Source organism: Muntiacus reevesi, chromosome 22, assembly GCF_963930625.1.
Source record: "Muntiacus reevesi chromosome 22, mMunRee1.1, whole genome shotgun sequence".
Taxonomy (NCBI): Eukaryota; Metazoa; Chordata; class Mammalia; order Artiodactyla; family Cervidae; genus Muntiacus; species Muntiacus reevesi.
The window spans coordinates 218,657-493,705 of NC_089270.1; the positions used below are offsets into that span (position 1 = coordinate 218,657).

Genomic DNA, 275,049 nt, shown 5'->3' on the forward strand with positions numbered 1-275,049 from the left:
GAGGCAGTGTGATCCTAAAGCAAGCCCAGGGGTAAGGCCACGGTCAGCCGGACTCCCCATGGCCACTCTGAAATGCTCAGCCAGCTCCTGCCTCAGGGCCCTGGCACTGCTGTCCCTGCCTGGGCCCCACAGGGCTCCTCCTTTCTTCTTTGGGGCCTGTCTGCACACCTCACCTCCTCAGAGGTGAAATAGCCACTCTCACCATCCTCTCTGCCCCTTATCCTACTCAATTTCCTTAGAAAGAAATCACCACCTATGTCGTTATTCATCGTTTGTCTCCTGCCATTGGAACAACCAGTCCCAGGAGGAAGGACCTCCACTATCCCCAGGCCCTAGAAGAGCTCTGCACATCACAGGGGCTCAGCAACCTGGAGTGAGCAAGTGCCTCTCCCAGGAGTCCTCAGGGAGAGGATTAAGGGGTCTGCCTCACCAGGCACTGGGGAAGGGCTGCCACGGAAGGCAATTCAGGTGACCAGCACATCTGAATCATTGCTTAGGACTGAGATGAGTCCAGGCCAGGTTGGGGGAAGTAGGGGAGGAGGGTAGAGATGGGGGAAGGGAGGCTAATGGTGGGGGCACTTTGGGGTGCCCCACTGAGACCAGCCATGCTGGGGATGGAGGTTTGCATATCCCAAAGCCCGAACTTGCTACAAAGGCTTCTGACCCTGTTCTGAGTTAGAGAGAAAGGAGCAGTGGGTCCAGGACGGTATTCTGGGCACAGCTGGGTGGGGAATGGGTGGGGAGGAAGACAGGGCAGGTGGGTGGAGTGGGGAGAGTGTGGCGTTTCTTTTGCTGAGACTGGGCAGGTTTTGCTGGAAGGCGCCCATGCATCCTTATCACCCAGCAGTGTGAGGAGGGTCACAGGCACCCTCCTCCTGGATAGAAGGCCCAGGTATGGATGTCACACAAGGCCACTCTGGGGACACAGGCGGCCACGGCATCTCGGGGTCAGGCTCACAGAGCCAGCAGTTCCCACAGGCACCTCGTCAGGCCTCAGCCTCTACGGACAGGACGCAGAGGCCTCTCACTGGGCCCGAGGTGTGGCCAGCGTGGAGGACGTGGGCCCGCGTCCCATGGGGTGCAGTGCAGGAGCGGCCTGGGGTGGGGCCTGTGCTGCGGGCCGGAGACTAGGGGCGGGGGGCACTGAGGGACGGGCTGCATTTCAGGTGGAGACGACCCTGGCTGGGAGGACCTCAAGGAGAAAGGGTCGGCTGTGTGCGTCCAGAGCGGCAGGAGCCCCTGCCTTGGCCTCAGCGTAAGGAAAAGGGTGCTCCCATCTGGCAGGGCGTGGGCTCAAGCAACAGAGCCCAGAGGGAGCACCGCAGCTGGCCGGGCTCTGCCCTCCCGCCAGGGAGCACCTCCAGCACCCCACCGCCTTCGCCTCCCAGGGAATGGACTCCAGAGGCAAGGGCCAAAGACGTGAAATCACTGTGGAGTTTATTGGCTGTGATTCCATCCGGAGAGAACACAGGCAGCGGCCCCGACATGCAGGAGGAGGCGCAGGCGTCGGGACAGACGGACAGAGGACGTCCACGTCTACACTAGGCTCGGCACTGGGGCGCCCCACGCGCTGAGGATGGGATGCGGGTTTCTACCAGACGACGCCCGGTCTGCTCAGAGCTGGCTTTTTAAAGTGTGGAAACAGGCATTAAAAAAAGACAAGGAACCCGGAGGGGTCCAGGCGCAGGGGGACGGCGGGGGACAAAGGGCGCCAGGGGTCAGTATTGCCGTCTAGTCATATGGCTTTTCTAAGGAGCGGGGGAGGGCCGCGCCCCTGGCCCGCGACGCTGGACAGGATGAAAATTTATGTGAACAGAAAGGGCCCTGGGGACCCAGGTGACAAGCTTTCTGTCAAGATAAAACTCCTCACAGACAGAAGACCTCATTTACCTGAGATTCAACATATTGTGATGCAAATTAAACAAGGGGCGGGGGAGCGCTGGGAGGCCCACAGCCGCTTCCGGGGAGCCCGCTGGGCTGGCGGCTGGGATGCCCCTTCGAGGGCCTGCAGGGCTGAGGCGGCTGAGGGTCGGGGCTGGTCTTCCGGGCCACACACTCCGGCCGGCGCTCAGCGCTCGGCCCCCAGGCTCCGTACCGCCTCCCGGTTCTGAGTGGAGGTGCGGGTGTTCAGAGGCTGCGGGCACCCCCACCCCCAGCAGCCTCGGAGGGACAGGAGGCGCCGGCCAGGGAAGGGGATGGGTTCGCTGGGCCCGCGGACTCTGGGGGTGGAGAGGTCAGAGAGGGTCCTCCCAAGCGTATTGCTTTGCCTCCCTTCGCGAGAACCAGCCCGGAAGCTCAGCCTTCCAGAGGCCGCGGCCGGGGGACAGACAGGTGGATGAAGAGAGTAAGGATGCACATGGAGAGCGGTGGCGGCCAGGCCACCAAGGCAGGCAGATTCGCAACGGGGGCGGGGCTTAGGAGGGGCGCACAGGCCGAACCCTGCTGCGGGAGCCCCAGGCGCCTGCGGCTCGTCCCCCCGCCCCGGCGCACGACCTCACTCCCTATGGCTGTGCTCCTGAGTTGGGCCCGACAGGCGTCCACCAACGTGGACCCTTTCGATGGCCCTGGCCGTGGGCCCTGCTGGGTGGGCGGTGAGGGGCGGAGCGAGAAGGGCTTCCCGGGGTCTGGGGGCGAGTCCAGTCCACCCGCTGCCTGCCGGAAGAGCAAGGAGCTGCCCCCGCCCCCCCCCCCCCACGTCTCCGGCACAGAAGGCAGCGGCCGTGGGGGGCCGGACGCGCCCCCCTCGGTGGTGGGGGCGGTTCTGGGAGCGGGTGGGCTGCGAGGTGGGCGGAGGCTCCCAAGGCGCGAGGGGGCAACGGGGCGGATGGACCTAGGGCTATGGCTTATATCGGCGTAGGGGGGCTGCGCTCTGCTCCCGGCGGCTCTTCGGGGGCCTCGCGGAGGGCGGGACCGGGGTGGGCGCGGGGCGGGCTGCTGTTCAGCCCAGGCGCTACTTCTTGAAAATGTCCTGCAGCGGCCCGGGCAGGTACTTGATGACCGTGTCCAGGATGCTCTCGTCCTCTTCCTCCGCCGCGTCCCCGCAGCCCGGCGGGATGGCCTTCTTGGGCCTCGTCAGGCTGCCCTCCGAGTTGGCCTCCAGGGCGGCCTGGGCCTCGGCCTCGCGCTCCTCCTTCTTCTTGATGCCGTACTGCGGGGAGGGCAGAGGGTCAGCGCGGCGGGCCCCGACCCCGCCCCGCCCGGGAGGGTGCCTGGCGGGGTAAGGCCACCCTCCGGCCCGGGCCCCGCCCTCCTGCGCCGCGCCTCCCAGGGACGAGGGCGCGGGTGTCAGCCCTGCCCCACGCGACCCAGACATGAGGCCACACTTTTATGCCAAGGATCCTAGGATGCCGCCAAGCACCCCCAGCCCTAGGAGGGGCGCTCTGCATGCCCCGTGTCCCGCAGTCACCTTCAGGCGGGTGTCCTAGAACCCTACCTAGATGTGCCCTCAGCAACACCCCTGGGCACCGCCGCACACCCCCAGTTCTGGTTTCCTGTGTACCTCTCTGTCCCCAACCCTTTCCAAAATCTCCCCTCAGATTGAAAGGAGTCCCCCCAAATTCATGTCACCTGGAACCTCAGCATGTGACCTTGTTTGGAAACAGGATCTCTGCAGGTGTAATTAAGGTAAGAATAGAGAGGAGACCTCCCTGCGCTCTAAATCCAGAGCTTCTTTGTAAAAGAAAAGGACACGCAGAGCAGAAAAAGAAAACAGAAAAGCTTGGGAACCACCTTGCCGCCAGTCAAGGACACAGACAATGCCAGAAGCCCAGAGGACTCTCGGATTCTCGCCTACAGGTTTCAGAGGGAGAACAGTCCTGCCAACATCTTGATTTGGGACTTCTAGCCTCCAGAACCAAGAAAATTAATTTCTAGGACACGAACACCTCACCCCAAGGCCCCCAGCACCCTCAGCAGCCCTCCTGGACCAACAAAGCCCTGAAGCCTGTGGTCAGGAGGCCACGAGACCAGGGGAAGACTTCCTGCCTTAGGACTGGTGGGGCCAGGTGGGGCCACGCTGGCCTGATGGGTTGGGGACAGAGTTCGGGACCGACCCGAGCTGGGGAGGGGGTGCCCCGGGGTTAGGTCTGAAGTCCTGGGTTACACAACATGGAATGTCCAGAAGCAGAGGCTGTGATGTTGGCGAAGAGAGAGTGCCAGGAAGCATACCGCTCAGGCCTGCTGGTCCCAGGGAGGGTTCCCCAGGCCGGCTCATTCTCCTCACTAGCTCCTCCCGAAGGAAGCAGTGGGCTGACACTGGTGCTGCTGGCAGTGGAGGGGTACCCTGGTCCTCCAAGAAGACCCTTCGCTCTGCTTCCAGGTTAGGGGGGTGGCTGTGTCCCACTCCCCAGCTTGCTCTGCACCCATCTCCTCCCTCGAGGTTGTGGGGGGCTTCAGGCAGGGGGGCAAGGGCTCTTTAGCAGAGTCTGAGAGGAGAAATCCGGGCTCCTGGCTGCAGTGACCAGACCACAGCGTAGTGCCCCTGGGCACTAAGGAAGGAGGGGTAAGGGGTCTGGCCACCTTCTTCAGCAGGGGCCCTAGTGGTCTGAAGGCCCCTCTGCACCCTGGACAAGTCAGGAGTTTGGGAAGGGTCTCCGGGGTAGGGGGGAGGGCTCAGGGCAACTGACCAAGAGGGCCTCCACACTGAGCATGGACACCAGGTCAGCCCAGGGCAGAGTGCGACGAGCAGACCAGGTGGCAGCCACTCCAAGGGGCACAGCCCTCCTCCTGGGTCACCACAGAGGGCGGTGCTCTGACGCAGGGAGGACGTGCAGGGTGGAGAGACACACCGCCAGGAACTAGGTCAGGCCAGAGAAAGCCTCCCTCCAGCCAGAGGCGCAGAGCCCAGCAGCTCCCGCAGCCACAGGACGTCTGTCCCCAACTGGGGCACAGGTCTGTGTGCTGGACCCAGGAGGCCGTGGTGGCCAAAGCCCCCCACACACTCAGCAGAGGCGCACGCACATGCTCAGGGGGACACGTGGTGCTGGCGGAACAGGTGGGTGGCAAAGGGACACACACGCACGGGCAGGAACACATGGTAGGGCCAGGCAGGGGGTCAGGGAGGGACCTGTGTCTCGGTTGTCCCCGCTAGGGTCCAGGAAGGAGACCCCAGGCCCCGAGCCAGTCGCTCCACTGAGGCTAAAACCCATTCTGAGCCTAAGCCACTCTGGGCAAACCTGAGGGCCACCTTACTCTTTGGGGTCTCTCCCAGAGCCTGGCTCTGATGTGGTCTGGCTGAGCACCTGTCTGAAAGCCCAACTCTTCCCCCAGTCCCCCCCATCCCAACCCCCTCCCTCCACTCTCCTCAACCACTGAGACGGTACCACTGAGGTCCGGAGGGAGCCCAGGCTGCCAGCGCCCTGGGCAAAGCAGTGCTCCCTAACGGTGAGAGTCAGCGATTTGCCCACAACCTGTTATTCTCAGCACAAACCTGGGGCGTGGGAGCCGGGTCGACTAGGACCCGCCAGCCCAGCGCTGGCTGGAGGGTGGTTCTGTCTCAGAGTCGCTGAACGTGGGTGGCTGGAAACACCAAACCCGGCGGTGCAGTGTAAACCTGAAGGCGGGGGTGCAGACCAGGAAGCGGGGACCAGATGACACAGGTGGGCCACTCTCCCCCAACCTGGGCACGCGCAGTGCATCATGACGTCATTACACGCGGGGCTGGGGGGGGAGGCACCGCCCACCAGCCCGCAGAGGCGAGGAGCCCCAAATACAGATGAGGTCCCCCAGGGAGCTGGGGCACGTGGCCTGGCCTGACTCCTCGGCCCCCGTGTGAGGGACACCCACCCTCTTCCTTGACCACTCGTGAGGTCGGGGGTGGGGGCATGGGGCATACCACGGGGCACCCCACCCCAGACACCAGGAAGGGACTGCAGGAAGTGGGTCTGGAGCCTGGGAGCCAGCGAGGGCCGTTGGGGGAGCCACTCCTAAAGGTCAGGGGTCCCAACCTGTGGGGAGCAGGAGGGCGGGAGGGAGTCACCTTGGAAGGCCGGGTAGAGAACGGCTCTGCAGCCATGGGGGCCAGGCAGGGCCAGGGGACTTTGTCGGTTAGTAGGGGGATCCAGGCGCTGAGCTCATTGTCAGGACGTCTGGGGAGAGAGGGCAGCAGGGGCCACCACCCTGGGTGGCCGGGGCAGCCTGACCTCCCACGGCCGCTCTGTCCACCTCTGGGGTCTTGGGGGCAGGGCAGGCTCCCCTCTGTTGAACTGGACACTCCTTGGAGGAGGTGGCCAAATTCTTGGAGACCAGCGCTGAGGCTGTGAGGACCTGGGGCTTTGGGGCTCTAACATCCAGAGTGCATCAGACCCTGAGCTGCCTCCGACCTGTGAATGGGGGTGCTCACCATCAGCCTGTCTCCCCTGCACACCCCCGAGGCTCAGCCCCCACCTGTCAGACTCAGTTGTGTGTGTCGCTATGCTCCCCAACACACCACACCTTCCCTGCAGGCTGCCCCCCAGGACCAAGCCCTGGCCCCCTAGTCCGCCTAATCCTCTGACTGCAGAAGCTGTGCTTGGGCCAGTAAGGAAACTGCAGCCCCAGCCCCTGCGTGGGGTGGGGCCCGGCTCGGACCCCTGCCCCGGCAACTGAAATCAGCAGACACCATCGTGCCCCCTGGGGGGGTGAGACCAGACCCTGGACGTGCCCAGGAAGGAGGCCTGGGCCTGGCGGGGAGACCGGCCGCTGTGGCTGATGGAGCCACGGTAGGTCTGGGGACTGCCAGGGTCCAGGAGCAACCTGGGGTCTGTGGAGGCAGTTCAGAAGCAAAGGCACTCAGCCCACCCAAGGGGGTCCCAGATGGGGGCGATGCTCATCAGAGGAAGCAGGACCAGTGGCCAAGCGACCCCCGGGGCACCAGGCTAGGGGGCCTTGGGGCTGGCTGCAGCCTTCCATGTGGTGGCCCTGAAAGCTGGGGTCCTGAGGGTGGGGGTGATGAGGGTCACCCTGCCCCCTGGCCTCCCGTGGAACTGCCTTTAGGGTGGGGACACATTCCCCATTTTCACTGGGACTCACTTTGTGACTTGTAAGTCCCACTCGGTTCCCTGAGCAAGAAAAGGACCCTGGAGCTAATGCCTGTTCACTCACTTGTTCACTCACTCACTCGTTTGCTCGGCATACAACGGCCAAGTGCAGTCAGAGTTCCTGCCCTCCCTGCGGGGATGGACAGTGAACAGTAAACCAGTAAAAAGTATGTGCCAGATAAAGGTTGGCTTCTCAGGTGGCTCAGTGGTAAAGAATCTGCCTGCCAAAGCAGGAGGACACAGGAGGCTGAGGTTGATCCCTGGTCGGGAAGATCCCTGGAGGAGGAAAAGGCAACCCACTCCAGTATTCTCGCCTGGAGAATCCCACGGATGCAGGAGCCTAGTGGGGTCACAGAGTTGGATACAACTGAGTGAGCAAGCGTGCACCCAGATGAAGGCAGGTGCAGAGCAAGACAGGAGAGGAGTGTGGAGGGGACAGGGAGGCAGCGCCTCAGGGAGCCCCGGAGGGGAGCAGCCAAGCAAAGGCCCCGGGGCAGTGGGAGCCCTGAGGGGCAGTGTCCCCGTGCCCCTGGGGCTGGGGCCCCGGGGGAGATGGGGCCGCTGGGCGGCTTGAGGAGGGAAGGGGCAGAAGGGACTTTCTATTAAAGGCAGAATGAGTGGGGTGTCTCTACCTTCTGACCCCTCCCCGCCCATGGCTGCCTGCCTCTCTGCTGTCTGTGTGCTCTTCCTGGCTCTTCCCCAAACGGCTCTGAAAGTCCTGAGGTTGGTCCTGGGGGTGAGGGTCTCATGAGCTGCCGCCCCAGCATAATCAGCTTGAACTTTCTGCCCAGAAGGGTGTTCAGCGACCAGTGATGGGACACCAGGGGGCACCCCACGCCCCCATCAACATGGGGGACCCCTCATAGGCCCAGAGACCTGCAGGCGCCCACTTGTATCCTCACTGCAGCTTCTGTGTCAGGCAGAGGCCCTGCGAACCAGGCAGGCAGGAGGGTCCTGGGGGCTGAGCCGCCCCCCCTGCAGCCCGAGCATCTTGCCAGTCTAGGGTTGGGGACTGTTGGAGACGCCCTCTGGAGGACCCCTCCACCTGCGCCCAGCCCCCTTCCACAGGCTTCATCCACAGTGTCTGGAAACACTTTCCCCAGGGCCCAGAGATGGGAGTGTCAGGGTGGGGGGCAGGACAGAACTAAGAGGCAGCACCCCCAAACTGAGTCCCCCCCCAGTCTCTGGGTGGAGGTGCCTGGCCCGTGTGGGGCCAAGAGTGGTGGGCAAGGCCCGAGACGCTGTGGACCGTGGAGAACGTGGCTCAGGACACCATGGGGCCCTGGGGACGGCCCTTCCTTCTCCACCTGGCCCGCAGGCCGGCCCACCCTGAAGGAGGCCGGAGCAGCCGTCCCATGCCTGCCCTTCTGACCCACGAGCTGGATGGGCACCTGAGGATGGGCAGTGGACAGGCCCCTGGGGCCCCAGCTGACAGCCTCACCTGTCCACCCCTGCTCTGGCCTCGGGTCCCCGCGGGTGTATGATGCCCTGCGCACAGAGGAAGGTGCCAGAGGGTTCTGGAAAGATGGCCTCCAGCTCCCAGCCCACCCCCATCCAGCCCACACAGCCACAGACCTGCCCCCCAACACCCTGTCGTTCACCTCGGGGGTCTGAGGCCCACCCGGGTGTGGTCAGGGGCATCCTCCAGCCCGCGACGATTCACCCACCTGCGGCCCACTGGGTGGGCCAGCCCCTGGCCACCCTGCTCCTCCTCTCCAGAAGGGCCTGCCCTCCAAGTCGGTGGTGGCCATCCTGCGGGCAGCCACAGGAGCCTGTCCTGCAGAAGCCAGCACCCTAGCCCAGGGTACTAGGAGGATGGGGTCCACCCCTGCCATCGGGGCCAGAAGGACTCCGGCCGCAGGGCAAGCCCCAGGCCCAGTGAGCCTGTGCAAACGTGCACGCGGGGGCGCGGGATCTCACCCGCCCGCCCCCTCCCCGGGGGTCCCTCTCCGAGGTCAGTTCTGCGAGCTTCGGAGGAGGGGGCCCCGGCCCAGCCAGGCTTCACTCGGCCCTCCCGCAGGCAGCCCCCGCCCCAGCCCTTCCCCGTCCCCCGTCTGTGCAAGCGGGGCGGGGCCAGACCGCGCCGCAGCGCCCACCTTGTCGCGGATGCCCTGCCGCATGGCCTCGCGCTCCGCCTCCATCTTGGCGTACTTGGCCTTGCGCTCCTCCTCCTCCTGCCGCAAAGCCTCCTGCCGCTCCTCCTCCTTCTTGGCGGCGTCAGGGTCCTTCTCCTCGTCGCCCCCAAGCATCTTGCCCATGTCCTTGGTGGCCCCTGGGCACAGGGAGGCGGGAGTCAGGCCAGGCCCGCCCTCCCCTCCCCTGCCCGCCAGGCCCCCGGTCCAGCAGGGCGGTGGCCCCCAGCGTGGGCCGGAGGGGCTGTGTCTGTTGGGCGCGACTGCAGACGTACCCGCAGGCCTCTGGGCTGCAGTCGTGTGTGTGGCTGTGGTTTTGTGTGTAGTTGCGTTTGTGTTCCTGTATGTGGTTGCTGTGTATGTCTGCATGTAGTTGTATGTGTGTACGTCTGTGGGTGGTTGTGTGTGTGTGTCTGTGTGTGGTTATGTGTGTGGTTGTGTGTGTGTGGGTGGCTGTGTGTATGCACGATTGTGTGTGTGTGCCTGTGTGTGGTTTGTCTGTGTGTGTGGTGTGTTTGAGTGTGGGTGTCTGTGTGGTGTGTCTGTGTGTGGTTGTGTGTGTGTCTGTTGGTGGCTGTGTGTGTGTCTGTGTGGTTGTATGCCGTGTGTGTTGTCTGGGTCCCGGGTGCAGCAGGGGCTCAGCCTCTGTTGGCTGGTAGGGTGGCTGAGTGTGTGGCTGTGTGGCGGGGCGGGGGCGGCTCTGGTCCAGAACTGCTGGCGGCGGCGCGTGGCAGCCCCAAGGCCCTAATTTGTCTGCCTCGCCAGCCGCCACTTTGCTCACGGGCGCCTGATTCACAGGCGACAGCAAACACCTCCTCGGATGCCCCTGTGGCTCAGCCCCAGGACAGACGTGTAATCACAGCTGCAGCCCCCGACGCAGGGGCACCGCGGGGAGAGGGCACAGTGGTCAGCGCTGCGGGTCAGCCACTCTCAGGCCGGGCTGCCAGCCCTGCAGGAGCGCCCTGCACACTGCACGCCGCCAGCAGGAGCGAGCCCCATGTGCTCCCTGGGAACCAGTCCGCATTCTGAGGGGCCCGTGGCCCAGGTTGTCTGGTCTCTGCCGGGCCCACTCTGTCCTCTCATCCTGGGACGGCTCCTCCCAGGCGCAGCCGGAGGCTGGCTTAGCCCACACCCTGGGAGTGGTCTGAGTCCGCCCCCCGCCATAGGCAGAGGTGCCCCCGCCCCCGGCCCTGTCCCACCCTCGCCAATTCAGTCCCGGTGTCCTGAAGCTCCCGGGCGCTGTCCTGGGTGCGGAGGCTCCTGTTCTGCTCCCAGGCTGCACAGGTCCCTGCAGCTTGGAACCGGGAGAGACTCTGGCCTCTCCACCCGCAGGTCTCCACCTCCGCCCCCCGTGGGCAGAGGAGCCTGGTGGTGGGAAGGGGGCCGCAGCCCGTTGAGTGCTCTGAGCTGAGATCTAGACATCTGTGGGGCTGGCCTTCCCAGCTGCTGAGACTACTGCCAGGTCATGCGGTCACTGTAGGGGCAGGCAGCCCACCCGGCTGGCTCGGCTCCAGATGAGGACAGAAACCAGGAGCCTCACGTCAGTTTCCTCCCACGTCTGCAAAATTCTGCAAAGGAGACTGTCAGCTGGTGGCTGGAGGGAAACTGGGTCAGGAGCAGAGCTGCAGACTCGCTGTTCTCGGCTCCTAGGACAGGCGGCCGGGCTCTCTCTGCCTCGTGGTCTGTTGTTCCGGCAGGCAGCGCCGGTGGGGGTGGTGGGGAGGGGCTGAGCAGGACAGCCCCGATCCCTGAGCAGCTGCAACCTTCCCAGCCTCCCTGGCAGAGGGGCCACCTACAGCATTGTTGGGCGGCCTTAACACAAATCTCCCCTCTTGACCAAGCTCACTCACACTAAAGTGAGAGTGACTGATAGTTCGCTCTCCTGCATGGAGAGGACTGGCATCGAGGGCAGAGGTATGTGAACAGTCTCTTCTGCATCTCTCTTCCGATGGAAAGTGCGTGGAGGCTGGCGTGGGGCCTGGAGGGGTCACGCCGACTGGGTGCTTTGGGTCCCCAAACCGGCTCCTCCAACGCGCCATGTGCACTCTAGGCCTAGTGATCACACAGGCATCTACTGAGCACCAGCTATGTGCTGAGCTCTGCGCACCAGGTGGACTGGCCTTGCCCCCACTGGAGCTCTGGGCTGGTCCGCCCCACCTGCCTGGGAGTCAGAGAAGGCTCAGGGGAGCGATTCCAGCAAACCAACGGTGCTCCGGGAGGCTGGCGACCTCTCCCAGGCCGGGGGCAGGAGACCAGAGGTCACCTTGGCGCTAGCACCAAGGCCAGGCCTTCCCTGTGCTCTCTGCCTGTGGCCCCGATCCTGCCTCCACGCGGCGCCCCCACGCCACCTTCACAGCGTTTGCAGGCGAGCTGTCCCACGCGGTCGCACTCAAGGCCCAGATGGACAGCCGCAGCCCAAGCCTCCCGAATCCAGGACTCGTTGGCCACATTAGGGGTGCAGGAGCTGACAGCATCCATCCCTCACTCTTGTCTGAGCCTCTGTTGCCTGGGTGACTCAGCAGGGGAGTGCCAGGGCGGGAGTAGCCGATGCCACCCTCCCCTCGACAGTCAGGTAAAGCCCGCGGGGACGACTTCAGTGCAGGATGAGGCACGGGCACTTCTCTCCCCTGGCGCAGGCCCCATGCTTGGGCGGGCAGGTTGTGCACAGACCCAACAACCGGAGCGAGCTCTCTAGGACAGGGCTCACAAAGGCCCTGTGCAGGAGACACCTCGAGGAGGGGCAGAGGAGGTGGGACGCTCTGCCCAGTGGCCCATGTCAGGGAACACAGCGCGGTGCTACAGGGGAGGGGCCAAGTGATCCGAGTGGACAGGCCACCTGCAGACAGACTCACAGACGTGGGACCTGCGCACGTCGTCAGTGACGGAGGGCCTCAGAGCCCTGAGAAGAGAGCCCTGGTTCCCGGGGTAAACGAGCTCCTCTGGGGAAGCATGAACCTGGATTCACATAACACCACAAATTTTTATTAGTTATCAGTCTGAATATCAACCCGAAATAAAAGTGGGCAAAGATAAGCAACCCTCCCCACCTCAATCAGTTTTGTGATCCCACACAGCATGCATCGCTACCTGAAGTGGCCTGATACGCTTTTTGGCTTCTTTATTGTCAGCCTCTGCCAACAGAAGGTCGATGCCAGGAGAGAAGGGATCCTGACCAGCGCTGGGCTGTCCTCCCTACGACTGGAACAGTGCCAGACACAAGGCAGGCACTCACTGAATAGTTGGCAAATAACGAGTTTTAAACATTTAACAGCTAAGCATCATGTACTCAGTCACAAACAGAACCTTAGCAAACCCTTCAGCTAACATCACGGTCCATGTGAAATACTGAATCCTTGCCTCAGCTCACCAATAAGCAAAGGACATTACAGTCCCCTTGTACTGGAGGACTTGGCCGTTGGACTAAGACAAGAAAGGACACAGAGGCATAAAGATCGAAAAGGAAGAAGTGAAACTGTCTTTGTTAACAAATAACGTATGATCTGTGTAGAAAAAGTTGAAGGAGTCTGCAAAACCATGCTATAACGAAAAGGTGGTTTTAGCAAACTCGCAAAATTAATAAACAACAAAGGGTTGCTATGTATTAGCAGCTAACAAGTGGGAAATGAAGTTTGAAAAACAATTCCATTAGCAATACTGAGAAAAATATAAAATATCTATGACTATATTTTTAATAGATGTGGAAGCCTGTTTTACCTAAGACTATAGAACTGTTGAGAGAAATTTAAAAAGACCTAAATGAATAGGGAGAGACACCATGTTCATGGGCTCAGCATCACTATGATGTCAGTTTTCCCTGGATTGATCTATGGATTCAGTGCAATCCCAAACAAAATGCAAATAGGCTTTTTGAGCAAATCTACCAGCTGATTCTAAACTTTATATGGAAATGGCAAAAGACCTAGAATAGGCAAAACAGTTTTGCAAAAGAACAACTTTAGAGGACCCACCCTTCCTGTTTCCAAGGTCTACTGTAATGAAGAAAGTGTGATATTGACAGGAGACTGGACGTGTGGACCCATGGAACAGGATAAATGGTCAAGAAATAAACCCACTTGTGTATGTTCGAGTGAGTTTCTGACAAAGCCACGAAGATAACTCAGTGAAGAAAGGCCAGTCTTTGCACAAGCAGCGCTGAAACAACGAGGTATTCCTTTGCAAACAAGCAAACATACAAATGTCTGCTGTAAGCTCACACCTCACATAAAGCTCAGTAATAGGCCTAGTGGAAAAGGTAAAAATATAAAATTTCAAGAAGAAAGCATAAGAGGAAAATCTTTGTGACTTTGCTTAGGCAGAAATTTCTTACGTAAGTGACAAAAAAGCATGAGGCTTAAAAGAAAAAAATTGATAGACTGGACTTCATCAACAAAAAACTTTTGTTCATAAGACACTGTTAAAAAAAAGAAAAAAGGCAAGGCCGAGAGAATATGTTTGCAGACCATTGGTCTGATAAAACCTTACACCAAGTAAAGAACTTTTACAATCCAAGGATAAGAACACAGACCACCTGATTTTACAAACAGACAACAGATCTGAGTAGACACTTTACCAGAGAAGAGATGCGGATGGCAAGTAAGCACCTGAACAGATGTGCTCTATAAAGAGCTGACCGACAGGGTGCAAACTCAACTCAGGGGCGAGACCTCCAGGCACCCACTCGAGTGTCCTGGACTGAAGGCGTCAGGTGCCGGGAGGCCGGGGAGGAACCGGGACCCTAGCCCGGCACCGCTGGGGTGCTGCTGGCACGGCAGCTGGAAGACAGCCTGGCTGTTTCCTACGATTAAACGCGCGTCGCCCGCGTGACCCAGCAATCCCACTCCTTGGAGTTTGCCCAGAGAAGCAGAGACGCAGGCTCACATGCGTGTGCGGCCCGATCTGCATGAGCCCAGACAAGAGGCCCCTCAACACCTGTCAGCAGGTGAATGGACGTGGAGGCCAGGCCGTCCGTCCAGGGACACTGAGGTTCTTGGCCACATGGAGGAATCTCACAACCTTTATGGAGTACGAACAGCCAGGCACACGTTCTATGATTTCATTTATATAAACAGAAGTGTGAATTGGTATATGGTGACCACAAGAGCGTCAGGGGTTCCTGGGCCCAGGGCTGGGGTGCGGACTGCAAAGGACCACGCCATAGTCAGAACCCAGGGGACCATGCAGTCCTGGGCAGTACTCAGCGTCAACCACGTCACAACGAAACTGAGGTAAAACCCTGACAAATGACCAACGGGAGCCGGTACACAGGCCATCTCCCCCAACCATCACCCGGTCAGATTACAAGTACTAAAAAGATGACCAGACTCATAACTTTGTAAATTTGAGTTTTAGAAATATGTACTTAGTTAACATTTAAGTTGAAGAGGAAATAAAAACTGAAATTGTAAAAACTCTTAAAGAGCAAAGAAAAATAAGCATTTTCTGTCTAAAGTTAGGATCCATGGCTAAAACCGTTTTGGAGGAAAAACTATAGCCTTTAATTTTAAAGACGAAAAGAGAAAGTTTAGGGACTTCATTATTACCTTTAAATAATTAAAACAATAAACAACCCAAAATAAGACAAAGAGGATTAATAAAAACAATAGCTGTAACTACAGAAGAAAATGAACAAGGTGAGTGGATAAACCTGCTCCCATGAAATCAGCGGCATGGACACAGGCCTCCTGTAAATGGTCAGCATTGTGCTGAAGGGTTGACCAAGTCTCAGAGGAGATAAGCCAAGATGTACTGCACTATAAAAAGGGATGGAATTCTCCCTCTTTTCACACCCATCTCTTTTGCCAGTGATGTGATCACGTAAGTAAGTAATGCTCAGTCGTGCCTGACTCTGTGTGACCCCATGGACTGCAGCCCACCAGGCTCCTCTGTCCATGAGATTTTCCAAGCAAGGATACTGGAGTGCGCTGCCATTTCCTTCTCCAGGGGATCTTCCTAACTCAGGGATCGAACCCAGGTCTCCTGCACTGCAGGCAGATTCTTTACCAACTGGGCTACAAGGGACGCCCAAGAAACTCATGACATGCCAGTGAAAACCCACCAAAACTAATCACGGAAAGTGGTAGAATGGTAAGTGCAATATTTATGGATAAAAATTAATTTAAAACTTCACCTCATACTATCAGAAACAAGCTAGAAACATCAGTGGAGACAGTGGTCTACTTACAGTAATTATATAAACATAAAAAACACTCAGGAATATGTTTAACAGAGAACTCTATGGTGGGCTTCCCTGGTGGAGCAGTGGATAAGAACCCACCTGCCAACGCAGGAGACACAGGTTTGATCCCCGATCCTGGAAGATCCCACAGGCCACAAAGCAAGTAAGCCCGAGGGCCGCCACGGGAGCCGCCACCACAAGAGCCTGCCCACCCATCCACCCGCTGGCCTCCTCCTACCTCCTCCCAACAAGCCGCACCCCTCCTTGGGGAGCCACTACCCGTGGCTGCTGACTGGCTGGTTTGTTTTGCCCGTGGCCCTGGCAGACAGCGGGACACAAGGCTCCATCTCGGGCAAACAGCCATGCAGGCCTGGTGCCCCATGTCAGGGGTCCCAGGGCATGGAGGAGCCCCACACAGAACGAGGGCCCGGTGCAGACAAGGAGAAAAAGGCCTATGTGTGGGTTTAGACACTTCTTCATTGATTGTCTAAAGATAGAAAAAGAAGGGCAGGTTACAAACGAGGTTCACACCAAACCGAAATCCTCAACAAACAAACAAACAAAAACCAGCCCGTGTTTCTTCCAGACTCTCATGGAATATTCACCAAGGGCAGCTGAATGTTCATCCACACCACAGTGAGCAACCATCTCACACGACTGGAGGGGCCATTACTTAAAACACACACCAAACCCAAACTGTCCCAGGAAGCAGCAAGCGTTGACCAGGACCTGGAGCACCTGGGACCCTGAGCACTGTCGGCGGGGGCTTAAAGTGGAGCAGCTGCTGGAGAGCAGTGCGGAGCTTCCTCAAAGAGTAAACTCAGAACTGCCACAGGGTGAAGCAAAGCCACTTCTGGGTATAAACCCAGAAGAGCTGAAGGCAGATGCACACGCCCCGTGCTCACAGCAGCAGCGGCACAGCAACCGAAGGCAGACATGGCGCAGCGCCCATCTGCAGCTGAGGGGCAAACACAACGAGGTCCATCCGCACAGTGGACACTGTTCACCCCTAAACAGGGATGAGATTCCGCCACGCGGTACAGAGCGACACAGCTTAAAGAGATCCTGCTGAAGGAAATATACCAGAAACAAAAGAACAAGCACTGCCTGATTGCACTAAGGGCCCTAAAGCAGACAAAATCACAGAGACAGAAGGGAAAAGGAGGTGCAGGGGGCTGGGGGGCTGGGCATCAGTGTTTAATGAGGACAGAGTCCAGTTTGGGAAGACGGAGAAGTTCTGCAGTGGGTGGCGGTGATGGCTGCATGGCAATGGGAATGTAGTTGATGCCACTGAAGTGTGCACTTAAGAATAGCTAAAATGGCAGATTTTCTGTGGTGTGTGTTTTACCACGATAAAAAAAGAGAAGTATAAATTTAAATTGATTCATAATCCCACATCTCAAAAGGAATATCAGGCAGCAGAAGCAACCTGAACACAATTTCAGTGTATTAACAGGAATGACGCCGAGCGTCTGAAGGCCTCAGGCAAACAGCAGGAGCAGCAGGGAACCTGGGAGCAGGCCCCTCCCAACCCTGCAGAGCCCCCCACCCTGCAAACCCGAGATCTCAGAGCCGCCCCCGGCGCACACGCGTGTCTCGCTAACACGCAAGCTCAGGTGATGTCACAGCCACTGTGTTCTGGGAGCTGGAATGTGAGGTGGGGTCTAGTGAGACCCATGGGGCAGCCCCGGGCAGCCCCCTGCACCCACCCCTGGACTGCGGCTGAGGGGCGGGCATGCGACAGCAAGGGCATCCTGAGGACGCGGAGCTTCAGACACAGGCGTGGCCGTGGCCGGGTGGGCTGCCGGGAGCGAGGGGGCGGGGAAAGGGCAGAGACCTGCGAACTCGGGACCAACGAGGGAGAAAGGCTGCAGGTGGGAGGACATTAGAACAGGCAGATGATACCTTTGCCCTCCATGCCCACACACGTGAAAACCTGAATGAAGTAGTTTTCTCAAGAAATGTCAAAATCTGAGAACCATGTCTAAGAATTCACAGATGGATTCTTTCAGTCAAGAAGCAGATCATTCCGATGATATTTGGACTGTTCTTGGAAGGGGAAAAAAAAAAAGAGGGAAATCCTCCTGGTTATTTTTGTGAAATCAGCACAAGAATGACGCCAAGAAAAGTCGCCGAGTGGGGCCGGGCTCCCACACGAACAGCTAAGAGACAGGAGGCATGCTTGGCATTTCTCCCAGAATTCTGCAGGAAGGGTTCATCCTGGGGAACAAAAGGTGGGCCAACACTTCTCCCAGAATGCTGCAGGAAGGGTTCATCCTGGGGAACAAAAGGTGGGCCAACACTTCTCCCAGAATGCTGCAGGAAGGGTTCATCCTGGGGAACAAAAGGTGGTCCAATCAGTGTCGGTATGTGTGGATGCTGTCCAGACTCCCTGTGCTAACACAGCAGCAGGGATCTCGGGCTGTTCCCAGGGCCCCCCACCCCAGACCTGGGGTCCTGGCACCACCCCGCCTGGGCTGAAGGGCCTCCTCTCCGCAGCCGCGAGGACACAGGACGGAAGCTCCTGCTATGCCCGGCACTGCCAGCTCCCCGGGCCTGCCTGGAGCCCAGCCTCAGGTGCCCCGGTCCACATGAGTGCCATCCCAGTGGCACAGCGGTTTTAGAACAGCTTAATGGAAATGCAGTGGGCATACTCTAAGCCATGAAATCTGACAAACACATCCACGAGCCCATCACACAGTCAGGATACAATACACGTCCAGCCCCCCAGTTTCCTGGTGGCCCTGTGTCAGTCTTCCCACCAAACCACCCACTGATGAGCAGACCACTGACTCCTCCCTGCGCCCGCCCTTCCCCGCATGCCCCCCAGACCCGCAGAGAGGCGGCCACAGGGCAGGCAGCATCGCAGGGGGGTGGGCCATCATGGGGACGCTGTGCTGCCCACCCACCCTTTCTCGTCCTTCAGGGCTGAGAGGATGAGCACCAAGGGTGTGTCCCGTCATCAGGTGACGGACACGGGGTTGCCTCCATTTGGTCTTTGTGGCTAAAGCCACACAGACAGGATCTGTGAGCGCCTGCACGCTCATGTCTCGTGAGTGGACACCCAGGAGTGGACACTGAGTTGTATGGCAAATGGAATTCTGCTTTTCAGGAACTGCAACTGTTTTCCAAAGCAGTTGTATCATGTCACAAGCCCACCAGTGTGTCCGAGGGCTCCCACTTCTCTGCATGCCCACCAACACGGCTCCCACCTGTCCCTGCGATTCCAACCATCCCGGGGGCCATGACGCGGCTGCTGCGTTTCCCTCCTGACCACAGACGTGAGCACCTTCTCATGCGCTTGTACCTTATTTGGTGGAATCCCTATTGAAACCACTTGCATACTTTCAAAAATAAACTTTCCATTTTGGAACAAACTTAGACTTATAGAAAAATTATGACGGCAGCACACAGAGTTCCCATATGCCCCCCACAACAGGAGACAATGGCTTCCTTTACTGTTAACACGTGACATTAGACTGGCCCACCTGCCACAATCGACAAACTGATTAACTGAGAATCGATTAACTGATGTCTGAGGTGACCACCTGAGGTCCACTTTCTGGGCCAGGACCCCGTCCAGGGACCGTATACAATAGTCACCATGTCCCCTCAGGCACCTCTAGGCTGTGCTGCTGCTCAGTTGCTCAGTCGTGTCCGACTCTGCGACCCTGTCCTCCAGCATCTCCCGGAGTGTGGGCAAACTCATGTCCACTGCATCAGTGATGCCATCCAACCATCCCATCCTCTGTCATCCCCTTCTCCTCCCGCCTTCAATCTTTCCCAGCATCAGGGTCTTTTCTAATGAGTCAGTTCTTCCCATCAGGTGGCCGAAGTATTGGAGTTTCAGCTTCAGCGTCAGTCCTTCCAATGCATATTCAGGACTGATTTCGTTTAGGATGGACCGGTTGGATCTCCTTACTGTCCAAGGGTCTCTTGAGTCTTCTCCAACACCACAGTTCAAAAGGATCAGTTCTTTGGCGCTCAACCTTCATTATGGTCCAGCTCTCACATTCATACATGACTACTGGAAAAAGCATAGCTTTGACCAGATGGACCTTTGTAGGCAAAGTAGTGTCTCTGCTTTTTAATACACTGTGTGTCATAGCTTTTCTTCCAAGGAGCAAAAGTCTTTTAATTTCATGGCTGCAGTCATCGTCTGCAGTGATTTTGGAGCCCAAGAAAATAAAGTCTCTCACTTTTTCCACTGTTTCCCCATCTATTTGCCACGGGACTGGATGGAACTGCATGCCATGATCTTAGTTTTTTGAATGTTTAAGACAGCTTTTTCACTCTCCTCTTTAACCCTCATCAAGAGGCTCTTTGGTTCCTCTTTGCTTTCTACCATAAGGGTGGTGTATCTGTATATCTGAGGTTGTTGATATTTCTCCCAGAAATCTTGACTCCAGCTTGTGATTCCTCTAGCCTGGCAATTGTATGATGTACTCTGTATAGAAGTTAAATAAGCAGGGTAACAATATACAGCCATGACATAGTCCTTTCCCAATTTTGAACTGGTCCATTGTGCCAGCCAGTTCTAACTGTGTTTCTTGATGTTCACGCAGGTTTCTCAGGAGACAGGTAAGGTGGTCTGATGTTTCATCTCTAAGAATTTCCCACAGTTTGTTGGGATCCACACAGTCAAAGGCTCTAGCACTATCAATGAAGCAGAAGCAGGTGTTTTGGGGAATTCCTTTGCTTTCTCCATGATCGAATGAATGTTGGCAATTTGATGTCTGGTTCCTCTGCTTTTTCTCAATCCAGCTTGAACATCTGGAAGTTCTCAGTTCACATATTGCTGAAGCCTAACTTGAAGGATTTTGAGAATTACTTTGCTAGCATGTGAAATAAGTACAATTGTACAGTAGTTTGAACATTCTTTGGCATTGCATTTCTTTGGGATTGGAATGAAAACTGTCCTTTTCCAGTCCTGTGGCCACTGCTGAGTGTTCCAAATTTGCTGACATAATGAGTGCAGCATTTTCACAGCATCATCTTTTAGGATTTGAAATAGCTCAGCTGGAATTTCATCACCTCCACTAGCTTTGTTTGTAGTGATGATTCCTAAGGCCCACTTGACTTCACATTCCAAGATGTCTGGCTCTCAGCAAGTGACCACACCATCATGGTTATCCTGTGATTAAGACTTTTCTTGTATATTTCTTACCACCTCTTCTTAATCTCTTCTGCTTCCATTAGGTCCTTACTGTTTCTGTCCTTTATTGTGACCATCCTTGTATGGAATGTTTCCTTGATATCTTCAGTTTTCTCAAAGAGCTATCTAGGATTTCCCATTCTATTTTATTCCTCTATTTCTTTGCATTGTTTATTCAAGGAGGCCTTCTTATCTCATCTTGCTATTCCCCGGAATTCTGTATTCAGATGAATATATCTTTGCTTTCCTCCTTTGCCTTTCATTTCTCTTCTTCTCTCAGCTATTTATAAGTCCTCCTCAGACAGCCACTTTGCCTTCTTTCGTTCTTTCTCTTTGGGATGGTTTTGGCCCTGTAACGCTCTACAGTGCTACACACTTCTGTCCGTAGTTCTTCAGGGTATCAGATCTAATATCTTGAATCTATTTTTCACCTTTACTGTATAATCATATGGAGTTTGATTTAGGTCATACATGAATGGCCTAGTGGTTTCCCCTATTTTCTTCAATTTAAGCCTGAATTTTGCAAAGAGGAGCTCATGATCTGAGCCACAGTCAACTCCAGGTCTTGTTTTTGTTGACTGTATAATCTTCTTCATCTTCAGCTATGAAGAACATATCATTCTGATTTTGGTATTAACCATCTGGTAATGCCCATGTGTAGAGTCATCCCTTGGGTTGTTAGAAAATGGTATTTGCTATGACCAGCATGTTCTCTTGACAAAACTCTGTTAGCCTTTGCCCTGCTTCATTTTATTTTATTTATGTGTTTTTTTTGCCCTGCTTCATTTTATACTCCCAGGTCAAGTTTGCCTATTATTCCAGTCATTTCTTGACTTCCTACTTTTGCATTCCAACCCCATATGATGAAAAAGACATCTTTTTTTCAGTGTTAATTTAGAAGGTGTTGTAGGTCTTCATGCATGCATGCATGCATGCTAAGTCACTTCAGTCATGTCAGACTCTTTGAGACCCCATGGACTATAGCCTGCCAGGCTCCTCTGTCCATTAGGGGAAACCTGTAGGTCTTCATAGAACCATTCAACTTCAGCTTCTTCAGCATCAATGGTTGGGGCATAGCCTTGGATTACTGTGATGTTGAATGGTTTGCCTTGGAAACAAACTGAGGTCATTCTGTCATTTTTGAGGCTTCACCCAAGTACTGCATCTCAGACTCGTGTTGACTATGAGGGCTACTCCATTTCTTCTAAGAGATTCTTGCTCACAGGAGTAGGTATTAATATAATGGTCATCTGAATTAAATTTGCCTATTCCCATCCATTTTAGTTCACTGATTTCTAAAAAGTCAGTGTTCACTCTTGCCATCTCCTGCCTGACCATGTCCAATTTATCTTGATTCATGGACTTAACATGGCTTTCCTGGTGACTCATATGGTAAAGAATCCACCTGCAGTGCAGGAGACGCAGGTTCAACCCTTGGGTCAGGAAGATCCCCTGGAGAAGGGAATGGCTACCCACTCCAGTGTTCTTGCCTGGAGAATCCCATGGACAGAGGAGGGGAGCCCAGATGGCTACAGTCCATGGGGTCACAAAGAGCTGGACATGACAGAGCGACTGAACACGCACACACACACATGGACCTAAGACTGCAGTTCTTATGTGGAGACAGGATGTAGAAGGATGTGCGCTCACCTTCTCCTGTGAGAACTCCAAAATTACAACTCACTGCTGAACAACTGTTGACAGGAGAATGCTGGATCCCACCAAAAAGATACCCCACATCCAAGGGCAAAGGAGAAGCCCCAGCAAGATGGCAGGAGGGGTGTAAACACGTCAAGAATCGAACTCCATACCCACCAGAGATGCCTGGAGGGGTCCAACAAGCCCTGTGCACGCCCGGACCCAGAGACCCACAGAGCTGTGTCTGCGCGTCTCCTGCGGAGGCGGGTCCGCAGCGGCCCGCGCGGGGGCAGGGGCTCCGCGCGCAGCAGACCTGGGTGTGGCGTAGGCCCTCTTGGGGGGGCTCACCGTTAACCCCACCACAGAGCCGCCAGAACTCACACAGGACTGAGGAAACAGACTCTTGGAGGCACAGACAAAACTGCGTGTGCCAGGACCCAGGAGGAAGGAGCAGCGGCCCCACAGGAGACGGACCCAGACTTGCCCGGGAGCGTCCGGGAGTCTCCAGCAGAGGCGTGCGTTGGCGGTGGCCGGCTGCAGGGTCGGGGCATTGAGTGCAGCGGTGAGTACCTGGGACCATTTGAAGGAGGGCGCCATCAGCTCCATCACCTCCACCATAGTTTAGCCTGAGGTCAAACCACAGGGAGGGAACACAGCCCTCCCATCAACAGAAAATTGGACTGAAGATTTACTGAGCATGGCCCCACCCATCAGAACAAGGCCCAGTTTCCCCCTCAGTCAGTCTCTTCCATCAGGCACACGTAGTTTCCACAAGCCTCTTATCCTTCTCCATCAGAGGGCAGACAGAATGAAAACCACAATCACAGTGAACTAACCAAACTGATCACATGGACCGCAGCCTTGTCTAACTCAATGAAACTATGACCCATGCCATGTAGGGCCACCCAAGACAGATGGGTCATGATAGAGAGTTCTGACAAAACATGGTCCACTGAAGAAGGGAATGGCAAACCACTTCAGTATTCTTGCCTTGTGAACCCCATAAACAGTATGAAGAGGCAAAAATACTATTCAGGTATGACCTAAATCAATCCCCTTACAATTATACAGTGGAAGTGACAAATAGATTCAAGAGATTAGATCTGATAGACAGAGTGCCTGAAGAACTATGGATGGAGGTTCATGACATTGTACAGGAGGCAGGGGTCAAGACCAACCCCAGGAAAAAGAAATGCAAAAAAACAAAATGGCTGTCTTAGGAGGCCTTACAAATTTCTGAGAAAAGAAGAGAAGCTAAAGGCAAAGGAGAAAAGGAAAGATATTCCCACTTGAATGCAGAGTTCCATAGAATAGCAAGAAGAGATAAGAAAGTCTTCCTCAGTGATCAATGCAAAGAAAAAGAGGAAAACAATAGAATAGGAAAGACTAGAGATCTCTTCAGGAAATTAGAGATCCCAAGGGAACTTTTCATTCAAAAATGGGCACAGTAAAGGACAGAAGTGGTATGAACCTAACAGAAGCAGAAGATATTAAGAAGAGGTGGCAAGATTACACAGAAGGACTATACAAAAAAGATCTTCATGACCCAGATAACCATGATGGTATGATCACTCATCCAGAGCCAGACATCTTGGAATGCGAAGTCAAGTGGGCCTTAGGAAGCATCACTATGAACAAAGCTACTGGAGGTGATGGAATTCCAGTTGAGCTACTTCAAATCCTAAAAGATGATGCTGTGAAAGTGCTGCACTCAATATGCCGCAAATTTGGAAAATTCAGCAATGAAAAGGTCAGTTTTCATTCCAACCCCAAAGAAAGGCAATGCTAAAAAATGCTCAAACTACTGAACAATCGCACTCATCTCACACACTAGCAAAGTAATGCTCAAAATTCTCCAAGCCAGGCTTCGACAGTACATGAACCGTGAACTTCCAGATGTTCAAGCTGGATTTTAAAAAGGCAGAGAAACCAGAGATCAAATTGCCAACATCTGTTGGACCATAGAAAAAGCAAGAGAGTTCCAGAAAAACATTTCTGCTTTATTGATTATGCCAAAGCCTTTGACTGTGTAGATCAAAACAAAATGTGGGAAATTCTTCAAGAGATGCGAATAGCAGACCACCTTACCTGCCTCCTAAGAAATGTGCATGCAGGTCAAGAAGCAACAGTTAGAATTGGATATGGAACAACAGACTGGTTCCAAATTGGGAAAGGAGTACATCAAGGTTGTATATTGTAACCCTGCTTATTTAACTTATATGCAGAGTATATCATGTGAAATGCTGGACTGGATGAAGCACAAGCTGGAATCAAGATTGCCAGAAGAAACCTCAATAACCTCTGATACACAGATGACACCACCGTTGTGGCAGACAGCAAATAAGAACTAAAGAGACTCTTAATGAAAGTGAAAGATGAGAGTGGAAAAGTTGGCTTGAAATTCAACATTCAGAAAACTAAGATCATGGCATCCAGTCCCAACACTTCACAGCAAATAGTTAGGGAAACAATGGTAACAGTGAGAGAATTTATTTTTTTCAGCTCCAAAATCACTGCAGATGATGACTGCAGTCAAGACATGGCTTGACTGTAAGCCAAGACACTTCCTCCTGGGAAGAAAAGCTATGACCAACCTAGACAGCATATTAAAAAGCAGAGACATTACTTTGCCCACAAAGGTCCATCTAGTCAAAGCTATGGTTTTTCCAGTGGTCATGTATGGATGTGAGAGTTGGACCATAAAGAAAGCTGAGTGCCGAAGAACTTATGCTTTTGAACTGTGGTGTTGGAGAAGGCTTGAGAGTCCCTTGGACTGCAAGGAAATCCAACCAGTCCATCCTAAAGGAAATCGGTCCTGAATATTCATTGGAAGGACTAATGTTGAAGCTGAAGCTCCAATACTTTTGCCACCTGGTGCGAAGAGCTGACTCATTAGAAAAGACCCCCATGCTGGAAAAGATTGAAGGCAAGATAAGAAGAGGACAACAGAGGATGAGATGGCTTGATGGCATCGCCGAGTCGATGGACATGACTTTGAGCAAGCTCTGGGAGTTGGTGATGGACAGGGAGTCCTGGGGTGCTACAGTCCATGGGTCACAAAGAGTCGGACACGACTGAGCTGCTGAACTGAACTGAACTGATGCAATATTGCTCTTTACAGCACTGAACTTTACTTTCACCAGCAGACACATCCACAGCCACATGTCGTTTCTGCTTTGGCCTCTCCATTATTTTCGAGCTGTCAGTCATTGCCCTCCACTCTTCCCCAGTAGCTTATTGGACTCTTTCGGACCTGGGGGCTTTGTCTTCCAGCGTCTTATCTTTTTGCCTTTTCATACTGTTCATGGGGTTCTCCAGGCAAGAACACTGGAGTGGTTTACCATCCTCATCCAGTGGACCACGTTTTGTCAGAGCTCTTCACTATGACCGTCTGTCTTGGGTGGCCCTGCACGGCATGGCTGATGGCTTCATTGAGTTACGCAAGCCCCTTCACCAGGACAAGGCTGTGATCAACAAAGGGGCTGTGACAGTTTCTCAAGTTTTCCTTTTCTTGACAACCTGCTCACTTTGAGGAGCGCTTATCAGGAAGTCCATGTGTTTCTGTTAGGACTTGTCTGATGCCCTTCTCTTGATTATGCTGAGTGCCAGGTTCGGGGAGGAGGACTCAGAGGGTGGAGTGCCTTCTCGTTCCCTCCCCCCTGAGCCCAGCCACGCCCTCAATGAGGCAATCACCTTGCTGTCCTGGCTGGCCCCCTGGAGCTGAGGGTTATGGTCTACCGCCTCAGGCTTTGGCACATGTCTTTCTTTTTTAAATAACTGAACTTATTTACATGCAGTTATGGCTGTGCTGGGTCTTTGTCACTACGCAGGCTCTCCTGGAGTCACGACAAGCTCGGGGTGTGCTCCGGGTGCGGCGTGCACCCCTGTTGAGTGCAGGTCCAGGGCACAGGCTCGGCAGTTATGGGGCAGGGACTCTGCTGCTCTGCCACACGTGGATCTTTGTGACCCAGGGGTCAAACCTGTGTCCCCTACACTGGCAGCCGGATTCTTACCAACTGAGCCACCAGGGAAACCCTGCCTGTTTCTTAATTGGGCTGTTGATCACCTTATTCTTAACTGGTAACTGTTCTTAATATATTCTGAACACAAGTCTGATTTGATTGATCTTCTTAACTAACTTCTGTCATCCCCACCCCTCATTTCAGTAGTTTCCATTCTGATCTTTATTATTTCCTTTCTTTTGCTTATAGTGGAGGTGATTATGATTTCCCTGGTGGCTCAGATGGTAAAGCATCTGCCTACAATGCAGGAGGCCTGGGTTTGGAAAGTCCTCTGGAGAAGGAAATGGCAACCCACTCCAGTACTCTTGCTTGGAACATCTCATGGATGGAGGAGCCTGGCGGGCTACAGTCCATGGGGTCACAAAGAGTCAGACACGACTGAGCGACTTCACTTCACTTCTTCTGCTTACTTTGGGTTTCATTCCTTTCCCTCAGTTTCACCTGTCAGAAGTTGAAGTTAATCATTGGAAACCTTTCTTCATTTCTGCTGAAGTGTTTGGTGATGTGTTTCCCTCTAAACACAACTTCACTGAATTCCACAATTTTTATCATTTTGCCATTTGCATTCAGTTCACAGAGCTCTCTAACTTCCTCGCTGATCCTTCGTGGCCTCATGGGCTGTTTAGAGTGTGTTGTTCAGTCTCCAAATATTTGGGCAGGTATTCCAGACCTCCTTCTGTTATGTGTTTCTTGTTTCATCCCATTGTGGACAGAGAACTCGCTCCAGTCGCTGTGGACTGGACTCCTATGTCTATTGAGGCTGCTTCTGTGGCCAAGAATAAGGTCGGAAAACAGTCTGAGCGAGAACCATCCTGAATGCCTGCAATCAGTCGACTGTATCGGTTGGCAGCTTGCTCCAGTCTGTAGGTCCTTCTGATGTTACCACCAGAATTTGTGGGTCGTCTGTTTCTCCTTTAAGCTCCACCTGTTTTTGCTCATATGTCTTGAAACTTATTATAAACAGAAATGGTCAGGACTCATTATAAGTAGAAGTGGTCGGGCCTGTTATGCCCTCTTGATTAACTGGCTCCTTCTCACTGGGAAAGAACCATCTTCCCCTTGCTCATAATCTTTGCTCTGAAATCTACTGTCTGACATTAATGTGGCCCCTCCATGCTTCTTTTGATTAATATTAACATGACTTCTCTCATTCTTCTTTTTTAATTTTCCCTTATTTCTGTCTTTATATTTCAGGTGTGTTTCTTATAGGCGTGATAAAGTTGGGTCTTGATTTTCTACCAAATCCAAGATCTGCACCTTTTATGAGAATGTCCCCAAGAGCAAGAGCAGAAAAAGCTACCGATCACCGGGCCTCCATCAAAGTAAGAAGTGCACGACCTCTGCTCTGGTTGTGGGGAAACTATCCTCAGACTAAACCTTTCTCTGGTCCCACCAAACAAAGTTCAGACAAGACAGGAAAGGGTCAAGCTGTATCTAAATAACTTGACCACAGACTGAACGAAACAAGTGTATTTAGGAAAATAGAACCATGAAGCAGCAACAGGGTGAATGGACTCAGTGTGCGGCGTCTGTGAAAAGCCCCCAGGCCAGCGAAGACCTGGAAGGCAGCAACCGGCGGGAGGCAGCCACTCCACAGCCTGGCAGGACGGCCACAGACACCGGGGCGGGGAGGGCGCGCAGAGCGTCGGAGAGGTGGAGGGGGTGGTGAGTAACAGAAAGTACACCTAGAGTGAGTAAGTCACAAACAGTGGGAAGCACTGGCTATTCAAAAGTGTGGCTGAGTGAGCAAAAAATGTTAAATCCCACTATGACTCCAACATATAATTAAAAGTGAGATCAACTTTAGCCATGGAACCACCCATGCCGGGAAGTGCGCCCGGCCTGGGTGCAGACTTGCCGGATCTGCATAGAGGGCACTTCGGAGCCTTGACAGACCATCCCCGCACTCGCTTCGTGCCGCGTTCATGACAGTAGGGATTCCATGGTCTCCTGGAGGCCAGCCCTGCAGCCGCCGCACTGCCGTCTCAGCAACTCCTCGCGGTTTCCCTCTGCGTGGCACCTCTCATGGCCCCACGTTTAGTCTGCTTACTGGATTCCGTTTGTCTGTTTCTGACACTAGAACATCCACTTCATCAAATAGAGACTGTCTGTCTGTGTCCAGCTCATGGGAAGCACCCAGTGAATACATGACATTGGATGACGGGACGTAAGTGCGGGGCGCCCTGCAACACTGTTTATAAGAGCGGAGAGCCCGGGTGTGAGATGGTACCGGCTAAATCAGTGGTGGTGATTCATACACGCCCCCTGCACATGAATGAGTTCTGTTCCAAGGGCACGTTCATAGGTCTACAAAGATAGCCTTGGTACCCAACTAACACAACTGGTGGATAGTACCATATTGTTGTTGCTGTTTAGTCGCTAAGTCATGTCCCACACTTTGCGACCCACGGACCATAGCCCCCCAGGCTCCTCTGTCCATGGGATTCTCCAGGCAAGAACACTGGAGTGGGGTGCTATTGCCTTCTGCAATAGTACCATATAGTAATAGGTTTATAACACTATTCACACAAATACATAAAAACAAGCATATTGTCAATCTTACAGTGCAGTACCTCGGAAAGGATGGCAGTACAGGACAGCAGCTGACACGCGGGGGCTGGTGTCACAAGAACAGGCGGGAAGAGCTGCTGACGGAGGGGAGGGGTGGGGACGGTCCCGCTGAAGGGCCGTCAGCAACGGGACGCGGCGGGCAGGCTGCAGCCTCGCGCACACTGAGGCTGACGGCGCGCACGCTTGCGCCTCTGAAAGCTCACAACCTGAAGGTTCGGATGTCGGGGACTTACTGCCCCAGCCCTCCCAGCATCAGAGGCCCGCACACCGGGGCTCGTGCGGACCCCATGCACTGCTTGCCCTCCACAGCTGCGTCTCGCGGCCCTGTGCTTCTCAGACTGCAGGCCTGCGGGGACCCTACGCTGAGCAGCCTGTCAGCGCCGTGTTGTCGGAGCGTTTAGCCGCTTCCCGTCTCCGGCCACTTCTGGTGATTCTCACGACGTCTCAGACCCTCCACCAGCAAAACGACTGCAAGTCCCTGAAGGTGGCGATGATGGCTAGCATTTTCTACAGTACAGTTTTTTAACCCAGATATAAACACTGTCTTTTTTAGACAAAACACTGCAGCACACTTAATAGATATATCGTAGTGTGAACACACCTTCCGTGTGCACTGGGAGCCCAGAAAATGCACACGACTCACTTACTGCAACATTGCCTTTACTGCAGTGGTCTGGAACTGACCCCACACTGACTGAGGTCTGCCTGCACTGGTCTTCCCAGCACACAGCACTCACCCCAGCTGCCCTGTGTCCCATCCCATCCAGGGCGTCTAATCCCAGGTGTCTTAAAGCCAGTCATCCTGACAACTGATGGTACCAAGTCGTGGTTGAACAGGCTGGACCGAACACCCATACTTGTCTACACCACTTGCACAACCAACTAAAATGGGAGCAAAACGCAAATCTGTAATTCCACGAGGACACAGAATGGGAACACAGAGAGCAAGGCAACTGAGATATCAAATTGGGGGCAACAGAACAGAAGCGCAGGTGGAGGGCAGTGAGGGGTCAGCGAGGAGGCAGAGGAGCCCCGCCCAGGTCACCCACAGTGGGAGTGGGGTCAAAGATGACCCAAAGCAAGGTCCCGAGAGCGAGAAATTTCACAATGCCAGGTCAAAAGGAAACCGTCAGAGCCTCCAGAGAGAAAAGCACATGGGTCATGGAAAAGCAACTGGGAGTGAGGGCAGCATGAGATCAATAGCAGCTTAGAATCCGCAACAGACATAAAGCTTCAGAACCCAAGGAGGAAGTTCTGTAAAATCCACAACTTTATACCCAGCCCTCTGGCAGTGGTGCGCGAAGGCAGAATAGCGACCGGCTGTCGGGAGGGTCCCTAGGGCCCAGCAGGAGGGGGTGGGGGAGGCCCGGGCACAGCACACGGTGCCGGCGGGCGGCAGGTGCTGGTGTCCTGGGGCAGTGGCCCCGGAGGAAGGAACACGGCAGCCAGCTGTCTGGGACCTTTAACACATGAGCGGTGGCTCAGGGTGAAGAGCCGCCTGCCAGTGCAGAAGACGCAGAAGGCATGGGCTCAGTCTCTGAGTGGGGAAGATCCCCTGGAGCTGGAAATGGCAGCCCGCTCCAGCATTCCTGCCTGGACAATTCCATGAACAGGGGAGCCCGGTGGGCCAGTCCATGGGGTTGCAGAGAGTCGGACGCGAGTGAGCGTGAGCACAGACCCTGGGGACAGGGGCTGCTGCTGGGACGTGGGAAGAGCTCAGGACAGAACTCAGAGCACCAGACAAACAGGGAACGCGGCACGGTAGCTCAGCAGGCCATGGGTTCTGGAGGAAAGGGCGTCACTGGGCACCCCACGGGACGCAGTGCGCCAAGGGGACATGTCGGGAAGGGCAGGAGGTCTGTCCCAACTGAGGGTCCCCGTCCCGCCCTGGAAGCCAAGAGACATCTGAGAGCTAACACACCCGCGGGTGCTTTCAGCTCCAGGGGGCCCCTTGGGTCCGAATTCAAGTTACACCTGCAGCCCTGCTTCTGCCCACAGGATGGAGGGCAACAATTAACAAACTTCCTGAAACTGGAGTCAAGTCTGTACATCACCCACAGGACGAGTTTCACCTCAATCTGTCTGCACGGCAGATGGAGACGCCCCTAAAACCTGCACCGCTGAAAGGGCTGATGTAAGAAATGACCTTGCCCAGTGTTTTCTGTCCAAAGCTGTTTTAAACCACAGTTGCCAGGGAAGGCTCACTCTCCTCCCCCAGCTTTGGAACAGCCAGCCGATCCCCAAACCAGTTCTAATAAACTGACAGCAGAGTCTTTTAAAATTAGAGCTGGATCTGAAGGAATTTGTTTCTCCTTGAAAAAATGCTTTCAAATACTATAATTTCGAGGAAGTAATGAGTGACCTAATGGATGAGTTTGAAAGTGATGCGGCGTCTCAATTTTCCATACCACTTCTTCATGCTTTTCTGTATTATTTCAGTTCCCTTAACATTACAATGAGCATTTATAATTTTCAAGCTAGGAAAGAAGTCCATTTTCATGTTAAATAATAAATATGGACTAGTACCTATTATCAAATTGAAGGCAAAGATAAAATATTTTTATATATTAAGAAAACATCGACTGTAATACCAATCCTCCAGATCAAAACCACAGACCCGAAGAAGGTGGATAAGGGTGGAGGCCAGACAGAAGGGCTCACAGAACTTGCTTGGCAAGACCTGGAGACACACGGCTTCAATCCTGACAGCGGCAACTAGAGCCCGAATGATGTTTCCAAATGGCACATAGGTTCTAAAACACTGCAGAAGGTTTTTAAAAAGCAAATTTGGTCCATACATTAAGAATAAATAAATGACATAGCAAGAAAGCATGTAAATAGGTTAAAGTGAGGACACCACAGGTTAGATCAGAGGTTAGCCGTGATGAGACACATTAAACAGCAAACACTCTTGCAAAGCAAGACATGCGGTGAAGCCGCTCACAGACGCCCACCCTGCTGCCCAGCGGAGGTGCTTGGCCTGTGGCCCCGGGCGGGCACCTGCAGCCCTGCATGCAGGCCCGTGCTGGGCTCTCCTCAACACCCCAGGCCGAGGAAGCAGCCACACCCACCTCAGGCCGCCGTCTGCTGTCCGCTGCCCCGGGGCCAGCACCCCACATGCCCGCTGGCCCCGCCGGGACGACCCGGAGGTGGGAGGGGCGGCGCCCCACCCTGTCCGTGTCCGCGTCCTCGCTGTAGGCAGAGACCACCCCGCCCGAGGCCACGGCCCAGCCGGGGCGCCCACGCCCTCGGAGGGGACACTCAGAGCTTGGCCCTGTCAACCTGCTGAGAGGCGTGCTCTGCCCCGGGCCTGGGGCCTCTCCTGAAGCTGGCCGAGGGCCTGGCCAGGGGCTGGCTCCATGGAGGGTCACTTGGGAGGTCGCTGTGCCCAGTCTTAACCAGAGTCGGGCCTGGCCTGCCCTGCCTTCATCTTCTGCAGAGCTCAGCGCTCCCCTGCTTCCGTGGCCTTGCTTCCCTCGCCGGCTGGCCGGGGGCACCGGGCAGGCACTCCGTGCCTGTCGGGCAAGGGCCATGGGCTACCACTGTCTCTGCCTGTGGCACCAGGCGCCAGGCAGAGCGTCTGGCCATGGTTTCAGGAGAGGACACCCAGAGACAGGCAAAATGAGGCCGTCTGTGAGCGAGTCCAGCAGAGCCCGGCCTGGGACAGATGGCGCGGCCCCAGGCCTCTGCCCACCTGGCCCCCAACTCCCTGGGCTCCCCAGGTCTGCAGCGGAGGCAGTGGCCCAGGGCCCAGGGGACGGGCCTGCCTGCCCCAGCCCGAACTTCCTGTCGTGAGGCGGAGCAGAGGCTCCCTCCAACCCTCTGCACAGCAGGTGCCGTCCCCTAGACACAGCTGGAGGGTCATGAGCAGCTGCTGCTGGAGGTGGGGTCACCCACCGTGTTCATTCTGGGGCGGGGCAGGGGGCACCCCACTGCAGAGGCCACCTTCTGAAGGGTGTGACGTGCGGCGGGATCCTGCGGCCCAGGGACCCTCAAGGGCCCGAGGCCAGAGCCCTTTGCCCATGTCGGGGTCCCCGTTTTCTCTGCATCTCCCTCCTGCCACACCGCGTTGGGGGTCCCCGTTCTCCTTGCCCCTCCCGCTGCAGCCCCAGCACCCCCTCTCCCCAGAGGCCCCTCAACCGCGGCCTTCCTGCCCATCCTGGGCGGCGGGGGCCAGAGGACAGGCAGAGGCCTCAGGCCGCGGTGGCCAGGGTGCCTGCCCAGCTCCCAGCTCCGGAAGCAAAGCTCAGCACGCAGGCCCGGTGTCTCCCCTTGGACGCAGCCACAGCGTCCTCAGGGATGCAAGGGGCGGCCACCACACCAGCAGACACTCCCGGCCCCAGGAGTCCTCCCCTCCCGCGCACAGTGTGCACCGGCACCCAGATTCCAACACCCAGCCCAGCACGCTCAGCCTTCCACTGGTGCCAGGGAAGACGTCCGCCTCGCCCAGACGCCACAGCTCACGGGCTAGTCCACGGGACCAAAGGGACCTACAGGGCGAGGTGGGGGCTCCCCCAGTCCCCCAGGCTGGAGGTCCCGCCTGACTGCTGCAGGGCTGAGAGGAGCCACACCCCCCCTCCCCCCAACCCCTCCACCCCCGCCACCGTCAGAACAGGAGAAAAGTGAGCCGACCCTGGAAAACGGGCTTGTGCAGAGTGAGAGCACCGCTGGGCCGGGAGGAGGGGCTGGAGAGACCCCACCCGCCCCCAGACAGCAGCAGACGTCTCAGAGGACCGGCTCCTCCCACATGGGGATCTGCCAGGAGCCTCCTCCCCGACCTCTGCTGACCCCGGCTTGGGTTCAGGAGGCCAAGGACTCTGAGACTTGCCCGCAGTGGGCTTTACCAAGACTTGACGCTGATCTGGGGTTTTGCCAAGCCCTGCTCTGTGAAAGGTGAAAACGCGCAGAAAGGCAGACCCAGGCCCACAGGCTGGCTGGCAGCATGGTTCACCTGGAGCTGTTCACACAAGTGCCTTAATCCCAACTGGAACCGCTCACCAACCAACAGGACAGAAAATAAACGACCTGACAGCTGAAGTGCATTGTATGCAGCTTATTCCCCGGATGGGGCTAAAGCATCTCTGACTGAGTGTCGGCCTCACCAACAGGAGGGCCTCTCCTGAGGGAAGGGCTGTCCAGGGCTTCGGGAGGAAAGACAGCTTCTCTGAAGCATCCTTTTAGCCTCTAAGAGACGAGAGGTAAGAGGTGTTTCTGCTGAACCCCGCGAGGTGAGCTAGTGCTTCTTCCGTCCAATATGGCATCTGGGAGCCCACTCTGAATGAAAACTGGTATTTTATCATCTAGTGTTTGGAGGAGGAGCCCAGCTCTCAAGGGAAGGAGACACCGCCGCACTCTGGGAGCTTGTGGTCTGGGGGCCCTGTTCCTGGAAATCAAGGGTTTCCAGGCTGGTGGGGGGCTGGTGTGAGCTGCCTTGTTTGGAGGGTGATGGGCTTCCTCGGCCCTCACCTTCCCAGAGCATCTTGCCTGTGACGCAAAGTGGACACCTCCATGAGACGTCACAGACACCCTTGCCAAGCAAAGAGGAGCTGCCTCCTTCTTCTTCCCCTCACTGTGCATGGGACGCCGGAACAGCAGCAGCCACTTTGCGACCGTGAGAAGCAAGCTGACTGCTCCACTAGGAGGACAGAGCACAATGAAAGCCAGAGCCAGGTCCCTGATGGCTCAGCTGAGCAGCTGAACCACTTCCTGACACCTCATCATGTGAGGAAAACAAACTTCAATCCAAGCCACACTGACTGGTTCTCAGCAATTTGAGTCAAAAGTATTCTCTGTAATGCAGAATTCTAGAGTTCCCCCACCCCAGTCTGTTCCGACCCCGCAGTCCAGCTCAGCCTGTGATGCTCATCCTCCCAGAGACCAGAGGACCTGGCCTCCCTGGCCAGTGCCCCAGCAGAGCAGCCCCTGACCTGTGGGAAGCGCCTGATAGAGCAGACCCCCGTGGGAGCAGCCCTGCCCTCAGACCCTGGGCCTGGACAGGACGGGGATGCCTGGCCTCACCCTTGGTGTGGAACCGGGAGCAGGGCGGCGTGGGGTCCCCAGGTCCAGGCTCTGCCCAGGGGTTCCCTCCCCAGGGTGCCTCCCTCTGCGGAGATCTCGGTGACACGGTGCCCCTACCGCCCGCACACACGCAGACGTGCAGGCCTGAGGACAGCGGCTCCCCATTCCCTCATCCCTTCCACACACAGGGCACAGGCCCCCTGCTCTCCTGCCCCTCAAGAGGGTGAAATCTCAGCCCAGACTCCCTGCCTGTAGGACGGGCCCAGGGCCGACTCACCACAGGACACCGTCCACACCGGCCAAGCCCCAGGAAGTGCCAGAGCAGGCCTGATCTCGGGGAGGAAGACTCCTCAGGCTTGGGCTCCGGGCCGCCTTCCAAGCCTGTGCCAGCCCCCAAGACCCTGGGCCTTTGCCCGTGTGGCATCCCAGGCTGTCCGCTCCTCCTTGGAGCCCCCTTCGCAGCTCCCCGCCTCCGTGAAACCCTCCCCTGCCCCGCACTGCTCTGAGGACCTAACACGTTTCAGACACAGAACACGCCATGCTGAGGACAGGACAGGACAGCCCCGCGGACCAGGCCACTCAGGGCCAAATAGCCGTGTGCTCCCGATCTAGCCCAGAGAGCACCTGCAGTGGGCCCAGTAACCCGACGATGCCCGCCTCTCCTCCGACATGGAGCTCCGGGGCGTTCACCGCTGCCTGGCCCTGGGGGAAATCAGCTTCTTCAAGTCACATCCTTGAGGACCCTGAGCCCCCGACCCAGGCAGACGCAGCCGGGCTCCCAGCCGCCACACAACCCTGCATCAGCGTTCTCTTCTCTCGGGGAAGGAGCGTTCGTTCACTTAAATCTGGAGGCGTCTTGAGGGATCTCGGGAAGGCCCAATGCCCGTCAAGGCCTCCCGGACGTTCTCCTAGTGAGAAGAAGTTTGCCAACAGCTCGCACCTTCCTCGCTTACTGGCCCCAAGAGCATGGTCCCCAGCCGGTCCCACGTGCCTCCCACAACCCCGGGCCCTTGGCCTCTGGGTGACACCAGCAGAATCGAGTGCCGGGGCCCACGTTTCTGGGTCTTCAGGGCCCCCAGTGCTCCATCAGCCCAGGGAGCGTCCAGGCCCTGAGAGCAGAGGCTCCCGGCCCACTGGGTCCCACGCACGCTGCAGGGAGATGGGGTGGGGCCTGAGCCGGGGCCTCCAAGGTCCACTCCAGGGCCTGGTAGTGACTGGGCAGACCCTACCACCTCAGGGAGGGCCCGGAGCCCCCGTCCATTCCTCCATAGCCCGCGGCTGCCCTCCTGCCACGAGGAACACCTGGAACCTGGAAGCTGCGAGGAGCTGCGGTTCAGGGCCACGGGCCCTGCTGGGACCCGGCGGGGTGGCAGGGACTGCGGGTGGCCTCCGTGCTCCCCCTGCAGCCAGCGGGCATCCCCTCGCCGCCCGCCTGCCCAGGGCAGCCCCATCCGCACTCGACACGACAGCTCCTCATGGACACCCCCGAGCCCGCTCCACTGCAGCAGGGGCTCCCAGGCCCGCGCCCAGCTCCCAGATGACCTGTGGCTCCCAGACAGGTGGGCTCTGAGTCCACCATACAGGCCGGTGGAGGAGCACCCTCAGCAAGGCCGCGGGGCCACGGCTCAGAGCCGGAGGCCACGCCGGGCACAGGGCAGGCATCCACGGAGTCACGGGAGGGCCTGGGCTCGCCTGGGGTTTCAGGGCCCACCAAGCATGAACTGGCCCTTCCTGACCGGCCCTGCCCTACCTCACGGAGGTGCCCAGGATGTGCAGGCGGGCAGGATGGACAGGGCAGAGGCTGCCAGTGGGGTCGAGACCAGACAACTGAGGGGGTAAGTGGCACGCGCACCCCAGACACGACAGTTCTCCCCCAAACACAGCCCTCAAGGGGGCTGGAGGGTGGGGCATGCATTGGGGCCAGACGGGTGAGGCAGGACAGGTGGGGCCGGACAGGTGGGGCCGGACAGGTGGGGGCAGACAGGTGGGGCCGGACAGGTGGGGCCGGACAGGTGGGGGCAGAAGTGTGGAAGGCGTGCACCTGTCTGTGCCCCAGCAGGTCCCAGGCTGGTTCCTTCCAAGAGCCCCAGAGTGGACAAGCCTGGACAGATGCAGCCGTGTGTCCGGGCCGCTGTGGTGCCCCATCTGTCTGCCTGTCTGTCCCACGCTGGACTCCTGAGTCCTGCCGCTGCTGGCCCTGCCAGGCAGTTACCCGGAAACCTCTGCCCAACAAAAAAGACCTTGACTGAGACACAGCGAAGCAGACTGCCTGGCTTAACGAGGCCGCACGGAGTCTTGGCCCCAGCGCTGCGAGCAAGGCCTGCCTAGGGCTCCCTCCAGGCCGTGAGTCCTTCTCTGAGGGTGTGTGTGTGCACACGGCGCGCACACGTCTCTGCTTCAGGCCCCGACTCAACTTCTCAACCTGTTTCTAATCATCCCTGTGTCTGTGCGCCTCTCTACCTCTCTGTCTGCCTGTCCATCCACGCCTGTCTGTCTGTCTGTTTCTCCCTGTCTGTCTGTCTCTATCAGTGTCTGTGTCTGTCTCTGTGTGTCGGTCTCTCTGTCTACATCTGTCTGTCTCTCTCAGTCTCTCCCTGTCTGTCTCTCTGTCTGTTTCCCCCTGTCTGTCTCTGTCTGCCTGGCCTGCACTTGCACTTCCTGCCCTGGTTCCTCGGGTCTCCCAGGCTCCATCTCAGCCACCCCGTCTTCCGCTCTGAGCTGCTGACCCCCACGCTCCGTCCCTGCCCGCCCTCCAGCAGCTGCCCACGGGCCTCTCTCCCATGTCAGTCTGCCTCCAGCCCTGCTTCCCCCTGGCTCGGCCTCGGGCCGGGGCACCTCCATCATCCCTTTCCCATCTGTCTCTGACCATGCCTGCTCGGGGGCAGCCTGCCTCAGCATCTGAGGCTCTAGTCTGTGTCTCTGGAATCAGCTCCCAGTCTCCGTCTGTCTGCCTCTCACCCACACTCACCCTAAGAGAACAGAATGCTGTCCGCCAGGGGAGAGAGGAGACAAGGTCTCGCCCGGAGCAGCCCTGGGGTGCGAATGGGCTGGGGGCGGGCGTAGCGCCAGGCTGGGGCACCCCCACCGCCCCGGCCCCTCATCGGGGGTGAGCCCGCGCTGTCACCACAGCAGGAGGAACTTTGGGCAGCCACGGAACAAAGGCAATCCAGGCTGGCAATTACCCAGCTAATTTCAGCCATGTAGACAGCCAATCAAATATTTCGGTTTCTTTCCAAGCCCACCTCAGGGCCTGAATTAGCTGCCTAATTAATTATCTGTAGCAGCCAGGGGCTGGCTGGGGGGAGCCGGGAGCCGCCTGTGCACGGATCACGCCCGTGACGTAATCGTTATAATTAGACTCAACCTGCAGCCCATCCCTCACTGCAGAGCCTGGAAATGTGGCCCCGGGCCTCCCCCGACAGCTTTCCTCTTAACTTGAGTTGGGAGGAGATGCGGCCCACTGTGGGGCCCCGGTCCTAGGCACGGGTCCCTAGGACCTCCATCCTGCCCCTAGCGCCTAGCACCAAGCCACGTGGCACCCCACCTCTGGTGAAAAGCGGCCTGTCAGCCCTGCTGAGAGGTGGGCTTGCCCTGCAGCACGTGACCCACACCTGGCATCCGGTCAGGGTGGGGCTGAAGGAGGCCACGTGTGGAAGACAGCTCAGACAGCAGAGTCGGGCAGCGCCTGTCACCAGGGCTCCCACGGCTGGCACTCACTGGGGGAGCCCGGCGCACAGAGCCGGCCCCGGGGCCAGGCTGACCCTGAGCCCCGTGCCCAGGCGGCCCTGACCCCCGTGCCTAGGCCAGCCCTGAGCCCCATGCAGAGCCGACCCTGACCTCCGTGGCAGCCAGCCCTGACCTCTGTGCCCAGCTGATCCTGACCCCCGTGCCCAGCCGGCCCTGACCCCCGTGCCCAGCTGACCCTGACCCCCGTGCCCAGCTGACCCTGACCCCCGTGCCCAGCTGACCCTGACCCCCGTGCCCAGCCGGCCCTGACCCCCGTGCCCAGCCGGCCCTGACCCCCGTGCCCAGCCGACCCTGACCCCCGTGCCCAGCTGATCCTGACCCCCGTGCCCAGCCGGCCCTGACCCCCGTGCCCAGCCGACCCTGACCCCCGTGCCCAGCCGGCCCTGACCCCCGTGCCCAGCCGGCCCTGACCCCCGTGCCCAGCCGACCCTGAGCCCCGTGCCCAGCCGGCCCTGACCCCCGTGCCCAGCTGACCCTGACCCCCGTGCCCAGCCGGCCCTGACCCCCGTGCCCAGCCGACCCTGAGCCCCGTGCCCAGCCGGCCCTGACCCCCGTGCCCAGCTGACCCTGACCCCTGTGCCCAGCTGGCTCTGACCCCTGTGCGTGCTCCTGGCCCTTCCCTGGTAACACCTTGAAGCCCTTGCTGGACGCCCCAGGTCCAGCTCTGTCCCTTACCCCATCTCTGGCTGCCGTGGCCAGCCTGTGGCCTCCTGCACCCCTGCTCGCCAGAGGCAAAGTCCCCATGGGGCCCCCAGATTTGATCAGTGAGACTTCCCCGGTGCCCCTTGGATGGGCTCCACCTGACCACAGCACGTGGCGTGCACCCTTCCCCACCCTCAAGCCGACCACGGTAACTTGGGGGTGCTGCCTTTGGTCCAGAGGAGCCTGCAGCTGGGCTTGCGGGCTGTGTGGTGGTCTGAGAGCAACCCTTTGTGACGACAGCTGCGGGGTGCAGGGGACCCCTCGCCCTACCTCCCAGGGCCTGTTTCATCACGAACTCCATGGCGACGGCTCTGCGTCCTCAGCAGCTCCTCGGAGGGCCGGAACTCACATGCGAGTGTGGCCAGTCCTCTGCCTGTGGGGGGATGTGGTCTCGGGTCACCCGACAGGGCTGGGGAGGACGTGCTCCTCACTCCTGATCACCTTTCCCAAGATGCGGGTCTGGGGTCTGAGACAGCATCATTCACGGTCCCGGTGCACCTGGAGGCCAGACCTCAGCATGGGACAGGCACCTGGAAGGGTCTGGGGGGGTCCCTGCAAAGTGGTCTCATCGAGCTCCTGGGGTGCGTGAAGCTGGCTTTTGGCTGCTACTGCAGGGAAGGGGAGGGTGCAGCTGGAAGGAGGCGGCCTGTGTGAAGCGAGGGCAGCCCCAGGGGCGTTTGGAGGTGACTGGCTCAGTGACTACTTGCTGGAGCCCTGGGCCACAGGGGCAGGGATCTATCTAAAGACGGGAAAGGTTAGTGTGGGTGGCACCTGGGGGAGCGCCTTGGGTCCGATGGAACTTGAGGGACCAGGTTCCACCAGGGGAGAGGCCGGCAGTCATTGCCCCCTGCCCAGAGACTCGGGGGCAGGGGTGCGGGGAATCCAGCCTTCAGGGAACAAATGAAATGGGGGTGACCACTGCGCCCCTGCATGCATGGGTGGGCCTCTCCAGGTGCAGGTCAGCTGCAGGTCTAGTGGGGAGGGGCTTCTTGTAAAATCAGTAACTGCAGTGCCCACCCCCCTTCCTGTCAAGTCTCTCCTGGCAGGGAAACCCAGGTCCCTGGAGAGACACTGTTTTATGGCTTTAAATTGCTTTCTTCCCAGATGAAGGAGACCTGTGTTTGTGCGGGCTGGGGAAGGAATGCCCCCGCCTGCCCACGAGGCACTGGCGCACAGGGGCACCTTTGACGCAAAGCAGAGCCTCTTCCAAACTTCTCCCCTGGCTCCCGGGGGAGGGGATCTCAAGGCCACAGCGCGGCCAGGGCGCTGCTGGAGCTCCCCCAAGGCTCCCACCGCCACCCGCGAGGCTTGGGGCTCCCGAGGACGCCGCACCCCTCGGCTTTGCGGGCGGGCGAGTTGCCCGGCTCTGCCAAGCGGCCCTCAGGCGGGAGCGCGCCAGGAGAGAGACAGAGGACGAAGCTGGGGAAGGGGGGACGCTAGAGGCAGGAGACTCGGAGAAGCAGCAGGAAAGAGGGAAGGCGCGGGCCGGGGCCGCGGGGCCGCTTCAGCACCGCTACAGAGGACAGCGCCCGGCGGGGCCAGGGAGGGGGCCTGGGACTGGGCAACGGGAGCGAGAGCGCGCCCTGCCCGGGCCGGGGAGGGGGCATCGGGGGCCGGGGAGGGAGCCGGTTACCTTCCTGGGGCCGCGACCGGGGCGCGGGAGGGCGGGCGGGCGGTCAGCAGCAGAGCGCGCTCGGGCCAGCCGGGTCCATGTGGCGCCCCGGGAACTGCGGCGGCAGCTGAAGGGCACGGCGAGGAGGGCGCGTCACATGGAGGCGCTCCCCGCCCCCCGCCCGCGTCTAGCGTGACGAGGAGGGCGGGGCCGCGGCGGCCGGGCGGGCGCCCCGGGTGGGGGTGGAAGGAGCGGAGCCGCGCCCCCCCAAACCCTGCCGCTGGGCCGGCCCGGGGTAGGGGGCGTCCCAGGGAGCGAGCTCTCAGCCGGGCGCACCACCCGGCCCTCCCCTCAGGGCAGAGCCGCAGACACTGCCCCCAGCCGCCTCCGTCCGATCCCGTCTCCCTGGACCCGGGCGGGGGCCGCCCCATCCCAGCGCGAGCCAGGGACGCGCGCTCTCTTACACTTGCGCCCCTGCGGAGCGCCTGGCGCGCGGGCGGGTCGGTCCGCAGCCCAGTGGGAAAGGCCTTTTCTCTTTCGGGCTCGTGGCTCGCTGCGGGGGTTGGGGGAGGTTGGGGGTCGCGGCCCCGCCCGGCTTCCCACCCTCCACGGGGGCGCGGGAAGCGGTTCTCAGCGCGGCGGGTGACCGCGGTCCCCACCGGGCCGAGTGCCCCTGAGCGCTGCTCCGGTTTCGACCCTCGCCGCTGGGCGGGAGAAGGGGGCCCCCAGACCCCAGAGAACCCATCCATCCGTTGTCGGAGGAGAGCCCGCAGACTGACTCGGACCTATTTGTCTGCGTAACAAGGTCGCAAAGAAAGAGCCACATCGTTTCACTTTAGCGGGACAGAGGCGGAGCGACCCCCACGCCCTCGGCCGGCGGCCCCTCGCCGGGCAGGGACGAGCGAAGGTCACTGCGGAACTTCCGCTCAGCTCCCGCCCGCGCGGCCGCGCCCCCGCTCCGGGCCTCCGGGATCGCCTCTGCAGTGGAAGCCAGGCTACAAAGGGAAGAGCGGGGTTGCTGCAAGGTCGGCGCCTGGCCTCGGCTGCAGGGCCTGCGGCCGCTCCAGGGTCAGGTGGCAGCCCGCAGCTCTGCCCTGCTCACCCCTGATGACTGCTCCATTAACTTTCACACACTGCCCCCCCCCCCCAGCTGAGTCATAAGGCCTCGCTGGGCCTGGGGTGATACTGGAGACCCCCACCCCACAAAGCCCTCCTCACGCTGCCCCCCAGGACAGACAGCCTGAACTCGGGAGGCCCTGCCTGTTTTCCTCCATCTGCTTGGTACCTGGGCTTCCACCGTCCACCCATTGCTGACCACCTCCAGGCCTGAGTGTGGGCATCAGTGGCCGGACGGGGGCCCCCAGCAGGCAGGGGTAAGGATGGGGACAGGGTGGAGGCCAGCACCGCTTTCTGGGAGTGGGCAGGGGCACCCCCACTCTGCAGCTACTTTGCCCAGTGAGGACCCTGGTGGCCCTGGGTGAGGCCCACGCCCCAGGACGCACAAAGCTGCAGCCTCCTTGGATGCTGGGGCTGTAAGAACCGGCCCAGAACTGTTCACTCTTCCTGCTGGTATCTCCTGTCACCTGGATCTGGGCAAGGTGGGTGCAGTGAGGCTGCTCGGAAGGGCGAACCTGGGGACTCACTGGACCTGCAGGGCGCCCCTGTGCCTGCCCACCCTGGCCCACCCCCAGGAACGTGAGATGCCCACGTCTGTTTCACCTCTCGCCCCACCCTTCACGCCTTCAGCAGGTCTGGGACAGGTGTTCTTGGGAGGGGGTGGTCACCGGTTTCCAGGTGTCGAGGGTCTTCGGGCCCAGCCTTAGCCCTCAGGGTGTGTGCAGCCTAGCCCCTGGTGTCCTCAGGCCCTGGGTGTGGGCACAGGAGGGAGACGTGTGTGTCCAGCACGGAGACGCCCCTTCCCCAGCCCTGCCAGCCCCTCCATCCCCTGCTTGGACCCGGGGACGACCCACAGCTAAGTCACAGCAGCACTGCGACTGCCGACCCCAGAGCTTATAAGCCACAGAGACACCCAGTTGACCTGGGGCATCCAGGCTGGTGTGGGCCTGCTGAGCACCAGGAGAGAGGGCGTCGGGACCCATGCTGAGCCCACAGACCCATGACCCCACAGACCCCGTGACCCCGCAGACCCCGTGACCCCGCAGACCCCGTGACCCCGCAGACCCCGTGATCCAGGCCTGGCCCATGTCGCTGACCGAGGACGCAGGCCCTCTGCTGACCTTGCCACCTCACCCTCCGGCCCTCGCCTCTTTCTCCCCCTCCTCTTGGGGTCACCATTCAGAGGTCACACGTGAGGTCATCACCTACCTCTCTGTTGTTACCCCTCTTAGACCCACCACACACTCACAGCTGCCTACTCAGTTCTCATATCTGTCCAGGCCCTAGGCTGTGTGAGGAGGACTCAGACCCTTCCATGAGGAGTAGACAAGGTTAGTGACAGTCCCAGCTCAAGGCGCCCGGCGCCCGAGGCAGCCTGGAGGGCGGGGGTCAGCTCCCGGCAGGCAGGGGACAGTGCTCTGTGACCAGGAGGTGATGCAGCTCGTGACCTCTGCCTGGCCATGGGGCAACACCCCAGGTGGGCACCCGTGGCCCCATGAGTGCCCGGGAGAGGACCTGGGCGCCAGTGACCAGTCCCCAAGCCTGCAGCCGGCCTGAGAGTCAGGAGTGGAGTGGAAACGTCCATGATAGCAAGAAGGGCTGGGCCCAGGGCGCCGGTGCACGTCAGGGGCTGACGACCACAGTCAGAGCGGGGAGGTGGGTGATGGGTAGACCAGGCCGGGTGCAAGGAGTGGGGAGGGTTACCCCAAGGTTTCAGCTTCAGGGCCTGCCAGCAGGACGGGGCAAAGCCCTGAGCTCAGGCCTACGTGGGCTCCTGAAACCCTGAAGGCTTGGAACCCCTGACCCACAGTAGGGCTACGCTGAAGGCCAAGACCACACAGTGCTGGTTTGAGAGGCCCCCTGCAGCCCTCACGGGGTCATTCCAGATGGCAGGGACAAAGGTGGCTCCCTGGCTCCAGCTCCCCCAGCCCGCCTCCTGGAAGCCCTTTTCTGGCGCCTGACACGCCCCCGGGGAGGCCTGGCCCCTGCTGGTCCCCTCTGTTCCAAGAGGGGCCAGGATCACTTGAAGTCCTTCTTCAGTCCTGGCGAGGGGTCTGGCTGCAGGCCCCATGGGAAGGACACACTGGCTCACCAGAAACTTCAAATGCAAACTGAATAATTCAACACGATGAATAATTCAGTCTCTGGCACCGGCACCAGCTGCGTGGCCACTTTCCTGCTGGATTTCGTCATTACTTTGAAAGGTAAAAACACGTGAAAAGCAGAAGCCTCCTGATGGGATCGTTGCTGCTGCTGCTTGGCTCTGCCGGGCCAGAGCACCTCGCTCGGCATGGCAGGCCCTGCGCGCTCCCACCCCAGGGCCCCATCCGGCCACGTGGGCTCTGGGGAAGAGCTGGAGGTGCTGGCCTGGTCCAGGCGGCCAGCTCGCTCCTTGGGCCCCGGCCCCGCCTGGGGCGCTGGGACAGGCGGTGCCTGGTCCAGTCCATGCTGAGATGCACACTTTCCCACCTGCAGGGGCTGCTCCTCACGCTCCAGGGACGGGCGGGCCTTCGGTCACCCCGGGAACCCCGAGGGCCCGACTCCCTGAGGGGCCAGCCCAGGATCTGGGCTCAGAGCACATCTTCTGCGCCCACACTCTGCCTGCCCCGGACCCCGCGGGGCACTCCCCCACACTCAGTGCACCCGGTGGGACGTGCTGTCCTGCAGACGCCCCCAGCCTGCCCCTGCCCCGGCCCGCGGCCACCTCCTGCCGGCTATCCACTCCCTGGCCTCCTGCCCACCCATGCCCACTGGGGGGCCAGCCCTCTCCTCTTCCTGGTCTCTTCTCAGGGCTCTCAGCACAGGGGTCTGTCTGTGGGGCTGGGGGGAACCTGAGCCCACCTGGAGGGTGGGGAGTGTTAGAAAGAGGGGTCGTGACTCCCCGAGATGCCCAGAGCAGGGCCTGGGGAGGGGCTGGGTGGCCACGCGGGGCTGTGAGGGCCATGCCCCCCCTTCTCCTCCGGCTGCTGCCTAGAGCCCCCCTGTCCCCCGTGCTCCCAGGTGAAAATAGAGTTCACATAGCCTGAAAACGGAATCCCACTTCTCCCCAGCTCTGCTGCAGGTGTAACCACAGGGGTGCAGGCCGCACGGCAGCACCAGGCAGCCCTGGGTGAGCGCAGGGGCCTCGGTCATGAGCGGGACGTGGGGGCGACAGGGAGGCCGCAAGTCCTCAGGCCTCTGCCCGGCGGGAGCCCCCGTCGCCCCCACCCTGGGGTCAGCTCGCCCGAGCCTCCCATCAGGGTCTCTGCGGCCAAAAGGAAAGTGACATCCGGCTGAGGGGCCCACACCCGACTCTGTCCCGTGGTCACTCCCTTGCTGTGCGACCCTCACAGGGTGAGTTCCCCGAGATGCACCAGCAGTCCCTGCTCTGTGAGTGACCCCACCCATCACTTTGCCATCCCCAACCCCAGAGGCCTCCTTCGCCCTCCACGGGCCGCCGGGACCAGGCCGGGGACACGCCATCAGAGGCCAGACCCAGGGCCCGAGCTGCCCGCGCCCTGCGCGGGTCAGGCCTGGACTCCCTCAGCCGGTGATCTGCGTCCAGCAAGGACAATTTGGCCGACAACAGAGTGGACCCCCTGGGGTGGGCTTCAGGCTCAAGAAATCCTTCCCAGAAAGGCAGGCTAATGAGAGGCCACCACGCGGCATGTCCTCCCCACCCTGACGCCTCCAGTTCCCCTCACTCAGACCTGAGTAAGGCTCGGCCTGTGCGGGTCCCGCTGGCGGGCCTGCATGCCAGGAGGCCCAGGAGGCGCTGTCTGGGCCTCGGGGGACCCTGTCTGCTCACTCAGGGGTCTTCCTTTGGTCCTGGGTCGGGGCCCCTCCTCCTGTGCTTATGTCCAGGGGGTCTGGCAGCCCTGGTCAAGCAGCTCGGGCTTGCAGGGAGGGGCGGGCAGCTGAATTCAGGCCCCGTTCCTGTAGGCCCAGAGGAGGGGGTGGCCTGAGGCATGCCTCAGAGGACAAGGAGGCTGCAGCAGCCAGGCCCTTGCAGTGCAGTCCAGGGGACCATCCAGCTGAACAGGGCAGAGTCCAGGGACTGGAGCTCTGACACCACCAGCGTCAGTCAGAGGCACCCTGCTCACTCATCAGCACCCTGGAGGGAAGGGGGGCCTGGGGGCCAGGCCCGCCCCTGGATCATGTCCCCCTCCTGCAGGACCCTCAGTGGGGCCGACGAGGGGATGCAGGACAACGAGCCCTCATCCATCCAGAGCTCAAGCCACCTGTGGTCCCCGTCACCGCGTGGTCCACTGCCGCCCCAGGAGCTGTCCTCGTGGGGGTGGCGGAGGAAGACAGGCGAGGCCGTGAGACGGGGCAAGCACCATGAAGAGTCGGAGCAGTGGAGCCGGAGAGAGCTGGGGAGGGTGGCCTTCCAGGCAGCGCACTGCGGGCAGGCCTGGCCCAGCCCAGATGGGTATGACCTCTATCCACCTTCAAGGCGGGAGCCCTCAAGGCCCTGGGACACCCCCTTCCCCAGGCTACATCCCTGGCTGTTCAGGCTCAGTCGTGTCCGACTCTTTGCAACCCCGTGGCCTGCAGCACTCTAGGCTTCCCTGTCCTTCACTATTTCCCAGAGTTTGCTCAAATTCATATCCATTGAGTTGATGATACCATCCAACCACCTCATCCTCTGTTGTTCTCTTCCCCTCCTGCCCTCAATCTTTCCCAGCATGAGGGTCTTTTCCAATGAGTCAGCTCTTCACATCAGGTGGCCAAAATATTGTAACTTCAGCATCAGTCCTAATGATTATTGAGGGTTGATTTCCTTTAGGATTGATTGATCCGCTTACAGTTCAAGGGATTCTCAAGTTTTCTCAAATGCCACAGTTCAAAGAAAGGCATCAATTCTTCAGTGGAGGTACTTTCAGGATTCATATGGGAATTACAACATCACATGCATAAAAGGAAAAAGACAGAAACAGAAGGCATCCCAAACCAGAGAGAGGAGACTCCCCCTCCGCCCCCATGAGAAGCCTAGGAAGTGACTGAATCAAGTTAACCCCTCCGTCCTGGCCTGGGGGCTAGGCCCTGCCCAGTCCAGGGGGCCTGTGGACCAGTTCCAGCCCAGGGCCAGATGTGCAGAGTGAGGAGCAGCACCCCACCAGTGCCAGTAGCTGCCCAGTACCCCGCCCCGTGTCCAGGCTCTGCTCCCACACCTACGTACCCTCCCCCATCCGATTCCTGCAGAGCCCCGGCCCACGTCCCCCTAAATCTACCTACGTCCCCACACTCACCCAAAAGCAACATGCCTGCTGGGCTCAACACTGCCTGAGGGGCCCTCCTGCCCCCTTCCCGCCTCCCCTCCTCCTGACACCCCCAGGGTGGCCCACGACCCTGCAGATTGGAGGCCCATAAGCTGTGTCCTGGCCCTCAGGCCAGCTCCTCCCCAGCCTGGCTGGCCTGGGCCCGCCCCTACCTGTTAGCCGTGACAGTCCGTGGGACTCTGCGGGCCAGAATACCCGAGCAGGGAGCCTTCCCTTCTCCAGGGGATCTTCCCAACCCAGGGATCGAACCCAGGTCTCCTGCATTGCAGGCAGATTCTTTACCAGCTGAGCCACCAGGGAAGCCCAAATGCCCCCAGGAGCAGTCCCTAAAGGACGAGGTTCTGACCCCCAAGTGGGTCTGGGGGTCCTGGTCCTGAAACATCGCTCTCAGGGAGGAGTGTGTGTGCCAGGGACACGAAGGCAGGCAAGTGAAGGTGGGGGTGGAGAGGGGTGTGTGTGTGTCTGTCTGGTAGGTGAGTGTGTGTGGTGTTTGCGTCTGTGTGTGGTGTGTACTGTGTGATGTGTGTGTCTGTGGTGTGTATGTGGGGTGTATGTGGTGTGTGTGTGTCTGTGTGTCTGTGGTGTGTATGTGGGGTGTGTGTGTGTGTGTGTGTCTGTGTGGGGGGGTGTGTGTGTGTGTCTGTAGTGTGTCTGTGGTGTGTCTGTGTGTCTGTGGTGTGTGTGTGTCTGTGTCTGTGTGTAGGGGGTGTGTGTGTCTGTGGTGTGTATGTGGTCTGTGTGTGTCTGTGTGTCTGTGGTGTGTATGTGGTGTGTGTGTGTGGGGTGTGTATGTGGTGTGTCTGTGTGTGGGGTGTGTGTGTCTGTGGTGTGTGTGTGTGGGGGGGGGGGTGTGTGTGTGTGTGTCTGTAGTGTGTATGTGGTGTGTCTGTGTGTCTGTGGTGTGTGGTGTGTGTCTGTGGTGTGTCTGTGGTGTGTATGTGGTGTCTGTGTGTCTGCGGTGTGTCTGTGGTGTGTATGTGGGGTGTGTGTGTGTGTGTGTGTGTGTTGCGGTGCCCTCCGGGCAGCGAGCCCCCCTCCCACGGCTGGGCACTGGGGAGGGGCAGAGTCATCACCGGGGCCTGGGGCTGCGGCTCCTGGCAGGGCCCAGTGCGCCCGAGGGCACAGGGGGACGGGGGCTCAGTGGCTGCAGAGTGAGGGGGTCCGAGCCGGCTTCATGCTGGACAGAGGGTCTCCCTTGGCCAGGATTCCCACCTCCGGACTCCACCTGGGCGGGGGTGCTTCTCCCAGGCCCGTTCACAGAGCTGGGGGCAGTCACCCGCGCGTGCTGGGGCAGGGCGATTTCCGAGGTCAGTGAGGGGCCCACCAGGCAGTCTGGGGCCTGGTCCTGCGGGAAGGGAGCCGCCGCGAGCAGGGGCCCACTTCTCCCGGGGCCCCGTGGGGCCCGAGGGGGTCTATCCCTGGGTCCCCCAAGGCAGAGCCTGGACTCGGGCCCGGGGCAGCAGTTCCTCTCTGAGGCCGCAGAAGTAGTGACCGGGGCAGGCAAGGAAGCCAGTGGGGGTCAGCAGCTGAGCAGGCCCAACCCGTCTTCCTGATTCACAAGCAAACGAGTCCTTTCCTTTCCACAAACTGGCATTTGCCGGTAATCCAACAAGGGCGGATTCCAGCCTGCTTTCTGTGCTGGAGCCAAGCACGTGGGCCTCCCCCGGCACCCGAGGGTCCCCAGTCCACAAACCGCGGGGGCAGGCAGCCTCCCCGAGGTGAGGAGAGACACAGCAGGAACGTGACGAGGGTCCGCCGTCAGGGGGATTCCTGCAGAGGAGTCACAAGCCCAGCTCCTCAGACTCGGGGCTCAGTGCCTGCCGGGACTCAGGGAGCAGCAGAGGCCACAGGGGACGGGCTGGGAGGGACGGCCGGCATGGGGCGAGGGTAGTGTCCCTCGCGACGCCCGTCACCCAGATGCTCGGGCACATGCTGGGTGGGGTCTCTACAGGGCAGGGGTGGCCAGGCTAGGGGGTCCCGGGTCCAGACCCCACCTCTGCGGCTCTGCAGAGTGGGGGAATGGCTGGTGGCGCCGGCTTCGGGCCAGGGTCACTCCCTGAGGCCCTGGGGGCCCACTGCAAGGGCCACGCCTGCTCCCTGGAGGATGGAGACACGGCTGTCACCCACCCTGGCGCTAACTCAGAGCCGGGGGCGTGAGGAACTGCCCACCAGACCCAGGGGATGCAGGCCCTGCAGGGCCTGAGCTGGCGCCTGGAACGCGCGTGTGCACCCTTGGGCCTACTTGGGTCGTTTGCTGTTCTTCAGGAGGCCTCAGCCTGCGGAGGGCCAGGTTTACGCCTCCCAGGTGGTAAGGCGCCCACCTCAGAGGGGACGGAGCAGCGGCCAGGCCCTCAGCCTCCTCCCCTGCCCTCTGCTCAGGCCCGTGGCCCAGGATGGGGTCGGGGTGGGGACCCAGGGGCAGAGGTTGGAAGGTCCGGGGCCTCAGGAAGGGAAGCAAGAGCCCCCTCCTCCTCCGGGCCTCCGGGAGTCACAGGCTCGCCCTCTGCTGGGCTGAGGAGGTCCCAGAGTCTTCGGGTCAGAGTCCAGCTGCCCATACTCCCAGGTGAAGCCTGACCTGCACGTGCCCAGAGTGCAGCACAGGATGAGTCCTGAGAGGTGGCGCCCTCCTGAGTCTTCCTGGTATCACAGCTGCCTCAGTGACTCACATGTCGGTACAGAGCCCGCAGGGCCAGCCCGTAGCCCTCCAGGCGGCAGCTCTAGCAGGGCTGGGCCACGGGTACTGGGCGGCCAGGAGGGGACAAGCCCTGGGGTGCGGACACTCACAGGAGGCTGGACCATCACCTCCAACCAAAACCGCAAGGCACGCAGCTGCTGCTGGCCGTCCTGATCAGCTGGCCCCAGGCCCACACTGCCCGGCCTTCCTACTGCAACTGACCGCCCAGCCCAGGGCCCGTGGGGGCCTGGCTCGGCGTGGACGAGGAGCCGGGTGCTGCGGGGCAGGGTCCCTGCACTGCACCTCCACGGACAACAGCAGACAGGCCGGGAGGTGGAGAGGCAGCCGGAGACGAGGGTCATCAGAAAATAGTTTAATTCTGTACAGTGGTCACCAGGCTGATTACAGGGGAAGACAAACGCTCACGGAAAAACTCCGCAGGACAGCAGCGCAGCGCCATCCACCTCGTGGACACGCCACCAGACAGAACAAATCACAGCCGTGACACGCGTGGGAGGAGCACGGAGTGTCACGTTTCCTTTGGGGCCAAGAGAGAAAAGGAGAGAACTGGGAGGCTTTGGAATGCTTTCTCTTCTCCTGCCGGGAGCGGCACTGGCTCTGACCCGCTGAGCACATGGGCACGATGCGACGACTGGGTGCAGCCACGCCCGCCCACGCCACCGGGGCCCCGGCCACCCTCGAGGGCCGCTCACAGCTGCGGCTCCAGAGCCACACGCGCAGCCGCACCCGCGGTTTAGAAGAGCGGCCGGGAGCCCTGGCTCTCAAACTCAGCCCAGGCATCATTGAGCTCCATGAAGATCATCCGGGCGTACTGCTCGTGGGGCTGCCCCCGGGCCTGCAGGGTGGATGGCACAGTAAGGGCGGCCTTCCCCGCACCTGCCCACCCCATCCCCACGCCCAGCCCAACCCGGCGCCCATCTTGTCCGGCGGACCCCCAACCCGGCGCCCACCCCAATCCCACACCCACCTTGTCCGGGGGACCCCCACCCTGGCGCCCGCGCCCACCTTTTCCGGGGGACCCCCACCCCGGCGCCCGCGTCCGCACCCACCTTGTCGGGGTGGACCACCAACACGGCGCGGCGGTAGTGCTTCTTCACTTGTGCGGGCGTCACCAGGTCGGCCATGCCCACCGGCGTCCAGCGGCTCTCGCCATCCCACAGTGCCGTGTGCAACGTGGACAGCAGTGCGCGGATGTTCCTTTCCTTGCCCTCCGTCCACTCCAGGAGCTGCGGGACACAAGGTACCGCTGAGGGGGCACTGGGCCCGGCCTGCACCAGCCCCGCAGCTGGGGTGAGCCCCACGGAGCCGGGCTCTGACCGTGAGACGCATAGTCCCGTTTCTGCACTGACCCCCCCCCCCCGGCACAGCCAACACGTCCCTGGGTCTGGACGGACAGGATGTGCAGACTGGCGTGCGGAACCAGGGACCCGTCCTTGACGGTGTCATCCACAGACCTGCCATCACGGCCTCTGCCTGTCCCCGGCCTGGGGCCCCAGCGCCCGGCAGGAACAGTGCTGGCCCCCAGGGGGCCCTCAGAGGACCCCACGGCCCCATCGCCCAGCTGTCCCCCCGAGGTCAGGGCGCGAGCACACAGACGTCCGTCACCTGCGGTCTCTGCGGGTCAGAGCCTGACCAGGGTCACACCTGGCTGGTCTCAGAGGTGTGAGAAGCTTAACGAGCACGAAGCCTCTTGTCCCAGCCACGTGGGGACAGCTGATCTTTCACCCCAGAGCTTTCAGAAGAGCAGTGAATGTGGACGGAAGCCCCCTCCCCGCAATGTGCTGCACGAAGGTCCTCACGTCTGAGCCAGCAGCCAGCTGGTTGCCTCCCTCCCCTAGTACCTTCAGCTTCAGCGGATCTGAGTCCCGGGCCTGGTCCTGCCTCCTCATCTCAGCGATGGTCCGCGGCCCCTTCCTGTCGGCCCGCGAGGAGAAGCCCTGGTTGGACAACAGGTCTTCAAAATCGTTCTCTGACACCCTCGGCTTTGGACCTGCAGGTGAGCAGAGGGTCAGGGGCACTCAGACAGCTTGCCCGCCCCTCCGCACCGTGCAAGGGCTCAAGGACTCCTCGGACAGAGGCACGGCTGAGATGGGCAACAGCTGACGGAGCTGCCTAAGCTGCGGGTTCACCACTGCGGGTGGCGTTGTGGCAGGCGTCGGGACCCCCCCCCGAGGCGAGTGCTGCAGTCAGGTCTGGCCCGGCCACCGCTGCCTGGCCAGCGAGACAGAGAAGGTTCCTGAACAGGGTGGCCTGGCCGCCTGAAGTGCCTGCCAGGGGCAGAGGTCACCCAGACACTCATCTGAAACCATGAATTTCCGTCCCAAGGGGCTCTGGCCGGTGGAGTCTCTTTAAACACCCTTCCCCAGGACTGAAATGAGCCGGACAAGACAAGATGTGGCTTCGCTGTACCCCCTTCACGGGGCGGCAGGGGAACTCACCGAAGCTGGAGGCGCGGACTCCCCGCTCCTCCCGGCTGCCGATCACACTAAAGCTGGAGGTGTAGTTAGGCCTTGGCTGTACACTGGCTTTGGGGGGCGGCTTGGCGTGGGGGGGCCATGGGGTGCCCTGGGCTGGGGGCCGACTCGTCTGCCAGGAGCCGCTGGCCTTGGGAGGGGGCGCTGCTTTGGGACCAAAGCCCCCAGGTGCAGATGTGGCAGGCGAGCCTGGGGAGACAGTTCCCGCAGGAGCGTCAGCGACAGCCCAAACAGGTTGCCCTGCAGGCGCTCAGGCCTCAGGAACCGTGCCCCAGGTCAGTGGCCGCGACGGGCTCCCCTCCCAACACGCTCACACGCAGGACCAGTCCAGGAAGCTCAAGACCAATACCCAGAGCCCCCAGCCCCTGACCAGCACACGTGGGCATCATGTGTCACGTGTATGGTCCTTGGGCACTGCATACGTGTACAAGCAGCAAGCAGCGGGGTCAAGACGGCCCTGTTTTCCATCCTCTGACCATCATCTCAAGAACATTCTAGAAGTGGAATCGCAGGACAGGCGGCCTTTGTGATGGGCTCTTCTCCCTCAGGACACGCCCAGCTGCAGGCCAGCGGGTGGACGCACCATGGACTCCGGCAGGTTCCATCTGAGGCCAGTGCCAGTGGCGGCCGTTTGCGCTGGGGCCGGACCCCTGAGAAGCCCGCACGTGCCTCTGGGGTCCCCCTGAGAAGGACGCCTGCCAGCTCTGCACCTGAGGCTGCCCCTGACATGGGGTGTGGCTACCGTTCTCTTTGCAGCTCACTCATTTCCAAGTCGGACGGGTCTGCCTTTGTTTTTGCTGTTGCTGCTCCCACACATGCAGGAGCTGTCACACGTGTGGTTCAGAGCTGTTTTCCCCTCTCTAGCTTCTCATCCTGCTGACTGCCTTCAGCACAGCAAAAACTGCTGATTAAGTCCAATTTACTCATTTTTCTCTGATGGATCATGGTCCAGGTAACACGCCTTTCTGTTTTCCTCTAAAGGCTTTAGAAATCTATGGCCGCTTCTGAGCAGTGGTCACTTACTTGCTGTTTCAGGTGTGAAGTTCATGGCAAGGCCACTTTCCTTGCCCAGCGACTCTACGAATGGCTATGCACCACTGTCTTCCAGCTCCTCCATCCTGCCCCGGGACCTGTGTGTCTGTCGTGACCATACCACACAGGGCTAATTCCAGCAGCTAGAGTCCGCCAGGGCCTGGTGGGCTGAACCGACCACTTGCCCTAACTCTCCGATAAATTCTACAGTGAGTCCATCTGAATTCTGGTGGGGACTGAGCTGACCCCTTGACCACTGCTGGAGAGCCTTCTCCTCACTGGTCTCTGGGAGGCGAGCTAGTCTCCCTGTTCACTAGGCCTTCCCCGACCTCCGGCATCCTGGGACCCTCTTCAACGCACCCCGGGGCCTGAAATGCTTTCCCAGGCAAACAGCACGCTGTCTGCACACGGCCACACTGCCTGTCCCTTCTGCCCCTCTCCTACCTGCGTGCACTGCCGGGGTCAGCCCCGGAGAGCGTGCAGTCTTCCGAAACCCAGCGTGAGGCAGGCAGCAGGACTCTGAAGACGCGCCGGCTCAAGTCTACAGACTACGGGCCACCGTAGTCTGTCAAGAGCACCGTCAAGAGTGCTCCCCACAGTGGGCTGGACTCCGGGGACACCTTTTCTGCACCATGGTATGATCACACAGTTCCCCTCCAGAGCCAGTTTTCTGCACCATGGTATGATCACACAGTTCCCCTCCAGAGCCAGTTAACGTGGACCGTGCCTGTGGGTTTGAGGATGTTGAGCTGGTCGTGCCTTCTGGGACAAGCCCTGCCTGGCTGTGGCGAGCTCTCGCGCTGGTCTCTGTGAGCGATGCTTCCCTGGGGTCTCTGGTTTTCTTCTGCATTGTCTCTGTCTGGTTTTGGCATCAGCCTCATAAAATCAACTGCAAAATAGTCCCTCCTCTTCCTACTTCCTAGAAAGATCATGTAGAACTGGTGTGAGTTCTTTAAACATTTCATAAAATTCTCCAGTGAATCCAGCTGGGCCTAGAGATCTCCATGGACGGTTTCTGACTGAGCTCACTTTCGTCACGGTTACAGACCCTCTCCAACAACCTGCCTCCCCGGCATGGCCCCCTCACGGCAGGCCTGGGGGTGGGGCTGAGGCCTGAGTCTGCTTTCCTTTGGCACCTCCAGGCTCTGTGGAGAACTCATGCTAACCTCTCTTTTTAATCCAACTTAGGAGAGATTTGTCAGCTTTACTAATCTTCTCAGAGAACTACCTTTTTGACCAACCCATTTTCTCTAGTTTTCTTTTTCACAGATTTGGGCTTTTCATCATTTCCTTCCTTCTATTTGCTCTAAGTTTACTTTGCTTTTCTTTACAAACACCTTTAGCGGAGAACTCATAATACCAGTAAGCCGTCTCCTCTTTTCCAAACACGTCTCCCTCCCGCACTGCTTCAGCTGCATGCCTCACGTTTAGCTATGTTGTGCTTCCGTTCTGTTTGACAAGAGTTTTATTTCCCTTGAGACTTCCCACATAACCTGTGTTATTCAGAAGGGTGTCATTCAATTTCGAAGCGCTTGATTTCTCGGTTATCTCACCGCCATCGGTTTCTCCCTCGGTTCTGTCAGTCAGGGAGCGACACGCTCTGCTGGTCTCAGTTCTGAGGAGCTGAGGGCCGTTCACGGCCCAGCACATGGCCTTCCCCGTGGCTGCCTGAGGACCTGTGTCCGGCTGCCGGGCAGCGTCCTGTGGAAGCCCCACGGCTTCACTGGCCTTCCGTCTGACAGCTCCATCTGCGCTGACACAGGGATGCCGGGCTCTCCAGCCAGAATGTGGGTCTGTTTCTCCTTTCAGCTCCGTGAGCTTCAGGCAGGACTCTGTTTTCTGAGTGGGGTGTGATGGACGTCTGGGGTCACAGTGCCAGGCTGAAGGTAGGGCTCTACCCTGAGAACGGGCACCCCGGATCCTGAGAAGTCCTTTCCACCACAGGCAGCGCCGGAGAGGCTCGGGATGGCCCTGCCTCAAAGAGCCCAGGATAGAGGCAGAAAGCCCAGGACACACCCACAGTTCCAGGAATGCATTCAGGGAGACAATGAAACCTTGTGAAACTCTGGAAAGCGCCCGGGGATGTTATTTTCACCTAAAATTCCACATGCCTCCCAACTGCCAAGGGATGAGACAGGCACACAGCCTCCAAAGGATCAGCGTCCTTAGAGGTCTTCTCAAAAAGGACAGTGAGCGGTGGTGAATTCTGCACCCCAGTCCCACCCCTGAGCAGGGCAGGCAGGTTCCACCATCCTGGGCCGAGGCAGCCCCCAGCTGGCCCCCACACCGCACGGAGCCGGCAGAGGGGCTAGGCCCTGTGCCTGCTCGGGCAACTCCCGGCGTTGTCTTGGCAACAATCTCCTGAAAGGAGGCAGAGGGGCCTCTCCTGGTGTTGCTGTGCCCTGGGGGACCGGGCGAGGCTGACCTCAGGGGGACGCAGAGCCCCCCCCCCAGGGAGACCTGGTGCTCCCCACATACCTCAGGGGGACGCAGACCCCCCAGAGAGGCCTAGTGCTCCCCACGTGCCTCAGGTGGCCATCAGGTTACCTTGGAGGCCGGAACTGAGGTCACCGAGGTCTGCAAATGGGTCCTGGCTCTGACACTTGGTCTGGCTGGCCAAAAGGCCAGGAGGGGCCGGCTGGTCTCCAGGAGAGAAGAAGGGGCCTGGAGAAGGGCAGGGGCATCAGAACTCACACACTGGAGTGGCACGGCCTCTGCCCCAGCTCACATGCTGAAGGCCTCACTTGGCAGTCACCTCACGTGGGACAAGGCCACACACACAGCGGGGCTGCCCCTGAGGCTCTGCGGGGGTGCTCACCCAACAGCCCGTACAAACCATCTGGGCCTGCCCCACCGCCCCTCGGAACCCACCCAACGTGTGGGTGCGCATTCCCACGCTCTCCGTTAACTCTCAGTACTGTCCTGCCCCAACTCCTGGGTCACTGAGGAGTCACTGTGAGGTCATTACAAGCTCAGAAAGAGCTCTCATCAACCAATCAGAAAAAGGTGACTCTCTGATGCATAAAACTAAAGAACGTAGAACAGTTCTCAAATGAAATATAAATAACCAGACCCACACAAAACAATAAACCACCTCACTCACAATGAAGAAAAGCAAACCGGAAGGACTGACAGCCCGTCAGACCGCCAGAGGCCCGTCTGTGAAGGGGGTCCCCGGTGGCGCAGTGATGAAGAGCACACAGACCCGGGCTGATCCCTGGGCTGGGACAATCCCCTAGATGGTATGGGAACCACTCCAGGATTCTTGCCTGGTGAACCCCATGGACAGAAGAGCCTTGGAGGCTGCAGTCCACGGGGTCACAGACAGACATGACTGAAGCGACTTAGCATGCACATACACATCTGTAAAGTCACAGCCCGCTGAGGAACAGAACTGACAGGGCATGTGTCATGGCCTCACACACATCGCTGCCTCCAGAGCAGCTCAGTACGGGGTCTCCTAGAGGACACAGGTGACGAGAGGCCAGACGCCCTCCCAGCCCCAGGAGGGCAGACCAGGACAGCCTGCGGCCTCCCTGGGGCCCTGCAGGAGGCATCAAGGAACAGCTGGGGTAAAAACTAACTTCAGAACCAGCCACAGGTGTGGCAGGGAGGGGCTGGGGCCCTGCTCCTGACTCCCCTCCTGGGGTGGGCACAGTCTCCCCACTAACCGTCTGCAGCCAGCGTGGGGGCCGGCGCCTCGGCCCAGGTGTCCCAGGCTCCCAGCAGGTCAGGGTGGCTGGCAGAGGCAGTCATCTTGCTGGGCTCAGAGGGCAGGTCCCCTGGGAGAACAGCAGCACTCTCTAAGAGTCCTCGGCAGGGCGGACACACAGCCTCACATGGACTCTCAGGCCCCGGGGACAGGCGGACCACAGGCGCCGTCTGCGGGGCGCCCCCATCTCCTGCTTGGGCGGGTGGGAGGGAACTGGCACCCCAACAGCTGCCCTCAGGAGGTGGAGACCAGTGAGCCGGGCAGGGGGCCCCCAGGAGCTCCTGGGCACCCAAGCTCCCGCAGGCTGTGCTCACATCCTCTGGGCTGCCCTCTGACTGGTTCCCTCGGGCTGAGAATGCGGCGTGCGGAGTCAGCAAGTGGACATGCTGAGGGTGGTGCTGAGACCAGTGTCTAAGAGGTTCCTCACCTGAGAGTTTCTCCAGGGGCTTCCTCCTGCTGCAGCCAGCCACACACCTACGGCCCCAAACCTGCCTCCCGCCCCCCTGAACCCAGCAGGGTGTATGGCACAGACACTGGCTGCGCCCCCGTCCTGGGGAAGGCAGGACCCGTGGCCGTGCCCGCCCGTCCGCCCTCAGGAGCGGAGGCTGCCCTCACCTAGATGCAGGAAGTCAGTGCCGCAGGCTGGGGGTGGAGCACTGTGGGTGGAGGGGAAGGGCGAAGGCTGGGCAGCCGAGGCGTCTGAGTTGAGGAATTCGCTGAAGAGATCGGGCTGCGAGCTGGGGGGGGCATCCGCGTCGGGTGGCAGCAGGAGCAGGCCGAATGGGTCAGCTGCGGCGACACCAAGCGGGCGGGCGTGAGCGCGGGCACTGCCAGGCACACTCAGCCCATGGCACTCACGCCGGGACAACCCTCCCCGGGCACCTGGGCCCCTAGTGGGAGGCAGCGCTGACCAGCGCCTGCCTCGCGATGGTGCAAGGTGCCTGAACGGCAGACCACTCCCAGCAGCAGCACCTACCATCTGGGGCGGCGGTCTGTGTGCAAGGGGCAGGGGCCGGGCTGCTAAAGAGCAGGGCTGTGTCCCCGTCAAGCAGGCCCCCCGCAGCTCCCTCTGGAGCAGGATCTGGGGCCCCGAGCAGGCAGCTGAGCAGGTCTGCATTGCTGGGGGGGCCGCCAGGGGCATGCGGGGCGGGCGTGGGCCCCGCCTCCACATGCAACCCCAGGAGGTCCACGCTGTCCTCCTGCGATGCAGCGGGGCCGGGCGCATCCTCGTCACCCGTGTCCCCACTCTCCACAGAGGGCGTTGGGGCTTCCTCGTCGGACGGCTCGCTCACACAGCCATCCTCAGCCACAGCAGAGGGACCCTCCTCGGCCAGGGGACCCTCCGGGTCCGTCGTGGAGTCTCGGTCCTCTGCAAAGAAGATGGCAGGACGGCTGCAGTTCAGCATGAGGGGGCGCTGAGGGGAGCCCCGCGGGGCAGCCGGGCCCGCCGACCCACCCCGCCAGTCCAGCGTGTGTAGGAAGTGGTCGGCGTCCACGCTGCTGTGAGGCGAGTCCGCCTCTGGGGGATCAGCGTCCGTGGGCCCGGCCTCGGCATCGTACTGTGCGGTGGACCCAGGCTGCCTGGGGAGCTCTGGCTTCCCTGCAGGAAGAGGGGGTGTCAGGCCCCCCACTCAGGGCTCCGGGACCAAGCCCAGGGCTGGGAAGAGCTTGCATGACCAGAACCCACAGGGCAACCGACGTGGGCCCATAACTGCTGCCCGAGGCTACCCCAGGTCATACATGTGCACACATGTATATCCATGCACACACAGGCGTGCACACAAGAGGTGCACGTGCTTTTCAGGAATACTTAGCTATACCTCACATGAAAAATGGAGAAAAAGCCAGCCAAGAACTCAGGCAACTTGTGCCGTGGCCAAGGGAGCTGCAGGGTCACCACCAGCGGGCTTCCGGCACTCGCTCAGAAGCGCTCTGGAAGGAAGCGCCTTGACCCCGCGGACAGGGGGTCACCAGGATGACCTCTGCAGGGGTCCCCGTAGGTGTGCCCGCAATGCAGGATCTCACCAAACTTGGACAGGACATCCTGCTGCTCCTCCCGGCTGGAGAAGAGGATCTTGGGGTTCAGCCCTCGCATGCCCGCACCCTCCCAGGGCGGAGCCTCACGGCCGGGCCTGTCTCTGGGCTCCACCTCCACCTCCAGGTTCACTTGGAACAGGTCAGGGTACTTCTCCTGGATGTCACAAGCATCCAGGTCATACCTGCAGTTGGAGACCAGATGCAGGTTAGGAAGGACCATGGGCACTTCAGGGGTCACACCAACGTCCACTAGGATGCAAGCGTGGGGCAGGGCTGTGTTCTCGGCAGGCAGCCTGCCCACGCCTCAAGCTCTGGATGTGCAAGCCCCCACCGAGCAAAGGATCAGAGGCGCCTGCGGGGTCTGAGAGCAGCAAGACCCAACCACCCTCTCAGAGCAAGAGCCCAGCTCCCGTCACCCCTCAGGTCCTGGCATTCAAATCAGATCAGGTCCTCAGAACATAAAATGCAGGTTCAAACAAAAACAATGCCATCCATCCTGGCAAAACCCTTGTGAACAGACGCCCACAAACCAAGACCACTGGGAGCTGCAGAGGCAATGACCTACCCCTGCAGGGCGGGAGCAGCCTGGCCGCAGCGGCCAGCTCACTGAGCAGCCCTCCACCTGTAGGGAATTCCCATCCGCTGCTCCTCCCAGAGGTCACCAGAGGATGGCACTGATCCCCACCTGTTCCTCAGCCAGGCGGCAGGGGCCCACGGCTGATTCTCTGCTGGTCTCTGTGCTACTCACTGCGTGTGCGTACAAAAACAGTAAGGCGACAAGAGGAGGGACTAACAGGAAGGACGGGTCCCCGAAGGCCTGAGGCATCGCGCCTCAACAACGCGGGGTGAGCAAGCACATGTGACCCCAGTGTGACGACCACTGATCAGTCCTTGCCATTCCTCACGGCCACGGCCCCCTCTGCGCGCTGGGGGCACCGGGGGCTTGTGTGGGGTGAGGCCAGGCCCACGTGGGTGCAAGCAGAGCGGCCGCCCAGCCACAGGGCTCTCCTTCGGGTCCCGGCAGGGCACACCCAGAAGACGATGCAGGGACAGTCGGCTGTTGGGAGGAGAAGGCACGGGGCACACAGAGGGAGCCTGACAGCGACCGCACTGAAGGGCCGGGGAGGGGCCTGTCCACGAGGTGGAGACCAGCCCAGAGAGAGCATGAGGCTGCTAAAGCTCAGCTCCAGGGCGGGAGGGCCCCGGGGCCCACTGCCAGCACCATGCTGGTGGCCACCCACCCTGCCTCCCCCGCCCGGTCCAGCCCAGAAGTGGCCCCCAGGCCAGGGTCTCTGCAGCCAGTGAGGACACAATGAGGTCTGTGACCAGAGGTGCAGCCCCCAGCGCCCCCAAGGGCCGTGGTCTTAGAGGGCCCAGGCCCCACCCACTGGGCAGGGAACAAATGCACTGGCTTTCACCCCAGACTGCCCTGCCCACTCACACCTGCTCCCCACCCCCGTCACAGGAGGCCCCCCAAGGAATCTGAGTCCTTCTGAAAAGTGTTCTCTTTCAACAGCCTGTCAGGCACCCACTTGTCTTTTTCCTCATTAACCAATGAGTCCACTTCCAGGGGCCTAACCCGCAATGAAGCATAGCCCCCCTGTCCACGCAGAGTAATAAGCCAGTGTCTCTGCAGACACAAGCAGGACCACCCCCCCAGGGGAGGCCGCTTCTCGGGCCACGGGGCCCCACGGGAGGCCCGAGCAGTCACAAGGGCTCGCAGACGTGACCCCACATCTCACTCACCACCCAACCACCAACAGCACTGGGGCTTCTTCCCCATCTGGAGCCACTAGGACTAAGGCCTGGGAGCAGGGCTAACAGTGCCTCACTGTGCGCGTGACAGTCGCTGAGACGGAGAGCTCAGTGGTTCTCAGCGCGAGGAGTTCTCATCATGAGAAGACGCTAACTCTGCGTGGCTCCCGGCACGTTCCTTGGCGCCTTCACAGCCCTAAACTGCTTCCCGGGCAACAAGGGATGTGGCGGTCCACCCAGGAGCTCACAGGCCGTGTGGACACCATTCCTCTGAAGCACCAGAATCCTCCTGCTCACCTTTAATGGGGGCTTTCTCTTTTCAACCCACACTTCCTTACATGTCCTGGACACAGCCCCGCAGGTCCACGCATTACACACGTGCCGCAAACATTCCGTTGCCTGAAAACATCTCTGACTGGCTGTGACTTTTGAAGGACGATCCCCCAGACTTGGAATTACAAGTTGGTGATGCTCTCCTCCCGTAAGTGACCGCGAGTCGGCTCCACCACATGGCTGCACATCAGCTGCCGGTCTCCTTACTTTGAAGGCCACCCTGGGGGCACTGGAAAGGTCATCTTCGGTTTTCGGCAATTTAACCACATCCCTTCCTCCTTAGAGCTGCTTGCTGTTTCCAGTTTGTTTTTTATTTGGCTGTACTGGAATTTCAGTTGCAGCACACGGGCTTTAGTTCCCTGACCAGGGATCAAACACAGGCCCCCTCCATTAGGAGCTTTGAGTCTTAGCCGCCGGACCATTAGAGAAGTCCCTGTTTCCAGTTTTTCCAGTTTTGATTCTATGGTTTGATGTCTTCCACATCAGTGTGAGAATTTCTGGTCAGTGGTCCTTCCAGCACTGTTTCCACCGCATCCTCTTCTCCTCGGGCTCCAAAGGCCGCCCAACCTTCCCCTGCGCTAGACTCCCCACCTCCACCACGTTCCCGTGTCTACTCCGCTATCACACGTGTAGCTGGACTCTCAGTTCCGGCTGTGACGCTCCACAGCCCCCAAGTCACACCTGCTCCTGTTTACCCACCCCGGTCCTGCAGTGAGAGCCCTGTGTTTCCCTGCACACACGAGCCAGCCAGTACACGCCACCCCCAGCTCAGACGCAGGCCTTCTGCTCAGTCTTCTTCATCACCTGGCTTCTGAAGAGACATGTCTCAGGAAGCAAGGCCTATGGAAGCCCTGAGCCACCCTCCCTGAAGGAGAAAAAACCTGAGACCTAAAGATGTGACATTCCTCATCCGTCTCATTGTCACATAATACAGAACTCGAGGAATCAACGTGAAAACACACTGACAGACAAGAATGTGCCTTGAGGCTCTTAAAGGAGCAACAACACGTGGAAACACGAGAGGCCACACCACTGACGCTGGGAGCCTCCCCGAGCCATCACCACAAGCAGTGGCACTTCCTGCAGGAGCCCCTGGGGCCCCTGCCAGTCTCCACCCTGCGGCGTTCGTCTGTACCCCACCCGGAGTGAAGGTGTCTGTGCCCCAACCCCTCTCATCCCCCCACGGTGCAGCGCCAACATACTTGGCAAACCTCACAGTAGCTGCGTTCCGAGGCACGAACCCTGTGTGAAACTGGATCTGGAACATCTTCATGGACGCCATCTGCGGGAGGAAGCACAGGAGCAGCCGTCCTCAGGTTGGGTGGGGGCTCCGCCAGGCTTCTCACGGGTCCCAGGGAATGAAAGCCCCGGGCAGGGCTCCAGGTGGTGGGACACACAGACATCAGGGTGACGCCTCTGCTGACAAGCAGCACCTCGGGCCCACGGGGGAGCCCCAGGCCACAGCCCTGCAGGCCCTCGGGGCCGCATCGAGGGCAGGTTCAGGCTGCCGACTGGCTCCGCCACACAGGCGGGGCTGGGGCTCTCACCACACCAAGGGCCAAGCTCGCCGTGAGCCCAGGGCCGCTGGCACCCCCTTACCTTGGCCTGCAGCCTCCCTCCCAGCGTGGAGCGCGCGTGGTAGATGACGATGAGCACATCCCCCTGCACGGTTATGCCCAGGGGGATGACGGCTTTGCCATCCTCAACTTTAAACTCTCTGGAGGACAGAACCAAGAGAAACAGTTCCCTTACGCAAGTGAGAGGCGCACATGCTGACGAAGACTATCCCGCAGATGGCGTTCATGTTTCCTCCTGCCTGGTGATTTTTCCACCAAATTATGTCAGGGGTTGGGCAGGAAGATGCTCTAGGAAATGACTTCCAAGGAGCCACTCAGCACAAAGACCTGGAGAAACCCCAAGGGCCCCGCCAGCCCTGCCTCCAGCCCACCCCACCCAGGCCCACCTCTCCCAGCCCTGCCGCCCCGAGGTCCACCACCCGGCCACATGCCCAGGGCACTGGCGCCTCCCACAGCTCCTGGAGCACGAGGCTGCGAAGACAGAAGGGGCTGTGCCCGAGCCCACCTCATCTTGTCGTATTCCTGGGATGTGGTGGTCACACGCTCGTCCCCCACGTAGACCTCGCAGAAGGGCCTACAGCCACTCCTCTGCTTGCTGAAGAGTGGCACGGGCGTCATGACCACGGCCTTCACCAGGATGGGCTTGCTGTGGGGCGTGACGGGCTCCTCAGCCACCATGTCGCACATGTACTCGATGTACCTGGAGGGCAGGAGGCAAGCCGGTTCACGTGTGCTCCATACTCGGCCCACGGCGATTATTCATGTGCTCCACGTGCAGCCCACTCGCTACATCACATGCATGTTCCTTGTCTCTGGAGCCCATCAGGATATCAACCTTATTCCAATCACATGTAAGCATTTCATGTGAAATTCCCTTCAAAGCAATGTTCTAGTATCATCTAGTGAATCAGATGTGATTTTCACTCAGTTCAAAATGTCTTTACATTTCCCTTGAGACTTCCTCTCTGACTCATGGCTACTCAGAAGTAGGTCTTTTCCCTTGGAAACATCTGCTGTCCTGGTTTCTGGATTAACTCAATGGCCTGGGAACGCGTTTCACGTGACTTCTATTGTTCTCAACCTACTGCAATTTAAGGGCCCAGACTGGGCCTTTACGAGAGCTCCGAGGTGCGTTTCTGTCGTGGGACATGCTGTGGCTCTGATCTGACCCGCCGACTTGCTCAACTGGCCACCGAGACCATCCGCGTCCTGCTCTGAATCTGCAATCTGCTCCTGCAGCTCGTTTTGTTTCAATGGCTCCATGGCTCCGCCCCCGCTGTGGCACCGCCTGTCCCCGAGGCTCCGCCCCCTCTGCGCAGCTCCACCCCTTCTGCTTGGCACGGCCCTCTGTGGCGCCGCCCCCTCCCTGAGGCACCGCCCCCTCTCTGTGGCGCTGCCATCTCTGGCCCTGCCTCCCAGGGGCCACGACTGAATTTGAACCCACAACCGTCACACTGCACGTTCCCAGAGCACTCTCACCACTCCCGACAGCTGTGGTAGGACAGCCGCGTGCCAGGAGACCTGGGCCCCTTTCACCAACAGCAAGAAGCCAGGACCCGTGAGCCACGTCCACAGCCTGAGTGAGCTGGGAAGCACTTAAGACCCAAGGAGTGGACTGTCTCAGAGGTGACGCTGAGAGAAGCAGGCAGCCTGGGCAGTGAGAGCGGGCGGGCGACACGGCCACGAGTTCCGGCCTCTGGGCATGGCCTGCACACCCCCTCCCACCTCTATGAGGGCCAGGCACAGGCCCACAGGTGCCATGAAGCGGCTCCCAACAACCACCCGCTCCCCGGCCCTAGCTTCCTGTCACAAGCTCCTGGGTCACCCGAGCACGTCCCAGGCCTCCCCTCGTGCCCTCAGCTCACTCTTGGCACCCACACTGGCCGCAGGGAGAGCGCCCGTGGTGGCTCTCGGCGGCCCAGGCGTGCCTTCTGGTTTGTCCTGAACCTTGCTGTGCCCTCCGGGTGTCTGAGGCTCGAGCTCTTCCATTAACTTGGGGGAATCCTCAGGACCTCCTCAGACTCCGTCTCTCCCGGGGGTGCGTCTGTCAGATCATCTGACATGGCCCCATGGCATTTACGCCCCTCCAGGGCACAGAGCTTCTGACAGGCTCCCTCCCTGCTCACGCACGACCTCCAGCCCCCACTTACTTCGTCAAAGTCTCAAACACGGCCCAGTAACCCCACACTTTCCGGCACGGTTCCAAGTCTCGTGTGAAGGCCACCTCATCTGACTGTCCCCGGGGTGACCTCATGCCCTCTCGAGTGGCAGCCTTCCTCGCCAACCTGTCCTTGGGGTGCAGACCCCCGCCTGCGTCTCCTGTGGGCTGGAGACCCCCGTCCCTCCTGGGGCTGGCGGCCAGCCGAAGCCTCCGAGACAGCTTCTCCGAGGCGTGGAGCAGGTATGCTCAGAGCTGGAGCTGCTCTTTGGTTGCTGCGGGCGGGAGGGGGCAGACACTCCACCCTTGCGCGTCTCCAGGGCAGCAGCCTGGAGTCTAGTGGGGGCCCGGGGCCAGGCACACACCAGCAACGCTCTGCTGGCTCTGACCACAGCCCTGAGCGGGGCCCTTGCTGCAGGCACAGCTCCGGAGCCCTGGCCGCGCCTGCGTTACAGGAGGCTGCCGTGCCGAAAGGGTCAGACGCCTGCCTGGCAGCCCAGCGCTTGCTCTCCTACACCTTCTGCGCAGTGGATGGGACCCCCAGCCCCCACCACCTGGAGCCACACAGAAGACACGAGGGTGCGGCCAGCCCTCTCAGGGTTAAGGAACAAGGTGCTGCCCGGGCAGTGCGCCAACAGGCTGGGCCAAAAGCCAGGAGAGGGCAAGCTCCCCAGCCCCCCATCCAGGCCACGCAGCCACCCCGAACGAGAGCGATACCCACAGCGGCACCTCACCGGCCTGGACGCTCCCCAGTCTCCCCCCAGGGTCAGGGCCCCAGCTCTCCACGCTCCAAGCCCTCCCCACAGAAGAGGGAAGCCTCCCCAGGGACTCCTCAGGCAGAGCACCAGGCGCCCTCTTGCTGTGAGGTGGATGGAAGCGAGACAAGCTGGTCTGGGCGCAAGCAGTGGCCCCAGAAAGGGGGCGGGTGGGCAGGGGCCAGCTGCAGCCCCAGGAAACCATCTCATGTAAGCAGTCAGCAAAGACAACCTGGAAACCCACGTGTCTCACAGACTCTGATGCGGGGGACACAGCACAGAGCGGGTGCTGCCCTCATGTGCGGCCAGAGAGCCCCCAGATGCCGCTCCACCTGCGAAATGGAGCCACCAGGCCACATGCCCGCCGCCCACCAAGCAAGAGGCCACAACACTGGGAAGGACAGAGGCACTGCTCAAGGGCCCCGGTGGGGCAGGAAATGAAGCCACCCAACTGCACCCCCCGATGCCACACCCACACCCCACAGCAGACACTGTACCTCTTGTGGGATGGCCAGATGCCTGGCGGGCAGCGCTTCATGCTGAACATGTACACAGCAGCCTCCGCGGTGCTGAAGAGCCGGCAGAAGCACAAGAAGGAGCACACGGCCACGGCCGACGCCGCCCTCCCATCCTAGGACAGAGCACGGGGCGTGTGCGGGCGGCGCTCACTCCCCGAAAACAGTCAGGGCTTCTGCCTAGGGTCGGGGCTCCTTGGGGGGCTAAGGAAACCCCACCTGAGGCAGGGATGCAGGGCTCCACAGCAGAAGGCCTGAGGCGGCAGACCACACACTGCTCACCCTCACAGTCCCCACCCAACCTCTGCGCCCGGCCACCCACGGGCACTCTCATGAACCCCCATCGTCACTCCTGCCTGACGTCACCAACACCAGGATGGCAGTGCTAACCTCCAAGGGTAGGTTCCAGCAGGTACTCCGCTGGACAGGATGTCCACAAACCCTCAGTCCCAGAAGAGGGTCAGACACAGAGTCCCAGGAGGCAGACCAGCCTCTGCACACGGGTGCTACACGAGGGGACCCACCGTCTTCCACCAAAGAGGCAGGAAGACCCCCGTGAGGACAGTCTTCTGCCAGAAGCCCTGCTGCCAGGGGACCCAGGTATGGACACAGCAGGTGCAGGGCCTGCACCCCCACCCTCCCCGACAGCCTCTATTCCCTCCAAGGTCTGCTGCCCTGGGATGCCTGGACCCACCCTGGGGCACCAGGCCTGCGCCACGGCCGCAGGCCGGAGCAGAGCCACTGCCAGGAGCGGTGTGTGGCTCAGCGAGGAGCCCCGAAGAGCCCGCTCAGACGGTCACTCCTGTGGCCCCCAGTGCCACCACCCGGGAGTCTGGAGGCCCCCTCTGCCCGGCGTGCCTGGGGAGCCTGGCCTGCTCACCATGCAGTGCACCACGCAGACGTTGCCAGGGTCCCGGCGGAGCCAGCCGTGCATGTTCCTGCAGAGGCTGTACAGGCTGCGGAGGCTCGGGGCCCGCCGGGCCACCCAGCCGCAGTCGGAGACCTGCAGGGAGGGCGGCTCACCAGCGGGGTGCTGACATGGGCCTCCCCACACAACCCGACACCCCCCGCCCTGGGCGTGCAGAGGACTCGGGAGCCAGCGGACACGGCCAAAGCTGCAGAGGCTGTTGCGTCCACGCTGTCTCCACGAGCTGAGTGACAGCAGAGGACACTGTGTGGGCCTGTCCCCCCTCTGGAGGCACTGTGGGCTCAGTGACTCTGAGATCCTCGAGAAACCACCCCCCGCCACCCAGGCGGTGTGCAGGGTGGACCCTAAGCATCGGCATGAGTCTGCTGCTCACCCGGTTGTGGAACTTGGAGGGCCGGTAGGTCCGCGGGGACAGGTTGTAGACGGCATAGCGGCCTGGGTGCTTCGAGTCCAGGAACAGCCGCACATCCTCAATGTTGTTCTTGATGGCCGACTCCACACCCTCCGCCGGGAACGACATGACTGAAAGACAGGAGCCCCTGCAGCCTCTCCAGCCGTGGGCCGGACGGTCAGCCGTGTGAGGCCCCGCTGCTCGCGGCTGCTGGCCCAGCAGTACGGCGGTCCTGAGAAGGGGGGATCGGAGGCCTCTGCAGCCTCTCCAGCCATGGGCCGGACGGTCAGCTGTGTGAGGCCCCACTGCTCGCGGCTGCTGGACCAGCAGTACGGCAGTCCTGAGAAGGGGGGATCAGAGGCCCCTAGGCCCTGCCTTGCTGCTCATCAGATCCCCAGGGATCCCTGGACAGTGCCCCCGAGACCCTCCTGAGACTCAATCTCTACATCAATCTCTACATAGCCCGAAGCACCACAGGGTCTCCAAGCGTCTGGACTTAATATGGGTGGCCTCACATCACTTCTCTGAAGACCTCAGCATTCCAGAACGTTCCAGATCAGAGGTGGGGAGGTTGACCGGGGTCCTGGGTTGACACAGGACTGTCGGCTGCAGGGCCTGGGGGCATACTGGACGCAGGGATGGACACCCGAGGCCGGCACCTGGCACACGTCACCAGACAGGAAAGAACCAGAAGACGTCCTCACGACTAAAGCTGGCAAACGTACCTGCGATTCTGGACGTGATGTAAGAAATATCCAGATCTCCCTTCGCATAGCTGGAATTAAGAACAAAGGGAACTTGGTTATTACACGAAATTTCTACCATTAACTCGTGAGAGCCGAGACTGAAGCAAGTCCTGGAGAGGCTGCAGGGTTCAGGCTGCAGCCTGTCAGCGTGCACGCACGTGCCTGGGTGATTGCACACACGCGTGTATGTGCACGTGTGGAGTGCCATCTGCCTACAAAATAGACACGTGCCTGTGCATGTGTGGAGTGACATCTACCTATGAGGTGAAGGAGAAATTATAAACCGCGAGGGGGAGGCAGGACCCGACAGGAAGGACTTTTATCCTCTCAGTACTAAAGGTGGGCACTGAGAGAGGGTTTGGGAGAGAGATGACAACAAAAATGAAGACAGAGCTTCTGACTCAGTACATCATGTCTGGCTAAACAATTACAAGGTGCCGAGTGGCAAGAAACAGTCTAAAGAGACAGAACAAGCATCAGAACCAGACATGGCAGGGACGCTGGAGTTATCAGACTGGGAACTTAAAACAGCTGGGGTGGGGGCTTCTCTGGTGGCTCAGTGGTAAAGAACATGCCTGCCAATGCAGGGGACAAGGATTCAATTCCTGATCTGAGAAGATCCCACATGATGCGGAGCGACCGAGACCGTGCATCACAAGTGCCACAACTGCTGAGCCTCTGCTCTGGAAACCGGGGGCTGCAGCCTGTGCTCGGAACAGCAGAAGCGCCCGCCAGGAGAAGCCTGCGCACCGCAGCGGGAGGGCAGCCCTCCCTGGCGCAAAAGAGTAAAGCCCATGCAGGAAGACCCAGCAGCCGAAAAAACCAGGAACGGCCGGGGCTGGTGTGCTGAGGGCGCTGACGGATAAAGCAGGCAGTGTGCAGGTCAGACAGTGAGCACAGAGGTGGAATTCTAAGGGAGAGCCAGAAGGAAACGCGAGGTGCAGGCCCTGAGCAGAAAAGAAGGCTGCCTTTGATGCTGAGTAGACTGGACATGGCTGAGGAGGAACCTCTGAGCTAGATCTTGACAGAATCCCCAAAAGCCAAGAGAACAGGCTGGAGGACAGCATAGAACATCCAAGGTCTGTGGAGTGAGCTTGTGACATAACGGGGACCCCAAAAGGAGAAGAGAGGGAAGAACAGAAGACACGCCATACATTTTAACTGAGAATTTCCCTAAATCAGCGTCAGAGACAAACCACAGAACCGGGAGGCCCAGAGAACATCCAGCAGGACAAATGCCAGAAAAACTACCCTAGGGCATGTCAGTTTCAACTTCCAGAAAAATCAAAGATAAAAACAAGATCCTGAAAGAAGCTCGGGGCAGGGGACACCACCTATAGGGGCCTGCGGTGAGAATTACGCCTGTGGCTTCACCCCAGAGACCGCACAGGCCAGGAGTGAAGCCAGGCGTCTGCAGTGCTGGGAGAAAAACCAGCAGCCAGGCTCTGTACCCCGAGACCCCGTTCTCGAGAACTGAGGAGATATGAACAGCAGTGACGTGGGGACAGGAAGGTAGTCGTAGGGTTTCTGTCACACTGTGAAGTCAGGAATAGCATGCTGTCTGAAAGCAGACCTGGGTTAGCTGGAGCTGCACACGCCAGGGCAACCACTGAGAACAGCAAAGAAAGGGTGTTTAAGTGGTGAGGTGAGCAAGGAGAGAAAATGGGGTCACAGAAAAGGTTCAATTAAAACCACAAAAAACAGAAAAAGAATGAAAAACAAACAAACTAAGAACAAGAAAGCAACAAGGACTAGAAAACAGACGGCTGTTGTTCAGTCGCTCAGTCGTGTCCCACTCTTTGCGACCCCATGGCCTGCAGCACTCCAGGCTTCCCTGTCCTTCTCCAGCTCCTGGAGCTCACTCAAACGCATGTCCATCGCATCGGTGATGCTACCCAGCCGTCTCATCCTCTGTCATCCCCTTCTCCTCCAGCCCTCACTCTCCCAGCATCAGGGTCTTTTCCAAGGAGTCAGCTCTTCGCATCAAATGGCCAAAGTATTGAAGCTTCAGCATCAGTCCTTGCAACGAATATTCAAGGTTGATCTCCTTTAGGATGGACTGGTTGGATCTCCTTGCCGTCCAAGGGACTCTCAGGAGTCTCCTCCAACCACAGTTCACAAGCATCAGTTCTTTGGCGCTCAGCCTTCTCTGTGGTCCAGCTCTCACATCCATACCTGATACTGGAAAAACCGCAGCTTTCACTAGATGGACCTTCGTTAGCAAAGTAACGTCTCTGCTTTTTAATGTGCTGTTTGAAGCCAGCGTCTTCACTCTCCTCTTTTACTCTCATCAACAGGCTCTTTAGCTCCTCTCTGCTTTACACCATTAGGGTGGTGTCACCTGCGTATCTCAAGTTATTGATAATTCTTCTGGCAAGCTTGATTCCAGCTTGTGCTTCATCCCTACTAATCCAACCCCAGGGGCTGTGGAGACACGGCAGGCTCGGCTCCAGTCCCCCGCAGTGAGCTGGGACCCAGCAAAGCGAGCCATGCAGACTTTAGCGCGTATTAGTTATGTTCACATTACTCTGGGGTCTGTTATGCCCAAAACACAGTGCCATCCCTTCAATTAAAAATATTTCATTGCTAAAAACCGCTAACTGTCGTCCAAGCCCTTCAGCAGGTCTCATAGCAACACGGAAGGCTGCTCACTGATCACAGATACAACAACACATACAATAATGACGAGACATCTGAAGTGTTCCAAGAACTACCAAATGGGACGTGGAGACACAACGTGAACAGATGCTGTTGGGAAAAGGTGCCTACAGACTCGCGGACGTGGGGCTGGCACAGACCTGCCTGTGTGAGAAATGCAGGGAAGTGAGGCTGGCCTGTGAGCCGATATGCACACAGTGCATGCACCGCTGACCGACGTGCACCAACTGACAGACTGTCAGAGTGGGTCAGCGATGCGGTCACAACCTAGCGATGCGGTCTACGAGCAGCACGGAGCTGAGCCTCTTCTGTGTTTAGTCACACTTCGTTTTGCTGCTTAGTCACCAAGTCACGTCCACCTCTCTGCGACCCCATGGATGATACAGCCAGCCAGGCTCTCCTGTCCAGGGAATTCTCCATGCAAGAGTACTAGAGTGAGTTACCATGTGCTCCTCCAGGGGATCTTCCTGACCCAGGAACCGAAGCCCCGTCTCTTTTGTCTCCTGCATTGGCAGGTGGGTTCTTTACCTCTAGTGCCACCTGGGAAGCCATGAAGCTCCATGCGCTAAGTCACTCAGTCATGACCGACTCTGTGACCATGGACTGCAGCTCGCCAGGCTCCTCTGTCCGTGGGATTCTCCAGGGGATCTTCCCAACCCAGGGATCGAACCGAGGTCTCCCGCAATTGCAGGTGGGTTCTTTACCAACTGAGCCTCGCGGGAAACTTATTATAATCCTACGGATACTAGTCATGATTCACACAGTTTGAACGTATTAACTCCCAATCCACTGCCACGTTCTCTTGTTAAAGAAATGTGCTTTTTCAAGGAACAGAGAATTTTTGAGTCATTTAAATTTATTAACCACTTCTCCAAGGTTTATATGCTTTTGGTCACATTTAAGAAATCTTTCTTACTCTGGTGTTATAAAAACATCTCTTCATATTTTATCAGCTTTTCCTAAGAAATGGCTTTTCTTGATCAGATCTGTTAACAGATCAGATCTACTATATCTTGCTGTTATTATACGAGATCCAATTTTTTCTTTTTTGACACATACCCATGATCTCAGCAACATACACTCGTTAATCTGTTATTTTCTTCAGACTCACAGCTCATGTTTCATACCACCCCTCCCTAAGTACGTGTCATGGATGAGTCTAAACACATCTAACAACAGATGCTTGAAAAAAATTGACATAAAATAAGGTTTGTCTCTGTTCTTACTTTTAAAAACACTGTTGGCAATTTTGGGTAACTTACATGTGAATTTTGGGATCAGAATCTGTGGCAACATCAGGATTTTCATTTTTAAAGCAAAGAATTTGTAGATGAACTGAGGAGCGACATGACCTCTAAAATGTGAATTCCCCCAAACTTAAAGACAGCCGACTTCTCCACTGCAGTCTACTGCTTCAGTCTTCCTCACTGGCGGAGGGCGGGGGGCTCCCTCTGCAGGTCCAGCCTGGGTGGGTCGGTCACTCTCGCTACCGCCCACCCCCGACCCCTGCCTGCACCATGCAGCCACCAAGAGAGGTAGCCCCTGAAGACTGGCTGTCCTGAAACAAACCATGAGGTGGAGAACACGCCACACCCTCAGAGACCACACAGCAACGTGACAGGTTCACTCCCAACCGCACATCAAGCAGAGCTGAGTGAGGGCAGCTGACGCCCTCGGGTGGGCAGAGGGGGTGCCCGCCTCCTGTGCGGGGGGGGGGCTGAGCAGGGCTCGAGCAAAGTCCCCAAAGGAAGGTCCAGGTGCATCAGAAAGCCAAACCTGCAACCACATCGCCATCAAAGCTACATCTCCAGTATACTGAAACATTTACAGTGTGTCTTTCTTTTTCCCCCTGGCTGCACCGTGGGGTTCCCTGATCAAGGACAGAACCCAAGCCCATGGCAGTGAAAGCACAGAGTCCCGACCACAGGAACGCCAGGGCAGGCCCGCTCTATTGACAAGCCAGGCAGGATAGGCCTCCACGGCAGAGGACGGAGGGCACAGAGGGAGTGTGGACAAACCTGTGCCCAAGTGATGCCGGCAGCAAGCGTGGAGAGTGCCGGCCACGTTCACTACGTTCACAGTCTATAGCGTGCGACACAAAGTCAGCGGGAGAAACAAACACCGTCAGGAAACAGAGCAAAGGCCGGAGCAGCAGTCCACATGGATACGCGGCCGGAGGTCTGCGTCCCAGGCCCAGAGGCTGCACATAGGACGCTGAGTGCTGGGGCGGCTGGCACAGCCCGGCCACGCACCCCGTTGCCCCTGTGAGGGACCAGGGCACCAGCACAGGGGTGGGCAGGTCAGACACACCACACTGGGAACTGAGGGCGCCTGGCGGAGGTGGCCGTGAGAACCTGGTATGTGGGGCCTGGGACGCGTTGACCTGTGGGGCCTGCGCCTAAAGCCACTGAGAAACCAACAAGAGAACACAGACATGTGCACATGTGGGGCCTGGGCCTAAAACAAGAGACCACAGACGGGCAGGAGCTCAGGATCAGGACTGCGAGCCAGAGGCCACAGGGCGGGTTCACACACCCCGAGAAAGGGCCCCGCCTGCAGACCCAGAGTGGAGTGGCCCTGGAGGGGCCCTGTCACCAGGCCCTGACTGGACCCTGTGCCAGACCTGGAGAAAGCCCCTGGCGAGCTCAAGCATCGTGGCTGCTGCACTTGTCTGACCCACAGGGCGAAGGCCGTTCCCTGCAGACCATCTGCCCGCCTGGGGGTCGAGGCCCACAGGCCCAGGGTGTGCTCCCCGCACACTTGCGAGCCGGTGGCCACAGGGATACCCCTCCCCCAGCCAGCGTCCAGAGCTGGGTCCCCACATCTGGTCTTGCCCTGTGTGGGGAGGGGCCTCCTTGCTTTCAGGGAGAGTCTGAGGTCCCGTCCACCCTGTCCTGGCCCTGCTGTGGGGCGTGCAGTGACAGGTCACGTCCAGGGTCATCACTGTGCCAGGCCTCAGCATGGAGGCCCTAGACAAGCGCGCTCAGGCCCGTACCTTAAACCAGCTTCGCAAGCACCGGGGCATCCCGGGCAGGAAGCAGTTACCCACCTGGCCCTGGTGCTCAGAGGGGCTTCCAGCAAGGCTGGCCCCCACGGGCGTGCACCTCAGCCTCGTGGGAACTCGGTTCCCAGCAAGGCCGGGTGGCTTCTCTCAAGTCTGCTGACAGCTGTCAGCCTGCTGTTCCCGCCGGGTCCACCCAAGACCCCACAACGAACCCCACTGGGAAGAAGACAGGAGGATGTGAGTGTGGCCGTGGGCACCTCGTCAGTGGAAGTGCAGGGGGAGCTGCAGGCTGGGGGCAGCCACCACATGCGAGGGCACCCTCCGCTCCCGGGACGCGGCAGCACAGACAGCTGACGGGGAGGCCCCGGGCAGGGTCCTCTGCCCGCCCACAGCAGGGCCCTCCGGCCCGCGACGGCCACGTCGCCTCTTGTGGACAGGACTCTGGGCAGCCAGGTACCAGACCCACAGATGTGCCTCTGACCTTCCCGCTGGCAATGAGGTGCAGCCCGGGCAGCACAAAGGGCCTCACCGCGCAGGGGTGCAGGCACCTGCCGGCCAGGGCCCGCGCTCGGTAGACACCACGCTCCTCTCAGCCCACACGGTCACGTCAGAGGTAAAGCACTGGGGCGCCACCACGTCCACCTACACAACACACATGCGTGCACGCACACGCCAACTCACACTCATGCACGAGCACGTGAGCCCCCGCCTGTGTCCCCAACAGCCGTGGGCGTGCAATAACGACCACGGCACAGAGAAGACAAGTGAGGCCTGCATGACTGTGTGAGGGCTGCATTACCCAGCGGCTCACAGCACAGACACACAGGCCGCCCCTGCCCCAGTGAGGCAAGCGCGTGTCAGACAGAATCTGACTCCTGCTGCTCCCTGGTCAAAGCCAAGACCTCTCGGAGGACAGCACAAGCAGGCTGTGTGCGTGGCCGCCGTCTCCGTGGACAGGGCCAGCCTCAGGAGAGACGCGGCCGAGACCCGGTGTGCATGGCCTCCAGCGCGGGGGTAGGCATGTGGGGGCGCCTGAACTCGCGTAGGGGGGCCAGGCTGATGCTGAGCACGCACGCTCACTCGGCCGTAAGTGCGGGTTCTGCACGTCTGGATGCAGGTCCGCACCCAAGGCTTCAAAAATCACACAGCAGAGAACCCATGTGCCCGTGCATCCTTAACTCACTTAGCAACGGACTGGATGACCTTGGAGGAGGTGTCCTTGATGTTGGTGAAGAGGCGCTCGGTGCCCCCACGCAGAATGTCCAGGAACCCGCCATAAGGCTGCTCGTACTCAGCGACCACCAGACCTGCAGGCAGAGACAGACGTGTCCAGAAGCCCGGGCGCCGCAGCAGGCACGTCCCTCAGCCTGGGCCGGCATCCTCCACCTGTGTTCCATGCCCCGGCGCGAGAATGAACTGGGTAGAAATGACCCAGAGCAGAGCCTGGCTACACCCACAGGCCAGAGCCTTTAGGCGCGTGAGGCTGTTCCCATGTCCCAGACACTCACCCAACTCGCTCCCAGCGCCTGCTGGACACCAGTAGCGACCCTGTCTCTGACAAACACGTTGGAGCCCAGCGGGGGTGACCAGGCTGGTACGCAAGGTACGAACACGCCCACAGACGCAGGCTGCAGATGCGTGGGGAGGAGAGGGGAGAGGAGGGGGCAGGAGCAGGGCCACTCGCGGCACAGGAAGGCCACGGCGGCCCCCCGCTCTGCTGGTCTGCAGGGCAACAGGCCCCCAGCGGCCGCCCTGACGAGGCCGGAGCAGCGGCCCACAAAGGCCCCGAGACCAGGGTCCAGGGCACGACTACACCGCGGTCGTGAGTGCACAAGTCGGGGTGAGGACGGAAAGGAGGCTCCACACGCACTCGTGAGGGGCGGCCTGTGGCCTCTGGATCCAGGGGCAATGCGTGTGTGACACCTACGCCAGCCCTCTGCCAGGCACCGTACGCACGTGGCGTGTCTGTCCAGGCACCTCGAAGCGGCCCCCTACACTGTGCCCCAAGGAGGCAGCTGAGCCAGAGCCATTCTGGTGGACAAGGAGCCAGGACACGGGCTGGCCAGCTGCCAGCATCAGCCCTGGAGGCGACGAGTGGCAGCATGACCCTGACAGTGAGGTAGGGATGGCCCTGGAGACATAGGGCAGAGGCGTGTCTGGAACCTTCCGGGGCAGCCACACTGAGGGCTGGCTGCACCGGCCCCCAGAACCCCCAGGCTAACTAGCAGATCAACAGCAACCCTCTCAGCAAACACGGCCGAGCCGTGAACAAAGTCCACCGGCCCCCTGCCCCCTGTCAGACCCACCTCCCCACCCAAGCCATCCTCACAGTGAGCAGACGCGGCCCCTGTGGTCCCCACAAAGCAGCTCTGCTCCCTCACACACCTCCTCCGGGGCCACCCCCGGGGTCACCGTGGGCTGGCCTCAAGGAGCCCCCGCATCTGACCGGGCAGGGGCCACTCTCGCTGGAGACCCTTGTGGCCACCCAGTCCCCCGGGGACCCAAGGCTGAGGCAGCCTACAGGCAGTCCCCCCAGAGCCCCTCGGGCAAGGCTGGGGCTCAGAGGACCCAGGCTGCCCCGATGGCGGGCAGGGCAGAAGGCAGGTGTCCGGCCTCTGGCCCCCACGCTGGTCCTGAGCCTCACCAAGGAACAGCCCTGCTGAGTCTAGGAGCGGCTCAGGAATCGTGAACCGGGGTCCCGGGGATACTCACCGCTGCCCGTGGAGCCAGGAGGGGCCGCATGCCCATAGCCTCCATTCTGCTCCAGGAGCTGGAAAGGTGCAAACTCGCGTCAGGCCAGGCAATCGGGACACGTCGCCCACCAAGTCCACCCTCCTCCACCTGGCTCGTTACAGAACCACCAAGGACCCCCCTAGGGTCCCAACGAGTCCTGGACCCCAGGGCTGATCCGTGGGACCACCCAGGCACACACCTCCATTCACAACACAGGCAGCAGACGTGAACCCACCCCACCCACCAAGGCCGCAGGCCCTGTCGTAGACAGGACACAGCACGGGACCCATGGAGGCTCAGGCGGGATGACCGCCACGAAGCGCGGCCAGAGAGCACAGCGTGTGTCCCGGGGGCTGAGCCCGAGGCCGCGTCAGCTGCCGTTGTAACACAACCGCCCTGGAGACCTGAGGCTCCCCGCGACGGGCCCAGACGAACCCACTCCCGCGCGCTCTCCCAGCCGGAGCAACTGCAGCTCCGCGTCCACTCTCTACAAGCTACGCAAAAGTTCTCTGAAGTCTCTTCCAAAGTTTCTGAGCATTCTTACTTTCAGGTTACCATGACACATTAAACTCAGGAAACACTCTCTCATGGCCTCTATGGTACGTGAAGCACCAGAAGTGGTCAGTGATAAGTGGGCTGCTCCCAAGAGCCTTAAAAACAATACCTGCGAAATGTCAGGCACGTGTGTCTTAGCTCAACTGTGTCATTCACCCAGAAATCAAAAACTTTGTTGTTTCATCAGCTTCTCGAAAACACAGAGCACCTCTTGTGGGACTGCAGGCTCCACAGCAGCTCGGAAGCTGCAGGGAACGTGCTGAGGCTGCAGGCCCAGGCCGCGGGGAACATGTTCGGAGGCCCCAGGCCGCAGCGTACAGAGCCTCCGGCTCTCCCGACTCCAGCCCAGCCTCCTACCCGGTGCTTTCCTGGTCTCAGAGTCCATCGGGGCAGGCCAGTGTGCCCACGCTGCCCCGAGGACCAGCTGACTTCTCTCCCTCGAGGCCCCGGGCAGAAAAACCATACAGCAGGGTGTAGGGTTGGGCTGACGTCTGACCCACAGGTCCCAGGTTCTAGAAGCACGTAGAGCAGCACGTGCTCACGAGCCCCAGCGGAAGCAGCCTGTGTCCTTCCTCAGGCACTTCTGCCTTTCCTGTGGAGCCGTCCTCAGGGGCACACATGGGCTGGCTGCCTCTGGATCTCGGGCCCAAACGCCACCCGAGACTTGGCCCACCCGGAGGCCCAGGTTCTCTGAAAAGACCACGGGGCAGCCCAGGCCGACCTGCCTCAGCGGCCTTTTCCTCCTCGCCACTGGCCTCTCTGAACCTCACCCACTCTGAACCTCTGAGCCCCACCCTGGGCTCTGTCTCCCGGCTCCAGGAACCCCACAGGGTGGCACACTGCCCCTCAGGCGACCCCGGGGGCTCCTCCCTCCTCAAGAGCCAAGTGAAGCCAGACCACCTAACCACCTGACTCTAAAGCGACACAGCATCATTGCAAGCAGCACGTGGAAGCCCACCTCGGTGATGGGTGACTTGGGGTTCACGTTGCGGGCGGCCGCGATCTCCTGGAGCTGGTTGACCAGCTCGGTGACGGACAGCCGCTCCTCCGGGTTGACCTTGAGCATGGCACCTACGGCAGAGGCAGAGCTCATCCTGAGGGCGGCAGGGCTGGTGCCCCGGGCGGGCAGCACCCCTCACTCTGCAGGGCAGTGGGCCCTGGAGGCCCGTGTCTTGCTTACACTACTGCTTTTAAAAGCAAGCGGGGAAGGACAATGTGAAGAACAAGATCAGCAGAAGCTGCCGCTCAGGACACATGCTCAGGGTGAGGTGGGCTGCGCTGGGACTTACGGATGAGGCCATGGAACACAGAGTAGCGCGTGTCGTCGGCGGGGATCACGTACTTCCCATTGACGATGCGAAGCTTTGCCCCGTCCTCAAACGGGTGCTGCCCGAAGCAGAGCAGGTACAGGATGCAGCCCAGGGCCTGCAGAGACAGGAAGGCCTGCTGGCTCTGCCCTGCCCGCTGGCCACGGTCTACACTCGCGGGGCGCAGACACCAGCCACATCAGAGTGGCCAATAAAGCTCAATCCTCCGTTCTCTGATGAGAAAGTCCTTTCCAAACACCAATCTACTACCCCAGGGTGGGCTCTACTCGCCAAGCGGCCGTGCTGAGCGCCAGGGACGAGTCGGGGGCTGCCGGCCCCGCACCCCTTCCCTGCCTCCACCACAGCACCTGCCACAGGAGGACAGGAAACCAAGACTGTCCAGCACGTTGAAGGGACTGAGGCTCATGTGGGGCCCAGACCAGGCCAAGCGCCGCCTTCCAGCTCATGCATGCGGTCCTTGGGCTGGGACGGGCTAAAGGCGTCCACTTGGAGTCGACCAGCTCACGCGTGTCCACCAGTCTCCACTCACCAGCACAAGGCTCCCCAAGCACTGGGACTGTGGGTCACGGGCCTACTGGACCTGGACGGGAGCCCTGAGGTGGCGGTTCAGGGCCCCCAGTCCTGCTCTCAGGGCACCAGGGAGGCCACAGGGCACCTCGGATGGGCAGGAGCAGGGCTCCCTGAGGTCCAAGCCCTAATGCTGAACCAAGGGGTCAGCAGACACCCACTCAGTCAGGCCCCACGTACACAGGGGCCGCCTTCCACCAACGGGACATGTACTAGAGGATGGGCCTGACCTCACTCTGAGACCCCGTAAGGCCTCCGGCCCAGTCACAGCTCCGGCATCACCAGGTCAGTGCACAGCTGCAAGGCCATCCGGAAGGCCCAACGCTGGCCACGCAGACTGTGGCTCTGAGAACCCTAGTCTTCGAAGGGGCTCGGACCAGACAAGCTCAGGTCCAGGCGTGCAGGAACACCCCGTTTCGGGCTGGGGCTGGGCAACACCGGCCCCCACCCCTCAGCGCCCCACGCCAGCGCCTGTCCACTAACAGCGTCACCAGGGCTGCAGAGAGGGATACAGAACCACCGGAGGAGAGCAAGAACCACGGAGGAGAAAGGGGAGGCGAGGGCCAGGTGGCCGCAGCCTCACCCAGAGCCCCGCGGGGCCAGTCGGGCTGCCCAGGCCCAGGGGCCAGCCGCCTCACCCAGATGTCCTGCTTCTCGCCGATGGGGAAGTTCGAGTACAAGTCCACGATTTCTGGCGTCCTGTACATGGGCGTCGTGTTCCTCGTGATCTGAAAAGAGGAGAACGTGTCAGAGGAAGAGGCACAAGCCCGGGCAGCGGGGCCCAGCGCCGGCCAGGAGGCCTGGCCAGGGTGGTCACACAAGGCCCTGCACGGGGCCCCTGAAGCGGGCTGGGCACATGGGGCCAGCACCAGGGATGCAAAGGACCGGCAGCCCCCACAGCAGCACCCAGGAGTCCTCGTGAACCACCAACAGCGGAGGAGGGTGCGTGGCGGGCGGGGTCACGAGGCTGCGGGACCCGCTCTGGGTGCTGTGACCAGAGCCCCAGGGCGAGCTGCAGACCAGGCCCCAGGCAGGACGCATCTGCAGCCCCGAGGCGCGGGTGCCCCCCAGTGAGCGCGGCCTCCAGGGAGAGTGTAGCGTGCGGCCCTGGCTGCTGGTCTCACGCTGGGCTCTGCTGGTACGGGTTCCGGGGCCGCGTCTGCGAGCACGCGCTCCCCGTACGAGGACACAGTGTGAGTGTGCAGACGGCTGCCCCAGCAGGGGCTGTCTGTGCCCACTCAGTGCCACCTGCCGTTCACAGGGGCCTGAACTCGCCCACCCGTCTCCCCGGGGGGCTCCTGTGGTTACCTGCTGAACCACCCCGAAGGCAGGTTTTTACATGATGCTTTAAAGTGCCACCTTTAAAACGGGACCGCACGCTTAAAAATGGTTACGGCGGGAAATTTTACATTGCATACTTTGCCACATCAAGAAAAAAGCAAGCGGAGAGCCGGCCAGAGCAGGCACGGGCGGCGGTGGTGTCCTGGCGCCACACTTGCCTCCTCCTCCACCAGGGCCCGGCGCTGGGCGCTCCAGCTGTAGTCGGGGTAGTGCGAGATGGTCGTGGCACTGCCGAAGTCGCACAGCTTGATGGTCCCCTGGTTACTGAGCAGCAAGTTTTCAACCTGCAAGTTCCAGAAACAGTCTGTGAGGCCGGGCGGGCAGAGGCCCAAAGGGCAGACCGGCCAGGGAGTCTTCTGGGGAAAGGGGACACTCCGTTCTGACCAAAATCGGTGTGTGTACCTTAAGATGGGACACATAAACAAACGGAAGGTAAAATCCACCACAAATCAAAGATAAGCTAGTAACATAGGATATATACAATATATATAGAATATTTACAATAAAAACCTTTAGAAAACTTAAAAAGATGAGAAAAAATTAACATACCATTTAAAAGTCACCAAACACATTAATAACTGAGGAAGAAACCTAACAAAAGATACACGGAAGACCTCTTATTCAGAAACTGTGAATAATTGAGACCTTCAATCTGCATCAAACAGGGACCTGGACTCTCCTCCGAACAGGGGGGCACAGACCCGCCCGCAGCTCGGGAGCCGGGCCCCACGGCCAGCCCACTTGCCCCACCGCCCGGGAGCCGGGCCCCACGGCCAGCCCACTTGCCCCACCGCCCGGGAGCCGGGCCCCACGGCCAGCCCACTCGCCCCAGGGAGCTCTACTCCTCCGGTGGCTGCAAAGAGTCAGGAGACCAGGACTCCATGACCCAGGTTGGGAGCACCTTTACCAACCCAGCAGCTGGGACGTCTCCAACCTGTCAGCCCCTCTCTTGGAGCAGGGGTCACGGCCACTCTAACCAGAAGCCGACACTCTGAGCCAAACAAGCACAGGCCAGCCTCACTTCCCTGCGCTTCTCACACAGGCAGGTCTGTGCCAGCCCCACGCCCACAAGTCTGTAGGCGCCTTTTCCCAACAGCATCTGCTCACTTTGTGTCTGACTCCGTGTCCCATTCGATAACTCTCGAAACACTTCAGACGTTCCGTCATTATCGTTCGTGTTGCTGAATCTGTGATCAGTGGCCTTCAATGTTACCATGAGACCCACTGAAGGGCTCCGATGACAGTTGTATTTTTCAGCAATCAAGTATTTTTAATTGAAGGGATGGACATTGTCTTTTGGGCATAACGCACTGCACGTTAACAGACCCCAGAGCAGTGTGAACATAACTAAGAGGCGCTGGGAGCCAGGCCGCCCACGCGGCTCGCTTTGCTGGGTCCCGGCTCGGGCAGAGACACCAAGAGCTGGCAAGAGCCGCACAGCCTGGGGGACCCGCTCTGATACGCAGGCCGGGGAGCAGCAAGGTTGGGCGCTGAAGACCCCTCACAAGGGGCCAAGATGACTCACGCCAAACACGAGATGCCACAGGAGAGCGGTCTGCCCTGCCAGCGCTGACACGGGGCTGCCCCACAGGCCACCGGGTCCCCACGGACAGGGTGAGGCAGGCAAACCCCACACCAGAAGGAAAGGCCAGGGGCAACAGGAAACCCACACTGAGGAGGACGTGCATCCGGGCCCGTCACTCGTGTCTGGGGTCCCCGGGCCCTTCCTGCCCCTCTGTGGAGTGCCATGCCAAGACCCCCGGGGACAGACCACAGGAGCAGGTGAGAAGTTCCTGCACAGCGCCAGCAGCCACGGACCCAGCACACGGGCGCTGAGCAGTGCCCCCCAGGCCGAGCTGTCATCCTTGAAGTTTTTCACCTTCCTGAGCCAGAGAGGAGCCCGCCACCTCCCGAGGACGGTGCTGTTCCCAAGGTTCAAGATGCCCCAAGAGGAAACGGGAAAGCTGGCCACAGCTGGACATGCAGGAAGCAAAGGGAGGTTCCTGGCAGGAAGGGGCATATCTGGGGTCTTCTTTTAGCAAGTCAGACTGGGGAGGGTAGAGGGGGCCTGCCGCCACCCTGAGCCGCTGTGAGAGTTGGGGCCCTGCCTTCGCGGATGCCGGATTATCGTTAAAATGAAGCCACAGACCACGGGAGACATCTGTAGCATGTTCCACTTAAAAAACACTATTGTAAGAACGTACAAAAACCAACCAACAGACAACAGAAAAAAGGCAAAAGACACCCAGTTAACTTAACAGTAAGAACTCTGATGACTAAAAACACAGCAAAAACACACATCGTTAAACAAGAAAACACAAAGTCGTGACCACGAAGCCCCCTCCCCCACCAGTGGTGGCCCCAGGAGGAAGGGCAGCCTCCCGTGCGTGCCAGGGGCACACGCAGCCCTGTGGGGAAGCGCTCCTGCCCAGCGCCCAGCAGCAGGCGGGCAGGCCTCCTGCCCAGAGCAGCCCAGGGGACGTTACCTCCTCTCGGCTCCACGCAGGGGTCCGCGCCCACGACCGTCCACACCCTCACCCGTGGGCGAGAGCCCCCAGCTGGGGACAGGAGCAGAGGCAGCCTGAGCGCAGGGGGCTGCCGGGCAGCGGGCGCCGGCCCCCTCTCGTGGCGAGCAGGGCAGGCAGGGCGGGCGGGGCCCGTACCTTGAGGTCCCTGTGGATGATGGGCGGCTTCTGTCTGTGCATGTGCTGCACCGCCCTGCACGTCTGGTAGAAAATCTTCAGGACGGTGTCACACGAGAGCGGACCTTTAGATTCGACTTTTTTTAAAAATTCCACCAGCTGCCCTAAAAGAGAATCAAACTCACATCACCAGGGAACTGCCGAAGCTGGTGCCCAGGCCTGCTGCCCTCCTGCACCCGCCGTGGTGCCGCCCTCCCTGCCCTCCGGCCAGCACCCAGTCGGGGTTACAGAGCCCTGGATGGGAAGCCTGCCCGCAGTGGCAGAGGCCTCCGACCACAGAGCCTTCGTGACGCAGCAGTCACAAGGACCACGACCCTGAACGTGCACGTTCTGGCAGACACCTCTGGGGCAATGACCGCTGAGCTTCCTTAGTTAACAGCGGTCCTCGGCTGTTCACCTGAGATCTCAGCGGATACATCCTCCACCTCTGGGCCCCCACCCCAGGCTGCACCCCGAGGGGTCCCCACCTCAAGGCGTTCCTTCCTGTCTCTGTGGCGCAGGGACCTCAGTCCCGCTGGAACTGGCCGGAGCCCGGGGCCACTGGCCCTCTCCACAGGGGCTCCCTCCGCAACCGTGTGCTGTCTTTGCTGGGCCAGCTTCCGAGGACCCATGACTCACCTGCCTTGGGCCCCCGACCCTGTTCTTGCCCTAGACATCCCAAAGCCTCTTCCAAGAGTCCCGCCTACACACTCCTGTCCAGGGCCCCAGGCTGCCTCCACTCCCAGAGGTGAGCTCCGCATGTTATGGGACCCCTGGTCCCACTCGACGTGGAACAAAGAGCAGCACCACACAGCCACAAGGCCCCCATGAGCCCAGCCCCACCCCAGGAAGCCTCCCGGGGGTGCACATGAACGTGCAGGGCGTGGGTGCAGCAGGCTTGCAGGCAGGAGCCTGCCTCATAAGCTCACACACGATGCTGGCTTCAGTGAGTAGGCACCGCTTTCTTGCAGATGAAGGACAGTGATGGACCAGCCACATGGAGAGCCCCGACGTGAGCTGAGTGCCCACGCTGCACGGTGCGCACCCAGGAAAGGCGCCTGCGAGCACGGCCAGCGCCGCACAGGACCCCAAACGCCAGGCCCCACGGGAGCCCAGGCGCCCACGCTGCTGGGACAAGAGCACCACACACCGGGGTCCTGTCTTCACCTGGGATGGGGTCCTGGTCCCCTCCACTCAGGGTGAGGATCCTGTACTCCTGGCTGTGGTCCCCAAGACCCCCCCAACCAGCAACCACTGCACCCCGTTTCTGCTCTTCGCAGAAAGACTCCCACACTCACGGCCCCCGTCCTCTTCCTGGGACACTCCTCTGGGGGCCGTGACCCCTCAGGGAGCTTTCCTCCCTCCCTTCGGGGGAGCCCCCTGCCTCAGTCTCCCGCGCTCTCCCCTGGCTTCACGGCAGCCCCACGCACAGCCGGTGACGGATGGACAAGCAGGGCGTCTGGGGGCTCCTGCCCTAGCTCCAGGCCCTCTGGCCAGTCCTCCACGCCTGCCGGGCCTCAGAAGTCCTGCCCAACTCCAAGAGCTGTCTTGCCCACACGGGTCCAGCACAGGGCAGAGGTTCAGCTGTGGGATGAGGAGCCCAACCCTCCAGGCGGGGACCCTGCTTCTGCCGCTGACAGAAGCCTCACCTCTCCTGGGGAGCCTGGCAACACTGCCTGCCCACTCGCCTGCTCTGCCCCAAAAAGTCCTGAGAAAGCACCGGCTCCCCACTGCTGTCAGGAGACACAAGTCTTCCTCTCAGAACATAGCAGGCGCGACCACCTTGAGCTGGTGAGGTTGCAGGCCCACCTCCGCGGCCCCGCCCACCTCCGCGGCCCCGCCCACCTCCACGGCCCTGCCCACCCCGGCTTCCAGCCACTTCCCGACCACGGCTGCTTCCTGCTGCCTGATGGCCCCGACAGCGCAGCCGCCCCTCCGCAGCCCCAGTTCTGCTCTCAGCCCGGCATGGGGGTGAGGGGGTGGATGCAGCCACTCAAAGAGCTCCCACCAGACAGGAAGCCACGCTCTCCCTGACGACCATGCGTCTCTGGAGAGGAGACCGCAGGAGCCGTCCCGCCTGCTGGGTGGTCCCGAGCCGCAGGCACCTCACCTCTGCAGAGCTCCATGAGCAGCAGGAACTCCGCCTGCCCAGTGTCCGACTCCTCTTTTCCTATCGATGCTGCAGAACAAAACTGGACAATATTTGGGTGGCCTGAAAGTTTCTTCTGCAGGTGTCTCGTTAAAGGAGAATGCGTAAGTCTGCATGTTTAAAAACAAATATATATACGTAATACTAAGACACTGAAGTCAGAACACTGACTCCAACTAAGGGCAATCTGAGTGCACAACCACAAAAACAGCACGGGGAGCAGGTGGAAGGCAGCCAGGAGGACAGGAAGACACTGGACACAAGGAAAGGGAAGGTGCTGAAGGACCCCACCCCCACCCCCCGCCGCCGGCCGCACGCCTGGCCAGGGGCTGGTGGGGTAGCAGGTGAGGCTGAAGGAGGCCACAGGAAGCCCAACACGGTGAGGACCCTCAGGCTCGGAGGCTGGCAGGCTCACAGTGGACAGAGCTTCCAGATGGAGAACAGATTCTGACAGCAAAGGGCGAGACCCCAGTTCCAGGGAAACGCACGTGGGAGTGGAGAGCCAAGCCAAACAAGCCCGCAGATCAGGCTCCGTGCACGGACGCCCAGGGCCCCTGCCCTCTGGGAAGGGTGAAGGTACCGGGGGCTGCTCAGAAAACAACTTGGAGCCCACGGGAGCCAGGGCTGGCGAAGAGCTGAGGGCAGAACTACTGGCCAGGAGCCAGGCACCACATCAGGTCACTGGGCAGGCAGCAGGGCGGAGGCAGGGAGCTGCCCACCCCCAGTTTGAGACCTCTTGGCAGGAATGATGCTGTTGCTCCCAAAGCTATAAATCTCTTACCATAACTCAGAGTAAAGAACAAGGAAGAAAACTCCTTCCTACTAGACATGGGCTACGGGCAAGTCCAATGAAGCAAACAGAGAGGGCGTCCCCGAGCAGCCGGCAGCCAAGGGCAGCCACGGCCGGCCGCAGGCCTCCCCACGGGGCCATGCTTGTGCTCAGCCCTGGAAAAGGATACCATGAAACACACTTCCTGAATGATGGCTCTGTTCTTCTCCTCTTCATTGGACAGCAATCTCTGTAGCGGGAAATAACGGATGAGGAAAGATTAAGGGCCTTATCTGTCTGCTCTCACCGAGCACACACAGTGCATCTGAGGGTTGTCCCCGCCTGACTGTGTGTTAACATCTGACCCACAGAGAAACGTGACAGGTTAAAGGACCTCAGAAATGGTCCTCGGTGATCCAAGAACGTAAGAAAAACTAAAAACAGGAGGTTTCTCACCCAACAGACTGGAGGAAAATGAGAGATGTGGGTCTACTTCCAGACCCAAGAGTCCAAGTGCACGCCCCCAGCCCAGCCGAACCCCATGACGGTCACTGCCCCGGAGGCTAAGCAGGCCCCCTCAGAGTCTCAGGACGGAACACAAAGTGCTCCCAGCACCCCACCCGAGAGCCCGGCTCACAGACACAGTGTGCACGCGCCACTTTACACGAGTGGCTTTCAAATGCCCGGGGTTCCTGGAACCCTTACTTTGGCAGCTCTGACTCCCCTCCCCTGGCCGCCCCAAAGCTGAAACCCACAGCTTTCAAGTCCTCTAAGACTATAGAAGAAACAAGTGTCACAAATAGACACAGACTGTAAGAAAGAAATATAAACTAAAGGGGAGGGGATAAACCTCTGGAAACAGTGTCACTTAGAAATTTATTTCCTTTAAAACACAGGAAAACCCACAAAAGCTCATCCCCTTTGTTACCTTCAATGCATACTCTCTGCCACTTCCCAGATCTTGAGCTTCATACACAAATGCAAACCCTCCTGAAAATTAGAAAAATACACAGCAGTTTTATTTAACATTTAGCTGTAAAAATACCTTGACTGAGAAAAGGCATAAACTGGACTGTGGCCAGGAGTCTGTGTTCCGCCGTGATGGTGGCCCTGGTTTATGTGACTGCCTTCTACACACCCTGTTCACAGACAGAGACCAGGGCAGGAAAATCAACACAATCGATGCCAGTTCTCTGGAAACAAGTGACTCGTACCACACACAAACATGGATGAGAGAATTCCTCACAGATCGTTAATTCTACGTAAAACAAAATGTTAGCAAATTAAACCCAACAACTATAAAAAAGGATAATACATCACAACTAAGTAAAGTGGGTTTGATCAATGTAATTAGACTATCTTTAGCTTGACTTCTCAGTCCTCTCTAGCTCCCTACAGTGGAAAATTTCACCACGAAAGCTAAAACTCTCAGCAAATGGGAACAGAAGGACAGCTGCTCAGCCTGAGGACGGCGCCTCTGGAAGGCCCTCGGCCACCACCACACTCGGGGTCGGGGCCTGACGCTTCCCTCTGCGACCAGGGCCGGGCAGGCCTAGGCCTGTTCTCGCCACTGCCATTCAGTATCACGCTGGAGGCGCAGCCAGCGCAATCAGGCAAGAAAGGAAATGAAAGGCATCCAGGCTGAAAAAAGACAACAACCAACATGACTGTCTATGTAGACAAGGTGATACCTACTCCTTCAAGCTACTATCAATAATGAACGAGTTTAGGAAGGTTGTGTGATGTAACAGCAATATACGAAAAATCAACCATTTTGACAAACCCTACATTAGGCAAACAGTATGATCCATAAATGAAAAATATGATAAATGGACTTCATCAAAGACGGTTTTTGCAAACACTGTTGAGAGCTTGAAAAGACAAGTCCCTAACTGGACTTCGCAAATTACACATCTGGCAAAGGATCTCTATCCAGAAAATATACATAAAATCCAAAGTTCACTTCAACAACATTTTAAGGGGCAAAATATACGAAAAGATACTCAACCAAGACAAACAGCTGGCAAGTAACCACATGAAAAAATGTCATTATCCACCAGGTATATGCATATTTAAACCACAAAGATACTACTATATACCTATTAGAACATCTAAAAAGTTTAAAACCGACCTACCAATTATTGATTGAGGTGTGGAGCAACTGCACGCTTATTTACAATGCCCACAGGAATTCAGAATGGTATCATCATTTTGGAAGACAGTTTGGAGAGTTCTTCAGAAGCTAAACACCCATCAACTCTACAGCTCTGCCATCACATTGTGAGTATTTACCCAGGAAAAAGAAACGCACACGTCCTCACAAAGACTCGTACAAGCATGTTCATAGCAGCCCCAGCAGGAACAACCCGTGTCCATCGATGGTGAGTGGATGGAGCGGCCACCCTCACGTGACCAGATGCACTGCTGCTGACATGCAGCAGCAGGACTGCGAGCAGCCACGCTGAGGAGCGGCAGTCAGGAAAAGAGTGTGCACACGTGACCTCATTCACAGGAGACCCGAGAAAACACAGAGTAATCACAATAACAAAAAGCAGATGAGCAGTGGCTTGGGGGGTGAGGAGGAAAACCGTGGAGGCGATGGGTTTGTTCACCACCTTCACAGTGACAGCTGTGTAGATATACATACACACACACACATTAACACACATGTAGAACATACTTACAGTGTTTTGACATATATGCAGAGCTACTCTGTCACTTTTATCTCAACATAGCTGTTAAAAAATCAAATAGGTCCATATAAAAAATAGATTAAAGGAAATAAATGAAAACCCAGAAAACAGAAACAGAAAAACAGATGGCTTCACTGGAGAATTCTATCAAACATTTAAGTGAAGAAAGTACAACAACCTCACACGAAATCTGTGCCAAGAGAGAATAGTTCCCAGAGTCTTTTTTGAGGCAGAGAAAACAATAAGCATACAATTACAGATCAAAAGCACTCATTAACACAGAAATCAAAAACCATCAGAAAACACTAGGAGTGATTCTGGCAATATGCAGGAAGGACAGTACGTTATGACCACCCAGGAATGCACACTGTAAAAGGGAGGGCAGGTCACCTCGACAGACGCCACGGAAGTTTCTGCCCACGCGCAAAACCCAGTCATGATCCTTCAAAACAGTAAAATTTTTAAAAATGTTCAGCAAACTATGAATTGAAGCAGAAACTTCTTCAATCTAAGAAATGGCAACCACGAAAAACTAACCGCTAACACAAGACTTAAAGGTCCTCTCTAAGATCAAGAACAAAGCAAGGATTTCTGCTGCTCTCAGAGCCACAATACAACATTTTATCAGTGAGCCTAACAGTGCAAGAAAGCTAGAAAATAAAGAATGGAGGACCTAAGACTGCTTTTACTTGCAGATAATAAGACAATGAAGCAAACACTCCTAAGGACTCCACCAAAAACGTCCAGAAGGGCAACCTCAGCAGGGCTACCAGGTCCGTGGGACCATCCTCAGGCCTCCGCTGCAGCCAGACCGATACCACCGCACCTGCTCAGACATCAAGCCCACTGCTGCCCGGGGCCACCCCCCTGGCCACAGCCCCGCAGGGCCTGGCCCGACTCCCCTCACCTCACTCCCCTGAACCGCCCCCCACGCCCCCCACCCCGTTTCTTCTCCCCAGAGTTCTCCGATACCTGACTCTATCTGGATACTTATTTACTGTCTCTCCAACCAGGCCGCGAGCTCGAAGCAGAAATGTCGTCCGAGTTGTCTGCATTGCTGTCACAGGCACCCAGAACAGTGTCGGACACAGTGGGCAACCAGAATGGTGTGCTGAGCAAACCACCAGGCCACCACCACAAACTCTTCAGAGGTCAAAACACAGTCACTTACATTTAACACCCCCACAGCAAGATTACGCAGCCTGAACACAGCGCCTGCAGCGGAAGGATCAAGATGAGCAGGAAGTCCGTGCACTAGTTCACGGTGGTGTCTGCCTCTAAAGAGAGATACGGCAATGCAGCGGGAGCAGGGGGTCCACGGGACCTTCACAACATCTGTGGTGCTTCACTGCCTAGAAAAGGTCTGGGACCAAAGACGACTTTTTTAAAGTTGGTGGTGGTTAAGTTGTGTCTGACTCTTTCAACCCCATAGGCCGTAGCCCGCCAGGCTCCTCTGTCCATTGGATTCTTCAGGCAAGAATACTGGAGTGGGTTGCTATTTCCTTCTCCAGGGATCTTTCCCACCCAGGAATCAAACCTGGGTCTCCCACATTGCAGGCAGATTCTTTATCAACTGAGCTACGAGGGAATCCATTTTCAAAGTTAGTATTTATTAATTCTGGATAGCAGGAACAAAGGTGTCTGTTCTGTTGTTACTCTTTCTACTTTTCTGCATTTAAAAAATTTTTCCTAACTCAGAAAAAAAAATTTCAAATTTTGTTGTATAGCTACAGTAATGAAGACTGTGCGGTACTGGTGGACAGACAGACTGTAGATCAATGGAACAAAAAAGAAAAGCCCCAGAAACAGAACCACACAAATATGCCCAAACTGCAAAAGCACTTTCAGAAGGATGGTATTTTCAACTGGACAGCTCCAGGCAAAAGAAAGAAGAACTTCAGTCTAAACCTCACCCGTTAACTCAGAGCATACAAGTGTCAAACCACGAGACAGCACGGGAGAGAATCCTGGAGATGCAGAGCTCAAAGTTTTCAGACTAGACAGCAAAAGCAGGATTCCGGAACGAAAAGCAACAGAATAGACTTCATCAAAGTGAGAGCCCTGGATCCACAAGAGACCCGGTTAGGAGGCCAGAAGACAAGTAGCCTGAGAGAAAACACCTGGCAACCACCCTAGACAGAGGACTCAAGAAGCTCTCAAAATTCAGCAATCAAAGATGATTGGAAAAGAGGCAGAGGACACGAAGAGACATTTCACCTGTGAGGATGAGCAGGTGAAAATAAGCAAAGCATGAGTTTTTAGGGAAACGCAAACTAAAGCCTCAATGAGACATCATCACACACCTGCCAGAATGACCACCAAAGACAACATAAAACGCTGGCAGAGACGCAGAGACTCAACTGCGTCCCCGAGAAGTCACGAGTTGAAGCCCTAACCCCAACACGGCCGCATCTGGAGACAGGGTGTGCGGGGAGTCGACTGAAGTTCAATGAGGTCAGAAGGTGGGGTCCCGATGTAACAGGACTGGGGTCCTCAGAGTAAGGGGGAGCGAGAACAGCCAAGGGGGAGAGACCTCCCTAGGAGCCTGCCAGCTCCCTGGCCTCAGGCTCCAGCCCCAGAGGCAGGAAGGCGAAGCCGCGTTTACACGCCCAGCCTACGGCGGGTGCGGCGCCCGAGCACAGGCAGGCGCCCCTCCGCCCATGGCCAAGCGCAAACAGCAGAGCGCTAGAGACAGGTTGGCAGCTTTCTAAAAACAAGACACCAACTGCCACGTGACCCAGCACCTGCGCACTCATTCCAGAAAAATGAAAACACAGCCATACAACAACCTGTACGTGAATGTTTATAGCAGCTTTATTTCAAATGATCAAAAACCTGGAAACAGCCCAGATGTCCAGTGGGTGAAAAGCTGAGCAAACTATGGTGTATCCACACCATGGACTGCTCTGCAGAGACAAAAAAAGTTAGGACACAGCAACGTGGATGGTCCCCAGAGAATCATGCGGGGTGAAAGAAGCCAATTCTGAGATGTCGCACATGATCCCATTTACACAGACTTCTTCAGAGGACAAAGGACAGAGGGGGGAGGCCAATGCTCTTCAGGGGTCCCCAGGGATTCCCATGGGGACAGACACTTCGAAACCTGGCTGTGACCACAGTTTTTCTAGCCATTGCCACTAGACAGTGTACCCAGACCTGTCTGCATCTTTTCTTCCAACTCCACGTAAGTCTACAATGATCTCAAAAGGAAAAGTTAAAAAAAAAACAAACACCAGCATATAAAACACATAAAGGGATGCCCTGCTGGGTGCTGCTAAGACACTTGTGACTGGGTATGTTCTGGACGGAGCGCAAGCTGGAATCAAGGTTGCCGGGAGTAATATCAATAACCTCAGATATGCAGATGACAGCACCCTTATGACGGAAAGTGAGAAGAACTAAAGAGCCTCTTGATGAAGGTGAAAGAGGAGAGTGAAAAATCTGGCTTAAAGCTTAACATTCAGAAAACTAAGATCATGGCACCGGGTCCCATCACTTCATGGCAAATAGATGGGGAAACAGTGAAAGACTTTATTTTGGGGGGCTCCAAAATCACTGCAGAAAGTGGCTGCAGCCATGAAATTAAAAGATGCTTCCTCCTTGGAAAAAAAGCTATGACCAACCTAGACAGCATATTAAAAAGCAGAGACATTACTTTGCTGACAAAGGTCCATCTAGTCAAAGCTATGGTTCTTCCAGTAGTCATGTATGGATGTGAGAATTGGACTATAAAGAAAGACAAGCGTCAAAGAATTGATGCTTTTGAACTGTGATGTTGGAGAAGACTCTTTAGAGTCCCTTGGACTACAAAGAGTTCCAACCAGTCTATCCTGAAGGAAATCAGTCCTGAATATTCACTGGAAGGACTGATGCTGAAGCTGAAGCACCAATACTTTGGCCACGTTATGTGAAGAACTGCCTCATTGGAAAAGACCCTGATGCTGGGAAAGATGGAAGGGAGGAAGAGGAGGGGACAACAGAGGATGAGATGGTTGGATGGCATTACCAACTCAATGGACATGAGTCTGAGTAAACTCCGGGAGTTGGTGATGGACAGGGAGGCCTGACGTGCTGCAGTCCATGGGATCACAGTCAGACACGACTGAGCAACTGAACTGATGTTCTGGAAGTAAAAAATGGCTTACCTTCACTTCCCCACACACATGTGTGTCTCTGTGTATGTATGTTATATAAAATCCGGACTTGGATCTAAAACAGATACTCCCAGGTTTATCCATAAGTAGTCAGGAAATTCTCATTATACCATAATTTAAAAAAAAAATACTCCCACAACTCCTGCCCTCCCCCCCAAAAATGAAAAAAAGATTTTAACAAACATTTCACACACACAAAAAAGATACACAAGTGACTAATGGTGAAAAAATGTTCAACACAGTACGATGGAGAAGATGCAGATTCAGCCACTGCATGCCCTGGAGAATGGGTATAATCAGGACACTCACACACTGGGGAGGCCGTGGGGTAGGAGGTGGCAAAGCCCCAGTGGAGAGGGTTTGGCTGTTTCATGTAAAGTCAACCCTCCATCCGACTAGAAGCCCACAATCCACTCCTGGGCATTTTACCCAAAAGAAAGGAAAACACATGCACACGCGCACACACAGTAAAAAATGTCCTTGGGAGCTTTATTTGTAACAATCCCAAACAGGAAAACACACCAAGGTCCAAAGCAGGAGAGGGCCAGCAAACTGCAGCAGGAAAGGGAACTGAGCTTCAAACCCACGAAGCCACCCCAAGCGCACCCGGCCGCCACGGCCCACATGGAGAGGCCACAGCCACCCATACCACTTGCTCTGCAGTAGCCGCCAGCTTCCTCCATCCACTGGAGCCTCAGGCTCCCCTGCCACTGGGTATCCTGCCGTCTACACCAACTGTCTTGCTGTATCTCACTGTTCGCTGAACCCAAAACAGGCGAGGTGCGAGCAGGGAAGCTGGAAGAAAACTCCAGGAGTGGCAGGAACAGGAGACACGTTTATTCTCTCCGGGCTGGCCCCAGTGCAGACGCAAGGGCTTTTCAGGTGGGGCTTATACGTGCTTATAGACCAAAAGTGGCCCATGGCCAAACAGGGGGCAGTGGGGGCGGGGCATCATGACCCCCATGCGCGCTGCCGTAAGTGAGCCCGGCTGCCGTATAACCACGTGTTTACAAAACGTGGGGCAAGAGGCTGACCCCGCCATCCTGGCTAAGTTGCTCTTTCCCTACACCCGCTAAAATGAGAAGGGTGGGGGTAGGTGGAGTCCAGCAGGGCCTCCGAGGTGGCGGGTGACCAATCCTCCCACAGCGCAGGGTCACAGACAGGCGCCAGGGGAGGTGCGGCCCGCTGGCGGGACAGCAAGCCACGGGCCGGGCGACACCGCAACGTGGGAAGCAGGTCAGGTGACCTTGACACGCTTTCTCAGCACTGCTGCTGAGAAGCAGACACTTCCATGGAGCAGAATTCCAGGAGCCCCACTACACACACGCTCATCACCCTCCTGCAGGGACAGGCACGCTCACACAGACGGGGGGCCCTGAAGGGGAGCACGCCTCCCCGCAGAGTCCCGCCCACGATGACCTCCCCTGGCCCACTTCACGTGCCCTCAGACGTGTTCTGGGGAAGGACCGCAGGCCTCGAAGTGCAGCAGCCTCTGCACTGGGCTCCCAGCTGGCCCCCAGCAATCCCGCGCCAACAGATGCTTTTACTGGGATTCCCTCTGGACACCGCTCCCTGCAGGACACACCTGAGATGGACCCACGCGTTCCCTCGGACCAAAGCCTCTCGTGGGCTCCCGCCTGACTCCACCATCACCCCTGGTGGCCTGGCAAGCTCCCAACAGCCCTGAGCTCAGCACCAGCACTATGACTGCCCCCATGTAGCCAGGACCCCCACAAGTGCTGCTGTGGGGGCTACTACTGTTTTACACTGGGCACCATCACCACGATTAAAGGCCAACCTTGAAGCCGCCCACATGCAGGGGCAGGGCTAGCTGAGGGGGACACGAGGCAGGGCCACTGTGCCCTGAGGGCCACAGGCAGGAGCCCACAGCCCTGAGGTGAGAGCTGGCTGTGTGCTCCGCGGTATCTGGGAGGAGACAGCCACTTGGAACCCTCCCTGGCAGAGAAGGGTCCCCACACTCAGGCCTCCAGGCCCAGGGTCAAGGGCAAAGACACAGGGATGACAAGACCCCAACGCTCAAGAGAGAAGACACCAGAACTACAAGACCAGCGAGCCATGGGGCTCAGGGCTCAGCCACGCTTCCCAAGTGGAAAAGGGGGTCCACAGGGGCCACCACAGCCCAGCGGCCCCCCACAAGCCCCCCAAGGCACCACGCAGCGGGGCCCTGCAGAGGAGGGCCCAGTCCTCTCCCCCACCACCCCCGTGCCCTCATGCAGTCAGGACAGGCCCACGGGCAGAGGAGAAACCCGCAGGAGCTGTGAAGCAGCAGCAGGGCCTCAGGAGTGAACCCAGCCTGGGAGCTGGCGGGAGTGCGCCTTCACACCTCCTTGGGCCAGCATCACCCACAGGGAACACGGACTCTGCGCAGGAACCACATTAAGTTCATCCAAGACCACTGACACCATCCCCAGCACACACGTGTCCAAGCAGACACATCCTGGCTGACAGAGCTCACGGGACATCTGACCACAGATCACACCACAGCTGTGCAGCCGTGCTCGCCTCCCGAGCGCCCGCATCCACCCCCAGGAGCGAGGCCACAAAGCGGACTGGCCCCGCAGAGCTGGCAGCCCTGAGATAGAGCTCCGCAGCAGCAGCGATCCCTCACTCTCGGCCTTTCTGGTGGAAGAAGGTGTGAGCACACAGCATCCAAGCAGAAGGACACGCCAGTGCCCCCGGGTCACTCAGCCGCACAGCTCTGACGTTGGGGGTTCCCAGCATTTTGCTTTCGTGTGTGTCAGTCGCTCAGTCGTGTGCGACTCATGGACTCTGCGACCTCATGGACTACAGCTCACCAGGCTCCTATGTCCACGGAATTCTCCAGGCAAGAATACTGGAGTGACTGCCATGCCCTTCTCCAGGGGATCTTCCCGACCCAAGAATCGAACCTGGGTCTCCTGCACTGCGGGCAGATTCTTTACCGTGTGAGCCACCAGGGAAGCCCGTTTGTTCTTAAAAAGTGAAAATTTAGAACAAACTCTGAAAAGCTATCTAGCTCCACAGTTCTACTCAACAACCCATTTCAGGCTATAAATTGCAAAAAGCTATGAAACCAATGCTTTCTCCCTAAACCATTTGAGAGCAAAATCTGATGAGAAACTCAGCTGGAACAACCCCGACATGAACTGATATAAGACTATTTGAAGACCTAATTACCCCACAATGAGAATACTTACTTCATTACAGGAGTATTGAATATCAGTACATTTGATGACGCGACTGTTTCCCAAGTCTCAGCGCTTATATCCCAGGACCTACAGGCTACACTCTACCTTTCCAAGACCTGAAAAATTCTGCAGTTGTCCACATAGGTACCCAAAAGTTCTGAACTGAACCTTCCCCATATTTATAGAAGACAACCACAAGCCCACAGCCCACGCCCTAAGGTTGCTATTTTATGTGAAGGACTTCATACAGGTTTCCTACTGTCCCAGTTAAAAACAGCTTCACAAGCTTCAGAAGCCCTGGGCTACCACTTCAGTTTAAGTGCAGGAAATCCATGGCTCCTGACCTGCTGGGAGAACGAAGGGAACAAGTGCTACACAGCTAGGGTGCCCGCTCTCCCTGTTCTTCATCCTGGGGGTCAAGTCACTGAAAGGAGCTTCCTGAGCCCACTGTCTACCCACCAGGGGACCCCCCCCCCCCACCCCCGCACTTTGTTGACCTCTGGTCATCAGAGCCTGTGTCTCACCTGAACTTCCACAAGGTAGAGACCATGTGCTGAGCATTGTGAATTTCTTAAAGAATCAAAATACTTGCCTGGTATTTTCAGAATAAATGAACTGATGGGGGGGCGGGCACACTTCTCATTACTAGATACACTGGCCTCCACATCGGAAAGAAGAACCTGAGGTTTTCTCACCCAGTCACACCCAAAATCTGTTTCTGACAGTGGAGAAAAAGTATGTGGTGGTGCTCTGGCCTTAGCACCACCTGAGGCCTTTAGGAAGGAGGGCACTAGAACAGCCAGCACTCCTAAGCTCAAACTGAGCACAGGTGGCAGCAAGGGTGCGACATCAGGTGGCAAGTCCGGCTTCAGCACCGGCCCCAAAGCCACGCCTTCAGCTGGTAAGTGCAACGGCTAGAGGAATCTGCCGGGCCAGACAAAGGAGCAAAATCTGGCCGAGGAAGCCGGGCTGCACCAACAGGGGTGAGAAACTCTGCGTGAAGTAAAGAAGACATTCAGAAAGCCAGAGAGGGCATGCGGAAGTACCGAAGACGGCCCTGACCGGCCTACCAAAGTAAGGTCCGCAACGGTCACACCTGTTGGCTCGTCCTGAGGAAACTCGCCTGGGGTCTCAGACAGAGGTCGGGGAGAGGGACGATCAGGGGCGAAGAGGCAGCGCGGCTAGCTGACACCGCACAGTGTGTCCCCGCACCTGAGGAGGCCAGGAGTACGGCCACCCACGCCCGAGCGCCTGTCTGCCAGGGGGCCGGCCCTGCGTCCGCCGACCCACCGTGGCCCTCGGAGCAAGAGGGGCCACGGCTTCGCCTGCTCCCGCCGCACCGCCCGCCTCCAGACTCCAGCCTCCAGTGGTGTGGGGTCCCGCCCGCCGGGCTAGCCTCCGCCCTGGCCGGGGGTCGGCCCACACCCGCCGGCAGGACTGCCACGGCCCGGCCTGACCCCGAGCCTCCGACAAGGAAGTGCCCGACCCGCGGCCGGCCTCCTCCCCCGCAGTCGCCGCCCTACCGGCCGCGGCCGCCCTCACCTTCGGCCAGGACCCGGCGCACCCGCAGCCGCAGCTCGCCCATCTCCACCGTCTGCCCCACGAAGTCCGTCTGGTCGCGGCCGGCCGCGCCCCCCAGAGAGCCCGGGCCCGCCAGGAAGTCGAGCGCGGACTGCAGCAGCGACATGGCGGCGGCCCGCGGCGGGCGCCGGCCCGAGGGCTCCGGGTCCGCGCGCGTCCGGGTGCGCTCGGCAACCGCCGCTCGCAAGCCGCACCAGCTTCCGCCCGACTCCGCGACGCAGGCGCGGGGGTCGCGACCCGCCCGGAAGAGCACCGGCGCCGCACTTCCGCCGCGGCCTCGGCGGACTTCCGGGTCGCGCGCCTGCGGGCCTCGGGGGGACTTCCGGGTCGCGCGCCTGCTGGTCGCGGCGGTCGCCCCTCGGAGGTCTCGCTCCGGGCCTGGCGCCCAACCGTTCCTGCGTGGCCGTTTCCGCGGAAGCTGGCGCTTGGGAGCTGCCGGGGCAGGTCTGCGCGGCGGGAGGAGCGGACTCTGTGCGCGGAGCGCCGGTGCGCTGGCAATGTCCGTCTTTTTGCTTTGGTTCCAACTAAAGAACTGAAAAGCTCAATTTTAGAAACCGAGATTGGTAGCTTCTGTAGAAAAAAGTCAGATCTGGCGGCACTGGACCCAGACTCCCGGGTGTCGCCCACCACCTAGAGCTGCCCCCTCAGGTAAGACAGCACCGCTCGCCTGGCCCCTGGGCCGCTTCCTGGTCCCGGGGCGGGGCCTTGGAGCCGGCTCGCCAGACAGCTTTGTCACCCGCCCGGAGCTTAACAGAGATGTCTCTCCAGACAGACTAGCGTGTGTTATCCTTGTAATGAAGCAGGTTAGTTCGTACAGGGCTTTACTGCTTGCCACATCCTTTTATAAGTGTTCGTCTTAGTGACCCTGGAGCATCTCGGCGAACTCCCATCCCACCCCACCGCCTTTGGGGTGACAAAACGTGCTCCGCAGTGGCATTACATGGCCAGATGGCCGGGGTCTGGATACAGTTAGTGATACAGCTTGAAGTCCACACAAGTCACACGGCTTCTCCAGCCAGTGTTCGTCTGCTAAATGGAATACAAGGATTGGGGGCTCAAGAAGGAGTCAGGTTGTGTTTGGGTGTCCCTTGCCTGGAAAATTCCATGGACGGAGGAGCCTGGTAGGCTGCAGTCCGTGGGGTCGCTACGAGTGGGACACGACTGAGCGACTTCACTTTCCCTTTTCACTTTCCTGCATCGGAGAAGGAAATGGCAACCGACTCCAGTGTTCTTGCCTGGAGATTCTCAGGGACACCGGAGCCTGGTGGGCTGCCGTCTATGGAGTCGGACACGAATGAAGTGACTTAGCAGCAGCAGCATATAGGTGGCAGTTGAAGAGAGCCCTGAGGGGACACGGTAGTTAGAAAGATGCAGTCCTCAGAGAGGAGGAACAGCCAAGGAAGCAGGAATAAAACTAAGAGCATTGTGTCCCAGGGCCGCAGGAAGATGGGGGGAAGGGAGGGAGGGTAATTAGAAGTGACACATACTGTTTTAAAGTAGGGAAGAGAGTGAAAGTTGTATGTTGGACTTAGCAACAATGAGATCTTTGGTGACCTTGCCAAGAATAACGTTTCATTGGCAAGCTCCCTTTAACCTAAGGGGAGGAGTGTAGAAAGAAAGAGAGGGTAAGTGGAGGTAACTCAGTGCCTCTGTGTGGAGAGTGAAGGGACGGGGCAGGTGCGCAGTGGTCCCGTAGAAGGTGGGCGGGGATGACATCCAGAGCATAGGGAAGCATTTGCTTTGGAAAATTGCTTCTCCTCATAAAAGGAAATGGAGGAAGGTGTAGTAACTTTATATGTTTTTTGGAATTAAAGTGAAGGAATTCTCTAATGATTTCTCTTTTCCCTGTGAATAAGGAGAAGGAAACAACTGAAATTGAGAAGGGAGGTAAGACAGCTAAGATTGAAACAGTGCGGTAAAAGATCTAAAGTAGCTTTTGTGGGAAACCTAGTGAATAACACAGGAAAGCATGATGTTGCCCAGGGTGTGTTTGAGTTCAGAGGATGTGGGTTGTGCTGGTGTGACCTACAACCAGGTGCAGATTGCTAGATAGTGTGACTCCCTTGGGGACGAGAGTTTATTCAGACTTTGTATTTCATGTTGATGGAGCACTTTTTATACTGATGCTGCTTGAGGAGCTGCAGTAGCACCATCTTCATCCAGTTCTGTGTCTCTGGACCACACTCCCTCCTGGACTCACAGCCCTGTGTTCTGAGGTGGCTCACCTCACATATGCAGTCTAAGACTGTGTGCACAGTCTTTGTCACCAAACCTGTCCCTCTAGTAGATTTCATAACAAAGACTACAATCAGAAGTTAGAAAGATTTAATAATGATGAATGGGTAAATTCATCAGAAGATGTAACAATCCTAAACAGTTCTGTCTCTGATAATAAAACTTCAAAATACATGAAGCAAAAGCTAATAGTTCTGCAAGGAGAGAAACACAAACCCACAGTTGTAGTTGGAAATTTCAATACTACTTTCTCAGATAATGACAGAACAAATACCCAGAAAATGACCAAGGATGTGGCAGAGTTGAGTGATACCATCAACCAACTGGACTTATCAAATATATAAACAACATTTACCAAGATGTATCATGTTCTGGGCAAATATGTTCCCTGACCACTATGGAATAAGCTGGAAATCGATAGCATATATCTGGAAAATCATCCAAATATTTAAAAATCTATTGACTCACTTGTACATTACCCATAGATTAAAGGAGAAATCAAAAGGGAAATTAAAATTTTACACTGAATGAAAAAAATGAAAATGCAGCATTTCAAAAGTTGTCTCAAATCATTCATCTTAATAAACTAGAAAAATAAGAACGAATGAAACTCTTGAGTACAAAAAAGGAAATGATAAGAATCAGAGCAGAAATAAATAAAAGACAATAGAGAAAAATCAATGAAACCAAAAGCTGATTCTTTGAGATGATAAATAAAATGAGTAATTGCTGGCCAAGTTGAACAAGGGGAAAAAAAGATTAACAATATCATGAATGAAGGTGATGATGTCATTGCTAAAAGGGTAATCAGAGAACATGAACAACTTTCTGCCAATAAATTCAATCACTTGCACTAAGGGAACAAATTCCTTAGAAGACAGTGCTAAAACTCACTCCAGAAGAAATAGAAAAACCAATATAGCCCTATAACTATTAAAGCATTGAATTTATAGTTAAAAACGTTTCCTCAAAGAAAACTCCATACCTAGATGGCTTTCCTGGGAATTCCACCAAACTAAAGAAGAAATATTATCAATTCCATAGGGGTTCTTTAAACTGAAGGAAATGTTTGCCAGCTCATTCTATAAGGATAGCATTATTCTAATGCCAAAATTTGACACAGACAACAAAAGAAAGTTGCAGACTAGTATTCTCATAACAAATAAAAATTCTTATAAAACATTTTTTAGCAAACTGAATCCAATACTATATAAAAAGGATAATACAACGTTGATCAAGTGAAGTTCATCTTAGGAATGCAAAGTTGGCTTAGTGTTCAAAAATGGGTCAATGTAATTTACAGTATTACAGTGAAAAAGGAAACCAAATGGGTCATCTCAAGATTTAGGGACTTCCTTCTGGCTATGATGGTAAGGAATCTCTGCAATGCAGGAGACCCTGGTTTGATCCCTGGGTCAGGAAGATTCCCCTGGAGAAGGAAATGGCAACCCACTCCAGTATTCTTGCCTGGATAATTCCATGGACAGAAGAGCCTGGCAAGCTCCAGTTCATGGCGTTCAAAGAGTCGGACACGACTAAGCAAATAACGCACACAAGACATAGAAAAAACATTTGATGGGGACTTCCCTGGTGATCCAGTGGTTAAGACTCCACACTATCACTGCAGGGGGTGCAGGTTCAATCCCACATGCCTTGTGGCCAAAACCAAATTTTTTTTTTTAAAGAAAAAGCATTTGAAAAAATTCAGCATCCATTCCTGATTTAAAAAAAAAATACTGTTGACAAGCTAGGAATAAAGTGAAGATTTCTCAGCGTGATAAGGGCATCTATGAAATACCTATAGCTGACATAATGGAATGATGAAAGACTGAATTTTTTTCCCTCCAAGATCAGGAACAAGTATTCAACATTATACTAGAAATTCTAGCCAGTGTAATGAGGCAAGAAATTAAAAGCTTCCAGGTTGGAAAGAAAGAAGTAAGATTGTTTATTTGAAGGTAACATAATAGTCCATGTCAGACTTTCCTCGCCTTGGCCATGGACATTGTGGACCAGATAGTTCCTTATCAGTCTTGAGGAGTGATGTTTCCAGTGCACCATAGGGCCTTCGGCAGCACCTCTGTCTCGGCCCCTGGATACCAGTCACATACCACTTGTTGCAACCCAAAGCATCTCCAGGCGTTGCCGTTGTCCCTTAAGGGGGAGGTCGCCCTCAGTTGAGAATCACTGCTCTCGGTGAAAAAACCGTGGAGACTACAAAAAGAGCTACTAGAACTAACGGTTTTAGCAGAGTTATAGAATACAATGTTAATAAACAAACAAACAAAAAAAGTTCTATTTCCAAATAGCTAGCAACAAATACTGGAAGTTGAAAATAGAAAAAACACTATTTACAATGGTGTCAACAGATAGTAAATTTTGAAGATAATCTGTAACAGATATGCAAGATTTATAACTGAAAACTAGGCAACTTTGCTCAGAGAACCCTTAATAAGTGGAAAGTTACACAGTATTCATTAATTTAGAAATTTCAGTATTGTTAGTACATCAAATCAATCTATACATTCAATGTCAACCCAGTTAAAATCCTATCATACGTTTTTAACTGACACATGATTTTAAAATTCATTTGGAAGAGCATAGGAGCTAGAATAGCCAAAGCAAGTTTGAACAAGGACAAATTTTTATGACTTACACTATGTAACTTCAGTTCTTATAACAGTACAGTAATCTAAATAGTGTGGTGTTGGTATAAAGATACATAAGTAGATCAGTGGACCCAAAAGTATAAATATGGTCAGTTGATTTTGAATAAAGGTAATTAATCGGAGAAAGGATAGTCTTTTCAACAAATGATGCTGGAAAAATCAGATATCCATATGTTTAAAAAAAGACTTAATCCATACCTTGCATCATATATGGAAAGAAAAAAAAAACGATAAAACTTGTAGAAAGCCACTCGTGAGAGTTTCTAATATGACACCAAAGAACAATCCATAAAAAGGTAGATAAACAACAAAAATGAAGAATAAAAAAAAATAAACATAATAAAAAAAATTTTTTTTAATGAAGAATAAAAGTAGATAAACAGGACTTCACCAGACTTAGGGACTTGACAATATGTGTTGCAGATGCGCTTCAGCAGGTGAATGGATGAACTGGTACATGGATAAAACAGTATTATGCAGGGATAAAAGGAAATGAGCCGGAAGCCACAGAAATGAAACAGAGGACCTCAGAAGCACGTCACCAGGTGGAAGGAGCCACTCTGAAAGCGCCACATACTGCTGGATTCCAGCTCCGTGACGTTCTGGAAACGGCAAGACGAGACAAGTGGACGCATGGGTGGCTGCCAGGGGCCTGGGGTGGGGAGGGGTGAGTAGAGGCAGCCCAGGGGGCCTCAGGACTGTGATGCCCGTTCGTGTGACACCGACAGAGCTGCAGCGCACCCGTGTCCACGTCGCCTCAGCACCTGAGCCGCGCTGACGTCAGACGCTAATGACGGGGAGAGCGGGGCAGGGGGACTGGCGACTGAGTTCTCTGCACTTGCCCTTCAGTTACTCTGCAGACTCAAATCTGCTGTGAAAGGCAGTCTGTTGATCTGAATATATATGTGCATCCGTGCTCAGTTGTGTCTGACTCTTTCTGACCCTTTGGGCTGCAGCCCGCCGGGCTCCTCTGTCCACGGGATTTCCCAGGCAGGAATACTGGAGTGGGTTGCCATTTCCTTCTCCAGGGGATCTTCCTGACCCAGGGATAGAAGCTGAATCTCTTACATTTCCTGCATTGGCAGCTGGATTCTTTACTATTGAGCCACCTGGGAACCTCTAAATATATACATATATGTACCTATACACATACACACATATATATGAGAGAGAATGAAAAGACAGCCCACGCTGGGAGAAAATATAATGCACTTGTATATGGAATATAATATATATATATAGAAAAGTATATAAGCCCTGCACAATCTTCACAGTAAGTTCCACACTTCTGAAGGAGCTAAAGTGCTCCTTGTGACTTAGTCCTGGCTTACTTCAGGAGCACCTCCCAGTCTAAGGAAGTGGCAATCCCAGAAGTGGAATTACTGAATCCTATGTTAATTCTCATGGCATCTGGTCCCATTGTTTCATGGCAGATAGATGGGGAAAAAGTGGAAACAATGACAGATTTTATTTTCTTGGGCTCCAAAATCATTACAGACAGTGACTGCAGCCATGAGATTAAAAGATGTTTGCTCCTTGAAAAAAAGGAAAGGAAATTGAAGTTGCTCAGTCATGTCCAACTCTTCGAAACCCTATGGACTGTAGCCTACCACGCTCCTCTCTCCACAGAATGGGAGAAAATATTTGCATATTATGTATCTGGTAAGAGTCTAGAATCCAAAATATAAATAGAACTCTTAAAACTTAGCAGTAATGTGAAAAGACATTTCTCCAAAGAAGATATTCCATTGGCCAATAAACACAACAAAAGATGTTCAACATCATTTGGTTGTATTGGGAAAAGCAAATCAAAACCACAAGACATTCACCCCCCAGGATGGCTATCACACAAATAAATGAAGAACAGCAGCAACTTTTAGTGAGAACATGGAGAAAACAACCCCAGTGCACTGTTGGCGGGAATATAAACAGGATAGCTGCTGTGGAAAATTGTACAGAGGTTCCTCAAAATTTTAAACAGAATTAACATTGTTGTTCAGTTGCCAAGTCGTGTTAGACTCTGCAGCCTCATCAGCTGTAGCATGCCAGGCTCTCATCCTTCACTAAGTCCCTGAGTTTGTTCAAACTCACGTCCACTGAATCAGTGATGCCATCCAACCATCTCATCCTCTGTCGCCCCTTTCTCTTCTCGCCCTCAATCTTTCCCAACATCAGGATCTTTTCCAGTGAATTGGTTCTTCGCATCAGGTGGCCAGAGTATTGGAGCTTCAGCTTCAGTCCTCCCAATGAACATGGAGGGCTGCTTTCCTTTAGGATGGACTGATTTGATCTTGCTGTCCAAGAACTCTCAAGAGTCTTCACCAGCACCACAGTTCAAAAGCATCAATTTTTCAGCACTCAGCCTTCTTTATGTCCACTCTCACATCCATACATGACTACTAGAAAAACCATAGTTTTGACTATATGGACCTTTGTTGGTAAAGTGATGTCTCTGCTTTTTTTTTTTTTTTAATACTTACAATGTATATTTATGTATCATGCCAGGCTCCTCTGTCCATGGGATTTCCCAGACAAGAACACTGGAGTGAGTTGTCTGCTAAATTTTAATATGCTGTCTAGATTTGTCATAGCTGGTGGCTCAGACAGTAAAGCATCTGCCTACAATGCAGGAGACTCAGGTTCGATCCCTGGGTCAGGAAGATCCTCTGGAGAAGGAAATGGCAACCCACTCCAGTACTCTTGTATTTTTCTTAATAGTGTCCTTTAAACACCAAAGTCACAATTCTGATGAACTCCAATTTATTTTTGTTGTTACTTGTGCTTTTGGTGTTATATTTAAGAATTCTTTGCAGAATGTGAGGCCATGCAGAATTTCTCCAATGTCTTAGCTCTTAGAGTTAGGCATTCACTTTTAGTTAATTTTTGTATGTGGCATGAGGTAATACCAAATTCATTCTTTTGTGTGTGGATATCCAGTTTTCTCAGCAATATTTGTTTAGAAGACTGTTCTTTCCCCATTGAATGATCTTGACACACTTATTGCAAGTCAGTGGAGTGTGAACATAATGATTTACCTCTGAAGTCTCAGCTCTCGTGCATTGATCTGTATGTCTGTCTTTATGCTGATACTGCACTGACTTGAGCACCATAGCTTTGCACTGAGTTCTGAAATTGAGAAGTGTGAGTCCTCAGCTGTGTTCTTTCTCAAGATTGTCTTGGCTGCTCCTTAAATAGCTAAAGGTTCCTTACATTTCCATATGAATTTTAGGGTCAGCTTGTAAATTTCTATGTGGAAGGCAGATGGAATTTTGAGAGGGATTGCATTGAATCTGTAGGTACATCTGGGAAGTATTGTCATCTTAATAATATTAAGTTATCTAGTCCATGGACAGAGGATGTCTTTCCATTAATTGGGGCCCTCTTTAAGCTCAACCATGTGTTATATTCATTTTTAAAATTTATTCCTGAGTATTTTTGACACTACTGTAAATGTAATTGCTTTCTTAAATGTATTGTAGGGTTGGTTATTGCTAGTGAATAGAAATGCAGTTGTTTATACATTGGTCTTGTTTCCTGCAACCTTGCTGAACTCATTTATTCTAATAGCTTCCTTGTGTGGGTTCCTTAGGGTTTTCTTTTTACAGAGTTACATCGTCTGCAGAGAGAGCTGGTTCTGCCTCTTTCTGTGTGCCCTCTAGCTTGTTCTCCTTGCACCGTTGCCATGACTGGAAGTCCCAGCACAACGTGGGGAGCAGAGGCCTTTGTCTTGCTACTGGTCTGAGATGGGAACGGTTCTCAGGGTTTTCCCCGTTGAGTGTGATGTTTGCCCTTTATCAGGTTGATGAGGTTTTCTTCCATTCCTATTTTGTCAAATAGTTTTTATCATGAAGAAGTGTTAGATTTTGTCAAATGCTTTTTCTGCATTTATTAAGATGATGGTTTTTGTCTTTTTTCTATTGATATGGTGTGTTACAGTAATTGATTTTTTAATTATAAACCAGCCTTGCGTGCCTGGAATGAATCCCACTTGGCATGATACACAATTCTTTCTATATGTTACAGAATTTCATTTGTTAACATTTTGTTGAGAATTTCTGTGTCTATATTTGATCTTTACTGATTTTTTGAATAAAATTTAATTGAAAACAACTTACACATACAAAAAGTGTGGAGAACCATGTAACGGACGTCTGTTTCCCAGAGTCAACCCTAAAGAAATGCACCACCTCCTGCCCCGTTGGTCAGACGGCCTTTCCTCCCACCTTCCCTTGCTCCCATCTCCCTCCGTTTTGTGAAGTAAAAGGATTCCATTTAGTGCCGGCCCCTCCCGCTGATTACAGGTGAAAACTCTGGACAGAACATGAGAAGAAAACGTGCACAAAGGGCAACAGGTTGAAGGGGGGTTGGAACTTGAAGAGTGACACACGTCTGAGTCTTCGATGATTTTCAGTCCTCCTTCTCTTCTGGCCGTGACCCCAGGCCAGCTCCAGTTGTGGGCCAGGCAGTGAGGGCCACTACAGCCCATTTTTCTGCCTGTAGGAACTCTGAATGGGGCCTCAACAAGCGGGAGGCCATGAGGGAGAGGCAAAGAGCAAGAATCATCCAAATGGTCTGGAAAAGAACAAAGCTGGAGGACTCGAGCAGACATCAGGACTGATGTGAGGCTGGCATGAAGGCAGTGTGATGCCGCAGAGGACAGATGCCTCATTCCCGGACAGGATGCATGTCCCAGAGACACCCCACGAATGTGTCTGTCAGTTTGTGATCAAGGTGCCTGCAAAGGCAGCTCAGTGCAGAAGAGACAGTCTTTTAAACAAGAAGTGTTGGAATAACTAGACATCCATCTGCAGGAAAGGGAAACTTGACCGTACTTTGCATGTTATATAAAAACTCAAAATTGATCATAGGTCAAAAGTCAAACCTCAAACTTTAAAACTTCTAGAAGAAAACAGAAAATCTTTGTGATCTTGGGTTCAGCAAAGCATTGTTAGATATGACACCAGAAGAATAATCCATAAAAAAAAAGTGGTAAGTTAAGAGTTCATAAAAATTTAAAACTTATATTCTTCTAGGGACTTCCCTGATGGATAGGAATCCTTGCAATGCAGGGGACGCAGGTTCAATCCCTGGTTTTGGATGATGCAATGAAGACTCGAGGCAGTCAAATAAGTAAATATTTTTAAAAAAGAAACTTACACCCTCCTGAAGATTGGTAATAGAAGGAAAGGCAAGTCACGGATTTGGAGAAAACGCCTGCAAATTACACATCTAACAAAGGACTTCTAACCACAGTGTGGAAAGAATTGTCAAAATTCAACACGAATACAAATGACCCCCCAAAAAAGTGAACTGAAGATTCTAGCAGGCACTTTACCACAAAAGGTGTACAGGTAAAAAGTAGGCGCGTGAGAACCCTCAGCTGGTCAATAGGAAGTGCAGGTTGAATCACAGTGAAATAGCATGTCTGTCAGCACAGCTAAAATTGAAAAGTCATCAAATTTATAAAGAGCCTCCAAACCCAGAGGGGAGCAGTTGCAGCTCGCACCCTGCTGGTGGGCATGCAAACCTGCAGCTACCCTGTAAATGGTTTGGCAGTTTCCTGTGAAGTTGACTTAGTGGAGGAGCCAGCAGACCCCTCTGAGGCACCTGCCCCAGGAACACCACGCCGGCTCAGACCCGTGCTTCTTTCCAGGCTCCACCATGTCCAGGCCCCAGACCCCGGAGCCGACCCTCGATGGGCAGGGAGACGCCTCCGCGGGCTCGCCAGACGAGGGCGTGGCCGACGGGATCCAGCACTCGCATCGCATGCTCAGCTTCAGCGACGCGCTGCTATCCATCATCGCCACCGTGATGGTCCGTGGGGGCCCCGGGCTGCCGAGGGGCGAAGGGGGGGCCCGGGCCGGCCCGAGTGCCGGCCGATGCGGGCACCCAGGGAGCGGTCAGTGCCCAGGGAGCGTCCCTGGACCTGCGCTGTGTCTGTTGTAGATCCTGCCCGTGACCCACACAGAGATCTCCCCGGAGCAGGTACTTGGGAATGGTCTGCGGTGTTGGCATTCAGGCAGGGGCCCGGGAGGCTCAGGCCACGGGCTCAAGGTTGGGCTTTGCTTGGGCGCACCTGGCTGGGGGGCTGGGGCAGGCTGTCCGCTGCGTCTCCCCCAGAGCCTGCCAGCCCCACCCTGGCTTGTGAATGAAGGCGGTGCCCTCAGGCCGAGCCCTGAGGAGCCCTGGGAAGGGCAGGGGCCCCTGGTGGCTGGCATGGACGCCCCCTAGTTCTGTGCTGTGGCCTCGGAGCAGCCCACCAAGCAGGTGCTGGGGAGCAGAGGGGCCAGCCTGGCAGACCCGGGCCTGGGCGTGAGCAGAGAGGAGAGTGGGAAAGGAGGTAAGGCCAAGTTTCCATTGCTAGTCAGCTTGGAGCGTCTCCACCGGGTAGGTGAGACAGCGACACGTCCAGCCCCTGCGAGGTGGCCCTGACCCAGGAGGGGACGAGTCCCTGGGCGTGTGTGTGCCGAGTGCTGCGCTCAGCCCCTCGTGGCCGTGGTGTCACCTCCAGCGCTGGTCTGTGCAGGACCAGCACGTCTGGGTCCAGCCTGGACGCTGCTGGGAATCTTCTCAGAGAGGTGGTGTCGTTGGTTCTCACGGGGTGTGGACGAGACCCAGATGCAGGTCGATCCTGATGACCTTGGCAAAGGGCCATGCGACCTTCTCTGCCCCAGGGAGCTGCCGCCCCACGGGGTCCTGCAGGGCATGGGCACTCCTGCTGCTCCGGAACCTTCTGGGGGCTTCAGTGCCACCGCTTTCCAGAACAGGGAGGCAGGTGTTTGTGGGAGATGCCGTAGGCGACGGGGACCTGTGGGCCTGGAGCGCCTCGCCACTGACCGCCATGGAGAAGCCCCCAGTCTGCATGCTGACCGACCCGGAAGAGCTCTGAGCCAGACTGTGGCTGGGCCACTCCTTTGGGGCGGGTGCCGCAGGCTGGGGCGGGTGCCGCAGGCTGGGGCAGGCGCCCCGTGGCTGGTAGCCGGCGCCAAGGAGAAGGCTCGAGACCACAGGACCTGGGGGTCCGGAAACCAGAGCTGCTCACGTGGGCTCAGAGGAACCGCAGACAGGGCGAGGCGTTGGTTTTGCGTCTGGAGTTTCTGATGACGGTGATGCGTGAGCCCTCTCCTGTGCCTCCCAGCGTGGGTCACACAGCCTCTCGCCAGGCCTCACACGGCCTCGGGACCACTCACCTGTCAGTGCCGTGACTCTCTCTGGCTGCCAGGCCCCTGGCCGCCTGCCGAGGTCCTGGGAGAGGCCTGAGGCCTTTCTGCCTCCAGAGCAGGCATTCCAGGGGACTGCATGTCAGGAGGGGCCCCAGGGCCAGCCCAGACGAGGCTAAGCCTGGGTGGGGTGGGTCCTCCAGAGGTGTGTCCCCGGGCGGGGCGCCATCCCAGGCGAGTGGGGTTGATGGGAGGCTCTTGTGTTGCAGGAGTTTGACAAGAGTGTCCAGAGGCTCCTTGCCACCAGGATTGCTGTCTACCTGATGACCTTCCTCATCGTGACCGTGGCCTGGGCGGCCCACACAAGGTACAGCGGGCCGGGGCCTGTGCTCGGGGGGCAGCTGGCGGGGTGTGCGCCCAGCAGGCGTGGGCTCGCTTGGCCCAGGGTCAGGCTGGTGGCGGGTGTGCTTGGGGAGCAGCTGCCCCTCCCCGCTCCCCACGGAGGCCTCGCCCACACCACTGCTTTCACGGGCACGTTGCCACGGCAGCACGCCCCAGGCCTGGACGATGACGGGGTGCTGGGCACAGCACTGAGGAAAAGCATCCTCAGGACCCCAGGGGAACCGGGCCCCGGAGCTCTGCTGACGAGCCCCATGGGAGGGGGGTCCAGGAGGCCCCCAGGGTGGAGACACCCCCCGCCAGGGTGCTGGGGGCGCAGGAAGGCAAGGAACTTGCGAGGCGACGGCACCCAGGTGGAAAGTGTCTGTCAGCATCGTCCCACACACACATGTTTTCAGCAAAGTGGTCATTTCTGGTGAGGACAAGTGACCCCCTTCTAAGGCTTCGAGTGATCTCTCCCGCCTCCTTGCTCACAGAAAGCGAGGAGGCCCGGGGCTGCCCAGCCCAGTCCTGCCGGGAGCCGTGCAGGTCACAGGCATGGCCAGCGTCCATCAGCCCGCACGTCCTGTCTGGGGTTCAGCAGCGCCCCCACCCTCTGCCACAGGGGCTGCAGGCTGGGCTTCTGACTGAGAGAAGCGCCCGGCCCTCAGGTGCCCTGGGCCCTGGCCAGGCAGAGACCACCTGGGGAGGAGCAGGCCACATCCTCGGGGCTGCAAGCGGAGAGAGCGTGTGGGGGATGAGACAGGCCGCGGCCTGGGATCTCTGCCTGCTTCCTGCCTGTGCCAGTCTTCTGCCCGCGTGTCCCCATCTCAGCGTGAAGCTGTCCTGTGAGTGTCTGTACTGATGCCGTCAGAGCCACATTCATTCACAGTGACTTCTGCCCTTTTCCTTGAGTTGTTCAGGTTGTTCCAAGTTGTTGGGAAAATAGACGACACGCTTGCCCTGCTCAACCTGGTGAGTCTCTCCTTCGGTTCCTGGGCTGGAGCTCCACCCACCAGGAGCCAGGGCCGGTGCTCAGCCCCGGGTGTGCAGGGCTGGCCCCCAGCCACCCTCAGCTGCGCCCCCCCTCCCTCCCAGGCCTGCATGATGACCATCACCTTCCTGCCATTCACAGTGAGTCACAGGGGCTTCTGGCCCCCTTCCACCCCGGGCCCAGCCGCCCTCCACTGACCCCAGAACATGCCGTCCTCAAAGCTCTCGGGCCCATGGGCAGGTGCCCTGGACCACGTGGTTGCAGAGGTTTCCAAGAGCCGGCCGGTTCCCGTCATGGGGCGCGGGTGGGGGTGGGGGGGAGCCCCCAGCCTCCTGGCCAACCTGGGTTCATCCCTGCAGGTGACCCACCCTCTTCTCACGCAGCAGCTCCTGGATTCGGAGGGAGGGCCGTGCTCTGAGCGCAGTGCATCACAGAGGGTTGGGGTGTGGGGAGCCTTTAGGAGCTTGATAACCTTAAGCTTTAAAGGCTTTAAGCTTCAGCCCAAGGGCTCCTGTGGCAGAGACACCCCCTCCCCTGACAGCTCTGCAGCGGCCCAGGCGCGGCCCAGTGGACTCGCAGGGGCCCTGATGTTGTGGGTCTTTCTGGCTGCAGTTTTCCTTGATGGTGGCCTTCCCCGAGGTGCCTCTGGGCATCTTCCTATTCTGCATGTGTGTGATCGCCATCGGGGTCGTGCAGGTAGGACGCCGTGCCCCGCTGTGTCTTGGGGCCCCCGCCGAGGGGCCGTGCAGACCGTGCCAGCCAGGGCGAACCTGCCCCGGGCACCTGCTTAGGGCCTGAGCCCCCTTCCTGATGTGGATGGAGAATGAGAAGGGGCCCTGTGCCCTCAGGCTGGGCTGAGACCCCAGGCCCGCCCGAGCAGCACGAGGGCCCTGCCCCCCGCACCCCAGACTTCCTGTGGTGCCCGTGTGAGGCCCACGCATGGCTGCAGCGTCTCCCGCAGGCGCTGATCGTGCTCTATGCCTTCCACTTCCCGCACCTCCTGAGCCCCCAGATCGAGCGCTCTGCCCACCGTGGCCTCTACCGGCAGCACATCCTGGGCATCATCATGCGGGGCCCCGCGCTCTGCCTGGCCGCCGCCGGCTTCTCCCTCTTCTTCTACCCCGCGGTGAGTCCAGGGCCTGCCCGGAGCCGCCATGGCGCAAACCAGCAGGCCTGGGATGCATGGCTCTCTCCACACGCGTGGGGCTGTGGCCAGCGGAGAGAGGAGCCAGGAAGGGCGGAAGTGGGGGAAAGGGAGGGGCGGGCACGGTGGGCGGGCACCACAGAGCGCAGGAAGACGGAGTGAGGGAGGCGGTGGCTGCAGGCGGGGCTGAGCCTGACTCTGTCCTGGCTGAGCTGCAGGCGGAGGGACTTCTCTCACCTGGGTGGAAAGTTAAGCCCCACCAGCGGCGACTCAGGGCAGCTCCTGCCTTTACCTGCGCTCTGGGTGAAGCAGAGTGAACCCTTAAACCCAAAATATCACAAGAAGTGTGAAGGAATGCATTTTAAACGTCTAGTAAATGTTTCAAGAGAATTCCAAATTTAAAATAAACAGACTGGCAAGGGCTGCAGGGCCACAGCCTGGAGGATGGAGCTGGGGGCTGGGGTCGTGTCCAGGGCACCCCAGCTCAGGCCACAGGTGGGGGCGGGGGAGATGATGTGTCCCCTCACCATATGGGGGCTGCACCTCCCGGTGGACCCCACTCCTGCTGGTCAGGGGCCTTGGGGACCTTTGGGACCAGGCGAGGTAACCCTGACCGTGGCCTTTAGTAGGCGCTCCCCGCGGACAGGGCAGGCCAGCAAGGGTGAAGCCCAGAGATGGAGGGCAGGACAGGTTTGCAGCATCCACGCTGCAGGTGGGTCAGCCCCCCGGCTCTGGCCGGGCTCAGGCAGTGGGGGTCATTGTGTGGAGGACAGAGGGCCTGGCTGGGTGTGGAGCGAGCGGCCTGGGTGAGGAGCAGGCATAGCGGAGGCCCCTTGGCGGGCGCTGTGGGTACCATGACGCGCCTGGGCAGGGAGGTGACTGGACCCTTGAGTGATGGCGGCAGGGGGGAGGGCGTTGGGCTGCCACAAAGCGGGAAGGGTCTTCGTGGGGCTGGGGCCCAGGTAACCCCTCCCCCATGTCCTGCCTTCCTGCAGGGGGGGTCTGGGCCCTCAACCCCTCACCCGCTTGCCTGGGGCGCCCTCCCATCACCACCTGCGACAGCCCCCTGCCCAGCCCCCCCAAAGCTCCCCAGGAGCCCTTGGCCACCCTCCCAGGCGTGCTCACCGCCCCCCCCACCCCGATCCAGGGTGCCGTCCTGGGCCCACCTTCCAGTCCCCACATGGTCACACCCTGGCCCACCGTCCCCACTGCCTCTGGACCGTCTACCCCAGTGCTGACGCTCAAGCCCGGCGCCTGCTCCAGTGGGCGCCCGCCCCTCAGCCCCTCAGCCCCCGCCCCGCACCCAGCTCGGGTTCCCCGCGGGCTGTTGTCTGACATGCATGCACACGCACACACACGCCCTGGTCCTGCCACGGCCGCGCTCCCCCGGGCCTCAGCACTCCCCTGAGGCCCGCTGTCCGCACAGTCCTACCTGCTGATGGCCACGGTCATCTTCCTGCCCTACGTGAGCAAGGCCGCCGGCTGGTGCAGGGCCCGCCTCATGGGTAGGTGCCCAGGGGGGCTGTCCTGGGGGACTCCGGGGCTGCCACCAGGGCCCCCCACTGGCCCAGAGCGCTGAGGGCCCGGCCACCCCTCCCCGGCTCGCCACAGGCCCCAGAGAGCCCCCGGCTCACAGCATGGAGGTCTTCACCTTTGACCTGCACGAGCCGCTCAGCAAGGAGCGGGTGGAGGCCTTCAGTGACGGGGTCTACGCCATCGTGGCCACCCTGCTCATCCTGGACATCTGGTGAGAGCTGGGGGCCGCCCTCCCAAGGGGCTCCCACTCGAGGGCCCCGGGCAGGGCCCGCTCCCCCAAGGGCGGAGGGCGGGGGGTGGAGGGCGGGCGGCCCCCAGCTCCCCATGCGCCCGCTCTGCTGCTGGGCCAGGCAGCCTCTGCGTCTGTCAGAGTTCCAGCCTCAGCTATCGTATCTTCATTTCTAAGTGTTTTTATCTACTCCTTTTTCAAATCTTCCATCCTTTTTAAAGCGTTTTTTTGTTCCTTGGCCATATTTCAGTACATTCATGTTTTGTTAACATTTAAACACTCTGATTTTATGTTCTGTATCTGATCATGTAAAGTCTTGATGCCCCTAAGCTTCTCTGAGTAGCTTTTTCTTACTGTAACTTGAGAATTTTTAAAAATTAGGAGCAAATGCCCATGGGCACAAATCTCTGAGTCCCAGACAGAGCTTCTGCCCTGAGCCAGAGCCCTGCCTCCTCCTCCCTGCTGGGTGGTAGTGAGGGGTGGCTGCGGCTGGGCACCCCATGGGTCAGGGCTCCTTCCTCCCACCACAGGCACAGCCCGAGGACCCAGGTGGGGGTCCCCGGGAGACCCCAGGCTCTGTCTCCTGCTCCCACCTGCACCAGCGTGCATGCGGCCACCGGGTTTGTCCAGGCTGTGGCTGTCGTCCACGACCTCCCCTGTGTGCCTGAGACTCTCCTTATAGTCAAGTTCACCCTGGGCAAAGCCCCTCAGGCCTGCGGGACCACCCCCCATGGAAGGGTCACTGCAGGGGGGTGAAGATCTCACAGTACCACCCGTGGGTGCCAGAGGGGCTGCAAGCCTGGGGCCTGGCAGGCAGGGCTGCGGTCAGCCTAGACAAGAAAGGCTGCAGCTGAACTTGAACTTCAGGTGAACAGCCCTGCATGTGTCAACACAGATCCGCAAAAGTCCGCACGTGCTGTTCATTCATCTAAAGTTCGTGTGTGCGGGGGCGGCTGTGCTGACCGGATGCCAGAGGCGGGGCCCCCGCAGATTGGTGTATTTCTCCCCTCAGTGAGGACAACGTCCCGGACGCCAAGGATGTGAAGGAGAAGTTCCAAGGCAGCCTGGTGGCCGCGCTGGGCGAGTCAGGGCCGCACTTCCTGGCCTACTTCGGCTCCTTCGCCACGGTGGGCCTGCTCTGGTTCGCCCACCACTCACTGTTCCTGCACATCCGCAGGGCCACGCGGCCCATGGGGCTGCTCAACACGCTCTCGCTGGCCTTTGTGGGCGGCCTGCCCCTGGCCTACCAGCAGACGTCAGCCTTCGCACAGCAGCCCCGCGACGAGCTGGAGAGCGTGCGCGTCAGCTGCGCCATCATCTTTCTGGCCAGCATCTTCCAGTTCGCCATCTGGACCACGGCGCTACTGCAGGAGGGGGAGACGCTGCAACCCTCTGCACGCTTCGGGGGCCGGGAACACGCGTTCATGTTTGCCAAGCTCGCCCTGTACCCCTGCGCCAGCCTGCTGGCCTTTGTCTGCACCTGCGTGCTGAGCAGCTTCAGCACAGCCATCTTCCACGCTATGCAGATCGCGGTGCCCTTCGCCTTCTTGCTGCTGCGGCTGCTGGTGCGCCTGGCGCTGGCCAGCCTGCGAGCCCTGCGGGGGCTGGTGGGGCCCGTGCTTGCCCGGCCGGCGCCCGGGGCTGCGGACGAGGCCCGGTCCCCACTGCTCCCTGCCCCCTGCTAGTGCCGCCCCGCCCCATCTCCAGGGCCTCGTGAAGATTCATGTTCTGCCTCAGACCCTCGGATTACTTCCACTTTGCAGAGAAGAGTCTCATGGCAGCTTCACTGCATTGCTTGTGCCCGTTGTCTGCTCAAGCCAGCAGAGACGAGCCCCAGAGGGCTGGCAGGAGGTGGGGGCCCTGGGGCAGTGGGCCCAGCCCCTCCCTGGACTGAGTCCACACCCCACAGTGCAGAGGCCCCAGCAGGCTGCCAGAACACCCACCCACCCCCCGCGACTCGCCCCAGGCACAGCGACACAGGAGACAGACAGCAGCAGGGCCGGAAGACCAGACTCTATTTGTCCAAGATATAAATTACGGTCACTTTCGGGGGTAGGTTACACACGAGGAAGGGGTGCAGCGCTCACACACACTCTCAGACTCGCTTACACGCAGAGGACTCGTCCACCCGAACCACAGTGACAGACAGTTCCCACCAACCGGTACAGGTGCAGAACAAAAGCTGATTCCACCCCCAGGAACGCAGGCCCGAGGGACGCACACCAGGCCCTGGAGGCCCGCGGCCCTCGTGCTGCCCACGTCTGGGTAGCTTTGGCACGAGCTGAGTGGGTATAGGGCTGGGCAGGGCCGTGTCTGAGGTCGAAGCCAGTGTCAGGGCGAGGCCGCCACCGAGGGTGAGGGCCTGGCAGCCAGCCAGCGCCAAGGCACAGGGACCAAACAGTCAGGAGAGGAGCCTCCGGACCCTCCTTCGTGCCGGGACAGGGCTCTGGGCCGGCTGGACTCCGGGACTCTGAGTGACCCGCCTGGTAGCCCATCTGCGTCCCCCGTCTCCACGTGGAGAAGCAGAGAGACACATCTGCTCAGTGGACACGGAACCCGCGTGCTAACTGCTGACACACAGAGGGGCGAAGCGCTTTCCCCAGCCAATTAAACCTCTCCTGCTGCACACTCGCCTCACTTCCTTGGGAGTCCTGGCCGGGCCAGCTCCTGCTGCCTCCCGGGTACCACACACCTCCTGGGGGGCCAGGCCCACCCGGCTTCCTCGGGGCCTGCCTTTCCCAGCCCAGTCACGCCAGGGTCCCCGCAGAGCTCGGACTGGGCCAGCCAGACACTGTCCGGCCCGGGAAGCTAGTGGCTGGGGTGTCCTGTGACTGCGCTGGGCACCCCCAAGGTCCAGAGAGCCGGCTGCCCTGTAGGGGTGCCTCGGGGTACTGCTGAGGTCTGGTGCTGCCCGGCTCAGGGGCCCAGAGGTGGCAGAGGGGCCCCAGGGGAAGTGTGTGTCCTCCAGGACAGCGGCCTGGGCCCCAGGGAGCCCCGCGCCACCCACCCAGCAGTCTCCGTGTGGCACGGGGAAGAGACAAGAAGGCCAGAGGCCAGGGCTGTGAGCACATCTGTCTGCTGCTGAGTGCTGCTCCAGGACGTGCCTCTACTTGGGGTCCCCCTTGGGGGCCAGGGCCCCGTCGGCTCGTGCATCCTTAGGGGGCCCCGCCTTCCTAGGCTTCTGCTTGGCCTTCCTGAGCATGTGGACCTGTCCCAGGACACGCAGGAGCTGTCACAACTCAGGCCACCTGGCCACAGGTCCCAGAGCAGCCACCACCATCTCAGCCCATTTCACGGAAGGGGACAGAGTGGTGGCTAACTAAAGACTGGCTGCCTCATCCAGCGCATGGCTTTTCAGAGTCAGAGAAGAACCAGCCATGGCTGGACTGCCCACCAGCCGCAAGCCCACTTCCCACCCCGCCCTGACGTACCTTAGGGCCCACAGCCGAGATGATCAGGTGCCCGGGAGCCTGGACCCAGGGTTCACCATCCACCTGCACGGGCGTGGCCTTGAGGAGGGTGACGCGGAAGTAGGACCCCTGGGCGATGCGGATGCCTGAGCGCAGCCCACTCTGGACCTGGCCCTGGTGGGAGGGGGGCCAGGCTCAGCAGGCCACGGGTTGCACTGAGGGCCTGGTCTCCAGGGGTGTGCACACCCTTGGGCCCATCTCCAGCCCCCACACTCCCCATGTGCACACCCCGGGCCCGTCTCCCGTCCCCCACACTCCCCGTGTGCACACCCCGGGCCCGTCTCCCGTCCCCCACACTCCCCGTGTGCACACCCCGGGCCCGTCTCCCGTCCCCCACACTCCCCGTGTGCACACCCCGGCCCCGTCTCCCCTCCCCCACACTCCCCGTGTGCACACCCCGGGCCCATCTCCAGCCCCCACACTCCCCGTTTGCACACCCCGGCCCCGTCTCCCCTCCCCCACGCCCCCGTGTGCACACCCCGGGCCCGTCTCCCCTCCCCCACGCCCCCGTGTGCACACCCCGGGCCCACACTCCCCGTGTGCACACCCCGGCCCCCTCTCCCCTCCCCCACGCTCCCCGTGTGCACACCCGGGGCCCGTCTCCCCTCCCCCACACTCCCCGTGTGCACACCCCGGGCCCGTCTCCCCTCCCCCACGCCCCCGTGTGCACACCCCAGCCCCGTCTCCCCTCCCCCACACTCCCCGTGTGCACACCCCGGGCCCGTCTCCCCTCCCCCACACTCCCCGTGTGCACACCCCGGCCCCCTCTCCCCTCCCCCACGCCCCCGTGTGCACACCCCGGGCCCGTCTCCCCTCCCCCACACTCCCCGTGTGCACACCCCGGGCCCGTCTCCCCTCCCCCACGCTCCCCGTGTGCACACCCCGGGCCCGTCTCCCCTCCCCCACGCCCCCCGTGTGCACACCCCGGCCCCGTCTCCCCTCCCCCACACTCCCCGTGTGCACACCCCGGGCCCGTCTCCCCTCCCCCACGCCCCCCGTGTGCACACCCCGGCCCCGTCTCCCCTCCCCCACACTCCCCGTGTGCACACCCCGGGCCCCTCTCCCCTCCCCCACGCCCCCCGTGTGCACACCCCGGCCCCGTCTCCCCACCCCCACGCTCCCCGTGTGCACACCCCGGGCCCGTCTCCCCTCCCCCACGCCCCCGTGTGCACACCCTGGGCCCCCGTCTCCCCTCCCCCCACGCCCCCCCGTGTGTACAGCCTGGACCCCGGTCTCCCAGTCCCCATGCTCACCATGTGCACGACGCCCGTCACCCCCACCACCTCCAGCAGCCCGTCGTCCATGCGCGGCTTCTCGAACCTCGAGTCACTGTCAGAGCCCCACAGGTCGGCCCCTGAGCCCCAGCTGCACAGGAGGGAGGGGCACAGAGGTCAGAGGGAGGTTTGGACAGGAGGGCAGGGGCCAGACCCCGGAGCCCCGTGTGTGGGGGCATACAGGTCAGACGCATCCCCGGCCCCGTCCTCAGTGGGCGTTTCCCGGGGAAGCAAGGTCAGGGAGATTAGCATCAGGCAGGGATAGGAGCCCCTCACCCTACGTGAGGCCCCGCAGGGCTGGACAGGAGGGCAGGGGCTGCAGCCCCGTGCGTGGGGTCACGCAGGTCAGAAGGAGGCTGGGCAGGAGGGCAGGGGCCGCATGGGCACCTGGGGATGTTGATGAAGATGAGCCCCTCGATGCTGGGCAGCTCCACCTCCTGCTGCTCCACCTGCAGCCGGAGGGCCCTGTGCAGGCCGCGGGAGTGGCTGATCTTCTGCAGCCCGACCCGCACGTACACGCCCTTGTTGTGGAACCTGGTGGGGGACTCCGCGTCATGAGGGGCCCCAGCCCCCGGTCACGGCTGGTGAGCCCCCAGGAAGTTCCAGGCAGCTCCGCCCGCCCGTGCGCCCTGACCTGCTCGTGAACTTGCCGGGCTCCTCCTCCCGCGCCTGGTGGAAGTCCAGGCTCAGCTCTGCGTCGATGCCGATCCCACAGTAGTTACTCATCTGTACGATCTGAGGACAAGATGTGTCTCCCTTGGCCCCTGTCAACCTCCAGAGGCTCCCCGCCTCCCGTGAGGCCAGCACACATGGCCCTGTTCTCAGCTGCCCATCCGCCTGGGAACAGTACTCGCGGAGACGCCGGGGCGTGGCCTGCATGAAGATCCATAGCTGCCCACTGGGCAGCACGCCCTCGCCCGGGCACGCTGGTACCTTGGGGGGCTCTGCCTCTGCCTCGCTGTCCTCCCCGCCAGCAGCCTCATGAGCGTCCAGCAGGATGGTCCAGCGGTCCACAAGCACGGCATCCGCCTCGTCCACCGACAGCAGCACGGAGAACGGGTCCTCCCCGCTGTAGCCCGCCCCCCAGCGGAGGACCCGGCCCAGGTCGTTCCCTGGGAACCAGCAAGACAGGCTGCCTCCACACCCGGCCGGCCGTGCTGGGCCCCCACCCCCGCCGGGCCGGGCCGGGCCGGGCTGGGCCCCAGCCCCACCCCCACCCCCGCCCGGCCACCCCACCCCCGCCGTGCTGGCCCCCTCTGGGCCGGGCCCCACCTGTGCCCAGGGGCAGGATGGCCACAGCAGGCTGCGGGCAGGCCAGGCGGTGCCGCATGTCCTCCAGGGCGGCGAGAACCCAGCCCACCGTGCCGTCACCGCCGCACACCAGCACCCGGAAGGAGGGTACCCGGGAGAACACGTGGAACCTGGCAGGGAGACAGGGCGTGTCCAGCCCCTGCGGCCAGGCCGCCTGGGGCAGGGGGTCGCCCTCGCAGGTCCCGCCCTGCCCGCCCCTCCAGGTGCACTCACCCGGGCAGTGGCCCCCCGTTGGTCAGCTCGAAGACCTGGTGGGGGTTGAGCAGCTTCCGGAAACTGCAGAGCAGGTCGCGGCCCTTGAGCCCTCCACTCCTGGGGTTCACAAACACGAGCAGGGGGCGGCAGTCTGGGGCCAGCTTCGTGTGCTGACGGATGCAGGCTGCGTCAGGGGGTGCGGGACAGCCCCCAGGGGAAGCCGGGCCTCCCCCGACCCACAGCCTGCCCCCTACGCCGATCTGGGGCTGGCCTTCCTTGGGAGGGAGGCCACGCGGCCACCCCACCTCACCACTGGCCTCTTGGGCCACCCCCCGTGGTAGAGAGGGCATCCACAGACCACGGGCCAACGGGCAGGGAAGGTGCCCAGAGCCCAGAACTGATGGCCACGGTGCCCCTGCACGACGTGTTTTTAGGCCCCACCCTCGCCTGGCCCATTGGCCCATGAGTCCAGGCCAGAAGCCCACTGGGACCCGCCCAGCAGTCAGGAGGGGCACCCAGGCGCAAAGGGCCGCTCCATGCCTCACCCCAGCAATGGGTGAAGGCCCTCCCCACACATAGCAGAAATGGCACTTGAGAGAGCAGGGGTCCCAGGCTGGTGGGGGCGGGGGGCTGGAGTCCCCGCCACAGGGGCCACTGGGTGACGAGGGACAGACAGGCAGACACCATGGGCAGTGGTGGCACGTGGCTCCGCTGTGGCTCAAAGCTGTGGGCATGCAGAGGGCGCGTGTGGGCCCTCAGGCAGGGCGGCCTGCGGGCAGCACTCACCTGCTTGCTGGGGCTGGCAGCTGCCAGGGGAGAGGGCTGGCAGCTGCCAGGGGAGAGGGCTGGCAAGACCCACCTGTCTCTGGCCAGAGGGCGGGCGGAGGGCCCGGGCCCACAATCGCCGCGCCCTTGTCTGGACGCTTGGCCAGGGCAGCAGAGACCGCAAGGTGTGGCCCCCCCAGCCACAGCCTGAACTTTCTGCTGTAATTCTGCCTGACCTGAGCTAGGTCAGGGGCCACAGACACCCTTGGTGATGGGGGGGCGTCCCTGGCAGCCAGCAGGGCTGAGGACCAGAGGTGGACCAGGGCACAGAGCACAGGGCAGGGTCCGGGGCCCTACGGGGACCTTGAGACAGCCTGGGGAGTCGGGGAGCATCACGTACTGAGGAGGCCCACGGTGTGAGCAGGGTCCAGGGCCTCCCAGTCAGGGCGAGTGGGGCCAGGGCCCAGGACCCCACGAGGGCTGCCCGCACAGTCACACACCCGTGACAGGCTGAGGATGTGTGCCCCGCAGGGCCTGTTGGGGTCAGACCTCAGCCCATCCCGAGGAGTGAGCTGGCCTTGCAGCAGACATTTGGACTTTGCTCCAACGGCCCAAGATAAAGACAAACCAGTGGGAGCCACAGCCCCAGGCCCACCTTAGCGCCACTCACCAGCACCTCCGGGAGCACCAGGGCAGTCAGCGGCCGGCCGCGCACAGCCGTGTCCCTGACCAGCATGTACAGCCGCTCGGCCTCCGCGAAGCAGGCCACGTCCAGCACCACGGCACCTGAGGCAGGTGGGCGGTAGCTCGGGTGCCTGTGCAAAGGTCCCGACTCCCACAGTGTCTTGGACCAGGGCCCCAGCTGCGGGGGAATGACCCCAGTTCTGGCCGCGCCCGGTTTGGGCCAGCCTGTCCCAAGGTGTGCATGACTCCTTGCCTGGGGGAGGCCTTCAAGGACAGCGAGGCCCAGAGATGGGAGATGCCGGGTGGGCAGAGCAAGGCTACTGGAGGTGGTGGGACAGACATGCCCCAGGGCCCACGAGAGCCACGGGGGGTGCTGAGAGCTGCTGTCGGCCCCCAGAGGGGAACACGGGCCCCATGACACTGTCCTCCTGCTGCTGCTAAGTCCCTTCAGTCGTGTCCGATTCTGTGCAACCCCATCCCTGGGATTCTCCAGGCAAGAACACTGGAGTGGGTTGCCATTTCCTTCTCCAATGCATAAAACTGAAAAGTGAAAGTGAAGTCACTCAGTCAAGTCTGACTCTTCCGACCCCACGGACTGCAGCCCACCAGGCTCCTCCATCCATGGGATTTTCCAGGCAAGAGTACTGGAGTGGGGTGCCGTTGCCTTCTCGGTCCTCCTGCTGGGGAGATCTAAAGCTGCCCGGGATAAACTCTGGAACCCGCGAGCAGGACAGGCTGTGGAGAATGTTCTCTGCACCTCAGTCACATTTTAGCAAAAGCATCACAGCTGGGAGCCGGGAAACAAACACCAAGGTTTCCCCTACCCCCGGGCCCCCAGTGAGGTGAAGCCAGAGGGCGGGGCTGCCCCACCTGCTCTGGAGGTGACCTTTGACCAAGCCTGACCAGGGTCTGCGGGTGGCTCACCTTGGGCGGAGTAGACGTGGCTCACAGTCACCAGGGCAGCTGCAAAGATGGGGGGACTGTGATCGGATGCCAGAGGCCCGCCCCCAGGGCCTGTGGCCACCCAGCCTCCCAGACCAGAAAGCAGCTCACACCCCCGCAAAGGGAAGCTCACTCTCCCAGAGGTGCGCCCTCCTGCAGGCACTGGGCAGCCCCAGGGCCCAGATCAGGAGGCTCAGAAACTCTCCAGAGGAGGTAACAGGCCCTGGGCCTCAGACGTGAGGACAGAGATCCTCTTGTCAGGAGCCAGTCTGGCAGGTGACTGGGGGGAGGGGGAGCAGGAGGGCCCCGCCTTGGCACCGCAGCCCCCAGGCCCCCCCAGGACTCCTGGTCTGCGCCCCCCACCGGGCCAGGCGACCCGCCAGCCCAGGGAGTGACAGTCCAGGCAGGTGCACCTTTGCTGGCGACAGCCTCATCCAGCAAACTGCGGTACTCCTGGGGGGACAGGCCCGGCGGCAGACCGCCCACAAACAGAGAGACGCGCGGGGCCAGCACCCTGCTCTCAGCCACATAGAACCGCGTCTGGCTCATCTGCCGCAAGGACATCTGCAAGGAGGGGACACTGAGCAGAGCCCCGGGGACACCCCCCACCTGCTCTGCCCACAAGGGGCCAAAGGGAAGACATCCCAGGCCAAGCGCCCCCAGAACAGGAAAGGACAGGAGAGGAGGGACACACGGGGACCTCGGGGGGAGGCACTGCGGGCCAGCGTGGCCTTGGGGTCCTCAGGGCAGACTCCCTGTCTACGAGGGACAGGCTGTGCCCAAAGGCCAGCGGCTCCCCGGAGGCCAGTGGCCGCACCACTGACCTGCCGGATCTCACGAAGCCGGTCAAGCAAGGGCTCCTCGTCTGCCAGCACCGTGCGCTGGACTGCGGGGTTGAGAGACACCGCCGTGAGCCCAGACACCACGACCACCTCCACGAGCAGGTGTCCCGGGGCCCCGGGCAGACGCGGTCAGGGCACGGGCTACAGACTGCCCCTCACCTTGTCTGCTGCCCATGAGCACCTCCACAAGCTGGAAACCCGCGACCCCCTCGGCCTGTGGGGGTACAGTTCAGGGTATCAAGTCTGGACGGGACCCCGCTACCCCAAGACTTTGGCGGGGCGGGCACACGGGCGGGGCGAGGTGGGCACACACCTGGCGTCCGAGCAGCGGGAGGACCTCCAGCACCACGCTGCGGGCAGTGCTCTGCGGGGTCACACGGATGGAGACATAGGCCACACCCACCCTGCAGGGGACACGCTCAGGAGCTGGGGAGGCACAGTCCGCGCTCCTCCGCCCCCACCCCCCACGGCCCTGCTGGGACCTGGTCTCACTTGAGCCAGGCCGGGTAGATCTTCAGGATCTCCTGGGTGCGGGGCAGAGCGCGGAGGACCCAGGCCTGGGGAGCCGCTCTGCCGCCCTCCTCCTCGGCGGGCCCAGCGCTCCAGGCCTTTCCCGCTGCCACGGTGTCTCCAAGCTGCGCAGGAGTGGGGAGCGCCTGCAGCTGGAAGCCCTGAGGGTCCTCGGGGATGTAGTAAGCCCGCAGAGCCGCCTCCTGTGAGAGGGGGGCAAAGGTGGGGCCTGCCAGGGCCAGGGCCGTGGGTCCCTGCGGTCCCCCATGGCCGGGCCCCCTCTTACCAGCACCTCCTGGCTCCGGGCCAGGTGGGGGACCGTGACTGTACGAAAGTGGTTTCGCTGCATCGCGTCGCTGCCATCAAAGATCTTCAGAGTCTGCTTGCCTGGGCCGCAGGGGAGCGCGTGCAAGTCCGTGGAGTGAGGGATGGTCGGGGGAGCGGGGTCTGGGGTGTGGGAGCGGGCACAGCGAAGGGGCACTTACCGGACTCAGGCGCCCCCACCTCTCGGCCCGGGCCGGCGGGGACGCTGCCATCGGCGCTGTCCTCCCCGTCCCCTGTAGGAGGGTCACAGCCGGCCTCAGTCAGGGCCCGGCCCCGCGCCGGCCACCCCTCCCTGTCACCCGGCTCACCCGGCTCCGGCACCGCGATCTCTGGGATTCGAAAGCAGTGCATCTTGCTGAAGTTTCGGGACAGGAGGCGCACGCACGCGGGGGGCAGGACCAGGGTGCGCAGGCGCCCGAAGGTGCACTCGGGGGCGAGCGCCGCGGAGCAGACCGAGTGGGCCTGCAGGGGAGCGGGTGCGGCTCGAGCGCGGGGCTCCGGAGCAGAAGGCCAGGAGGACCCACACCGAGCGCCCCCAACCAGAGACCTGTGTCTCCCCTCTACCCCCAAAGGCCGGAAGGCGGCGCGATCCAGACGAGCTGTGCCCAAGACCCAGGACTCCGTCCGGCGGCATCGCCGAGGCCCCCGCGCGCCAGCCCCAGCCGAAGGCCGCCGAGGCCCCGCCCCGCGCGCAGAGGCCCCGCCCGGTGCGCCCACCTGGACGCCGCACCACTCGCAGCGCACGCCGGCCGGCACGTCCGAGGAGCCGCACGTCTTCCGACAGAGCTCGCAGCGAGCGCCAGACGGCAAGGTCCCCTCCCGCCAGTGGTGGAGGTGTGCGTCCTGCGGAGAGCGCCGTCAGCGGCTCGTCCGGCCGCCCGCTCCCCGGCCTCCCCCAGGCCCCGCGCACTCACGTGTTCGCGGTGCCCGTCCTGGTGGCACTGGCGGCAGTCGCTGCAGGCGAAGGGCACACAGTCGGGGTGAACGTGCAGCTCACACACTGGGGGGCGGGCAGGGTTAGGGGGCCTCTGGTCGCTGCCCACCGACCCTGCCCGCCCCCTGATCGGGCCTGGGTATGTCCCTCCCCGGACCTCACTTTCCTGAACGTTTAGGGGCCCGTGGTGAGAGACAGGAACGCGCCCGACCCCCCCCCCCCCGCCCCCGGCACGATGGGAACCAGCTTCTCTGCGTCTCTCCGTCCAGCCCACCTCTGCACGCAGGGAGCGGCCCTGCGATGCCCCGCACCCACCTCCCCGCCTCCCACCCCAGACCTGCGGCCTGACCGCAAGGGGGGCGGGGCCGCCCGGGCCGCGGAGACCAGCCTCCTGGGCGGGCCACGCGGGATGCAGGCTGTACCTTCGCAGCGGAGACCGAGCGCCTCCAGACCCTTCCGGCACACGGAGCAGAACCTGCGCTTGTAGAGCCCCCGGGGGCCGAAGCAGTGGGCCACCGGGACCTGGGAGGGGCAGAGCTTGGCCTCAGCCTGGGTCCCCAGGCCCCCATTCCTCTCTGCCCAAGGAGCTGCCATGGCCAGCCCTGGTCTCCTGCCTGACCCCTCAGTCCTTCCGAGCCCTGCTGACGGAGTGCTGTGTGCCTCTGGGCCCCTCCATGCTCCCAGGGGATCCTGCTGGGGGCCGCCCGGCATGCCGACTCTTCTGTTCCTTGTGCGGGACTGACTCGGGGCAGTCCCAGGGCGTGACCTCAAACAGCCCCTTCTGCAGCTCAGGCCCAGCTGGCCTGGCCCAGGCCTGACCCAGCTGCACAGGTGCTGGCCACCCCCAGGCCTGTTCCTCTTGCTGATACATTTGGGGCCAGACGGATCCAGTACAGGTGGAGGGAAGCCCAGCCACAGGCTGCTAGGTACCAAGGACCCCAGAGAAGACAGGGTCAGAGCCCTGGGGAAGGGAGGCCCCCTGCTGCCCTGGGAGGGGCTCGCGGACAGGGATGCACTGCAAGGGGGCACTCCCAGCCCACACCATCTGACCTGCCGGCCCGACTCCCAGCCCAGTCCCCCCCACAGGAGCCGGGCCCCCAGACCCTCTGTGCCCTCCCCCCAAAGGTGCAGGTGCAGCGGCCAAGCTCCATACGCACGCGGACCAGACTGGGAGCCACGCTGGTGCAGGGGGTCTTCACGTGCTTCAGGCACTTCTCGTGGGACATGAAGTTGCAAACTGTGGGGACAAGAGCCCCGTGAGTTGGCCCCTGTCCTGCCCAGGGATCAAGAGACCCCAGGGCTTGGCATGCAGGAGGGAGGCCGCGCCAGGGCAGACAGCTTATCACAGTGGGCCCACCCTCCCAGACCTTCCTGAGCCTAACTCTGGCCGTCAGGGTAGAGAGAGAGCGTGGAGACAGCCTCGTCCTCAGCCCCACCCCTGAGAGGTGAGTGAAAAGCAGCTTGGTGGCTCTGGCCATCCGGGATGACCATGTACTCTGGTGTCCTGAGCCGGCCCTGTCCACCCGCTCCCCCCCCCCCCCACACACACACAGGCCCAGCTCCTTCCAGTCTCTACTGGCGGTGGGTAGGCAGGCGGGCACTTGGCCACCTCCTGCATCTCTGCCTGCCCCTAGACCAACTTCTCCAGGGACACCCTTCCCTTGCTCCCCACACGTGCATACACCCCTAATTACCCCTCCCACAGGAGGTGCTTGCCTGGACCAGAGCCAGTCTGACAGACCAGGATGCCCTGCCTCTGAGGGCAGCTGGCCCTGCCCGGAGAGGGAGGTGTCCCAGAGGCTCCAAGGCATGAGCTGTGCTCTCAAGGCCCAGGGAGGCAGCAAGGGGGCACCCTCCATCCTGGGGAGGGCACCCTCCATCCTGGGGAGGCATGCAGCAGGGTGAGGCGCCCGCCTGGCACAGCCTCGGAAGGCGGCAGCTCTTGACAGGTGGCGCTCAGCTTCCTCCTCTGGCCCACAGAGAGAGCCCCTGCTCCCCACACATCCTGGGTGCTCCCTGTCAGGGGAAGGCGCTCTTCCTCCTACACCCTTGCCAGGCCTCTCTGTGTGCCGAGGTCACCAGCTCACCCTCCGGAGCTGAGGAGAGTGTCTGCACATCACCCCCATTTCCCTTCTGTGAGCTCCTTTGTCCCTCAGACCTAGCACCCACCAGCAGGAGGTCCTACCTGTGAGGGGGACCGGCCACTTCCTGACAGCTCCTCCACCCATACCTAGCCCAGCCTCCTCAGCACGCCAGGCCCCGTGCTCCTCGGTCCCCAGAGCCACGGGCCTGTCTCCCTGGGCAGGGCAGAGGCGCCCCGCCCCGTCCCGTCCCCCGTGGAGACGCATGATGGAGGGCCTCCCCGCCCGACCAGGCCCGTTTGGCGGCTGGGCCGGGGCCCTGTCGGGGCACGTCACCCTCGGGGTGGCAGGCCTGGCCCAGCTCCCTGGAGTCTGAGCCCCGGCAGCCCTGTGGCAGCAGCACACACCCAGGAGAGAACAGACCAGCACCAGCCGCGGGGAGCCAGTGGCCCAGGCCAGCCCCGCCTGGCCACGCTGCTGGCCCTTGCCCCTGCCCAGGGTTGGCTGGCCTCGCCCCAGTCACTGCACCGGCCCTGCGCGGCTGGCGCGCTCTCCCCCCACAGGGTTCCAACCCAGGTGAGGGCTCCCGGGGGAGGGGCCGCGGCCGCTTGACGCCCCCAGACCCCGCAAGGTCCTCATCGCCTCCGCCGGGAGGTCTGGGCCTGGCACGCTCCTGCCCCGAGGGCAGGGGGCTCTGTCCCCGGGAGGCCCCTGCTGGAAGTGCAGAGAGCAGGGGCTGGGGTCCGCGGTGGGGTCGCGGGCGCTCACCGTCACACAGGATGCCGGCCAGCCCCCAGATGAAATCGGAGCAGAGGTGGCAGAAGGTGGGCTTGGTAAGCGTCACCTTCCTGAAGCTGTGACTCGGGGCGGCGGGCCCTGGGGGCCTGGCGCCCGACCGCTCCGGCCCCGACCCCGGCCCGGACCCCGGCCCCGATCGCGAGCGGCTTCCGGCGCCCAGCTCGGGGCTGGAGGTCGGGCTGCCCGATCGCGGGGAGACGCCGCCAAGCCAGCCTCGGGCCCCGGGCTCGGCCGCCGCCGCCATCCCCGGCCAGGGCGGCCCGAGCCCCGGCGGCGGACGACTGTGGGCTGCGCGCTGTGGGCAAGCGGGGCTGCCGTCCCCGCGGTCCCCGCGGTCCGCGCCGGGCTTCCGACTGCGCCCGTGCTCACTGCGCAGGCGCGCGCCCGTGGGGCGGGGCCTGGGGCGGGGCCGGCCCGGGGAAGGGGCCGGGCGGGGTGGGGCCTGAGGAGCGGGCGGGGCCTGAGAAAGGGCCGGCCTCGTGAAGGGGCCGGGCGGGGGTGGGGCCTGTGGGTGGGCGGGGCGTGGGCGGGGCGTGGGCGGGGCCGACCTGCGGAGCCAGGGAAGCGGTCCACGTCCTGGGTCCAGCCGGCGGGTGGATGGGTCGGGTGGTCCGACGAAGGAAGCACAAGACCTCACACACCGAGGCAAGGCGTCTGCACCTGCGGCGCTCAGGCGCGCTTCTGTGCAGACGGGCGCCTCCCACCGGCCCAGGGATCCTGCGCGTTGTTCCGTGCGAGCCGGCAAGCGTGCGGCACAGCCCCAGGAGCCCAGAGCAGGGCCTGGAGGGGACCCCGCGTGGAGTCCAACGGGGGGGAAGGCGTGGGTGTCTCGGGGTGGGGGGTGTTCCCAGGGTGAGGTCCTGGGCCCCAGTCTGGGCGTGCATGACGGAGGAGATGGCCGTGGGTCTGGGAGAGCCGGCCTCCCGCGTGCTCCCACAAGCTGTGCTTGGGCGACTCTGTCTGCAGGGTCTTCGGAGACGCGGACGCCGACCCCCGTCCTTATCACCACGGGTCTCCCAGCCAGCGCCGGCCAGGGCCTTCAACCCACTGGGACTCTGCTGCCCCGCCCGTTCGCGTGTTCTTGCAGGTGGAGCCCTCCCCTCATCTTCCCCTTGGGGAGCCCAAGGATTTTGCCTCCTTCCTTCTGGCCGACCCAACAGGTGACCCTACCCCGGGCCTCCTGGAGACCAGCCCCCCACCGCACTCCCAGCAGTGAATCCCGGCCCTCACCCTGCCCCCAGCGTTGTCTCTGGGAAGAGTGGGGGTGGTGTCCACAGAGGCCGCCCGCGCTCCAGAGTTCCTGCCCCTGTGAGCCTGACGGGGGATTATCGTCCAAGTTGCCAAGATGGGCGTCATGGGCCGAGGGGCTTCCCTGGGACCCGCCTGGCTGCCCTCCCTCAAGCCAAACCCCTGCCTGGCAGGGTGAGCAAGGGTTGCAGGGCCCCAGAGGAGGAGGAAAACGGGGCACAGAAGCAGCCAGGGGAAGAATGTCCCGGGAGAGGGCTCAGTAGGGAGGAAATGCCTGGGCCAGTTGGTAAGGGATACAGGGGCAGGAGGGGAGGGGGCGGGGCAGGAGAGGGGGGACAGGCGGGGCAGGGGCAGGGGCGGGGCGGGGACCTGCCCAAAGAGGAGCAAACCCCTGGGTTGCTGGGGCACTCCTAACCTGTTAGAGCCCTGGGCGCCAGGCTGGCATCCCTGCCCTCCTGGGGCTGAGTTCTGGGGCAGACAGACAACAACAAACTGAAAAAGAGGCCGGGAAATGCCACTTAGTGGTGCCTGGCCGTGAATGGAAGGAACCAGGACTGAGCTACCTGGACAAACATCCAAACAGGGCAAACAGGGGCAAAGCCCTGGGTGGTGACCCCCTGCGTGGTGACATTGCACAGGCAAGGACGCCCCTCCCCGGGGCTCCCCGACGTCCTGAAGCACGCAGCTCACGCAGGCCTCCCCCTCCCCCACAACCTGGAGCCTCGCCTGCCCCCTCTTCCTGTCCTCAGCACCCCCAACCTCTGAGAAGCAGAGGTTTCTACTGAAGCCCACTCCCCATAATCCAAACCAGCTGACTCCCAAGGACACAGAATTTCAGTACGTAGCTTTCCTATTTGTGAGAAAATGGAGAAAACAGGGAAAACATCTTGAAAAATTCACATCCAACCATTTCCGCAGATTTTAACTGCTTTCTGATGCAGCATATTAAATAAAATGGCAAACACACTTCTGTCACACCATCCCACAACCTTCTTAGAATACCTTACGAAATAATTAGCAGCTTCTAGTTGAAGCTTCCCCTGGAGAAGGGAATGGCAACCCACTCCAGTATTCTTGCCTGGAGTATCCCATGAACAGAGGAGCCTGGAGAGCTACAGTCCATGGGGCCACAAAGAGTCAGACACAACTGAGCAACAAATAATTTACTACTTAGACAAAACTTAAATCTAAACCTTTGCTTGGTACTTCTAAAATTCTGGACAGGCAGCTTCAGCACCTGACACTTATTATCTAGAACTCTGGAGATCAGGGAGTTGGCGTGGTGGGTTCTTGTGAGTGGGTGTCTGGCCTGCAGACACCATCTTCTGGCTGAGTTGGGATGCAGAGGGGGCACTAATCCTGTCGTGGTTCAGTCAGTTCAGTCACTCAGTCGTGTCCAACTCTTTGCGACCCCATGGACTGCAGCATGCCAGGCTTCCCTGTCCATCACCAGCTCCCAGGGTTTGCTCAAACGCATGTCCATCGAGTCAGTGATGCGATCCAACCATGTCATCCTCTGTCATTCCCTTCTCCTCCTGCCTTCAATCTTTCCCAGCATCAGGGTCTTTTCCAATGAGGTGGTTCTTCACATCAGGTGGCCAAAGTGTTGGAGTTTCAGCTTCAGCATCAGTCCTTCCAATGAATATTCAGGACTGATTTCCTTTAGGATGGACTGGTTGGATCTCCTTGCTATCCAAGGGACTCTCAAGAGTCTTCTCCAATGCCACAGTTCAAAAGCATCAATTCTTCTGCACTCAGCTTTCTTTATAGTCCAACTCTCACATACATACATAACTACTGGAAAAACCATAGCTTTGGCTAGATGGACCTTTGTCAGCAAAGTAATGTCTCTGCTTTTCAATATGCTGTCTAGGTTGGTCATAGTTTTTCTTCCAAGGAGTAAGTGTCTTTTAATTTCATCGCTGCAGTCACCATCTGCAGTGATTTTGGAGCCCCCAAAAATAAAGTCTGCCACTGTTTCCATTGTTTCCCCGTCAATTTGCCAAGAAGTGATGGGACTGGATGCCATGATCATAGTTTTCTGAATGTTGAGTTTTAAGCTAACTTTTTCACTCTCCTCTTTCACTTTAATCAAGAGGCTCTCTTGTTCTTCTTTGCTTTCTGCCATAAGGGTGGTGTCATCTGCATGTCTGAGGTTATTGATATTTCTCCCAGCAACCTTGATTCCAGTTTGTGCTTCATCCAGCCTGGCACTTCACATGATATACTCTGCATTTAAGTTAAATAAGCTGGGTGACAATATACAACCTTGATTTACTCCTTTCCCAATTTGGAACCAGTCTGTTGTTCCATGTCCAGTTCTAACTGTTGCTTCTTGACCTGCATGCACATTTCTCAGGAGGGAAGTCTGGTATTCCCTTTTGTCTTCAAGAATTTTCCACAGTTTGCTGTGATCCACACAGTCAAAGGCTTTGGCATAGTCAATAAAGCAGATGTTTTTCTGGAACTCTTGTGCTTTTTTGATGATCCAAGGGATGTTGGCAATTTGATCTCTGATTCCTCTGCCTTTTCAGAATCCAGCTTGAACATGTGGAAGTTCACGGTTCATGTACTGTTGAAACCTGGCTTGGAGAATTTTGAGCATTAATTTCCTAGCGTGTGAGATGAGTGCAATTGTACAGTAGTTTGAACATTCTTTGGTATTGCCTTTCTTTGGGATTGGAATGAAAACTGACCTTTTCCTCCAACTAATAAAAAAGAAAAGAAAAGAAAACTGACCTTTTCCAGTCCTGTGGCCACTGCTGAGTTTTCCAAATTTGCTGACATATTGAGTGCAGCACTTTCAGAGCATCATCTTTTAGGATTTGAAATCACTCAACTGGAATTCCATCACCTCCACTAGCTTTGTTCATAGTGATACTTCCTAAGGCCCACTTGACTTCACATTCCAGAATGTCTGGCTCTAGGTGAGTGATCACACTTTCGTGGTTATCTGGGTCATGAAGACTTTTTTTGTACAGTTCTGTGTATTCTTGCTACCTCTGCTTAATATCTTCTGCTTCTGTTAGATCCATACCATTTTTGTCCTTTATTAAGCCCATCTTTGTATGAAATGTTCGCTTGGTATCTCTAACTTTCTTGAAGAGATCTCTAGTCTTTCCCATTCTATTGTTTTCCTCTATTTCTGTGCAATGATCACTGAGGAAGGCTTTCTTATCTCTCTTTCATATTCTTTGGAACTCTGCATTCAAATGGGTGTATCTTTCCTTTTCTCCTTTGCCTTTCGCGTCTTTTCTTTGCTCAGGTATTTGTAGGGCCTCCTCGGACAACCTGTTGTGGGGCTCCACCCTAATTACCCCCAACCCTGACTATCCCCAAGGGCCCAGCCCCGAATACCATTCCATGGAGGCTAGAGCTTAATCAGTGGGAAAATCAGTGTTGTTGAAGCTACCTGGCTTCTGTGCTTTGTGTGGGAACCTAGGCGAGCGGCGGAATACAGAGAGCTGCCAGGTGTCTCACCAATTCTTTTTATAATTTTATTTATGCTGTTTTATTTTTGACTGCTCCGTACAGGCTTTCCCCAGTTGCAGTGCACAGGCCCCTCACTGCGGGGGCTTCTCTGGCTGCGGAGCGCGGCCGCCAGCTGCGCGGGCTGCAGTAGTTGTTGCGGCGCACCGGCTCAGTCGCCCCAGGGCATGTGGTTCCCAGAGCAGGGGTGGAGCCCCCGCCCCCTGCGCTGGCAGGCAGGGTCCCATCCATGCTCCGCCAGGAAGTCCTCTGCCGCCGCCTTGGCTTAAGGCCCACTGCAGGTCCTCCTGTAGCTGCTCAGGCTCGGGGGCGCGTGGGGGTCGTCTGCCGTCGTGCTCACCGCTCAGTCCCACACCAACAAGCTTGAGTGTTGGCCCCAGACTTTGGCTGTTACAGAAAATACTTCTGCAAACATCCCCATCCATGTGTTTGGACACACACGTACACATGCCCATGTGTCTGCTGAGGTAGAACATGCTGCATTCACTTCTAGAAGATAGTCCCAAACAGCCTTCCAAAAATTCACACAAAAATAAAGGTTCATGCTTCTAGCTGCGGTGCAGGAGCCTTGCCAAGCCCGGGCACCGGCAGCCTTTCTGGTAAGGTGCAGAGCGTCCACGTGGCTCTGCCTCTCGCCGTGTGGCATGGCAAGGGAGGCCTGCACCTCGCAGGACCTCCGTCCCATCCGCAGCACCTCCTGTGGGGCGCGCTTAGATGTCTCGCTCACCTTCTATTCAGTCCTTTTCTTATTGATGTGCAGGAGTTCTTTATATATTCTGGAGATAGCTCTCCTGTTGGTTACAGTCAGTCCTCAACATTCTCAAAGCCGTTCTCTATGTGGTCTCCAGGAATTCTGACTCACCTTTCCTGGGTCATAGCGTTCTCCCCGACACGAGCGCACTGTCGGTGGCTTGGCTGCACAGACCCCATGGGCAGCACCATCGCGCGGCCTGGATGGAGCCCACCCGGCACACGGGCTCCCCCGTGGGGCCCGTCCGGCCTCCTGCAAGCAGGTCACTGGGTGTGACAAGCTCTCAGCAGGGCCAGGAAAGCCGAACAGTCACCCCTAGAAGCACGAGCGTGGAAACGGGCACCGCGGGGGCAGGAAGCTGGCTCTTCCGGGGGGGGGGGGGGCGGGGGGGCATGTCCATCAGCGGTGCCCTCACGGGCCCCCCAGTGCCAACGGCGCGGACAAGCGCGGCCTCGCAAGCAGGTGGGCTCGCAGAGACAGGACCTGGGAATATGGGGAGGGGCCACGTCTGCACCCTCCCCTCACCTGGCTGGCCTTCCACCCGCTCGGAGGTGAGCGGCCTGTGTTTCCCTCTCAGCCAGTCGGTCAGCCTTTGCCTTCTGGGGAGGGCCTCTGCGTCCTGCTTGAGCACTGCCCACAGCGAGGCTGTCACTTGCCCAAGTCCCAGGAAGAGGGCAGTGCGGTGCGAGGCGCGTCACCACACGGCCGACGCGTGACCGGGTCAGTGCGGGGCTGGGCCTGCCCAGGTTCCGGGTAGCCTGAAGTCAGTGGGACCCTAACTCAAAAAAGGCAAAATCGTTTTGATAAAATTAGGAACATACTTATTCAGAATGAGAGGGAAAAATCATAACAAATCAAACATGTAAAAAACCAAGAAATGGCACAAAACATCACAAAATCTAGAAAAAGACAACTTTTACTCATAACTGCCTGCTACCCCACTGTGATTCTTCTCTCATCTACGGTTTAAAAGTGCTTTTGGCTGCGCTGGGCAGCTTACAGGATCTTGGTTGTCCAACCAGGGCTTGAGCCCTGGCCCTGGGCAGTGACAGCTCCGGGTCTTAACCACTGGACCACCAGGGCATTACGTCAGCTGCATTTTCTTATTGTCTCTCTTTATAACAGTATCATAGTCCAGGGAGAAAAGAGAGCGATAATTTAGTCCCTCTGGCGTAACTGATCAGAAAACAGTGATGGTGGCTTTTTGGGTTTATTTGCATATTTATTTTTGGTTGTGCTGGTGTTTGCCCTGTGCTCTGGCTTTCCTGGTTTTGAGGAGCAGGGGACACTCTCTAGCCACAGCTCGTGGCTTCTCACGGTGGGGGATCAGTTGTGGAGTAGGGCTCTAGCAGCTCCGGAGCTCTGGGTCAGGAGTCGCGGCCCACAGGCTTCAGTCACTCCGAGGCACGCATTATCTTCCAGACAAGGGCTCAAACCTGGATCCCTGCGTTGGCAGGTGGGTCCTTATCCACTGTACCACCAGGGGAGTCCTGTGGCTGCTATTTCACAAGAGTTTCTGCTTGACGAGTCATCGCTGGTTGTATCATATGAACTGTTAGGACTGCTGAAACACCTGGAGAGAACTTGGTCAACTTCTCTCATCTGTAAGCTGGGAAGCCTCAGGGCTGCGTCCTCTCCTTGGGTCATGACTAATCTAAATTACCGGGCCGATCTGACGGAGCTCCTTACGTCATGTCCTTGTCACTGGCCATCAGGGACCACGGTATCTTGTAGCTGTCAGTATTTCCTGTTAAGTCAGGGGATGTTTAATCCTCTCCCAAAGCTGGTGTGATTCACGCCTTCCTGCTGGGCAGCTGTGATAGGAGTTCCTGGAAGCTGTTTTCTGCTCCAGGATGTCTGGCTGTGACTTCCCAAGCAAGTGGCTTCCCCACTGACTCCCAACTGATGTTCCCACAACCAACTTCCCCTTGGTCAGACCCCTGAGTGACCCCCAGGATCACCCCAGCCAGAGGGAAGTATGACGGGGCGCCCGAGGGAGTGTGGGAACAACCGTGGTCACGTTGTCTTCATTTAGCAAGTTTTTTAAAAAATATTTTTTTTTATTGAAGGATAATTGCTTTACAGAATTTTGTTGCTTTCTGTCAAGCTCAACATGAATGAGCCATGGGGATACATATGTCCCCTCCCTTTTGAGCCTCCCTCCCATCTCCCTCCCCATCCCACCCCTCGGGTTGATACAGAGCCCCTGTTTGAGTTTCCTGAGCCATACAGCAAATTCCCATTGGCTGTCTACTTTACATGTGGCGTTTAGCGAGTTTTGCAAAGCCTCGTGGGCATGTGGCCAAGGCCCCGTGTGAACCAGGCCACCGCGTGGACCCTCCCTGGGAGTCTCTGTCCCTCTTTGCCCACTGCCACGCAGTCCCACCGCGCCGGTGCCACGGTCCAGTCCCGGCCAGCAGGAGCCCCTGTGCGTGTTAAGGCTGTGGGCAGGCCCGCGTTCCCGCCCAGTGACTGAGCCCTGTTCTCGGCATTCTGGGGCCCCTGGCCCCTTCCTTCATCGTCAAGAGCCTCAGCACGACATCTCTGTTCAAAGCTTTGTGCCCAGGGTTTGTTTTAATCACATGTGGTAAAGTGATGGGGACACTGCCTGTGGATGAAGAATTTATTATTCACGTTGCTTGAGAGAAGGGGCGGCACGTCCAGAGTAGAGGTTTGGGTCAGGAGGCAGAAGCGAAGAAAGCGTGGCCCAGAACCTTCGTGGGGTTGGCAGGAAGGAGTGGTGTGCAGCACAGGACCATGGAGGAAATTCAGGACTGGGCGGCTTGAATGATCCGGGCAGGCCTGAGCACCGGGGCAGCCCCTGGTTGTCCAGTGCCAGCCTGGGAGTGATGGGGGGCATATTGAGGCACCGAGTGCACGCAGGTGAAGGGGCCGACTAGGGTTAGGGCTCTGGACCCACCCGTCTGAGGAGGGGCGCAGTCCTGGGGGGGGCAGCCTCTCCAGGACCAAGGCCCCAAAGGCTGGAGCACCGAGAACACAGTGAAAGTGAAAGTTGCTCCACTGTGCAGGACTCTTTGCAATCCATGGGGACTCCCCAGGCCAGAATACTGGAGTGGGGCGCCGTTCCCTCCTCCAGGAAAGAAGAACACAGGAAATAAGCAAAAATCGTTAGTGCAGTCAGAGATGGATGGGGGCAGATAAAAGCAAACTGTTCTTAGTTGCTTAGAGATACAGGTCAGGACTCATTTAAGAGAGAAAACAGACTTTTGTTTAAGAGAAAGAAGAGCGGGAAAGAATGCTGGTGCTGCTGGCAGGAACCCTGGCCCACTGATCAGCCAGAGACAGTGACGAGAATCCTAACAGAAAAATGAACAAATGAAGAAGGAGAAAAGACCAAAAGGCAAAAACCAACCTAAGGGCATTGAGGGGAGAATGAAGCCTAATTCAGCCTGTTCTTTTCCCAGGAAAATTTCAGGTGGACGAAAACCATGCCATGCCGCAGTGGTCCCGCTGCTGGGCCCACCCAGAACTCTATAGCCTCTGCACCACGGCCTCAGCTGCCAGCAACTAGAACAATTTCCTCTCCCGCTGCTGGCGCCACCCCCAGGGACAGCCCCGCCGCTCCAGGCTGCCCAGGGCAGGCCTGGCCCCGAGCCCACGACTGGAGTCTCAGTGAGGGCGTCCCTGGACTGTGCAAAGGGTGCTAGCGGCCACACCCCGCCTCCCGCCCTGTGACCCCGCTGCCCCTGGCCCTCAGCCCTGGTGACCGAAAGACCCCGAGCTCAGCCCACCAGCGGCAGGGCCCCGAGTGGCCCATTCCCGCATGACAGGAGTGAGGGACTTTAGGATCTCTGGTCTCACATGAATACACTGAAATCCCACGTGTCTCCAGGTGCACGAAGGCCATGCATGGGGTCAGGGAGAGCTGGTTCTTTCAGGCTGACACACACACACCCGGGTCACTCTCACAGCCCGGCCCCAAGGGCGCCCAGAGGGCTGAACTGAGACGCAGACGGGCCTCCTCGGGCAGCCTCCTCCAAACTCCCGTCCAGCAAGTGGGCCTCCAGACGGGACTCTGTCCCGTTCCAGGCCTTAATCTCCCGTCATTCAAGTGCCTTGGCCAACTCACCCCACGCCAGCTTCTAAAGCTTTCCACTGCCCTTTCCTCTGTTAAAGGGGACACGTCCTGCCGCTGGGCACTCGCGACGCCCTGAGCGTGGGATCCTTTAATAATGCTCCTCCCCTTGCGCCCTTCCCGCGTGGGCCTGCCTCTTTTTTCCGGGATCTGTGTCCTTTGGTCTAACCGCGCCTGATTAAAACAAGTCCCCAGGACGGAGTTTAGGACAGTCTTCAAGAGGCTTTCTCCTCTGAAGTCCCCACGGGGCCTCTGTTGTGTCAAATCTCCCCCCCATCCCGTCTCCCCCCAATAAGGACATTAGGGCCCAGTCAGATAATCCAGGATCATCTCCTCACTGTAAGACCCTTAACTCAATCGCAGCTGTGAAGTCCCTTCAGGGCAGCAGCCCCACTCAGGGAACGCGTGGCCAGCCGCTCGCGCACCGCCGTGCCCCTCGCAACTCCTGGCAACCGTGGCCAGGGGCTTCCGTCTCGGGCTCTGTCTCAAGTCTCACAAGCACTCTTGTGTGTGCGCATCGCTCTCCATCGGGTGTGTGGACAACAGACCTTTCTGCCACGTGTCCTTCCTTCTGTGAGGATCCCCGACCTCCTGGAAGGACACCAGTTATCACCAAGGAGCGTCAGTGGTGACGACCGTCCTCAGAGCTGGACCCTCAGAATCGTCTCTTTTGACCTCATCTCAAAGCACACTTTTTGCTGGATTTAAACGACCTGGCTGACAGCGACTGACTGTTTTCCTTTCCCTTCTGTTGGCTCTGGTAGCTTCTGTTGGGCGGCCAGTGCTCCTTCTTGCTGTTTGGCTCTTTGAGGTGATGGGTCCTTCCCCTCTGGCCGCATTGGAGGCCCCCCTCTGGCTGTGCCGTCCGCACTTCACCTGGACGCTCCTGGGTTCTGCTGCCTTTGCCCTTCTCCTCCGGCTATGCTGCTCAGCTCCGTGCAGTGGCTGGATGGTGTCGGTCAACTCTTGGAAAGCGATCAGCTCCTCTCTGTCTTCACCCCAGGGGACAGTGGAAAAGGGTGGACTCCGGGCGGGTTCTGCTGTCGAGGGAGGTCAATGTGGGGGCCAGAGGCCCCTCCCTGAGCCCCGGGACGTCTGGCGGAGGAAGTGAAGTGGCACAGAAACACGTAGTGTGTGTGTGTTCAAAGCTTAAATGCCTCACCACTGAGCCCACCTCCCCCCACACAGGGACCAGGCTGCCCAGCTGCCCACAGAGGCCCACCGCACTTCTCAAGAGCAGCGTAAACCCCGGGCCGCCCCAGTTGCCTTACAACAGCTCCTCTTTGAGAAAACCACAAGTCCCCACGCTGCTCCGGCCAAATTTCTAAGGGTCACCAAACCGCCTTCCAAGTGGGTCCACATCTGGTCACCTCCCTGCACTGTCCAGGCTTCGCAGTTTCAGCCATGGAGCAACCACCCGGCCGGAGCGTTAGGCTACTTCCCGCCCGCGGGGAGCCCTTCCGAAGCCCTGACACGACCGCCAAGCGCGTTCCAAGAGCGGCGGGTGCCCGCTGAGCGGGAGGGGATGGAGGGGGCCGGTGCCCGCTGCCGGAGGGGACAGAGGGGCGCACACGGCCGGGAGGGGCTCCAGACGGGGGAGCAAGGCACTGCCCTCGGCCTGGAGACGCGCTCCAGCTTCCGGGCTGCGGTCGACCCCAGGCCCGGCCCGCAGCCCCACTCCCACCGCCCGGGACCGTCCCCACCCGCCCCTCCCGGCCGCGCTCCGGCCCCGCCCCGGCCACCACACCCGCCCCCCAGCTGACCCCGCCTGCCCGGGTCCTGCCGAGGTCCCTCCCCGCGCCGGCGGTCACGTGGCGCGCGACCCGGAGGCGGAACCGGACGGCGGGGCGTGGACCTCGGCTCTCAGAGCGCAGAGCGCCCGGGGTGTCTGCAGGGATTGGGGTGCGCCAGCCTCCGCGCCCCCGCCATGCGTCCCCCGCACCCCTCCGCCGCGCTGCTCGCCATCCTGGGCACGCTTTGGGCGGCGGCGCTCGCGGCCGCCGAGGCCCCACACCTGGTGCGCGTGGACGCGGCCCGCACGCTGCGGCCCCTGCGGCCTTTCTGGAGGAGCACCGGCTTCTGGTGAGCTCCGCGCGGGGACGCCGAGGTCGCGGCGGCCCAGCTAGCGCCTGCCCGCCAGCGCGCTCCTTCCAAATGGCCCGCGGCTTTGCGCTCCGCCCCGGGTTTCCGGGGCCCCTGTCGCAGCTGGAGCGGGCGCCCCGAAGTGAGGGGGGCCGCAGCTCCCTCCTTCCTTTCAGGCCCACCCTCAGGGTGGGGCTCTCCTCTCTGTCCACTGGCCCCGCGGAGCTTTGCCAGCTGAGTAGCTGCCCCTGCAGTCAGGGCCCGGGGGTGGTCCCCAGTGTGCCTGGTCTCCCCCAGGAGTCTGAAGAGCCTGGGGGCTGCCCAGGACACCCCAGGCTGCAGGAGGGTCTGTGGCCTAGGACCGTCTCAAGGGGGCAACCGCAGCGTGTCACCTGTACCCAGGTGGGGTGTCCCTAGTGGCCTCTGCCAGGCTTGGAGCTGATATCTCCCCGCCAGTGGGGCAGGGTTTAGCATGGGTATGTGGTCTCCCTGGGAGCCCTTGACCCCCATAAACCTGAGGCTTCACCCAGTCCTGGCAGCAGGGACCGGTTTATTATGTCAGGGGCAGTAAAATTCGCGGGCAGAAAGGTATACCCCATCCCTTCCCTGGGTTTGTAGGTGCGGCGTGTGTGGAGGCTGTTCCATGAGCCCCTCCCCTGGGGACTGATGGCTCCACTCCCCCCGTTTTGTGTCCAGTCCCCCACTGCCGCATGGCCAGGCCGACCGTTATGACCTCAGCTGGGATCAGCAGCTCAACCTGGCCTACGTGGGTGCCGTTCCTCACGGCGGCATCGAGCAGGTCCGGACCCACTGGCTGCTGGACCTCATCACGGCCAGGTGGGTGACGAAGGGGCTGGGCCACTGGGCAGAGCCCGTGGGGGAGGTGCGGACCAGACTGAGAGGAGGACAGCGCAGCACTGCCCTTCTGCTTCTCGGCAAAACCCCCTGCCTTGGGCACCACTGGCTTCCTGCTGGAAGCCAGCCTGGAGGCACAGCTGGACCCCACAGCGGCAAGTGGGCACTCTCGCTCTGCTCAGGCTGTGCGGGGTCGCCCCGTCAGGCCCAGGCTGCAGTCATGCTGGTCCCACCTGCCCTTGGCCCTGCCAGGCCCAGAGGGGCCGAGTTACACGGTGTGAGAGACACTTGGGTGTGTGCAGTGTGGGGTCTCCTAGACAGAGGCTCTCACGTCCCTGGCCAGAGCTGCCAGCTCTCACCAGGGCGGTGGGGGCTGGCAGGTCAAACGACCTATGTCCTTTTGGCACCTTGGACGCCAGGTGACTGCCTCAGGGTCCTCCGAGTAAGATAGGACGCCAAGTGTCAGACTGGCTCCATGGACTGTGGGCACGCAGCACTATGCCCAGCGTGACGCCGGGGCCACGTCTGTCTCGGGGTGCAGTGTGGGTCCTCGTGTGTGCCCAGTGTGGCCCTCCGTCCCGTTTGGAATCCCCGGCTTCTCTAGGTCAGAGGAACCAGGCAACAGAAGGTGGCCGTGATGGGCAGTGGGTGTGGGGGCTGGCTGCAGGCGCTGGCTCCGCTAGAGGATGGAGTTGGCGGCCGCCAGCTCCTGGTGGCGGGCGAGGGCCGCCTGCACGGCACAGTGCACGCTGGGGAACAGCTGCCCGTCCTCGGCCGTGTCCCCCGGGTCTTCCCCGAGGAAGCCGCCTCTTCTCAGCATGTCTGTTACCGAGGGGTTGCAGCAGGCCAGGAGCAGGCTGATGCCCAAGGCCCTGTAGTCTCGATGCAGCTCCTGCAGCGTGGCCAGGCCAGCCACATCCAGGAACAGCAGCGGGGCGCAGTCAATGACCACCGCATGGAAGCGGGTCACCGCAGGCACCAGCGAGGCTGTGCCACTCCTAGAGCTCGGGTCCCTGCCCCCCACGGGGTCTCCCTCGCTGGCCCCCACCCCGGGGCCCCTCTCCTTCCTCCTGGCGACCATGTAGCCCACATCCAGCCCCGTGAGGCTGTACAGCGACTGGAGGAAGAAGTCCTTGTTGGCATAGCAGAGCGGCCCCATGAAGCGGAACACCTGCACGCCGGGCTCAGGGGCCAGGCCCTCGAACTCTGCCGGATCCCCGTAGAAGCTAGAGCCCCCAGCGCGGGCGAGCAGGGCGGTGCGCGGGCGGTGGGTGCGGCCGGCCAGGCTGAGCAGCGAGAGCAGGACGCCGGCCAGGAGCCCGGCCTCGGTGCTGACCAGCACGCAGGTGGCCGCTGTGGCTACCCAGACCAGCGCGTCGGCGGGGCTGAGCCGCCACAGGCGGGGGACGTCCCGCACCTTGCGCAGGGCCCCACGCAGGCTGACCACGATGACGCAGGCCAGCACGCTCCGCTGCAAGTCCCGGAACAGCGGCGCCAGCACCAGGAGCACCAGTAGCACCACGGCGGCGCTAACCACGCTGGACAGCTGCGTGCGGCAGCCCGTGGCCGTCTTCACCAGGCTCTTGGCCAGGGCGGCGCTCGTGGCGAAGCAGTGGAAGAAGGCAGGCAGCACGTTGCAGCAGCCCACGGCCAGCAGCTCCTGGTTGGCGCGCACAGCATAGCCGTGGCTGCGGGCGAACATCTCTGCCAGCGAGATGGAGAAAGCGGAGCCCACGAGGGCCAGGGAGGCAGCGTCCAGTGCCACCCGCCACATCAGCCCCAGGTCTGGCGCCCGAGGCGCCATGAAGCCAGTGGGGATGTCGCCCGCCACGCTAGAGCCGAAGCGCTCGTGGAACTGCCCGAGGTGGGACACGAACGTGGCCACCACGATGACCAGCAACTCGGCGGGCAGCGGCACCCTCAGGCGGTGCTGGAAGCGGTCCGAGAGCTCCTTGGCGGCCAGCAGCACGGCCAGGCACATGGCACTGGTGAGCACATCGCACAGGTTGGCCTGCCCAGCGCCGCGCAGCAGGCTCAGCCAGGTGCTGACCACCAGGCCCGGCCCCCGGTGCCGCGGGACCCGCACACCCAGCAGGTGCCGGAGCTGGGAGGTCAGGATGGTCACCGAGGCCCCCATGGCGAAGCCGTCCAGCAGCGGCTGCGAGAGGAAGGTGGACACGAAGCCCAGCCCGAGGATGCCCATGAGAACCTGTGGATGGAGCATGGCCGGGGCTGCAGACGGGTAGCCCCACTCCCGCCCTCGCCCTGCGTGTCTCCCTCGGGGCCCCCACGCGAGGCGTGGGGCTATCCGTCTGCACACAGGCCAGCAGACGCTGGAGCGCATGCCGTGGCTGTGGGGCTCAGCGTGGTCTCAGGCACGTGGACTCTGGGCGTCAGAAGGCAGCGCCACCCACCTCCCAGGAGAGCTGAGGGCAGGGACTGGGGTGGCCTTTGGGAAGAGGTGATGTGGAGCAGGTGTCCTAGTCCGAGGAGGCCTTGGGAAGGCAGGCAGGCCCCAGGGTCCCAATTGGGACAGGAAGCCAGGAGGAACTTGGGGCCAGGTGGGGCACTGGGGCATGCCTGGGCCCAGAGCCACAGCCCGTGGCCGTCCGGACAGGCTCCCTGTGTGGGCGCGGGTGCAGCACCTCACCTGGTAAACCCCAGCCATCAGCGTGAGGGCCGTGGCCACGCGGATGGCATAGCAGTCCCGCCCGCAGTCCTGCAGCCCAAGCGCTGGCACGGTGGCTGAGTCGTTGAGACTGCTGCGGTTGGCCCCGGGCCCCGGGCCATCCTGGGAGGGGTCGAAGCCAGCCAGCAGGAGCTCACGGTCCACCACCTGGCCCACCATGAGGCAGAGCAGGCTGAAGATGCCCACGGAGACGTGGCGCGAGGTGCCCATGAGGAAGTAGATGACGTTTGCAAAGAAGGATGTGTAGAGGCTGTAGATGGGCTGCAGCCCGGCCAGCAGCGAGTAGGCGATGGCCTGCGGCACCAGGATGATGCCGATGACCAGCCCAGACATTACATCACCCGCAAGTGCTTCCCGGGGCCGGTACTTGCGAAGCCAGCAGATGGCAGGGAACAGGGCCTGCAGCTGCGCCCAGGCTCCCTGCAGGCTGCAGGCGCAGCTCCGCCGCAGCCCAGCCTTCAGGGCCTCGCGCAGGCCCGGGGGCGGCGGGGGGCGCCGGCGGACCAGCACCAGTTGCCCACCCTGCTCTGTGTTCTCGGAGGATGCTTCCATCGTGGGGCCCCGGGCCCCCTGGGAGAACCTGCAAAGTGGGTGGAGGTGGGTGTCACCGTCGGGGAGGCCAGGCTGTCAGGGTCAGGGGGCCTCGGAGCCAGACGCGCAGCTGGACCAGACCCCCTGTGCCCACGCAGCGCCAGTGGCCTGCGCCCACACCAGAGGCCGCTCCGCCCGCCGTCTGGACACCTGGCCTGCGCCAGCAGCTGCAGCCCCGCAGAGGCCAGAGCCCCAAGTCCACGCTGCAGCAGCACCTGGCGCGGCCTGGTCCTCGGGCAGGACTCCTGCATGTGCAGTGCATCTGGGGGGGCAAGTGGGGCGTTGCGCCCGCCAGCGAGTCCTGGACGGCAGCCCCCTTTCCCAGCGTGCGTTAACGCTGCTGAGTTCTGGCTCAGGCCCCACGAGCACCGTGGGAAGCGCGTGCCAATCGTCCTCGCAGTCCAGAGGGCAGCCTGCCGCCCGGGCCCAGCCCGACCTGCCGCCTGCTCAGTGAGCACCGGGGCACTGTTCACAGCTGCACTGAGGGCCCTCCGGCCTTCCGCTCTTGACGGCCCCCTCATGACGGTCTCTGCCCACTCAGAGCCTGGTCACCCGGGCACGGTGCACACGGGCCTGGGACCCGGGGCCTGGGGGCGGCCCTGCGTGAGGAGGACAGGTGCAGGCCCAGGCCTGCCCTTCGGGGCACCACACGGGGATCCCTGGACACCCTGAGCTCAGCCAGAATTCTCGGGTCTGGGGGCATAGTTTGAGGACTGTTTGAATGCCTGAGAGCGCACAAAAGAGACCTCGGGGTCAGGCCTTGCCACTCTCCAGATGGGGCGCTGACCTCTGCTGTGGCCAGGTGGGCCAGAGCCCTGCTGTCCTGCAGCGGGCCCCAGGGGACTCTTACCTGAGGGACCCCTTCCCAGGCTCCGCGGGTAGTTCAGGCCTGGCGCGTCTGTCCCGGGACCCTCTGGCTCAGTCCGCGGGTGGGGCGTGCGGCGGTGGGCTCAGGCTGAGCTGGCCCACGCTGACCAGCGGTCAGTGGTCTGTGCTCAGCATCTGACTGCCCAGCTTGCTGGGCTTGCAGTTAAATCATTTACTCCAGAGACTGCTGAGTCACAGGTTTCCCCAAGATGAGTGTTACCTGAGCGGCTAATCCGGGGAGTTGTTCTATAATCAGAGGCTCAGAGAATGACAATTGTGTGGGCCTTTCATAAGCTTCCAGTCTCCCGGGAGTGGGGCCCCTGGGGTGGGGGCAGGGGGTAGCCAGCGGGTGAGCTCTTGGCTCGGGGCCGAGTTCACGGCTTCCAGGACCTGGAACATGGGCAAGGGTGGGGGTCTGCGGGAAGGACGTGTCCCGCAGCATCGTCCCTGGATGTCCTGTTTTCCAGGAGTTGGGTCTGGTCTGTGCCGGAGCTGGCTGGGCCCCAGGCAGACGCTGCCCAGCTTCTGCTCTGGGTCGCAGACTCCAGGGTTGCCGGTATGGGGATCCAATAACCAGCCAAGCGTGTCCTTCCTGCCCGGGGTTGGGGGGGGGGGGGGGGGGCTTGGGTCTGCCCCCTGGAGCCCAACCTGCTGGCTCCCAGCCAGGTGCTGACCCTGTGTTGAAGGCGGGTGCCTGGCCTCGCCACACCTCGGTCCGCTCCTCCAGGGTGGTGGTACCTGCATCTTGGGGCCAGTGGGAACGTAAACAGTCGGTTTAGAGAACTACCCTCATGTCCCACGCGCAGTAAACTGAGTGTGCTGCTGCTTTAAAGGTTACTCAGAACCTCAGTTCTCCCACCTTGAAAAGGAACATGTGGGTGTCTGAGGGGCAACGTGGGGAGAGGAGCCCGTCTCCTGGGCCGTGATGTCCTCCGCCCCGGGTCGCGGGCCGGGGTCACTGTGATGGGGCTGCAAGGCAGAGCTGGCCTGGGCACACTGGCCCCCGAGGCCCCAGGTGGGGGGCGGGCAGAGATCTCTCCAGGTTCCTAACACACTCGGCCTCACTCTGGGACCTTCCTCCAGAGCCCCCTGAAAGGTGTACCCTGTTCTCACATCCACAGCCTGGCTGGGGAAGACTGGGGCCCCATTTGGGGGCAAAGATGGGGATGGAACCCCAGGATGGGCGGGGGAGTGCCTGAGAGTGAGAGGTCTCCCCACCCCCGCAGAAGCGGGCAGTGTGGTCAGTGCCCGGGGCCCCACTGCTCAGCTCCAGACACAATCCTGTCCTTGAGGACTCTGCCAGAGCCTGGGCCACCCCAGTGCCCCCCACCCACCCCTCAGCGTGCCCCCCCCCACCCCCCCCCCCCCCCGAGTCCTAACCAGGGCCCACTCGGCCCTAGCAGGGAGCTGTTTGCCCAAGGATGTGGTTTATTTACAGGAGCTACTGGCCAGCGAGCAGGCAGGATGAGTCACAGCTGCCCAGGGGCAGATAAGAGTCCTCTCTGGGCTGGAGAGAGTGTGGCCACCGGGTCACAGTGCTTATCTTATCTTCCAACCGGCTACCAGTAGTTCGGGAACTGCCACGTGGGCAGAGGTGGAGCTGGGGGCCTCAGCCTGGGGAAGGGGAGCTTCGCCCACCCTGGGAGTCTCCTTGGGTGGGGGTAAGGCCCAGGCTGTGCACATGGGGAGTTCCTGAGTGTGGGCAGGGGTGGTGGTGGGATGTGATGGGCCAGGGAGCTGGTGCAGGGAGGGGAGCCTGGAGGCAGGAGGGCGTTCTGGGGACTGACCACATGTGGAGCACCGTGCTGGGGGCTGGGCAGGTGGAGACGCTCTGGAAGGGCTGTCCTGGCTGTCGTGGTGGTGGGGTCAGGCCTTCTACTCCCCCAGCCCCTGCATCTAAGCAAGTGAGGAGATACAGCTGAGGCTTCATTCCTGTCCTTGGAGAGACCGGCAGGACCCGCAGGGCCTGAGCCGCGCCCCCCATCTGCCCCCTGTGCTTTGAGGCCCATGTTCTTTGCTGTCGTCAGAGAGGGAACACAGGCACCGCCTTGGGGCCCAGGGCCTTGCTGGCTGAACCCCACTGCAGACTTTTCTGAGCGGGCAGGAGACAGCAGGGCCCTCGGCTGGCCCGCAGAGGGCACGGGACTCCCGCGCCTCGGCCGGCCTGCGGGAACCGCGCTCCGTTTGGCTCCTCCAATCCTGTGCACACGGTTGTTTCTTCAATGGTGGTCCTTAAATCACCGTCTCCATAGCTGAGTTCACGTATTTGGAAAGGGGCTCTGTATCCCACGGCACGTGAGAAGGGCCAGCCCATCCTCATCTCCAGGGCGCAGCTCGCGGCTCCTCTCCCGCCCGCCCAGTCGGCCTGGCGGCCCCCTCGCAACCCCAAAGCGGACCGCACTCCCCGGCCTCAGCGCGGGGCGCTCTCTGCCCCGCCCCGCGCACTCGCCCACGCCGGCCCTGCGCGTCCCACCCGCACCGAGCAGGGGCGGCCTGCGCTCCCGCCGCGTGCATCTCCTCACATGCTCTGCCCCTTGCCCCCGCCACGAGCGCGACCGCACCCCGCACCGCCCCCCAGGCCGAGCAGCCCGGCCCCACCCTGCGCCCCCGCCTGCCCGCGGAGCCCTTCGCGCACCAGCCGAGGAGCACCCGCACCCGGCGCCCCCACTCTTCCACGAGCGAGGCCTGGGCCCCGCCCCGCGGACGCGAGCACTCACCGGGCCTGCGCACCGCCCGCCGGCTCCTCGCGGCGCGCGCGCTCAGGCAGAGGGGCGGGGGTGGGCTCGGCGCCGCCCGGCCGGCCGCCTGCGCGGTGAATGAAGCCGTTCCGCAGCCGCCGCTGTGCGCCAGCCGCGGCCCTGCCCCCTTGCAGGAGCGGAAGGCGACCCCGCCTGTGCCTCCCACCCAGGACTGGCCCCTGTGGGGCGGCAGGGTGGAGAGGCGCTGGGGCGACTGCGTCGGTGACCCCGGCCCCTGCAGGGGGGCGCTGGGCTGGGCTGCGCGCTGTAGCGCTGGCTCAGCCCTCTCGCTGGCTGTGATCGCTCCCATTCCTTCCCCGGGGGGCTGAGACGGATGGAGACCTGGGCACCACCAGTAGAGCCCGAGGGCCGCGCCTCCGGGATTCTGGGCCCGGGATCCCCCCCGTGTTGGGTCTTTTGGTCCTTGAGGAGCAAGTGTCCGGACCCCCAGGGCATTTCCGGGAGCCGACACCGGACGGGTCAGCGGACTCTCAGGTCCGCTCGGAGTAACGGGCTGGCATCGGCCCTGCGGCTGGGGCTCCCCTAGCGGCACCCTGCTGGCCCGGGACCAGAACGCGGGAACAGCATTTACCCGAAGCCTCGCTCGCGGGATCCAGAGAGAGCCCGGCACCCGCGCCTCAGCGTCACCCACCCCCACCTGCGGGACTTTGGAACCTGTACCTTGCCGCGCATTTAATTTTTACCCTGTCGCTTAAGGCTTTTTCCGTTTGCCGCAGATTGTGACCTTTGGGGGGGGGAGGGGCGGATCACCGCTGCGCACGTGCCGTGGGGCTGGCCCCCCGGAGCGGGAAGGCTGGGCCGGACGGGAGCCGGAGGCACCTGGGTGCGTGGTGGCGCGGCCTTGACTTTGTGTAGAGAAGACTGCGAGGCTGGAGGCCCCGGGGGGAGGTGCTGACTTGCCCGAGCGCTCGATCTGTCCCGGGCTCAGCGCTGGCCAGTCCAGACCGGTGTGAAACAGACCAGAGCAGGCCAGGGCCGGATTCCCCCGGACTTCCCCCTCGCCCCTCCGCTGCCGCCGCCGCTGGGGGCGCAGCTGCGCCTCCCGCTCCGATCTGGACCCGGCGGGCTCAGACCCTCTGTGCTCTGCCCGCCCCGCACGCCTCGGCGTGCCCACCGGGCACCGGCTCCCTCGGCCAGCTCCTGAGCCGGGTTCCCCTCGGATGCTCACCTCCGCGCCACACCAGCACGCCAAGCCCCATCTTACTCAGCTTCCCGCTGCCTGCCCCTGCCCGCTGCAGCCACCCCCACCCGGGGCCTCAAGCGAAACCCCTTGGCTGGACTGCCCTCCTAGCTCACCCTAGTCAGCGCGCGCTGCCCCTCCACCTCCTAAATCCATCCGCTCCAGCTCCCTCGTGCTACCTCCACACCACCACCCAGAGCTGTGGTCTTGGGGTCATTATGTCAGTGTGGGCTCAAAAATGGCAACAAATGTCCCACTCTGGGAGTTGATTATTGGGGGCGGGGGCTGTGTCTGTAGGACGGCAGGGGTAAATGGGAAAGTCTCTACTTCCCTCTCATTTTGAATCCAAAGTACGCTAAAAAAGAAATTAAATTTCAAAAACATATGAAGGGGAAAAGGGGGGCTCACATTGCTTCTCAGAGTGGAAAGAGGTAGGGGCGCTGTCCATGGTGCCGCTCAGAGGGGGAGGGGGCTGGGGTACTGTCCACGGTGCCCCGCAGAGGGGGAGGGGGCAGGGGTACTGTCCACGGTGCCCCGCAGAGGGGGAGGGGGCAGGGGCGGTGTCCACGGTGCCTGGAAGGGTGGGGATTGCAGGGGTGCTGTGTTCATGGTACCTCTCTGACTGGGAAGGGGCAGGAGTGCTGTGTCCCCAGTACTTCTCTGAGTGATGGTACTGTATTCATGGTACCTCTCTGAGTGGGAAGGGACAGGGGTGCTGGGTCCACAGTACCTCTGAATGGGAGGGGCAGGGGTACTGTGTCCACAGTACTTCTCACTGTGGGAGGGGGTGGGGCGCTGTGTCCACAGTACCTCTCACAGTGGGAGGGTGCAGGGGTCCTGTGGAGCCAGACCCAGGTCCCCAGCCCCAGGAGGTGCAGGATCTGGCAATGCAGCATCCTGCCAGGCCCACCGCACAGCCTCCCCCTTCCTGTGAGCTGTCTTGCTCTACCCGCCTCCACCTGTGGTACCTTTTCCAAAAGACCTGCCTGCCCCCTCCCACTCTGAGCCCCCTGCTGTTCTGAGCCCCTGAAGGCTTGAGGGTGGGCTTCCGGTACAGACTCACTCATGCATACTAGACTGAGTGACTACTAGGCTCACATACTTATTTTCTCAAAGGAGAAAGGCCAGTTGCGCCTGGAGCCTAGTCCTGCAGGGCGCCCTGCCGGTTCCCGAGCTGCTTGAGTGTGGCTGCCGTTTCAGCCCCTGGACTAGCTCCCACGCCTGACACTGAGTGTCGTTCCACAGGGGGCTGGCCGGGCAGGGCCTGCGCTACAACTTCACCCACCTGGATCGGTACCTGGACCTTCTCAGGGAGAACCAGCTCGTCCCAGGTAAGCTGCCACGTCGCCCTGGTGCTGCTGGCCTCCCTGTCTCTCCTTGGCCTGGTTCTTCTGGGTCCTCCTGGCTGCCCACTCAGGGCTGCCTCTGTGCCCACCTGGCCGCGCCAGGCAGGTGAGCAGTGGGACGCCACGCTCGTTGCTGCAGGCTTTGAGCTGATGGGCAGCCCCTCTGGACGCTTCACCGACTTCGAGGACAAGCAGCAGGTGTTCGAGTGGAGGAACCTGGTCTCTCTCCTCGCCAGGAGATACATCGGTGGGCGGGGCACATGCCCTGTGGGGACCGGGCGGGCACTCCTGGGCAGGTTGCCCTCCATCCCACCCCCACCCCACCTGGTTTTCTCATGAAGTCACCAAGCCACCAAGCCAGGGCCTCCTGATGGGGGAGGGTCCGGGCGGTGGGGGGGGGGGCGAGGCCCGAGAGCTCCAGGGACCCAGACCCTCCCATCACACCTGAACCTCCCAGCTCTGTTTGCCCCTCCTTGCCCTGGAGGGCTCCATGAGCTGGTGACACCGCCCCAGAGGAGGGGCCCTCTTGCCACAGCGAGGACCCTCTGCAGGTAGGTACGGCCTAGAGCACGTTTCCAAGTGGAATTTTGAGACATGGAACGAACCAGACCACCACGACTTTGACAACGTGTCCATGACCTTGCAAGGTGGGTGGGCCAGCCTCTTGGGGTCCTGTGGATCCGCGAGGGCTTGGCAGCGGGCCCCTCTGGCCCGGAGGTGTGGACTCTGTGTCCTTCCCGCCCAGGCTTCTTGAACTACTACGACGCTTGTTCCGAGGGTCTGCGAGCAGTCAGCCCAGCTCTGCGCCTGGGCGGCCCTGGAGACGCCTTTCACGCGCCGCCGCGCTCGCCGCTCTGCTGGGGCCTCCTGGGGCACTGTAATAACGGCAGCAACTTCTTCACCGGGGAGGTGGGTGTGCGGCTGGACTACATCGCCCTGCACAAGAAGGTAGGCTGGGGACCCCGCCCGCGGCCCCTCAGCGGCCCTCCCGAGGTGCTCAGGCGGCCGCTCGCAGGGCGCGGGCAGCTCCATCTCCATCCTAGAGCAAGAGGCGGCGGTCGTGGAGCAGATACAGCGGCTCTTCCCCAAGTTCACGGACACCCCCATTTACAACGACGAGGCCGACCCGCTGGTGGGCTGGTCCCTGCCGCAGCCCTGGAGGGCCGACGTGACCTACGCGGCCATGGTCGTGAAGGTGGGCCCGCCCTTGGGAGTCCCGGGTGGGAGGGGCAGATGCCCCACCGACACGGTCCCAGCCGCCCAGACATCCGCAGGTCATCGCGCAGCACCAGAACCTGCTGCTGGCGAACGCCAGCTCGGCCGTCCGCTACGCGCTCCTGAGCAACGACAACGCCTTCCTGAGCTACCACCCGCACCCGTTCTCCCAGCGCACGCTCACCGCGCGCTTCCAGGTCAACAACACGCGCCCGCCGCACGTGCAGTTGCTGCGCAAGCCGGCGCTCACCGCCATGGCGCTGCTGGCCCTGCTGGGTGAGCGGCGGGCCGCCCCGCAGCACCTGCTGCGAGAGGGGGATTTCTCTCTAGGGTGGAGTAGCCTGTGCAAAGGCCCGCAGGCCAGCGGACCCTGCCGCGGAGGGGGGAGCTCTTCTCTAGCCCCTCCCCGCCCCGTTCCTAGCTCACGGGCCGCGGAGGTTGTGCGTGATCTCCCCCGGAGGGCGAATGGTGGGAAGCCCGGCCCGGGAGGGCAGAGCGGCCACGACCCCCGTGTTGACCGCCCCTGCGTGCCTGCAGACGGCGAGCAGCTCTGGGCCGAGGTTTCGCGGGGCGGCGCGGTGCTGGACAGCAACCACACGGTGGGCGTCCTGGCCACCGCCCACCGCTCCACTGGCCCGGCCGACGCCTGGCGCGCCACGGTGCTGGTCTACGCGAGCGATGACACCCGCGCCCACGCCAACCGCACGGTCCCCTTGATTCTGAGTCTGCACGGGGTGCCCCCAGGCCCCGGTGAGTAGGGGTCGCGGGGAGGGGACCCCGGCCCTGGGGCGGGCGGGGCCTGGAGGAGACGAGGCGCGGCCCCAGCATCTGGCTCCGCAGAGGTCGTCTTTGTCCAGCTCTACGTGGACAACTGGCTCTGCAGCCCGTACAGCGAATGGCGGCGCCTGGGCAGGCCGGTCTTCCCCTCGGCGGAGCAGTTCCGGAGCATGCGCGCGGCGGAGGTTCGCGGGAAGGGAGGGGAGGGGAGAGGGGAGGGGAGGGGAGGGGAAGGGGAGGGGGAGGGGAGAGGAGGAGGGGAGGGGAAGGGGAGGGGCGCCTCCCGAGGTCCGAGGGTCCCGAGGGCCTGACTCTGTCCCCAGGACCCTGCGGCCGTGAAGCCGCGCCCCTTCCCCAGCAGTGGCCGCCTGACGCTGCGCCCTCGGCTTGCTCTGCCCTCGCTGCTGCTGGTGCACGTGTGCGCGCGCCCCGAGGAGCCGCCGGGCCAGGCAAGTGGCCGCTCCCCCGCCCCCCCCACCCCCAGCCCCGACCACGCCGCCCGCCCGGGTCTCCCGGGTCTCGCCCCGCCAACCCTCAGCTTCGCTCCCCCAGGTGACTCGGCTCCGTGCTCTGCCCCTGACCCGTGGGCAGTTGCTTTTGGTCTGGTCGGATGAGCGTGTGGGCTCCAAGTGCGTGAGTGCGGTCACCGCCCCTACTCCTGCCCCCAGACCCCGCCTCAGTCCCCAAGTCCTCCCCGCTGCAGGGCCCCAGCGCCCCTCGGACTGCCCCCCCCAGGATATGTCCGTGTCCCCCGCACTCATCTGCCTCCATTGTTGGCACCAATGCCCATGACTCTGCGCCTGTCTGATGTAGGGTGGGGGCACCTTCTGGGGAACCTCTGCCCATGACGCTTGTGGTCCAGCCCTCTCCTCCCAGCCAGAGTGGACATCGCCACTGCAGGGAGAGTGTTCGGGCTCTGCGCCTGACCTTTCTGCAGCCCCCCTGGACCCCAGCCCTGGTCTGACCTCCCCAGGTGCCTGTGGACCTATGAGATCCAGTTCTGCCCAGAGGGTGGGGTGTTCGCTCCCATCAGCAGGAAGCCTTCAACATTTAACCTGTTCGTGTTCAGCCCAGGTGTGCCTGCCACCTCGGCACAGTCCCTGGGGGGAGTGGGGTGGTCCAGGGCCTTTCAGCACCTGGAGTCTGGGGGGATGAGAGGGGTTCAGGCTGCAGACGAGCATGTGCCTCTGTGTCCGCAGACACAGCCGTGGTCTCCGGCTCCTACCGGGTTTGTGCTGTGGACTACTGGGCCCGACCAGGCCCCGTCTCCAGCCCTGTGCGGTACCTGGAGGCCCCTGCCTCTTGAGGGCCTCTGCTGCCCGTGAGCCTGGGCAGCTGGGAGCCAGGCTGAGCCCAACTGCCAGCAGCCTGCCAGCCAGTCCTTCCCTCTGCTGGTCCCCTCCAGCCCCTCACTCGCCCCCTTAAAGGGCCTTACCGCTCACGGTCTCGGAGACAGCCTTCATGGTGGGCACTGGGACACGCGGCCTAGCTGGAGCACAGCCATCCCTGCCAGCCCACCAGAGGCCTCTGCCCACCCGTGGGAGCCGGGATTCCACTTGGGTGGGATGCGGACATGTGTGAGTTGCCATTGGAGTGCCCACGCTGGAGTGCCCGCCCTGCCTGTCTGGAGTCTCAGTGTCACCGCTGGGCGCAGCGGGCCCACCATGTCCCCTGGAGGGCGGGACCTGAGGCTCTGCCCAGAGCAGGTGGCCTGGGGCAGGGCAGAGCCCAGGGGGGTCCTGCTTCCTGAGGTCCAGCCACATTGGACCCTGCCCACCCCCCCGGGCGGGGGTTTCTAGGCTGCCTGGGCCAGACTGTCCAGTGGAGAGAGAGGCTGACAGCATCCACTCCATGGTCATCTGGGCTGCTCATCTGGCCCCAGGAGGAAACAGACCTCACGTCCAGACGAGGACCACCTAGGGGCTGGGGACGGACGTGGGGGCAGAGGGTAGGGAAGCTGCAGGGAGCTGCGGAACCGGGGGCTCCTCCCCACCCCACCTGCGTCCCAGGACAGATGGAGCCCGCAGAGCACGGTGGGGAGAGGCCCCCGGTGAGGAGAGGAGCGTGCCCCGCAGAAGTGGGCCCGATAACCCACCTCCTGTCTGCTGCCCTCCCGGAGCTACCTGGGCTCGGGCTGGGTAGGGGGGGAGTGCTGCGGGCCTGGCCGGGCGGATGGAAGACAAGGCCTGGTCGTCCCCCCGCCTGCCCTGGAACCCGCTGCCCTGTCCACGTGGAGCATGCAGGCATCCGGGCCCACCAGCTGTCCTGTTCTGGGTGAGGGTGTTGCTTTGGCCATTCTCCATGAGAACCCCAAGATCGGCACCTGTCCCCCTGCCTCAGGCCTTGGTGCCCAGGGCCCCACTGTTACCAGTCGCCTCTTTAAAGGCCCCTGCTCCAGACAGCACTCACATTCTGAGGTGCTGGGGGTGAGGACGTCAGTGTTTGAACTGGGGGGGTAGTATGCCTGCAGCAAGCCCTGAGCCTGTTCTCTGTGGTGGGAGCACCTCGCCCCAGCATTAAAGCAGCCTCTTCTCCACTTGCTGACTCGGTGGCCTGAGGACCCCAACGGTCAGGGTCCCTCTCAGCTCTCAGCATCCTGGGAGGGGTACCGGACTCCTGGGTTCCTTCCTCAGACACCATGCACCCCACCTTCCCTCCAGGGAGCAGAGATCACCCCCCGCCCCTCCTTGCAGGCACAGAGCAGTGGCCCACGCTCCTCAGTCTCCCAGCAGGAGCCTGCTGCCGCCTCACTGCTGGGAAGAGGGCCCCTCCTTCGGAGACAGTTGTGGCTTCTCGGCCGTCAGCGGGGATTCGGCCCTGATCCCTGGGTCTCACCGGTACGATCAAGCCCCGGCTGTCTCCAGGGGCAAGTCACCGTCTCCACTGAGATCGTGGCTGGCGTGGTGTCAGACCGCCCCCAAGCTGCTGGCATGTCCTCACCCTTGCTGGTTGGGGGTTGGGCCGGGAGCCGGGCTGAGAGTTCTGGAAGGCCACGTCCTTGGCCCCTGCACAGCCTGCATTGTCCCTGCTGCCGCGCCACTGTGCGTATGTGCTGTGGGACGGCAGCAAGAGGCTGCTCTGTCTGGCGGTAGGGGTCCCTTCCTGGACCCGTACAGCCTTCCTGCAGGGCGCAGCGCCCTCTCTGCCCCTCTCCCCAGCTGTCTGTCCCCACGTGTCCTGTCTTCGTCATCCGGAGTCTGGCCCACTGGCTGCCCTGTTGGATGTGGCCTGCTGGAGCCAGACGTGTGCCTCGGTCCTGCATGTGCGGAGGCGCTGGCGGGCGTGTGCCCTTGGACCACCCGCCAGGGTCACTGAAGGCTCCCAGAACGGACAGGGGAGGGGGAAGCCTTCAGGTCACATGTCCTGCTTCCAGATGCACGGGGCCCAGGCTCTGGGACACATACTGCGGGCACTGGCTTCTCACTGGCCCCAGGGTCGTGTCCCTCGGTAAATGGGGCTGGATCCACCCCGGAGCGGCTTCTCGAGAGCAGTCGGTCGTGACTGAGGAGGAGGCGGCCGTGGCCCAGGATGCTGGGTCCTGGACCAGAGCACTTGTCAGGGGTCAGCCTCAGATGCTCCTGCCGGCGGGGCCCTTGTGGGTCGTCCACCCACGGGGCAGTGGCCTGTGTCATGCCTGGCCAGCAGGCCTGTGGCCCAGGAGACGGGTCAGAATGGCGTGTGTAGGTGCAGCATCTGCTGCACCCCACCCCGAGCCCCACCAAGTGCTGGGCTCCCCGAAGTGGTCCTAGAGCAAGAGAACACCCCCACTTAACAGACACCCCGACACTGCCAGTACCCCACTTCACGGGATACCCCAACACAGTCAGTACCTCACCTTAGAGGACACCCTGACACTGCCCGCCCTCAGACTGCAAACTCCCCCGGAATCGCCTGGACTTTCATAGGGCCTACCTACCCACCGCTGGAGGACAGTCCTTACCCAGGCCTCCAGGGTGCGTATCATCGCTCCGCCGCCCTGATTGGTATAATGTCATCGAGGAAACCGAGATCCCGGGACTGAATGAACTAAGACACCGGGAGCGGGTGGTGCAGCAGATAAGCTCTGAAGGCGAGCCGCCACGCTGGCTACCTGAGGGCTTTGCTGTTCTCGGCCACAAGGGTAGAGAAGCCAGCACTTGCCAGTTGGCTGCATCTTGGTGCCACTGGCTGTGATTTGGTCGAGTAAGGGTGCTGCATCCGGGTGTCAGCTGACTAGTCTTGTCACAGGTCACACTGTGATCATGGGTCACCCACACCTGTCTGGCAAGTGACATGGAGACCAGAGGAGTCCCTCAGTCACATTTCCCCAGTTTCTAAGGGACCCAATCGCTGTTTCCCAACGTGGCGGGCAGGCCACGTACTTCCACAGTACGCCCCCTCCTCCAGCCAGGGGGCCATGGGGGCACTGCTGCTGGCTGAGTGTGGACAGCCCAGCCTACATTCTGGGGAGACGGGGACACCCAAGGTAGGGGCTGCACCCCACGGGCTCAGAGATTCAGGCCAGAGCCCCATCTGACCTGCGCTGGTGGTTTTCAGGAGTGACTTTGCCTCAGGCCAGAGCCATCATCCGGGAGCCCCCAGGGTGTCCGAGGGTCCTCCTCCGTTGGGCAGTCATGGGGGTACCTCAGGGGCCCCTCCCAGCTGGGGTGCAGGCTCCTGACTGCACGGGCACCCCGCCTTCCCTCCATCGAGGCTCTGGGTCCCGGACGCGGGCCCAGCCTCATGTGACAGGCAGTTTCAGAGCCCTGCCCACAGACCCACAATCTGCTGCCCGCCTGTGCCTCCAGCAGCACTCCAGAAGGTGCCCATGTGTCTCTCTGCTCGGGGCTCTGTGTGTAATCTGCCTTCTCACCTTTGCCAAGGACCCCGGGAGCCCACAGCTTCACACGCTCAAGCGTGTGAGTCACCTGGGGGCTTGGTATACGTGGTCTGTCTGGGACGGGGCCCGAGACCACGTTTCCGACCACCCTGGGTGCTGTTGGTCCTGGAGGGCAGGAGTCCCAAGAGGGTCCCCTGCAGAGGTGGGCACTACCCCCCACCCCCAGACAGGAAGGAGGAAAAATGGGCTGGCTGCCCACGGACCTGTGGCCTCAGACCTCAGCCTTGGGCGCCTTCCAGGTTTGCAAAGGCAGCCAAACGCCACCAGACACCCAGGGGTGACCTGGGCCCAGCCCAGGAAGGGGGGCAGTGGGCCCCCTGGGAGCAGGGGTGGGGGCCCTTCTTGGGGCCTCAGGGGGATGAGGGGCTGCAGGGAAGGCAGCCTGGTGCCCTCGCCCATGACCCCGAGGGGGCCCCGGGCCACGTGGGTGGTGGGGCACGTGGATGGGGTCCAGCCCCTTGCTGTGATGGGACCTCCTCAGGCTGAGAGTCCTGAGCGCAGCGGCTGGGGTTCACATGCCCACCCCCGCCTACACATTACCATGCGGGAGACCAGCTGTCTCCTGGGCACCAGGGCAGAATCCCCCTGCAGCCTCCTGGTCAAGGGACCCCACCTGGGTCGGCACAGGACACTGGGAGCAGCCCCTTCCCCCCAAGGCAAAGCGAATGGTGGGCACCCCTGCTGCAAGCAGAGGCTGTGGATGCCAGCACTGACCCAGCCCTCGCCCCCAGACCACCACGTGGCAGGCCAGTGACGGCGACCGGCCAGGCCTGCCCGCCAGGGAGGCTGCTCCACCCAGCAGAGCCGGCAGGATGGGTCGGCATGACCAGTGTCCTGCTCTGGCTTTGGGGGTTCAGGGGTGCCCACCTGCAGGAGTGGGGCCCCATCTTGACAGGGGCACTGGTCAGCCTGGCTAGCAGGGCTCACTTGGCCTGCAGTCCCACCCCGCAGCCACACCCAGCAGCTCCAGTCCCAGCCTGTAACCGCCCTCCGTGAAGCGGGCCCCGGGTAACATCCACACCCCGTGAGCCCCTGTGGGGCAGCTCACCGTCTGGGGGGTACTTTGGGTCAAAACTTCCACCAGGAGCCACCCTTCCAAGCTCGGTGTCCGCCTGAGTCACCAGCAGCACACCAGTGTTCCCCGGGGCAGAGGGTCCTCTACGGGGGTCCCAGTGCAGGGGCAGGAGCGGCCAGCCCCGTGCATGGGGGCTCCAGTGAGGGTCTCAGGAGAGAGGGTGAAGCCAAAAAGAGGTCTTTGGAGCCTTACACTTTGGAGTCTAGGTGATGTTACCCCATTCAGGCATGGCAGTCATTCCGCAGCTGCGGTCAGAGGGGCCATGCGTGTTGACCCCTGTGGCCTTGGCCACCCACCAGGGCCCTCCTCTAGTCTGTCTAGCAGGTCAGCCTGGTTTTTTTCTTTTTAAAAAATAATACCTTTATTATGGTAAAGTTAACACTATCTAAAGCATATGAGTTGATAACTTTTGACCTATGTCCTTGACACCATGACCACAATCTGGACACTGGACATTTCCCTCACCCCCAGGGGTCATCTCACTCCCCCTCTTGGCACCCACATAGGCAGCCCCAACATTTGCCTAGATCACTGTGGACCCTTGCCTCTTTCTAGAAGGTGATGCAGACGCCACAGCACACTACCCACATCTTTCCCACCAGCATGACTTCCTTGAGACTCACCTGCATTGTTGAGTCAACAGATGGTTCATGTTTTTATTGCTGACAACACCTCTCCTCCTATGGACCTAGAATGGTTGGCCCTGTGGCCTACTGATGAACATTTGGGTGGTTCCCAGTTTGGGGTATTATCGATAAAGCTGCTGTGAACATTTGCATGCATGTCTTTGTGTGGACATGTATTAATACATCCTTTCCTGTTGGGTAAATACCTATGAGTGGGAAGTGGGCCCATCCACAGTTCATCAGGCATTCTGTCTAGCAGAACTAGTCCTTTAAATCTATTTCTCACTTCCACTGTATTATCATAAGGGATTTGATTTAGATCATACCTGAATGGTCTAGTGGTTTTCCCCACTTTCTTCAATTTAAGTCTGAATTTGGCAATAAGAAGTTTATGATCTAAGCCTCAGTCAGCTCCCAGTCTTGTTTTTGCTGACTGTATAGAGCTTCTCCATCTTTGGCTGCAAAGGATATAATCTGTCTGATTTCGGTGTTGGTCATCTGGTAATGTCCATGTGTAGAGTCCTCTCCTATGTTGTTGGAAGAAGGTGCTTGCTCTGACCAATGCGTTCTCTTGGCAAAACTCTATTAGCCTTTGCCCTGCTTCATTCTGTACTCCAAGGCCAAATTTGCCTGTTACTCCAGGTGTTTCTTGACTTCCTACTTTTGCATTCCAGTCCCCTATAATGTAAAAGATATCTTTTTGTGGTGTTAGTTTTAAAAGGTCTTGTAGGTCTTCATAGAACCATTCAACTTCAGCTTCTTCAGCGTTACTGGTCGGGGTATAGACTTGGATTACCATGATATTGAATGGTTTGCCTTTTGGAACCGAACAGAGATCATTCTGTCATTTTTGAGATTGCATCCAAGTACTGCATTTCAGACTCTTTTGTTGACTATAAGGGCTACTCCATTTCTTCTAAGGGATTCTGGCCCACAGTAGTATATGTAATGGTCATCTGAGTTAAATTCACTCATTCCAGTCCATTTTAGTTCACTGATTCCTAGAATGTCAACATTCACTCTTGCCACCTCCTGTTTGACCACTTCCAATTTGCCTTGACTCATGGACCTAACATTCCAGATTCCTATGCAATATTGCTCTTTACAGCATTGGACCTTGCTTCTATCACCAGTCACATCCATAACTGGGTATTGTTTTTGCTTTGGCTCCATCCCTTCATTCTTTCTGGAGTTATTTCTCCACTGATCTCCAGTAGCATATTGGGCACCTACCGACCTGGGGAGTTCCTCTTTCAGTGTCCTATCTTTTTGCCTTTTCTTACTGTTCATGGGGTTCTCAAGGCAAGAATACTGAAGTGGTTTGCCATTCCCTTCTCCAGTGGGCCATGTTTTGTCAGAACTCTACACCATGACCCGTCTGTCTTGGGTGGCCCAACATAGCATGGGTTAGTTTCATTGAGTTAGGCAGGGCTATGGTCCATGTGATTAGATGGGTTAGTTTTCTGTGATTGTGGTTTCAGTCTGTCTGCCCTCTGATGCCCTCTCTCAATGCGTACCATCTTAGTGGGGTTTCTCTTACCTTGGACATGGGGTAAAAAGAAATGCAAAAAAGAAAAAGAAATGCAAAAAAAGCAAAATGGCTGTCTGAGGAGGCCCTACAAACAGCTGTGAAAAGAAGAGAAGCGAAAAGCAAAGGAGAAAAGGAAAGATATACCCATCTGAATGCAGAGTTCCAAAGAATAGCAAGGAGAGATAAGAAAGCCTTCCTAAATGATCCATGCAAAGAAATAGAGGAAAATAATAGAGTGGGAAACACTAGAGATCTCTTCAAGAAAATTAGATACACCAAGGGAACATTTCATGCAAAGATGGGCTCAATAAAGGACAGAAATGGTATGGACCTAACAGAAGCAGAAGATATTAAGCAGAGGTGGCAAAAATACACAGAAGAACTGTACAAAAAAGATCTTCACAACCAAGAAAATCATGATGGTGTGATCACTCATTTAGAGCCAGACATCCTGGAATGTGAAGTCAAGTGGGCTTTAGGAAGTAACTCTATGAACAAAGCTAGTGGAGGTGATGGAATTCCAGTTGAGTGATTTCAAATCCTAAAAGATGATGCTGTGAAAGTGCTGCACTCAATATGTCAGCAAATTTGGAAAACTCAGCAGTGGCCACAGGACTGGAAAAGGTCAGTTTTCATCCCAGTCCCAAAGAAAGGCAATGCCAGAGATTGCTCAAACTACCGCACAATTGCACTCATCTCATATGCTAGTAAAGTAGTGCTCAAAATTCTCCAAGCCAGGCTTCAGCAATATGTGAACTGTGAACTTCCAGATGTTCAAGCTGGCTTTAGAAAAGGCAGAGGAACCAGAAATCAAATTGCCAACATCCGCTGAATCATCGAAAAAGCAAGAGAGTTCCAGAAGAATATCTATTTCTGCTTTATTGACTATGCCAAAGCCTTTGACTGTGTGGATCACAATAAACTGTGGAAAATTCTTCAAGAGATGGGAATACCAGACCACTTGACCTGCCTCTGGAGAAATCTGTATGCAGGTCAGGAAGCAACAGTTAGAACTGGACATGGAACAACAGACTAGTTCCAAATAGGAAATGGAGTACGTCAAGGCTGTATATTGTCACCCTGCTTATTTAACTTATATGCAGAGTACATCATGAGTAACGCTGGGCTGGATGAAGCACAATCTGGAATCAAGATGGCTGGGAGAAATATCAATAACCTCATATATGCAGATGACACTACCCTTATGGCAGAAAGTGAAGAAGAACTAAAGAGGGCCTCTTGATGAAAGTGAAAGAGGAGAGTGAAAAAGCTGGCTTAAAGCTCAATATTCAGAAAACTAAGATCATGGCATCTGGTCCCATCACTTCATGGCAAATAGATGGGGAAACAGTGGAAACAGTGGCTGACTTTATTTTTCTGGGCTCCAAAATCACTGCAGATGGTGACTGCAGGCATGAAATTAAAAGACACTTACTCCTGGGAAGGAAAGTTATAACCAACCTAGACAGCATATTAAAAAGCAGAGGCATTACTTTGCCGACAAAGGTCTGTCTAGTCAAGGCTATGGTTTTTCCAGTGGTCATGAATGGATGTGAGAATTGGACTGTAAAGAAAGCCGAAGAATTGGTGGTTTTGAACTATGGTGTTGGAGAAGACTCTTGAGAGTCCCTTGGATTGCAAGGAGATCCAACCAGTCCATCCTAAAGGAGATCAGTCCTGGGTGTTCATTGGAAGGACTGATGCTAAAGCTGAAACTCCAATACTTTGGCCACCTGATGCGAAGAGCTGACTCATTTGAAAAGATCCTGATGCTGGGAAAGATTGAGGGCAGGAGGAAAAGGGGATGGCAGAGGATGAAATGGTTGGATAGTATCACCAACTCAATGGGCATGATTATGGTTAAACTCCAGGAGTTGATAATGGACAGGGAGGCCTGGCGTGCTTCAGTCCGTGGGGTCGCAGAGAGTAGGACACGACTGAGCAACTGTACTGAACTGAACTGGTAAGAGGGCCATGAGACTGATTAGATGTGTCCTTGGCTCTTTAAAACCTTGCCGATCCAGCTGTGTGTGTGCGGCTCACTGTTCCAGGGCCGATGGCGTTGAGTACCGGGGTGTCTCACCACCTTGCCTAAGTTCGCCGATACTGTTCATTTCAGTGATCTTTTTCTTGTCGATTCCATAGACTTGTTCACATAGATGATTGTGTCACTTACAGATCAAGACTTTACTTCTTTCTTTCCAGTTTGAACTGGTTTGACCCTCTAGCGCGATACTGAGTACCAGGGAGAGAGCAAAGCCCAGTTCTGGCTCCAATGTAAGCAGGGAGCATCACTCTTTAACAGTCAAGTGTGATGTTAGCTGGAATGTTTCTGCAGATGCCTTTTGTCAGGTGGAGGAAGGCCTTGTCTTTGACAGTTTGCTGAGAGGTTTTTGGGTTTCTATTTTTAATAACATCAGGACCAGGTGCTGGATTCTGTCCAGAGCTTTTATCTGCATCTATTGATAATGGATAATCTTTTTTCTTTCTGTTGATATGGTATGTTACAGTGATTGATTTTCGAACGTTAAACCAACCTTGCATCCTTGGATATATCCCACCTGATCATCATGTAGTATTCTTTTTTTACATATGTTGTTGGATTTGATTAACCAGCATTTAAGATGTCTTGCATCTATTTTCATGCCCAATAGTGTTTGTGCATTTCTGGGTTCAGCGTCATGGAATGAATTGGGAGGTAGCCCCTCCTCTACCTTTTTGGGAGTGTTTGCATAGAATGGGTGTTATTTCCTTCTTAAATGTTTTGTAGAATTTCTTGGTGAAGCCATGTGGGCCTGGTGCTTTCCTTGTGGGAAGGTTTCCAACTAGAAATTCAAATTATTTAATAAACATATTCAGAGTTTCTACTTCTCCTAGAGTGAGCGGGGGTTTCCGCTCTGGCTGCTGGACGCAGGCGCTGCTCCTGCCTGCGGGCTCCCAGCCTTCAGGGCGGCTCTGCCTGAGCCTCTGATGCTTCCTGTCCACTCCTGGGCTGATGGGTCCTCAGTTGCAGCATCCAGGAGACCCTCTGAGGGCCCCTGGGGCACTGTCTGCACAGATCTCTCCTCTCCCAGGACTCTACCCCGTGAACACCAGCCAGCATGTTCTCCGGGACCGCCCTCCCTCTGGGCTCTGCCTGGGTCCCCCTGCCTGCACTGGAAACCTCAGGGAAGGAGGGAGCGGTGACCTGTGACCCCGCTCGCAAGGATGGCCGTCTCCTGTTGTCTGATCCCATCTTGGCTGCTGTCCCCAGCCAAGAGAGATCCAGGCTCGCTCTCTCTCACGCACACACATATATATATCTGAATTTTAAAAAAATTGTTTAGTTTTGACTGCACTGGGTCTTTGTTGAGTCCCACGGGCCTTCTCTCGCTGTGGCAAGCGGGCTTCTCACTGTGGTGGTCTCTCCCGCTGTGGAGCACGGGCTCCGGGCTCCAGCAGTTGCGGCGTGGGGGCTCAGTAGTTGCAGCCTGCAGGCTCTAGAGGGCTCAGTGGTTGCCGTACCCGGGCTTAGCTGCTCTGGCGTGTGGAAGCTTCCGGGACCAGGGATTGAACCCGTGTCCCCTGCATTGGCAGGCGGGTTCTCATCCACCACGCCACCAGCGAAGTATTCTGAATTTTTTAAATTTAAATATTTTTTAACATGCAGAGAGCATGTAACTCTGGTCCCTGTTGCTTCATGGGGAGCAGAAGCTCATACGTCGGGGCCCTCAGCTCCCTGGTGAGCACTTCCCATCCTCAGAGGTGATTCTCGGCCCTTACACCTGCTCCTGAGATGCCGTTTCTCCAGGTTGTGGACCTGCCCTGCCTGGCCACCCTCACTTGTCCCAGCCTCTGGCACAGAGCCAGGGCTCAGCTTGTCCTGGTGGAAAGAGGATGGTAGGAAGAGCAGCAGATTAGTACCTCCTGGGGCTCGCTGTGTCCAGCAAGTGGGAGATGGAAACTTGCAGTCCCCAAGATCATTCGACAAGGTCAGATTGCAGATGAGACGGCTGAGACCAGGAACTTAGCTCATTGCCCAGATCTCATTTTAAAGTGTTCATATTCTGGGGCCAGTCTCTTGGAGGGGGAACGGGGGCCGCTGGGGGGAGGGCTCCGTGGAGGCGGCAGCCCGGGCAACAGCGCGGAGGCCGGTCTGGAGCTGCGTTGGGAGAGCCGCGTCCCAGGCGGAGAGGGAGGCCCAGGTCCAGGGTAGGGAGGGGACTCGGGCGACCTCGCGGCCCGCCGTGCCCCGAGCCTCCGCCAGGGGGCAGTGCCTCCCCGCGCAGAGCCCTGCCCGGCCAGGCCCCTCGCCCGCACCTACAGCCGCTCCCCTGGCGAGACCCCCTCCCTCCGCCCACCTCACCCTTCCCCGCACAGGGCCCCCTCGGCCACTTCCTGCTTCCGACACCCACCTGCCAACACCTGCTGCAGGCAGCCTCCCACCTGTGTCAGCTCTGCACGCCCGGTGATGTCTCCCCACAAAACTGCCCGCGCTGCCCTGCGCGCCTCCCCCCCAGAGCCCACCTGCCCCCTTTGTCCCGGGGCTCCTGTCTGCGACCCACCGCGCTGCCCACACCACCCTCGGTTAGGTGCTGAACGCCCGCTCCTGGCTTCCTGCTCGCTGCTGCAAAGCCTGACTCCAAGTTCAGCTCAGTCGTGTCCGACGCTCTGTGACCCCATGGACTCCATGGACTGCAGCATGCCAGGCCTCCCTGTCCATCACCAACTCCCGGAAGTTACCCAAACTCATGTCCATTGAGTTAGTTGGTGATGCCATCCAACCATCTCATCCTCTGTCGTCCCCGTCTCCTCCCGCCTTCAATCTTTCCCAGCATCAGGGTCTTTTCCAAAGAGTCAGTTCTTCACCTCAGGCCAAAGTATTGGAGTTTCAACTTCAGCATCAGTCCTTCCAATGAATACTCAGGACTGATTTCCTTTAGGATGGACTGATTGGATCTCCTTGCTATCGAAGGGACTCTCAAGAGTCTTCTCCAACACCACAGTTCAAAAGCATCAATTCTTTGGCGCCCAGCTTTCTTTATGGTCCAGCTCTCACATCCTTACCTGACTACTGGAAAAGTCATAGCTTTGACTAGTGGCCCTTTGCAGCAGGGCTACTCGGGTCTGCGTCTGGGCCTCCACTCAATGGGCAGGCAGGATGGTGAGCACCCAGCTCACCACCACCCAACCCTGAGGTGGGTGCCCTACCAGCCCAGAAACAGGATTGGGGAAGTGCCTTATCGCTGGCTTGGAAGGAGTGGGCAGCCTGGGTCTCCACGGGCTGAAACCCTGATGGCTCACACCCCTTCATCCAGGTCTCCTCTGCCCTGGGGATACTAACCTGCAAGACCTCTCCAGTTCCAGTTTTCCCTGGAAGACTTCCTGGAAGAGGAAACCCTACAAGGAGAGAGCTTGTTCCAGAAAGGGTTCTCAGATGAATAGCAGGAGCAGAGGTCCAGGGGGGCTGGAGGTAGTGCTGCAGGGGAGCGGGGGTGGGAACTGGGTAGGACTCAGGCATCCAGGGCCTCAGGGGCGCTGGGGTTTGTGTTGAGGGCACTGGGGAGCCAGAGAAGCATCAGGGTTGTGTTTTTAAGTGATGAGTCTGGGACTTCCCTGGAGTCCAGTGGTTGAGAATCCGCCTGCCCATGCAGGGTGCACGGGTTCGATCACTGACCTGGGAAGACCCCACATGCTGTGGCGCAACTAAGCCCACGTGCCCCAAGTACTGAGCCCATGTGCCTTGATTACTGAAGCCTACACACCTAGAACCTATGCTCCCAACAAGAGAAGCCACCACAGTAAGTCTGCACACCACCAGAAGAGTAGCCCCCACTAGCCATAGCTAGAGAAAGCCTCGCACAGCAACAAAGACACAGCAGAGCCAAAAAGGAGATTAATAAATTTAAAATATATTTAAAAAAGGGACAGTGAAAGGGAAACCAGGGGAGCCTGGCCCACTGATTCAGGCCAGTGAGCTGGGGTGTGGTCAGGCGATGCACAGAAGGAGGGCAGTCATGGGGGCCAGTGTGTGTTGGTTGCTGAATAGGAAAGGGAAGGGCAGTGGGGCAAGGGGGAGAAAGAGCCACAGGACAGGGGCACCCTGCGGTGCATGGATCCAGGCCTGGGCATCTCATGTGCCTGGGAAATCTTGGGTAAATTACCTGCTTTCTCCGTGCCCGCATTTCCTCATCTGCACAGGTGACAGCAAGATGCCTGACTGATTGTGAGGATTAAAGGTGGTGCTGACCTATTGATATCCTTCTGTAACCATCACTGGGTTTCCCACCCGGTGCTAGTGGTATAAGAATCCACCTGCCAATGCAGGAGACCCAAGAGAGGCAGGTTTGATCCCTGGGTGGGGAAGATCCCCTGGAGTAGGAAGGGCAACCCACTCCAGTCCTCTTGCCTGGGAAATCCCATGGACAGAGGAGTCTGGCGGGCTACAGTCCACGCGGATGCAAAGAATCGGACAGGACTGAGCGCACATGCACACCATCGCTAGCGGATAGGAGGCCGCAAACCGCCAAGTGGGCGGTGGGAACACATCTGCTCTCGGTCAAGCGGATCTATGAGGCGAGGCGCCAGGGCGGGACCTCTGTACCCCACGTCTTGCCCGACTTGGCCCGCCCTGGAGCCGCCTGGGGTCAGAGCGGGGTCTTGGATCTCCCTTCCGTTCCCGACGACCACGGGGGGCTCAGATATCGGGACTCTGACTGCCCAGCTGGAGCTCGATCAGGGACAACTCTAGAGGCGCGTGGGGGGCTGTTGGCCTGAGGTTGGGGGCTCGGATGCAGGCGCCAACGGGTTCAGGTGCGAGGTGGACGGCGCGGGACCTGGAGGTGCGCGAGGCGGGGCTGGGCCGGGGCTGGGCTGGGGCTGGGTGGGGTCGCCGTGTGCGGCCCCTGCCGCGAGCGGGTGGGAACAAGCTGGGGGCGGGGCCAGGGCTGCGGGGGCGTGGTGGACGGGCGGGGGCGTGGCAGGGGCGTGGCCGCGTCCCGGGGAGCCGCCCCGCCCGCGGGCGTCCCGTACTGCTAGGGTTAAGGCCGCGAGCCAGGCGGTGGCGGGGCGGGCGCGCTCGCCGATTGGCGGAAAGTTCGGGCGCGGGGCGGGGAGCGGGGGCGGGGCGCAGGGCGGGGCGCGGCGGCCAGGACGCGCCGATTGGCGGGAAGTTCGGGAGCAGGGCGGGGCGCGGGGCGGGGCTCGGGGGCGGGTCGAGAGGGCGGGGCTCGGGGGCCGCGGCGCGCCGATTGGCGGGAAGTTCGGGCGCGGGGCGGGGCGCGGGGGCGGGTCGAGAGGGCGGGGCTCGGGGGCCGCGGCGCGCCGATTGGCGGGAAGTTCGGGCGCGGGGCGGGGCGCGGGGCGGGGCCGAGGGGCGGGCCGAGGGGCGGGGCGCGGGGGCCGCGGCGCGCCGATTGGCGGGAAGTTGTGCCGGGGCGGGGCGCGCGGCGGGCTCGGCGCTCGCTCAGGGAGAGTTGACAAAGCCCCGCAGGGAAGGACGCCTCGCGGCGCGGCGCCCCGGGCCCCTCGCCCCGCCGCCCCGGGATCGCGGCCCCGGCCCGCGGCCCGCCCTCGCCGCCCTCCTCGCCCCGCGCCCCGGCCCCGGCCCCCGACCCCCGCCCCGGCCCCAGCCCGAGCCGCCCGCGCGCAGGTAGCGCCGCCCCGTCCCGAGGCCGGGCCCGGGGGCGCGGGGCGGCGGGGTGCGGCGCCCGGGGCGGCGATGACCGCGCAGCGCGCCCCGCGGGCCCGGCCCTGAGCCCCGCCGCCCGCGAGCCCTGCCGAGGTGAGCCCCTCCGCGCGCCTCCGATTCCCGGGGCGGACTGGGAGGGCCGATTCCGGAGGGCCGGGGGCCGGGGCCGCGGGCGGGGGCGGGGGCCGAGCGTCCCGGTCCCCGCTCCGCGGCGAGGGGCCGCCGGCACCGGCACGCGCCGCCGCGGCTCCCGCCCGACCCGAGGTCCTGCCCGCGCCCCGCCCCCGCCCCTGCACCCCACGTGGGCCCCCCCCCAACGCAAATTTGTCCGCTAATGGCGCAGGCGATTATCTGCGGGGCCGCCGGTGTTGTGTGTCCCGCGGGCAGGGCCCGAGTTACAAGCGCCAGGAATCCAGACGGTGTTTGGAGGGGGGGCGGGGGAGGTCGATAATTAGTGTAAACCCTTTGTCTGCCTTTGATACCCACGGTTCCCCCGCCGCCGCTTCCTCCGCCCGGAGCGCGCCAGGGAAGGCGGGGCGGCCCGCACCTCGGTCCCCCTCGGTCCAGGGCCGGGGTGCTGGAGGCTCCGGGGCCCTCGGCCCGGGGGAGGGGGAGCGGGGGCGGAGAAGCCGCCCCGCCACCCGTCCCCCACCCGCCCTTCAGTGACCAGCCCCTGAATACCCCCCAGGTCCGCACTGGCCGAGATGACGCCGAGCCCCGCGCTGGTGCTGCCACTGCTGCTGCTGCTGGGGGCCCTCCCGCCGGCCGCCGCCGCCCGAGGTGAGTGTTGGCGCCCAGCCCGGCGCCCCGGCCTCCGCCAGCGCCGCCCCTTTCCCTCAGGCCCTGAACTCTGCCACAGTGCCCGCCTGGCGCGCGTGCCTGCGCCCCGCCCCTGCTGGCCGCGCGCAGCTCGGCCCCTCACCCACTGGGCCCCCAGCTCACCCACGGGCCAGTGCAGCTCACGCGGGGGCCCCACACCCAAGGGGCTCCTCAGCTATCTGCGGGGCCTCCCCTCTCACCATGAGGTCCCCCAGATCACCCACAGGGTGATCTCACTCTGTGGGCTCCCCCAGCTCTGGCACGGGGTCCCACACTAGCTGGCAGGGTGGGCTCTGGCCCCAGTTCCCCTCAGGATACACACATCCACCCACTGCTGCAGCTGAGGGCAGCCACTGGTGGAGGATTCCTGGGCATTGGGCAGTTTGGCCACAGTGGACCCAGTTAGGCCCCTGAAAACCCACAGAAACCCCCTGGTGGCCAGGGTCGGGAGTGGGGACAGTGGGGACCTTCTTGGCATGTGGGACTAATGACCCAGACCAGTGCACTGACCAGACCCAGACCTGCCCGTCTCTAAGAAGGTGCAGGGTTGGGGCCAGGGGACTGAGGACCCAGCACACGGGGTCACCGCATGGTGGGGAGTAGGGGCCTGTCTTAAGGCAGACGCTGAAACCACATACTTCAGGCCACACAGTGCATGTCTCAGTATGGCATGTGCCACAGCAGGGCCTAGACGCGGGTTCACACACCTCCTGGGCAAGAGGGCAGGTTCAGATACCCCTGGAGGGACTCCTGCCCCAGCAAGGGGCGTCCTTGGCTGACGGGCGACGGGTGATGCGTGCCCGTGGACTCCCGCCGCCGTGTTCGGTGCTGGCCTCCTTCAGCGAGGCGGGACCTGCGGCCAGGCCAGCCCTGTGAGTGTGTTGGCCACTCAGGATCGTCCTTGCCCTGTCCACCAGGCCTCTGAGGCATCGCACCCCTCCCCCGCCGCTGCCCCGCAGTCGCACCGAGCCCAAGCTGGCCTTATATGGCCACATTCGGGTGTGGGGTGGCGGGCGGCGGCCCAGGTGGGCCTCATGCCACGGTACCCCCCCGCCTGCCCTGCGGGGACTGGCTGGCTCGCTTGAGGGTGGGGGCTGCCCAGGCGTGGCCGGCATGGCAGTGTCCGGGGTGGTGCGGACACTCGGGTCATGCCCAGCGAGGCTCCCACCCCCGGGGCCGGCAGCTCGACCTCCGATTGCTCTTTCATCTGCTTGGACTCTCCCATCCCCTAACCTGCCTGTCCTCTGGCCACTTGGCCAGGGAGGCTCGGGAGGCCACTGGCCTGACCTGGCCACCGGCTGGAGCCTGGAGTGGAGGGGCAGGCAGCAGTGGGCCGCGGACGGCCGTGGGCAGCAGGGCCTGCCTTGGCACCGAGCGGTCCCCCAGGGGCTACACCCCGCTCGGTGCCCTTTGGCTGAGGCCTTGGGCTGCATGAGTGGGGGCCCTGGCGGCTGTAGGGAGGTGGGAGCCGCTTTCCAAGGGCAAGGGCCTCTGCGGTTTCTGGGGTGGGGGGTGCTCTTCCTGAATCGTGTTGGCTTCTCCTCCAGGCCTGGCCTGGAGGGCAGAGTCGTCTCAGGCCCTTCCCACTTGGCGCGTGAACAGGCTGAGTGTGGACCTTCTTCAGGCAGGCAAACCAGCGCAGAGAGCTTGGGTGGTTTCTTGAAGCCGCTTTCCCTGCGGTGTCACATTCTAGAATCAGTGCATTTCTAGACTCAGTATTTTTCAGGTTCCCCTTTTCCCAAAGTTTCACAATCTCCGTGGGCTAGTCTTAAACTTTTTCTTTTTTCAAATTTGAAGAAAGAATTTGGCTTTCTCCATTTCCACTTTACTTCTCACAGTGGGAATTCGAGAGGTTCCTAATGAAGGGCCTTTTACAATTTACTTTGAAAGAAGTCATTTCAGGGTTTTCTGAGAAGTGCCACGTGTGAACTTTTCTGAGGATGGTGCAGTGGACGGTCTCTGAGCAGCTGGCCCTGGAGGCCCCTCTCCCTCCCCTGGACCTGGCCAGCATGCCCGGCCGCCTTCCGCCTGTGGGATGGTGCAGACTTCAGGCCGACTTGCCTGGGGGCTGTGGTGGAAGGCTCTGCCAGGGCGTATGAGTCCACGGGGAGGCGTGCGGGTGTCAGAAAGGCTGTGATGTGTGTGCTGGTTGCCCTCAGCCTCTGACCAGGCTGCAAGGGGCCTCCTCCTCGCCCTGCAGGCCCCTGCAGGCAGCACTGGCCAGTGTGCGGCCCAGGCCGAGGTGGACTCGTGGGAGCCCGGCCCAGGCTCTGCGAGGTGGCCCACTTATGTCTTGTCTTGGGCCCCACTCCTGGAAGGGAAAATAAACCACTGCCCCCTCTGCGGGGAGGAGGGAGAGAAGAAAGTCGCCCTTGGCTGGGCCTGGAAGCGCTGCCTACCAGGCTCCATCTCCATTGCGCCGGGATCAACGGCCCCCGAGTCCTCCTGGCTCCGTGGCGGCCCTAACGAGGGAGTTGATGGTTTTCTCCAGCAGCAGCCCTGGCCTCTGGACGCCTGGGCAGCCCAGGCCCCATGGACGTGCAGGGGAGGCGGGCGGAGGCCACCCATCTTAGCCTGCTTTGCCCCATTCTGTGCCTCCGTGGGTGACCGCAGCCTGGTGTGTCCAGGGGACGGCCTCAGTGAGCAGGTCAGCACGCAGAAGGAAGGGGTGCCCACCCCATGGGCGCCCTGTCCAGGGCGGCCCCCCACTCTTCCTAGCAGTGGTCATGGGTGCACATAAGCATAGCCTGCCTTCTCTCAGGGCCCGGGGGAGCAGGGGCCGACATTCTGGGCTTTTGCAGCCCAGGGTCCCCTGGAGAGGCTCGGGTGTCACAGGGCCAGGCGGTGTGGGCCTGGTCAGATGAGGTGAGGAAGGCCTCCAGTGATGGGAGTGCTGTGGGCAGAGCTGGGCAGCTCACCACGGCTGGGGTAGGCATGGCGCCTTGGCCTAACTGGGTAGAGCCTTTGGGTGGGGAAGGGCCTGGGTCAGGCCGACGGGCTGGTCGGTTGAGGGGCCATCTGGGGGGTGGCCCACCGGGGCTTTGTGAGCTGGGGCCCCCATTCCCACCCTGTGCCCCGCCGAGTGGCTGGGGCAGGGTCTGGAGGCGGCATGCTGGGGTGGGGGTGCATGCCCACACCGAGCACAGACTGGCCCGGGAGGAGGGGGACTGGCCCGGGGGGTTTCTGGAGCTGTCCCCGAGCTGTCCCTGAGCCGTCCCCGAGCCGTCCCTGAGCCAGAGGCAGGGCAGGGAGCTGCCCCAGCCTTGGAGCTGCTGAACCCCAGGGTTTCCCATCTTGGCAGGAAACACAGCTCCTCTTCTTCCTGCTGGGGAGTTTATTTTGTGAGAGATTTTCACAAGCTGTGTGCTGGATAACGGGGCCTGGGGAGCCGGCAGGGAGGAGGCTCCTGTGACGCTGCCCCCGGGCACCCTTCATCCAGGAAGGTGGGGCTGGTCCCGGAGCTCACCCTGAGGGTCCAGTGGCCCACCGCACGGCCTCTGGGGGCCTGGGGGCGCCCAGTCTGAGTCGCTTTGGCCTCAGGGCCTTGGGCCCATCCTGGAGAAGCTGCTTGGGCCTCAGTGGAGCGGACGTGGGACCCAGCCGGCCGCTGGGGGTTGGTCGTCTACAGCCGTTGCCTAGAGACCCCACATTCGCCCTGGACGCCTGGGGGCTCCAGGCTCAGGAAGGGTCCTCTCACCTCCTAGGCGACTGCCCCTTGCGTGGCCTGCGCCCCAAAGCGCATTACCCTGTCCTCTGCGTCCTGCACGGCAGGAGTGGGAGGCCCGGGGGACAAGGGCCTTCTCTGCACTCTGACAGCTGGGGACGCGTCTGTGAGGTGGCGGCGGGGCGCAGGCGCGGGCAGGTTTGCGGGGGGTTCAGCACTGAGTCTGGGGGCCCACCGAGGCCTCGACAGAGCAGGAGGGCTGCCCAGTGTTCAGCTGCGCCCCGGCTGGGTCCGGGTGCTTTCCAGTCACCGTCCCCCACTGGCAGTTCCCATGGGTGCCCCCAGGGATGTGGCACCATCAGGGTGATGCTCTAGGGCCCCCGCCACGGTCCTAGGGGTGGTGAGGGTGAGGCAGAGGAGCCCTGAGGCTGGGCTTCCACTGGAGGTAAGGTGCCCACTCCCCTGTTGGGCGGCTGGGCAGCAGGTGGTGGGGACACTCCCCGCCGCCTTGCTCGGTGGGTCAGGCTGCCCCTTCGCCACGCCCAGAATGGCCTGGTTTCTCGGGCAACCACCTGTCCTGCGGGTCCTACCAGTTCCACCACAGATCCCGTGGGTCCAGCCCCCAGGGGCCGCCCCGGGCCAGCTGGTGACCAGGAGCCTGTGTGCGTGTGTGGGTGTGCAGCGGTGCTGGGCAGGGGTCTGCCCGCCTCCTGGCAGCCGCGTGGTGGTCCTCCCCGGTGCCCACCCCCCGCCCCGGGTGCTCCTGCCCTTCCGCCAGGGGCCTCGCCTCCCTGGGGAGGGTGCTGGGCCCAGAGCCTGGAGCTCACTGTGGGGAACCCCTCGGGTGTCCCACCCCCTAGACGGCCTACCGTGCTGGTGCCGGCATCCAGGCTGGCCAGGTGGGCCCTCCTCCAGAGCCCAGCCCCCTCCTCCTGGCCGCCCCCACCCATAGCCAGCCCCATCGTGGTTGGCTTGATCCACGCCCCCCCCACCTTGCTCCGGCAGCCAGAGCGTTCCTCAGGCTGGAAACTTGTGGGGCTCCGCAGGGCTTGCTGGGGACGGAGCTGCCCTGAGGTGCAGGCTGGGCGCTCAGGCTCCATCGCCCCACCTGCTCTGAGGCCTCTGGCACCTGGGGCCCGGAGGAAGGCTGCTGTCTGGCTTCCTCCCCTTGAAGGGAGCTTGGGGTCGCAGGCCGGAGCCCCCCGAGCACCCTGGGTGGCAGGGAGGGGTGAAGGCTGACATTGGGGTGTCCCCGCTCCCCATGGCCAGGCCCCTGGCAGACCGTGCACAGAGCAGGGAGTGTGGGTCCAGACGGAGTGGCCGGGGCAGGGAGGGGGCGCCCAGGTGGGCAGAGGCCGTGCAGCGTGGGGCGCTGTGCTTTGGGGCGGCCCCCAGGGCCTGTGATGATGACTTGGGGTGCGTGGGGGAGCCTGGGGGGCTCCACTGGGGGTCCCTTCTCCATCCGCCCGCCTCAGCCCTCCCTGGGGCAGGAGGGGTATCAGCTGGGGTCGCAGCAGGGTGCTGTTATAGCAAACCTGGGGAAACGGAGCCCCCAGCCAGGCAGGGGGACTGCAAGCCTGGGGGTCTCCGGTGTTCAGAGGAGGGGCGTCTGCACCCCCTGTTGGGGTGTGCGTCTGGGGGACAGCATACGGGGGTGGCGTCGTGTCCGCGTGTGGCCCCAGCTCTGGGCATCCTGGTGGCTCAGGGTGAAGAGTCCGCCTGCAGTGCCGGAGCCCCAGGCTCACCCCTGGGTTGGGACATCCCCTGGGGGAGGGCATGGCAGCCACTCCAGCGTCCTCGCCTGGAGAAGCCCGTGGACAGGGGATCCTGACGGCCTACCGTCCACGAGGTCGCAGAGTCCGACTGACTTAGCAACTGAAACAACACCCGAGCGGCTGCAGAGGAAGGGGAGGAGGTGAGACGCCCCCTCTGCCCACGAGCGCGATGCCCCGCCCGCGTCCAGGATGAGACCCTGCCCAGCCTGCAGCCTCCACCCGCCCTTCGCACCCTGCCTGTGCCCCAAACCGCCCAGCACGAGGCTCTGGGGAGGTTCTAGGTTGGGGCTTCCTGGAGGCGGCTCTCTAGGGAGGGGCCGCGGCCGGGAGCTGAGGGGCTGCCCCCCTGGGCCGCACCCCTCCCCCAGGCCCTGCAGGGGCCCCGGGTCCCCATGCAGGCCTCAGTTTCCCACGGCAGAGCGTCGGGATGCCCTGTCCAGGTGGAACAACGGGGCTTGTGTTTCCCAGGCTAAATATAGAGCTGGCCCAGCCGTGCTGGCGGCCAAAACCCCCAGGAGTGTGGGGGGGCCGGGTCTCCCGCCTGTGAGCCTGCGGGGGTCTCTGGAGGAGCTGCGGGGCTGGGCGAAGCGCAGGTGGGGGCGGGGCGGCCGCCGAGGGAGGGGCTGTTTGCTTTGGGATGCGGCTGGCTGTGCCGGCCTCCTCCACTCTGGCCGGCTTGCGGGGCCACATTTCCGGCCCATCTGGCGGTCACTGGGCCCCGTCGCTCCTCTTCGCAGTGACCCCGGGCAGCGTCCCCGCAACCCGCACTTGCACCACCCTCCCTTCTGAAGGCCTCCTTTCGCGGGACGGGGCAGGGCTACGTGGTTGGGCTGGCCCCTTCTCTGCCCCTGAGGCCAGCTGCTCAGGGTCTGGGGGTGTTGGCGAGGGCCCACTGGCGCCCGCAGGATGTGGTCGGGACAGGCAGAGCCCCAGCGGGGAGGCTCCGCACACAGCGGGTCCGTGCCTGTGACCGTTGTGTCCCGGTGTCAGCCTGGGGGCCAGCGGCAGGCTGAGGGACCTCTTTGTCCTGCAGCCTGGGAGGCCGTTGGGGATGGTGGGATTTCAGGTGGTGGACAGGGTCCCCCTGGGAATGAGGCCTGGACGCTGGGCAGCCTGGTCGGGTCCTCCTGGGGTCCCCTTGTCTGGGGGCCCTGACGCGCCCTCCCCCACTGTGAGCTGAGTGGGTGCCTGGGGGCGGGCCCTGCAGACTGCCGAGTCATTGGGGAGAGGTGGTCAGGGGAGGCAGGAGGGCTGGCTGGCCAGGGCAACTACCTGGCAGGGGTGTGGCCCCCCGAATAGGGGCGGGACGTGGGGGCTGAGGGGAGGTGACCGGATCTCTGTCGCTCAAACCCCGGTCCCCTGGAAGCAGAGCCTCGGGACCCCCTCCCCACTTGGGGCCCCAGAGAAGCTGAGCCGGGGCCATCAGCTTGCACATCCCTGGGGGCATGGCCTCCACCCTCCCTTGGCACCTAGGCAGGGGCTACGGGGGTCCGCGCCCTGTGGGGCCCTGGGAGCCACAGCGTCTGCAGGACCCACAGGAGCACTCTGGTTGCGAAGCGGCAGTGGAACCAGCTGGCAGTTGCATGTTGAAGAAACACCAGCTGGTTATTGAAAACACATGCCGCCCTTGGGCTCGGAGCGATAGCATCTCAGAGTAGCCGCGTCAGGCCGGCACCTCCGCACGGCCAGGACACCCGGACGTGGCCCTCCTGGCCCGAGTGGCAGCCTCGAGGGGTGGAGGCGCCTTCCCGTGGCTGGTGGCTGGAGTCCCGGGAGCCAAGCCCGACCAAGCCCCTTGGAAGGGCAGCTGAGTGCCTCTGGCTGCCTCTCCTGGTCTGGAGGGACAGTGGGTGGTGGCCCACGAGAGAGGCCCGAAGCCCCTGTGGTCTTCCCGGGGTGCTGGAGCTGCACAGGGGCCCGAGCTCCGGGCCACGGGCACAGGGGGGCTGAGGGTCCCCTGGAGATAGCTCTGTAGCCTTGTGGCGTCCACGGTGTCCTTCCCTGCGGTCATCCCCTGTTGCGGTCTAGACCCGATCACCCCCATTGTGCCCACACTTGACCCCGGAGGAACTGAAGCTGGACCCAGGCCAGGGGGGTCAGGGACGCCCAAGGGCACCGTGACCTCAGCCCAGGACTCCGGCTTCTCCCACGGGAGAGACTGGTCACCCAGAGCTGGGGTGTCCAGCCGCTTGCCCTCTGCCCCAAATGCTTTGGTGACCTGGTGTGGCCGGGCTGGCAGCGGGGAGGCCCTTGCCCAGGCACACACGAGCACAGACGCGGACGCTCGCGTGTGCACGCCCCGCCTGTGAGGGGCTGTCCTTGCTGGTCTGTGTACGTGCGTCCTGGGCGAGCCGGTCCTCCCCACTGCGTTCCAGCTCCTGTGTGAGAGTGCGCAAGGGCCCCTGTGGTCTGAGAGGGGGCAGGCATCTCTGCCTGGCGTCCTGGGTGGGCTACCGGCAGGGACAGTCCTCCCCCCAGCTCCCAGTGCCCACACTGCCTTTGCCCTGACCGACCCGCTGCCAGCCCCCTCCTCCCTGATGGAGCCCTCTGACCCCCCAGGGCCCCCGAGGATGGCGGACAAGGTGGTCCCAAGGCAGGTGGCCCGGCTGGGCCGCACGGTCCGGCTGCAGTGCCCCGTGGAGGGGGACCCGCCGCCACTGACCATGTGGACCAAGGACGGCCGGACGATCCACGGCGGCTGGAGCCGCTTCCGCGTGCTGCCCCAAGGGCTGAAGGTGAAGGAGGTGGAACCGGAGGACGCTGGTGCCTACGTGTGCAAGGCCACCAACGGCTTCGGAAGCCTCAGTGTCAACTACACGCTCATAGTGATGGGTCAGTGTCGGGGCGGGGCCTTGCGGCATGCCGTTCGACTCCAGCCAGGAGGCAGCGCTTCCCCGAGTGCCCACTGCCACCCCCCGTGCTGCCTGAACTTGACCGCTGGCCCCCAGGACCAGGCCTGTCCTGCTCACTGCCTCTGAGTCCTGGACACCGCCCAGCCCGGGCCTGCCTCCTCAGCTTGCACCTCGGGGTGGAGGGGTCTTTCCTCCCAGCCCCTTCTCCCCCAAAGTTCTGCCGGCCTGAGGGGCCAGGGCTGGCTGGGAGACAGCAAGAGTGGGTGGGGGGCCCCAGCTCGCACCGAAGCGCAGCCTGGTGGGCCAGGCCCGCCGGTAGCCTTGGCGTCGGCAGTGACTTGAGGCTCAGGTTTCCGAGTTCAGAGGGGCCGCTGGGAAGCAAGGGCCTTGTGTTCTCTGCCTCCGGGGCCGGGCTAGGGGACTGGGCGGCGCCCCAGCAACACGCCCTTCACTCGCTGGTACCAGGCGCTGGCCCAGCCCTCCCCCCGGGCGCCGGGGCAGCACAAAGCGGGAGCCCGACCCACACACCCCGCCGCTGGGTTCCGGGGTGGGGTCTGGGAGCCGGGCCTTGGTCCTGGGCCCTGGAGGCGGCGGCTGTCCGGGGAGGGGGCATTCCTCAGCATTCCCCGACCACCCCCCTCCCCAGGCCCCACAGGCCTGCTCTGGACTGTGGAATGGGAATACTGTGGGTGTCCCCCCACCACGTCCTTTCAAAGGGGAGGATGACCAGGCGGTATGTGAGCCACGTCAGCTCACCGAGCCCTCGGCCCCTTGATGTGGGCTAGGGTTACTGCAGCTGCTGGCGGGCCCCAGCCCCCACCGCCCCCAGGCCCTGCAGACCCCCGGGAGCCAGGGTGGGAGAGCCAGACCTCCGTCCCACCCACGCCTGGCGGGGTCACCTGCACCCAGGGAGTGGGCCGGGAGGCGGCTCCCGCCCAGCTGTCCCTGGGATTCTGAGCTGTGGGTGTGCATCCACAGCCTCTTGCTGGCGTGCTGGAGCCTCCCAGCTGGGCCTGGGGCTGGGGTCCATGCTGGGATCTCACAGGGGCTACTGAGGCCCCTCTCACGTGCCCCGCCCCCTCCCCCCCACCCCCCAGATGACACCAGTCCAGGAAGGGAGAGCCCAGGGCACGACAGCTCCTCTGGGGGCCAGGAAGACCCAGCCGGCAAGCAGTGGGGTGAGCAGAAGGGCGTCAGGTGGGCTGGGGGCTGGGCTTCACCGCTCCCACCGCCCTGCCCAGCCCTCTGACTTCCACGCCTCCCCACCTCTGCAGCGCGGCCGCGCTTCACGCAGCCCTCCAAGATGAGGCGCCGCGTGATCGCGCGGCCCGTGGGCAGCTCCGTGCGGCTCAAGTGCGTGGCCAGCGGGCATCCGCGGCCCGACATCATGTGGATGAAGGATGACCAGGCCTTGACCCGCCCGGAGGCTGGCGAGCACAGGAAGAAGAAGTGGACGCTGAGCCTGAAGAACCTGCGCCCGGAGGACAGCGGCAAGTACACGTGCCGCGTGTCGAACCGCGCAGGCGCCATCAACGCCACCTACAAGGTGGATGTGATCCGTGAGTTGCGGGCGGGGCGAGGGCTGGGGACGGGCTGCAGCCCCGGGACCACACCCAACGCTTGTCCCTGCGCAGAGCGGACTCGCTCCAAGCCTGTGCTCACGGGCACGCACCCCGTGAACACGACGGTGGACTTCGGGGGCACGACATCCTTCCAGTGCAAAGTGCGCAGCGACGTGAAGCCGGTGATCCAGTGGCTGAAGCGCGTGGAGTACGGCGCCGAGGGCCGCTACAACTCCACCATCGACGTGGGTGGCCAGAAGTTCGTGGTGCTGCCCACCGGCGACGTGTGGTCGCGGCCCGACGGCTCCTACCTCAACAAGCTGCTCATCACGCGCGCGCGCCAGGATGACGCGGGCATGTATATCTGCCTGGGTGCCAACACCATGGGCTACAGCTTCCGCAGCGCCTTCCTGACGGTGCTGCCCGGTGCGTGGGCCTCACCCCGCCCCTGCCCCGCCCCCAGGGAGGGGGTGTCCCACCAGGCCCCGCCCATGCGCACCAGCTGGGCTGTCGGGGACCCGCGCCCTGACGGTCCGCTCCCTGCCCCTCGGTGTCTCCCGCAGACCCAAAGCCCCCAGGGCCGCCTGTGGCCCCCTCGTCCTCCACCACCAGTCTGCCGTGGCCGGTGGTCATCGGCATCCCGGCCGGCGCCGTCTTCATCGTGGGCACCGTGGTCCTGTGGCTCTGCCAGGCCAAGAAGAAGCCATGCGCGCCGGCCCCGCCACCCCCGGCGCCTGCACATCGCCCGCCCGCCGGAGCCCGCGACCGTGGAGGGGATAAGGACCTGCCCGCCCCCGCCACCCTGGGCTCCAGCCCCGGAGTGGGGCTGTGTGAGGAGCTTGGGCCCCCGGCCGCCCCCCAGCATCTGCTGGGCTCTGGCTCAGCCACCGGCCCCAAGCTTTACCCCAAACTCTACACAGACACGCACACACACACACACTCACACACACACTCACACGTGGAGGGCAAAGTCCACCAACATCAGCACATCCACTACCAGTGCTAGGAGGCCTCGGGGCAGGCTTGTGGAGGCCACGGCCAGTGGCAGGCTGGGGCAGAGCGCCACAGGGGAGGACAGACCGTGGGTCCACCTCCCCATGCCCCATGAGATACACACACACACACACACACACACGTTCAGATTGAAGCCTTTGGGAAGGTCTGTATTGTAACCACAGTGCGCATGTGGCGACTGGCTAGTTCATGAAGGAATCCCTTGGCCCCGTGAGAAGGATTTCACGGGGGCCATGGTCACCCCCCCAACCCTGGCCTGGCAGGAGATCTGAGAGGCACCCTGGCTTTGCAAACCAAAAACTCCGACCCCTTCCCTACGCCTGCCTGCCTGTGTCCCTGCCCAGGCTATTTTTGCCACCACCTGTCCTGGTGTCCAGGAGTCCACCAGTACCCTGGAGGGGGGTCGGGCAGAGCAGTCCTGGGCCCTGTCCTGAGAGGTTGGAGCCAGCTGGGGGTGACTTGCGTCCCACCCGGCCTCCCGCTGCCAGAGAGGAGGGCCCTTGATATTTATATTTAAGAAATTAAGATAATAATATTAATAATGATGAAAGGAGGGCTGGGCCACAGAGACTTGGCCTCTCCTGGGACCCAGGACCCACCTGGCCTTGTGGCCACGCTGGATGTCCACCCAGGGCCTGGGCACCCATCACCCCATTACCCGTGGCCCCAGACCTCTGTAATTTTATATAGAGTTTGAGCTGAAGCTTCGTATATTTAATTTATTTTGTTAAACAAGAAAACGTGCATCCTTTTCCTCGAAGTTGGTGTTGCTTCCTCTGTGTGTGCGCATGCACCTGTATGCCAGGAGCCCCACGGCCAGGCCGCAGGCTCGGGGCTCCCGGGACCCACCGTCGGTGTCCTGGACGCTCACCTGTACGCGTGTCTCTGGCCAGCCTGAATCTGGCTTGGTGGGGGTCTGCTTCTGACTGGTGTGGCACCCCCACCCCCAGTCCTCGCCGCAGGGCCTGTGCTGCTCCTGTCCCACGTTCCGGGGCTTGCCGTGTGCCCTCTGTGGGCAGGTGGGCTGGGGAATCCGCCTCAGGGCCCCATCCACCCTGGGTGGGGCAGCAGAGCCTCCCCCTCGACGGGGAGACAGGCTCTGACTCACCGGCCAGCAGGCAGGGCTTGGGCCACCCCAGCCTGCAGGTTCTGGAGCCTTTTAAGGAGAAGCACTAACAGGTCGTGCGATTTTAGTGAGGCCCCCGGTGGGACCACATCAGTAGGTGAGCAGGAGGGGTGGGGCACAGAACCCAGCCCCTGGGTCTCAGCACTTCAGGCCACGAACTCGGGCCCTGCCTGACCTGCAGCTGGGCGTTCTCCACCTGACCTGGAGGCCGGGCCTCCTCGCATCCTCCATGCTCCCCTGCTGGGCTGCTGCCCACTTCCTCTCCCCAGCTCCAGGCTGGACCCCCACCTCTGCTGTCGTCTCCCAGGGCTCAGTCCCCTCACCCCTCCTCCGCTGGGACCCCAGGCAGGGCAGGACAGGACCCCCTGTCCTCTTCAGTGCTGCGCCCCCAGCCTCTGTCCTCCCGGGGTGGACCCTACTCCTGTCTCCAAGGAGGCCCCTCAGCAAGCTCAGGCTGGATGACGGGGGCCACCCACAGCCCCAAGGGAGACCCAGGGCCTGGCTGGCGGCGGGAAGCCGGGCGGCAGTGGTCAGGGCAGCAGTGGGGGCTGCTGGTGGCCCACAGCTGGTGACCAAACAGATGTTCCCCAGACAGGACTGGCTGCAGCCAACGCCTGGTTGGGTTTCAGACCGAGGGGGAAGGGTGGAGAGAGAGGAGGCCCTGAGCAGTGGGGAGACCTCAGGCTGTGGGCCATCTCTGGGTCATAGGAGTTGAGCTGCCCCCTCCCCAGCATGTGGGCAAAGGGGCAGGTTCCTGGAGGCTGCAGTCCCTTGGAACCGCAGAGGAGACCCTGGGACCCCAGTTCTGTGCCCTTGGCCTGAGGCCGGTGCTGTCCACCCGGGTCCTGGGGACCAGCCTCACCATCTGCCCCAGGGAAGGTGGGGGACTAATGACCTGCCCACCCCTAGGGCCTGTCTCAGCCTGAGAGGTCTGCTTCTCTGGAGACCAGTGGCTCTGTGTCCATCCCCCAGCGTCCTTCCTGAAGAGAGGGCTGCTGGTAGGCTGGTCACTCTGTGGGCCTGCTGGGGTGCCGGGAAGGGTGCGGGCTGGTGCGGGGGTCTGGACAAGACAGGTCCATCCGCATGGGGCTGGGCGGCCACCAAGAAGTCCAACCCCGGATTACAGGCCGGCCACACCTTGGCACCCAGAGCCCTCAGCCAGGCCATCTCCCACGTTTCAGCTTCCAGCTGTGGGGCAGGGGTGGAGGCGGGAGGGCATCAAGTGGCCCCGGACGCCCAGCGTCCTTCTCTGCCCTTGCGGGACCAAGGCTCCCAAGGCCGCCCTTACTGGGTGACTTCCGCCTACCGGGGCCACTGGCCGCCCCGCTCCCGGCCCCACCGGCCCCACCCCCATCCCCAGCGCCCCGCCCACTCGAGGGCTCCCAGGTCGTGCGGGGCGGGGCGAGGCGGGGCCGGCAAGAGGGCGAGTGGGCGGGGCCGGGCTGCGGGGGTGGGGCCGGTGGAGGGCGAGTGGGCGGGGCCGGGCTGTGGGGGTGGGGCCGGTGGAGGGCGAGTGGGCGGGGCCGGGCTGCGGGGGTGGGGCCGGTGGAGGGCGAGTGGGCGGGGCCGGGCTGCGGGGGTGGGGCCGGTGGAGGGCGAGTGGGCGGGGCCGGGCGGCGCGAGGGGAGGGTCGTGGGGCGGGCGAGGAGCGCCCGAGGGTCTCCGAGTCAGGCCCGGGCTCCCGGGGTCGGTCGCAGCAGGTGAGGCTCCGCGGCCGGCTTCGCCTCCTGGGCGCTCGGGGCCGTGCCTTGGCCCCTCCTCCGGGCCCTCCACAGTTGCCCTTTCATAAACACCAAGGCCAGGGCCTAATGTGCCCTTGGTCACCGGCAGAAAGACCAGCGAGCAGCCACCCGGGACGCCACTGGGGTCCCAAACAGGAGCACAAAAGCTTCCCTATCCCCAGCTTCGTGAGTTCCCCACGGGGTGGGAGTGGGGCCTGGGCCTTGTCCTGGGGGGTCCCGGTCTTGACAAACAGGAGGGCGACCCAGCCGTGTTCTCCGTAATTCCCAGGCCAGACTGGGTCACCGGGACCAAAACTCCTGATGTCCATGGTGGGTTCTGGCTGCTGAGTAGGTGGGGGTCCCAGGAGGGTGGAGCCCCGGAGCCAGGCCAGTACCTTCCCTGTGGCCTGGGCTGTGACAAGCTGTCCTCTTCAGACCTGCCAACTCGAAAGGGCGGCCCAAGCTCTGACACCCCGGGGGTGTGACCGGCCCCTCCCTACCCCTGCCCTGCCGCCTAGCCCTCCTGGCTTCAAAGGGGCGGCCGAGAGGCTTCTGCAGCTGTCCCAGAGTGGGGGCCCTGAGGCCGATGTCCAGGGACAGGGAGATGTGGCAGGAGGGTGGAGATGGGGGATCATGGGGCCACACCTGTGGGACTCTGGCTGGGAGGGCCTGGCAGGAGATCAGAGCCTCGTCCGGGGGCCCGGCCAGGGGGCCTGGGACAGGAATGCAGGATCTAAGACTCAGGAAAAGGGACGGGAACATGGGACATGGGACGAGGATCCTGTGCACAGCACAGGCTCGCCCAGGGCTCCGGATGTGGGGTCAAAGACTGCAGATGCCAGCCAGGCTGCAGCCTCCTGGGCAACACCGCATGGGGCTTGCAGGGGCCTGGGCCTGCTCAGGGGCCAGGGTGGGGTGGAGGCGCTGCGGCGTCAAGGGGCTGAAAGGTGAGCACCCAGACCCAGGGCACAGCCCAGACCCAGGGCACAGGACCTGACAGCCTGTGGGCTGGAGCTGCAGTGAGGTAGGGTACGGAGACACGGGGCTCACACAGGGTCAAGCCACCTGGGGCTGGGCTGGGCAGCAGCCCTCGCCGCATGCCTGGGGCACCAGCCCCCATGTGTCCCTCTTGTGGGTGGTGGGCGGGGCCAAGCTTGCTCATCACGTGCAGGGGGTGGGCCTGGCAGGAGGCTCACCCTGCGCCCGCTGCTGGCCTCACCCCGGGTGGGATGGGAGCCCGTCCTACTCAACCACCCAGGGCTGGCTGGGCTTAAGGCCCTCAGGAGATGGGCTGGGCATCAGGGGAGCCGGGGGCCAGGGGCTCTCCTGGGAGCCCTTTGAAGGTCCATGCCATCCTCCCAATTCAACCCCCATCCTGTCAGTCCCACTTAGGGTGCCCTCCGCATGCCTACCTTGACAAGCTGTATTCAGTCCTGCCTTGGCTCAAGAGGCCTCCACAGGCCGGTGATCCCCCTGGCCCAGCTGCCCTGACTCCTGGACTGCCGCTGTCTGTGGAAGGGAGGGTGGGCTTCCCAGCAGGCCACGTGTGTTAGTGAGCCCAGGCAGGCAGGTGGGCGCTGGTAGGGGTCCCCAGACCGTGGAATGCACTGCATGGGAAGGAGGCTCTGCCTCCTCCGTGGGCTCTCCCACGGAGACCCCTGGGGAGGGCCCCTGGTGCAGCCCTGGGTCGGCAGCTTCCAACACCTCGTTCTGGCTGTGCTGCCTGGGGTCACCTGGAGCTGTGCCTGGAGGGCTCAGAGCCCACCGTCCCGTGTGCCTCTGCTGGGCAGCAGCTGGCTCCCTGGTCAGTTGCCCGCGCCCCTGGCATTGCTGACGTGAGGGATGGAAGCCTTGACACAGGGCTCCCACCAGCCCTGGGTGGATGCACCCGTCCACCACGTGGCTACTGCCGACTGGGCCTGGCATCTCATGCCCCTGCCCCGGCGCCTCGGGCGCTGGGCAAGGGTGCTCAACCAGCACCAGTTCCACATTTGCTCTGAGGTGAAGGAGGCCCCGGGCCAGGCGCCTTCAGCACACTTCTGCGTCTAGGGGTGCAGGCTGGTTCCTTGAGGGGTCTTGTCTCTGGTGCTCGCCGGGGATGACAAGGTGGAGTGTTGCGGCTGGGGATGGGCACAGCCTCTCCTGCCTGGATCTGGGCTCAGCCCCACCTCAGCCTTGCCCGGGACTGGCAGGCTTGCTCCCTCCCCTCTCCAGGGCCACAGGAGTGAGGGCACCTCTGAGGCTTCACTGACTCCCAGCCCCCTCCCCCACCGCACCTTTAAGACTCGTGGAAGCTGAGCTCTGCGGGACCGCCAACCCCACAGACAAGCCTGGAGAGATGGTGTGCGCTGGCCGGCCACGGGGAGCAGCCTCGGGTTAGGGTCAGACATCCATCCCCGTGGGGGCTGGACTGAGACACACCCCTGGCCCCAGGGCCGGATGAAGGGACCAGTGAGGGGTCTGCAGTAGCCCCAGGTGAGGGCGGGCGGGCACAGGGCCCAGCACCCGGGAGCTGTGCACCCCACCGCCTTCGCTCAGCAGCCACGGGGCATCTGGCCCCGGGCCGGCAGGTTCTGACAGCTGCCAGCAGCTGGCTGTAGGTGCCCCTTCTCCTGAGTCTCGGGGGATGGGAAGAGCATTCGGTTGGAGGAAAGGCCGAGCCGTCCTTGTGTCCCCAAAGCGCCCCCGCACCCTAGAGACCCTTGCGGAGAGGACAGCCTGGGGGAGCAGGACACGCGGGGGTGTCTTGACCCTGGTGCCTGGGCTGTGTCCTCAGGAGGCACCATCTGCTTCTGTGGGCCCCAGTGATGGGGGGCTCCGTGCGGGGATGGGGCAAGGCCACCCCAGCATCACCCCGATGGAGGCAGTGAAGGTGGGCTTCGGGGGAAGGCCCTGGGGAGCGTGAAGGCGCCTCACCCCTCCCGTTGACACCGTTGCCTCCCTGCGCTCAGGATTCCTGACCCTCCTGGAACCTGGCAGTCTCTCTCGTGGGGCCCTGGGTTCCTGGGCTCTCGCTGGGACACTGTCCCTTCCCTCCTGCCCCTCCCTAGGCCTGCCCCAAGGTCATCACAGTGGGCTTTTCACAAAGCCCTGCAGCCTGCCCACTCCCACTGGGACCCACCCTCAGCCAAAAATTTGATCCACAGAACAAGTTACCCCTGCCTGAGGACCCGCTTTGGGATGGGTGTACACCTCCAGCGACAGGGGCTGGCGCAGTGGGGGGCAGGGGCAGGGAGCTCTCTGTGCCCTGGACTCCTGCCTCCTGCCCTCGCCCTCTTCCGTCTTGTGGCGGGGACGGGGGGTCTGCCAGCCTCCAGGAGGACTGCAGCGTGGTGGAGGAGAGCGGCCGTGGCCCAGCCTGACTCTGACCTCTGGTGTGGGCTGGGACGGTGGGGTCTGGGGTCACCACCGCATCCCTTCCAGCCCTGGGGTGCAGGGCCCCTCCTCAACCCTCACCCTGCCTCCCGGCAGCACCTCGGGCTGACCTCCCACCCAGCGCGCACAGGCCGTCTTCTCGGGCAGCGGCCCCTCCCATCTTGAGGCCCCAGGCAGCTCCCCACCACTCTGACCCTGAGACTCCTACTCTGGGGCACAGACAAGAGGCCCCGGCCAGCGGGAGCCCCTGCCACCACCGCGTGGGTAGGCGGTGAGAGCAGGCCCGCGCCCGGAGCACACAGAGTGGACCCGCTGAGACCGGGGCCCAGGGCGGGGCGGGGTGGGCTGGGGTGGCACCGGGCTCCGCAGAAGCAAATTCCTTCTTCCTTCACAACTTTTTCCTCGTTTTTTTTTCCACGTTCTTCCAAAAGCCATCCTCTGCTGTTCGTTCCTGGAGCCCCTCCAAGACCATCGGCTCCGGCTCCACTCGTGGCCACAAAGCTCCTTTGATGGAGGAGGCGGGAGCTAAACCAACAGTGAGGGCAGGGCCGGGAGCCCCCGGCGAGGCCTCAGGGTGTCTCGGGGGGTGGGGCTGGGGGCCCAGCAGGGATCCCAGCCCCGGGCTCAGCCTTGTTCCTGGCTGGGAGGACGGTGGCCCCATCTGCCTGCCTGAGCCTAGCCCCGGTGGCTGAGGCGTCCTGGATGTTCTAGGGGTGGCTGCGGGGGCCTTCGTGTCCACCCGGGTCTGCCGAGGGCAGGTGCCAGCCTCGCTGGGAGGTCTGCGGCCACAGGACCCTGTGCCCGGCTGACCGATGGGGTGGCGTTTGCCTTGGATTGTCCGTCCTCTGCCAGTGTCTCCACCCATGGGCTGCGGGGCCCAGACGGGCACACAGCGGCGCTCGCAGAGTGTTTGGAGAGAGGGGCTGTTGGAGGCAGAATGTCAGGGTGTGGTTCTCCTTCTCCTTTCTGCCCTTTTGGAAACCCAGAGGTCTGGCCCCCCGTGGCCCCCCCCCAGAAGCCAGCTTGGAGTGTTGGGCACCCTCAGATGCCAGGGAGGCCTGGATGGACCGCAGGGTGACGGGTAGTCACGGGCATCACAGGGCAAGGGGGCCCCGGGCTGGGCCAGGGCTGGACAGCCGCACACCCTGGGCTGGTGCGGCAAGTGTCTGCACAGGAGGCGGCGCGGGGCAGACACGGGGCCGCCTGGCTGCCGCCTCGGGGCTTCGGGCAGTCAGGGGGGAGGGTGGCGGGCCAGCTGGGTCCAGGACAGCCTGCTGGCTCCCAGGCTCCCGGCTCCCTAGGCCCACGGCTGGTGCCCGCAGCCGTCCGTGCACTGAGCCCTCGCTGCTTGGCCGGAGGACTCTTGCTTGGCTACAAACACAAACATCACCCCCGGGGCCCCGCGGGGGCAGCGGCCGGGCGGGGAGCAGGCCCAGAACGAGGCACAATCCACCCTTTGTTCCCGTGGCCGCCCGGAGCCTGCGGGCCAAGAGGAAATGAGGCCGCGCCAGCCAGCAGTCCTCATGGCTGGGCCCGTGGACGCCGGGCTGGGCCCGCAGAGGAGTGGAGGGGGCCCCAGGGAGGGCGCAGGCAGGCCCCAGCGGTGTGGACAGAGAGCCCGCACCCCCCCCAGCCTGCACCCCCACCGGGGAGGCCTGCCTTGCGCCCCGTGGAGGCCGCGGCTGGAGCATGCATCCTGGAAAGGCCCTGCTCCGGGCCGAGGCCGGCCCCCTGGTGGCCTCCTTCCCCCTCAAGGACCGCAGACAGGCACCGGGTCTCTCCTGGCTGAGGGTGGACAGCGGGAGGCAGGGTCTGACCCACGCCCCACCCTGCCCCTCGCCGCTTCCCAGAGCCCCCTGGACAGGATAGAGGGGACGGGGTCTACGGTCCATCCCTGAAGCAGCCAAGCTCGTCCCTTGCTCCTAAGGGGGCAGGCCCTGGGCTCAGAGTCCTGTCCGGGCAGCCTGGGGCCCCTGACGGGAGCGTGTGCACACCTGTCTGCACGCACATGTGCAGCTCTGCGCGTGGGTGTGTGGGGCTTGGGGGCGCTCCCTCACGCCTCCCTGCATCTGCACACCCTTCTGAGGGGCCTCCCGGAGTCCTCATTTGTGGGATTGCCTGGTGGGGTCTCTGGACCGGCCTGCCGCAGCAGCGCCCAGCGGGCTCCGCGGGCCCCAGGCTGCCCCGTGTCCCTAGCTCAGGTGCGTTTCAGCCCCGCCTTAGTCTGTGCTGAGGCTGAAACGGGACCGAGCTCCCGTCCTCTCTGAGATGCGTCTCCCCTGGGAAGGGCTGACTCCACCCGCCAGGCACCACCCACCTTCGTCCTCTCAGGCAGCGATCCCACCAGGCCCAACCCCACAGTGGGGGCGGCCTGGGGTCCCACCGGAGCGCGGGGCGGGAGCTCGGCGGGTGACGTGCCCGCCTCGGCTCAGCTCTGGGGGCGGGACCCTTGGGGTCCCTGCAGAGGTGGGGGGCGGTGGGGCAGGGGCTGTGCCGTATCCCTGAGGCCCAGGCTCAGCCCGGTGGCCAGGGAGGGTCCGGGGGGTCTTCTTCCCCCGACAGCAGGCCCGCATCCATTCCCGGGGTCCCGTGTCGAACCCCAGCAGGGAGGGACCAAGGCTGGCGGCCCTGCAGTGGACTGGGGTCCTTGGGGCCGGGGGCGGGGCTCTGAGGCCTGGGCGTCTGGCCCCGCCCTGGACGTGCATGTGCACACGCCTGTGCGTGACGACCACGCCGGCCCTCACTCACGAGGGGCTGCGCGGGCCCTCCCAGACGGCGAGTGGGCGGCCCTTCCTGGGGGTCGTCGGAGGCCTGCCCAAGGCTGGTGCCTTCCCGCAGCCCCGGGGGGGCTTTGCCCTGCCCAGTCCCGGGCCCAGAGCCCGGCGGCGGCAAACGCCAGCGGACCGTGCAGCCCCGGGGGCCCCGAGGATGCCATGCTCCTGGGGCAGAGAGGAGGCCGGCCTGTGAAGCCGGGTCCCCAGCAGGCCTGGCCTTCGGCAGTTTCCTGACCCAGTGTGAACCCCACCCGCCCTGCTCGGCTTGACTGGGAGACGGCCACGGCATAGGGTCCCAGGCCGCCCCTCCCATTCGCCAGGGCCTCCCCAAGCGATGCCCCCTCTGGCTACCTGGTTAGAGACGCTCAGGACTAAGGAGCGTGGCCCCCACTTTAGAGGGGTTGCCCACACCACTTTCCCCAGAGTCCACGAGACGGTTGCCCAGCTGTGCCGGCCTGCAGCCCAGGGTCCTGCCACCCCGAGCCCACCCTGCAGACCCTGCGCCTGGAGGGGGCCTCAGTTCAGTTAGGGAGCCCGCAGGCCCCACGGCCCCCAGTGCCCACCCCCGCGGGGGCCGAGGGTAGTTTATTGTTCTTATCTGGAAGAGGTCAGGGCGGTAGGGACCTGTCTCTGCCCGCCAGCTCCTCTTGGAACCAGGGCCCCGCGGGCAGCACATGGGGGGGGGTGCTCCAGCCCGTGGGGGTCTGTCCTCTAGGGCACGTCTCTATCGGGGGCCTGGGGCTCAGGGTCCTGGGGCAGGTGGGAGCAAGCATCCCCATGGGGTGGGGTGATGGTGGTCCGTGGCCCCCACCTCTTTCCTTGGGCCCAGGTTCCTAGAGAGTGTGGGGGGGGCAGTAGGTCGGGAGTCCCAGGCCATGGGGGGACCTCCCCTGGGTGTCAGGGGCTCTGCCGCAGCACCTGCCTTTGGGCCGAGTGGTCCTAACGACCATCCTGCATTTCCATGGCTCAAGCTGACGCAGGTGGGGACGGCCGTTCCACCAAGGAGGACAGGTGGGTGCAGGTGGGCCCAGCCTGGGGTGCTGGGAGGGCTATGGGAACCTGAGGGCACCAGGCTCCAGTGCCTGGCTGTGGGGGGCAGGTGCCCATGGTTAGCCTCTCGCTCCCAGGCCATCTGGCTGAGAACCATCCGGCACCTCCTGAGGTCTGAGCAGAGCGGAGGGGGGAGGGCGGGGGACTGGCTGTGGGGCTTCCGAGCCCCTTCCTGGCCCTGCGCCCGCCAGTCCGGTGGGCAGCCCTGCCCTCCTCCCAAGCTGGGCTCCTGGCCGGTCAGGAGGGCAGGCACGGCAGCGGGACCCCCTTGGCAGGGCGGTGGACCAGCCTGGGGTGGCCCCCGAGCAGGCACCAGCTTCAGAAGTCGACGGGGTGAGTGGGAAGGTTCTGGGCTCACGTTACAATTTCCACTGGAAAAACAGCCCCGTTTTGAACGCTGGCTCCAAGCTTTTAAAAAATTGCAAATATATCCAGTTTCCTGACGTGCGCTCAGCTGGTGATGGCTGAGGCCCAGGGCGGCCGGTGGACGGCCCGTCGGCAGAGCTGACCTGCAGCTCTGGGGAGACACCCCCTTGGCCTGGCCAGGGGGCCCTGGGCTGCAGGCCCATCCCGCGAGGCGGGGAGGCTGAGGCCATAGTGGCTAGAGGGGACGTCAGGAAGGGCTCCTCTGTCCTGCAGGGTCGTTCTCTGCTCAGGCCTTTGGTGACTGCACCTGACCCCGGGTCGAGGGGCGGGAGCCCTGGGGGCCGCTGTCGCCTGGTGCAGCTTAGGCCCGCCAGCTCCCGGGGCCTTGGGGTGCGGGGTGGGGGGCTGTTCCGGGGCTCAGCACTCTGTCAGCTGCCACGGCCATTGTCTGTATGGAGGGGGCTGGGCTGGGTGTGTGCACGCGTGTCTGTACTCATGTAAGTGTGTGCATAGTGTGAATATGGGTGTGTCCGCAGCCGCCCCAATACTCAGGGGTCACGGCGGGGCTTGAGCGCAACAGGGTGAGCAGGTCTTCAGGGAGGGTGCAGAGGTCCCAGACTGCCTCTGTCTGCTGCCTGCTCCCTGTGTGTCCTCCATGCTAGACGCCCACCGGCTGGGGGGCGGACCCTGCCCAGCGGCCTGTCCAGAAGTGCTCACTGGGTCAACGGGGACCCTTGCCTCTCCTGGCCACGTTCCTGGGTTCACAGAAGGCTCTTCCTGGTGCCATAAACATCTGGAATCGCTTCCACGGGCTGAATTCGAGCTTTGTGCAATTGGAAATGGGGCTGTCTCCTGCAGGATGGGAAGCTGGTGGGTCCTGCCTCTCCCCTGCTGGCCACACTGCCCAAAGGGTGCTCCCAGCTCGACTGGTGTGGACAGGAAGCTGGCCCGGGCGGAGGTTCTCAGCCCCCAGCGGAGGCTCCTCTGGGAAGGAGCTGGAGGTGGTCCCGGGAGGCCCATTGCGAGCCTGGCCTTCGGCCCAGGGGAGCCACATGCCCCCGTGACCCCGCAGGGGCGTCTAGGAGCCGTGGTAACCCCAGGTCCTCCCTGGGGTGGGGACAAGCAGAGTGGCTGGGGGCCCAGCACTGGGTCACAAGCCAGGAAATCACAGCTGTGCTTCCTCACCAGGGACGCAACGACCTCCGGGTTTACGCAGGAGCTGCAAATTCCAGCTCCACCGAAAAGAAAACAGACTCCTCAGCAAGGACGCGCCTCTCGCGTGGAGACCCACCAAGTCACCTGAGGCCAGAAACAGCAGCTGTCCACCCAGACCACGTGCCCCGGATGGTGTGTGGACCCCCAGCGGGGCCCATGCAAGGGTCCCCCCCGCATTCCCACAGAGAGGATGATGGCGGGAGAGAGGAGGGCTTTGCCCTCTGTGCCCCGTCCCGCCGCAACCCTGTGGGAATGCACTGCCTTTGGGGTCCGCCAGCCATGTCCAGCCCCTTCCACTCACCCATGCCCACCTAGAGCACGCTGGGCTTGCAGCTGCTGGCCCTGCCCAGCTCCTGGGAGCTGCCTGTGCGGAAGCTCGCCCTGCCTGGTGCTGAAGTCCCGGGCCGTGAGTCCAGCGGGCTCAGCGGTGACCACTAGTGACTCTGGGTCCTCAGCTGCCCTCCTGACATCCATATCTGTGGTCCGCACTCTTCTCTGGGGCACCTCCTGTGGGACCCAGCGCTCTAGACGACACGGGAGCCACATGTCCTTGAGCCTCTGGGCCTGTGATCGCCAGCCAGGCCCAGAAGCCGTGGGCGGGGATGGCGCTGGGCGGGAGGGTGTGTCCCGTGTGAGAACTCATGGGCACGCACGGTCAGGAGCAGGGCACCAGGAATGAAAGTTCCTGAGCGCCTCGTCGCTGTGTCTAGGGAAATAAATTCGGTAACAGATGAGCTTTTACCAAGGCACAGAGTGAAAACGCCCTGGGAGGGGCCGGGGCAAAGGTGTCGTTGGCGTGAGTCCAGGTGGCCCACCTTTGTCCTGAGTGTGGCTGCGCTGGGGCACGTGGTCACTTGGCACGGCCGCCTGCCTGTGGATGCTGCCGGTCACCAGATTCTGGGTTGGGCCCTCGCTCCAGAGCCAGCTGGGGCAGGCACTGAGCGTGGTCGCACGGTCACCCTGGGCGTCCCTGGCCCCTCCTTAGGGAGCTGGCCGCCCACCTCCCCAGCCCCACTGCCCGTTGCCCCCTCCCTGGACCTCCGGAATCCGGGGCTGCGGGGGTGGGCCCCGAGACCACGGGCAGCTGAGGTGCCGAGGCTCCCGTGGCCTGTCCAAATGGGGGGGGCCTGGTCCCCTGGCTGGCAGCCTTTTCTCCTGCTCACAAAGGTGTCCCCAGAAGCAGGTGTGTGACCGGACTCCACACGCACAGCCTAGGGGCCCGCTTTCCACGTCGTAAGTTACACGGAACCTTTCAGACTGTGAATATGTTCCTGTGTGTCAGCATCGTGAGGTCAATCTCAGTGAGCCTTTAGTTTTCATCATGGTAAACTCTGCACTGGAAGGATGAATGTTGAAGCTGAAACTCCGATACTTTGGCCACCTGATGCGAAGAGCTGACTCATTGGAAAAGACCCTGATGCTGGGAAAGACAGAAGGCAGGAGGAGAAGGGGACGACAGAGGATGGACATGAGCTTGAGCAAGCTCTGGGAGCTGGTGATGGACAGGGAGCCCTGGCGTGCTGCAGTCCACGGGGTCGCAAACAGTTGGACGTGACTGAACTGAACTGAAACTCTACATTTCACAAAGCGTACTGCTATAACCATTTTAAAGGGTGCAGGCCCGAGGTCTCCATCACATCTCCAGTTCCGGGATGCTTTCCTCACCCCAAGCGTAAGCCAACTAGGGGCTCTGCTTCCCGTCCCCGCCCCAGCCCTGCAGGTCTTGGCATGTACCTGCCGTGTCTGCATGACACCCGCACCAGCTTCAAGGTTGCGGTGATGGAAACACATGCTCAGTATTTTATTCGCTTTCTGTTCTGAGTCACTGTTTTCTGTGTCTGTCCTAGATGTGGTCAGCTGGTGACGTGTGGCACTCGCTCTGTTCTGCTCTGTGCAGTGCCCGTCACCACCCCATCCCCTGTGTGCGTGTCTGTGCCAGGTGTCAGGAGGAGCCCCCAGCAGACAGCATGTTACTGCAAGGCGGTGGCATCCCTGGGGGGAGAAGAGGCAGAGGGAGCCAGGCAGAGCGTGGAGGTGTGTCCGCGCAGGGCTCCTGTGTCCGCGTGGAGCGCGTGTGTCTGCGCGGGGCTCCTGTGTCCGCGCGGGGCTCCTGTGTCCGTGTGGAGCGCGTGTGTCCGCGTGGGGCTCCTGTGTCCGTGTGGAGCGCGTGTGTCCGTGCGGGGCTCCTGTGTCCACGCGGAGCGCGTGTGTCCGCGCGGGGCTCCTGTGTTTGCGCAGGGCTCCTGTGTGCACGCGGAGCGCGTGTGTCCGCGCGGGGCTCCTGTGTCCGCGTGGAGCGCGCGTGTCCGCGCGGGGCTCCTGTGTCCGTGTGGAGCGCGTGTGTCTGCGCGGGGCTCCTGTGTCTGCGCGAGGCTCCTGTGTGCACACAGAGCGCGTGTGTCCGCGCGGGGCTCCTGTGTCCGCGCGGGGCTCCTGTGTCTGCGCGGGGCTCCTGTGTCTGTGCGGGGCTCCTATATCCATATGGATCTTATGTGTCTGTGTGGAGCTCGCATGTCCACACAGAGCTCATCACTGGCTGATGTGCCAGCCCTTGGTGCCTGGAAGCAGGTCTGGATACCTGCAGCAGCCACGAGAAAATGCCAGATGAAACCAGAATGAGAACCACTCTGAGTGAGATACAGGGCTGGGCATGCGTGTGCACGTGCAGACACGCGTGTGCATCCCGAGTGGTGGAGCGGGTGGACCCCTGTCCACAACGGAGAGTCCAGGGAAATGGTGGTCTCTCCTCTGCACCCATCTTACTTTGGAACTTTCTGTGAGGGTCTGTCCACGTTGGAAGTTGGGCTGAAGCTCAGCAGCGGGGCTGAGCAGACCCGGGGTGGGTAACTGGCCCACGTCCAGGCGGCCAGTGTCGGGAGCGCGTCCCATCCTGGGGTATGTGTGTTCTGTGGCGCGGGGCTGGCAGCTGTGCTCAGACGCACACGAGCCGGGACGGCTGTGCCTCTCAGGCCTCTCCGGGTTTCGGACACTGACTTACGCAGACGGCGAGGGGGCCCCGAGTGTCCAGCCAGTGGTCACCCGGTGGTGGTGGTGGGCCCAACCAGCCGGCTGCCCGCCTTTACCGCCAGACCCCAGGGGCCGGGGGTCCCGAGGAGGGCAGACGGGGGTCCCGAGGAGGGCAGACGGGGCCTGGGACACCAGTCCCCTCCCGCCACGTGTGTCCCGGTTCTTCAGCTCCCTGAACTCCACGCGGGAGCCTGGATTTACCACCGAAGAATTCCAGGAATTTCCTATTAGTCTGAAAAGAAAACCCCTTCAAGACCTCCTTCGTGGCTCTGAGGGGTGTGGAAGGGCCGTGTGCTCTCGGAGGAGGCTGTGCACGCAGGGGTCGACCCTGGGTGGGCCCAGCCTCCCGCCTGCTCCCCTGGGGCCGGGCCGGGGAGCCTGGGGGCTCCTCTCTGGGGCTCGCGGCACCCCGGGCTTCCTGTCTGCCCCGAGGCCTCTGGACGGCTCTGTGAAGCTCCCTGCGGGCTGGCCCCGGCCCCTGGGCTGGCAGCGGTTCACTCGCTGTGCCGGGAAACAGTGCTGCTCGGAACACTCTCTTTCACTTTGGAAAAACACGTCCAGCGACTGTAAATTATACCTAACTCGACGCTATTTGTTAATGGAAATTTTACGGCTAAAGCGAGGCTTCTGCCAGCCGCTCTCGGCTTTGTCTCAGACAGGCGATGCCCGGGACGCCTGACGGCAGCGGATCCCAGGCCCCAGGGGCTGTGCCAGCGGAGGGGCGGACACTGGGCGCCCTCTGGCATGTCCCTGGGAGGGTCTGGCTTCAGAAACACGGAGTATGTGATGCGACTGTGAGCAGATGGGGCTGAGAGCAACACCGGAACACAGAGAGTTGGGGGATGTGCGTGTGTCCCCAGGGGGCTCCCGCAGGCACCCCGACCCGCCAGCATCCCCGGGGGTGTCCCCGTATCCCCAGGGGGCTCCCGCAGGCACCCCGACCCGCCAGCATCGCCAGGGGATCTCCGCAGGCACCCCAACCCGCCAATGTCCCCGGGGGGTCCCCGTGTGCATCCCTGGGAGGCTCCCGCAGGCACCCCGACCCGCCAGTGTCCCCGGGGGGTCCCCGTGTGCGTCCCTGGGAGGGTCCCGCAGGCACCCCGACCCGCCAGCATCGCCAGGGGATCTCCGCAGGCACCCCGACCCACCAGCGTCCCCAGGGAGGTCCCCGTGTGCGTCCCTGGGGGGGTTCCGCAGGCACCCCGACCCGCCAGTGTCCCCGGGGGGTCCCCATGTGCGTCCCTGGGGGGGTTCTGCAGGCACCCCGACCCACCAGCTTCCCCAGGGAGGTCCCCGTGTGCGTGGTGGGAGGGGACCTAGGAGGACGTGGTCCAAGCAGCCTGCTCATCCTGGACAGTTCCATTCACTGGGAAGAGCAGCGTTATTAACAGCGAGCTTCTCGAAGGAAACGGGGGGTGGACCAGATGGAGACTCACTATCCTCAGCGGTCTCCTGGCCGGGGCTCCGTCCGCCGCCCGGCCCGTCTGAGCCCCTCCTCACAGGCCTGTGCGGCGCTGGCGTCTCCTGCCCCCACTCGTTCATTTCAGTCTCAGGTTTTGTTTTCCTTTAAAACTCACAAGCAGACACGCTTACACTCCCCTGGCCCTCGAAGGAGGGTTTGCACACACAGTCTTGTCCACAACAGGCCCTGCAGGGTCGGGCCCCACGCCAGACCCCCGAGGCCCGACTGTGTGGAGGCTGCAGAAACGCAACGGCCTGGGGGTGGGCTGTGGTCACTTGGTACGCAGGCTGCAGGTGTCCTCGTGTGACACGTGGGGTGAGTCACGCCTGACTCCACATCCAGGGCAGGGCCCTGCCTGGACTGAGGGAAGGTCACACCTGACTCCATGTCTTGGGCCGGGTGAGGGCCCCGCCTGGGCCGAGTGTGGCTCTCTGTCCCCCCACCCAGGCCCTGGCACACGGCCACCTCTAGGCCGCTGGCCACCAGGCAGGACAGTGCAGGCCTGAGCTGCCAGGACATGTGGGGCCCAAAGCAGGCCGAGACCATCGGCGCTGTGGCCTGCCCCCTCACGCAGCCCCCCGACGACCCCACCCTCTGCCGGGCCTGGGCTGACTCTGGTGCTGGTGTGCCCCTGGGTGGGAGGTCTGAACAGGAGCCTCAGGCGCTAGGCTGCGTTGCCTTTTTCTACAGCGGCGTGTGCACTACCGTTCAGATTTGTGCTCAATTTTGCTGTTCCAGTGAAGAGAGCTGAAAAAGGAAAGTAGAAGTGCCGGTGTTAGTGGTCAGCCAAGCAGAGAGGGCAGGAGGTACAATCCTGATTAGACGCCCAAGGGACTAAAACACGGCATCAGGGTCTTTCTGTGAAAAGGGAGACGAGGTGACGGAAAGGGAATTCAGGGCCGAGGACGGACCCGGCCCCAGACCCACGGAGCCAGGGCTCCACCTGCAGGAAGCCTGGAGGCGGCGTCACGAGGGCTCCCTCCTCTGCGGCTGCTGCGTCTCCTCTGGTCCTGCCGCCCTTGCCCCTCGCCCCTGCTGCCAAGCCGTCCACCCTGGGACCGTCTGCCCGGCATGGTGCCCACACTCCCCGTCTGGGGCATCGTGCTCACCCTGCAGGCACGCACCCAGGCAGACAGGCACGGCGCCAACTGTGCCCTCAGGAGCATTTCTGACACCCGCAGCGTGGAGGCCCGGCCCTGCTCGGCTCCCCAGGGTGGAAGGTCGCCTGCTCTCAGCCTGCTCGGTGTGGGCCTGACCCAGGTGAGGGAACCTAGGGCTCTGGGGGCAGGTCTCAGCTAGCTGCGACTTGGGGACCGTAGTTCTTTCCAGCCCGCCATGTGCTGAGCAGCACGGGCTGAGGAGGGTGCACCTGGCCCGCGGGAAGTCACACGCGAAGCCCACGGCGGGAGACAGACAAGCTGCATGCGACGGGGCCCAGGGGCGGGCCGACCTGTGAGGCCGCACCACTAGCCGCCGGCCTGGACCAGCCTGCCGCCTCCCCGAAGGCTGTCACAGTCCCCAGCAGGGAGGCGGGGGCTGGCTGCCCATAAGAAGGTTCTACAGAATGAACAGCAGACACGTCACACTGCTGCCCTGGAGAGCCCGAAAACCATTTATTCACTCTTGTGGCCGAGTCGCTCTGTCAGGAAGAGGTGGGCTGGCACCCCGGACACCCAGACGGGGGTGAGGCTGCTGTCATGCACGAGCCCCCCGCAGACACCCAGACGGGAGGAGCCTGCCCTCACTCGTGCACAAGTCCCCCAAGGCTGGCAGGCCCTGCAGGGAGAGAGACAAGGTCACGGCGAGGGGCCGCAGTGGCTCTCCGGGCCTGCGCTCCGGCTGCTCCCTGGGCCCCACTCGCCTGGACGCTGCCTCTGCATCAGCCCCGAGATGCTGATGGGCTGCCTGGGCGCTGCTCCTCTGCCCGCCGCGGGCGCCGGGCTCTGCCTTGGCCACTCACAGGGCATCTGCAGGGCCGGGATCCTAGCAGCAAATTTGATAGATAAAATCACCAGTGCCTTTGACCCCATGGCCACTCAAGGGTCGGCTGCTTCTCAGTTTCCAAGGGCACACGGCCAGCCTGGGGCCATGGGTCCAGCGGGAGCAGCCCCCACACAGCATTCGGCAGGCAGCCTCACTGAAGGCCCGCTGTGGACTGTGGTGACCCTGGCAGGGCCCCGAGAACCGCTGCTCACTCCTAGGGCCCAGAGCATCCACATGGGGCCCCAGGGTCCTCTGTGCTGATGCTGAAAAATTACAGTCAGGGGGCGTGGAGCAAGGGGCAGCTCCCTGCGGGGTCAGAGGGCACGGAACAGGGGATGGGCTGGCTGTCTGGAGGTCAGAGGGCATGGAACGGGGCGGGGGGCTGTCTGCCTGGGGGCCAGAGGGCATGGAGCAGGGGGGCTGGCTAGCTGCGGGTCAAAGGGTGTGGAGCAGGGGGCTGGCTTCCTGGGGGTCAGAGGGCATGGAGCTGGGGGCTGGTTCCCTGGGGGTCAGAGGGCGTGGAGTAGGGGGACCAACTCCCTGAGGGCAGACGGCCCGGAGCAGGGGGCTGGCTGGCTGGGGGTAGAGGGCACGGAGCAGACCCCTGACATGAAGTGGGATGAAGGTGGCCTCACGGAGGTTTGGGTTGCAGCCTGTGTTCAGGCAGGCAAGGGGGTGGCTTTGTCAGTCACAGGCAGGGGGCCAGGGGCCTGGACGGTACCAAATGGCAAAGTGAGACGGGCGCTGGATGAGGGGTGAGAGGGAAGGAAGGGTCTGCCGTCTGCGGAGACGGCCTGGGCTCCCAGGGCTGAAGAGCCCCCGGGGGAGGCAGCCCACGCCTGGCACGGCTGCCCCTGCACAAGGTGTCGCCAGGCTGGGTGCGCTGGGGGCCCTTCCAGCTGGAGCCCCTCGGGGCAGCACCTGCAGAGGGGCCGCCTGCCTGTCAGGAGACCCTGCCACCCCCGGGGTCCTGCAGTCAGGATGGCTCCTCCAGGGTTTTTGTGACAGTGACCCATGTCACCTTTCAGCTTCAAGAACGTGAAGCAGTGCCCAAGGCACAGCCTCCCTCAGAGCCCGGGCTGGGCAGGGTCCAGGTGCCCCCAGGGGCCAAGGGTGGGACCTACCTGAGCGTCTGGGGCTCGCTGGAGCATCGGGGCGTCAGGCCAAGGTGCTGAGGGCGGTGGGCGATGCTGCCTGCAGTGAGAGGTCAGGGGGCTGTGCCCATCGCCACCCCCACCCAGGACACCCCATGCTCTGCTGTCTTCTTGCCGAGTAGGCGCCCTGATGCCATCGCCCCAACCCCGCTGCCCCATTCGGGAAGGATGCCCCTGTGTGCGGCGGCTCTCGATCCATGTCTGGACACCTGCCACCCCGAGGCCACTGGCAGGGAGGCCCTTCTGGCTCTGAGGAGGGCGGCAGCCGCCGGCAACGCCAGGCACCGGGACCACCGTGTGGTCTCCACCCAAGCCGCAGAGGCTTACCCTCCGACTCCTGCCATTGACCCCTCCCGGCCAGTGCGAAGCCTCTGTTAAAGATGTGAAGGGTCCCTGGTGTGCTTCAGCCACACCAGGGGGCAAGTATGGAAACACTGCTCTTTTTGAATACCTGAATTCCTCTGCATCTCAGTTCTGGAGTTGCAACAGGAGGAAGCAGGAAAGAGGGGACACCAGCATTTAGCTGAGGCTCCCTTGTGTCCCCTCACGTACTCCTTCAGTGACCAACCCAGACCACAGGGGGCGAGTGCCTCTCCCAACAATATGTGGCCAACTGGGGTCTCGCCTCTTTGCCTGGGGCAGTGTGGACTATGAAGACACAGCCCACGGCAGGTGACTGTGGGAGACCCCCAGAACGGCTGAGAGCCAGGATGAACCATCCTAATAGCTGTGTTCATCACTCCTGCTATTTTTGTGGCTTTACAGTGTCTGACAACCTGGGGCCTCGATGACCCTGGAGGAATGGCCCCCCAGGTGGGCTGGCTCTAAGAGGTGGGCCCGCTGTGCCCAAGAGCCGTGTGCGCCTCTGACATGAGAGCAGCCGGGCTGGGCCTGGCTCCTGTCTGCGGCGACACTCGGCCCAGACAAGCGGGGCAGCCTTGCCACCTGCCGGCCTGCGCGCCCCGCTGCCCCACCCCGGCTCTGGCCCAGGCCTGCGCCTGTGCCTCCCGAGCGGCCCTGCCTCCTGTTCCTGGGGACTGCGAGCCCGTCCTGCCCACGGCTCCCACGCTGCTGGCCTCCCAGAGAGAATCTTGTGTTCGGCGCGCACACGCCCGAGCCCTGACAGCCAGCAGCAGCAGTTTCTCACCTGTGCTTTACAGGACCCTGGGGACAGCTATCACCAGCACCGCCGGGGACCCCGAGGCCCCAGGAGGCCAACAGCTCAGGGGCGGCGCGGGCAGCAGTGCGACCCCAGGAGCACGGGCGCCAGGCCCTCAGTTGGCGGTCTTTCAGGTCCTGCCTGAGAGTCAGGGGCCCGAAGGTCGAGGTCTCTGTCCTGAGGGTGGTGACCCCGGCGCTCAGGAAACTGAGGCGGCGGCAGGGCCGGCGGCACAGAGCTGCTGCAGAGCTGGAGCTACAGCCCGACTGGGAGCCAGTGACCAGCCGAGGCCGTCCCCAGGTCAGGGCCGGGTTTCAGCTCAGGAGAGCACGGTAACTGAGGGCGTCTGGCAAGATCTCCTTTTGAAAAATTCAGATGGAGACCATGTTGACATGTAAAGAGGGTGAACTTCACTGCTGGGCGTGTGCGGTGCTCATGCCCGTGACACTAGGCTGGGGGTCCTCTGGACAAGAGCCCGGCGCTGACAGCTGGGCGATCGAGACAGGCGAATGGCTGGCCTCGCGCACAGGCTCATGGGTGGGAACCGGCAAGGGGATCGAGCCACGGCCCCACGGCTTCAATTCTTCCAGGGGTGTTTGCCAAGAACTGACTTCCAGCTGCCATGGAGCTGAAACCCACAAGGAGACTGGACCATTCCAGGACAGTGCCAAGGCAGCTGACACCCCCGCACCTGGACACCCACGGCCGCCAGGCGGGGGGGGCTCCCTCGGCTGGGCCGAGAGAGGGCGGCTGGGAACCTGCGGCTCTGCATCCCGGGACGTGAGGAGGAGGAAAGGGCACAGCGCTGTGGCCAGCACACAGACCCAGACCAGCCACGGCCATCCCGGGAGAGCGGGGTGAGGCCCCAGGACTCATACCATTTTGAAAAGTCCTCCAAAATAAGCAAAGGGCAGAGAGTCCTCAGCTAGGAGAGTGTTTCCTCACACGCGGAGATGCGGGGACGCGAGCACAGGGTTGATGGTGACTCCTGGTCAGAAACAAGGGGCCAGACAGCAGGACGACCCCGCAAGGCGCCAGTCAACCGAGAATCTACCCAGTGAGCTCATCCTCAAATGAAGACAACGTTGTTCAAAGGTGGCCAAAAACTAGGAGAGCTCATGCTGGCCAAGCTGCCCCACAGTGAAACAGTGCTTGGGTCGGGAAAGAGTGACCGCTGACAGGCACGTGGCTCCGCAGGGTAGGAGGCGGGTACAGATGCCTGTGAAGCGGGCTTGAGTCCTCCTGCCTCTAAGACAGTGAGCGTCTCTAAAGGAAGCAGGAGAGCCGGACTGCGGGCTCTTGTCACCCACGGCTCCACATCAACAGAGCCTCTCAGACGGGGGAAGCCACTTGATCAGAACTCAGTCGGGCAGCAACAGAGGCTATGGCTCCCCAGGCATGAGAACCACGCGACAGCGTCCCTCGGTTGGCTTGGCTCTGAGCCACCCCCGCAGGCTCGGCTTCAGTCACGTCCATATCTGTTTCCCAGAGTCCCGAGGCAGGCGTCCCAGAGCAAAGCACAGGCAGATCTGAGTCCTGGTGATCGGGTGGATCCGGGGTCCCGTCTGCAGACATGCCTTCAGGCTGTGTCCTCACGTGATCTTTTCCTGAGTGTGCACATCCCGATGACATGGATCCAACGGGATCAGGTCCCACCTTCAGGGCTGCACTGACCTCCTGAAAACCCCAGCTCCAAACACAGCCACAGCTTTGAGGGGACACAGTCCACAGCAAATGGCGCACTAAGAGTGGTGAATGCAAAAGGAGGCAGCTAAGGAGATTCGGATAAACACGGAACCCCACGCGGCAGACAGAACACAGCACAGAGGCAGACATTCAGGCCAAACCCGTTAACAGCTGTGCTGACCCAGTGGACTGACGCTCTACCCAGACGTGGAGATCACGAGCATCACCCAACCACGCGTGTCCATGGGACACACACTTTAGGTCCAAAGATGCAAACGGGTGAGAGTAAAGGACAAGATGCCTCGTGTATACTGTACCCAATCCGAAATTCAATGAGGAAAACTCCACTATCAAATAACTCACTCCTAAGGTTCCAGTTTACGAAAAAAGCATAAGACTCGTATGGTGAAAATCACTTAGGAACCAGTAAGTGGACAGATCTGTCAGGTCTCATTGAGACGGCAACCCCAAACCATGAGCTCAGGTAGAATCTGATCAGTGGGTCTTAGGATTCATGTGGAAATGCACTGCACTTGTTGTTCAACCACTAAGTCGTGTCCAACTCTTTGCGACCCCATGGACTGCAGCACGCCAGGCTTCCCTGTCCTCCACTATCTCCCAGAGTTTGCTCAGATTCACGTCCATTGAGTCAGTGATACCATTCAACCATCTCATCCTCTGTCATTTCCGTCTCTTCCTGCCTTCAATCTTCTTCAGCATCAGGGTCTTTTCCAATGAGTCAGCTCTTTGCATCAGGTAACCAAAGTATTGGAGATTCAGCATCAGTCCATCCAGTGAATATTCAGGGTTGATTTCCTTTAGGATTAACTGGTTTGATCTTGCAGTCCAAGGGACTCTCAAGAGTATTCTCCAACACCACAGTTGGAAGCATCGATTCCTGGGTGCTCAGCCTTGTTTATGCTCCAACTCCCGCATCTCTACAAGACTACTAGTAAAACCATAGCTTTGACTATACAGACCTTTGTCAGCAAAGTAGTGTCTCTTGCTTTTTAATAGGTTGTCTAGGTCTGCCATATCTTCCCCTCTAAGGGGGCTTCCCTGATAGCTCAGTTGGTAAAGACTCTGCCTGCAATGCAGGAGACCCTGGTTTGATTCCTGTGTTGGGAAGATCCCCTGGAGAAGGGACAGGCTGCCCACTCCAGTATTCTTGGGCTTCCCTTATGGCTCAGCTGGTCAAGAATCCGCCTGCAATGTGGGAGACCTGGGTTTGATCCCTGGGTTGGGAAGATCCCCCTAAAGAAGGGAAAGGCTACCCACTCCAGTATTCTGGCCTGGAGAATTCCATGGATTCATGGGGTTGCAAAGAGTCGGCCCCGACTGAGCAACTTTCACTTTCCCTTTCCTTCCGAGGAGCATCTTTTAATGTCACGGTTGTAGTTACCATCTGCAGTGAATTTGGAGCCCAACAAAATAAAATCTGCCACTGTTTCCACTGCTTCTCCATCTATTTGCCATGACATAATGGGACCAGATGCCATGATCTTTGTTTTTGGAATGTTGAGTTAAGCCAGGTTTTTCACTCTCCTCATTCACCCTCACCAGTAGGCTCTTTAGTTTCTCTTCACTTTTTGCCATTCAGCTCAGTTCAGGCGCTCAGTCATGTCCGATTCTTTGCAACCCATGAACCACAGCATGCCAGGCCTCCCTGTCCATCACCATCTCCTGGAGTCCACCCAAACCCATGTCCATTGAGTCGGTGATGCCATCCACCCATCTCATCCTCTGTTGACCCCTTCTCCTCCTGCCTTCAATCTTTCCCAACATCAGGGTCTTTTCAAATGAGACAGCCCTTCGCATAAGGTGAACAAAGTATTGGAGTTTCAGCTTCAACATCAGTCTGACCAATGAACACCCACGTCTGATCTCCTTGCAGTTCAAGGGACTCTCAAGAGTCTTCTCCAACACCACAGTACAAAAGCATCAATTTTTCGGCGCTCAGCTTTCTTTACAGTCCAACTCTCACATCCATATATGACCACTGGAAAAACCATAGCCTTGACTAGACGGACCTTTGTTGACAAAGTAATGTCTGTGCTTTTCAATATGCTGTCTAGGTTGGTCATAATTTTCCTTCCAAGGAATAAGCGTCTTTTAATTTCATTTCTGCAGTCACCATCTGCAGTGATTCTGGAGCCCAGAAAAATGAAGTCATCTACTGTTTCCCCATCTATTTGCCATAAGTGACGGGCCCAGATGCCATCATCTTACTTTTCTGAATGTTGAGCTTTAAGCCAACTTTTTCACTCTCCTCTTTCACTTTCATCAAGAGGCTCTTTAGTTCTTCTTCACTTTCTGCCATAAGGGTGGTGTCATCTGCATATCTGAGGTTATTGAATTTCTCCCGGCAATCTTGATTCCAGCCTGTGCTTCTCCCAGCCCAGTGTTTCTTATGATGTACTCTGCATATAAGTTAAATAAGCAGGGTGACAATATACAGCCCTGATGTACTCCTTTCCCAATTTGGAACCAGTCTGTTGTTCCATGTCCAGTTCTAACTGTTGCTTCCTGACCTGCATACAGGTTTCTCAAGTGGCAGGTCAGGTGGTCTGGTATTCCCACATCTTACAGAATTTTCCACAGTTTATTGTGATCCACACAATCAAAGGCTTTGGCATAGTCAATAAAGCAGAAGTAGATGTTTTTCTGAAACTCTCTTGTTTTTTGATGATCCAGTGGATGTTGGCAATTTGATCTCTGGTTCCTCTGCCTTTTCTAAAACCAGCTTGAACATCTGGAAGTTCATGTTTCACATATTGCTGAAGCGTAGTTTGGAGAATTTTCAGCATTATTTTACTAGTGTGTGAGATGACTGCAATTGTGTGGTAGTTTGAGCATTCTTTGGTATTGCCTTTCTTTGGGATTGGAAAGAAAACTAACCTTTTCCAGTCCTGTGGCCACTGCTGAGTTTTCCAAATTTGCTGACATATTGAGTGCAGCACTTTCACAGCATCATCTTTCAGGATTTGAAATAGCTCAACAGGAATTCCATCACCTCCACCTGCTTTGTTTGTAGTGATACTTCCTAAGACCCACTTGACTTCACATTCCAGGATGTCTGGATCTAGGTGAGTGATCACACCATTGTGATTATCTGGGTCATGAAGATCTTTTTTGTAGTTTTTCTGTGTCTTCTTGCCACCTCTTCTTAATATCTTCTGCTTCTGTTAGGTCCCTACCATTTCTGTCCTTTATTGAGCCCATTCTTTGCATGAAATATTCCCTCAGTATCTCTAATTTTCTTGAAGAGATCTCTAGTCTTTCCCGTTCTACTGTTTTCCTCTATTTCTTTGCACTGATCTCTGAGGAAGGCTTCATCTCTCCTTGCTATTCTTTGGAACTCTGCATTCAAATGGGTATATCTTTCCTTTTCTCCTTTGCTTTTTGCTTCCCTTCTTTTCACAGCTATTTGTAAGGCCTCCTCAGCCAGTCATTTTGCTTTTTTGCATTTATTTTCCCTGGTGATGGTCTTGATTCCTGTCTCCTGTACAGCGTCACGACCCTCCATCCATAGTTCATCAGGCTCTCTGTCAGGTCTAGTCCCTTAAATCTATTTCTCACTTCCACTCTATCGTCATTATAGTTCTGCCACTGGGGTGGCATATCTAAGGTTATTGCTATTTCTCCCGGCAATCTTGATTTCAGCTTGTGCTTCATCCAGCCTGGCACTTCACATGATGTACTCTGCATACAAGTTAAATAAGCAGGGTAACAATATACAGCCTTGATGTACTCCTTTCTCAATGTTGAACCAGTCCATTGTTTTATGTCCAGTTCTAACTGTTGCTTCTTGACTTGCATACAGGTTTCTCAGGCGAGAAGTAAGGTGGTCTGGCATTCCCATCTCTTGAACAATTTTCAAGAGATTCTGTGGATCACAGTTTGTTGTGATCCACACAGACAAAGGCTTTGTATTTTTCCTTTGATCCATAAGGTTGTTATAATTGTTAATTTTCAAATATTTGTTTTATTCCCAGATTTTTTTCCTGTTGCTGATTTCCACTTAATTCCACTTTGGCCCCAAAATACCCTCCGTGTAAGCAGTCCTTCCCAAGTGTCAGGGCCTGTCTCACGCCCCACTGCAATGTCCTCTCCACAGAACGTTCCGCCTGACCTTGGAAAGCCTCCCTCTGCTCCCCCAGCACTGCTGGGGGCACAGTGTTTATCAGTAAGTGGTCACTTACCTTACTATCGCTTGTCTAGTAGCTGCATCAGTTACTAACAGTGAATGTCCAAATACGTGCTGAAGGAATGATTACTTTTAAAATTCTGTGGCTTTGGCCCCACGTGCTTGGGGGGCGTCTGTGTGGGGCGTCTGATAAACGGACCTGAACCTTGCAGACGAGCCCCTGCCCTCTAGGCGCACAGCCGCCTGCTACGGTAAGGACGACGCGCTGGCTCCGGACCCGCTGCTCGCGGAGGCGCCTGTGTTGTGTCTCAGCCTGTGAGCACCTCCAGGCGCGAGGCGGGCCCCCACAGACAGCGCACAGCAGGCGGAGGTCTCTGCCCTAGCGGGCACTCACACCGGACAGTGTTCCAGGCCGACGCCGCGTGTCCACTTCGCTGCTGCTTCCGCCTCTGAGCGGGAGCGCGCGCCCAGAATGCACTCGGTTCGCCCCGCCGCCCGTCAGCCTCTGCTGCAGGCACCTGCGCGCAGTCAGGTGGGCACGCCGTCGTCAGCGTCGCGTCCTGTCACCGCGAGGCTCCCCCTGCCCCTGGTCGGTTTCTCGGGCGTCATGCGGCGTGGGGTCGCTCCTTTCACCCTGACCGTCTCTGCACTGTCGCTGGAACGCGTCTTGGGGTTGGGGCCACGTCTCCCCTGGCAGGCGGGCGCTCAGCGCGAGATGGGAGGGGCTGGCGCGCGCCCGCTCCTGCCGACGTGCTGTCTGCTCTCTGCGCCTCGGTGTTCCGCGCCCGTCGGCCTGTGTTGCCTTCTAAATGCTTGTTAATGTAACTGCTTCCATTCCTCCAGATTTAAAATGGTTCTTTCCTTTTTTGCCTTTTAAAAACTGAAGTAGTTTACTCTCCACGTTGTCTAGTTGTAAGCGGACAGCTATGTGTTTCAGTTACACATTTATCTATCCTTGCCCATTATGGGCTCTTACAAGATACTGACAGAACGGAGAGGCAACGAGGTCCTGCCGGATGGCAGGGGTACTGCGGTCACCACCCACCAGACCCCGGGCTCCTAAGTGGAAGGTGCTCCTAGCAGCGGGTTCGGTGCCTTGGGCCTGCAGACACTGGTATGAGACCAACCCCTGCAAGGCCGTGCCAAGGTGGGGGCCCGGAAGGCCCAGTGCCCAGGAGGAAGGCCGCCTCCATCACCAACGGGACGGGCCAGGAAGCAGGCGGTGCCCGAGGACGAGGGAGCGCAGGTCTCACAGGGGCTGAGAGGTGCTGCGTCCACGGAGCAAGCGGCTGGAGCCCTGACTGGTGGGCATGCCAGCTGCACAGGAGGATGGAGGTGGGCAGGAGGCGAGGAAGCGCCCGGGAGCGACTGACGGCCTGAGATCCCAGGACAGCAAGGGCAGGGAGACAGGAAGGCGCATGCCTGACCTGCACCCATGGTTTCCATCTGAGGCTGGGCAGAAGGAAATCAAGCTCCAACCAGGTGCTCAAATGCCAGGGCGGCACCAACAGGCCCTGGACAAGGCGGCGCAGAACACCTACACCTCAGGGGTGACGCTCAGGACCTTGGCCTCAGCGAGAGAGGACAGGAAGCCAAGGGCAGAGACGCGGCAGCAGCGGTGAGAGAAAGCCAAGGCGCTGAGGGTGGAGAGGAGTCAGCACGCGGCTCATGTGTGTTTCCACGATGACGACGCCGAGGGAACTTCCGGGAGGGACTTGGGGGGGACGGCGTGAGCCTGAGCCTGAGCGTGAGCCTGAGCCTGGAGCTCAAGCTGACCCAGGGAAGGGCCGGGCGCTCACCCAGTGGCCACGCCAGCAGCAGCCAGGAGGCACAGCGGCACTAGGATTTCTGTGCACAGCCCGGAGACAGGACAGGACACCAGGGCCAGCGGCCCCTGCATTGCCTCAGGTGGGCCTGCAGGAGTGGCCCACTTTGGGGGAAGGGTAGGCCCTGCAGCGCGTGCAGTCTGGGCAAGGCGAGGCATCTCCACTTACCCATGCGTCCATCCCGAGGTGGGCTGAGCAGGGAGATCCTCGGTGGGCCAGCAGCAACCTCAGGCTGCATCGTAAAGAGAGAACGACCGCTGATGCTCCAGACTGGCTCAGGAGCAGAGACTGTCCCTGTTTGCTAAGAACACAGATCCTCAGTCGCATCTATCTGATACACTGTTGGTGTGTGCGGGAACACGGCCGCTGGTGGCTTCGCGCCTGCCGCCCCAGGGGCCCAGGTGGTGAGTGAATGAAGGCTCCACTGGTGACTTTAAGGATTTCACAAGAGGAAAAGTAAGCGAAGTTCTTGGCTGACATGAGGAGTTCGAAAATCCTGAGTAATCCGCACTTTGGGACAGTCTCGTCACCTTGAAATCCAGATGCTGACAGACACTGGGCGGCGGCAGCGAGGGCAGGCCTGCTCCGCATGTGCACATGCCAGGCGGGGCCCCACACCCCCTGCTGCCCCGAGCCCTCCGCTAACTGCGCAGTGGGGCCTGGTAGGGGGCACACGCCCCGTGGGGGCCAGGAGTCTGGGCCTGGCACTACTGCTGCTGCCCACCAGCCACCACCCCCGTGCCCTCACTGCACCCTCGCCCCGCTCCCATGCCTGGCACCACAGCGCTCCTTTGCTCCTCCATCACGCGGTGAGCGCCAGCTCTGTGGCAGCCTCAGTCTAGGGCCCCCTCTGCCGACACCTCCACCCCAGCCTTACCTCTGCTGGCAAGACAGCCTCAGAAGGGGCCCCCAACACTCTGCGAGTGGGGTTGCGCTGCCCAGCAACCCGGTGTCCACCCACGGGAGCAGCTCCCCGCCTCTGGGCTCCAGCCCCTGCCCACCCAGCGCAGGCCAACACCTCGCAGAGCCTGCGGGGACGGCTGGGCTGGCTCCGCACGACACTCGCTTCCCGCCGAGGCGGCGTGGCTGGGTGTGAGCAGGCCCCACCTCACAGCCTTCCCCTGGCCGCTGTGCTCAGAGCCCCTTCAGCCTGGCCCCTCCCGGGCCCTCTCTGGCCCCCTGCTCCCCCCCCCACCTCCAGCCTATCCTACACTTGGTGCCCCGTGCCCAGCAGAGGCCAACTCTGAGAAGTCAGTCACAGCGTGGGGACAAAATTGCTCCTGTCAGGCAGAATCTGAGTGTCGTCTCTCCTCACAGGCCCGAGCCTTCTGTTTGCAGGAGGGTCTGTGACGGCACACAGGAAGACTTTGCAGACGCAGGGCATCCAGGGGGCACTGCCGCTGCCCAGGCTGGAGGGGGCGTGAGTGCAGCAGCACCAGGAACGGAGGCGTCACAGGCCACCGGGCCAGGGAGAGAGGGGGCACCCCCGCCCGTGACCGCACCCCAGCCTCCCCCCAGGCCTCTCCTCGGAGCCTCCTGGCGACCAGCCACCTCTGCGTGTGCGCCGTGGGACAGCTATCCACGCCGGGAAAGACCATCCGTGCAAAGCACCTGGGACCACACGTGTGATGTCGGTGCACTCACCTTTCTCCTTGGAGAGGGTGTGAGGTCAACTTCCATGGACTCGACCCTGTTACACAGGCAGCGAGACGGTCACGGGCTGACTGCCCTGAAGTAACAGAAACACGCATGCACGCACACGCACACGCACACACGCACACACATGCATGCACACACGCGCGTGCACATACGCATGCGCGCACACACACACGCACACGCATGTATGCACACGCGCGCGCGCACATACACACGCACAGACGCATGCACGCACACGCATACACACGCGCGCACACGCGCAAACGTACACACACGAGGCCCTGTGGGCCCCCTCCCTATGGCTGCTCAGCACTCCCAGAGCGCAGTGATCACAGCCCCGCCAAGGCCAGCAAGGCCCGTAAGGCAGACACACCTGCCCACGGACACAGATGCACCCGCCGTGTGGCTTAAACGGGCCTCCCATCTCCTGCCCCCCATCCGCCCCGGAAGGTCCCCTCTCAGCTCCTCCTCGCCACCTGCGCCATCACTGGGCTCCTCCACCTCCTGCTGGAGGGCCGGACCCCACCTCTGTCCACCCTACCGCCTGGCCCACGTGGTTTACGCATGCAGTGCTCGTCCACATGAGCTCCCTAGTTAACCTGCTCCAGGTTGGTGGGGACGGGGCCAGGCCTTCCCGCAGGTGCACGGAGCAGCTGGGAGGAGGGCCTTGCCCCCTATTTTCTGAAGAGCTGGGGACGGGGGTGTGGCCTGCCGGGCACAGCCAGAGCACCCCCATCAGCCTTGCTGCCCACGGGTCCAACTGCAATCTTCCAAAAAAGACACTTCACCGGGGGTCTAGGTTCCAGAGGCTGCCACCAGCCCACCCCTCTCATCCCAGTCAAAGGAAGGGCCCAGCCTGGTCACGTGGCCACGCCACCCACCCCTCTGGCTGGGGATGGGAGTAAGGGGCAAGCGGCAGAGGTGGGCGGTGGGTGCCTGTGCTCAGGCCTGCGCTGGGGGCGGGGCTGAGGGCACAGACCTTTCAGAGGTTGATGAGTCACGGGACTGGAGCAGAGGTCCGTCTGGCCTTGCTGAAGGCGCTGTGATGAGGGCACAGACCACTGTGCTGGAGCTATAGGCACACCCAGCACCTGCACCCCCCCCTCCAGGCATCACTTCACTTACTTGAAGCTGGAGTTTTTACTGTGCTGAAAACTGCTTGTTGTGACGACCTCACCCTAAATAGAGAAAAGGCATTAACTGAGTCGCAAACATTTACATCCAGATAATACCTTCCAACCTGAAGTAAGGAAAACAGAAACGACCCACTTCTCCATGACACGCCTTGGCCCCTCCTCATCTCGGGAACCTGCACAGGCCTGGTCCACCCCAGAGGGGCTCCCCTGAGTCCCCAGAACCCACAGGAGGTGGTGCCAAGAACACGGCGGGTGCTCCCTCGAAGCCTGCTGAGCAGGACCAGCTGCTGGGCCCAGCTCCCAAAGGGCACTTGTGCCTACTTCCAGGTGACCTCGTGAAACAAGTCCGGTGCTGCTGTGTGGGGTGGACGAGCATCCACGGTCCCCGAGACAGAGACACCAGCAGAGCAGGGTGGGGAAACCTGGGTATGCGTGATCTGGGGCGAGGGTGCCAGTTGTGGGGTCCCCCTGGAGGGAGACCGCAAGCCACACCAGTGCAAGCAGAGTGGAGTGGCCAGCGAGGGGGCCTGGGCCAGAAACCACCGCCCCAGAAACACCCCACCTAGAGACCAAGGAAAACAGGCAGACTCGGAGACACCAGGCCCGGGAAACAAAGTGCTGTGAGCCTTCCCACCCGCCACGTGCCCTCTCCCCACCGTACGCCCCCAAGACTCACCTCTGCAGCTGTTCCACCCGCAGCGTCGACTTCCTGAGGGACTCCTCCAACTGAGAAATCTAAACACGATCAAATGACTTCCCATTACCACACAGGCCGGGTGACAGTTTAGAAGAAACAAGTGAATCCTCAAGTTCTTAAACCAGGAATCAGAATGCAAGTGATGCGGCCATGGCCCTCGCACTTTTTGTGAGAGTTTGTACCAAGTCCAGGTCACCAGGTGTGTCGGAAACGGGCTCCAGGAATCTCCAGGAAGTGCGAAGCCCAGCCCAGCGCCGCCCCGCCTCACGGGGCACCCTTTGGGCAGAGCACCCTCCCCGTCCACCAAGTGCCCCCTTGACGCCTGCCCCTTGCTCCTCTCAACCTGTGAGGAAGCTTCAACCCAAGTCAAGCTGAAGCTCCACATTTGTTTTCACTAAAGCTTTATTTTCCATCTTTTGAGTTTCAAAACCAAGTGGGGAGGATGCTTTGGGGATAAGCAAATGGGCACTAAACCTCCTTTTGTGAAGATCAGCCAGAACTACTTTACGTCACATTCATGGAGAAGTACCACATCGACCGAGGGGTGACTGCGGGTCTGTACTGATGTCCAAGGTGGAAGTGAGACCACAGCTGGGTCTCCAGGTGGCTGCACGGCTGACCTCAGAGAGGCACCGTGCAGCCGGCTGAGCGTCTGCAGGCAGACACCGCCCAGCGGCCCATGCCAGGAGGGGATAATGCAGCCCCCTTGCTCCCTGCGGCCCGCTGACTGGAGTTACCTTTTCTCCATAGAAGGCTAACAGTCTCCTCCTGTGCTTTTCTTGAAATTCTGAGATCTGAGAAGACAACACATGTCAGCTGCTGCAGAGGCTGAGGCCGGGGGCTTCCCGAAGCTGCTGGCTCCTCCCCAGGCACGACCCCCTGCTGCCCAGCAGCCAGAGCAGATACGGGCAGACCCCGGGCTCAGTGGACAGTCCTGGCCAGGAGAGCCCCACCCAGAGGTGCTGAGCACCACGGGTTCCACGTGAAGAGCACGTGGGCACGACGGCTACTCTGCCCCCTTCCACGTGGCTCCAGGGGCACTCAGGACAGGACACGACCCACACGGGCCAACCACCACGTGCTATCCCTCAGGGAGCAGCCGCTGGATCTCAGGAGACCCCCACCAGGACTCCGCTGTGCGGGGACCACCAGGCAGGCTGGCAGGGCCACACTGCTCTGGGAGCCCAGTGATCTTTACTAGCCGGTCAAGGCCAGCAGTGCCCGAAACCAGCACCATCCTGGTCTCCAATTATGAGCCCCGACCTCCATGTCTATGGAGCAGAGCCTGGACTGTTCCTGGAGATGCCGACGGACGTTACAGGAGGATGACTGACTCACTTCTGGGAAGGGAGAGCTGTTCGTTTACGCATTTATCTGGCTGTGCCGAGTCCTGGTGGCACGCAAGGTTTTCCATCTTCTTTACAGGATGCAGAATCTGCAGTGACAGCACATGGGATCTAGTTCCCTGACCAGGGATCGAACCCGGGCCCTTGCACTGGGATCACAGAGTCTTAGCCACTGGACCACCAGGGAAGGCTCAGAGAGAGCTATTCTGAAACCCTGGGGTTTTCAGATGACACTCACCCTCCTGAAACACTGAGCTGAACTGTTTAGGCCTAATTCTTGTCACCTGTGCACAGCTGAGAGACAGCGGAGACGGTACTAAGCTGGTTGAGGCCTGTGTCATGCAAACGCTCCCCCAGTCACTCCCTGCCCCAGGCATGCAGATGGCAGGGCATGCTTCCAGGGCTCACTGGCCTGGTCCAGATGGAGGGAAGAAGTCCTTCTGTGCAAAGGAGGCTGGCCGTCTCTGGGCGGGGGGAACCACAGGCGGAGGGCAAACACCCTCCCAGAGCCCCTGCCAGCCTGGCTGCTGGCTCATCAGAGGGGTTCAGAGCCCTCGCTGTCGGGGACTCGCCCCATGGGACAACGGATGTGCTCTCCACCCACAGCAGGGTCAGTGGACGCAGGCTCTGCCCAGCACGCCTGCTAGTGGAGAGGATGATGCGAGGGCACCCAAGGCCGCCCCTGCAGGAGTCCTCACAGCTCCTGAGGCCCCGTCCCAGGAAGGCTCCGGATCACACTGACAGCCTTCACTCCCGCTGCCCCTGCTGGGCCCTCGCAGGCAGATGCCCAGTCCTCACTCATCAGCCGGGACTGATCCTGCCCCTCCCTCTACCTCCCCCGGGCAGGACCGGAGGTGAGAGCCGTGCCCCCGGGAGACGTCTGAACAGATCTAAAGCTGCCTTCCCATCAACGAAGCAAAACAAGGTGACAGTCACCTCTCTCAGCTCACTCCTCCGAAGGTCCCACGCTCAGGGCAAGAGAGACCGATGTCCAAAGCTGACCCCTGAACGCATGCCTTGGGGCAGGGCCCAAACTGAGGACCAGCACCGCCTCTGGGCATGGCCCCGGGCTCCTGCTCAGCAGCATCTGGGAACCCCAGACTGGGAACCCCAGTCACAGGGAACCCCACCTCTGAGGCACTGGGCCCAGCAAGGCCCGTGGACAGGCCACTTCCAAGGAGAACCTTGGTGAGGACAAGCATGCAGGGCTCCATGATTCAGACGCAGCAGGACAGGTGAGGCCACAGCAGGCCCAGAGCATGGGCAAGGCTGACTGTGGGCAAAAGGCCGGGGAGGGGGCGGTCCCTGAGCTGCAGGTGGGGGCGGCCCCCCTGAGGGCAAGGGCTCCGTGTGTGTTCGGGCGCGGCCACACGCCACCTGGCCAGCCTCTGGGGTTCAGTGTCGGCCTGACCGACAGCAACAAAACGAAAAAGGGCTCGAGTCCCCAGCTAGAGCGAGACAGAGGTGAGACTTGATGGCACTCACACAAAGTCTGCAGGCCATGCCTGATAGCAGCCAACCCTGGGTCTCCGCAGAGGCCGAGGAGGAGCTGACCGCAGCCATGCCGCCCTGGAGCCCAGGACAGTGGGAGGACTGGGCCGGAGGAAAGACGCGAGTCCTTGGGTCGGGTTACAGTCTGGGAGCAGCATAGGCCGAGGGCGTCTGTGCCAAGGGGTCAGGAGACTCTGCCCAGCCCAGGGCCCTGTGTCCCTTCTGCGCGTCACGGGGAGAGGCTGGCGGGTGAGCATGTCAGAGGTGGGGAGGGTTCAAGGCAGATCTCAGTCAGCTCAGCAGGAACCAGTGGTGCTGCCTCCGCTCAGGCAAGCCCAGGCCCCGCGCAGGCGCTCGCAGTCTCGGTCCCGGCTGGCTTCACTCTCTTCGAGTCACAGAGGGCCCCACAGAGACCGTTCCATGGGTTTTACCTACAAACGACTGCCCTGTGAGAAACTAATGCAGTGAGAAATTAAAGATGCTCATTAAGTGCACTGAAAGTCACAGCAAACTCCGCATGCCAGCGTCCACAGCGAGCTGCCCTGCTCCCTGCTGTGGGCCACTCAGCACGAGGCGGGCACTTGACCACCACCAGTTGCCTGACCACGCCTGGTGGGAACACGTGTGGCCGGAGGTGAAGGGACGGCCACTCGGCCTCCCCCGGGGCCCCAGGCTCTGTGCTGGGCCGTCCCTGGAGAGACCCCTCCAGGCGCAGGGCTCCCGCGGATCTCCCACGGACCACCACCAGGGACAGCTCTGGCCCCAGGGACTGGCCTGAGAGAGGTCCTCCACTTCGACTGAGGTGACAGAGGCAGCCCTGCCCAGCGCGCACATTGCGCTGACGCTGAGTCCCAGGGCCTCCCTGGGCCCCTGGCCACCCCAGCACAAAGGGTCAGCCCTGTTCCGGCTGGTGCTCTTGGCAGAGCCGGAGAGCAGCCTCCTGGGGAGGGGACAGTCCCCCAAGCTGGCTGACCATGGTCTCCAGGCCCACAAGCCGATGGTCCTGCGAGCAGCAGTGCCCAGGACGGGCCTCAGCAGCAGTCGGCCCCTGCTGCTGCCCAACTCGGCCTTACCCCGAGGGCAAGTGGCAGGCAGCCAATGAGGGGTCTGCACCTTTAACAGAAAGACAGCCCAGGGGAGTGCTGTCCAGTGACATCTAGTGAGGAACGCCCAGCATTAAGGCTGGGGATGGAGCAAGCGTGCAAGAAGCAAAGAGATGATGTGCAGGCATGAGGGGATAATGAGAGGACACACAGGCACAAGGAGGGGTCAGGAGAGGACGCGCAGGCACGAGGAGGGGTCAGGAGAGGACGCACAGGCACGAGGGGTCAGGAGAGGACGAGCAGGCACGAGGGGTCAGGAGAGGACGCGCAGGCACGAGGGGTCAGAAGAGGACGCACAGGCATGCGAAGGGGTCAGGAGAGGACACGCAGGCACGAGGGGTCAGGAAAGGACGCGCAGGCATGTGAAGGGGTCAGGAGAGGACGCGCAGGCACAAGGGGTCAGAAGAGGACGCGCAGGCACGCGGAGGGGTCAGGAGAGGACGTGCAGGCATGAAGAGGGGTCAGGAGAGGACGCGCAGGCACGAGGGGTCAGGAGAGGACGTTCAGGCATGAGGAGGGGTCAGGAGAGGACGTGCAGATACTAGGGGTCAGGAGAGGACATGCAGACATGAGGGGTCAGGAGAGGATGTGCGTGCACGAGGAGGGGTCAGGAGAGGATGTGCAGGCACTAGGAGGGGTCCGGAGAGGAAGTGCAGGTACTAGGAGGGGTCAGGAGAGGACGTGCAGATACTAGGGGTCAGGAGAGGACATGCAGACACGAGGGGTCAGGAGAGGATGTGCGTGCACGAGGAGGGGTCAGGAGAGGATGTGCAGGCACTAGGAGGGGTCCGGAGAGGAAGTGCAGGTACTAGGAGGGGTCAGGAGAGGACGTGCAGGCATGAGGAGGGGTCAGGAGAGGATGTGCAGATACTAGGGGTCAGGAGAGGACATGCAGACACTAGGGGTCAGGAGAGGATACGCGTGCACGAGGAGGGGTCAGGAGAGGATGTGCAGGCACGAGGAGGGATCATGAGAGGACACACAGGCACGAGGAGGGATCACAAGAGGACGCACAGGCACGAGGAGGGATCAGAAGAGGACGCGCAGGCACGAGGAGGGGTCAGGAGAGGACATGCACGCACGAGGGATCAGGAGAGGACATGCAGGCACGAGGAGGGATCAGGAGAGGATGCGCAGGCACGAGGAGGGGTCAGGAGAGGTCACACAGGCACAAGGATGGATCAGGAGAAGACACACAGGCACGAGGAGTCAGGAGAGGATGTGCAGGCACAAGTTGTCAGGAGAGGATGCTCAGGCACGAGGAGGGGTCAGGAGAGGACGTACAGGTACGAGGGGTCAGGAGAGGATGTGATGGATCAGGAGAGGATGCGCAGACACTAGGGGTCAGGAGAGGACATTCAGGCACAAGGAGGGGTCAGGAGAGGAAGTGCAGATACTAGGGGTCAGGAGAGGACATGTAGACACTAGGGGTCAGGAGAGGATGCGCGTGCACGAGGAGGGGTCAGGAGAGGATGTGCAGGCACTAGGAGTGGTCAGGAGAGGATGTGCAGGCACTAGGAGTGGTCAGAAGAGGACGTGCAGATATGAGGAGGGGTCAGGAGAGGATGTACAGACACACAGGATCATCAGGAGAGGATTTGCAGGCATGAGGAGGAGTCAGGAGAGGACATGCAGGCACGAGGAGGGGTAAGGAGAGGACGTGCAGGTACGAGGGGTCAAGAGAGGATGTGCAGGCATGAGGATGGATATGGAGAGGACGCGCAGACACTAGGGGTCAGGAGAGGACGTTCAGGCACGAGGAGGGGTCAGGAGAGGACGTGCAGATACTAGGGGTCAGGAGAGGACATGTAGACACTAGGGGTCAGGAGAGGATGCGCGTGCACGAGGAGGGGTCAGGAGAGGATGTGCAGGCACTAGGAGGGGTCAGGAGAGGATGTGCAGGCACTAGGAGTGGCAGGAGAGGACGTGCAGATATGAGAAGGGGTCAGGTGAGGATGTACAGACACACAGGATCATCAGGAGAGGATTCGCAGGCATGAGGAGGAGTTAGGAGAGGACATGCAGGCACGAGGAGGGATCAGGAGAGGACGTGCAGGCGCGAGGAGGGGTCAGGAGAGGACGCTCAGGCACGAGGGATCAGGAGAGGACGTGCAGGCGCGAGGAGGGGTCAGGAGAGGACGCTCAGGCACGAGGGATCAGGAGAGGACATGCAGGCACGAGGAGGGATCAGGAGAGGACGTGCAGGCGCGAGGAGGGGTCAGGAGAGGACGCTCAGGCACGAAGGATCAGGAGAGGACGTGCAGGCGCGAGGAGGGGTCAGGAGAGGACGCTCAGGCACGAGGGATCAGGAGAGGACATGCAGGCACGAGGAGGGATCAGGAGAGGACGCGCAGGCACGAGGGATCAGGAGAGGACGTGCAGGCATGAGGGATCAGGAGAGGACGTGCAGGCACGAGGAGGGATCAGGAGAGGACGCGCAGGCACGAGGAGGGATCAGGAGAGGACGCTCAGGCACGAGGGATCAGGAGAGGACGTGCAGGCACAAGGAGGGGTCAGGATAGGACGTGCAGGCACGAGGAGGGTAAGGAGAGGACACGCAGGCACTAGGGGTCAGGAGAGGATGTGCAGTCATAAGGAGGTAGGAGAGAGTGTCAAGAGAGGGCGTCAGGAGACACTTTGTCAAGTGTCAGCCCGCTGCCCAGTGTCTGGACGCCTCAGGCCCACCTTCCAGACCCAGAGCTGCAGCCCAGCCCTCAAACCCTGAGGCAGCGTGGGTGTCTTGATCGAGCAGCCGCTGTCTCACACCCGCAGACACGGGACCAGTGCCCGGCCTTCCACAGTGGGGGCAGACACGGACTGGGCTCCCAACGCACCTCCAGGGCCTGGGGACTCACCTGGGAGGTCTCCTTGGCATACTTCCTGCACAGACTGTCTATGCCCATGAAGAGCGCCTGGATGTCGGAGTCCGTCTGAAAGAGAAAAGGCTGCTTCTGCTAACGCTGCCTCCAGGGCCTGGAGGTCCGTGCGCTTCAGGGCCGAGACCCGGCCAACGCCATCGCAGCGGCTCCCAGGGGCCCCCGGGACACCCTGGTGCAGGAGAGGGGCAGCGCCAGCTCTTAGGGACCAAGGCTGGCGCCGAGGAGTTTCGGGCAGCCGCCAGGGTTGGGGCAGCCGGGTACAAAGGAAACGGTGGAATCAGAAGCAGGAAGAGCAACGGGCACAACCTCTAACTCTCACAAGTTTGTGTCGAGTTACTGCAGCGTAAACGTGACAGAAGAGGGTTTATGAACCGGCACCTGCCCACCGGCTCGCCTCCTGCAGGCTCGCCTGCCTCTCCTCTCCCCTCATCAGCACCAGAGGCTCAGAGCGCATGGCCAAGGACACACATGGGCCACCCCCGCTGAAGTGCGTCACGCTGCGCTCAGGGAAAGAGGTCCGCAGAACAAACCAGGAAACACTTGAAGGGCCAGGGCCCCAGGGGCTGCCGGAGGACCTTGTGGCGGGGCGGCGGGGGGAGGCAGCTGCTTTGCGGGTGGGGGCAGCTACAGGGGAAACAGCCCCAGACTCCGCTCAGAGGAGGGGCTGGGAAGGGCACTGGCAGGGCGGCGGGCCTGCTGCAGGCACTCCAAGTACACGCAAGCCCCACACTCAGATCTCCACCCGAGACCCTGGACAGCACCCGACGCCCCAAGCCCCGTACTTCAAAGGAAACAGGACAGAAGCCTGCCCCCACCTCCAAGGGCTCGGGTGAGCCCTACACACAGCAGCAAGGACCCCAATGATGAAGACAGGACTGATGCCCACTAAGGACCAGGCCCCACAAGGAGACCTTCCCGGGCCCTGGGGGAGGCGAGGGTATCGGTGCTGACCTGCCAGGGCCCAGGGCTTCCCTGAGGGGAAACACGGATGGGGACCCCCAACGGCACAGAAGGGGCCTGCACTTCCTACGCACGAAGGAGGAAATATTAATAGAAAAATTCTGAGTGTCATTTCATTTAATCTTTTCAACAATGCAATGAGGGCCCCAGAGCAGATGGGAAAGGGACCTTTCCAGGAGCCCACAGCTAGGACGACAATCTGCTCTGGGTCTGCCAAATTCCAGAGCTGGGCTCACACCAAGATACACTGGTTACTCCCTAGAAGCTTATTATGGGAGAACAGTTCCTCCAAGTGTGGACTGTGGGATATTAATATGCGTTCCTTGAAAAAGGGTTCTGTCACAAACGCATTTGAGAAGCGCTAGGTGGAGGAGGTTTAAAGAAGTGATGCACTCTTTCTATTTTGAAGACAATGTGGTGGTCAAGAACTCTGGCTGGCTTGGGAATCAGTCAGACTTGGGTTCTCAATGCCTCTCTGTCTCTCTTTTCATTTGTGATGGTTAGGAAGACATTTTGCACCACCACCCTACCCTCCCACATCACCAGGCCTCACTTTTCCCCACTTCTAGGAATTTATGCTCCAGAAATAGTCTTACAAGTATGTAGAACTATGGTAAAAAAAAAAAAAAAAAATGTTCATTTTAATACTGAAATAGTAAAAAACTGAAAAAACCCAAAGGTTTTTTCCTATCACACCAGGAAGTCATTTTTAGAGAAAGTGGGTGTGTACACTTCAGAACATGTAGTGTCAACTGGGAAATACCACTTTGTTAAAATCCCACCGACATCCAGGGCAGGGCCCACACTCCTGGTTGTTGTCCTTGGGAAACAGGAGTTGGGGACTTTCACATTCTGTTATGGTTTTCTGTTATGTTTGAAGTTTGAGGTAATTTTATGTTTGTAATCAGAAAAAGAACTTTTACAGATTAAACATCAGATCAAATACACATCTTGGGACCTAAACTTGAATGGATCAACTTTACTCCCTTGACCCTCTTAACTAGAATGGACCCCAGGGAGACCAACCCCACCACTGTGAGGAGCGGCAGGAGCCAGCGCCCCACGCCCATCCCCAGGCGCCCCGCGCCAGTCCTCAAGCAGCACTCAGGGTCTGGTGAGGGGACAGCTGTGTGAGGGATTCAGAACCACTAGTGGACTTTACACAGAAAGTCTGCATGACTAGCACACCAAGCAACTCAAAGTAAAAACTGAACATCACACTTAAAAACAATCACTGATTAATATTAACACACTACAGACTTCTACTTACATGTTTTGAAAGTAGAATTGTACGACATGCAACTTTACAAATCAAGCATTCATCCCTTTTACCTATAAAAGAAAGCACACTTTATTATAGTGAACAGTGCTTTTAAACATATATAAATGCAGACCTTAAATTACAGTACTTGTAAAAGTATACAGGATTATAGCACTTACCGTGGACAAGCCTGGGGGCATGCACATAGCTGGAAAGACTTACACAGTAACAATCCATTTTTTCTTGTTATCCAAATATGCTCCAAAACAGTGGCCATACAGATCAACAACTCTTAAACTTAGATCAGCACAGATTATTTCCAAGCATATTTTATAGAAATAAAATGGGGATAACTTAGCTGAAAATTTTAAACACTACAAAATGAAAGCTCCTCCCCCCCACCTGACAGCTCCAGAGTTTTGCTCTGCCGCTTGGCCTTGGCACCAGGGCTCCTAAGGGCCAGGCCGCTGAGGGGCTGAGAGCCACGGCAGCTCGTCCCCTGGCCGCCCCGCCCATGCTCAGCCTCCTCCCACCCGCCCCTCCTCCACCGCCTGGCCCTGGGTCCCGCAAGGCTCCCCCTCCTCAGCGCCCTTGCTTCCAGCTCCTCTCTGGCCCTGCCCCGTTCTCACAGCCTCTGATCTCGTTTTCTCCACAAGGCAGCTCAGAGGCCAGGCGTCCACGCCCGGCTGCCCCAGGTCCTCCTAGGCAGCGACAATGGCCCAAACCCAGGGTTGTCCCCTCCACAGGCATCGCCTGAGAAAGAGGCCCCATGAGGCCTGCCTCTCTCCCCTTGCCCACGCCAGAGCTGATGGGCTCGGCCCCCTTCCTGTGTCTTGGGGGGTCGCCTCCCCTTCCCCACCCCAGGCCTAGTCTTCCAAGGGAGGGCTCACCTCCTCTCCCACCCACTGCATCCAAGAGGGCTCCTGCCCTCCCACAGACCCCCTAAGCTCCACTCCAGCCCTCCCTCTCTCCTCTCAGCACCCAGGCAGCCCCCCTCTCCTCTCCGCAGGGCACTCAGGCAGGTAGTCCTCAGGCCGGTGCCCTGACTGCCTGGGAGGCCTGGTTTGACATTTTGGTCTCTCCCTGCCCCAGCCTCCTCCTGCCCTCACCCAGCTTCTTTAGGAAACGCTCCGTCCCAGGTGAGAACAGGCTTGTGTGTCTCCTGTCTCCCGCCCTCCCCTCTCCAGCCCCTCCAGTCCCCTCCCCACTGCACTCCAGTCTGGACCACCAGACCCTTGTGTGCTCACAACCCTTTGCAGCCTCCCTGCATGGCTGGCCCCGGCACCTCTGTTCCAAACGTGAGGTCCTGAGCCTCAGCTCAAACCTGCTGTCTCCCGGTACTCTGGATGGCCAGGGGGGCCCCACCCCCAATCCAGCCAGCTGCCGCCCAGACTCAAGTCTGCCCAACATGAGCCCTGCTTCTGTCCAGCCCTGGCGGCTGTCCTGCTTGGACACGTCTCCCTGTGCTGGGCTCCGCTTCCTCCCAGAGTGCTGCCTCCCCTGCCCCCATCCTGCGTCCTCCGGCTGCCAGGATCGACTCAGCCAGCCCACCTGGGCACAAGCCTCTGCCGCCCCAACCCCAGAACCTGCGAACCCAGCACCAGCACGCCTGTGGTACCACCACGACAGACAGAGCCTGGAGGAGCCCGAGGGTCCGTGGTGAGCTGGGAAACACGCCAGGCCGGAGCAGGTGTGGTGGGGAAGGGGTGCGAGGGGCAAGGGAGGGTCCTGAAGGGAGAGGCCCAGACACGGGCCCGTGCAGGGCAGAGTGTGGGGTGAGCCTGGCACTGGCTGGACCCCCTGCTCATGGCTGCCCAAGGTGATGGGTGCCATTTCCTTCAGAGGGTCTGCGGGGGGGGGGGGGGGGGCAGTGATGTTCTGATTCTTCATCTGTGAGCTGGTATCACAGATCAGTCACTCTGTGAGAACTCACTGCGTTTTCATTTAGGCTTTTTTTCCTGCCTGAGCTCTCTAGGTCAATGTCTGTCAAGAATGTCTGTCAAGGTGGGGCCACAGGCGCGGGTGCGGGGCTCGCAGGTCCTGGGGTGGGGGTCGGATCACCTCGCAGCCCGCAGGCAGCCCGGGGTCCCCCTCCCCTAGCTTCAGGCGCTCACACGCCGCCTCCTCTGGGGACCGCTCTGCACCCGCCTCCCCGCTTCCCGCCCCACGCCCGTCGGGCTCCAAGGGGCAGGTGGGCCGAGGTGCAGGGCCCTGCGCTGCCCACGGGGTCGGCGGCCCCGCTGCGCCAGCCCGGAGGCATCCACGAGACGCGAGCCCGGCGGCCCCGCTGCGCCAGCCCGGAGGCGTCCACGAGACGCGAGCCCGGCGGCCCCGCTGCGCCAGCCCGGAGGCGTCCACGAGACGCGAGCCCGGGCCTCTCGCCGGCGCCCAGGCCCTGGTGCCGCCAGCCCTCCCCCAGAAGCCCGGTTCCGAAGGCCCTCCAGCTCGCCTCAGGGCGCCGCCTCCTCGTGTGGCCACCGCCCAGGGGCCGGGCTGCCGGCCAGCGCTCCCGCCCGCCCTGACCTTTGCGCAGGCAGACGTCGCAGTACACGTGGCCGCAGTTGGTCAGGCTGAAGCGCGACGCCGCCTGGGGCGGCTGGAAGCAGCGGTTACAGAACACCCAGCTGGCCATGTCTGGCCCAGGGTCGTGCCGCCGCCTCGCGAGAGCCGCGAGAGCCGCGCGAGACCTGGGCGCGGGATCTGCGCCCGGCCCGAGGGCGTGACCCCGCGCCTGCGCGCCCGGGTGGCGCCGCTCCCGCCACAACGCGCCCCGGAAGGTAGCCAGGCAGGAAGGGACAGGGTGAGGCTACGCCTTGCCGCCTGCGGGTTGTCTGGCGGGGCGTCAGGGAGGAGAACGGGCAGGTGAGGACCGGCCCACCCACTCCAGCGCCGCAATCCCAGTGGGCCCCCTGAGGGCAGCGCGTGGTACTCCGGGAGCCGTGTGGGCCCCCGGGCGGTGCCGAGGTGGGTGCGCGGAGCCGCCGAGCCTCAGACCCTCTAGGAGGCAGTGCCCGGGCGAAGGGTGGGGCGGGCCACAGGGAGACGTGCCGTGTGCCAGCCTTGAGCGCGCTGAGCTGAGCTGGCGGGCCAGGGGCCCTTGTGCTGTGGTGGCGGTGGGGAAGGTGAGGGACTTGAGGGCCGCAGACTGAGGTGCGAGGGGAGGGGCCCTGGGCCACGAGGGACCAGTGGGGTCAGAGGGACAGGACGTGGGGCGTGGGGACACCTTGCGGTGGGGTTCTAGGAGATCGCTGGGCCAGGTCGGGGCGCCAGGAGGGCTGGGTGGATCAGGGTGGGGTGTGACTAGGGCCCAGGACCAGCTGACCCGGTCACATGGCAAAGCTGGGCCAGGCGAGCCAGGGCCTTGCTTGCCTCTGGCGTGGGCATATGAAAAGTCTTGACCTAGAGAAGACTGTTTTCCATTTACAAAGATATAGAGGAGCTGGTGGAGAGGACTGTTCTATTTTTTGTAGCTTCTAATGAACTTGTAATTAGAATTTAGAGAAGGACTTTCCTGAGCATCTAGTGGTTGAGATTGGGCTTCCAGTGCAGGTGATGTGGGTTCTGTGCCCAGTTGGGGAACCAAGATTACACGTGCTGTGCAGTCCAAAGGAAAAAGAAAATTAGAGAAAATGAAGGGAACCTAGCTTCATATTATTTCAAACCTCATGGAATGCCCCCCACTCTCCATAGAAGAGCTGTTTCCATCACCCTGGTCCAGGTGGAGGGGGATCAGGTGGGACCTGCGGAGCAAACTTGGTTCAGAGGAAGTCTCTGTGCAAATGGAGAAAGTGGCCTTTCAGAGAAACAGGGAGATTCAGGATAACTGACTGGAGTGCGTTAGGGAAGATATGTACCCCTCTGTCCCAGGCTGCAGCCGAGAGCCTCCTGTGGCCATTGGACCTTGAAATGGGACTGGGTCCAAGTTGAGATATGCTTTGATTGCAAAATACACCTGAGTTTCCAAGACTTCTTATCAAGAAAGAAAAGTAAACTATCTCATTAGTAATTTTGTATTGATTACTTGTTAAAATGGTAGTGTATTTGATGTATTAGGTTAAGTATATGTCACTCGGGTTAATTTTACTCTTTAAAAAACCTTGTTTAATATGGCAACCAGAAAAATTAAAATTTACATATATGGCTCACATTTTATTTCTGTTGGACAGGGCTGATCTATTCCAAGTTTAAGAACAGAATCATGTGTTTATTCTGTCAAACTCAGAAGCTGTATTGTTAAAGTGACATTTCATCAGTGTTGTTGTTCAGGCTGTTGGTCATGTCTGGACCCTGTGACCCCATGGACTGCAGCACACCAGGCTTCCCTGACCTTCACCAACTCCCAGAACTTGCTCAAATTCATGTCCATTGAGTCGGTGATGCCATCCAACCATCTCTCCCACTGTTGTCTCCTTCTCCTGCTTTCAGTCTCTCCCAGCATCAGAGTCTTCCAGTGAGTCAGCTCTTTGCTTTAGGTGGCCCAAGTAGTGGAGCTTCTGCTTCAGCATCAGTGGTCCTTCCACCGAATATTCAGGGTTGATTTCCTTGAGGATTGACTGGTTTGATCTGCTTGCTGTCCAAGGACTCTCAAGAGTCTTCTTCAACACCACAGTTCGAAAGCATCAATTCTTCAGCACTCAGCCTTCTTTGTAGTCCAACTCTCACATTCATACATGACTATTGGGCATTTTATCAGTGTTACAATGCTATAACATAAATTCCAACCTTAGATATCTTTGAAATCAGAAAATAATGCATACTTATGAATATATTTTATTAACTCAAACGTTATGCAAAGTAGAAGGTAATTATTTGCCTTTACTTTTTATTTATTTTTATACAAGTTTCTTAGCTATGAAGAAGTCTTTAAGGGACTTCATTTGGAAAATTCCAACTGAGATAAAGATTAATGTTTGTGTAAATGCCCACCATAAGACGTTGCTGTTTGTATCTTCACTGGTCATTCGAAATTTTTCTTCACGGTCCTATATAGAAGAGAAATATTCAGGTTAGGTTTCTTAAGGTGCTTCATGCATGAATTTGAGGGGAAGGTGCTGTATATATTCAAGGTACTTAATGTCACCCAGGTAATATCTTATGCCAAAGAGCAGTATCTGATTTTTCTGAGCTAAGGTGTGTTTTTAGCCAAAGATAAGGAGGGGGCGTCAACCTTATAAAACATACTTTGATATTTTGGTGTAAAATATCAAGTATTTGATCTGTTACTTTATATGTTTTATTTGTTAGCTTCAAAGTGTATATTGCCTAGTTGGTACTTTTTTTTTATCATTCCAGTTCTTGCTTTACTTTAAGCTGGGCACCGTGCTCATTTTATTTTCCAGATAAGGAAGCTGAAGCTTAGAGAAAACAGAAGGTTAGTGAGTGGGGGCAGATTCAGGCCCACATCCAAGCCGAGTCCACTGAACACAGTGACCTGGGAAACACATAATGTCACAGGAACAAAATAATGCTGTAGAAAGTGGGCACCCTCGACTGCAGATGCACAGGGTGTGTTGGAAGCCCTTATTTATTCATCTGTGAGCTCACACCCCTAAGGCGAGTGAGCCACGGTCCCTTTCCTAGAGGAGCTCATAGTCCAGCAGACGGCAGAAGAGTACCCCCACCAACCCGCACATCCACACAGTCCTGGAGAAACCTAGGAAACAAGCAGTTTACTCTTTCCCTGGCTCGGGGGCTTAGTCAAGAATTATGTTCCTGGTAGGAAGAGGGGGTGTAAGCTGATTAGGCAGACTGACCCTTTGATAGTTCTGTTCTTTGACTATTTGCTCAATTTGCTCGATTAGATGTTCAAGCTTGAAGCTGACTTCATTAATTTTGTCCTTTGCTTGAGTAATGGCTGCATCAAGGTCATGTTCTCCGACTCGAATGTCTAAGTGGATCCGCTGTACAACAGTAAAAGGGAAGAAGCGTGTTTCCATGTGGCTCGCTTGTTTTCCTTGTTTTCCCCTCACTGTGTCCTACCAGTCCTTCCTTTTTCTCCAGTGCCCCAACCCCCGCACCTTTCTGAGAGTAAAGACTCCTTCATTCTCTTTCTGCTTCACTGCCGCCCCATTCCAGGTTATACGCAGGAGTCTTTCGTTGTCACAGTAATGCATTAAATGGTACCTGCTGCCCTGAAAGAGCAACTACACCTTCCTGAGCTATGTCCTCTAGAGTTCTGGGCACATGCCTTTGGCCCTGAGACAATTTGATTACTCTCAGGAAAAGGTTCTCTACATATAACTAAATTTCTGATGCTAACATACAAATTCTCCATTTGTTCTCAGAACCTTTAGAAAATATCCAATCACCACCTACCGTGTAAGAGTTTCATTTATTGGAATTCCATTATTAATTCACCCTTCAGCCTTCAATTGTTTTCAAGCCTGAATAATCACAGTTCTCGACCTTCCCTCCCAGTTCTCGTTTTTCAAGCCCTTTAATCAACTTTGTGGCTCCACTTTGAACCCCTTCCAAGCTCTCCAACTCCCTCTTTAGTTGCTGTGCTGCGATCTGGGTGCAGGACTTTAATATGGCCTGGACGTAATTATTCTGCATATCATTGTCACACCTGAGTAATGCTGACGCTGTTCATCTGCAAGGACATGAGGGCATTTACTTACCAGCTTACTCCCTCCGAATGACACAAGCCTTGTAGAATTAGATTGTAAGCAAATGATGTGTTCACCAGGTGAATGTGAAGTGAAATAGAATGTTCCTTGTGGGCCATACAACTTTGACAGTAATACCTAGGATTAAGGATTTCCATAGTTTAAGTTTATTATTCTCTATATTCCATTAAAAAAATTAAACCATCCCTATGTAACCTAGTGAAATTTGTGCAATTCTTAAAGAAAAAATCAAATTACCGATAACAAGAAAAATATTCACTCTTTCTGCCAATCAATAAAGTACAAACCACAGTTAGATATTCCTTGTTATCAGATTGGCAAAGACTTAAAAGTACCTGGGGCGGGGATAGTATTGAGAAATGCTACCTCTGAACACTGTTTTAAGAATGTACATTTAACAGCCATTTCAGAGAATGGTTTGGAAGTACATATGAAAAGTGAAAGTGTATCTAACCATTGACCCAGCAGAGCTTGCTATAGAAGCTTATCCTATGGAAATGCTCAAGCAGACAAAGTTACGTGTAAGAGCTATTCAGTGTAACGGTATTTATTTTAAAGTTTGCGTTTCTGAAATAATTAATATATTCCAGTAGGGACTGATTAGGTGAAGACAAATGAAAAATTGCTAGTAAGAGAGACTGTTACAACACCCATAAAACACCTATATCTATACTAAAGGTGCCCACGATATCAGGGGTAGGCTGTATAGGATCCTATTTTGTGAAACGTATTATTTGTAAAAGTGCATGTGCTTAGAAGAAGATTCTGAAGATTCCAAATATTCTAAAGATTCCAAGCTATTAGGCAGTTGTTTGTTGGGGACTTTGACCTTTTCTGCTTAGTACATTTCTATATTGTTGGACGTTTTAAAAATAGTATAGGACTTCCAGTCTGGTACATAAGGAGCTTAGAAGTTGTTACTCTGTATTAACAAGTAAAAAGCTGCATGAAAAGGAAGTCAGTTCTTAGATTTGTCAGAGAATTGAGGTCCCAAGGCAGGCTACTTCCTTCAAAATTGGAGAGAGGGACAAATGCAGAGAGTCACAATGTACCAGAGCAGAAGCTTGTGGGGGCCAGTACTGGGTTCCTTTACCCAGCATGTCATGTCCAGCTTCCAGCAACAGCAGAAAAACAGCAAGGCATACAAAAAAGGTGAAAAACATAGTTTGAAGAGACAGAACAAGTCTCAAAACTAGATTCAGATATAGCAGGGGTATTGGAATGATCATGTCAGGAATTTAGAAAAACTGTGATTAATATTCTGTGGTCTCTAATGGGAAAAGTAGACAACATGCAAGAACAAATGTGAGGAGAAAGATGGAAATTCTATGAAAAAAATGAAAAAGAAGTGCCAAAAATGAAAAACACCAACAGAAATGAAGAGTGCCTTCAACAGGCTCCGTGGACTGGACAGGGCTGAGGAAAGACTCTAAGCTTGAGGATATGTCCACAGAAGTGTTTAAAGCTACAAAGCAGAAAAAGACTGGGAGTAAAAAGGAACACTGTCCAGGGACCACAGGATGGCAATTAAAGATGTAACACACATGTATTGGGAGTACCAGAAAGAAGAAAGAAAGAAACAGAAAAAATACTTAAAACGATGATAACAGAATTTCAAGTTAGTCAGACACCCAGCTACAGAGCTGGGAAGCTCAGAGAGCACCAAGTGGGAGAAATGCCGATAAAACTACACCAAGGTGAATCATATTAAACTACAGATGTCAAAGTCTTGAAAGAAGCCAGAGAAGGACCTTATTTATAGGGGAGATGAGAGTCATACACAAGTTCTCCCCAGAAACCATGCAAGCAGGAGAATAAACATTTAAGGTGTTGAGAGAGAAAAAAAAAACCATCAATCTAGAAATTCTGTATTCTGCAAAACTCTCTTTCAAAAGTAATAGAGAAAGCTTTTCTCAAGCAAAAGATGAGGGAACTTCTCTCAGTAGACCTGTCTCACAAGGAATGTTAAAGGTTCTTCGGACATAAGTATAATGATATTGGTCAGAAACTTGGATCTACGTGAAAGTTGTAAATGCATTAGAGAAGGAATAAGTGAAGGTAAAATTAAAACTTTTATTATTGTTAACTGAGTTAATAGATACTTCTTTCAAAATCATAGCAATGTATTTGATGTTTACAGTTTATGTATAAATGAAATTAGTAACAGCAAAGATGGAAGGGATGGGAGATAGGGATTAGGACTGTTTTGTTATTATAAGGCACTTGTGCCACCTGTGAAGTGAAATGTTGTTATTCAGAAGTGAACTTGGATTAGTTGTAAAGGTATATTGCAACCACTGACAGAAAGTTAAAAGAACTGTAGTTGATAACCAAGAAAAGAGATAAAATGAATAATAAAATAATTAAAACCACAAAAGACAGAAAAAGAGTGGAAAACAAAAATAGGAACAAATAACAAGGGTGGCAACCAGAAAACAGTAATAATGATGATATATATATTTTTTTAATGTGGTGATATTAACCCAGCTATATCAGTAGTCACTTTGAAAGTCAGTGGTCTAAATGTACCATTTAAAACATTGTCACAGTGGATCAAAAAACAAAAAAGAACAAACCATCTATGTATTGTCTATAAGAACCCCCACTTTAAATGTAAAGACACATACAGATTAAAAGTTAAGGGGCAGAGAAAAATGTATATGTTAATTTTTAGCCAACCTTAATCGAAAGACAGCTGGAGTCATTATATTAACTTCAGACAGAGTAGACTTCAAAACAAGGAAAATCAGCAGGAATCATTACGTAACAGAACATTACGTAATAATAAAGAGGTCTAAAGGGGTCAGATCTCCAAGAAGACAAACCTTAATGTGTATCCATCTAATAACAGAGTGTCAAAATATATGAAGCAAAAACTGATAGAACTGCAAGGATAAATGGAGGAGCTCGGTGTTACAGTCAGAGACATTGATCCCCCCATCAGAGGTGCTCAGGTCCAGCAGCAGATGAATAAGGACACAGTTGAGCTCACAGCACCATCAACCAACTGGATAATCAGTATCCATAGACTACTTCATCCAACAAAGCAGAATACACATTCTTTTCAAGCTCACATGGAACACTCACCAAGACAGACCACATCCTGGGCCACAAAACATACCTTAACACATTGAAAATCATAGAAACCATACAGTGTATGCTCTTAGACCAAAATGGAATTAAAGTAGAAATCAATAACTAAAAGATAGCCGGAAAGTCCCCAGATATTTAGAGATTAAACAGCACACTTCTAAATAGCTCATGAGTCAAGGAAGACGTCTCAAGAGAAAAAGTATTTTGAGTTATCGACACGATTCTGGGAAGGTGATGTTCCAGGAGGCAACAGGAATCTGTGTTGAGACAACAGTTATCCTGGGAGGATCTGTCTGATGGAACTATGTTGGAACTACGTTGGAGCTCTGGTGTCTGTTGAAGTCTTGCCACTTCAGGGGGAAGACTTGGACGGCAAACTGTGGTTGATTTTGGTCGATTTCAGTTCTCAGAACAGTAGCAGCCGCTCCCCCCTCCCCCCGCCCCTGCCCCAGCCACATGGCCGGCAGCTGTGCAGGGTGCCTGGGGCAGCCTGCACACAGCCTTTAGAAGCCAGGGTAGGCATAACAGACCCTATCCTCCAAACATCAGGGACTTTTGAGGCCATTGTATAGAAAGGATTCTCAGTAAGATTGCCAGCAGATTTCTCACCAGAACTTTGCAGAACAGAGGCAGTGGGCAGGTACATTCAAAGTGCTTTTTAAAAAAAAAAAAAACAGAAAAAGCCAAAAGCACATGAGAAAAGCAGCTCAACTTCACTGGCCCTTAAGGGAATGCAAATCAAAACGACAGCGAGCCCGCCTCACACACATTAGAGTGGCTGCTATAAAAGACAGTAAGTACTGGCAAGAATGTGGAGAGAGCGCACCCCTGTGCATTGTTGGTGGGAATGTGAAATGGTGCCGCCACCGTGGAAGACAGTACGGCGGCTCCTCAAAAATAGGAAAGCAGGATTTCTGTGTGATCCAGAACCACTTCTGGATGTATACCCAGAAGAATTCAAAGCAGGGCCTCAGAGATATCTGTACACTCCTGTTCACGGCAGCATTATTCACAATAGCTAAAATGTGGAAGCAACGCAAGTGTCCATTGACAGATGAATGAATAAGCAAAGTGTGGTATATGCATACAGTGAAATATTATTCAGCCTTAAAAAGGAAGGAAATTCCTACCTATGCTACGTGAATCTTGAGTGCATTATGATAAATGAAATAAACCAGTCATAAGACAAATACTATGTGGGTCAACTTTTTGAGATAAGAGTAGTTAAAACCATGGAGTTATTGTTTAATGGGTGTAGTTTCACTTCAAAGATTGAAGAGTTATGAGGGTGATGATTATACAACATTATGAATATATTTAATACCACTGAATAATGTACTTGGTAATTATTAAGGTGAATTTTATGTATTTTAAAAATATCAAAAAATATTTGAACTAAAATGAAAATACAACATAATCAAAATTTGAGGTCACAGTGATAGAAATATTCAAATTTATAATATTGAATGCATGTATTAACAAGAAAGTTCTAAAGTTTATTATCATCTAAGCCTAGGAAACCAGAAAAAAGAAGAGCAAACTAAATTCAAAATAAGCATAAGAGGAGAAATAAGATCCATGCTAATAAAAGCTAATGCAGAAATCAGTGAAAACAGGAAGTAAAGTAAACCAATATCATTACAATCAACAAACATCTAGCTCAGCTAACGAAGAAAAAAAGACACCCAAGTTAATATCAGAAATGAAAGAAGAGTGTTGCTATAGGTCTCATGGTTATCAATAGGATCGTTGAGGAATTCTAGGGAATGAGGTCATAGAGGAATACTATGAACCATGCTATGCCCACAGACTTGGTAATCTAGATGAAATAGACCAGTTCCTTGAAAGGCGCAATTTGTCACCAGTCACACAAAAAGAAATAGACAATCTACATCTAGTAAAGAAATTGAATTGATAATAACTTCCAAGCAGGAAACACCCGGCCAGGATGGGCTAACTGGTGAATTTCACCAAAGATTTAAGTAAGAAATGCAACATATTCTCTGCCATCTCTTCCAGAAGACAGGTGTAGAGAGAATACTTTTTGCACCATTTTCTGAGGCCAACACTAGCCTAATACCAAAGCCTGAGAAAGACACAAGAAAACTATGGACCATTACCTCTCATGGACATAGAAACAAATATACTCCACAAAATATCAGCAGACTGAGCCCAGAAATGCATAAAAAGAATTATACACTGTGACCAAGTCAGATTTATTCCAGATATGCAAGGCTAGTTTGACATTTTAAAATCAATTAATGTAATTCATCACATCAGCAGCTTAAAGAACATGATGTGATCATACCAATAGATGCAGAAAAGGCATTTGACAAAATCCAACATCCATCATGGTAAAAACTGTCAGCAAACTAATAATAGGGGAACTTTGTCAATTTGATTTAAAAATCTACAAAAAGCTTAAAACTAACATACTTAATAGTGAACAACTAGAGGCTTTCCCACTAAGATCAGAAAGACTAGCATTTCCCCACTTGCTAGTCCTTTTCAACATCACAGTTCAATTCCTACCTAATTCAGTAACAGAAGAAAAGAAAAAAATGGTATATAAGTTGGGAAGGAATAATTGAAGCTGTTTGTTCACAGATGACAGGATTGTCTATGTAGAAAATTCAAAATAATAAAAAAAACTTACCAGAACTAATAAATGATTATAGCAAGTTTAAAGGATACAACGTTAATGTTAATCAGTTTCTATGCATCTGCAATGAACAAATAGAATGTGAAATCGAAAACAATACCATTTGCTTTAGGATCCACCCAAATGAAATACTTGGATATAAGCAAAATATGTGTAAGGTACATGAGGAAAATTTTAAAAACTGATGAAAGATATCAAAGAAGGCAAAATAGATGGAGAGATATTATTTGTTCATGCCAGGAAGACTGAATGTTGTGAAAATCTCAGTTGTTCCCAACTTAATCCATAGATTCAACGATCCCAGTTAAAATGTCAGCAAGTAATTTCATTAATATCTACAAGCTGATTCTAAAGTTTCTAGGAGAGGCCAAAGATTCAAAATAGCCAACATGGTATCGAAGGAGAAGAATAAAGTCAGGGGTTTGACACTCTCGATTTCAAGACTTACTGTAAAGCTACAATAACCAAGATGGGGTGTTGTTGGTGAAAAACAGACCAATGAACCAGAACAGGGAGCCCAGAAATAGACCAGCCCAACAGCGGTCAACTGATCTTTTTTGACAAGGAGCAAAGGCAATTCAGTGGGAAGAGGCAGTCTTTCCAACGGATGGTGCGAAACAATTGGACGTCCACAGGCAAAGAAATGAAGGTAAATGCAGACCTTACACCTTTTACAAAAGCTAACTCAAAATGGAGCACATATCTAGATGCAAAACACAAAACTAAACTATTTAGAAGGTAACATAAGAGCAAATCTAGATGACCTTGGGTTTGGTTATGACTTTTTAGGTACAACACCAAAGGCACGATACATGAAAGAATTGAGAAACTGGGCTTCATTAAAATTAAACTTCATTAAACATTTAACATTAAACATTGAATTTCATTAAAATTAAAGAGTTCTGCTCTGCAAAAGAGAGAGCTGTCTCTCTGTCAAGAGAGTGGAGAGACAAGCCACAGACTGGGAGAAACTATTTGTAAAAGACATATCTGATAATGTACTGCTATCTAGAATCTACAAGGAATTCTGAAAACAGCAAGAAAATGAACAAATTAGTCGGAAAATGGGCAAAAGATCTGAATAGACAACACACCAAAGAAGCATACAGATGGCAAATAAGCACAAGCATCATATGTCATTAGGGACTTGCCAATTAAAAACAACAATGAGATGCTTCACACCCATGGGGATGGCAAGAATACAAAACAAACAACAACAGTAAACGCGGGAGAGGATGTAGAGCAACAGGGACTCCCATCATTGTTAGTGGGAATGCAAAATGGCGGAGTCTGGTGGTTTCTTAGAAAGCTAGACATACATTTACCATACACACCTGCCATTGTGCTATTTCTTTACCAAAGATGGAAACTTATGTCCGCATGAAAAACCTGCACACAAATGTCTATGGCAGCTTTATTTATAACAGCTAAAATTAGGAAGCTATCAAGATGTCCTGCTGCATGTGAATGTACCAGTTAACCATGGTTTGCATCTTGACAATGGAATATTATTCAGCGCTAAAAAGAAATGAGCTATCAAGCCATGAAAAGACATGGAGGAGGCTTAAGTGCGTATTCCTAAGTGAAGGGTGCCAATTTGGAAAGGCTACCTACTGTATCGTTCCAGCTATATGACTTTCTGGAAAAGGCAAAACTATGGAGACAACAAAAAGATTAGTGGTCGCCAAAGGTTGGGGGCGGGAGTGGGGATGAAGAGACGGTTGCAGAGGATTTGTGTGGGAGTGAAACTGTTCCATGTTGATATGGCGATGATGGACACATTCGTCACACCCGTAGATGTACGACACCAAGAATGAAATCTAACATGAACTCTGGGCTTTGGTGAAGAGGATGCCTCCATGCAGCTCGTCAATTATAACCACTTCGCCATGTGGTGCTCCTGGTGGGAGAGGTGGGAACATGGGAATGCGGTGCTTCCTGCAGAATTCTGCTATGAACCTCAAGCTGCTTGGGAAGACTGTTAAATCACTTTAAGAACAGGTATGTGTTGCACATAGAAAAATGCAGCCAAGATTTTCTTTTTTTAAGTCTTTCCATTTTGATTTGAAGAAAATTAAAGCATCTTGCCATGTACTTAGTTTCACTTAACAGATTGTTGATAGGAAATTTTGTTAAATAAAACCACTCAAGAGTCAGATTTTCCAATTGATTTCTAATTTTTTATGAATAACAGAGCACTCTTTCCTGAAAAAATATTCAGGGAAGATTCATCACCTGTTAGCTTCAATTTCTGAGCCTCAGTGTCATGTCAGAGTTCTGCTTCCAGTGAATATTCAAGTCAGCAAACTTGTTTTGAGTCCCTGTTAGTTTGGTGTGTTGAGGAAAGACATGCTTGAGTTTGAACCTCAGCTTCTCCACTTGCTGATGATGTGATCTGGTGTAGGTCATTTTACCTCTCAGGACCTCAGGTTTCCCTTCTACAAAATGGAATAGAAATACTGGATATGGAATAATGGAAAATGGAATACAAAATGCACAGTCTGAGTGATGCGTGTATCTTGTCATTGTCTGCCCTGACGACCTTACCAGCCTGAAAACCACAGTGCCACACAAGTGGCGCATGTTCAGGTTAGCACGCGAGAGCACCCTGTGCCCTGGCACATCCTCCAAGTAGGAACAGTCAGAGTCCTTGTGGGGTGCTCACTTCAGTTCAGTCGCTCAGTCATGTCCGACTCTTTGCGACCCCATGGACTGTGGCACACCAGGCTTCCCTGTCCATCACCAACTCCAACTCCCAGACCTCGCTCAAAGTCATGTCCATCGAGTCAGTGATGCCATCCAACCATCTCATCCTCTGTCGTCACCTTCTCCTGCTGTCAATCTTTCCCAGCATCAGAGTCTTTTTCAATGAGTTGGTTCGCCGCATCAGGTGGCCAATGTATTGGAGTTTCAGCTTCAGCATCAGCACCAATGAATATTCAGGACTGATTTTCTTTAGGATTGACTGGTTTGGTTTCTTTACTGTCCAAGGGACTCTCAAGAGTCTTCTCCAACATGGTTCAAAAGCATCAGTTCTTCGGTGCTCAGCTTTATTTTAGGGTCCAACTCTCACATCCATAATGACTACTGGAAAAACCATAGCTTTGACCAGATGGACCTTTGTCAGCCAAGTAACGTCTCTGCTTTTTAATATGCTGTCTAGGTTGGTCATAACTTTTCTTCCAAGGAGCAAGTGTCTTTTAATTTCATGGCCGTGGTTACCATCTGCAGTGATTCTTGGGGCCCAAAAAAAGAAAGTCTTGTCACTGTTTCCATTGTTTCCCCATCTATTTGCCATGAAGTGATGGGACCATGGATGCCATGATCTTAGTTTTCTGAAAGCTGAGTTTTAAGCCAACTTTTTTGCTCTCCTCTTTCATTTTCATCAAGAGGTTCTTTAGTTCTTCTTCCCTCTCTGCCATAAGGGTGATGTCATCTGCATATCTGAGGTTATTGATATTTCTCCCGGCAATCTTGATTCCAGCTTGTGCTTCATTCAGCCCATCATTTCACATGATGTATTCTTCATATATGTTAAATAAGCAGGGTGACAATATATAGGCTTGACGTACTCCTTTCCCGATTTGGAACTAGTCTGTTGTTCCATGTCTGGTTCTAACTGTTGTTTCTTGACCTGCATAAAGATTTCTCAGGAGGCAGGTAAGGTGGTCTGGTATTCCCATCTCTTGAAGAATTTTCCACAGTTGGTTGTGATCCACACAGTCAAAGGCTTTGGTGTAGTCAATAAAGCAGAAGTAGATGCTTTTCTGGAATTCTCTTGCTTTTTTGATGATCCAAGGGATGTTGGCAATTTGATCTCTGGTTCCTCTGCCTTTTCTAAATCCAGCTTGAACATCTGGAAGTTCACGGTTCACATACTATTGAAGCCTGGCTTGGAGAATTTTGAGCATTACTTTGCTAGTGTGTGAGATCAGTGCAATTGTGCAGTAGTTTGAACATTTTTTGGCATTGCCTTTCTTTGGGATTGAAATGAAAACTGACCTTTTCCAGTCCTGTGGCCACTGCTGAGTTTTCCAAATTTGCTGGCATATTGAGTGCAGCACTTTCACAGCATCATCTTTTAGGGGGTGCTAGAGGAGAAGGCAATGGCGCCCCACTCCAGTACTCTTGCTGGAAAATCCCATGGATGAAGGAGCCTGGTAGGCTGTGGTCCATGGGGTCACTAAGAGTCAGACACGACTGAGCGACTTCACTTTCACTTTTCACTTGCACGCATTGGAGAAGGAAATGGCAACCCACTCCAGTGTTCTTGCCTGGAGAATCCCAGGGATGGGGGAGCCTGGTGGACTGCCATCTATGGGGTCACACAATGTCGGACACGACTGAAGTGATTTAGCAGCAGCAGCATGTGAGAAATACTAAAGCCAGAGCTGTGTCTTGTCCTCATAGGCTTCCTGACCACTAGGGCTTTTCGGTGAGGGTTTTCTCTCCTAGGCCATCCCAAATATAGAGACATTGGTGGCACTAGTAAAGAACCTGCCTGCCAATTCAGGACAGGCAGGAGACTCAGGTTCGATCCCTGGGTTGGGAAGATCCTCTGGTGAAGGGAATGGCAACCCACTCCAGTATTCTTGCCAGGAAAACCGCATGGGCAGAGGAACCTGGTAGGCTGTAGTCTGTGCAGTTGCAAAGAGTCGGATATGACTGAGAATCTGAGCAGCATGAAAGATGACAGAAAAGGAAGCAAAGAGTTGGGTTTTGGTTTAACTGGGCAGGAAGTGAAGGAGGGGGTATCAGGTGGAGAAGGCAGCTGTGCTAGACCTGGGAGAATGGACCCAGGGGAACTCTTGTACAGGGTGCCCAGAGCACCAGGAGGAGGCTGCTGCAGCCGGCAGGAGCCAGTGTCCAGCGATCCAACTGCATTGAATCTCCCAGTCTCCACGTGTGTGGGGGTCTCACAGCTCTCCTGAGGCCCACGTCAAGTACCCTCCTCTTCTTGCCCATCTGTTCTGTGAGGCTCTGCTACACCACCAACCTGCCACGCCGTGAGCGCATTCCCAGGACAAGTCCAAGGGGAGGTGGTTCCCACAATCCCGTTGGAATTATTGGAAAGGCAGGCCACAGTACCGTACCTTGAGCCGGCCTGGTGGGGGACAACGTCTGCTACGACATCGGACAAGGAGAAAACTGAGGCTTAAAGCAATCAGGCAACTTCTCAAGAGTCAGCCTGTAGATGGCAGTCTGCAGTGACACTTGGCCCCGACTCCACGGCCCTCATTCTTCCCTTGTGACCTTGGTGCCTTTCTCCCCTGCCAACTCCCAGTGAGGACGTGCCCTGGGAGGCCAGACAGACGCAGAGGCTGCCCGTCCCTACAGAGACCCCGCCAGACGGGAGGAGGGAAGGGTGGCCTGAGTGGCCCTCGTGTCTGCGTAAGGCTGCAGCTCCTGCAAGACCAGAGGGGCACGTTGGCCTGTGGGCCCCTCCTGCCCGGCTCGAGCAGCAGAGCCCCGGGGGCCTGCCCTCTGTACTGCTCTGTGCCTTCACTCCGAGTGGTCCCTGCTGCTCGGCGGGACTGTAGGCGCTTCTTGCGTTTCGGTGTGGTGCTTTGTCAGGACCACACTCATTAAAAATGAAATGCTGGGTTGTGAACACTTTTGTAGAGATTTTAAAAGTCTGTGGGCATACATGACACATGACTTTTTAGAAAATAATTTCAGTAACAAGACAAAAAGTGTGTTTTACCTCATCGCTGTAAGTTGTAACGGTCACAAACATTCCCAGACCAGGAGCAGATTCAAGGAAGTCGTGTCTGCCTAAGTCCCATTGTTGTATCTTGAAACTCCCTGTTTCAAAGATATGACATTTATTATAAAATAAATTAATAGTTATACATGATTACTGAGAAATGAAGTCTTCAAATTGTCCAAATCAGAAAAATGCTGCTATTTTGAACAGCTTAGTCACATATAGATCTGAGAGTTGGACCGTGAAGAAGGCTGAGTGCCAAAGGAATCCAACCAGTCCATCCTAAAGGAAATCAGTCCTGAATGTTCATTGGAAGGGCTGATGCTGAAGCTGAAACTCCAATACTTTGGCTACCTCATGCGAAGAGCTGACTCACTGGAAAAGACCCTGACCTTGGGAAAGACTGAAGGCAGGAATAGAAGAGGGTGGTAGAGGTTAAGATGGTTGGCTGGCATCACCGATTTCGTGGACATGTGTTTGAGTAAGCTCCGGGAGCTGGTGAAGGACCTGAAAGCCTGGCGTGCTGCAGTCCATGGGGTCACAGAGTCGGACACGACTGAATGAACAACAACTTGTCTTGGTGGTCAGCTCCTGTAGCGGCGTTGGAAGCTTCTGGAATGTAGAATTTTGGGTGCAGTTCTCATCATTGTTCAGCAGTCACTTTGCCACTCCAGACCTCAGCATGGCCTCTTTCTGAGGTCTGCTGAGAGTAATGAGCCCACAGAAGCTTCGCCCCTGGAGGGTAATGTCCTGTGACAGGACTGCCCCTTGCCCACAGGCCTCCTGCCTCTGTCCCCCTCCTGCCGCTTCGCCTCCTTGCTTCTGGCACCGTGTCAGAGAAGCTTTGCCTGACCTCCCCACGGAATTCATGCACGCCCCCCCACTCCTGCCCTGTCACTTGCTTCCTCTTACAGCATATTTAGCATCTTTGACGTTTTATGCTTCCTTGTTGTCTGTTCTCTGTGAGAACGAAGACGCTGTCCTTGTTGTTCGTCTCTCAGCTCCTCCAGCTGCTGTTACCCCCTTGAAGGGAGCTGCTCATCATGCACCCGTCGGATGACCCACTGGCTCTGAAGGACAGCTGACCCCCCAGCAGCCCAGGGCTGAGCTGTGCGGGTCAGCGTGTGTTCTCTGTGGGATTTCTTCAGTGTAGTGAATACACACTGCTGCACGACTCCCGGCTGCTTGAACCTGGGGACGTGGACCCGCAGACGTGGAGGGCCACCTGCAAGCTACACATCGATTTCTCCCTGCCTGGAGGGTCAGCGCCCCACCTGTTCTGTAAAGGGCTGGAGTCAGGGGACGTGCTGTGTCCTCTTTTAAGAGGAGGATTACAGAGAGGCAGGAGGAAGCAATCTTTAAATCTGTGCATGGGGTGTTCTGGTCACCCCCTCTGAGCAGCCTGTGCTTGCCACAAACCAGAACAAACACAGCAAAACCTTTGCAAACCCAGCCATGGTGTGGAAAACACCCGGGTTTCAGATTGGCCTCTGGGTAGCACACGACCGGGGTAGGCCAGGATGCTGGTACAGAGCCTCAGGAGAAAGACATTAGGGTGTGTCGTCCGAATCTAAATGGACTGTGCGTGTTTAGTCACTCGATCATGTCCGACTCTTTGTGACTCCATGGACTATAGCCCCCCAGGCTCCTCTGTCCGTGGGCCTCTCAGGCAAGAATAGTGGATCGGGTTGCCATTTCCTTCTCCAGGGGATCTTCCCAACCTACGGATTGAACCCCTGTCTCTTACAGCTCCTTCACTGGGAGCCAGGTTCCTTACCACTAGTGCCACCTGGGAAGCCATAAATGGGTTGGCTACTTGCTAAAATAAAATGTTAAATAGGAACCAATGTCATAACACAATACTCAAAATGTCTAGGATACATTACAAAATTACAGAGCATATGAAGAACTAAGAGAACTTCACCTTGCATGAGAAGAGACAGCTAACAGACCCCAGCATCAAAATGACATAGAGTTGAAATTATCTGACAAGAATTTTAAAGTCACCATAAAAATACATCAGTGAGTTTGAACATCCTTAAATGGAAAGGTAGGAAGTCTCAGAAAAAGAGTAGAGACATAAAAGGGGGAAAGGACACATTAGAACAGGAAAAACACAGTATCTGAAGTTGAATGGACTCAACAAAAGAGTGAGATGAGAGAGGAAAGACTTGGCGAACTTGAAACTAGATCAATGAAATAGTCAAATTTGGTCAATGGAGACCAGAGAAGATGGGGACAGAGAAGAGCCTCAAACAACCCCATGAACCCATGGGGCAGTAACCAAAGGTCTAGGATTTGTGAGTCTGGAGGAGAGGAGAGAGGGAGGGGCTGAGTGAGTAACGAGCGCCCCCCCAAACTGGGTGAGAGAGAGACGCCCACAGACTCAAGAGGCTAAGCAGACCCTACAAGGCCAGACTTCCCAGAGTCACCACCAGACACGGCATGATTAAACTTCTCAAGACTACGGGAAAAAAGACGTGTGGAAAATAGGGGAAACAGCCAGAGAGAAGCTGCATTGCTGAGGAGGGAACTAGCTGAGTAACAGCGGGCCTCTCATCAGATTGGGGAAGCCAGGAGGGAGTGGCACACTCCAAGTGCTGAAAGGAGAAGAAATTGTCAAACAATTCTATATTCGCCAAAGATACCATTCAGAATGAAGCCTGAGTATTCTTAAGGTCAAGGAAAACTAGGAAGACGTGTCACTAGAACACCTGCTGTAAAAAGATTGCTAAAGGAACTTCTTAAAACAGAAAGAAAGTGGTAAGAAGGAAATTTGGAATAGCAGGAATGAAGGAGGAAAAATGGGAAGGTCCACCCCAGGGAAGGGAAATCGCAATAGAATTTTCTCTTCTATTAAAAAAAAAAAAAAAGTTGTTTGACAGTTGAAGGGAGGTAGGTTAAAAGTAAAAGGATAAAAAAGATTTATCATTGCAACAATCAAAAGAAAGCTCGTGTGGCTCCATAAATATCAGATAAAGAAGACTCCACAGCAGAGGAAGTTGCGAAGGACACGAGGGGCCTCACGTGACGACAAAGGGGTCAGCTCAGTGTGAAGACACGACCATCCCAAATGCTTCAAAACAACGGGAGGTGAAACTGCTGAAAGAGACGCGGACAAGTCCACCGCACCCTGGGGCTGCCTGCACTTCTCGGCACGCTGGGGCTGCTGGCCGAGCAGGAGCTGACTCTCCCCGTCCCCTGCCTGCTTGTCATTCCCACGTGTCTCCCCAGACAGCGGGGTACACATTGCTCTTCGTGTGCGAGGATGTCTCACCAAGTTGGGCAGCAAAGCCCCGAGCCTGCCCCAGCACCTTTGCTGAAGCTGCTGGGTGTTCCTGGAGGAGCACATGGCCAGGCAGGTGGCTTTCCAGGCCCACGGGCACCTGGAAACGTCTGCCTCATGACTCCTGTCCTCCCAGAGGACCGGGGCACCTGGGTCTCCTGGGGGCCTCCGCCTGTCCCTCCCACCTCGCCCATGCGGACCTGCTCAGCGTCTCCCCCTTTCACCATGAGCACCCTGGCCCCTGGCCGCCTGCCGCCCCCGCCTGCCCCCTGGCCTGTCAGCAGCCGCGCTCCTGCCCCCAGGGCTCTGCTGTGGTCTCAGTCCGCACACTCGCCACCCACGCTCGTCCTGTCCGCGAGCCGCCCCCACGCGGGGCCTGGAGACACTCCGTGTCCCCTTCCGCAGGCCCCCTGCGGGGCACAGAGGGAGGTCGGAGCTTGGTGAGGCTCTGCGGGGTGACTGGAAATCAGTCCTGAATGTTCATTGGAGGGACTGATGCTGAAGCTGAAACTCCAATACTTTGGCCACCTGATGCGAAGAGCTGACTCATTGGAAAAGACCCTGGTGCTGGGAAAGATTGAAGGCGGGAGGGATGACAGAGGATGAGATGCTTGGATGGCATCACCGACTCGATGGACATGAGTTTGAGCAAACTCCGGGAGTTGGTGATGGACAGGGAGGCCTGGCGTGCTGCGGTTCATGGGGTCGCAAAGAGTCGGGCACGACTGAGCGACTGAACTGAACTGAACTGAACTGTACGTGTCCCCGGTACATGTTCAGTGAAGCACTCTGAACGGCTGTGCACCCACCGCCGGGGTTCCCGCCCCGGGAGACGTCATGCCCCACGGCCGCCACCAGGGGGCAGGAGAGCAGCACTGCTGGCGGGCGAGTGGGCGCGGACGGGACGGTCCCGCGGTGGCGCGCAGAGCCAGCGGCGGCCTGCCCTGACGATGGTGCATCCCCCTGTGGTGTGATGACCCAGTGACCACCGGTGCACGGCTTGATGCAGAGCGTAGCACGTGGTGAGCCTGATGCAAGAGCTCGATGAACTCTTCCTTAGTTGTTGTTGGGCTTTTCACATGCCGTGGTGTTTCCTGTCAACTCCCATTAGGTCCTACAACCCTGCAGAGTCTGTATAATAATACCTACATTTACAGTGGAGGAGAGCGTGAGCTGGAGAGCTTGCTGACTTATCAATGCCCTCCAGACCGCAACATGAGCGTGTGGGCTCTCTGCAACGCCATGGACGGTAGCCCACCAGGCTCCTCTGTCCATGGGATTTCCCAGGCAAGAATTCTGGAGTGGGTTGCAGTGCCCTTCTCCAGGGGATCTTCCTGACCCAAGGATCAAACTTGAGTCTCCTGTATTGGTACCTTGCTTCTTTACCACTGGGCCCCCAGGGAACTCCTAAAGCAAGATGACACGGGGTGAAAACAAGTGAAAATCGCATGGGCTGATCCTCTCAGGCTCGGCCCTGGCGGTGTGGCGGGTGTGCTAACTCTCCCTGCAGAGCTTCGGCCCTGACCTTGCCCCCCAGGGGCCTCCTCCTCCTGGGGCTCCACTCGGCGGCCCTGCGGGGAGCCAAGCTGCCTCCCGGAACCACTTCCCCCATGGTGCGCCTATGAGAGGCTCAGCTCTCTCCCCACCGCCCCCAAAGTGCGGCTATCCAGACTCTCAGCTCTCCCCACTCCAGGGCAGCTGTGTCTTCTGCTCCAGACTCAAATCCTGGAGGCTGGAGCCCAGGGCCATTTGAGCTGAAACTGGACAAGTGAGACAAAGCCGTGGCGGGAATTTCAGAAAGTAAAAGCCCCCACCACAGGCTTCTGGTGCTCGGTGTTAGCCTTCCAGGCTTTCCCAAGGGGACACATAGGATATTTTATAAAAAATGAGGTCATACTGCACAACTCTGATTTGATTTTTCCACCAGCTTTTTGCAGCCATCCTTGTATGTCCTTAAATGCTCTTCTGTAACTTGACTGAGGTGGTTCAGAGAGTTGAAGAGAGAACCACATCATGTCCAGCACTGAGCCCGGAGCTCTGCAGACACGAACTGGCTCCGCCGTGTCAGGGGAGCCAGGGCAAGAGCCAGGACGACCACTGTGCAGGGGTCACTCAGACCAGCTGTCCGGGCGACCCGGGAGCAGCCTGGCATGAAGACAAGTGCTTTCGAGGCCATCGTGGACACAGAGCGGCCCCTTCCAGGTGCCCCAGGCTCCCGGGCGCCTTGGCTTCCTTCCAGCCTGTGAAGCTGGCTGCGGTTCTTTCTGTGCAGAGGGAGGGGCCGAGCCCCGGGCTGTTGACACCGAGCGCAGGCGCGCACACTTCCTACGCTGCATGCCCCATCGGGCCCAGCCAACCGGCAGTCCCCACCAAGTCTGTGGCCACATCATAGCCAACCTCCGGAATGCCCGGCGCCCCTCAGCACCGCGCCCAGCCCTCCAGCCTCCGACCTGTGAGGACGCAGCACATGGTGTCTGTACTCTGTTCCGTGCGTGTCCTGCTGTGAGAGCGCTCGGCCTGTGTGCGGGGGTCTGCCACGTGGGCCAGGTGCCCACCGCCCCCGTCGCTGCCGTCAGCGTCCTGTCCTGTGAACGGATGACTGACTCCTCCTCGCCGGCCTGGGCACGGCAGGGTCCCGGTGTGGGCCCTTTTGGGTTGCGCTGCTCTGAAGGGTGTCCTGAGCTCGTGTGCGTTTCTGTTGGGCGAGTCCGTGTACCTGGATCCAGGCTGGGCATCTTCCGGGGGCGCCACGTGGGTCGGGGTGAGGGCTAGGCCTGCAGCCGGGGGGCTACACCTGCCGACCCTCCAGCTACTTCCTGTTTTCCAACCCGTGGGTGTGCAGCCGCGTCTAGGGCTGGGCTTTGAGTCGCCTGCTGGGCGTGGAGTCAGCGCCCTGCCGCCCACCCCAGGCCGTTCCGGCCTCTCCTCTCCTGTGGGGCAGCTGCTGCTCCCCAGCCGGGCCTCCTCCCCTGACCACAGGACCGTCCTCCGTGCTGGCCCCTTGGGTGCAGAGGCGTGGTCTTCCTGACACACTCGCGCCACTGTCAGAATCACGGTGCTGCCCGGAGAGGCCGGCAGAGCAGACGCTTCTCTGGGACCTGGGCCCTCGGATCCCTGGTGTCTGCAGGGGGCCTGAGGCAGGTGGGCATGCCGGCAACACAGGGCATGAAGCGCTTGCCCTGGAGACTTGTTTGGAAACCAGTCAGCTCTGTGCTGTCCCTCCGCTCTGCCTCTCAGCCCTTCTCAGCGAAGCTCGTTAGTAACAAGCTCTGGGTTTTCTTTAACGAACTTGGGCAGCAAGGTCTCTCGGGGGAGAAAGAGGAGAGGGACGAGGAACCCCAGGGAGCGTCAGCTCAGTGACCGCCCGATGGGCAGTGCGGCCACCTGCTTGCTGGTCCCTGCGGACACTTTAAACCGAGCTGTGAGTTCCTACAGAGGCAGACGCCAAGCGGGGGAGAGGCGCCATGCAGCGCAGGGACCTAGTGTGGAGACTGTTCATTAAAAGGAAAGTAATGAGGGAATTCCCTGGAGCTCCAGCCCTTAGGCCTTCGCTCCGACTGCCGGGGGCAGTCCTTGGCTTGGTCGAGGAAAAAACACCCTGCGTGCCCCGGGCCCCGGCCAAGAAAAGGAAGGAATTAGAATTCAGAAGCTCTGAAGTCTCGCTCCTGGTCGCGTTTTGAAATGTCCTTGGACGTGACTCTGGCGCTGGGCCAGCTCCTGGGGTTCTGTAGTTTCTTTCCTTCAAGCGCAAAGCTTCCCGGAGACCAGGAGGTGGAGGAGGAGGAAGTCAAGAAGGAGGAGGATCATCACTCCTCACCGCACGGGAGCGTGAGGCCTGGGCACCTCTGAAGCCTCACCCTCGCCCGAGCCAAGGGTTCCAGCACAAGTGATTCATCACAGGGGCGCCCGCCCAGGAGAGGGAGGGAGAGAGGCCAGGTGAGGGGAGCCTCTAGGTGAGGCCCCGGCTGGGAGCTCAGAAACCTGAGCCAGAGCTCCCGCCACTGAGAGGACGCCAGGGGGTATGGGCAGCTCTCAAACCCTGCACCCCCACACCGGGGGCGGTCTGAGCCCCTTACCCTTTTAACCTTCAACACAGGAATTCCGGGCTCTTCTCAGAAATTTCCTCCCTTTCAGGGAGGGGTTGGAGCCGGAGTTGAGGCCACCCTGTTCCCCAGGAAGCTTCGGACAGACCCTGTGAGGCCAAGCTGGCCAGGTTGGAGACAGAGTCCAGGAGAGTGGGAGGAAGCCGGCACGCACACCTGTGGCCGTCAGGGGCCCAGCCAGCTGCTCCAGCTCACGGGTGAGGAGACGGGGCTCAGAGTCAACAAACGTCGGCGACAGAATCACCGCCTGCACACCGCTGCCCGCCTGTGGCGCCCTCAGCGGCCTCCCCACGCTCTGATGCCCTGCAGCCTATTTTTAGCCCCCAGGAGCACAAACACACTTTCGGGTCTAGATTTGACCAAATGGCTCTAAGGTCATCTCCCTTCATCGTTCTGGAAGCTGTTTCCCCGGCCTCCTCTGGAACTCCGAGCTGGAAGGAGAGAAGGTGGAGCCGCCGTGAGCTCTTCCTGGACACAGGGTGTCTGACAAGATCTCAGGTCCCCACAGATCCCCAAAAAGGTTTAACATCTGTTTCCCCACTGTGGTGATCTAAGCATTAATTATAGCGTGTTCTTGATTGGCACTTCTTAACCAAGTAGGATTTGACCCGTGTGCTTGTGTTCGAGTGTCGCTAACCGAAAGGATGTGACGGGCAGCAAAGGTTTAGCGCGAGCTCAGTGAGGCAGGGCGTGGAAACGGTCGTTTGTGGAGCAGGCAGCCTCGCCGCGCAGAGCCTGCTGCGGTCGGGAATGCACACTGCCAGCAGACGGCTGAGGTGTAGACGACGGGGCTTGCAACACACAGTGAACAAAGCCAGGGTAAGAGTGCAGCAAAGTCTGTTATCAAAGGGATTTTTAAAGGAAATGTTTAAGAATTGTTTTTGTGGGTATGCTGTTATACTATTTAGCGCCTCAAAGAAGTGGGCTGATGATTGAAGATCTGATCATAATTAAAGGAAAAATAATGACAAGAATGGAGACTTAAGTGATGGCCCATCATGTTCAAAATTCTTTTAAAAGAAGTTCATAAAAGTAGGAAACATCTCCAAAACATCTATTACTAAAGCTGGCCTCGGTGATTTTTGTGTCTCTTTAACTCTGGTAATGTTTATTTTCTTAAAATCTACTTTGACTACACCAACTTTGGTTTGGTTTATATTTACAAGGTATGTCTTTTCCTATTCACTTACTTCCAACCTTTCCATATATTTAAAGTGGTTTGTTTAGAAACCACACATAGTTGTTTTTCTTAAGGAAATAAATTAGTTGTCTTGCTTATTTTTGGCCAGGCCGGGTTTCTGTTACTGTGCAGAGAGTGCAGGCCCTCAGGCTGGGCTCTGCAGCTGCAGCTCTGGAGCTTCAGCTGCTCCGTGGCATGTGGGATCTTCCCAGACCAGGGATCGAACCATGTCCCCTGCACTGGCAGGCGGATTCTTACTGTGCCACATGAGTTTTTTTTTTTTTTTTTAGTTTAGTATGACAATCTTTGTCTTTTCATTGGAGAATTTTGCCCATTTACACTTGAAAGTGAAAGCGCAAGTCGCTCAGTCGTGTCTGACACTTTGTGACCCCATGGACTATACAGTCCATGGAATTCTCTAGGCCAGAAGATTGGAGTGGGTAGCCTTTCCCTTCTCCAGGGGATCTGCCCAACCCAGGGATCAAATTGGGGATTCCTGCATTGCAGGCAGATTCTTTACCAACTATCTTCAATGTAATGTAAAATGTAGCTGGGTTTGAGCCCACCATATTGCTATTTGCTTTTCATTTGTCCTACTTGTTCCTTTTCCCCTTCTTTCTTGCCTTTTTTAAAAAATTGAGTATTTCTTCCATTTTTCTCCTTTAGCGTATTATATATTCTGAGACTCTAAGACCATATTCTCTTTTAGAGAAAAATTGAAACATATGTCCTGACATGTTTCCACATTTTCCCTGTAGTTGCAGCAGACGCTGAGTAGCTGACTCTGACTCCGTGTAACTGCTGGTGGTGGTGGCTGAGGGGACCTCAGGGCGGGGCACAGAGACCAAGGCGGGCGGGTTGGTGGGGGAGCAGGGCAGGGCAGGGAGGGGTGTGAGCAGCCGTGTCCGTGGGCACAGGGGTTCTCCGGAGTCCTGACTCGGGGCCTGTTCCTGCACAGCTGCCAGACGCCATCCTGCTGCACCTGCTTCCTGCCTCGACCCTCTCCTGGGCCAGCTGTTTCCTGGGCTTGTGTCGTGAGCGCGTCCGGGCCAAGTCCGCCAGCAGGCAGGTGGGCGGGCCGCTCCTCTGCCACTGCCGATGCAGGTTGGAAACCCCCCAGGTTATCAGGAGAGCAGCCCGCGGCCGGAGAGCCGGGGCTCGGAGCGTCCCCAGGGGCAAGAGAGTCAGGGCCAGGGAGCAGCAGCAGACACAGCGCCTTCTGTGTGTCTGCTGGGTTTCCAGGAGCCTTACAAGTGTTGGGCCTGTCTTCGTCACAACTTTATCCCCCTTTGCAAATGGAGCAGAGAGGCTAGGAGCTTGCCCAGGGCAGATGGCAATTCCCAGCAGCTCTGGGTTAGATCCGGGCGGTTTTGTTAACTCCCCGCGGCCACAGACACAGCTTCTGCCCACAGCGACTGCAGCCTCAGGAGAGGACTTCACCTGCCTTCTCCCCATCCCTCACCCCAGGCTCTCACTCGGCAGTCTCTCTCTCTGCGTCCACACTTGCTGCATCTCCTGGGGTTTCTGCAGGATGAGTTATGACACTTTGCAACAGAACACTCAGATGTGATGGCCAAGATAATTTGAGAGGAGAATTTAACAACGTTCAACGTAAGGTTGAGTGTGTGTGAAAATACATAATCAGCACCTGTGGAAATGCTACTAGATTGAGCTCCTGCTTCTCTTCTTGTGATATAAAATTGGCCTCCTGATTTTATGAGGCTGAAGTTCAGAAGACACCCTGACCTCTGCTGCTTTGTCTTGTGTTACTGAACCAGTCTAGAGACCTGGGTCATCTTTCAAGAATTCAACCACAATCAGCATGATTCATGGCATCAGAGATTGTTTAACTGAAGGAGACCTGACAACCGGAAAAACAAATCAAGCTTGGGTTCTGGGCTCTTGTGTCTGGCTTTCCTGTTTTATGAATTACGCAATTCACTTTTAAGCCTGTTGTCAAGTCAGTTTTGCATAATTTGATATGCAAAAAACGTCTCAAGAGAAAACTGTACAGGGTGATTCTCTCTGCCAAATAACTTATACATCAAGAAGTTAGCATAATAACCTTAATAGCCATAAGACAGCATCCTGAGTTCAATGTTCAGCAGCTCATTTAACCCACCTGTTATCAGGGTGTTGCTCGGAATGTCTTCTATTATGCATTTCTCCTCTCGTTCCCCGACGTGGAAGTAAAAAGCACTTGAAAGTGAGAAACAAAAACTCAAAAGAAATGTTAACTTGTGCATTTCTGTTGCTTCAGCCACCCTTGTACTGCCTCTTTGGAAATGGAGCAACTGCAGGTGATACTGCTTACGGAGTGTTTGTATTTCCTTGGTTCGTTTTTTGTAAATTGATTTTTGTGAGAAGTGACACATGGTGGCTGCACCTGGCCAGGAGATTGCAAGTCCCAGGGGGCAGGATCAAAGTCGTCTGAACCCTGGGGCCTCGCTAAGCGTGATATCAGAATTCCTTCAGACCTATTACTTTTAAGGGTTTTGAAGTGCTCCGAGGGAACAAAAGACAAGGTGAGGCCAAGAGGCAAGCCGAGGAGGACTCCCCAGAGCGCCCCGCCCGGCACACGCCCCGCGGTGGCCCGACCGGAGCTCTGGTCGCTTCCGCGCCTGACTATGACCCCAGTCCTTGCCCCGAACAACTTTCCAAGGCTCCGTTTCCTGATTAAAAAGAGTTATAGTCACCTGGTGTGATTTACTACATTTCAGCTCTGGCAGCCGATGTTTTTCCTTTTCTTTTTTAAATAAAAGTTTATTCCCGGGTGACTCTAGTGGTAAAGTCACCTGCCAATGCAAGAGACAAGAGAGGCAGGAGACGTGGGTTCAATCCCTGAGTTGGGGCAATCCCTTGGAGGTGGAAATGGCAACCCACTCCAGTATTCATGCCTGGAGAATCCCATGGACAGAGAAGCCTCGCAGGCCACAGTCAATGGGATAGCAAACAGCTGGACATAACTGAGCGACTTAGCACAACACATTCTTAAATGTGCACTAGGTTCCAAGATGACACTCCACTGTAGCTATAGGTGGCAACAGATGTTACAGCAGGGAGTCCAGATGTTTAAAGAGGCTTGGAACCAAGGGTCATCAGGCCCTGACTCCGCGCCAGGCACGCAGGGGCCTCCAGGACAAGGAGCGCGCGGTGGGGCAGGGCTGCACACCGGCCTGGCGGGCCTGGTGTGGCAGCGGCGCTGAGCACAGGTCCTCCGCAGCGTCTCACCATGACCCCGCCCCGGCCCTCCTGGCCCTGTGGCCCGTCCTCACCTGTGCTCAGGGACCGTGGTGGGTGCTCCCTGCCAGCCCCCGCGGCTCCCCGGCCCCTCCTGGGCCTTGGTCTCCATCTGTCTGGGCCGGTACAGCCGCACACCACAGACGTTCGTTTCTCACGGTCCTGGAGGCCGGCTGTGTCTGGTGAGGGCCTGCTTCTGTCCACAGATGGCCGCCCTCACGCTGGATCCTCACGTGGCAGGAGAGGCGAGGGAGCTCTGAGGGGCGTCCTGTGAGGGCAGTGGTCCCAGCCGTCACCTCCCAGGGCCCCCGTCCTGACACCATCACGGGGTGGGGCGTCGGAATTCCAGCATACGGATTCAGACCATAGCAGCCACCAGGCTGTCCCTCAGGGAAGCGCCACAGGCGGCGTCCACAGCCTGATCACGGGCCTGTGAAGAGCACCAAAGGGGGCGTCCACAGCCTGAACACCGGCCTGGGAGCGGCGCCACAGGGGGCGAACACAGCCTGATCACGGACCTGCGAGCGGCGCCACAGGGGGCGAACACAGCCTGAACACGGGCCTGTGAGCCACCCCACAGGGGGCGTCCACAGCCTGATCACGGACCTGCGAGCGGCGCCACAGAGGGCGTCCACAGCCTGAACACGGACCTGCGAAGAGCGCCACAGGGGGCGTCCACAGCCTGATCACGGACCTGCGAGCGGCGCCACAGGGGGCGTCCACAGCCTGAACACGGACCTGCGAAGAGCGCCACAGGGGGCGTCCACAGCCTGATCACGGACCTGCGAGCGGCGCCACAGAGGGCGTCCACAGCCTGAACACCGGCCTGGGAGCGGCGCCACAGGGGGCGTCCACAGCCTGAACACAGGCCTGTGAGCGGCGCCACAGGGGGCGTCCACAGCCTGAACACGGGCCTGCGAAGAGCGCCACAGGGGGCGTCCACAGCCTGAACACGGGCCTGCGAGCGGCGCCACAGGGGGCGTCCACAGCCTGAACACGGGCCTGCGAAGAGTGCCACAGAGGGCGTCCACAGCCTGATCACGGACCTGCGAGCGGCGCCACAGGGGGCGTCCACAGCCTGAACACGGGCCTGCGAAGAGCGCCACAGAGGGCGTCCACAGCCTGATCACGGACCTGCGAGCGGCGCCACAGGGGGCGTCCACAGCCTGAACACGGGCCTGTGAGCGGCGCCACAGGGGGGTCCACAGCCTGAACACGGGCCTGCGAGCAGCATCACAGGGGGGTCCACAGCCTGAACACGGGCCTGCAAGCGGCGCCACAGGGGGCGTCCACAGCCTGAACACGGGCCTGTGAAGAGCGCCACAGGGGGCGTCCACAGCCTGAACACGGGCCTGCGAGCGGCGCCACAGGGGGCGTCCACAGCCTGAACACGGGCCTGCGAGCAGCATCACAGGGGGCGTCCGCAGCCTGAACACGGGCCTGTGAGCAGCGCCACAGGGGGCGTCCGCAGCCTGAACACGGGCCTGCGAAGAGCGCCACAGGGGGCGTCCACAGCCTGAACACGGGCCTGTGAGCCGCGCCACAGGGGGCGTCCACAGCCTGAACACGGGCCTGTGAGCAGCATCACAGGGGGTGTCCACAGCCTGAACACGGGCCTGTGAAGAGCGCCACAGGGGGGTCCACAGCCTGAACACGGGCCTGTGAGCGGCGCCACGGGGGGCGTCCACAGCCTGAACACGGGCCTGTGAGCCGCGCCACGGGGGGCGTCCACAGCCTGAACACGGGCCTGTGAGCCGCGCCACGGGGGGCGTCCACAGCCTGAACACGGGCCTGTGAGCGGCGCCACGGGGGGCCTCCACAGCCTGAACACGGGCCTGTGAGCCGCGCCACGGGGGGCGTCCACAGCCTGAACACCGGCCTGTGAGCGGCGCCACGGGGGGCCTCCACAGCCTGAACACGGGCCGGTCTGGGCTGCCCCGTCCATATGTGCCTTCTCCGAGACTGAGGCGGCTCAGTCTCCTCACCCGCAGGACGGGGGTGATAATCGTCTCTGCCTCACAGGGCTTTGTAAAGTCCACGTGATACACGTGTGACGTGCTCAGAGTAGAATCCCTGGCTCGTGGGAACCTCCAGAATGCCTGCCGTTACTGTGTCACAGCCTGACCCCTGAAGACTGGTCCTGACGAGGCGTCTCTGCTCCAACTCCAAGCACTTCCACCGAACTTTCATTATGGAATTTCAAGCACATAAAACCAGGGGATTGTGCGATGAACCCCAATCTTATTTCATGTAACCAACACAGGCGCACTCACACTTTTCCTGGAGTATTTTAAAGCAAATTCTAGATCAGAGGTTGTTTTCCCTCATCAGTTTTCAATGTGCATCTTGGGCCAATGGGACGCTGCTGCCCTGTGGACCAGCTCTGAGGGCAAGGGTTGACTCCCTCTCTAGAGGTTCCACTGGATTTGGGCTGAGAACCACATTGGGAGGAACAGGCGCGGGCACCCGGTTGCCTAGCAACACAGGCCGGGATCTCAGGGGTCCTGCTCTGGTCACGGTGGACAAGCCTTTCCATATGCTGTTGAATTCAGTTTGCAAATGTTTTGTTGATGATTTTTGCATAAGTGCTCATAAAAGATATTTGTCTGTAGTTTTCCTTTAGTGTCTTTGTCTGGTTTTGGTTCAGGGTAATGCTTCAAATAATGAGTTAGGAAGTATCCCCGCCTCTTTAAGTTTTTGTGAAAAGTTTGAGAAAGGTTGATATTAGATCCATGTTTCATGGAATTCACTGGTGAAGCCATTAGGTCCAGTTTCTTTGTTGAGAGTTTTATTATTGTCGTTATCACTGATTCAATTTCCTTACTAGTTATATTTCTATTCTTATTTTCTATTTCTGCATGATCCAGTCCTGGTAGGCTTTGTATTTCCAGGAATTTGTCCATTTCAACTAACTTATCTAATTTATTTGTGTACCGTTGCTCATAGTACTCTTGTAACCCTTTTTTCCTGCAGGATGGATTTTAATGTTCCTACTTTCATTTCTGACTTTGGTAAGTTCAGTCTTCTCTCTTTTTTCCTTAGTCCTTCTGCGTAAAGGTTTGTCAGTTTTGCTGATGTTTTCAAAAAGCAAGCTTTTGGTTTCATTGATTTTCTTTACTGTTTTACTACTGTTTTTCTGTTCTCGGTTTTGTTTATCTCTGCTCTAATCTTTATTATTTCCTTCCATCTGCTAGCTTTGGGTATAGTTCTTTCTTCTTCTAGTGCCTTAGATTTTAAAAATATGTTGTTGACTTGACATCTTTCCTATTTTTAATGTGTTTATAACTCTGTGTGTGTGTGTGTCTGTGTGTGTGTGTGCGCTCAGTCATGTCCAACTCTTTTGTGACCCCATGGCTGTAGCCCACCAGGCTCTTCTTTTCATGGAATTCTCCAGGTAAGAAATGCTGGAGTGGTTTGCCATTTCCTTCTCCAAGGGATCTTCCTAATGCAGGGATTGAACCCACATCGCTTGCATCTCCTGCATTGGAAGGCAGATTCTTTACCCCTTGCACCACTTGAGAAGCCCTGTTTATAGCTGCAATTTCCCCCATTAGCACTACTTTCGCTGCATTCCATATGTTTTGGTATGTTGTATTTTCATTTTCAACTTCCCTGGTGGCTCAGTGGTAAAGAATCCGCTTGCAATGCAGGAGATGTGGGTTCGATCCCTGGGTCAGGAAGATCCCCTGGAGGAGGACATAGCAACCCACTCCAATATTCTTGCCTAGAGAATCTCATGGACAGAGGAGCCTGGCGGCATGCATGCATGAATTTTCATTTGTTTCTAAGCATTTTCTAATTTCCTTGTGATTCCTTCTTTAATCCACTGATTTAATAGTGTGTTGTTTAATTTCCACAAAGTTGTGAATGTTCGAATTTCACCTCTGTTGTTGTTGATTTCTAACTTCATCCTGTTGTGGTTGCAGAAGATACTTTGGATGATATCACCTTTTAAAATCGATTGAGACTTGATATGTGGCCTGGGCTTCCCTGGTGGCTCTGTAAAGAATCTGCCTGCAATGAAAGAGATCTGGGTTCAATCCCTGGGTCAGGAAGATCCCCTGGAGAAAGGAATGGCACCCCACTCCAGTATTCTGACCTGGAGAATCCCATGGACAGAGGAGCCTGGCGGGCTGCAGTCCATAAGATCGCAAAGAGTTGCACATGACCGAGTGACTCGCACACACACACACGCACACACGCACACACACGCACACATGCATGCACACACATGCACACACACACACACACGGCCTGATGTGTGTTCTAGTCTGTAATGTCTTGTGTGCATTTGAGAAGACTGTGTGTGTATGTCGGTACAGTGTTCTGTGCACTTCTGTTAGATCTCGTTAGCTTGCTGTGTTGGTTAAGTCCTCTGTCTCCTTACTTACTTTCTGACTGGTTGTTCTGTCCATTACTGTGAGTGAGGTATTGAAGTCTCCATCCATTATTGTCAAGCTATTTCTTCAATTTTGTCAATTTTTGCCTCATACATCTTTGATATTTTATCATTAGGCGTGTAAATACTTGTAACTGTTGTATTTTCTTGCTGTATTGAGAGCAACGTGCTAGCTTCCTGTGCCTGTTTCTGACTCAAGGCCGGTTCTGCACGATGCTTGCACAGCCACCCTTGCTCTCTCCTGGTTCCCGTTTGCAGGAGTGTCTTTTTCTGTCCTTTCAGTTTCAATTCCTCTGAGTCTTTGGATTTAAAGTGATTCTCTTGCAGACAAAATATAGTTGGGTCATGTGTTTTTATCCATTCTGCCAGTGTCTGTCTTTTGATTAGAACATTTAATCCATTTCCACGTAAAGTAATGGCTAATAGGGAGGGACTTCTGTCATTCTGCTGAGCAAAGACTTTCCAAGCACCCAGAGGAGGAGGAGAGATCGCCTACACAGGAGTGCTTGTGGGAAAGACAGCAATTCCTCAGCAGTAGGCAAGGGAGTCAGAAGGCAGCCCAACAGAGCTTCTAACATACTGAGAGCAAAGAGCCGGCAACCCAGAGTCGTGACCTCAATATCGTCTTTCAAGAATGAGCGCTTAGATACATTTTCAGATCAACAATAACTGAGAGACTTTAACACCAAGGGACTTTAAAAGACGTGCTTCAGCACAAAAGTATCTCCTAGCTCTGTCCTCTGAAAAAGCTTTAAGGCAACAGCAGCCCAATAGAAAACACTTTTTACACCAGGCTTTCATAGGAAGGAACTAATGTTATTCTGCCCAACAGACACAGGAGTTGGCAGACAGGGGAAGATGGCGCAGCAGGAGACACTTGGGAGGTGAGAATCTGTCTCTCACCTAGACAACTCCTGGACCAGAACCCTCTGATATGACAGCCTGGGGACTCTGGAGGCTTCTGGAGGCTTGCAGCTTCCAGGAGAGGCCTTGAATGGCAAAGCGTAGTTGATTTTGGTCAATCTGAACTCTCAGTGGGTACGCCTGAGTACCCTCAACCACCCCTCAACCCTGAGTCACTAGATGAGGGGCCATGCATCTGCTACTTGAGCACCCTACACACAGCTTGCAGGAACTGGGGTGGGTACAAAACACCCTGTACAGATATGGGAGCCAGACATCCTGGAGCGTGAAGTCAAGTGGGCCTTAGGAAGCATCACTACAAACAAAACTAGTGGAGGTGATGGAATTCCAGCTGAGCTATTTCAAATGCTAAAAGAGGATGCTATGAAAGTGCTGCACTCAATATGCCAGCAAATTTGGAAAACTCTGCAGTGGCTGCAGGACTAGAAAAGGTCAGTTTTCATTCCAATCCCAAAGAAAGGCAATGCCAAAGAATGTTCAAGTTACCACACAATTGCACGCATCTCACACCCTAGCAAAGTAATGCTCAAAATTCTCCAAGCTAGGCTTCAACACTATGTGAACTGAGAACTTTCAGATGTTCAAGCTGGATTTAGAATAGGCAGAGGAACCAGAAATCAAATTGCCAACATCTGCTGGATCATCAAAAAAGCACGAGAGTCCCAGAGAAACATCTACTTCTTTTTTATTGACTATGCCAAAGCCTTTGTGTGGATCACAACCAACTGTGGAAAATTCTTCAAGAGATAGGAATACCAGACCACCTGACCTGCTTCCTGCAAAATCTGTATGCAGGTCAAGAAGCAACAGTTAAAACTGGATATGGAATGATAGACTAGTTCCAAATTGGGAAAAGAGTACGTCGAGACTGTATATTGTCACACTGCTCAATAACCTATATGCAGAGTACATCAAGCAAAATGCTGGGCTGGATGAAGCACAAACTGGAATCAAGATTGCCATGAGAAATATCAATAACCTCAGATATGCAGATGACACCACACTTATGACAGAAATCGAAGAGCCTCTTGATGAAAGTGAAAGAGGAGAGTGAAAAAGCTGGCTTAAAACTCAACATTCAAAAAACCAAGATCATGTCATCTGGTCCCATCACTTCATGGCAAATAGATGGAGAAACAATGGAAACAGTGACAGACTTTCTTTTCTTGGGCTCCAAAATCACTTCAGATGGTGACTGCTGCCATGAAATTAAAATATGCTTGCTCCTTGGAAGCTATGACCAACCTAGTCAGCATATTAAGAAGCAGAGATGTTACTTTGCCGACGAAGGTCTGTCTAGTCAAAGCTATGGTTTTTCCAGTAGTCATGTATGGATGTGAGAGCTGGAGCATTAAGAAGGCTGAGTGCCGAAGAATTGATGCTTGTGAACTGTGGTGTTGGAGAAGACTCTTGAGAGTCCCTTGGACTGCAAGGAGATCAAACCAGTCTATCCTAAAGGAAATCAATCCTGAATGCTCATTGGAACAACTGATGCTGAAGCTGAAACTCCAATACTTTGGCCACCTGATACGAAGAGCTAACTTGTTAGAGAAGACCCTGATGCTGGGAAAGACTGAGGGCAGGAGGAGAAGGGGACGACAGAGGATGAGATGGTTGGATGGCATCACCGACTCGATGGACATGAGTTTGAGTAAGCTCCAGGAGTTGCTGATGGACAGGGAGGCCTGGCGTGCTGCAGTCCATGGGGTCGCAAAAAGTCAGACACAACTGAGTGACTGAACTCAACTGAGCAGATATTGGGGACTGTGCTCTCATCACCGCTGCTTCTAAAAACAGGAGCAGACGAACAGGTGGGTGGCCATGGTTGCTGCACCTTCCTCATTGTTGCAACACCCTCCCCCTCCAGCTGAAGCGACTTCCGGAGATATAAAAGCACAACAGCCTTCCCCACCCCTTCATTTTTTGCTTTTTATCCCTATTGGACATGGATTGCTTTCATTCATTTGTCATCTTTGAGATACACTATGTTTTCTGTTTCTGAAGATACCCTTTTATTTCAGCCAGTTCTACAACTTTCACACTTTTTTTCTAAATATCATCTCTTCCCCATTATCCCTATTATATCTTTCAGAGTTTGATTTATAACATTTTATAACTTGTCCTTTATATCCCCTATCTTTTTGAGTATTTCCATCTCTTTGTGTTTTTGAGCTGCATTCTGGGTGGTATATCTTCCAGTTCACTAATTCTTTCTCCAGCTATGCCCAGCTCAGCTATTCAACCCACTGAGGACTGTCATTCCACACAATTTTTCTTTTCCAGATTTATCTGTTTGTTTCTAATTATCCCTTGTTGACTGGTCATTTTTTGTTGCTATTCTGTGTGTTATTTCTGACAATTTCATTATCTGTGATCTTGGTTGTTGTTTTTTTTTTCCTGCTGACTTTCCATTTTAATGACTTGTTTTCTTGTTTAATTGGTGGTTTTTGTGTTGCAGTCACAGCTTGGTTTTGATTAGGAAAGCTTTCTACAGAGAGATTGGTTTCTCTTCCCTTATTCAAGGGCCACTGCTGACCTTGAGAGCTGAGCTCAGCGCCGGAGAGTCTTCCCGACCCTGCTGCTGACCGGAGCGCCGCCCTGCCGGCCTAACCTCAGCCCTCTGCTCCAGGCCCACGTCCCCTTTTCGTGTGCTTATTTTTGGAAGTGGGGAAGGAGGTGAGAGTACGTCCCACCTCTTATGAAAAAGGTGGTGTCTTAAGTGGTGTGTCTGTCCAGAGTTAGGGGTCTGGTTGTACAGAGGGAATGGAAGAAGTCTCCTCAGGGTAAGGGGCAGAGCTGGTGCCCAAGGCAGGCGTCTGGGTTTTGCCATCTAAACATCATTTTCTGTGGTTTCCGTGGAGTCTCCGCGGGAGTAGACTTGGATGTGTTCGGCCCATTGGCTCTGAAGGAAGACCCCTCCTGTCACTTCTCAGCGTCCCACCCTCTGCCCAGCCCCCCCAGTGCCCTCACTGCCTACCCCACCCGCACCACCTGCTTGCTATCTCATGACCCCCCGCTTCCCCATCAGTGGACATTCTGGCCACTCCTGCCTCCTCCTCAGCAGGCTGGCCCTGGGTCCCGCCACCCACTGGGCCCGGCCAGCAGCTCCGTGTCAGGACAAAACAGAGGAGGCAAGTCAAGCTCCCTGTCCACTCCGAGGTGGCCCCGCGCCTCCGAGCCGCTGGCTGGGAGCCTGCTGCCCGCCGGAGGAACGTCCGTGCTCCTGCCTCCCGCGGGGCCTGGCCCAGCGGGTGCGGCGGCGTGGTGTGCAGGGAGGCGGGGCCGTGGGGCGGCCAGCGCCTGGCGGGGTTCTTCCTGAGCTCCTGGGGGTGTGGGCGACACCCCCGCCGGGGAGCACTGTGCCCGTAAGTCCTCGGGTGCCTCTGCCTTGGGCACCTTGGGCATGCGAGGCTCCTCCTGGAACTTGCGGCCTGTCGGCAGGCCGTCCAGGCGCTGACTCGCGAGGGCTTCCGTCCCCGTGCGTGGGGAGGAACGGGTCACAGGCGGCTGCTTTCACTCCTTCGTCCCAGAGATCAGGGGTGACCATTGGGGACAGAAATCTGTTGCGGAGAGGATGGTGAGGAGGTCCGAGGTTGAGCTCATGGGAAGAGGCGTCAGAGAGGAGAGGTGCTGCCACCAGAGGAGATGGATCAGAGGGTGTGAGGGCGGGGCCTGGGGGTCACAGGTCAGAGGGTGTGAGGGCAGGACCTGGGGTCACAGGTCAAAGGGTGTGAGGGTGGAGCCAGGGGTCACAGGTCAGAGGGTGTGAGGGCAGGGCCTGGGGTCAAAGGGTGTGAGGGCAGGGCCTGGGTGTCACAGGTCAGGGGTGTGGGGGTGGGGCCTGGGGGGTCACAGGTCAGAGGGTGTGAGGGCAGGGCCTGAGGTCAGAGGGTGTGAGGGCAGGGCCTGGGGGTCACAGGTCAGAGGGTGTGAGGGCAGGGCGTGGGGTCACAGGTCAGAGGGTGTGAGGGCAGGACCTGGGGTCACAGGTCAAAGGGTGTGGGTGTGGAGCCAGGGGTCACAGGTCAGAGGGTGTGAGGACAGGGGCCAGGGGTCAGAGGGTGTCAGGGCGGGGCCTGACCTCAGCTGGGGCAGGGCAACGGTAAGGCCTCAGGGCTCCCCTGCAAGTTCAGGGGCCTCAATGGTCAGAGGCCTGGGGTGCAGCAGGTCTCATGCTGCTGGTCCTTCAAGCTCCCCGTGTGTGTGTGTGTATGGCGTGTGTGGCGTGTATGTGTGTGTTTGTCTAACCTGCGTGTATGTGTGTGTGTGTGTGCCGTGTGTGGCGTCTGTGTGTGTGCCGTGTGTGGCATGTGTGTGTGTGTGTGTGCCGTGTGTGGCATCTGTGTGTGTGGCGTCTGTGTGTGGCGTGTGTGCCGTGTGTGGCGTGTGTGTGTGTCTGCCATGTGTGGCGTGTGTGTGGCGTGTGTGTGTGGCGTGTGTGCCGTGTGTGGTGTGTGTGTGTGTCTGCCGTGTGTGGCTTGTGTGTGTGTGTGTGCCGTGTGTGGCATCTGTGTGTGTGGCGTCTGTGTGTGGCGTGTGTGCCGTGTGTGCCGTGTGTGTGTATAACCTGCGTGTATGTGTGTGTGTGTGCCGTGTGTGGCATGTGTGTGTGTGCCGTGTGTGGCGTGTGTGTGTGTGTGCCGTGTGGTGTGTGTGTGTGTGTGCCGTGTGGTGTGTGTGTGTGTGTGTCTGCCGTGTGTGTGTGTGTGCGTGTGTGCCGTGTGGTGTGTGTGTGTGTGCGTGTGTGCCGTGTGTGGTGTGTGTGTGTGTGTGTGTGTGTGTGTGCCGTGTGTGGTGTGTGTGTGTGTGTGTCTGCCGTGTGTGTGTGTGTGCGGCATGTGTGTGTGTGTGGCGTGTGCGGCGTGTGTGTGTGTGTGTGCCGTGTGTGTGTGTGTGTGTGCCGTGTGTGGCGTGTGTGTGTGTGTGTGGCATGTGTGTGTGTGTGTGTCTGTCGTGTGTGCCGTGGTGTGTGTGTGTGTGTGTGTGTGTCTGCCGTGTGTGTGTGTGTGTGTGTGGCATGTGTGTGTGTGTGTGTGTCTGCCGTGTGTGCCGTGGTGTGTGTGTGTGTGTGTGTGTGTGTCTGCCGTGTGTGTGTGTGTGTGTGTGGCGTGTGTGTGTGTGTGTGTGTGTGCCGTGTGCGGCGTGTGTGTGTGTGTGTGCGGCGTGTGTGTGTGTGTGCCGTGTGTGTGTGTGTGCCGTGTGTGTGGGTGTGCCGTGTGTGTGGCGTGTGTGTGTGTGTGTGTGTGTGCCGTGTGTGTGTGCCGTGTGTGTGCCGTGTGTGTGTGTGTGCTGTGTGTGGTGTGTGTGTGTGTGCCGTGTGTGTGTGTGTGTCTGCCGTGTGTGTGTGCCGTGTGTGTGCCGTGTGTGGCGTGTGTGTGTGTGTGTGTGGCATGTGTGTGTGTGTGTGTGTCTGCCGTGTGTGCCGTGTTGTGTGTGTGTGTGTCTGCCGTGTGTGTGTGTGTGTGTGTGTGTGTGTGTCTGCCGTGTGTGGCATGTGTGTGTGTGCCGTGTGTGTGTGTGTGTGGCGTGTGTGGGTGTGCGGCGTGTGTGTGTGTGCGGCGTGTGTGTGTGTGTGCCGTGTGTGTGTGTGTGTGCCGTGTGTGTGTGTGTGTGTGTGTGTGCCGTGTGTGTGTGTGTGCCGTGTGTGTGTGTGCCGTGTGTGTGTGTGCTGTGTGTGGTGTGTGTGGCATGTGTGTGTGTGCCGTGTGTGTGTGTGTGTGTGCTGTGTGTGTGTGTGTGTGTGTGTGCCGTGTGTGTGTGTGTGCCGTGTGTGTGTGTGTGCCGTGTGTGTGTGTGTGCTGTGTGTGTGTGTGTGCCGTGTGTGTGTGTGTGCCGTGTGTGTGTGTGTGTGTGCTGTGTGTGTGTGTGTGTGTGCCGTGTGTGTGTGTGTGCCGTGTGTGGCATGTGTGTGTGTGCTGTGTGTGTGTGTGTGTGCCGTGTGTGTGTGTGTGTGCGGCGTGTGTGTGTGTGTGTGTGTGTGCTGTGTGTGTGTGTGTGTGTGTGTGTCCCGTGTGTGGCATGTGTGTGTGTGCCGTGTGTGTGTGTGTGTGCCGTGTGTGTGTGTGTGTGCGGCGTGTGTGTGTGTGTGTGTGTGCCGTGTGTGTGTGTGTGTGTGTGGCGTGTGTGTGTGTGTGTGTGTGTGTCTGCCGTGTGTGGCATGTGTGTGTGTGCCGTGTGTGTGTGTGTGGCGTGTGTGGGTGTGCGGCGTGTGTGTGTGTGCGGCGTGTGTGTGTGTGTGCCGTGTGTGTGTGTGTGTGTGCCGTGTGTGGTGTGTGTGTGTGTGTGTGTGTGTGTGCCGTGTGTGGTGTGTGTGTGTGTGTCTGCCGTGTGTGTGTGTGTGCGGCATGTGTGTGTGTGTGGCGTGTGCGGCGTGTGTGTGTGTGTGTGCCGTGTGTGTGTGTGTGTGTGCCGTGTGTGGCGTGTGTGTGTGTGTGTGGCATGTGTGTGTGTGTGTGTCTGTCGTGTGTGCCGTGGTGTGTGTGTGTGTGTGTGTGTGTCTGCCGTGTGTGTGTGTGTGTGTGTGGCATGTGTGTGTGTGTGTGTGTCTGCCGTGTGTGCCGTGTTGTGTGTGTGTGTGTGTGTGTCTGCCGTGTGTGTGTGTGTGTGTGTGGCGTGTGTGTGTGTGTGTGTGTGTGCCGTGTGCGGCGTGTGTGTGTGTGTGTGCGGCGTGTGTGTGTGTGTGCCGTGTGTGTGTGTGTGCCGTGTGTGTGGGTGTGCCGTGTGTGTGGCGTGTGTGTGTGTGTGTGTGTGTGCCGTGTGTGTGTGCCGTGTGTGTGCCGTGTGTGTGTGTGTGCTGTGTGTGGTGTGTGTGTGTGTGCCGTGTGTGTGTGCCGTGTGTGTGCCGTGTGTGTGTGTGTGCTGTGTGTGGTGTGTGTGTGTGTGCCGTGTGTGTGTGTGTGTCTGCCGTGTGTGTGTGCCGTGTGTGTGCCGTGTGTGGCGTGTGTGTGTGTGTGTGTGGCATGTGTGTGTGTGTGTGTGTGTCTGCCGTGTGTGCCGTGTTGTGTGTGTGTGTGTCTGCCGTGTGTGTGTGTGTGTGTGTGTGTGTGTGTCTGCCGTGTGTGGCATGTGTGTGTGTGCCGTGTGTGTGTGTGTGTGGCGTGTGTGGGTGTGCGGCGTGTGTGTGTGTGCGGCGTGTGTGTGTGTGTGCCGTGTGTGTGTGTGTGTGCCGTGTGTGTGTGTGCTGTGTGTGGTGTGTGTGGCATGTGTGTGTGTGCCGTGTGTGTGTGTGTGTGTGCTGTGTGTGTGTGTGTGTGTGTGTGCCGTGTGTGTGTGTGTGCCGTGTGTGTGTGTGTGTGTGCCGTGTGTGTGTGTGCTGTGTGTGGTGTGTGTGCTGTGTGTGTGTGTGTGCCGTGTGTGTGTGTGCTGTGTGTGGTGTGTGTGGCATGTGTGTGTGTGCCGTGTGTGTGTGTGTGTGTGCTGTGTGTGTGTGTGTGTGTGTGTGCCGTGTGTGTGTGTGTGCCGTGTGTGTGTGTGTGCCGTGTGTGTGTGTGTGCTGTGTGTGTGTGTGTGCCGTGTGTGTGTGTGTGTGTGCTGTGTGTGTGTGTGTGTGTGTGCCGTGTGTGTGTGTGTGTGTGCTGTGTGTGTGTGTGTGTGTGTGCCGTGTGTGTGTGTGTGCCGTGTGTGGCATGTGTGTGTGTGCTGTGTGTGTGTGTGTGTGCCGTGTGTGTGTGTGTGTGTGCTGTGTGTGTGTGTGTGTGTGTGCCGTGTGTGTGTGTGTGCCGTGTGTGGCATGTGTGTGTGTGCCGTGTGTGTGCCGTGTGTGTGTGTGTGTGTGGCGTGTGTGTGTGTGTGTGTGTGTGTGCTGTGTGTGTGTGTGTGTGCGTGTGTGTGTGTGTGTGTGTGTGTGCCGTGTGTGTGTGTGCCGTGTGTGTGTGTGTGTGTGTGTGTGTGCGGCATGTGTGTGTGTGTGTGCGCGCCTGTGCGCGTGGTGGTCCCCGGCTCATCCCCGCAGGGTGACCCCTGCTCCTGGGGAAAAGTCCCGCGGCGCGTGCGCCCCGCCTGCCCGCCCCTCCGCCGGGGACGCACGAGGCCAGGGCTACGGTGTGGGCGACACCGGTCTTTATTCTGGAGCTGGGACGGGCCCCTGACGAGGCCGGTGACCCGGGGCCCCAGGTCTGAGGTATTTCGCAGCCGGGCCGGGGCCAGTCTCTGCGCGGGCGCGGGCGGGCGCGGGCATCAGAGGCAGTTATCGGGGTCGCAGGGGGCCTCCTCCTCCAGCGGCGGGCAGGGCGCCCCGTGGTTGGCCGGCCGCACGCGGACGTAGCGCGTCCTGCTCTTGGCCCCCAGCCGCCCGCAGGGCCCGGCGCACAGCCCCCAGGGCGACCACAGGGAGACCTCGCAGTCCAGCGGCGTCTCCGGGTCTGGGGGCGACAGGGGGGCGGTGGGGGGCGGGGCCGCGGCGGGAGGGTTTCCCGCCCCAGGCCGCCTCCAGGCGGGTGGGGACGCGGGCGCTTTCCTCGGGGCGCTGGGGAGCGAGCCCCAGGGCGCCGCCAGCACGCAGGCCCCCTAAAAGCCACCGGGGCGACGGGTGGGGGTCTCCGTCCTGAGACCCTCCACCCGCGCAGGCAGGAGGAGGGGCGGGGAACCGCGCGCGGACGATCACAGACCCGCGGGTCCTCCACCGCCCGCTCTGCTGTTCGGGCGCCCACCCTTGGGGAAGCCGACCGCCGGGCGCGCGCGGCCCAACGCTCGCCCCTTCTCCGCGGCGCCGCCCCCAGCGTCCGGCGCCAGGAAGACCAGAGGGGCCCCCTGGGCTCGTCCTCAGTCATCAGGGACACGGGGTGGGCACTGCGACCTCTCACCACTCACTTCTGAGCAGTAGAAGCCTGAAGGGCTTTCAACTGGAAACGCTGCGCGGGTCTGCTCCCCAGCTTGGAGCTGAGCGCACCAGCTCCCAAACCTCTCAGAACCTGCGTCCGGGGCCCAGCGCTCCCCTCCAACCCCCCTCTGAAGGCAGGTAACCCCAGGGCCTGTGCTTGGGCGTCTGAGTGCCAGAGGCCTTTCCGGGTGTAACCTGTCCTCCCGCCCCACGTGGCCCCCCAGCAGCCTGGCTCAGAATGGACGGATCGCCTCTCCAGGCTGTGTGGCCTGGTGATCGGTACTGGAGTCTGGCGGTGGGGCTGAGCCCGGCGGGCCCTGGTGTGGGGGGTGCCCCTGGGGGGTGCACGTGGAGGCCGGGGCGCCTCGGTGACCGTGGTAGCTGTCACGTCACAGGCATTCCCCCTGGGGTCAGTCTGCGGGGCGGACACTGATTCTCAAGGGTCTCTAAGGGTGAGAGGCCAGAGCTGGAGACCCAGGACCAGGTGGTGTCCAAGCATCTGCCGGAATGACGCCCACACCAGAGAGCCGCTCCTGTCCGCTGGGAGCGCCAGCGCCTGGCAGCGGGGTCACGTGTGTGAAGGGTGGGGTGGGAACCACGCTCACCTGGAAGGCTGTCCACGATCTCGTTGCCCCCGGCCCCCAGGTCCAGGGCGGGTGGGACGAAGGCCCTGGGGCTCTGCCGGAGCCGCACCAGAGTCACTCTGGCGATGGGGGGCAGGGCCTTCAGCCGCGGGTAGTAGAAGGAGTTGGCGGGGTGGCTGGGAGACGAGGCCGTGATCTGCAGGGGAGAGGGCGAGTCCGAACCTGGGGCGCGCTGAGGCGCCGGCCCCCCGCTGCGGGCTTCCGCGGGCCTCCCCGGGACCCTCCTGGGGTCCAGAGAGCCGCCGGCCCTCACCTCTGTCACCGTGTCCTGCGGGACAGTGGCGAAATTGGGGGACGAGAAAGTGAAGCCGCTGTCGGTCCCGGCATCGTAGGGGTACAGGTCCACGGCCACCTGCTCCCGCCAGCGGCCGCTGTCACACAGGTCCAGGCTGTCGACGCCCACGAACCAGTCGGGGCTGGGCACGATGCGGACCACGAAGGACACCTGGGGGCCGAGTGCTCAGCAGGGGCCCCCGAGCCGCCCGCCCGCCTGCCCGCCTGCCCCACTGCCCCCTCACCAGCGAGTGCCTGGAGTGGGCCTCGAGCTCCCCGGACGTCTGCCCGGTGCCGCTGGGCACGGCGGGGGCGGAGAACACGCCGCGCACGCTCTGCAGCCGCTCCCCCGCCGCCTCCATCTCCCGCATCAGCGCCCAGGCCTCGCCCCTCTCCGCGAACTCGCGCAGCCCGTTGCTCACGTACTGGTCCTTCCGCCACAGGCTGTAGTCCGAGCTGTGTGCGGCCCCTGAGGGGTGCCGCCGCCAGCCTGGGTGAGCGCCACCCTGGGGACGCCGCCTGGACCCTCAACCCAGCACCCCGGGTGGGAGGGACAGACACCACCTGCCTGAGTGAGGAGCCCCCCACCCCGGCACCTTGCTGTGTGACCCTGCCCCCCACGGTCCTGAAGGCTGGGCACAGCTGCGGTGCACGGAAGACCTTAGCAAATGTCTCTTGCACTGAAGTGAGGGGTGCGGAGCCTCTGCTGGGTAACCAGCCCTTCTGGTCCCCACGGGGCGCCCCAGGGACAGGGCGGGGGCTGCACTCACCCAGCAGGGACGACCACTGGGCGGGAGGGCGGAAGAGCGGGTACTGCTTGGGGAAGGACGCCTGGCTCCACTTGCCCGTGAACGTGATGCTGTACCTGGCCAGCGGCTGGGCCGTGCACATGGGCTCTGCCCCCAGCGGCTGGCCAGTCGCGCTGCCCAGCGAGGCCAGGAGGAGGGCCCAGAGGGCAGCCACCCGGGGGAAGGCCAGACGTGGGGTTCCCATCACCTACGAGAAGGGGGCACGTGCTGCTCCCCTGGTCCCCGGAGTGGAGCCCCCAGGACACCAGGCACCTCCCTCGGAGTTCCCTCTTTGGCTTGGGCCGGGCCAGACCCCATGGCTGGAGTCCCAGGCCGAGTCGGGTTACAGCAGCCCAGGGTGCTGGCAGGTCACGCCTGGCCCGGGGCTTTCCCCAGTGCCGCGCCTCTGGCGCTGCCATCCCAGGGAACCCCAGGGACGGGAGGGTCGCCGACCCGGCCTCAGTGGAGGGGCCTCCCTCCGGGGGGGGGTACTGCTGGTTTCTGGGGGCCAGCGCCAGGCGACCCTGGGGACCAGGGGGCTGGGAGGACGTGCATACTCACCCAGCAGGAGGCGGGACGACTGGCGCTGAGCTGCAGACAGCTGAAGTCCCAGCAAGAGCCCACGGCTCCAATTTATGCCACAGATGGCCCCTGGCCGGCCAACGAGGCCCCAGGCCCTGCACCGCGGCAGACGGGACGCGGGGAGAGAGCCGGACCTCCGTGCTGGCCTGGCCACCCGCCGGCTCTGACGCGGAGCAGATGCTCCAGCGCTGAACTCACTCCTCCCCTGGTGCCCGCCCCCGCCGCACCCCTTCCTTTGTCTTCCCGCCCCCCCCCCGCACCCCCCCGCCCCGGTTCCCATCAGGCCTTCCCTGGTGTGTCCCCGCGGCCGGGGAGGGGGGGGCGGCCTGCCAAAGCCAGCGCCGGAGGAGGGCTGGGCCAGGGCCACTGGCGTGTGCTGCCCTCGGGACGGGGTGGTTCGTGGGGGGCCGGGGTCAGGCCTGACGTCAGGCCCAGCGCTGGGGACACTGCTGGGGGGGCTCCGGGCTCAGTGGACACAGTTCCTTCCTGTGCACGGAACGGCCATCTGGACGCCATCCCTCCGAGGGCAGTGAGAGCCACACGGCCGCCCTTCCCTGGGGACCGGGAGGCGGCCCCGGGGCCCCCACTTTCCCCCAGGGGCTAGGACTCCCAGCATGCCCAGCGGGAGGGAACCGCCAGCAGGTCCTGGAGTTTGTCTGCTCAGCGTCAGGAAGACGTTTCCAGAGCCCTCATCACGGGGGCGAACCGGAGGGCAGTGGGGGGTCCCGCTCTTAGGAACCGCCCAGCACGCTTCAAAGCTCAAAAGAAAACGTTCTGATTTTTGAAACCACGTTAATGTTTTACATACTCCAAAAAAAGAGAAAAATAAACAGAATCAACAAGAATAGAACACAAACAAAAAGAGATAATCTAACCTGTATTTCAAGTAAACGACCCCACCGTGGGAGCAGCTGTGAACCTGACCTTCAGACCACATATCCTCAGGCCTCGACAACACCCAGGGCAGTGGCCTGCCACCCCCTTGGCCGGGGGACCAGTTACACTCTGAAAAGTCACTGAGACACACACCCTCCCACGGTGACATCCATCGAGCTTACCGTGTTTGAGATGCTCAAAATGTTTGAGAGGAAGAGCTCAAAAGATTTACTAACTCACTGAAAAACGAACCTATTGCACGTTAACATAGGAGTGCTTTATGAAAACAACTCTTTTTCAAAAAGAAAACCGCTGGACATACGGATTTTTTTTGCCGGGCTCCCCGGGAGACCGAGCCTGTCCGTGGGGTGTGTTGTGCTGGTTGACGTCCTTGCAGAAAGGCCGGCCATGTGTGGACGCAGCTCGTCCCACGGATGGGACGTCCCCCACCCTTCCGAACTCCAGCAGAATGGCAGAGGTGTCTCTGTTCACTCCCTGCCTTCGGGGAGGTGGCTGGCTCGGGTTTGAGGAAGGAGGCGGCCGGGGCGCCAGGCCGTCTCGTGCGGGAAGTGAGGACACACTCAGGCTGCCCCGGCCTGCTGCCACCCAGGGCTGCGAGTCCAGGGGCTTGCCCCCCTTTGCAGGAGGCTCCTCTCCTAGCCCCCCGTCCACACGGACAGGCTCTGCCCGCTGGGGCGGCCTCTCACTTGCAGGAGTGGAGCCTGGTCTCAGTGTCCGCCAAAGAACCGCGCAGTCACGGGACAACAGAATGCTCCCGCCTGCCAAGTGCTCCAGGCCCCCCGCCCCCGCCTCGACGGGCAGCCAGAGGGGATTGAAGTCTGGAGCCTGTTTGCTCAGGGCTACCCCAGGAAGGCCCAAGGGAGGGCGAGCAGGGAGCTCTTTCCTTCGGCGGTGGAGAGAACCCGAGAGCACCTGGGGTCCCCCCGAGGGCCTGGGGTCCTGGGACGCAGCAGGGCACGGGAGGGCCAGTCCTCAGCCCTGTTCTGCGGGGCCCAGCTGACCCTGTGGGTCCCAGGTGCACGGCAGACACTCTGACCCTCAGGCTCCTCCTGCGACCTCCCCTGGGGTCAGGCCTGGGAAGCACTTGGCAGCGCCACAGACACAGCTCCCTCTGCACACAGCTCCGCCCGCCCCGCCAGTCATCTGCCCATCAGCATGTGCCCAGTACCCCCCCGGCATCCCCCCACCAGCCTCTCCTCCCCCGGGTCTCAGCATCAGGATCACAGGAGTGACCGCGGCCATCGGCCGGGGCGGGGGGCCAGCAGCACTGCGCTGTCCCGTGACTGCTTGGCTCTTGGTGGACGCTGAGACCAGGGTCACTCCTGGGGTGACTTTGGGGGGCTGAAGCTCGGGGCTGTGCTGTGGCCAGGCCTCTGCAGACCCCAGGCTCCCTGGCCGCCCCACCCCCACCCCAGCGGCAGAGCACTGTCTGTGCCCCGATCCCCATGCCTGTCTGCGCCCCCTTCCCACAGCGGGCGCCGCTGTGGCTCACGCGGAGCTCAGCACAGGATGAGCCGCTGACGGCCCGTCCTCCCAGCCGCCCCGGTTTTAGGAGGTGTCTCCCAGCCAAGTGCTGCTCACGGTGGACTTGGGGCCGAGTCTGTGCTGCCCCCAGTGGGGCTTGCGGATCTCAGGAGTGTGAGCTGCTGAGGGTGGGCCAGGCACACAGGGACACGGTCATGTCTGTGCCCGGGCTGGGCCCCGCCACGGCCCGGAACCCGGGGGCCTGAGGGGCCAGGGTAACAAGGGCTCCTTCAGGCAGGGCCCTGGGGATGGACCGGCCACCAGGCTGGCTCGGCCGGGCATCCGCGGGGCCGCCTGTCTCCTCGGGAGCGCACAGGCGCGGCGTGCAGTCTGACTCCCAGGGTCTGGCCAGCTGACAGGGGCACGTTTGTTTGCTGAGTGGCCAACTCACCAGACGTTGACCAAGGGCTGCGATCCTGCCAGAGGCCACAGCCAGAGGCCACACGGGCTTTGCGCCTGAGGCTGAGCGCTCCCAGGGGCCCTCAACGCCCTCCTGTCCCAACACCCGCCCCCCAGGGACCCCAGGGCATTTGCACTGCGGCTCCCTCTGCCTGGGCAACTCGTGTCCTCCTGACAAGGCCCCCGCCTGGATTATAGCCAGGGCTCCTGCACAGAGGTCAGTCCACCCAGCATGCAGGGATTCGCCTCGGGAGTCCTGCAGCTAGCCACTGTCTCCCCCAGGACCACCCCAGTCTACTCATCCTGAGTGCAGATTTCTTGGCACTTCCGGTTGGTGGGCCTGCGCCAGGTCAGGGAGCGCTGGGTCCAGGGTATAACTTCATGGCCTCTATGGACCCAGGGGGCCCAGGAGTGGGTGCTGGGTGAGCTGAGCCCCTAAGAGCAGCCGGCTCCCCTCGCTCCTGCAGGGAGATCTGGTGGGGGGGGCCTTGCCACTGCTCAGCCTCGGGGGGTGTCACCCCTGTGAACGAGTGTGCCTTGCAGGAGGCCTCACCTTCCCGGGGGAGGCCCGCGGCCGCCCGCAGGCCCCAGGGGACCTCCGCCTCCGTCTGGCTGGAAACATGGACTTTCTCTCCTTGTGCAGCAGCCTGGCCCCTGAACACAGGCCTGTCTGTGCAGCGGAATTTGCCATGTGTCTTCACCCTGGTTCGGATGCCAGGACCGCAGCAAGAAAGGCAGAGCGAGGGCCTCGGAAAACGCTCCCCGTCGTGGGAGCAACGAGAAAACAGGCCAAATGGTCCGAACTGACCTCTTCAGACCCTGGAAATCAACCAAAGGCCTGCGGCAGTCTTTGGAGAGTTGTTTTTTGTTTTTCAATCAAGAAAATTAAGTGAATCTTGGTGAGAACAGCTGTGAGGTTTTGTTCTGTGCCATCTTAGCCAGCTCTTGGTGACAGCTGTGGCGTTCAGTACGTTCACGTGGTCGAGCAACCGTCATCCACTCCAGAACCTGTGCGTCTTCTGAATCTGAAACTCAGCCTTTCCGGCAACAGCTCCCCGTCCCCTCCCTCAGCCCCGTCTGTCGTCCTGACGACTCCTGGAACATGATCTGTGTGGAGTCGTGCAGGGCTTGCCGTTTCGTCTCTGGCTTATTTACTGAGCATAATATTCGCAGGTTCATCCACCTTGTAGCAGGTGTCAGAATCGCCTTCCCCTTTTTTTTTTTAAATGTCCCTATAACGTATGTTTTTCCTTGTAAGTAAATGTTTGCAACGTGTAATATACATAAAGAAAATCACATTTTCCCTTGCTCGGTGGATTTTCAGAAATGGAAGGCATTCATGTTGTCAGTAATTGGATCAAGGAATAGAAATTTAAGAACATATAAGACCTTTCAGTCACTACCATCCCCAAAGTGAACACCAGCCAGTTCCCAAATTTATCCATTATTTTTGCCTCTTTTTATACTTGATACAACTAGTCACATAATGTACTGTTGGTGTTTGGCTTCTTTCATAGAATTTCCTTCCTTTTTATGGCTGAATAATATATTCCACTGTATGGAGACCACATTTTCCTGATTCATTCATCTGACAATGGACACAGCTTTGCTTCTACAGTTGGCTGTTGGCATCGTTGATTCAATGGATGTGAGTTTGAGCAAACTCCAGGAGATGGTGAAGGACTGGGAAGCCTGGCATGCTGCAGTCCATGGGGTCACAAAGGGTCGCACACAACTTAGAGACTGAACCACAACATTGCCAAGGATGGCTATTGTGAACGTGGGTTTACGGACATCTCTTTAGGACCTGCTTTCAGTTCTTTGGGTACCACTGGAATTGCTGAATCACATGAAAGTTCTTTTTTTTCCATTTTTCTGTTGAAGTATAGTTGGTAGTTCTATTTTTAATATTTTGAGGAACTGCCACACTGTTTTCCACAGCTGCTGTACCAATCCACATTCCTGTTAACAGCGCACAGTTTCTCCACATCCTCTCCAAGGCGTGAGGTGTTTAAGTTGCCCCGGACCCATCACCCACCAGCTCTGTAGCCTTGAAAGCCGACACAGCAGATCCATAGCCCGTCCTTCCCACTGGAGAGAAGAGTGGGGCCGGCGGCCTCAGAGCAACATCCCTTGAAACAACAGCACCCAACCATCTCATCCTCTGTCGTCCCCTTCTCCTCCCGCCTTCAACCTTTCCCAGCATCAGGGTCTTTTCCAGTGAGTCAGCTGTTCGCATCAGGTGGCCAAAGTATTGGAGTTTCAGCTTCAGCATCAGTCCTTCCGATGAGTATTCAGGGCTGATTTCCTTTAGGGTGGACTGGTTTGTTTGACCAGCTGGTGGTCTGGAAGACCCCACTTGCAAGGCCGTCTGCAATGGACTCGATTCAGAGCCCACCCAGGAGTGAAAAGCCCTCTCCCAGCTGATTGTTGAAAATGTTTCCAGGCCATTAATGAGCTGTGCAATAGCCCGAGGTGATGGACGACGTGGGGGTGAGCCAGGGAGCTGAGGGAAAGTCTGAGGAACGCCGACCGCCTGGCCTGAGACCCGCAGAGTCCCACAACAAAGACTGTGAGGCTGACTGGTTCCAGGCGTTTAGGGAACTCTCTGTTCAGCCATGAGCTGACCACTAAGCTGATGAAGCAAGACTTGGTGACCACATGGCGAAGAATACCAGTTTTACAAATTAATTCAGAAATGCCACCAAACAACTACAGCAGGCAGAAGCAGTAACAAACCCCGGGGAAACCACGAAGAAAATAACTTAAAAAACATACTGGGTTGGCCAAAAAGTTCCTTTGGTTTTAAGTAAAATAAAAGACACATTTTTCATTTTCTATTTTTTCAGTTTATTTTTATTTATTTATTTGGCTTCACGAAGTCTTGGTTGTGGCACGCAGGATCTTTAGCTGAAGCATGTGGGGTCTAGTTCCCAGACCAGGGATCAAACCCAGCCCTCTGCATTGAGAGCGCAGACCACCAAGGAAGTCCCCGTTTTTTCATTTTCACCAAGGACTTTACTGAACAACGTCTTCACCATTTTGCCCCACTACCTTCTGCCATTTTCCAGGCAACTTCATAATTCCTTCTTTCCAAAATTTTTTTTTTTATCAGTTTAAGCAAAGAACTATTCCAGGAATCTTATTCCAGTCTTCCAGGGAATGGAAAATTTTTCCATTAAGAGAATTTTGTAAAGACCAAAACAAACGGACATCCCAAGGTGCAACGTCTGGTGATAGAGTGGATGAATCAGAACTCCCCAGGCAAGCTGTAACAGTTTCCGCCTGGTCATCAAAGAAACACAGTGTCTTGCATTATCCTAATGGAAGATTATGCCTTTTCTGTTGATTAATTCCAGATGCTTTTTGCTGAGTGCTTTCAGTTGGTCTAATTGGGAGCAGTACTTGTTGGAATTGTTTGGTTTTCCAAAAGAAGCTCATAATATAGGATTCCCTTACAATCCCATCATATACACAACATCACTTTCTTTAGATGAAGACTGGCCTTTGGTATGGTTGGTGGTGGTTCATTTCACTTGCCCCATGATCTCTTCCATAACCCAGACAGTGTATTAAAAAGCAGAGACATCGTTTTGCTGACAAAGGTCTGTCTAGTCAAAACTATGGTTTTTCCAGTAGTCATGTACGGATGTGAGAGTTGGACCATAGAGAAGGCTGAGCACTGAAGAATTGATGCTTCCAAACTGTGGTGCTGGAGAAGACTCTTGAGAGTCTCTTGGACAGCAAAGAGATCAAACCAGTCCATCATAAAGGAGATCAACCCTGAATATTCATTGGAAGGACTGATGCTGAAGCTGAAACTCCAATACTTTGGCCACTTGATGCAAAGAGCCAACTCATTGGAAAAGACCCTGATGCTGGGAAAGATTGAAGGGGGGAGAAGGGGATGACAGAGGATGAGATGGTTGGATGGCATCACCGACTCAATGGACATGAGTTTGAGCAAATTCCAGGAGATAGTGAAGGACAGGGAGGCCTGGTGTGCTGCAGTCCATGGGGTCACAAAGAATCAAGACCCGGCTAAGCGACTGAACAATGCAAAGGGAGGCAGCACAGAGGAACAGAACAAAAAAGATACAGTCCATGTGGAAAACAAATAGCAAATGGCGGATCTAAATCCTACCTTACAGTTAAAGATTCAGTATGAGTTAAATGTCAATTAATTACCAGCAAATGGCAGAGTAGACAAAAATAAAACCTGATCTTAGATATGCTGCCTGCAAAAGACCAACATCAAAGACCCAAATAGGTGGAAGTAAAAGGGAGAAACCCGGTAAACCAACAGCAAACAAAACCGAGTGGGAGCACTTCTGCCAAATGAGGAGAACAGGCTTCAGGGCAACCCTGTTTCTAGAGACAGAGCGGCAGTGAGAGCAGGCAAACCCTCAGGAAGACAGGGCTGTTGTGAACGCACAGAGTCCCAAAGTGCATGCACACAAACGGACAAGTGAAGGGTGGCATGCACAATCCAAGAATAATCTCTGGAGCCTGCCGACAGTCAGTAGCCTGTCTTCAAGGACGGATGAAGAGCGAGACAGCAGATCAAAAAGGAAACAGGGACGTGAACCACACTGTCCATGGACTCGGCCCAGCGGGGCCTGAGCACCTCTGTCTGACAGCTGCGCTCTCCAGCACAGGGAGCCTTTCCAAAGCAGGCCGCATGGTGAAACGCCTCAATAAACTTAAAACGATCGGGATCCCATTTCCAAATAAAAATATAAAAATGAAAAGAAATGACTGAAATCCTGCAAAATATGCTCTCTCACCACAATGGAGTGAACTTAAAAATCAGTAACAGGGGACTTCCCTGTTGGTTGGGTGGCTGAGAGTCTGCACTCCCAATGCAGGAGGCCCGGGTTCAAACCCTGCTCAAGGAAGTCGACCCCACGCGCCACGCCCGGAAAGACCCTGCACGCCACCAGGAAGACGGAAGAGCCCGTGGGACACAACTAAGACCCAACCCAGCCAAGTGAATAAGTAAGCATTAAACAAAATAAAATAACCTACCATATGATCCAGCAATCCTACTTCTGGGTAAATTGAAACTAGGATTCTTAAAGATCCTGCCAATATATTCATTTTTCCCTTAAAAAAAAAGGCAATAAAAAGACGAAATTTTGGAAATTAAAAAGTATGTTGAAGTTAAACCTTATACTCCTTAGTAACCAATGGATCAAAGAAGAAATCACATTATAAGTTAGAAAATACTCTGAGATAAATGAAAACACAACATGTGGAAATTTATGGAATGAAGCAAAGCAGTACTTAGAAGGAAATAAATAAGATCTCAAATCAGTAACCTAACCATCCACCTAAAGAAACCAGAAAAAGGAGATCAAACTAAATCCAAATCACACAGGAAATAGTAAATATCAGAGCAGAAATACACAAAATGAAAATTTCAAAAATTGAGAAAAGTCAATGAAAGTAAAAGTTGGTTCTCTGAAAAGATCAAGAGAATTGACCAGCTAGACAAAGAAAAAAAGAGTGAAATGGGAGACATTACTAATTACCTTACAGAAATAAAAAAGGATTATGAGAGAATTTTATCAATAATGGTATGCCAACAAATTAGGTAACTTACATGAAATGGACAAATCCTTAGGAAGACACAAACTGCCAGTACTGACTCAAGAAGAAATAGACAATCTGAATAGAATTATAATAAAGAGGTTTATTTAATAATTTTTAAAACTTACCATAAAGAAAAGCGCAGGATC

General features: G+C 58.9%; 9 protein-coding genes across 29 annotated transcripts; 3 read left to right on the forward strand and 6 right to left on the reverse strand.

Annotated features, from left to right (window-relative positions):
• Positions 1-2,774: 2,774 nt before the first annotated feature.
• Positions 2,775-40,900, reverse strand: CPLX1 (complexin 1). The gene is made up of 4 exons (XM_065914627.1): positions 40,810-40,900; positions 39,447-39,549; positions 9,113-9,288; positions 2,775-3,148 (listed from the first exon to the last, which is right to left on the reverse strand). The coding sequence occupies exons 2-4, from the start codon at positions 39,475-39,477 to the stop codon at positions 2,951-2,953; spliced, it is 405 nt and encodes a 134-aa protein (XP_065770699.1). The 5' UTR covers positions 39,478-39,549; positions 40,810-40,900; the 3' UTR covers positions 2,775-2,950.
• A 9,297-nt stretch (positions 40,901-50,197) lies between these two features.
• Positions 50,198-97,903, reverse strand: GAK (cyclin G associated kinase). 3 transcript variants are annotated; one of them, XM_065913987.1, is made up of 28 exons: positions 97,636-97,903; positions 86,987-87,048; positions 86,249-86,308; positions 85,251-85,365; positions 83,123-83,265; positions 80,618-80,743; positions 79,757-79,846; positions 78,513-78,648; positions 78,182-78,294; positions 76,648-76,705; positions 75,119-75,242; positions 68,253-68,302; positions 67,510-67,658; positions 67,089-67,211; positions 66,191-66,324; positions 63,286-63,480; positions 62,803-62,920; positions 62,406-62,485; positions 59,104-59,297; positions 58,535-58,678; positions 58,055-58,447; positions 57,694-57,867; positions 57,038-57,148; positions 55,914-56,030; positions 52,299-52,523; positions 51,702-51,850; positions 50,910-51,086; positions 50,198-50,695 (listed from the first exon to the last, which is right to left on the reverse strand). In XM_065913987.1, the coding sequence occupies exons 1-28, from the start codon at positions 97,778-97,780 to the stop codon at positions 50,594-50,596; spliced, it is 3,807 nt and encodes a 1,268-aa protein (XP_065770059.1). In that variant the 5' UTR covers positions 97,781-97,903; the 3' UTR covers positions 50,198-50,593. The 3 variants fall into 3 exon arrangements, with proteins under 3 accessions (XP_065770059.1, XP_065770060.1, XP_065770061.1); XM_065913988.1 differs by lacking the exon at positions 58,535-58,678; XM_065913989.1 differs by lacking the exons at positions 86,249-86,308; positions 86,987-87,048; positions 97,636-97,903 and having other exon boundaries at positions 83,123-83,260; positions 85,251-85,363.
• A 57-nt stretch (positions 97,904-97,960) lies between these two features.
• On the forward strand, positions 97,961-116,036 carry TMEM175 (transmembrane protein 175). 2 transcript variants are annotated; one of them, XM_065913993.1, is made up of 11 exons: positions 97,961-98,322; positions 108,232-108,392; positions 108,525-108,563; positions 110,008-110,105; positions 111,040-111,091; positions 111,215-111,250; positions 111,723-111,806; positions 112,060-112,236; positions 113,681-113,759; positions 113,866-114,001; positions 115,032-116,036. In XM_065913993.1, the coding sequence occupies exons 2-11, from the start codon at positions 108,240-108,242 to the stop codon at positions 115,702-115,704; spliced, it is 1,527 nt and encodes a 508-aa protein (XP_065770065.1). In that variant the 5' UTR covers positions 97,961-98,322; positions 108,232-108,239; the 3' UTR covers positions 115,705-116,036. The 2 variants fall into 2 exon arrangements, with proteins under 2 accessions (XP_065770065.1, XP_065770066.1); XM_065913994.1 differs by having other exon boundaries at positions 112,072-112,236.
• Positions 116,037-116,626: 590 nt separating this feature from the next.
• DGKQ (diacylglycerol kinase theta) lies at positions 116,627-128,497 on the reverse strand. 3 transcript variants are annotated; one of them, XM_065913991.1, is made up of 23 exons: positions 128,120-128,497; positions 126,428-126,507; positions 125,693-125,792; positions 125,251-125,336; positions 125,054-125,179; positions 124,645-124,798; positions 124,498-124,569; positions 124,299-124,399; positions 123,995-124,215; positions 123,816-123,906; positions 123,662-123,716; positions 123,485-123,546; positions 123,074-123,224; positions 122,643-122,681; positions 121,705-121,820; positions 120,288-120,439; positions 120,036-120,184; positions 119,697-119,875; positions 119,398-119,498; positions 119,151-119,297; positions 118,743-118,854; positions 117,451-117,603; positions 116,627-117,227 (listed from the first exon to the last, which is right to left on the reverse strand). In XM_065913991.1, exons 1-23 carry the CDS (start codon positions 128,391-128,393, stop codon positions 117,126-117,128), a joined length of 2,823 nt encoding a protein of 940 aa, XP_065770063.1. In that variant the 5' UTR covers positions 128,394-128,497; the 3' UTR covers positions 116,627-117,125. The 3 variants fall into 3 exon arrangements, with proteins under 3 accessions (XP_065770063.1, XP_065770062.1, XP_065770064.1); XM_065913990.1 differs by having other exon boundaries at positions 121,690-121,820; XM_065913992.1 differs by lacking the exons at positions 124,645-124,798; positions 126,428-126,507; positions 128,120-128,497 and having other exon boundaries at positions 121,690-121,820; positions 125,251-125,290; positions 125,693-125,975.
• A 10,835-nt stretch (positions 128,498-139,332) lies between these two features.
• Positions 139,333-154,641, forward strand: IDUA (alpha-L-iduronidase). 4 transcript variants are annotated; one of them, XR_010660324.1, is made up of 14 exons: positions 139,334-139,815; positions 140,512-140,652; positions 150,002-150,087; positions 150,242-150,349; positions 150,654-150,749; positions 150,848-151,050; positions 151,118-151,297; positions 151,377-151,593; positions 151,855-152,067; positions 152,143-152,279; positions 152,418-152,543; positions 152,647-152,727; positions 153,068-153,168; positions 153,294-154,641. XR_010660324.1 is itself a non-coding variant. In XM_065914715.1 (14 exons), the coding sequence occupies exons 1-14, from the start codon at positions 139,661-139,663 to the stop codon at positions 153,398-153,400; spliced, it is 1,947 nt and encodes a 648-aa protein (XP_065770787.1). In that variant the 5' UTR covers positions 139,336-139,660; the 3' UTR covers positions 153,401-154,640. The 4 variants fall into 4 exon arrangements, 3 of the variants coding, with proteins under 3 accessions (XP_065770789.1, XP_065770787.1, XP_065770788.1); XM_065914715.1 differs by having other exon boundaries at positions 139,336-139,815; positions 152,647-152,723; positions 153,294-154,640; XM_065914716.1 differs by having other exon boundaries at positions 139,338-139,815; positions 152,158-152,279; positions 152,647-152,723; positions 153,294-154,640.
• On the reverse strand, positions 139,834-149,166 carry SLC26A1 (solute carrier family 26 member 1). Of its 7 annotated transcripts, none has more exons than XM_065914710.1 (6): positions 148,260-149,166; positions 147,535-147,622; positions 146,605-146,713; positions 144,801-145,561; positions 143,321-143,939; positions 139,834-142,879 (listed from the first exon to the last, which is right to left on the reverse strand). In XM_065914710.1, exons 5-6 carry the CDS (start codon positions 143,909-143,911, stop codon positions 141,350-141,352), a joined length of 2,121 nt encoding a protein of 706 aa, XP_065770782.1. In that variant the 5' UTR covers positions 143,912-143,939; positions 144,801-145,561; positions 146,605-146,713; positions 147,535-147,622; positions 148,260-149,166; the 3' UTR covers positions 139,834-141,349. The 7 variants fall into 7 exon arrangements, with proteins under 7 accessions (XP_065770782.1, XP_065770781.1, XP_065770779.1 ...); XM_065914709.1 differs by having other exon boundaries at positions 148,237-149,166; XM_065914707.1 differs by having other exon boundaries at positions 148,148-149,166.
• A 13,198-nt stretch (positions 154,642-167,839) lies between the features above and the next one.
• FGFRL1 (fibroblast growth factor receptor like 1) lies at positions 167,840-180,320 on the forward strand. 2 transcript variants are annotated; one of them, XM_065914519.1, is made up of 7 exons: positions 167,840-167,967; positions 168,563-168,654; positions 176,692-176,964; positions 178,082-178,162; positions 178,259-178,543; positions 178,619-178,972; positions 179,110-180,320. In XM_065914519.1, exons 2-7 carry the CDS (start codon positions 168,579-168,581, stop codon positions 179,550-179,552), a joined length of 1,512 nt encoding a protein of 503 aa, XP_065770591.1. In that variant the 5' UTR covers positions 167,840-167,967; positions 168,563-168,578; the 3' UTR covers positions 179,553-180,320. The 2 variants fall into 2 exon arrangements, with proteins under 2 accessions (XP_065770591.1, XP_065770592.1); XM_065914520.1 differs by lacking the exon at positions 167,840-167,967 and adding an exon at positions 168,229-168,293.
• A 15,975-nt stretch (positions 180,321-196,295) lies between these two features.
• RNF212 (ring finger protein 212) lies at positions 196,296-220,601 on the reverse strand. 6 transcript variants are annotated; one of them, XM_065914212.1, is made up of 12 exons: positions 220,340-220,601; positions 220,170-220,231; positions 217,916-217,990; positions 211,858-211,914; positions 211,100-211,158; positions 210,413-210,465; positions 210,267-210,327; positions 209,276-209,321; positions 207,800-207,863; positions 198,784-198,853; positions 197,538-197,659; positions 197,285-197,452 (listed from the first exon to the last, which is right to left on the reverse strand). In XM_065914212.1, the coding sequence occupies exons 1-12, from the start codon at positions 220,395-220,397 to the stop codon at positions 197,418-197,420; spliced, it is 762 nt and encodes a 253-aa protein (XP_065770284.1). In that variant the 5' UTR covers positions 220,398-220,601; the 3' UTR covers positions 197,285-197,417. The 6 variants fall into 6 exon arrangements, with proteins under 6 accessions (XP_065770288.1, XP_065770284.1, XP_065770283.1 ...); XM_065914216.1 differs by lacking the exons at positions 197,285-197,452; positions 197,538-197,659 and adding an exon at positions 196,296-196,423; XM_065914211.1 differs by lacking the exon at positions 197,538-197,659.
• A 42,818-nt stretch (positions 220,602-263,419) lies between these two features.
• On the reverse strand, positions 263,420-266,685 carry SPON2 (spondin 2). The gene is made up of 6 exons (XM_065914154.1): positions 266,468-266,685; positions 265,889-266,114; positions 265,364-265,587; positions 265,099-265,290; positions 264,807-264,981; positions 263,420-263,743 (listed from the first exon to the last, which is right to left on the reverse strand). Exons 2-6 carry the CDS (start codon positions 266,109-266,111, stop codon positions 263,559-263,561), a joined length of 999 nt encoding a protein of 332 aa, XP_065770226.1. The 5' UTR covers positions 266,112-266,114; positions 266,468-266,685; the 3' UTR covers positions 263,420-263,558.
• Between the last annotated feature and the right edge of the window lie 8,364 nt (positions 266,686-275,049).

What these genes read in the sequence shown, in the direction of transcription:
- CPLX1 (XM_065914627.1), bottom strand. Translation starts at nt 39,477, where the DNA reads ATGGAGTTCGTGATGAAACAGGCCCTGGGAG. An exon ending in GATGAAACAGGCCCTGGGAG is followed by an intron (nt 9,289 to 39,446) that starts GTAGGGCGAGGG and finishes CCCTGTGCCCAG; the next exon opens with GGGCCACCAAGGACATGGGC. An exon ending in GGCAGGGCATCCGCGACAAG is followed by an intron (nt 3,149 to 9,112) that starts GTGGGCGCTGCG and finishes CCCTCCCCGCAG; the next exon opens with TACGGCATCAAGAAGAAGGA.
- GAK (XM_065913987.1), bottom strand. Translation starts at nt 97,780, where the DNA reads ATGTCGCTGCTGCAGTCCGCGCTCGACTTCCTGGCGGGCCCGGGCTCT. An exon ending in GCAGAGAGTATGCATTGAAG is followed by an intron (nt 86,309 to 86,986) that starts GTAACAAAGGGG and finishes TTCCCGCTACAG; the next exon opens with AGATTGCTGTCCAATGAAGA. An exon ending in CATCACGTCCAGAATCGCAG is followed by an intron (nt 67,659 to 68,252) that starts GTACGTTTGCCA and finishes CCTGTCTTTCAG; the next exon opens with TCATGTCGTTCCCGGCGGAG.
- TMEM175 (XM_065913993.1), top strand. Translation starts at nt 108,240, where the DNA reads ATGTCCAGGCCCCAGACCCCGGAGCCGACCCTCGATGGGCAGGGAGAC. An exon ending in TCGCCATCGGGGTCGTGCAG is followed by an intron (nt 111,807 to 112,059) that starts GTAGGACGCCGT and finishes GCATGGCTGCAG; the next exon opens with CGTCTCCCGCAGGCGCTGAT. An exon ending in GTGCAGGGCCCGCCTCATGG is followed by an intron (nt 113,760 to 113,865) that starts GTAGGTGCCCAG and finishes GGCTCGCCACAG; the next exon opens with GCCCCAGAGAGCCCCCGGCT.
- DGKQ (XM_065913990.1), bottom strand. Translation starts at nt 128,393, where the DNA reads ATGGCGGCGGCGGCCGAGCCCGGGGCCCGAGGCTGGCTTGGCGGCGTC. An exon ending in CATCCTGCCCCTGGGCACAG is followed by an intron (nt 119,876 to 120,035) that starts GTGGGGCCCGGC and finishes GCTGGTTCCCAG; the next exon opens with GGAACGACCTGGGCCGGGTC. An exon ending in TGACGGGCGTCGTGCACATG is followed by an intron (nt 117,604 to 118,742) that starts GTGAGCATGGGG and finishes CCCTCCCACCAG; the next exon opens with GGCCAGGTCCAGAGTGGGCT.
- IDUA (XM_065914715.1), top strand. Translation starts at nt 139,661, where the DNA reads ATGCGTCCCCCGCACCCCTCCGCCGCGCTGCTCGCCATCCTGGGCACG. An exon ending in CCGAGGAGCCGCCGGGCCAG is followed by an intron (nt 152,544 to 152,646) that starts GCAAGTGGCCGC and finishes TCGCTCCCCCAG; the next exon opens with GTGACTCGGCTCCGTGCTCT. An exon ending in CCTGTTCGTGTTCAGCCCAG is followed by an intron (nt 153,169 to 153,293) that starts GTGTGCCTGCCA and finishes CTGTGTCCGCAG; the next exon opens with ACACAGCCGTGGTCTCCGGC.
- SLC26A1 (XM_065914710.1), bottom strand. Translation starts at nt 143,911, where the DNA reads ATGGAAGCATCCTCCGAGAACACAGAGCAGGGTGGGCAACTGGTGCTG. An exon ending in TGATGGCTGGGGTTTACCAG is followed by an intron (nt 142,880 to 143,320) that starts GTGAGGTGCTGC and finishes CTCCATCCACAG; the next exon opens with GTTCTCATGGGCATCCTCGG.
- FGFRL1 (XM_065914519.1), top strand. Translation starts at nt 168,579, where the DNA reads ATGACGCCGAGCCCCGCGCTGGTGCTGCCACTGCTGCTGCTGCTGGGG. An exon ending in CTACACGCTCATAGTGATGG is followed by an intron (nt 176,965 to 178,081) that starts GTCAGTGTCGGG and finishes CCCACCCCCCAG; the next exon opens with ATGACACCAGTCCAGGAAGG. An exon ending in CTACAAGGTGGATGTGATCC is followed by an intron (nt 178,544 to 178,618) that starts GTGAGTTGCGGG and finishes GTCCCTGCGCAG; the next exon opens with AGCGGACTCGCTCCAAGCCT.
- RNF212 (XM_065914210.1), bottom strand. Translation starts at nt 220,397, where the DNA reads ATGGATTGTTACTGTGTAAGTCTTTCCAGCTATGTGCATGCCCCCAGG. An exon ending in TGCCCCCAGGCTTGTCCACG is followed by an intron (nt 220,232 to 220,339) that starts GTAAGTGCTATA and finishes TTTCTTTTATAG; the next exon opens with GTAAAAGGGATGAATGCTTG. An exon ending in CGGGTGGAACAGCTGCAGAG is followed by an intron (nt 210,466 to 211,099) that starts GTGAGTCTTGGG and finishes TTCTCTATTTAG; the next exon opens with GGTGAGGTCGTCACAACAAG.
- SPON2 (XM_065914154.1), bottom strand. Translation starts at nt 266,111, where the DNA reads ATGGGAACCCCACGTCTGGCCTTCCCCCGGGTGGCTGCCCTCTGGGCC. An exon ending in CCAGTGGTCGTCCCTGCTGG is followed by an intron (nt 265,588 to 265,888) that starts GTGAGTGCAGCC and finishes GGCACCCCTCAG; the next exon opens with GGGCCGCACACAGCTCGGAC. An exon ending in GATCGTGGACAGCCTTCCAG is followed by an intron (nt 263,744 to 264,806) that starts GTGAGCGTGGTT and finishes TGTCGCCCCCAG; the next exon opens with ACCCGGAGACGCCGCTGGAC.